The sequence below is a fragment of the Orcinus orca genome, chromosome 1 (assembly GCF_937001465.1).
Source record: "Orcinus orca chromosome 1, mOrcOrc1.1, whole genome shotgun sequence".
Classification (NCBI taxonomy): domain Eukaryota; kingdom Metazoa; phylum Chordata; class Mammalia; order Artiodactyla; family Delphinidae; genus Orcinus; species Orcinus orca.
In genome coordinates, this window is record NC_064559.1 from 115,024,439 (window position 1) to 115,312,796 (window position 288,358).

At 38.8% G+C, this 288,358-nt stretch overlaps 5 protein-coding genes and 2 long non-coding RNA genes across 24 annotated transcripts; 4 read left to right on the top strand and 3 right to left on the bottom strand.

Moving 5' to 3' along the window:
- Nucleotides 1-294: 294 nt before the first annotated feature.
- Nucleotides 295-15,267, bottom strand: CHI3L2 (chitinase 3 like 2). Its single transcript, XM_033437242.1, is given in 12 exon segments — nucleotides 295-973; nucleotides 1,768-1,884; nucleotides 4,334-4,407; nucleotides 4,410-4,515; nucleotides 5,787-5,913; nucleotides 6,367-6,491; nucleotides 7,037-7,092; nucleotides 7,095-7,186; nucleotides 12,201-12,257; nucleotides 12,551-12,797; nucleotides 14,095-14,117; nucleotides 15,239-15,267. Coding segments are annotated over 12 exon segments (1,197 nt in total). The 3' UTR covers nucleotides 295-829.
- Nucleotides 15,268-26,549: 11,282 nt separating this feature from the next.
- LOC125964613 (uncharacterized) lies at nucleotides 26,550-50,689 on the bottom strand. The gene is made up of 3 exons (XR_007477800.1): nucleotides 50,452-50,689; nucleotides 26,857-31,091; nucleotides 26,550-26,809 (listed from the first exon to the last, which is right to left on the bottom strand). It is a non-coding gene; the product is annotated as an uncharacterized LOC125964613 (long non-coding RNA).
- On the top strand, nucleotides 39,883-40,153 carry LOC125964621 (uncharacterized). The gene is made up of 2 exons (XR_007477812.1): nucleotides 39,883-39,999; nucleotides 40,040-40,153. It is a non-coding gene; the product is annotated as an uncharacterized LOC125964621 (long non-coding RNA).
- DENND2D (DENN domain containing 2D) lies at nucleotides 44,949-63,059 on the top strand. Of its 3 annotated transcripts, none has more exons than XM_004263178.4 (12): nucleotides 44,949-45,177; nucleotides 49,961-50,136; nucleotides 50,950-51,062; nucleotides 52,113-52,182; nucleotides 52,895-52,972; nucleotides 54,054-54,194; nucleotides 55,426-55,574; nucleotides 57,950-58,127; nucleotides 60,961-61,002; nucleotides 61,414-61,498; nucleotides 61,822-62,061; nucleotides 62,539-63,059. In XM_004263178.4, the coding sequence occupies exons 1-12, from the start codon at nucleotides 45,120-45,122 to the stop codon at nucleotides 62,613-62,615; spliced, it is 1,407 nt and encodes a 468-aa protein (XP_004263226.1). In that variant the 5' UTR covers nucleotides 44,949-45,119; the 3' UTR covers nucleotides 62,616-63,059. The 3 variants fall into 3 exon arrangements, with proteins under 3 accessions (XP_004263226.1, XP_004263225.1, XP_033291040.1); XM_004263177.3 differs by lacking the exon at nucleotides 44,949-45,177 and adding an exon at nucleotides 45,186-49,399; XM_033435149.2 differs by lacking the exons at nucleotides 44,949-45,177; nucleotides 52,895-52,972 and adding an exon at nucleotides 45,186-49,399.
- Nucleotides 63,060-65,482: 2,423 nt separating this feature from the next.
- Nucleotides 65,483-102,137, bottom strand: CEPT1 (choline/ethanolamine phosphotransferase 1). Of its 4 annotated transcripts, none has more exons than XM_033435071.2 (9): nucleotides 102,029-102,137; nucleotides 94,824-95,233; nucleotides 90,490-90,637; nucleotides 88,419-88,560; nucleotides 74,904-74,988; nucleotides 68,237-68,368; nucleotides 67,596-67,754; nucleotides 66,976-67,101; nucleotides 65,483-66,381 (listed from the first exon to the last, which is right to left on the bottom strand). In XM_033435071.2, the coding sequence occupies exons 2-9, from the start codon at nucleotides 95,160-95,162 to the stop codon at nucleotides 66,262-66,264; spliced, it is 1,251 nt and encodes a 416-aa protein (XP_033290962.1). In that variant the 5' UTR covers nucleotides 95,163-95,233; nucleotides 102,029-102,137; the 3' UTR covers nucleotides 65,483-66,261. The 4 variants fall into 4 exon arrangements, with proteins under 4 accessions (XP_033290962.1, XP_033290955.1, XP_004263224.1 ...); XM_033435064.2 differs by lacking the exon at nucleotides 102,029-102,137 and adding an exon at nucleotides 101,516-101,623; XM_004263176.4 differs by lacking the exon at nucleotides 102,029-102,137 and adding an exon at nucleotides 101,482-101,568.
- DRAM2 (DNA damage regulated autophagy modulator 2) lies at nucleotides 102,062-124,239 on the top strand. 11 transcript variants are annotated; one of them, XM_033435097.2, is made up of 11 exons: nucleotides 102,066-102,193; nucleotides 102,392-102,437; nucleotides 102,815-102,940; nucleotides 103,896-103,959; nucleotides 108,851-108,995; nucleotides 112,588-112,655; nucleotides 114,517-114,656; nucleotides 120,947-121,124; nucleotides 121,637-121,719; nucleotides 122,703-122,795; nucleotides 123,304-124,239. In XM_033435097.2, the coding sequence occupies exons 5-11, from the start codon at nucleotides 108,865-108,867 to the stop codon at nucleotides 123,409-123,411; spliced, it is 801 nt and encodes a 266-aa protein (XP_033290988.1). In that variant the 5' UTR covers nucleotides 102,066-102,193; nucleotides 102,392-102,437; nucleotides 102,815-102,940; nucleotides 103,896-103,959; nucleotides 108,851-108,864; the 3' UTR covers nucleotides 123,412-124,239. The 11 variants fall into 11 exon arrangements, with proteins under 11 accessions (XP_033290980.1, XP_033290973.1, XP_049566576.1 ...); XM_033435101.2 differs by having other exon boundaries at nucleotides 102,818-102,940; XM_033435089.2 differs by lacking the exon at nucleotides 102,392-102,437 and having other exon boundaries at nucleotides 102,062-102,193.
- Nucleotides 124,240-256,920: 132,681 nt separating this feature from the next.
- On the top strand, nucleotides 256,921-274,818 carry LRIF1 (ligand dependent nuclear receptor interacting factor 1). 3 transcript variants are annotated; one of them, XM_004263173.4, is made up of 4 exons: nucleotides 256,921-257,569; nucleotides 268,359-269,868; nucleotides 271,128-271,400; nucleotides 272,219-274,818. In XM_004263173.4, exons 1-4 carry the CDS (start codon nucleotides 257,502-257,504, stop codon nucleotides 272,654-272,656), a joined length of 2,289 nt encoding a protein of 762 aa, XP_004263221.2. In that variant the 5' UTR covers nucleotides 256,921-257,501; the 3' UTR covers nucleotides 272,657-274,818. The 3 variants fall into 3 exon arrangements, with proteins under 3 accessions (XP_004263221.2, XP_049566174.1, XP_049566177.1); XM_049710217.1 differs by having other exon boundaries at nucleotides 268,367-269,868; XM_049710220.1 differs by lacking the exon at nucleotides 268,359-269,868 and having other exon boundaries at nucleotides 256,928-257,569.
- The last annotated feature ends 13,540 nt before the right edge of the window (nucleotides 274,819-288,358 follow it).

The following is a 288,358-nucleotide window of genomic DNA, read 5'->3' on the forward strand; positions in this document are numbered from 1 at the left end:
CTCCTTGCCTGCTCAGCTACGAGTTAAACCTGGGTACAAAAGAAAGACTATTTCAAAGCCCAAGTCAGTAACCTGAGGCCTGAGTCAAGTTACTAAGCCATAGATGTTCAGAGTTGGAAAGCTGCTGCCCAGTCATATAGTCTAGGAGATTTCAAACTGTTCTGGGCCTTTCTGCAGGACAACATGGCCAGTCCTCTCCAGTTGTCTGTCTGCAGTGATTCCCAGTCTCCTGCTCCTCCATTGCAATGGATGTCAGCACAGCTGGTTGGTCAGCAACGGCTCTCACCTGCACAAGAGGATATGCGTACCATTCACCTGGGGAACCAGGCACCCCGGGATGGGGCAGAGCCAAACCACCTGCCGTTAAGGCAATAGTGGGCTTGGTCATCCATGATGACCATGAGACCTCCTGAATGTCTAAAGTAAGATCAACTGTGGATGTGGAGAGGGAGGGAGCTTTACTAACGACTGAGATTGGGTTTCTTAGCAGTGAGTGGGGGACATAAAATCAGATTTATTCTGATTTAGAAAATTAAAACAGGCTGATGATTTTGTGGTGGAGTCAACATTTATGCCCACTCTACATGAAAAGAAAGCCCTTAGCTCAGACTGTTCTCAATAAATAGTAACCAAATTATTACTGTTATATTTTTTAAACTATGGGAAGCCCACCAAAAGGACAGAACCAGCCTAATCAATAAGGAAACAAGGCAGAAGGTCCAAAGGACATAAGAATGGATCAATCCAAATATGTGAAGATGATCTCCCCCAGTCCCCTGTGTTCCACTCTGCCCACTCTCCGCCCACTCCCAGCCTGTCCTGGACTCTGTTATCTTCCTAGGGAGCCAAGGCTTCTCTTGACAGCTTGAAAGAGAGGGTAGGAGCCCTGGCTGCAGGATTTGCTGGTAAAGTCATCCATGTCAATGGACCAGATCATGGCCCCTCCCAGGTTTAGATTCTTTAGGAACTGAACCTGAGGGTGACACAGAAGGGCATACAGAGGTTAGAAGAGACTGTTAAGGGCCCAAGACCCAAGTCAGGTTCAGATGAGGGTTTGAGCTTAGAGTGCAGAAGTAGACTTATAGCCTATGGAGTCATGGATTCCCTGAAGGGAAAGGTCACTTAGGGAGGCTTATAAAATGAAGAGAAGGCCACCCACTATTAACCACTTCTCATGGAATAACCACACCCTAGGTTCAGTGTTCTTGAAGGCTCTGAAACACTAGAGGCTCCGGTGTGAGGAGTGGGAACTTGGAAGCCACTAGCAAGATTTGAATTACAATTGGGTTGTCAATTACATTGATGCCTTTGTCCTGCTCTAAGCCTGGAAGGCAAACAAAGGTCTTAGCAAGATCTAAGAACTGGTAGGCTCAGAAATTTGGAGTCTCCTAGAGAGGTAATCCATAAGAAGGACGGAAGGGTTTGTCCTGAGATGATCAACTGGGTGGGTAACTACTCTATATAGACACCAATGTCTCCTTTGTTCCCTCTCCCTTCTCCTCCTACCTCCTCTCCACTCCTCGCTTCTCCCCTTATTCTTAATTCTTCCTTGCGTCCTTTCCACCTCTCCCACATGTACCATAGGTGCTCACAGGTGTGGCTTAGAGTCACTACTAGGTTTGAGCCACAGAGGCCACTGGATCCCATCCAAGAATGGAGCCCCAGAGGCTTCTTTCCTTCCACACAGACTACTAAGGCATTTGACCTCACACCCCATTCCCCACCCGCATGAGTGTTCTGCTGTCCCAGAGCCTCTTGCCTACCTACCTTGGTCTCCACGCTCTCCACATCATCATAGCTCACCCACTGGTTTCCCTTGACTGCATAGGGAACCTGATGATCCTGGAGCTTCGTGATCTTGACTCCTTTCAGGAAGTGGCAGATCTGGCAGGGGAAGGAGGAACAAGAGGGTCAGTAATGGGTTCTTCTTGAAATTTAGAAATAGAAGGGGCAGGTAAGACACTAGGGTCTTGGGGACAACAGAGTCTTCACTCCAGGGATCAATGAGAGAAATGACCAGATACAGCATACAGAATGGATGGTCCAAGGTGAACCTTTGGGAATTGTTTGTGCTAAGTCCTCATCAGGAGGAGCCACAAACAGCTAGAGGTCAGACAGTACTTGAGTTCCACATCAGACCTCAACACTGACCAGTAAATCTTCCCACGTCTTCATTTGAAAAATGGAAACTATTATAATTATGTCTCCTATACACCTATCTTACAATATTGTTGTTAGGATCAAATGAACTAACACTCGTTAGGAAAAAAACAACTTTGAAAACAGTAAAGTGCTTTATAAATATGTAGCATTACAATGACAATCACCATCATTGCCCCCACCTTGTAGATTATCCCTGCTTCAATCCCGCTGCTCTCCCTTTCCCCTTTCCCCTTCCCAATGTGCCTGTGTTGGGATCCCCACTTTTATCATCAGCTATTTTCTCTTTCTGTTAGCATAAGTAAGAGCTACTAAAAGAGATAAATCTTCAGTGGAAAAAAATGTATTTTAAGGTCATGTAGAAAACTCATTTTGGATCTTGCTTACATTTTTTAGATTATTTACACTCGCGTTTGCCTCAAAGAGGGTAGAAAATGGAAAGTTGAATATTTAAGCAAATACCAGTTTGTCAAAATTATAATGATCTAGCGTGGTAAACTGAACAATCAAATTAAATTTTCCATGAAATAGGGAACTGTGTATCCAGTGGTCCGTACTAAAATCCTACCAGCAGATTCTGAGCACTGACTTCTCTTATCCCTTATATTAAATGATTCAGTGAGGATTACCATGGTGACTCATGCCCCTTTCCCCCTGCCAACTGAACAAGGTGCCTCAATCATTCCCCTGTGTGAGAAGAGAGGAAAAATTGAACATTACACTCACTGAGTACCTCAGTGGATGCCAAGTCCCTCAGTAGGGGTTTATAGCTTGCTCACACCAGTGACAAGAGGCTAGACTAGGACTCCAAGGGGAAACCAAGATGTAGGATATTATTCTTTCCTTACCTGATCCAACTCCTTCCCATCCTTCAAGGGCCAGCATGTATCTCTCTTCACCTGTTACCCATCTTTGAACTGATGACCCTCCACATTGGCCACTTAATCACATCTCATTTTGCAATACCTACATAATTTTATTAACTATTATAGTTATCTTTGGGGTTTTTTAAAGTTTTTTCTTTTTTTTTGGCCACACTACACAGCTTGCAGGATCTTAGTTCCCCAACCAGGGATTGAACCTGGGCCCTTAGCAGTGACAGCATGGAGTCCTAACCACTGACCGCCAGGGAATTCCCCATAGTTATCCTGTTTTAAAACTCTTATTTAACTAGTTATATTATGAATGCACTCTACATTCTTTCCACCTTGACAGTAAGCCCTTTGAGACAAGGATGAAGAATTACTTATTTCTAGCTCTCACAGTACCCAGTCTTTGTGATATGGCAGGGTCCCAAGAGTTTCTGTTGGTTGAATTATTGTTTGATTCTTAGTGTTTCCTATACATTAAAAAAAAAAACTTTTTTTTTTTCCAGATTGAGGGGCAGAAAGAAATGATGGTCTAATCAGCCAAACACCTTTGACTGTTATCTCTGTGATGTTAAGTCTGTCTGACTTCTGGACAGAATCTGACACATTTGACCACTCCTCTCTTCTTGAAACACCCTCTTCTCTAAGGTCTTTGGCACAGAACAGTATGGGTTCTGCCTAGCTTCTGTTGATCTTGTCAGTTTCCTTAGTGGGCTCCTCTTCTGCCTATCTCTTAGGTGCAGGAGGTCCTTGAGTTTTGTCACTACAAATACCGTCTTTATGCTGATGATTTTAGAATCTATATCTCTAGCACAGAATGACCTCCTGTGATCCAAACCCGTACACCTAACCACTCACTTTTTATCTATATGTCCCACAGGCATTTGGATGTCCCACTTGCTCCTCAAACTCAGAATGACCAAAACTGATCTCATGATTGAGACCAATGCCCACTCTGCTCCTTCCTACCCCAACTCAGTAAAAATGGCATTACCATCCACATAGTTGCCCAAGTCAGAAACCTAGGACCGTCTCCCTTTTCAGTCTCCCATACCTGCTCCACCCATCCCCACTCCTCACTAGTTCCACCTCCTCTCCAGATGTCAGCTAACATCACTTCCTCCAGGAAGCATTCACCGACCCCCTCCCAAGTCAGAGGGAGGTGCTTCTCTTACATGCTCCAATAGTACTCCATACTTCCCTTCCCAGCATTCAGGATGTGATACTTTATTATTGTCAGATTGAAGCTGGAACTCCTACCCAGAGACAGGGGGCAGCTGAAGGCACAGGGTGGTTCCAGGTACCTCATAATAAGCCAGGAAGCCTGAAAACTTGGTGATGGGGCCAGCAGCTCCAGGACCAGGGGCAGGAGCCCCCAAGTGTTTTCTGCAGAGGCCAGTGTAGAGGAACGTCCATACATTGGGATGCCTATGACCACCTTCTCCACAGGCATCCCTTTGTTTATCCAGTATCCCACAGCATATTCCTAGAAAGAGAAGTAGACTGAGGCACAGTGTGTATGGGAAAGAAAGGTGTCAGACCTTTCTGAGCCACCAGCCCAAATTCACAGAAGTGACTCCTTGATTCCCTTTCTACATCAGTGGCTATGGAGGGTCCCACCAGAACCAGAGTGCTTATTCTAATGCACTTAATGCTTTTCAGCACTGAGACCAATTCAGCTTTTTCTAATCGTGAAAGAAAACTGAACAATGGGTCACGAAAGAAATCAGGCAAGTGACCTAGAAAACATGAACTCAAAGTTGTCGCCATCTTTCTTTCCCCTTTGAGTCAATTGCCTATGGAGTTTGTCTACACTATGGCTAGTTGTGTTACTGATGAAAGCGGACGTGGGGGGAGGTGGCCGTCAGACCCTAGTCTGTGGAGCCTCACAATGACATCAGACCCAAGAGGCTAGTTAAGAGGTCAGAGGCTAGTTGGGGCCTTACTGCCCTCCAGAACAGAATAAGGGGTTAGAGAAGATGAGGATATGTCTCCTTACCCTTAAAGATAATCAATGGAGAGGAAAGAATGAAGGGAACTTGATATGACACAATCATATGGAGTTCTAGAAAACCCCAGACTAGAAATCAGAATACCCAGCTTTGGACTGACCCATTTTTTAATTTTAAACATGAAGACCTGGAAATATGCAACCTAGACAACATTTTCTCTCACCCAATTTTAAGAATACACATCTCTATATATGTACCACAACAATAAAATTGTTTGGTTAATGACATTTTTCCCTTGCATTTTTCATTTGCCACCACTTTTCAGGACCTTCACATCAGCATGACCTTGAACAGCCAATTAATTTGCCAGGCTTCCATTTCATCATCTGTGGAGTGAGAGTAATGCTTCCTGACCAGCCAACCTCAGAGGATTATGTTGAAGATCAAATTAATGGGGAATGTGGACAGACACAGCAGAGTACCAAGTCCTGTACATCCATGTGGGCACTAGGAAATATATCAAAGATGGAGAATTAAGAGAAGATTGGGGTGGCTGACACCTTGGGCCAGAGACAAAGCTTAGGGTGCTTCAAATATGAGGTCCTCTGACATTTTCCTGGTGACATTTTACTGTGCCTGGTCAAAGCATTTTCCCTGTTTTCACCAGCTTCCAGGGTTACCTGAGTCCCTCTGGCAACACATCCCCTCCTCAGTTCAAGACAGAAATAACTCTGGACAAGCTGCACTGTCCTCCGCTTGCCCCACAGCCAGTGTCCCACCACCCTTCCTCCTTATAACTCTCCACATTGTAGTAAGAGCTTGTCCCTCTGTCCAGCTGCTACTTTCTCAGAGGGCTATTATGGCCAGTGATGAGGGGCTTTTCCCAAGACCCATGGAAGTCAAAGGAAAGGAGGTTGATGAAATCCAGTTCTCTAGATTGCCAAAAGCAAAGGAAAAGATTCTGTGATGAGCAGAGGTGGGAGCAACTACTGTTGACCCTTGAAACATTGTGGGTTTGAATTGCACAGTCCACTTATACAAGGGTATTTTTCAACAGTAAATACTTCAGTACTACATGATCTGTGGTTGGCTGAATCCACAGATGCGGAGGAAACATGGATACAAGGGGCTAACTATAAATTACATGTGGGTTAACCCTCGCTTTGTTCAAGGGTCAACTGTATACATATTTGTTTAGGGCTTTGGATGCTGTTAGAAGGATTGAAATTAGCCATAGAGGAAAAGTTCCTGCCCAGATGATGTGGTTAGGATAGTGACCTTCATGCTCTCCCTCTTCCCTTCATCCCTCAGACATACTGGCATGCATCACTTGCATGGGCCAGGCTGGAGGCAGAGAGATGGAGGGGGTGCTCCAATGCACTTACTTTACCAATTCCTTGATCTGATAGCTGTTGTCAATCATATGCCTCCCTGCGGAAACTCCTGCAGTCAAGAGAAGCCTTTCTTTGGTGGACTTTACAAAGTCCTACTGAAAGGCTTCTGCTAACTCCTATGAGAACAAACAAACAAAAAAAACCATAAGAGGTCAATTTTCCCTCCCAGAGGAAAGTGCTAAAGTTCTTGCTTGATAGGACATTTCTACCTGGAAACAGCATTAGATGGAAAGATCAAATCTTTTCTCCCCATTCCCACATGGGGATGCCTCCTGCCTTGTGGTCAGGAAATCTACACATTAGGTAGGAGGACAACCAGTCACATTGTACCCAGGAAAAACTGAGTTTCCTCTGAATGGATTCTCTAATCTACCTGATAGAACATCTGTGAGACTCTTTCAGTGCTCAGGAGATTCTATGGCCCCACAATCTTTTATGTGGGTGTTGCTTTGTTTCAGTGTTGTTTATTGTATAAGGAGGCTCTGTTCTCTGATGTTGTCCTTGCCCTAAACTAGGACCAAGGGCTTTTCCTTCATCAGTGGGGGCTTCTGGAAGAAAGGGACTGGCTTCAAGCCAGAGCCAATCTCTTCCTTTTTTTCTCCTGGTGTGGCCATGGGTTCCACTTGTTAAGGTACTAAGGGTACCACAGAGTTTACCTTATATGAATCAGCACAGTGAAACAAGTGCTGTCTTTCAGATCTGGGTAAATCCAGCTATGTCCAGCCCATCAAAGTTATGGTTCCTCAGAAACAGGATTACAGAGTTGATAAATTCCAAGCGTAATGTAGAAGAATCAACCATGCGGTGGAACCTGGGTAGAAGCAATACAGGTGTTTTTGGAAAGAGGAAGTAATTACCATTGCACAACATATTTTTCACAGAAATCCTGAAATAGTCTTCTGTTCCCCAATATTTTCTCACCACTTATCTATCCCAACCCCTGCCTCTTTTGGAACAAACGAGGAGAGGAAGGATTGTTGGGCCAGAAAATTGATTGGATTGGGCAGAGGACAATTGGGTTCTCTGCAGACCTTTCTGCAGGGTAATGGAGCTGCCTTTAACAAAGACGCTCCTTGACCAAATTTTAGCCAGACTCCTCTGAACCCTCTTCTCAACTAGACTTTGACCTTGGACTTCTGTGCCTATCTTTGCAGAGTGCAGTTTTAGCAAGAATCCTAAGTCATGGACTTGAGGACACGGGGAGGGGGAAGGGTAAGATGGGACAAAGTGAGAGAGTGGCATGGACATATATACACTACCAAATGTAAAATAGCTAGCTACTGGGAAGCAGCCGCATAGCACAGGGAGATCAGCTCCGTGCTTTGTGACCACCTGGTGGTGGGGGATAGGGATGGTGGGAGGGAGACACAAGAGGGAGGGTATATGGGGATATGTGTATACGTACAACTGGTTCACTTTGTTATACAGCAGAAACTAACACAACAATATAAAGCAATTATACTCCAATAAAGATGTTTAAAAAGAGAATCCTAAGTCAGTTTAATGAGACTGCCCCACCCTTGATATCAGATCTTCTTCAATATCTGATCAAATTCCTCCTCCCCTACCATCCCCCAGGTGATATCTGTTCACCCTGGGCTGCCTTCAGCAAGAGTTCTGTTGAGTCAGTTTAGCAAGAATCTCCCTACCTCTAATGTTCCCTCTTTTTCCATCTACCAACCCGCACCTGCAACCTGTTCCTTGGCTATACCTCCCCACTTGCCCCTGCTGTATCCAGAATTGAGCCCAGTACTATACTGAGGTCTCCTTTCCCCTCTTATAATATTTCCTGAATAAAAGCTATTTTTACCTCTTTAATTACTGTCCAGCTCTGGTTTTCTTTAACATCTTACACCCTTGAGAAAGCAGTTTGCAGTGTGGTGGGCTTAGGACTGGGAAATCTGGGTTCAAGTCCCAGGTCACAGTAATTTCTAGTGACCTTTTGTTCACTAACCAGCTCTCTGGCTTCAGTCTGGCCATCTCTAAATTGGGATTGAAGATACTGATCCTGCCTCATCTATCTCAAAGTGATCACATTTTGGCAAGCTTAATGAAAGCAGAGCTGGACTTCACATTCCCCAAACAATAAACCCAGGCACGAATTAGCAACCCAGATCTCCCCAGTCCCAGGGCTTCTGGTGAAAAGCCAGGAGGACCCTGAAAGCAGCAGCCCCTCAAGAGCTTTTATCTGAACTAGAATTCTTAAGCCAGGAAGTTGATTCTTAGCTGCCCACACAGAGGGCACCAACAGTATTTAAAATGCAAAGCTATAGACAAGATACTGGTATTTTCCAGAGGACATATCCTTTGACTTTATCACTTCCCACCTCTCACAACACTTCCCATCCCCAGACAGATTTAGAGTCTTGAATTCATTTGTTTCAATCAATATTAAATTAAGTTGTTTGTAAATTTTGGAGATTAATCCTTTGTCAGTTGCTTCATTTACAAATATTTTCTCCCATTCTGAGGGTTGTCTTTTGGTCTTGTTTATGGTTTCCTTTGCTGTGCAAAAGCTTTTAAGTTTCATTAGGTCCCATTTGTTTATTTTTGTTTTTATTTCCATTTCTCAAGGAGCTCAATAACAAAAAAACAAACAAACAACCCAATCCAAAAATGGGCAGAAGACCTAAATAGACATTTCTCCAAAGAAGATATACAGATTGCCAACAAACACATGAAAGAATGCTCAACATCATTAATAATTAGAGAAATGCAAATCAAAACTACAATGAGATATCATCTCACACAGGTCGGAATGGCCATCATCAAAAAATCTAGAAACAATAAATGCTGGAGAGGGTGTGGAGAAAAGGGAACACTCTTGCACTGCTGGTGGGAATGTAAATTGATACAGCCAGTATGGAGAACAGTATGGAGGTTCCTTAAAAAACTACAAATAGAACTACCATATGACCCAGCAATCCCACTATTGGGCATATACCCTGAGAAAACCATCATTCAAAAAGAGTCATGGGGCTTCTCTGGTGACGCAGTGGTTGAGAGTCCGCCTGCTGATGCAGGGGACACGGGTTCGTGCCTGGGTCCGGGAAGATCCTACATGCCGCGGAGCAGCTAGGCCCGTGAGCCGTGGCCGCTGAGCCTGTGCGTCCGGAACCTGTGGTCTGCAACGGAAGAGGCCACAACAGTGAGAGGCCCGCGTACCGCAAAAAAAATAAAATAAAATAATTCATGTACCAAAATGTTCATTGCAGCTCTATTTACAATAGCCAGGAGATGGAAGCAACCTAAGTGTCCATCATCGGATGAATGGATAAAGAAGATGTGGCACATATATACAATGGAATATTACTCAGCCATAAAAAGAAATGAAATTGAGTTATTTGTAGTGAGGTGGATGGACCTAGAGTCTGTCATACAGAGTGAAGTAAGTCAGAAAGAGAAAAACAAATACCGTATGCTAACACATATATATGGAATTTAAGAAAAAAATAATGTCATGAAGAACCTAGGGGTAAGACAGGAATAAAGACACAGACCTACTAGAGTATGGACTTGAGGTTATGGGGAGGGGGAAGGGTCAGTTGTGACAAAGTGAGAGAGAGGCATGGACATATATACACTACCAAACGTAAAATAGATAGCTAGTGGGAAGCAGCCGCATAGCACAGGGAGATCAGCTCGTGCTTTGTGACCGCCTGGAGGGGTGGGATAGGGAGGGTGGGAGGGAGGGAGACGCAAGAGGGAAGAGATGGGAACATATGTATATGTATAACTGATTCACTTTGTTATAAAGCAGAAACTAGCTCACCATTGTAAAGCAATTATACTACAATAAAGATGTTAAAAAAAAAAAAGAAAAAAAAATTAAATTGAGGATTTGGTTCCTGCATGTATCTCAGCAGCACAGTGGAGGAGATAGCAAAACTTGGACTATTATCTGAAAAACATGGTAGAAGTAGGTTTGTAACTTTATTCTTATATTTCAGAAGTGCTCACAGTGATTAGAAGAAAAGCAAGGATACCTCTTTTAGGGAGCAGTTGCATCTGATGTTCTGGGCAGAAACCTCCAATTTTAGGAAAGACAAATATTCTTTAGAAATTTAGAAGCAAGTCTGTGCATTACATATTTTTAAGTATTGCTGCATAGCACCTGGCACAAAGCCTGGCATTTACCTAATAATAATGACAACGTTAATATACAACAATAATTATTGCAACCATTAGGTCCTTTTTGCACATCAGCACTACCTAAACAGTTTGCTTGCATTGCCTGCCTTCACAACTTCATCCTTAGGTTGAATCTGTTATTTGCCTCATTGTGTAGTTTTTTTTTTTTAATTGAAGCATAGAGACATTAAAAAAATTGCCTAAAGGAAAGAAAAAAGAAAAAAAGAAATTGCCTGAAGTTAAACAACTTGCATGCCGCTTGCATATAGCTAAAGAGAAAGCCAAACCAAATTTGTTTATCTCCAAAGTCCTACTTTTAACCGCTAAACTAATATACAATAAGTACTCAATAAATTATTGAATAAATGAATGCATGCATGTAAGAATGAATGAATGAAGATATTTTTAATTGAATCAAAGATAAGCAGGTATTAGGAATGAGAGAGAATTTGGGAATCAGATGGATAATTGCCATGAAAACCCATTAATAATTAAAAGGAGTTCATGGTGAGGTTAATGCAGAACCAGATAAGTTAGGTAGGTTGATCTTTTTTCTTTATGTGTGTAGAAATTGCTTTACTAATTATTCTACAAGTTTTGAGCTGGTAGAGACTTTAGAAATTAATTAGGTCAGCCCTCTTATTTCATAGATGAAAATATTCAGAATAAAAAAAGGAGAAGAAAAAGTTGACACTTACTGGTCGATAACTAAGTCAGGCACGTGACATACGTTACCTCATTCGAAGTCTTTGCACGCACCTTATGAAGTAGATGTTGTGATGTACATCTTACAGATGGGTAAACTGAGCTCAGAGAGGTGAGTTAACTTTCCCTAGGTCACTCATCTACATAGGTCTTCTAATGCTACTTCTTTCCTCTGCTTACTCCAGCTGTAAAGAGTACTGACCTGCTACACGAGAAAGATGTCTTACCGGACTTCTCGTGAAAGCGGAAAGCCTCTGCTGACTGAGATTAAGATCTCTGGACTTTTTAAAATGTTGGCACTTTAAAAAAAAATTAAAGCAGAAGAAATTCAAAATTAGATTAACTGCATTTAAAAATTGCAAAAAAAGGTGCCTTTCTTCCTTACATATTTGTATTTATTTAGCTTGATGCAAATGGAGTATCATTTTCCTGTGAATAGGAATTATAATTTATAATATATGTCTCATATTAATAACTATTTTGTTTTTAAGCAAAACAGACCTGATTGCCCCTATGCTGTTTTGCACTTCCAGGCCATCCAGCTGTACAACCATGACCCAGGAAATTGAGGTCCCCTGATGGCTGCTAAGGACTTGGTTTTATGTGGAAGTCACCTACATGACCCGCCCCCATGGTACAAAGTCAAACCTTCAAAACCCTTAAAAAAATTGCATCTCCCCATAGTCCATTAGGTGAAAAACCTTCATGTAAATAATTGAAAGTTTACCAAATACTGCTTCCAGTTCAATTTCTCCCACGACTTAAGTATCTGAGCTTGTGTTAAGCTCCTGCAGAGTTCCTTCCAAGACACAAGCAAACATAGTGCTATGCCTCAACTTGTGACAAAATTCAGATCAGTTTTGCCATCTAAGCCAAGGGAGGACCTTTCTAAAGCCTAATTCAATGTCTCTTTTCAAGAGGAGGAAAAGCAGTGATGATTAGAGATTACACGGCAGAATAAACAAAAAATAGAGATATTGTGGTCTTACCCTTTGGAACCAAACAGATACCTTCCAACGGACAAGAGAATTTTCAGTTTGGGATTCCTGGAGTAGAAGAATAAGCTGATTATTTCTTTACTGGCTGCCAGGGAAAACTTTGCCTAAAGGGTTAGGACTAGATTATGGGTAAGTGGGCTCCAGCTGTTTACCAGCTAAGTTCAGTGAAGGGATGAGGCATGGGGGAGAGAACCAGGAAGCATCAGGATTATACCCAAGGAAAAACACTTGAATAAACACACAAATGAATGAATGGAGCTAGAAGGCCTTAGGCCCAGTTTAGAACTATCTTCTCTCCCCCAAAACCCACCCTGGATGCTCCCCACTCCTATCCTACTGACTTGGTTTTGAGACTGCTGATGGTCTGGGAAAGCATCGCATCATTCTTGTCCTTGATGATGACCTTGTTGTTACTGATGCTGGTGAATGAGTAGATGAGGTGAGAACATAGGAAGGGGTCAGTGCTCTCAAGGGTGAACTTTCCTGGTTCCTGCCTGTCCCGTGACCAGTTGGTAAAGTAGCAAACCAGTTTGTAGGCAGATCCTGGAGTAGAGGGAAGAGAGCCAATGGGGAACCTAGTGCGATGGCCTCAGAGCCCAGAATGCCACAAGTTTCTCCCCCCAAAACCATGGCCTCCTTTGCTTATTCAGCCAGAGCCTCTGAGGGTCATTCAACCTGGGCCCTCAGTGCTGGCTCTTGAGCATCCAGACCCCAGTTAAGAGATACAATGAGAGACAGAGATATTATCCATATGGAACTCATCCCCAGAGCACTGAGATTCGATGTGGATGGATGGATGAATGACACAGAAATATCAGTGGATAAAAAAAAAGATGATACACACAACACTGAAGTGGGTGAGAGAGAGAGAGACAGAGAGACAGAGAGAGAGGCTCAAAAGATAGAAGCAGAGCCATGCATGCACAAAGAGACACACAGGACAAAACCTCAGAGTCATCAATATGTTAGTGTCAGAACCTGGCAGAGTCATCAAGAGAAACAAAATGAAGCAGAGATATAAACCAAACATCAGAAGGGACACAGCCCAGGGGACCCAGGCAGTGGTAACTCATTGACTACTTGACTTCCTGAAGCAACAAGACCACTAAAACTGTAAGAGGTGGGTGAGAAGGAAATCTGCTAAGCCGCAGCTGGTTCTCTGTCTCAGACTGTGGCAGTGAGTGTGCGGGTGTGCCTACATGCAAAATATAGCTACACTTCCTCTGGACACTGCAGGCATAGCTACTGAGGTCTTTTTATAGGGCCTTGAGGTCCCCAGCTCCTGGGTGCCTTGTGGAGTCTACAGCCCTACAGAGAAACATTTTCCAGACTGGGAATTCATTTGCTCATTCATTTATCCAATAGAAATTAATTGAACCACCTGCTCTGTGCCAAGTGTTGTCCTGGATATTGGGAAAGCTAAAATGAGGTTGATGCTGTCCCTGTACTCAGGGAGCTCACAGCCTTGTCTGGAATTGAATATGGTTAAGGTGACCAAATAGTTTATCATCCAATGGGACAGTTTGGAGGGTGAAAAGGAGCATTATTAATAATTTCCCTGGGGCACCAGCTTGAACCAGAACTCTCCTGGGTGAATTGAAATGAATAGTCACCGTGTGTACACACAACTAACTCTTAAAACAAGGCAAGGTGAATTGAGGAGTGTGAGCTGCCTCTGGAAGTGCGCTAAGCCTTCATGACTGAGGTCATGTCCAGCCTCTTCTCCATAGGACACCTCCCCTGGGACGACTGATGAGACCATTCTATCCTTAATTCACCCTCCTAAAGGGAAGGAAAGGGCAGGACCCTGATGCTGGAAACCTCACCCAAAAGGCAAGACTCCTTGAACTATGATCCCCACCCTGGGGACATTGTCTAGACTTACCCACACTAGGACATTTGGGGGGTCTGAAAATGGAGAAAAGGGCAGTTAAAAATGAGATAAAACTTTGGATGACAGCTGTTGGGGCTTGTGCCTTCTCCACAGACTCTGGGGCTGGGAAACTGGATTCAAGGGTTCTGTTCTCCTGATTCACATGACTCTTAGGGAACTGGCCCTCCACACACCTGCTAAGTGGGTAGGAGAATTCTGGTTGCCACATCTGCTGTTAAGTCAGGCTCCAGGCCCTTCTTCAAAGTGCCAGCTTCCTGTGGGCTGCTCCCCCAAGGGCTCAGAGCGGAGACCTTCAACAGGGAACTTAAAATGCTCTTGCGGGCTTCCCTGGTGGCGCAGTGGTTGGGAGTCTGCCTGTCGATGCGGGGGACACGGGTTCGTGCCCCGGTCTGGGGGGATCCCACATGCCGCGGAGCGGCTGCGCCCGTGAGCCATGGCCTCTGAGCCTGCGCAAAAAAAAAAAAAAGTCAACGGATCCAAAAAAAAAAAAAAATTGCTCTTGCCATTTCCAAGTGGGCAGGCGTGGCTTGAGACCATAGGCAGGAAGAAAGAGGGAAAGACACGATGAAATGGCTCCTTTTCCTCCATAAGACATAATCCATCTCGGCCCAGCAAACTTCCCTTCTTCACCCATAGCCCTATTTATTTAGTGTCACCCTCACCTTCATCCAAATTCCCAGCCACCATGAAAGCCAGAGTTTTGGATCAGAACTTTAGAGTTGAAAGGGGGATTTTAGAAAACATTTACCCCAACAGATCATTCTGAAGACAAGAAGTGGTGAGGCTCCCTAAAGTTTTAACACGTGCAGAAAGCAGAGCCCATGAAACATGGGACTCCCAAGACAGTGCTCGTATATCACAATCTGGATAAGAGGCGGCTCTGTGAAAATGCAGACTGAAAACACTCCTGATGGTCTGAAGGGCTCTGGCCATGGCTGCTCCCTTGCCCATCTAGGAAAGATCAGATGGTCCCCTAGGGCAGTTGCCTTGACTCGATAGGTTTTGATAAGGAGGTGAACAGAGAGACTGGTGTCCCAGGAGGAGAAGACGACCGCTTCTTCCATAGGTCTATGTTACCTATGTTACCCCTTCTCTCCTCATTATCTTCCTGCTGAATTATCAGCCCAGAGCTCACCTGCCCAGCGAGACAGACTTCTGGTCCATGGTGATTTCTCCCATATCCCTGGTCAGCTTCCCTGGGATGCCTCTGGGCCTTTTATGCCCTAGAGGTTTCAACAGCCTCTCTTATGGGAAGGAAGCAGGAAGAAGTCCAGGAGATTCCGGGGACTTCCCTTGGCAAATCTGCCTTGTGAAACTTCCTGGCAATGAGACCCAGATTTGTGCAATGCCAAGTGTCAAAAAAAAAGCTGCAGTGGAGACAACCACTGAGAGATCCTTTTCCTCCAGTCTCACCCTGAAGGGATCTGGTCCCTGAGAAGGGAAGGAGATGGTACTTTGGGTTGCCTCTTCATACTGCTTTCTGGCTCCCAAATCCCCTTTCTCCACCATCCAGGATCTGTCTCCTTCTTCTTTCCCTCACCTCCCTCCATATTCACATCACTTGTGGCCTGCATATTCTTGATCATCTAATCAGACAGTGCTACCATCCCAGGTGGTCCTACCCTACAGCTCTTCTTTACCTGATAACATCCAATGACGCCTTCTCTATGGAACCTTTTTTGCTTCTCCCTGAGCCCAGGGTAGCTGGCTCCTCTGCTCACAGAGCATTGTATTTCTTCTCATGTCTCCACACTGTACTGTAGTGCACTGGTGTACATGTCTATCTCCCCAACTTGACTGTGTAGTTCTTAAGTACAAGAACTGAGTGAAACAAGAAAAACAAAAACCTCAACAAATATTTATTGAAGATCCTCCATTAATTAGAATTGAATTGTACCCCAGATTCTAAGGTGCAGACAGATTCTCAAGGCCCTACACGATCTGCTCCCTGACTGCCTCTCCAGTCTCCTGGCTTTCTCTGTGGGTGTGTCTCTGTCTCTCACTTTTCCTGACTCTGTTCTCTTGCTCTGTGTTATTCCCAGGATACTTCTCTCCGGCCTTGAGCCTGCTGTTTCTCATATATCAGATGTGGGCCACACGCAGAAAAGAAAACTGGCCTGGATCCATCTTAAATTCTGCCCAAGGAAGAGCAATACGACCCCAACAGAGAAAGTCTGCTGTTTGGAGGGACATACTTGAAAAGCAGGGACAGATGGGAACTAGTGGCTGGAGGAAAATGCACAAATTCTCTCAGGAGGGAAAAACATCAGCTTGAAACATCTGCCAAGCCCTGGAGGCATGACGCCCTCTTAAGCCCACACCAGTTAAGTGACAACTATCCTATTCCTCTTGCCACTCTTCTCCCTCCCCTGGCTTTGACTAAAGCTGGTTCAGAAATCAAAATAGCAAGATGGAAAATCAGGGGGCGGAAGAGTAAAGCAAGAAAAGAGAAAAGGAAGGTGGTTTCAAGCAGCATCCCATAGCAGGCTGAGCTGGGGAAGAGGATCCGATTTAACATTCAGTCAAGTTTGGAGTCTTGGTTATCGTCTGGGACTGGTTAGTAAACTGAATTGTGTTTGTAACTTATATTGACTGTAGAACTTTTATTACCTGCAAGTCAGAAGAAAAATCCAGGAAGAGGGTAGAACCATCTCCACTGAGCAGCAAACTTAAAGGGACCAGAGCCAAAAGTAAAGTTGCTTTGATGATTCTAACCGGTACGTCCTGCTACTTCACTGTACCAGCCATACTTGTTCACCTTTTAAGAAATCTAGTTTTATGTCTAAATAGGAGCATAAAATATTCATTTTCTTTACATTTTTCCCACTTAATATACCTAGATATCCTTCCAAATCAGTCTCTGTCTAACTCAGTCTTTTTACTGGCTTCATTGCATTCCATTGTATGGCTATACCTTCATTTACTTAATCACTTCCTATTGATAAATATTTAGCTTATCTCTAGATACTTTTGTTATTTAAAACAAAGCTAAAATGAACATCCATGAAAATATCTATTCTTTATATGTGTAGGAGTCTATCTCTAGGAGAAATCCCTAGCAGTAGAATTGATAGGTCAAAGGGTATTTGAATTTTTAAATTTTGAGAGTTATTGTAAAACTGCCTTCCGAAGACTTTGCACATCTTTCAACTTTGTTATCTCTGCCAATTTCATAGGTGACAGATGTTACCTCATTGTTTTAATTTGCACTCTTTTAAATGAGTGTTATTGTTTACATTTATGAATCATTTGCATTTCATTGTCAGAGCACTGCCTACATTTTTTTTTGTCTACTTTTCTATTGGATTTTCCTTTTCATTTGAAAGAACTCTATACCATAAATAAATTAGCCCTGACTTTATATATAAAGTGTGTTAGAGCTTTGTCAAATATGTTGCAAATATATTTTCTTAGATTTTTTTGGTTTTAATTTTGTTTGTGGTGCTTTTGCCCACAATGTTTTTAATTTATATGTAGTTAAAATCAATCTTTTTTTTTTTTTATGAGTGCTGGCTTTGGTATCTTGCTTAAGCAAATGGGCCTTTTAAACCCAAGATTATATTTTTTTAAAATTACTTATGTTTTCTTCTAACACTTTGTCATTTATTTTTTACATTTTGATCTTTGACCTATACGGAGTTAATTTTTTCTTTAATGCCTGTGGATGGAGTTTTTTCCCAAATAGTTAGCTACATGTTTTAATATTATTTATTAAAAATTCATCTTTTCTTAACTGCTTTGAAATGCCACTTTCAGGTAGCAAATTTACTAGGTAAGTTTCTTTATTCTCTGCCCCTATATTCTGTTCATTGATGAATCTGTGCAGTTTAACATTGTAGCACATCTCATATACACTTTGGTTTCTGCTTTGTCAAATATATAACATTATATTATGCCACATGCATTTCTTGAGAACATTTTCTTTTGCATGGGTCCACATCTAAAGGGACCCTCTCAGATGAGTTAGATGTGAAATATAGCCCCAAGATAGTAAAATAAAACAAAATGTGAATTAGAGTCATTTTTTATGGTTACCAAATCATAGAATATTAAAGCTAACATTCATCATGCCATGTTATAGAGGGGAAAGGTGTACACCAAAAGCAATAGTTTTAATTTTGGAGGAGTTAATATTGAGTTGACCTTTAAGATACTAATTGACCAATAGGTTGAATGAGTTCTTGAAGCCATCCCTGGATGAAGAGAGGGGGTCAGGATGGAGAAGGATATGACTTGGATCCTGATAACGGGACAGGATGGAGAAGGATGCTTGGCTTTCCCTTTGGTGCAATCAAAGAATCCAGAGGCCTTGTAATTTCCATGTTTTCCTTAATGATCACGCAGCACTTTTGTGATCAGGAAGAAAACGCAATAATTGTCACTTTTTAAAGTGCTTGGATGTGCCCTGGAACAAGATAACACTTTTAAAAATGTATCTGTGAATTAGAGAAGAACTTGGGCTTGGTCATGTTTTTCTGTTGTATTTTATTTCATTTTTACATATAAAAAGCTGTGCATAATTAATATATACAACTTGATGAGTTTGGAGATAAGTATACACCCATGAAATCATCACCACAATCAATGCCTTAAACCTATCCATCATCTCCAAAAGTTTCCTCCAGCCCTATTATTATTATTATATTGTGATAAGAACACTTAACATAAGATTTATTCTCATAACAAATTAAGTCTACGATATTGTTAACTATATATACTGTACAATAAGTATCTAGGACATACTCATCTGTGTAATGAAAACTTTGTACACTTGACTAATACCTTCTTTTTTCCCCCCCTCCCCTCAGTCTCTGGCAACTACCATTCCAGTCTCTGTTTCTATGAGTTTGACTATTTTAGATTCATTTTATAAGTGGTATCATGCAGAATTTGTTCTTCTATGTCTGACTTACTTAACTTAGCATAATGTCCTCCAGGTTCATCCATGTTGTCACAAATGGTGAGGTTTCCCTTTTTTTAAGGCTGAATAATATTTCATTGTATGTATAGACCACATTTCTTTACCTATTTATCTGTTGATGAATGTCACTTCCTTGTCTCGGCTATTGTGAATAATATTCCAATGAATATGTAAGTTCAGGATCTTCAGATCTTGACTTCATTTCCTTTGGATATGTATCTAGAAGTGGAATTGTTGGATCATGTGGTAGTTCTATTTTTAATTTTTTGAGGAAACTCCACACTGTTTTCCATAGTGGCTGCATCAATTTGTATTCCCACCAACACTGTACAAGCACATCTTCATCAACATTTGTTATCTTCTGGGTTTTGTAATAAAAGCCATCTTAAGTGTGAGGTGAGGCATCGCCCTTGGTGCTGTGTAGGCTTGGGAGAGAGGTGGCACAGGTGAAATAAAACTGTCCCCCCTACCCTCTTCAATGTGTCTTTTTTTCATTTCTGTGTTCTACCCGGGTTCTGTAATCTCTCACCTGGATTCTGGAGCCCTTATGCAGGTATTTTCATCCACGAATGATTGTCACATCCATGTTTCTGTGGGGGGATGAGGGCTGAAACCTTCTATTCCACCATTTTGCTGACTCAGTCATATTTATTAACATTTACCATGGAACTTGATCTGTCAGGAGTTCATTCCTACCTACTCTGATTCTCCATGGCTCCAGAAGCCTACAGAACCTGAGTCGATATGAAAATCACTCAGCTCAGCCCACTGAGAGGGGGTCAAGAAAATGGTGTGGAAAGCTTTAGCTTTCTTCTGGTTTCTTCAGTGAGATTTACAAAAAACAGCAGAGAAAAATATTATTATTGTGTATAATATTAACATTATGCATACAAAGGAGTTCATTCTCCTTGCAAATTAAAATGAGGCTTTGGAAAGCATTTTTGTTTATTTGTTCATCTATTTGTTTAGGAGAAAGCAGTATGGAGATCTGAGGATTTATATAGAAAACCAGTGTGCTTGTTTTTTGGGTGAATACAGAGCTTCATAATTTTGAAACTAAGGTAGATCAATGGTTCCCAAGTAGTTGTCATTGGACGAGTGCTGAACTAGCTACAGTCAGAGATAGGTAGCCTGGGAAAAGAAAAATTTGAGTTTATTCTAAGATAATCACATTTGCTTAGTTAGAACTTGGTAAAGTAGGGGACTTGCTATAAAAATCAGAATTAGGTCTCAATAGTTTCAGTAGAAAAAGATCTATTAGGACCTTTTCAGTTGCTTATAATTAGTCCAATAAACTAGATTTGACTTATAGAAAATTTCTTATAGAAATTGTCTAGTACTTATAGAAGATTTTCTGACACAGGGCAACCGAGGTGTGAAAAATAACTAACCATGTCATCACTGGTTGTTGGTGCCTCCACGTTTCCCAGGCTAAAATCTATGCTCAACATAATGTCTGAATTTTAGCAATTAATTTTATTAGGGTCCTTGAGTTGTAGCCAGTCAGAAATGAAAGTGATTCCAAGGATTATCCTGTCCAGCAACTTTTACACTGAGCTTCGTGGAGTCTGGAGTTCCCTGGGTTCCAACCAAAGGCAGCCTTGTGGGAACAAATGGTTCCAGGCACCCATACCAGCTTCAATTAGAGTAGTTTCATTTTTATGTTTGTATACATGGAGCTTCTCTAAACTTACATTTGAAGAAAGTGTTCTGGAATTTTCAAAACAACAACAAAAATTTTGAAAACTACTTATCAATTTTAATTTCCTCATTTTAGAGAAGAGAAAATCATGGCCCAGAATTGTTTAATTACAGGTCCAAGATCCTACACCTAGTTAAAGACAGAACCTGAAATCAAACCCCCAACCTCTTAATTTCAATTTGGTATCTTTTTTTTGCTGTACGCGGGCCTCTCACTGTTGTGGCCTCTCCCATTGCGGAGCACAGGCTCCGGACGCGCAGGCTCAGCAGCCATGGCTCATGGACCTAGCTGCTCCGCAGCATGTGGGATCTTCCCAGACCGGGGCACGAACCCGTGTCCCCTGCATCGGCAGGTGGACTCTCAACCACTGCGCCACCAGGGAAGCCCCTAATTTGGTATCTTTGATATTTCCACAAGATCACATCACCTAATCTAGTTTATTTGACTAATAATTTATTCAGTTTGAACTGAGGTCTTCCCATCCTATGGTGAGTATTTCCTGCCTTGCTAGAAAAGGTAACCCTAGCATTCTGTGAGTATACCTGTGAATTGCACACTGGCTTGCATTTCTTTGCACATGTTCATCTCAGTATTTTAATCAGATGGCCAGGCTCATGGACAGTATCCTAAAGAAAGTAATTCAGGATTCATCTCTTCTTTCCTGCTATTATGCTTTATTATGTTGGTAGAAGAGATGTATCTTTTTTCTCCCTTTATTTTAATTCTGGAAAATAATAAATTTGCCCCCAAGACTAAAAGAGCAAACATATTTTGGTTTTCATTATCAAGGTCATGACATTTGTGTGCAAACCTTCTGCTTAAACAAGTCTCCTTCCAGGTCCAAGTTGTGGATTCTGTCCCAAGCAGGATCTTCTGCTCCATTGTCTATTTTGACTCAAAGCCTAAATTAGAGACATTCCTTACTAGATTCATGCTCTCACAAGAGACATCAGTATGTTCTAAACTCAAAGCTCCACTGTGGAAGAGAAGGAGAATATGAGTGGAAGGGTTGAGGCCTGAGCAGCGAGTAAGTTTTGCAGTCACTCACCATCCAACAAGTTCAGCAAACTTTATGCAAAGTCGACACTTTGCAATGAACTTCTAGAGGCCTATAGGGGATGCATGTGATCTGCCTCAAGGAACTTGTACTTATGAAGACAGATTTGTAAATACAGTTGACCCTTGAACAACACAGGTTTGAACTGTATGGGTCCACTTATATGCGAATTTTTTTCAATAAATACATACTACAGTGCTACGCAATCTGTGGTTGAATCTTCGGATGTAAAACCATGGATACAGAGGGCCAATTGTAAGGTTTTATGTAGATTTTTTACTGTGCAGAGGGCTGGCATCCCTGACCCCCAAGTTATTTAAGGGTCAACTGTACAGCTAAGTATAATACTATGGGAAATGAAGTACAGTAGTCCCTTCTCATCCATGGTTTTGTTTTCCCTGGTTTCATTTTCCATGGTTTCAGTTACCTGTGGTCAACCAGTGTCTGAAAATATTAAATGGAAAATTCCAGAAATAAACAACTCATAAGTTTAAAATTGAGAGCTGTTCTGAGTATCATGATAAAATCTTAGGCCATCCCTCTCCAGCCCACCTGGTGTGTGAATCATTACTTTGTTCAGCATATCTGTGTTGGATCCACTTCCACCCATTTAGTCACTTAGTACCCTTCTTGGATATCAGATCAACTGTCCTGGTATTTCAGGGCTTGTGTTCAAGTAACCCTTATTTTACTTAATAAGAGTCCCAAAGTGCAAGAGTAATGATGCTGGTGATTAGGATTTTATCTTACTGTGCCTAACTTATAAACTAAACTTTACAATAGGTATATCTGTATAGGAAAAAAACAAACAAACATAGTATATATAGGGTTCAGTGCTATCCACTGTTTCTGTCATTCTGGTGGTCTTGGAACTTATACCCCGTGGGTAAGGGGGGAATGCTGTACATCCTAAACAGAACATCAGCTTTTAAACTGTATAAAAGAAAACCAATTCAAAATAGATTAATGGAACGTTTATGTCATCTACTTTATAAATATTAATATGATATGGTTCCAGCTTTCCAATAACTTATGTCCTTAGTGGTGGAGACAAATGCATAAATGAATTGTTCCTTTGTACCCAAAACTGAAAATTTGAAAAAAATATATATAATTGTAGCAAATGTACCCTGCACCAAAACCCTAAAGAATATGAAAGTATATAAGAAAGTATATAAAGCAGAAAATGAAAGTACTTAGTCATTCTCTAAAGAAACCACTGTAACAATTTAGTATATATCATTCTTTTTTAAATTAATTTTTATTAGAGAATAGTTCATTTACAATGTTGTGTTACTGTTGTGCAGCAAAGTGAATCAGTTATACATATACATGTATCTACTCTTTTTTAGATTCTTTTCCCATATAGGTTATTACAGAGTATTGAGTAGAGTTCCCTGTGCTATACAATAGGTTCTTATTAGTTATCTGTTTTATATATAGTAGTGTGTATATGTCAATCCCAATCTCCCAATTTATCCCTCCCTCTCCTTTCCCCCTTGGTAACCATAAGTTTGTTTCCTACATCTATGACTCTATTTCTGTTTCATAAATAAGTTCATTTGTTCCATTTTTTTTAGACTCCACATATAAGAAATATCGTATGATATTTATCTTTGTCTAACTTACTTCACTCAGTTTGACAATGCCTAGGTCCATACATGTAGCTGCAAATGCATTATTTCATTCTTTTTACGGCTGAGTAATATTCCATTGTATATATGTACCACATCTTCTTTATCCATTCATCCCTCAATGGGCATTTAGGTTGCTTCCATGTCCTGGTTATTGTAAATAGTGCTGCAATGAACATTGAGGTACATGTATCTCTTCAAATTATTGTTTTCACCATGTATATGCCTAGGAGTGGGATTGCTGGGTCATATGGTAGTTTTATTTTTAGTTTTGTAAGAAATCTCCATACTGTTCTCCATAGTGGCTATAGGATATATCATTCTTAACTCTCTTCTTTCTCTCTCCCCACACACACACACACACACACACACACACACACACACACACACGCACATATGTGCACTCAACAATTTGTGATAAAACATCCTTATGTGTCACCAATGAAGATATATCAATTTATATGCCTTTTTCAACAGCTACAATTACCCACTGATGGATGTTTTAGTTTCCATATTTCACAATTACAATAAATACTGCAATGACATGAGTTTGTACCCAAAAAAATGCATTTACTACTTCTATATTAGTCTTCAAAATGTTCCTCAGTTTATACTCCCTCCAACAATATGTGGAGTGGGCCCATCACCCCCATTCTAACAAATAATAGTTATTATCAGTCTTTTATATCCTTTATATTAAACAATGATGCCTTATTTTTAATTTATATTAAAATTAAACATTGAGCAATTATGTTATTTGTTTATTGGCCGATACTATTGCCTGCCCATTCCTACTGGATTATCCTTCTTTTTGGTATTGCTTTTTAGGAGTTTCCTCTCTATTATGTATACATTAATCTTTTCTCTCTCATATTTATTTTATATTTCTCCCATTTTCTTCACTTTATATTTTGTTTATATTTTCTTTGTGTAGTTAAAAATATTTTTTTGAAGTCTGATCTGTCGAGCTTTACTTATAGCTTCTGAATCTAACCCGGGAAAGGGGACATAGGTGAGACCTGTGTCAGACGCAGGATGAAGGAATAGGGAATAAAATACACATAGAACAGCAGTGCAAATGGAATGGAGGACTGTGGCTAGAGAATGGCTGCAGTGCGCTGGGAGGAACCGGGCTGGCTTCCTTCAGAAAGCAAGCTTTCAGACAGGATTAGAAAGAGGACATTGACTTTGCTAGGGTGCAGAGAAGAGTCAGAAACATGCACTGCAGCCAAATCTCAAGCAAGTCTCCAGGTAGGAACAAGAGTGACTGAGAGACTTTATGAGCATCATAGAAACTGAGAATCACCAGATGGGGGGAGTGTGAGGATGTCCATTTTGGTTATAAGGCCAGATTTCAATGCCAACTCTGGGTCAGCTTGATTAACAGGGACCTAGGAAGGGATGATCTAGCTCTGTTTCAAACCCCAGGGAAGACCTGAATCCCTAAAGGTGGAAAAAACTATACTTATTAACCTAAGGTTAGTCAGAAATATGCTTTTCAGGGATTTGCTTGAGGAGGAAATTCAGAACTCAGTTCTGCCACAGGAGGAAATAAAAATGAAGGATGTATCAAACTACCAATGGCATTTTTCACAGAAATAGAACAAAAAATTCCACAATTTTCATGGAAACACAAAATACCCTGAATAGCCAAAGCAATCTTGAGAAAGAAAAATGGAGCTGGAGGAATCAGGCTCCTAGACTTCAGACTATACTACAAAGCTACAGTAATCAAGACAGTATGGTACTGGCACAAAAACAGAAATATAGATTAATGGAACAGGATAGAAATCCCAGAGATAAACCCATGCACATATGGTCACCTTATTTTTGATAAAGAAGGCAAGAATATACAATGGAGAAAAGACAGCCTCTTCAATAAGTGGTGCTGGGAAAACTGGACAGCTACATGTAAAAGAATGAAATTAGAACACTCGCTAACACCATACACAAAAATAAACTCAAAATGGATTAAAGACCTAAATGTAAGGCTAGACACTATAAAACTCTTAGAGGAAATCATAGGCAGAACACTCTATGACATAAATCACAGCAACATCCTTTCTGACCACCTCCTAGAGAAATGGAAATAAAACCAAAAATAAACAAATGGGACCTAATGAAATCTAAAAGCTTTTGCACAGCAAAGGAAACCATAAACAAGATGAAAAAACAACCCTCAGAATGGGAGAAAATATTTGCAAATGAAGTAACTGACAAAAGATTAATCTCCAAAATTTACAAGTAGCTCATGCAGCTCAATACCCAAAAAACAAACAACCCAATCCAAAAATGGGCAGAAGACCTAAATAGACATTTCTCCAAAGAAGATATACAGATTTCCCACAAACACATGAAAGGATGCTCAACATCACTAATCATTAGAGAAATGCAAATCAAAACTACAATGAGGTATCACCTCACACTGGTCAGAATGGCCATCATCAAAAAACCTGCAATCAATAAATGCTAGAGAGGGTGTAGAGAAAAGGAAACCCTCTTGCACTGTTGGTGGGAATGTAAATGGATGCAGCCACTATGGAGAACAGTATGGAGGTTCCTTAAAAAACTACAAATAAAACTACCATACGACCCAGCAATCTCACTACTGGGCATATACCCTGAGAAAACCATAATTCAAGAATAGTCATGTACCACAATGTTCACTGCAGCACTATTTATGATAGCCAGGACATGGAATCAACCTAAGTGTCCATCGACAGATGAATGGATAAAGAAGATGTGGCACATATATAAAACAGAATTTTACTCACCCGTAAAAAGAAACAAAATTGAGTTATTTGTAGTGAGGTGGATGGACCTAGAGTCTGTCCTACAGAGTGAAGTAAGTCAGAAAGAGAAAAACAAATACTGTATGCTAACACATATATATGGAATCTAAAAATAAAAAAAAAGGTTATGAAGAACCTAGGGCCAGGACAGGAATAAAGATGCAGACATAGAGAATGGACTTGAGGACACGGGGAGTGGGGAAGGGTAAGCTGGGACGAAGTGTGAGAGTGGCATGGACGTATACACACTGCCACATGTAAAATAGATAGCTAGTGGGAGCAGCCGCATAGCACAGGGTGATCAGCTCGACGCTTTGTGACCACCTAGAGGGGTGGGATAGGGAGGGTGGGAGGGAGACGCAAGAGGGAGGAGATGTGGGGATATGTGTATATGTATAGCTGATTCACTTTGTTATACAGCAGAAACTAACACAACATTGTAAAGCAATTATACTCCAATAAAGATGTTAAAAAAAAAAAGTGGAAAATAAGTGGAATGGGCAATACATATGTTTTTATTGAAAAAAAAAAAAACAACAAATGTGGCTTTTTATTAGCCAGTGAAGAAAGTGAGGCACTGTCACTGGTCCAGGTAGAGTTCTGGTTCCAGGCCCTTGCACTTGGGCTGAACCACCACCAGCCTGGACTTGGAGAGTGCCTTGGTAGCAGGAGGCAAGGGGAAGTAGCGCCCTCTGGTGGTGGTTGGTGAGTGGCTCAATACCTGGGCTTGTGGCCTGAGAAGGTGCTGTGTCCCCCAACCCCTCAGTCTCTTGCTGGGATAGAGGATGTCTCCCAAAAGCTGGGAGGGTGAATGGGGATAGGAATAGGGATATAGGAATGAGTCTGTGACCCAGCTCCCTGTGGAAATAGGTATGGACTGAAAAAATGGACGAAGCAGAGGCAGAATGCCAGGGAAGTTAGAAGGGAAAAATGCAGAAAAAGGATAAAGAAATGCTGTGTTCTAAATATGGCAAAATGGGTTTTTCTTGTTTGTCCCAACTTGCACACATTCCTGAGGCTTGGCACCTCCCACCTTGCTTTCTGGGACCTAGTTCAGGCCTACACTTGGTGTAACAGAAGGGGCTTTTGTTAATGTGCCTCAAGTCAGAGGAAGAGACAGGCTCTTTCATCACTTCAGCCTGGAGACGCATGGGATGTGTGCTGAGAGAGGCCCAGCTACGGGGCAGGACGCTGGGAGGGAGGCTAAATGAGGCCAAGTGTCCATGAGGGGGAGGGGAGAGAGCAGGTTCAGACAGAGGTATTTGCTCCTTGGTGAGAGGAACTGGCCTGTGACACACCCAGAGGATCTAAATAGAAAGACTCAGCTCCCCAAAAGAACTACCCACCTCTCTGAGAACGCCTTTTGCTGTTAAACTTGAACTAAAAATGTCTTGCCCATTCTTCTGGACTTTGTGTGTGAGACGGGACTATGGTAAAGTAGTTTAATCATGGACTCTAGCCCTTCTCCCTTCCACTAAGTGGAGTGTAAGGTCAAGACTATTTGTTACAGAAAGAGACTCCCAGACATAGAGAACAGACCTGTGGTTGCCAAGGGTGAGGGGGAGTTAGGGATGGAGTGGGAGTTTGGGGTTAGCAGATACAAACGAGTATATATAGAATGGATAAACAACAAGGTCCTACTGTATAGCACAGGGAACTATATTCAATAGCCTGTGATAAACCATAATGGAAAAGGATGTAAAAATAAATGTATATGTATGTATAACTGAATCACTTTGCTGTACAGCAGAAAGTAATACAACATTGTAGATCAACTCTGCTTCGATAATAAATAAATAAAGACTGTTTCTTGCTTCCCCGCTCTCACCCCACATATTTCTAGGACTTGTGCTTCAAACAGAATAGGACCTCAGGGCTTCCCTGGTGGCGCAGTGGTTGACAGTCTGCCTGTCAATGCAGGGGACACAGGTTCAAGCCCTGGTCTGGGAGGATCCCACATGCCGCGGAGCAACTGGGCGCGTGAGCCACAACTACTGAGCCTGCGTGTCTGGAGACTGTGCTCCGCAACAAGAGAGGCCGCGACAGTGAGAGGCCCGCGCACTGCGATGAAGAGTGGCCCCCGCTCGCCGCAACTAGAGAAAGCCCTCGCACAGAAACGAAGACCCAACACAGCCAAAAATAAATAAATAAATAAAGCAAGTCATTATTAAATAAACAAGTGTAAGAATAGACGAACAGGTCATTCATCTGTGTCCTTCCAGCCGGCCCCTGTCCACAGTAGGTTCACCACTGGTAGTGCATCATTGATAAACGGATGAGTGAATGAGTGACCTCTTGGGACCCCAAGTGGGTGTTTGCTAAGCTGGAGGGAAGCTGAAAGCTGTTACATAAAGACTTGCCTAGGTTGAACCACTTGTGGGAATTGGGCTCAAATACAGGATGTGGGCTGCGTGCTTCTCGCCTTCCTAGTCTTGAGGGTGGGGGTGGAGCTCTGAAAGTGCCTCTGATTTGTCAGTGGGCCCCGTGCGGGGAGCTGCCAGATCTGAAGAATTGAAAGTTGGGGGAGGAACGAGGAAAAGAAGGACGTAAGCACCAGCCAGACATGAAAGGAAGCTGCTGTGAGGGTCTCATGCCCTAGAAGTTGGGGCCAGATTCCTGGAGGGGGCCTGAGATAATCATACATCACCTGCCCATGGACTTGCCCCAACGTTTTGCAGACACAGGCCAGGGAAGAGGAAAGTCCTTTAGCGAATAGGGACAATAAGGTGACCTCCCGTGTGGGATTGCCTGTGGGGATTAAATGTGATCACACATGGGAAGCATTGAGTATACTGCCTGGGTCCGAATGTACACTCAGTAAATATCTAATGTTATTTCCCGATATATTCTGGGTGTTCATGTCAATTTTCTGTCCCACTGGTAAAGAAGGGAGGTGGAGAGTTGTGAGGGGCCAGAACCTGTGCATCAGGGTGACCTTCCTGGGGGGTCATCACCCACTGCCTGACCTTGAGGCTGCAGGGAACCTGGACCCTGTGTAGCTGCCAAAGCCCAGTGGTGGCTTCCTACGTCACAGTGTAGGTAGTCTGGGTACAGATGTGGAGTCAGAGCTTGGGCAGAAGTCGTTTATCAGGAATCATCGCCTGTGAAAGGAAGGGAGACGGGGCAGGACTGGGCAGAGGGAGAAGCTGAGTCATGACGCAGCCTTGACAAAGCTTCGGCCAACCTGGCCAGGAGCTCTAGAACAAGTGGTGTCCATCTGAGTCGTCCTGCTTCAGACTAAAATACCTGGACCTTTATCCTCCCACCCAATTTTGTCCCCAGATGTGGGCCACCCTGGTAAGAGCATGACCTTGGGAAAGGCGGACATCTATATCTGAGGCAGACCCTGAAAATCCAGCAGCAGGAGGTGTCTGCCAACGCCAGTCCCTTGAATGAATGCTCCTGGAGAAAAGAGGCCTTTTATTTGTGACCCTCAGCCCCTTGGGGCCTGATGCACAGAGGCAGATGTTTATTACTCTGCTTAGTTTTTGATGGATCCCATTTGCTTAGATGTTGCTATTTGGGGCACAATTTCCTCGACATGGGCTCATCTTGTTGCATGTTGGCGTGAAGGGACTTTGGGGAAAATCTGAAGCAGATGTCCAAGTGGAGAGAATCACAAAGCTCAACCCACTGGCTCGTGATGGCATGGGTCTCAATCCTTCTAAATGGTCTGTTACATGTGGGCCTGAGAAAACTTTCCCAGCTAGTCTGAAAGAGGGGTTGGGGAGGTGTTGGAGAGGAGCTGGTTGAAGGAGTCAGTATTCCAAATGTTAGAAGACAGGGACTGAGGGGGAGAAAGTGCTCAGAGGCGCTAAGCTGAGGGAAAAATGATATGGCTTGTGCATAAAGAACAGCCTGAGAATGTAAAACGCCTGGACACTCCTCCTGGTACCAACCGACAGCTTTGTCTTAGGCAAATTATCTCCCCGCTCTGAGTTTCATTTCCTCTACCACGTGCCAATGTACTTACACTCAACTTCGTATCCTAGTAACTAGCACAGAGGCTGAAATGCACTACACATTTAGTAAGGGTTTGTGACCACTTCCAGTTATGACTGAGTAACCCTCGTGCCATAAACTAGAGAACTAGTTTAAATATGTGAAACCATTATTTGCAGGCAGTAGGCAACGTGCAGTGCAGGACTGTGAACCCAGACAGAAGGAAAGCAAATGAGGTGAACTCTACTGCTCTCCCAGATTTCTGCCTTGGGACCATTTCCAGATTGTAGCACAAGGAAGGGGGGCCTATGAAGAGCATGGTGGTCTCACTGAGCTGAGAGGACAAAGACTGGAGTTGGAAGAGGCTGGGATGTATGGAAATTGTGCAATAGCATCCCAGAGACAAGGGAGCAATACAGAAAAAGAGCTTCAGAAATCTGTGTGTTCCCCCTGAATCTTTGCTGAATGCCAAGCTGTACGTACAAAGGGTGAAACTCCAGAAGAATGGGTGAAGACCCATCACCAAGGAAAAAAATGCCACTAGAGAGCTGACAGCTAAACAACCACTCGAGACCATCCCTAGCAAAGCCTGAACACAAGCTGCAAAACACTCAAGCCAATCTGCCAGTAAATTGACTGCCTGCCAACAAAATCTACAGATTCAGTGACATAACAGTTACAGTGCTCAGCATCCAATAAAAAATGACTACATATGCCAAAATACAGGAAGGATGACTAATAACCAGGATGAAAATGTGTAAATAAAAACAAACCTAGAAAATGGAGATTGACACGCAAAGGCCTTAAAGCAGCTATAATAAGTATATTCAAGGACTTAAAGGGAAACATAAATATAATGACAACTAAAGAATTTTACTCACCATCCGGCTCCACGATGATTGAGTCATTAGCCACTGTAGTCACTGACCTTCAACACACCCTGAAAGGAGTTTAGGGCAGAGATCAGGAACAAGGCACACTGTGCTCTGGGAAAATGGGCAGAACAGGCCTTCAGAGAGTCAGACACTTTCAGGAGGAAATTTTATGAACCTGGATTCTTGCATCTTTCCATGCTTAGAAAAGCACTAATCATAGCTGTTCCTCTTGACTAGTAGCAACCTTCTAGCAAGATGTGTGCTTGATAGCATGTACCCCTCCTGCAAAATCACATACATGCTGGCCTCCCCCCTACCTCTTTCAAGCAGCTCCTCAGAGCCATCTGAGACACTGTCTCCAGGGTTATAGTCTTCAGTAAGTCCCCAAATAAGACTGAAACTCACATCTCTCATATTGTGTGTTTTTATTTCAGTCGATGTAATGAAGAGAGAGATAGAAACTGTAAAAAAAAAAATGGAACCTCAAGAGCTGAAAAATACAATATTTTTTGTATACAATTTATCAATACAAAATGATAAATTCACTGGATGGACATAAAAGTAGATTAGATCCTGAAGAAGAAAATAACAGTGAACTTGAAGGTGGCGTAACAGAAACTGTCTAAAACCAGGAGTGAAATCATGCAGGTGCCCTGTAGGTCATTCTAAGGAGTTTAGCTTCTAAGCTGAGTAACATGGACACCATTGGAGGGTTTTGATGAGAGGAGTGATACCGTCTGACTTACATTTTATGGAATCACTTTGGCTGCTGTGTTGAGAATAGACTGAAGAGGCAAAAGAGCAGACACAGGTGTTCTGTCAAGAAAATACTACATTATTCTGAGAGAGGATGGTGGCTTAAACCAGGTAGCAGCAGGGGCAATGGGAAGTGGTTGAAATCTGGGATATATTTTGATAGTAGGGCAGATGGGATTTTGTTCCATGCACTGAATTTGGAATCAAGATTGATGTCAAGATGCATATACATTAATGGCTCTCAAGAGCCATTAAATGTTTCTTGAGAGCAAGAAGTATATATCAGTTAGGACTGCATTTAGATACATATGACAGAAAACCTAAGGACATAAACAAATGGAGGCTTGTTTCACATAAGTGATTAGACCAGGGATGGTCACCTACTCAAGGTTACCATTAGTATCCCAGGGTCTTGCTATCTTTCTCTTAAACCATACATAAAAGATTGCATCTTTGTCCTTTTTCCTGTGCCTCATGGTCCCAAGATGGCTGCTGTACTTCCAGGCACGATGTCAGTATTCCAGGAAAGAAGCAATGACAAAGGGACAAAAGGGACCCTGCCAGTTGAGTTTGTCCCTTTTTACCCAAGAAAGCAAAAACCTTCTTGGAAACCCCATCCAGCAAACTTCCCCTCATATCTCATTGGTTCATGTAGCCAACCTTAGGAGAATGAGATAACTATGTGTGGTCCAGGCAAATTGCAATTCATTCCTTATGGCCAGAGTAAGGGATCCTCTCTCCCTAAAGTCAAAAGATTTCTACTGGTAGCTAAACACATTGAGGTTCTATTGACAGAGTAGAAGGGGCATGATGCAGGAAGAATGTTAAGTTGGTGATGGACAATTTCTATCATAGATTGCTTTTTGCAATTTTGTTACAAAACCACCCCTTCACCCCAGCCCCCGCTAGTGTTTGGCAGATGTATATAATAAATATGTATTGCTATGATGTTGGCAAGATGGCAGACTGATTTTGGGAGACTTCATTAACAAGCTGATTGAAAGAAAGACACAGGAGGAAGATGGAGGGGAGAAGGGTGGGCATGTTTGGTTTCAGATTGTTTGAAAAATGGCCTGTGAGGAGTATTCCACCCCTGGGGACTTGGATTAATATGTCTTTCCTGCCAGAAGTTTGAAGCACTGGAGAAATCAGTCATTTTATTTTATTTATTTATTTATTTATTTATTTTTGGCTGCATTGGGTCTTTGTTGTGGTGCGTGGGCTTCTCATTGCAGTGGCTTCTCTTGTTGTGGAGCACGGGCTCTAGGCACGCGGGCTTCAGTAATTGTGGCACATAGGCTCAGTAGTTGTGGCTCACGGGCTCTAGAGCGCAGACTCAGAAGTTGTGGCGCCCAAGCTTAGCTGCTCCGCGGCATGTGTATTTTCCTGGACCAGGGCTCGAACCCGTGTCCCTGCATTGGCAGGTGGATTCTTAACCACTGCGCCACCAGGGAAGCCTGAAATCAGTCATTTTAGATTTCTAAATGTAGAAATATCTAAGGATCTTCAAGGAATTACAAAGTCATACATTATCTGCAGGGAAAAGTCTGTAGAGATGGCATGCCAGTTTGGCTCTCTCATTTATTTTAGGTTATCTTGAGGAGCAAGGGATGTAGGGAAGTATAGAGTGAAGAACCACCAGAGTAGCCATGAGGGAAAAAAAAAAAAAAATCAATGTTATATTAAAGCTGGAGACAGAATTCCTTTTGGAGAAGAACTTTATTGTTGTTGTTAGCATAACACTTACATAGTCACTCAATTCTGAAAAATTAGGTCTCAGGATCTGGTTTAGAGAGCACAAAATGAAACAAAGTAAACAAAATTGCTTTGCACAATAAAGTAAGAAGAATTTTGAGTTCTGACTGGCTGCACAAGAGGAGAGATAAAGGGATCCTGAGAACTGGGAAGGAAAGGGGAAAAATTAAAATGGATGGGAGGGGCTTCCCTGGTGGGAAGGCGCAGTGGTTGAGAGTCGGCCTGCCAATGCAGGGGACACGGGTTCATGCCCCGGTGCGGGAGGACCCCACATGCCGCGGAGCGGCTGGGCCTGTGAGCCATGGCCGCTGAGCCTGCACGTAGCCAATGGACTTTATACCCTCTCCCCACACAGCTTTCAAATGGCAGAGCCAGGATTGAAACGCAGAATTCAAAAGCCTGGTGCTCCTTCTACCTGCAGTTTCCCCCAGTCAGCACGAAGGAGTTCAAGTTTGAGCTGGGAGGCGGTTGGTTGGTCATTCACAAACCCATACTTCCATCTCCATCTATGGAAAGACTTTGAGGTGAAGGCCCACCTCATTCGTGACTTGAAATTTCAGGTGCTCTGGCAGGAAGCCCATAATGACCTTGGGGAACAGACAGTTTCCTCTGGTTAGTGCAGTGGGTGAGGGTTCCACCTCCTTCCCCAGAGCAAGCTGGTAAACAACCATAGCCCCTCCTCCTGACCCCAGGTCTCTTGCCACCAGGACTCTGTTGCTAGGGCAACCGATACTTTCCATTTCCTGATAAGCAGGGGACTGGTATCTGGGCCCCTATAAAATAAGCAACAATTTGCATTTAGTTTCCTTTGTATATTACAAAAAGGAAAAAAAAGAAAGAAAAAGCACAGCCCCATTCACTATGGGACCCGGATGCTCCTGGGTTCTCACGTACTCACAACCTGACTGCTGCTCAGACCTCACACCCTTCGTGTGGTCCATGAAGGTGCTGAGTACTGTTCCCTTCTGCTTCCTCTCAGCTTCAAGAACACTAGTGAGCTCTGTTATACATACCACTGAAGTATATGGCAAAAATATTAGCTCGGGTATTCCAATTACTCGAAGCATTTTCATAACTACAATCTCCCTTGGTCCTCACAAGAAGCCAGCAATTTGCATTGGTTGTGGAAACTCCTCTGAGTGCTGAGGGGGTACCTCCTTGGAACCAGGTTCAAGTTTGTGTGGTTCAATCCACAGCACCCAGAAGTGTGCCTGGGACACAGGAGACACTCAGGAAATGACAGCTGCATGAAGAAATGTTGGAGTGAGATGTAAAGTGAGGAGAGAAGTGGAGAAATGATGAAGTAGGCTGTGGTTTATTTCAGCTCTTAGAGAAGTCTGATATAGGCATCCACCCAAGGGGAGGTGGGCCCTTATCCTTGAGTTGATGTGTCATCCCAAGAGTGCAAGCTCCCTGAGGGCACTGAGTTTGAGTGGTTGTATTCAGCAGAGTCCAGTTTGGGAACAGGTGTCAATTTGGTATGTATAGCTAAATAGACATGTGGGCAACTATGTGAGTATATGTATGTGTACATACATACACCTATATGCATCCATCTAGTTAAATATGACCGAGACATAAGACAAAATAATATTTTCTGCAGGAGCCAAAGGGAAGGAAAGGAGAGCAGTCTCTGAGACCCAAGTGGGCAGCCTTGGTTTTTAGGGGGATGACAGTCCTGCCCCCGGCCTCTCTACCCAGCCACCTTTCTCTCTTCCCTCCAGGTCCCTGCCCACTGTGACCTTCCCCCTTTCTTCACATACTTGTCTTTCAAAGCCTTTCATCATTTCCTTAGCTTCCACTACAGGATGGCCATGGTCAAGGCTGTTCAGCACAGCTCCTTTCTGAACTGGGCAGGCGTAAGGGGAGAGGAAGAGACCCATGGGGGTGTGGGGCTCATATATTCTTAGGCTCTGTTGTTAGGGTGAATGTGGACAGCTGGGGGTCAGTGTCATTAATCAGTCAATGAACAAGTATTTACTGATCTCTGTGTTCTAGGGCTGTGCGGAGTGCTCACTGCTTTCTGTGGTATTTGCTCATTAAGGGAAAAAGGGGGGAAAAATGAAGACAGTTATCCATCAGATCCCTTCACTGGGCTGAAGATAAGGGCTTGGACAGAGCCTGTCCTTAGACAGCCACTAAATAGCTGTATGATGACAAGGCTACACACACACACACACACACACACACACACACACACACGCACGCATGCGCGCACACACATGGCCCGGGAGGCCATGGACTGGCAGACTCTAAGTTCTCAAGGCAGGGATTTTCCTATTGCTGAGACTGTGCCCGCAGAGGTAGCAGCCCTTGACAGGGCCAGCCTGGGGCATAGGAATGCCCCTGATCCGGTTCCTTCTAACTGGACATTTTACAAGTCTAGTTTCTTTCTGTCAATAAATGCCCAGAATATGGTTAATGAGACAAATGAGATGTAGAGAAACAAAGAAGGTATGGAACAAAGAGATTTCACTGCAGGCAATAAAGGCATTTCATTGAAAACTAGACAAGGAGAAAAGAAGTTCAAATTAGTCAATCAAAATTCACATGGAAGATATCTCAGTAAAAGTGTTATAAAAGGTTACTGTTCAAAATATCAAAAAGGTGTTAGAAGATGCACTATATTGTAAGAAAATGTATAGGATTGAAAAGACTTAAGAAGAGTTCAGCCTATTTATGGCTCATCTAGAATGATCTTAGAATTACTGTGTAAGCCTTGTTTAGTTATCCAGAGTCTCAGACCAAACTCTGATTCTGAAATGTCAGTTACTGTAGTCATGGGACTGAGGGTTTTTAAGTTTCCCTTGGTTGGCTGAGAAAAAAATGTAGTTCTGGGAAAATGTACAGATAAGCAAGGAGGCAATAAATAGATGACAGTGGGATCAGTACTTTTGGTAAATTGTGTTCATTCAGGTAAAGTGACTTATCTTCACGGTGAGGCTTTGGTTATCTTCTGTCTGCTTGCCACATTTAGCAGGTCGATATGTTCGATTTGCAAGACTCATTTACATGTTTAGAAGATTTGCTTGTTGGATTAATATGTCTTCCCTGCCAGAAGTTTCAAGCGTTGGAGAACTCAGTCATTTAAAATTTCTAAATGCAGAATTTCTAAACTGCATTTAGAATTTCTAAATTGCATTTCTAAAATTTCTAAATGCAGAGAACTCAGTCATTTAAAATTTCTAAATGCATTTAAAATTTCTAAATGCAGAATTTCTAAATGCAGAAATTCCTCAATGAATTACAAAGCCATACATGATCTTCAGGGCCCCTTCTTTCCCCATACAATGGTGAATGGTGGGCTTATTTTCCTAGCATTTCACTAGAACTGTCTGCCTTATCTCTAGGGGATCATTCGCATCTCTGAGGACTTTTAGTAGCTGTGACACCGATAATGATGAGCCTCTGTCCCAAAAAAGAAAAAGCAACAACAACAACAATGAAACCCACATAGACTTTGGGGAAGGTAGGGCAGTTTAGGAGCACTGAGCAGACTGACCTGACTGTAATCACACAGGATATCTGTCTGAGGACATCAGGGAAGGCTTTGAGGGCCAGACCACTTGTCAGCTCCATAGAAGACTCCACAGCAACTGCTAGTGGACTCATTGGCAGTGGCTTAAGAACCTGGAGATAACGTTCTCATCTGAGTGTGAATGAAAGGTTCATTTTACCTTGCTGTGTGACCTTGCATCTCTGAACCTGTTTCTTCATCTATAAAGCAGAGATAGTAACACCTAGCTCAAAGGATTATTAGTAATGCTGATTTGAAATAATATTTGTAAAATGCTTAGCATCGTTCCTGGAACATATAAAGAGCTCAAACCATGCGAACTGTCTGTTCCTATTAAGTGAATGGCCAAGGAGAACCGGGAAGCTCCTAAGTTTAAATCAAAGGTGTTAGGACTGTAGTTCCCCTCAACAGATATGTACTAACCATGTACTACTGTTGCAGTCATAGCACTGGGAACTTATTCATAGTTATTCAACAAATATTTATTAAGCAGATGCTTGTCGAGGACATTGGTTATGCCTATTGGTTGCTCAGAACCCTGAATAGTGATGAAAGATACTTTCAAATTCTTACTCTTCGTTCTTTTTCTTCTGAATGTATTCTGTATTCAGAGAGGTTTTTAAAATGTAAGTAGATATTGTTAAGTGAAAGAAGCCAATCTGAAAATGCTACTTGCTGTACGATTCCAATTCTATGACATTTTGGAAAAAGGCAAAACTATGGAGACAGTAAAAGGACCAGTGGTTGCCAGGGATTCCAGGGAGGGAAGGAGGCATGAATAGGTGGGAACACAGGGGATTTTAGGGCAGTGAAACTACTCCATATGATACTGTAATGGTGGAGACTTGTCATTATACATTTGTCAAAATCTACAGAATTTACAAGACCTAGAGTGAACCCTAATATAAACTATGGAATTTAGTTAATAATAGTGTATCGATATTGGCTCATCGACTGTAACAAATGTACTACATATTGATAATAGGGAAAACTGTGTGTGAGGGTGGAAGTGAAGGATATATGTAGGAATTGTCCATACTTTCCATTCAATTTTTCTATAAACCTAAAATTGCTCTAAAAATTAGTCTTTTTTTTTTTTTTTTTTTTGAGGTACGTGGGCCTCTCACTGTTGTGGCCTCTCCCGTTGCGGAGCACAGGCTCCGGACGCGCAGGCTCAGTGGCCATGGCTCACGGGCCCAGCCACTCCATGGCACGTGGGATCTTCCTGGACCGGGGCACGAACCCATGTCCCCTGCATCGGCAGGCGGACTCTCAACCACTGCGCCACCAGGGAAGCCCTATTTTTTTTTAAGTAAGTAGAATTTTCACAACTCATTTTATCTCCCAGTCCTACCTCCTGGAGATTAGATTTGATTCCACAGCTAGAATGCATGCTTCTCCTTCATGTTTCTGGACTGTTCTGTATTTCTCTTAATCTCAGCACCTCTACGTTATATCTTTCCCACAAGAATGTAAACTCCGTGAGGACAGGGACTGTAGCTTATTCATCTTTGTGAGATCATGTCAGTCTTCTCTTCAGACCTCCCAATGCCTTCCCTTACCATGTGCTTTGGGGGCATTAACTCATTTATGCATCCTTAAAGCAACCCTATGAGGTAGGTCAGTCTTATCCCCATCAAATATGAGAAAATCGAATCACAGAGAGGTTAAGAAACTTGTCCAATGTAACAAAGCTAGTAATTGGCAGAGCTGGGATACCAACCCAGGTAGTCTGGCCCCAGAGTCTGCAGTTAAAAGCACCAGAAAACTCCAAAGTGTTTTGAACTGCAGGTTACACACATTTGGGGTGATGAAATCATTTTAGGGTGCCTTCAAAAAGCATATTTTTTAATGCAATAATGGAACGGAAAAAAAAAAGCAGAAATACATTGCATATAGTAGGAGTGGTATTGTTTTGTGAAGCTTGTGTTTTTTGTATATTACCTGTGTGTGTATTGGGTCGGACGCCATGTAAAATGTACTTAGAAAGCTCACCACCTTAATCTGTAGGAAGAGTTGATACCTTGGGTAACAAGAAGCGCAGAGCTGAGGCAGCTCCAGGCTCCTGCCAGCCCAGCTGTAGCTGGCTCTGGTCCCCTTACTCTGAGAGCTGGTCTGCCCTGTTCTGCTGCATGTGCTGGCTCCGTCTCGGCAGTTCCTGTCATCATATCCAAACTCAGTGATGTCGAGAGTCAGAAAAATACCATCCTTTCTAGAGAAACCTATACCAGAAGTCCCCAGCAGATTTCCCCTTGACTAGGACAGACACCTCCTTACCTTTTACTGGGCCAGAGCTGAGTCACCTGCCCACTACAAATCATTCTCAAGAAAGGAGACTGGGACCGCCATGATCAGATCCCACTGATCTGATACACCTCTGATCAAAGACTCATCCAGCAAAGAAAGAGTCAGAATGAGCGTTAAGCAATCTAAGTGTTAGTCCTGATAGAACTTGGAAGACCAAAAATGTTTCAAGTAATTTTCTGTCTCCTTAGAGGTGGACGCTAAGGGTAGACTACCCCCCTAGTCATTCACTTATTTATTCAATGGAGAAGTGTTTACTGATTATCTAATGTGTGCCCAGCACTGTGCTAGGCACTGGGGACACAGGGATGAGCAAAAGAGACACGATTCATGCCCCCTGGGGTGACTCTAGAAAGGCAGAGAATAGCTGAACAACTAATTTCAGAAATCCATGTTTAACTATAAATCGTTAAGTGTTTTTAAGAAAACAAAGGGAAGAGTGTGATCTGAGGTTGTAACAGGAGGATCTAATTTAAATAGGGAGGAGGGGCGTCAAGGTTTGGTCAAAATTATCCAAATATAGAGCAGAGACCCTTGTCCAGGAGAGAGGTTTGAGAACTTTGGCTCCAGGATCTCTTTGTGGGAATGTAAAAGGTAGTCTTTGGGGACTTCCCTGGTGGTCCAGTGGTTAAGACTGTGCGGTCCCAAAAAAAAAAAAAAAAAAAAAAAAAAGACTGTGAGGTCCCAATGCAGGGGGCCTGGTTCAATCCCTGGTCAGCGAACTAGATCCCGCATGCAGGCCGCAACTAAAGGAGGCACATGCCACAACTAAGACCCAGCACAGCTAAATAAATAAATAAATATTTAAAAAAAAAAAAGGTAGTCTTTGTTCCTAGTACTCAGAGGTCCTTTGCTAATCCTGGCTATTGTTGATTATTCCTAGCAGAGGCGTGGGTCCCTGTTCAAGTTGTTGCTCACAGGAGATTAGAAACCAAGACTCCAAGGTGGCTTGAAGGACAGATAGTTGAGCTTCTGTGCACCTCAAGCTGTGAAGAAGAACTGTACAGGACTATGGACAGTGTTATTCTGTACTGAAGGACCCATTCTTTGGAGGCGTTTTGTGGAGTTTGTTGCTGTTGTTCTGATGTTTTGTGCCAAAGGACAGGATCGCGTTCAGGGGCAGGGCTCCCCCCAAATGTAATAAACCTTGACACCGTAGATCATTCTGGAATATGTGAACTCAGAGACAAGCCTAGACTCAAGGGCATTTCCGCTGAGGTCAAGTCTGCTGGTCCCTGCAACATGGGGGCAGCCCTAGGGGCAGGCAGAGAAGTGCCAGGACAGGACCCCTCTGTGGACCCCAAGAGCAGCGATACTTCGTTTTTAAGTTCTCTGTTTTGTAATATCCTTTCTTATCAAAGCCGTCAGCAAAATCCTAACAAATCGTATTTCCTGACCTCAGCTATCACCGTCCTGAGTTGGAGATAGGGCCAATGTCCAAACTGGGCAAAATGGCACAGGGGAGACAAACGCATAACTGAGGAAGGAGGAAGTAATAGCTTGGATCCCTACTACGGACTCTGATGACAAGCAACTACCAGAATTGGTTTGTGGAATGTGTAAACACTTTTTAAAGGTTGCCCGGAAATCCCCGGAAAGAGAAGCCTGGTAATAGACAGTACTTCTGCAATTAAAAGAGATGATTTGAGACTACAGTGTTTTGGGCATTAAAGAGATATGTGAAGTTTGGACATTTGCATTACAAATCTATTCTTTCTAGTTTTCACAAGCACCCTGAAAGTGATTTATTTATTTTAGGAGAGTAAGGTATAGGAAATGCCTAACCCAAGGCTGCTGGGCAAGTAAGCATCATCCTGGGGCTAAGTCCATGCACCCAAGGTCATTCTGTTGTGCCATGCTGCCTCCCTGAATAAAACTTACCTGTGGGCTTCCTTTCAAGACCTTCAAGAAAAGAAGGCTGGCTCATTTTCTCCCACTCCACAGTCAGACTCTGGGAGAACAGGCAGAGGGATAGAGAGGGAGGAAGCGCCAAATCCGACTACATGTTGGATCTGTTTCTTTTACTTTAACCTTTGCTTCCCGTTGCTTTTGTTCACTAAAAGGATACTGTCTATACATAATGGCCTGCCTTGGGGAACCCTGCCCCTCTGCCTGAATGTTAAACCAGAGTGCCTTTGTTCAGGGAAACATCCTGACCCCGTCCACCTGTGGATGGCTGCAAGAAAGAAGAAATGAACACATCCCCTTCCCGAGGTTGGCCATTCCAGGGGACATTTGCAAATCTTATGGCCTTTTTACTTACTTCCTTATCTCCTCCCCATCTCTGTGCTATAAAAGAAACTGGGATCCAAAGCCAGATAAGACAGTTACTTTGAGACATTAGTCTGCCACCTTCTTGGTCTGCCGGCTTTCCGAATAAAGTCGTATTCCCTGCCTCAACACCTCGTCTCTGATTTATTGGCCTGTCGTGTGGCGAGCAGAGCGAGCTTGGACTCAGTAACACAGCTACAAGAAGAAAAGGAGGAAAAAACTTTTCTTCTAGTAGAAACTGAGGCCTCTTATTTTATCCTTTTAACTTCCCACTTCTTCATCTACAAATTAATCAACATCTATACCCATTTCCCACAAATAAAGCTCTTTTTCCCATTTAAAGCCAGTCTTCTGCCAAAGCCTCCAACTTCTACCTTCTCCCCGCTCTCAGATCTTGTTCAACCTGCCACTCTCTTGTACTCTTCATCTCCTCCCCGCTGGTTCCTGCCCCTACGCCCATAAATATGCTCTCATCTTTCCCATCTTAACCCACCACTTTAAAACCAAATCTCCCTCTAACTATGGACCAATTTTTCCTATTGTTATCCACACTTCTCAAAAATGTAGATTTATACTTGCTTACTTACATCCCAATAATTTCTCAATTCATTCTCAACTAGCTTATGCCTCCATTTATGTCATCCTAATGTCCTAATGGATACTTTTAAAAAAAAAAAACTATTTAGTTTCACATACATAGAAAGAAGTACATGTAAGCATACAGTGCAAAGAATGACCACACCTATGTATCTGCCACCAGGTTAAGAAATAGGACATTGATGGCCCAATATTGTCCTTATATAAAAGGGTCATGGTGAGAGAGGAGAGACAATACTGATTATAAAAGTCCTATGAATTCCTAAGAGTCCTTACTACATCATGGAGAACTCCTTTTTGACTTCCTCTTCTCTGGGAAATGTCTGTTGGCTACCATTTTGTTCTGAGGGCTCTAGTTACCAAAAAAGATAAACTAGAGAAATCAGTAACTTGACTGAACAGGACTCTACTCCCTGCCCCCAGATTCAGAAGTTAAGCTTTATTCATGAGAGAATTTCTCATAACACTACCTTGGTTGCCACAGACAGAAAAAGCTGGGTGGAGAAAAATTATTAAGCCCTTCGGCAGTGAAACAAATCGTGACGGGAGCAAGGTTTATATTTCCAACTGGCAAATAACTTCACTATCACAGTATCACCAACTGAAATGATCGTGGTGAGGCAGAAAACATCAAATAAATGAAGAGAAGACAGGGATAAAAAGAAGCAAGGTAAGGCATGCGAAAGCCACAGCTTGTACCAACGTTGCCCAATTTTTCATTTTCATTGTAATAGTTCATAATCAAAGGTGGACAATAAGCCATCTAAAAGATGTATTGTATATATTTTTAAACACAAAGGCTTATTTTGATTCACACCTAAACTTTAGGAAACATACATCATCATGAAATCCTTTAAAAAAAAGTGACAGATAAATGAAAGTAAATGGCTTGATGTTAATTAAAGAAAAAAAAAAAAAAGAAATAGGACACTACTAGCACTCCAGAAGCCCTATGGTGTTCTCCCAATCACTACTTCCTCCCTCCTCCCTAACGTAGCATCATCCTGACTTCTCATTCCATATATTAGTTTTGCTTGTTTTTAACTTTACATAAATGGAAACTTACATTATGTCGTCTTTTGTGTCTGACTGTCTTGCTCAACATTATATTTGTATGGTGTAGCCATGCTATTGCATGCGGTCATGGTGTATTCATTCCTACTGCTGTATAGTACTCCATTGTAAGAATATGCTGCAACTCATCCATGTCATTGTTTATGGACATTTGAGGTTATTACAGTTTGAGGCTATTTCAGATAAGATTCAACATGAACAGTCTTGTACATATCTTTTTGCTGTACCTATACACATATTTCTTCATCTGTTTTTACAGGAAGGAAGTAGATTGGTTAAGGCCGCCATAAAATAGGTTGGGAAAATTAAGGCACAATTATGTTCAACCAGTGGGACAAGTTTATCATGAACAACTACTATACTTACACGGAGATGCAGAAGACATGAATGCAGAGCCAAGAGAAGGTACTTGAGAAAGAGATGTGTCCTCGTGTGTGGAAATTCACAGAGAATAGGGAACAGAAACAGACTGTGTAATTAAGTACAAAATTGCATAGGCCCAGAGTAGAGGCAACTTTTAGAACCTCTGGGCTAAGACTAGACAGTTTAATACCAGGGCTAGATTCCTCACTGTTGCTCACCCATAGTCTGTGACACAAGAGTCACCTGGAGGCCATGCAGGGGAGAGGAAGGGGGTGTAGGTCCGGGGGTCATTTCTATAGATCCTAGACATATTTCTGCCACAGTGTCTTCTTCCCTCTGCCACCCACATCTGAAACAGAGGCTAAAACCTCTGTGAATGGAGAAATTTCAGACAGGACTCTGCACTTCCTCTATCCTTTCCACCCTACAGGTCCTGGGAGGCAGAGGAGAGCCAGGGCGGATCCCCCAGGAGCAAGAGGGGCTTATCAAATGCAAATTTTCATTTCTGACAAAGGAAGCTTGAAATGTGGGAGTGTAAGGAAGCCATTGAAGGTGAGAAGGGCAGAAGAAAAGCTGAATGGCTCTATGGGGATTTGGGATTAGAAGAAGGGGAGTGTGGCTAGCTGCAACTGTCATCATCACTATTGTCATCATTATTATCATCATCCCTTACATTTGTATCACATAAGAGTTTACAAAGAGCTTTCTAATCCTTGACTTCCATGTCTTTGCAGGGTGGCAGGGCAGGGATTACTCTCATTTTGCTGGACTGCCCAAGAGCCGGCTGGATGGAAGGCAGGATCAAGGCCCTCAACTGCATCTCCAGTCCCTCCTCAAGAGCTCACAGGGCCAGGTCCTTTCGTCGGGGGAGTGGAATAGGGAAAAGAGCAACGCAGGGGCACGGGCCCCACGGAGGAGAAGGACAAATACAGCAAGAGATCTGGAAATGGCCAGAGGCTAACGCAGTTGCAGGGGGCGAAGTGGAGAGGTTGGAAAGCTGTGCCGACTCTGAAAACTCTGTCTCCTTCTGGCATAAGTCCCCGAGCCACCTGGAAGGTGTAGGGATGCCCACCGGGAGGGCACAACCCGCGCTTGCCGCGGAGGCGGAGGGTGACTTCGTGGCGACCCCGAACATTTGCGGACCGCGGGGCTCGGAAAGTCAAGCTTCCCGGGACGCCCCACAGAGGGTGGGAGCCAGGTGGCACCGCCCCTCCCGGACGCGCGTTGAGCGCCCTCTGTCACCCCACGCAGCCCTGCCCGGCGCCCAGGGAAGAGCGGGCCCGCCCAGGTGCGCCGGGGGTTGGGCCGGAGTCCGGAAGGTGTGCCGTCGCGTCCCGGCTCGTTCCCCTCTGCCTCTCCCCCGCGGAAAAGTGAAAGTGTCTGCCAGCCGAGGTCGCGCATTGGGGGGGCGGGGCCGGCGCGGACCTGGGAGCGGGCGCCGGGTGTTCCAGGGGCCATGGATGGGCTCGGCCGCCGCCTCCGAGCCAGCCTGAGACTGAAGCGCGGCCGTGGGGGTTAGTGCCGGGCCGGGGCGCGCCGGGACGAGGGCGCGGGCACAGCGGGGGGACCGCGGGCCAGGACAGGAGGTGACGGGGACAAGGGGCCAAGGCAGGGCGGTGCGGAGGGTCGCGATCGATCGAGGAGCAGTCTGAGGGGGCATTCCGGGGGTGCTGGGCAGGGGTCAGGTGAGCTGGAGAGAAAGGGCGCAGGTAGAGGTGGAAACGGGCTGGTGGGGAAGGGGTCGGAGGTCAGAGGAGAAGCCACGCCAGCAGGGGCAAAGGGGAGGTCGCCAGCCAAAGGAAACCGTTGTGGGGCCCCGGGGCCACGTGTCCTACCAGCCAGGAAGTTTGTGGGGCAACCGCAGGGTGCCTGCAGCTCCCGGGCCGCGGCGCCCGCCCGGGAGACACAGCCTCAGCCCCCGGCCGCCCGCCTCCCCGCGCTGCCCCGCCTCCCCGCCCCCGGACTCCACTCGTGGGAGCCCGCGACTTTGCCCCGCACACAGCCGCCGGCCACAGCACTGCCCTTCCCCTGCGACGTCACCCCCCTCCCTCCCCTAGGGGCGGCGAGGAGCCCTGGAGAGTGTGGCCTCCAGCAGAGCTGGGATAGAGCCTGCTCAGCTGCTTCCTTAGAGTGTGCGAACCCGGCAAGGCAAGCCTCCCTTATCCCTTGGTCCCCCATTACAGAAGGAAGAATGATTCCTGCCATACAGGGTTGTACGGATTAAATTAGCAGTCAATATTCGCTTCCTTTCTTCTCAGCAGGGGCGCTGGGCTTTGGAAGGGAGTTAGGAATTCATTCATTCTTTTTTTCATTCATTCAACACATATTTATTGCTGCTTACCACTGACCAGCCCGATGGCTAAGCAGCCACAACCCTTAGATACTTTGTCCAGAGGTCCCACCTTCTGAGAAGAAGGGAACCGATTGGAAAGTAAGCAGGGGTCATACCAAGACAGTCTACCCCTTCTAACATTGGTGGTCAAAAGATTGAATGAGACCCCCTCTTACTCCAAGCCCCAGAGCTGGGGAGACCTGGGAGGGGGGAATCAGTGCTCCTTCTGCCATTACCCCTGTCCCCCACCCCTAGCCCTTGCTGTTCTCCCTGAACACAGGTTTCCAGTATCTATCTGGTCATTCCACCTGTACTGAGGCGGAGAGGTCAGAGACCATGGGTTGGGACAGATGCCTGGGAGCGTGCTGTGGCAGGAGCAGATGCAGGGTGGGGCTGGTGGCCTCTTTTCTCTGGAGAGCACTGGCTTGGTCTTTCCTGGTCTCCCTCAACCCTCAGAAGCCTGTGTGAATGGAAGGGATCTGCTCCCTGCAGCCCAGAGGAAACATTCCAGTTGTTCCCAAAACAGGGCTGATGACTGTACCTGATGACAATGAGGGACTGTAAGATGTGCAGCCAGTATTACCTGTCCTGAGGTCTGGCACCTAGCGGGCAGGAGAGTGTGCCTTCTTCATCTTCCATACTATCCTCCACCTTTCCCGGAATTTCCCCCTCCCTCTTTTGCCCTTTTGGCCCCAAGGCAACTGTGTGGTAGGAGGGTGTGTGTGTGTGTGTGTGTGTGTGTGTGTGTGTGTGTGTGTGTATACACACACGCATGGGTGTAAATCATCCTGATGGGAGGGTTGGCAGTGGTGGTGGTCCTGGGTCGAGAGCAGCTGAGCTAGAAGAGGAAGGGCCAGCTTTCCAGATCAAGGTTCCAGAAAGTCCCTTCACCTATATTCCAGCTGGTTCTGGGACTTTTGTCAGAGGGCTGTGGGAGGCACTTCCTGGTGGAGGAACACGTGTAACCAGACTCCTGACTTCCCTAGAAAGGGCGTCTCCCTCCTAAACTGAAAATTCAGGATAATAATTCCTTTCTAGGGCACTGGGGATTAAATGAGAAGACCCATATTAAACGTGTGTGTGATGGAGGTTTTCCTTCTGTTGATAACCCCCTTTGAAAGGGGGAAGACTTTTTTCTGGATTTCTTGGTCCTCAGCCCCAAAGTCCAGTAACTTCTTTTGTTTGCGATTGTAAGTTTTGCTGTTCTCTTGGCTCTTCTGATAAAGCAGGAAGAAATGGGCTGAAAATGCAACCCGAAGGATTTAGGGAAAGAAATCATTTCCTGAGGTTCTGGAATGCCCAGGGAAAAGATTTTGCTTCTCAAGGTCTTTTGCAAACAGGAGGCATCCACATTTGTGGGATGTTTGGTGTGTACTGCACCCAGGAGGCAGGAGCGTGAACATGAAACGCTCATCATTCCCACCCCCGACAGATTCTGTTGTATTCCCCAAATAGTCCCTGAATTACTCTGTGCCTCGGTTTCCCCATCTGTGTCTGGAGATGACGCTTGTTTCTCAGATTGGTGGCGAGGATTGTGCAGCCAGTCTGTGCAGGTTGCAGATAAGGTGTGGTGACAGATCCGAGTGTTCCAGGTCACTGTTCTCACCACTGCAGTGAATGTAACGTTCCCTTTTTTTTTTTGGCTGCACTGGGTCTTTGTTGCTGCATGCAGGCTTTCTCTAGCTCCAGGCAAGCGAGTGGGGGCTACTCTTCATTGCGGAGCACAGGCTTCTCATTGCGGTGGCTTCTCTTGTTGTGGAGCATGGGCTGTAGGCACACGGGCTTCAGTAGTTGTGGTGCACAGGCTTAGTTGCTCCGTGGCATGTGGGATCTTCCCAGACCAGGGCTTGAACCCATGTCCCCTGCATTGGCAAACGGATTCTTAACCACTGCACCACCAGGGAAGTCCCTACAGTGATTGAAACATTCTTATTTACTGTGATCCTTGATCTCCCCAGCAGTCATGGCTGGGCCGCTGAGTACTGGCTTTTACTAGTCCACAGAAGCCAGGTCTGGAACTATTAAGAGCAAGCAGCTGTGTCCCCTATTTCAGCACCACACATTCTTCCAGAGGTCTATTAATTCTTTGCAGAAGTGGCAGACACTGGCACCAAACCCTTTTGCCTTCTAGCTCCTCTTAGGGGCAGCCTCCTGGCAAAAGTCTTTCTCTCTTACCATGTGCATTTACACACTCAAGGGTTTATGTGAGATTCCCAGGTGATTTACTGCTATTCTGTCTCTCTTCCCCAGCCTCCAGACACAGCACCACTGGAGCCCCAGGGCCCAGCTGCTCTGCTCTTAGCTTGTGCAGAACTGTTGACCTGGACAAACCAGGAAAAAAGACTGAGCAGGAGTGGGGGTGGGGTGGAGATCACCCAGATGCTTTCCACTCCACTGAGTGCCCCTCAGGCTACTGATGCAACCAGTCCCCTACTGTAGGCCAGGGAGACTGTCCTAAGTCAGTGCTTCCTATCTGGGAGGAGGGATTCTTTGCTGGAGCCCTGGAACAGGTCCCAGTGAGACAAGTTTGCCTTAGGACATATTGCAGGGGATGAAAGATGCACCATTGTAGACTGTGCTGAGATATCAGGAACTCTCCAACCCAGAGATGGACTTTGCTCTTTATTTCACCACCAGGAGAGGATTAGGTTCATTTTGATATCCAGGAATTCCTCTTGCTAGAACAATTTCTCCACTTAAATAATGAATGAGGTCAAGTCTATTGATTTTAATCAGGGGAGGCAGGGGCAACCTTGCTGTGAGGAGTTTTTGGTCCTGTGCTCTTGCTTGCAGCCTTGAAGTCCTGGAAGTCCCAGAGTGCAGCAGGGGGCCATGCAGAGGTTATCTGCTGCCATTGACTGAGTTAGGAAGTGAAAGGTCGGGAATCAGTTATGGAGATATAAGATCCCTGTCCTGGGACTGGCAAGGCATTCTCCACTGTCAAGGGGTTGTAAATAAACCCATTGCACAACCTTCAGCCCAGAATTAAAAGCCCTTAGCCCAGAAGCAGCTGGGCTCTGGAGGTGTTTGCCTATGACCTTTTCTCTCACCACACCCTGGGGCTCTTGGGAGGAGCTGAAGTCTGAGCTGCAGTGCCAGGATGCTGCCTCTGTCAGTGCAGGCGTTCTGCTGCCTTTCTGGGTCCTGTCACACGGGCTCCTTGCTCCACTATTGGGTGCATAGGATGGAAACTGCTCTCCCCTATTTGGAAGACAGCACGTGGCTTGGCTTCATAGAGTTGTGGCTGGAGACTGAAACGGCAGCCGCCTTCTCAGGTTTTCTGTAGCCAGTCTGTTAGAGGAAAGGCAAGCACTCCATGCCTTACAGGCCCAAGAAGATGGAAAGACAAGTGGTAGGCGGGATACTCAGGCGCTTCCGCAACTGGCTGCCTCGACACGGAGCAGGTCTGGACTGGATTAGCTACTTCTTTTTTCCAGGGTGACCCTCTTCGATGGGGCTGTTTCTTCCTTGAAATACTTCTTTTTCTTCTTCTTTTATATCTTATCCTCCCCCTGGTTCCCCATGTGACCTGGCCAGGAGGTTTCCCCTGTTGGTTTTTAGAGCCGGTCATGCCCTGTGGTCACAGTCACGTGGCCCTTGGCCTGTTCCGATTTCTTGAGTCCAAGTCAACTCGGGGTGTACTGTTTCACTTAGGCAGAGTTTCTGCTACCCTGGGGCCTCGGGCCTCCCAGGTGACCTACCCAGTATATTTCCTTGGCTTCCGAATCAGTGACTTCTTTCCTCCTCTTGCCCCCCCACCCCCGGTGGTTCCAAATCTCCCAGGCAGGCACGGAAACTGCCCAGTTGGCTCTGATCCCGTGCCTGGACCTGAGGTGCTGGGCAGGCTCCAGGGACCTCGGTGTCGGTATGACGGCCTAGAAGTGCCAAAGATACTGGAGCCTCACATCCTCCACTCGGGGCCTGGATCAATGAGATACCAGTGGGCCCTGGTGTCTTGGTTTCAGGACCTCCCCAGGATAATCTGGGGGAAGTTGTAAAGGAACCAGAAAGGGCCCAGGAGCACTGTCTACCCAACTTTGCCGGAGGGCAGCACTTCTTTGAATACCTCCTCGTGGTTTCTCTCAAAAAAAAGCCTTCGGGGGATGATTATGAGCCCACAATCACCTACCAGTTCCCCAAGGTAAGGATTGAAGGAAGGGGCAATGGGGGACAGAGGGTTCGGGTGTTTGAGAGGTGATGGGCGGGGGGGGGTGCCGTCTCCCCACCCCCAGCCCCCCACCCTGCAGGGGGCTCGTCTAGAGCTGCCCTGAGCTCACTGCTCCTGTTTCCTTCAGGTCCAGCCCTGTTTTCTCTTATCACCCACAGAATCTAGGTCTGTAACGAACTGACCTAGGCTCCCTAGCTGGGAAACTAGGCTAGTTCTTCTGCTGTTTGGGGGACCTCCTAATTCTTCCAAATTCTATGCTCAGCCACCCTTCTCTGTAGAGAAGCTTACCTTCTGCCAGAGGTCCTTGCAGGAATCCCCTCCCTGGGGTGGGTGGGAGGGAAAGGGTGGGGCAGGCACGTAGCTGGTGGCCACAGCCCAAGCATCAGACTCCTTCTTGTCTGGTCCCGCAGCGGGTGAAGGGGTGGGGTTAGGGCATCTTTCTCATTAACCCTGACAGTGAGGCTACTGAGCTGGCCGCTTCTCTTCTCAGATGCGGTATCTCTCTGATGTGGTCCTCCCAGGAAGCCAGGAGGTCTCTGGGCCTTTCTGCACGCAGCATGGTCCTGGCCCCCTTCCTGACTATGTAGATCCTTAGGATACTGAAGTCCAACTCAGGTTCATGTAGACTTGGCCCGGGAGGGACTGTTTCAGCGTTGGGGTTCTTCCAGCCAGACCCAGAACGCAGTCTCTATGCAGTGATGGGCACAGAGTAGCCCGCCAGCCCCCAAGCCCTCTCCACCTGCTCCTACCTCCACATCCACCTGTCTCTTTTCCCATTCCTTGTAGCGAGAGAACTTGCTTCGGGGACAACAGGAGGAGGAGGAACGGCTGCTCGGAGCCATCCCCTTGTTTTGCTTCCCAGATGGGAATGAGTGGGCCCCACTCACTGAGTATCCCAGGTAATCGCTCGGCCCTGAGACGGGGGAATCTGGGATTGGAGGAGAAGGGCGAACCACGGGGTTCCTGCACCCCCCGTCAACTGGATTTCTCACCAGCTTCCTTCCTGATGGGGAGGGGCTGGAGTTGATTCATTTCTAAACATCTTGCCTGGGACACCTCGAGGCAAGAGAGCTCGGGTAACCAGGTTAAGCAGTCCCTTCTAACAGAAGGGCGAGGCTCTTTCACTTGTCCTAGGAGCTAGTCACTGTGTTTTGACGGCCTCTGGCAGAAGATGGACTTAGAAGAAGTCCTTTGGCCTCTAAGGAGTCCCTTATATGCCAGAGCCTTTTGCCATGAGTCCTGGAATTTGACTGCCTGAGCTCAAGTTTTGGCTTTAGCACTTATGAGTTGAATGACCTTGGATGAGAGACACTCCCCCAGAGTCTCAGTTCCTTTATTTGTAAAGTGGGCATAGTGATTGAACCTACTTCAAAGGGTTGTTCTGAGAACTAAATGTGATGATACATTTAGAGCTTGACACCAACAAGCACTTTAAATAAATTACTGATGTTACGGTTACTCTCAGGATTAATCAGCAGCTCCCCTTTACCCTTCTCACCCCCCTCAGCCCTGCTCTGATGCTGACTGCCTCCCTGCTTTAGAATGTAGTGAGCAGGGACTTCCCTGGTGGTCCAGTGGGAAAGAATCCGCCTCACAATGAAGGGGACACGGGTTCGATCCCAGGGAACTAAGATCCCACATGTCGCAGGGCAGCTAAGCCCAAGACACAACTACTGAGCTCGCATGCCTCAACTAGAGCCCACGTGCTCTGGAACCTTCGCACCACAACTACGGAGAGCACTCACCCTGGAGCTTGCGTGCCACAGCTAGAGAGAGAAAACCCACACGCCACAACTAGAGAGAAGCCCTCTCGCCACAACGAAGAGGCTGCACGCAGCAACAAAGACCCGATGCAGCCAAAAATAAATAAATAAATCATAAATAAATCTTAAGGAATAAAAAGAACCCAGTGAGCAAATGTAAACCAGGTCTTGTCTGCTCTTCCTCAGGGAGACCTTCTCGTTCGTCCTGACCAACGTGGATGGCAGCAGGAAGATTGGTTACTGCAGGCGCCTCTTGGTTTGTAGAGCTCAGAACTGGCCCCTCCTCTCTGCATCCTGTTCTGCTCCACAGCTGGGTTTGCTCAAGCCTCAGCTGCAAAAGCCAAGGCTCCCTGGCAGAGGTGGTTGTAGAGAGAGCACAGCCCAGTACCTGCTGCCATGTTAGTGCCCTGTGCCACCTCACAAGGATGGGGACACACACCCCTCCTCACCCACCCAGGGCACCTTTGCTGCCATGCTTTGGTCTCTACTCTCCCCAGCTCGGGGGGAAGCTTCATTCTAACCCGCTCCCCGCCCTCTCTATCCAGGCCTCATTGACTTGGCCCCTGCCTCCCACAGCCTGGCCTGGGATTTGGACAACGAAGCTCAGTCCTTGGGCTCTCAAGTCACTTTCATAGCGCTCTCCTGCCTAGCTGTTTCCTCGTCTCTACAACACACTTGCTCCCTCTTTGCTCACCCCTGATAGTGTTGGTGCCGATGTAGGCAGTGTTCGCCCTTGAGCCAACCAGCCCCCTCAAGGCCACTTTCTTTGGATTTCGGTGACCATTCTGGCCTCCCTGCTGCCTCTCCCATGAGTGGGACTTCTGCACAGCCAGGTCTTTCTCCCTCCAGCCCACCATTCACCATGGATCCCCCAGCCCCAGCCACCAGCCCTGTGCCCCATCAGCCCCAGTTGCATAGAGGCCCTGGGGAGGCTGCAGCACTGAAGGAGCCTGTCCGTCCCTCCCTAGCCCGCCGGCCGTGGTCCTCGCCTCCCCAGGGTGTACTGCATCATCAGCTGCATTGGCTGCTTCGGCTTGTTCTCCAAGGTAGGGGTGGAACGGGATTCCTCGGGGCCTGCTGGGCCTGTTGAGCTTCCAGGTCCACCTGGCTGCCTGCCCTGCCTGAGCCCCCTGTGCTCCTCCCCCACAGCCGGGGTCAGGCGAGGCACCCTGGGGAGATTCAGGCAGACAGGTGATTGGGCTGGACTTGGCTTTAGGGAAAAGTAGGAACTGAAGCTAGAGGACTGTCTCCCCTGCAGAAAGCCCACTGCTCCCCGTCTAGTCAGGTAAGAATGCAGCTGGAGAGGGACATGGGTAGAGCTCCAGGTTAGGAGTGGGGAGTTCCAGTTCCTCATCTGTCAAATGCATGTAATGATCCCTCACCTTCCTATCTCATGGGTTGCTGTGAGGCTCAGATGACATGATACATGAAGAAGACAGAATACTAAACAGATATAAAGACAATTATACAGCGGGGCTTGGGGGACTCCCTCTGACTCCTTCCAGGGTAGAGGGGGAAGTTGAGGTCTCCAGGACTTCTGCTGGAGCAATTTGAGTGCTAGTACACCTGAGTTGGGATCAGAGAGGAGTCCTTCCGAATGGATGTGGCATGTCTTAGTGGCCAGAAAAGGGCATCAGTGTGCTCTGCCCCAGGCAGGCCCCTTGAAGGATGAAGGTAATATACTCCATCAGCCTTGGCTTGGGTGGATGGTTCATCTGTGCAGGGTTCTGTGGATGAAGGCCATCCCTCGGCCTGGGGAGCCTCTGGTGGAAGTTGGAGGGCAGAGTGGCACCCAAGAGGCCCAACTTCTAGTCTCCCACTCCATCTAGCACAAATGAACATGGTCCCATCAGGGATGACGAGTTTACTCTAGAATGACTTCCTGGGGAAGGTAGCTCGTGCTGATGTTAGGAGAAGGAAGGAATACGGATCGGTAGAGAGAAGATGAAAAGAAGAAGGCTAGGAGCAAAAGCAGGTCTTGCGCAGGAGGTAAACAGCAGACTGGTTTCTGCCAGGGAGGAAAGAATCAGTTAAGGATTGGCGGGACCAGCCTCACACATGAGATCTCAGCTACCAGCCTGGGAGCGTCCCTTTGAGTCATGTTTCCCGTGGTCCTCTTCCGTACAGATCCTGGATGAAGTGGAAAAGAGGCATCAGATCTCCATGGCAGTCATCTACCCATTCATGCAGGGCCTCCGAGAGGCAGCCTTCCCCGCTCCTGGGAAGACCGTCACCCTCAAGAGCTTCATCCCCGACTCAGGCACTGAGGTGGGTGAGCAAAATGGACAAGACCCTCCCTGACTGCAGGGGGCGTGTTCCTGGGGCACCTCTCGTCACAGTGCTCCCATTCACCAGAAACTGAGCCAGGCAGGCACTGGGGCTTGGCTCGAATTATTGGCGGCAGAGCTGAAAGTCAAACCCCAATGTTCTGATCCTCCCAACCTGATGCTCACAAGGACCTACTTACTGTTAAGCCACCAAGACTTTTATTTATAATAAATAAATCGTGTAAGCTGAGGCTCCTGGTCCTAGAATGGCCTTTGCCCCCAGCCGCCAAACTGCCACTTTTCCCCATTACCTCACTTATCTTCTGGTGTCTGTCCTATATCTCTACCTTATGGCCTCCACCTGTCTTTTGCTTATCACACATCCCCACCCCTGAGTCCCCACCCATGCCACAGTGGGGATGCTATTGTTTTAAGACACTAAGCAGACAAAGCAGCAAGTAGAACGTTGTTTTAATAATTCCAGTCCTGACCCCTGGTACTCTGGATAATCTGGTGTGTCCTCTGCTTCCCCAGATCAGAATAAGGGGAGGGGCTAGGCTTGTTCACTTATTCAAAAAGTAAGTGTGGCAGGCTAGCTATGCACCAAGTTAGACTATTTTCTGTCTACGAAGCAGTAAATAAAATGAATGTGGTCCCTGACTTCATGGAGCTAAAAGTCTAAAGACTTAAATAAGTAAACACACAAATAAATAATTAAAAATTGTATGATTGTGATGAAAAGAAAACAGGATGCTACATGGGAAAATGATGAGAAACACAGGTTGACACCTTGCATTAGGTGGCCAAGGAAGGCCTCTGAGACATAAAGGAGGATAAGAATGAAGAGAGAAAATATTGTGAACCAACTATACTTCAGTGAAAAACTAATAAGTTAGTTTTTTTGAAAAAGAGTGAAAGGCAACCCAGGGGAGGGAGGGAAGAACCTCCGGCAAGAAAGAGTGTGACATGCTCAAGGAACGGAAAGGAGTTGATGCGGGGAAGCGAGGTGAGGCAGGTGGTGAGAGAGGCGGGCCTTGTGGGCCACGTAGGGGATTACATCAGTGTCATCCTCAGAGCGTAGGGGAACCATGGGTGGGTTTTTAGCAGTGGGGAGGCACGGTCAGATGTACTCCTTTGGGGAAGATAGGGTGGAGGCTGGTAGAGACCCAGCTTTCGGGGTTTGTGTGATTTTTTCGGTGTGGTGACTCCCCCTCTCTCTGGTTTCCCCACAGTTCATTTCGCTGACGCGGCCCCTTGACTCTCACCTAGAGCACGTGGATTTTAGTTCTCTGTTGCGCTGTCTCAGTTTTGAGCAGATTCTTCAGATCTTTGCCTCTGCAGTGCTGGAGAGAAGAATCATCTTCCTGGCAGAAGGCCTCAGGTTGGTCCAGCCACCGAGCGGGGTCACCTGAACTGACTGGCATCCCTGGGTTCCAAGGAATAGACCGGAGGGTTCTCGAAGGAAATCAGGCTGTAGGACCTGTGTGCTCCCCACCCTCCTGCCACCCTGCCTTGATCTGCACTAAGCCTAGAAAATAGCTGTTATAATTCCCTGTTTCTGCCTCCAAACTTGATCACTGCCTAAGCCTGAAGGAGGTTTGTGATTTAGCACTGAGAAGTACAAGAAGTATTCCCGTGACAGCCCTGGAGGAGACCAGTTAGGGTGGATGCAGACATGATTCTGCTCTCGAGAAGCTGAGGGAGGACAGGGCAGGAAGTCATAGAGTGGTAGGGAGGTCAAGCGTACTATCCTTAGTGGCAAACACATGTCATTTGTCCATTTATTCACTCATTCAACAAACACTTATTGTGTGTCAACTGTTTACCAGATGCCAAGCATCAGGAAAATACAGACAAATAAGACATGGTCCTAGACCTTAAGGGGATGTCGAATTATCCCCATTTGAAAAGAAAGCACAGGTATTGAAATCAGCAGAACAAAGTTCAAGTTCTTTTCCTCTGCCTTTAGCTACATGGTGTTCCTTAGGTTAGGTTCTTAACTTCTTGAAGTCATGATCTCCTTATCTATAAAATGGAGATCTGTAGCTACTTCATAAGAGTGTGGTAAGGATTAAATGAAGTAATGTACATTAGGTAACTAGCACTCTGCCAGGCACACACTGGTAAGTGCTAGTTGTTTTTCTTAATAATAAGTTCATAGTTGACTATATCCCTGTGTATAGTTGAAGCAGAATAATATCATGTCTTGGTCTCTACCTCTTAGGGGCTTCAAGTCTGAGAAAGACATGGGGAGATGTGTGACAGAATAGAGAAGGGAGAAAAATCGTAAGACAGTAGAAGGTTGACCGATTTATGTCTTGGGATGGAGAAAGCTGCTTATATTGGGCTGACAACCCTGGTTTTATCTTTTAGGGAAGAAGAAGAGAAGGATATTAGGGACCCAAATATTAGGCCAGAGGGCCAGGTGAATGTCATGGGTTTTAGAGGAAAGGAAGCTTGGGCAGGCAATGGGGGTCTGTGGGTTGAAAATTCTGTAAAAATCAGTGATAACCAAAAAGGCACCATTTGTAGGCCAATCCTTGTGGAAAGTGGTATAATCTTTTGCTTTGGAAGTAGCTCTTCCACTCTCTGCCCTGTAGGGGACTGAGAAGTTTCTGTCACAGCTGGAGCTGGGATTCTGGCCTTTTCCTCCTAAGATCAGTGTTTAGGGGAAGTGAAGGGGACTCTGGCCTGGACATGGGCAAAGGCCGGCAAGACTCATCTCTCAGGCGTTAACTTTCTTCAGGGAGACTCCACCACTCCCCACTTCCTTCCTACACTGAGTGTTTCAGATCTCTGCAACTCAGGCAGAAGGGGACTTCCAGTCAGCCTAAGCCTTGGTGAGACTCTCAGAGACTCCATCTTTCTAACTCAGGAAGTGCTAGCTCCATACCAAGAGCTGAAACAAGGTTTCTGCATCTGTGTTTTGATTGGCTTTGGCTTTGGGGTAATTTGGAGACATGAAGAGCCGTGAAAGCCAGTGGAGAATAGAGAAGACAGAAAGGGGGGTTGTGTGTGTGTTTTGGAGGGGCAAAGGGGGGGAGGGATTGGGGGGAGCTGGGCCCGAGTTGTGACTTAGGCAATAATTACACAGGGAATGCTTCGTTGGGAAGGGTGGAGGAGCCACTTCTGTGGGACTTTCCAGGTAGGAATTGCTGGTCAGAGGTTCCTGGAATCCAGGAATTTCCCAAGCAAACTCAGGCACCAACCCGGTAACTTGAAATAACCACGAGTGGCCAGAGGGAGCTGTGAGAGTTAAAGACTCAGGATGAGACATAAGGAGGAAACAGGCTTGACCTCTCTGCTGCACCCCAATGTTTACACGTTTGTCTCCTTAACTACACTGAGTTCCTTAAAAGCAGAGCCAGTCTTATGCTTCCTGGTATCCACATCCTTAGCACAGTGGTAAGCACAGAGAAGGGACTTGAACAATGAAGCCATTTCTTCTTCCCTCCCCTCTTTAGAGTCACTCCCCCGGCCCCCCCAACCCCCGGAAGTGAGTTGAGAAGACTTAACTGGGAAAAGAAGATCAAATAGAGGCCCCATCCTTGATGAGAGGAGCCTCAGCCTCCCAGTTTCTGTACCTTTCCTCCCAGCTACAAGTAGTCACAAGCTCTGTGACTGGCATGGCTCCCAGACTTGCTTTTACAGGCAGCATGAGCAGCTGCTGTCAGTGGTGGGCTGTAGGGGTGGGTCCCTGGGGGTGGAGGCGCAGGGAGGCCCCTCTGACTCTCACTCTCTGTGCCCTGTCCCCAGCACACTGTCTCAGTGCATCCATGCTGCTGCGGCGCTGCTCTACCCCTTCAGCTGGGCCCACACCTACATCCCTGTTGTCCCCGAGAGCCTTCTGGCCACTGTCTGCTGCCCCACTCCCTTCATGGTTGGAGTCCAAATGCGCTTTCGGCAGGAGGTTATGGAGAGCCCCATGGAAGAGGTATGATGCCGCAAGAAGAGGGCATGACTTGGAGCCAGGCAGACCTGGATCCCGATCCCAGCTCTGCTACTAACAGCTGGGTGATTTTGCCGCAGGTTGTTTAACCTCTTTAAGCCTGAGCTCCCTCATCTGTAATATCGGAATGACAATGTTCAGTTCCTAGGGATCCTAGGGGGAAAAATTCTGCATAAAGCACCTAGCCTGGTGCCTGACATATAGCTGATACTCAATAAGGGTCTGCTCCCTCCTCCTGAATGATTTCCCTGGGCTTAAGGGGCAGCACGTGGCTTATTCAGGGCTCACCCGACTGTCCTAGGCCAGCTAGTCCTAATGAGCAGGCCCCAGGTGTCCCGTTTTTCTTCTGAACGGACGAGCACAGCTGGTCTGTACAACAGCTGGTCTATACAACACACACCCCACTGGGGGCTGTTCACGGTGCGGTGCTTAGAAGTGAACTGACAGCCTTCCTGCAAACAACAAGCCTTGAAAATGCAGATTTTTTTTTTTGTAGCAAGGGTCATCTTTCTGATTAGCTCAGAGCTCAGTTGGCTAATGAGGATAGAGGTCCAAATTCCCTTTGATCTCTGTCAGCTTCTTATTTCTTGGCAGTGCCTCCAGATACACCAGAAAGATCAGTGGTGAAAATAGGCATTAATAACATAAATCTATCTCCAGTGTTGGAAGAACAACTCAAAACATGTGCTTTGCTTGAGTTGTCAATAGGAACTTTCAAGAGATAGCACATGATGATAATTTCAAGCCAGAAGAGCTACTTAGGTTTGTCTGCACGGGCTAACCACTGACTCCCTCTGTGTAGACAAAGGGCCTACCAAGGGGAGAGGCAGGGCCTAGAAGTAAGCTGTTGAAGGCTTGCAACCCACCCTAGTGGGAGGACTTCCTCCATTTACATAAGAAGTATCTGCGGTCCAGATAACTCATTTGAGTTATCTGAAGCCACATAGGCAAGGATGGAATCTAGCAGATAGAACCAAAGCCTTTCTTCCACAGAGTGCTGCTGGGAGGTAAAGAAGCAGGCTCTGTTTCCCTTCCTTGCTTTGCTGGCCCGTTCAACCCTCCTCAGGACTGCTGAGTACACATGCCCTTTGAGCCAGTATTTGCCTTGTGACTAACTGGGACAGAGTATCAGCCCCATGTTTAGCAATGACTTAAAATGCCCCATACCCAGAAGTTATGAAACTTCCTGATGCTACAGCTCTATCTCCTCAGCTGTGGCTCTTCCTCCACTGGCCTGGCGGGAAGACACCGGAAGGCTACACAGACTCCAGCTCCTGCTCGCTAAGAGCCTTGGCCTATTTTATTCCTCCCAGATGCTCCGTGAAATGGGCAGGGGGTGAGGAAGGGAGAGGGCTAGGGGCCAGGGAAGGGGAGGGGGATTCCCTGACTCCCCACGTCCACTCTCTGGAAGGGAACGCTTGACAGACAGTCTTTCCAAGTACTGGAAAGACTTCTGGGAACAACTTCACAAAAAATTTCTTCACACACTCTTACCTCCCAGCCCCCGAAGTAAACAGCCTGCCCTGAGTGAAGGCATCTGAGCCTATGTATACAAGTGGTTTCAGGCCTGAACTAGTTCAACTTTTCTCCCTTGACGATGGATAATTACAGTGCTTGCTCTGTCTCTTGGCACACTTCCTAGTTCCTCTCTTTCTTTTTATTTGGGAGAAGGGTGCATGCAGGGATCACTCACCCACCTGTCGAGACCAAGGGTCACAAACTGAAAAGAGGGAGCCAGCAGGCATTTAAATGGCCAACACAGGCTTCGGGGGATTATGACAAACTGCTGAGTACAGGCCTTGACTAAAGGGGGCAGCTGTAACTCAGTTCCATCTGTATGTGGATCAGTGTTAGAGCTCCTGACTTTTCAGGAGAAGCCCCAAATCCAAATTTTATGTGAAATTTTCCAATTTAAATATTGGAAACTAAATTCAATTATTTAAAAATTCTCTGAGGCAAAAAGAAACAGATCTGTAGGTTGGAATCCAACCAGCAGGATGCCTATTTGTCATCTCTAGTCTGGACTGAAGGCCTCTCAGGCAATGATGGAGCTGATACTAGAGCTCAGGTCTCCCAAGTTCCAGCCCTGTGCTTGTCCTACCTGCAGCCTATAGACACAGGTTACTGCCTTTCCTTCCCTCTTCCTGCTGACCCTGGGCTCATTTCCTCCTCTCGCTGTTTCCTGCTGGAAGGCCCAGAGCTCTGTGGGAGTTTTATAAATGGAACTCCAGGCAATTGTACATAAAGTTGTTGTGAGCATTAAAAAAATCAAAAGATGTCCATCCCTGTCCTAAAGCTGACCAGAAGGAAGGGAGTTGAAGGAGAGTTGTCGGGAGAAAGACGTAGTCCCAGGGACAGCACAACCTCGACTTGGAAACTGTCCTATTTGTTAGCAGTATCACCTCAGGCAGCTTAGCTTCTTTGGGTCTGTTTCCTCATCTGCAAAACAGGCACAGTACCTGCCTCTACAGGAGCATTGGGAAGATTAAATGAGATAAAATGTGCAAAGCACCATGTGTGCCATGTACTAAATACTGCATATGTAGAAGCCATTACCATGATCAATGTTTTATTAAGGGAGTGACTGGCTATGGTTTACCCATATTGTCTGTCCCATCTTCCTTAGCTCTCTCCTGTTTCCTGCTTCCTACACCCTCACACCGTTTTCCCAGGAAAGAGGGGGTGGTGAGAAAAGAGACTATCAGACAGGAAATGAGAACTTAAGGTGCTGATTTTATTGCTACTTGGGCTGAAAGTTACAACCACAGGCAGAAATGGAGAAAGGGGAAGAGATCAAGCTGTTTTGTGTTTTTTTCAGGTCCTGTTGGTGAATCTTTGTGAAGGAACCTTCTTAATGTCAGTAAGTGTCTGGGTTCAGATCCCCAGCAGACCCACCACCACTTCAATTGCTCTAGTCTCACTGATGTTCCACTTACTTTAACAAACTTTAAGAACTTTTGTTGAGTGAGAATCCATGCTAACAAGATCTCTCCTCTCTCAAGGAGCCCATGACAAAGACAGATGACTTCACAAGGCAGTTGGTGTTAGTGCCTTTAGGGCAAGGATATAAACCAAGTACCAGAGGGATAGAGAAACTTACTAGTGTTTAGAGTCAAAGCTTCTGTTGCTTCTCTTCTATGTGGCCAATTTCTGGGGGTGGGGGGAAGAGTGGGGTGTAGAATTCATCCCCACCTCACACTCTCTGCCAACACTTCACTTCACACCTCCCCCCTGACTGCTTAACCTCTGAGCTACCTCTGTCATCTCCTAGGTTGGTGATGAAAAAGACATCCTACCACCCAAGCTTCAGGAGGACATCTTAGAATCTCTTGGTCAGGGGATCAAGGGGTCACAGAGTAAGTCCTAGGCTCCTCTCATTTTGGCTTTCTCCTAAGAGCTTGAGGGCATGATTCCCAGTAACTCCCTTCCAGAACTAAAACAAATTCACTCAGCAGTCCTGGGCTAGTCCCAGAGGCCTTGATTCTAGGGCAAGTATGAGATTTTATTCTTCCTAAGCAATGGTGAACCCATATCTAGTCTCCCATTTTAATCAATCAGTAGTTATGAAGCCTACCTCACCCCTTCTCCAAGAGCTTTCAGCTTGCAAAGAAAGCCACTGGAGGTAAGAGTGGGTAGTTTCATCCTTCCACTATCCTGAGATGGTCTCTGTTCCCTGCAGCTTCTGAACAAATCAATGAGCATGTTTCAGGCCCTTTTGTGCAGTTCTTTGTCAAGACTGTGGGCCACTACGCTTCCTACATCAAGCGGGAAGCAAATGGGCAAGGCCACTTCCAAGAACGGGGCTTCTATAAGGCTCTGACCTCCAAGGCCAACCGCCGATTTGTGAAGAAGTTTGTGAAGACACAGCTCTTTTCCCTTTTCATCCAGGAAGCTGAGAAGAGCAAGAACCCTCCTGCAGGTATACAGTGACAGGCCCCTATCAATCCAAGCCCAGAGGGTCACTGCCTCCAAGTCAGGTGTGGCCCTACGATGAAGAGGAGGGGAGGAAAGAGCCTCTCTCTAGAGGCCCACAAAAATAGCTGTAATCTTACCAAGTGGGGCTGGAAGGAAAGAACCTGAAGCCTAAGAAAATGCCTCCTGGGCTGATACTTTGCAGAAGTTGCTCTGTTCATCAGCCAGCAGGAGGCCGTATGCTCTTTGTTTTAGTCTGGAGCTAATTCCTACTAATTATTATTTGTTTTAGGCCCCCTCTGGGGCCAAATCAAATACCTGTATCTCCAAAGACCTGTGAGGGCTTGGGCATCCTGGCAGGAATGTGGGTGTAGTCAGGGAGCGTGGGCAGCAGAGAGGATATTCCTGACCCTCACTCCTGAGCTTATCTTAAGTCTGCCTGGCCAGATTACATGTCTCTTAACACATGTATCTGAACCCACAGGCTATTTCCAACAGAAAATACTTGAATACGAGGAACGGAAGAAACAGAAGAAACCAAAGGAAAAGACTTTGAAATAAGAGCTGTGGTGAACAGCAGTGACTAGACCTATAGGCCAGTTGTGGACTTTGGCCCCTGCCAGCATGGTAGGATGTGAAGCTCTCAGCCCCCAGAATCCACAGCCTTCTTCCGAGTCCTGGTAACCAGGTCTTGCTTCAAGTTGGTGTCCTGAGTTTGGGATCCCTGGAATCAGCTTTCTCAAGACTTTGGAAGGCTCTGACCTCTGTGCTCACAGAGCTGGGCACAAAGCTGCCTTTCCTGCAGAGGTGACACCGGGCAGGAGACAGTAGTAGAGGTGTTGTAGTCTTACAAGTTGCTGTAACTGCCCTCTTCCAGGAACCTCTTACAAAATCCTCAACAGAGAAAGCAGTTGTGGCCCAAAGGCTCAGTTTCTCCACATAAAAGAAGAGGTCTGTGGACATGTGAGGATAAGAATAAAGATGAAAATCTTCTTGTTCTTTAAATGTGTATCTCTGGCTTCCACTATGGAGAGAAAACCAGGAAAACAAGGCAATAGATGTGAGAATAAACTGCGCTAGAAGTAGAGGACCTGGCAATAGTGCCCAGAACTCTGGGACTGTGTTTGGAGTGGTGGGATTACAGGGGTCGGCAGAGTCTTCTAATAGGAAGGGTGAGGGATACTGGTAAAAGCAGCAACCGCACTGGGGACACGGCAGCAGTTCTCGGTTCTAGTTCGGTGTGTTTTCCAGAATCTTGGGAGGAAAGGCTGCTAGCCAGAGTGAAGCACTTGCAGTCGAGTAACTTGAGGGTAGGAATTTCAGTTGACAGAAGCCAGTGAAGAACACTACATTGTTTCCATCAATAGGTCTGTCTGCCCATCACTTCCAGTTTGGAACTTTCCATTTTAGACATCCTACTTCCAACTTCAATATGTTGAGAAGCCCAGTTCAACTCTTTAGCTAAAGGTAGAGGGATCCCCCGCATTGACGTTTTTTCTCTTTGAGAAAAGAGAATCAAAATCTTAGAAGTTCCAACGAGTTTAGTAGTCACCTGGTCCATCTTCCCTCTGTATCTCTATGGATGGTTTCTGTTTAAACACTGTAAGGGATGGGAAACTTTTAGAAGCATCTTGTTTTTCAAAAATTCCATCTTTTTAATGTGTGTATGTGAGTGTGGCCCTCAGAGGCCCCTGCATTCTGTACAAAAAACACAAATGTTGGAGGGTGGGATGGGGACTAGGGTTACCAAATTGAAGTTAAAGCCAATATAATTTTATTTTAGGGTCACAGAGACCTACTGCAGGTGGCACATGTTCTTCCGTCCACATGCCACCCCTAACTATGCTGCTACTCTTCACAGCTTCCAAGAGTCATTGCACCTTTTTAGGTAGTTTACGACAGTGGTTTCTAAGCCTAGTTGTAACTCAAAAGGTTTAACAAGGACTGGAATCCTGGGGAGCTTATGAAAATATGAGGCCCCATCTCAAACCTACCAAATATCTCTAGCAATAGGACCTGGGAACCTGTATTTTTTAAAATTCTTCAGATGATTTTGATACCTAACCAGGTATCAAAATCATATATAATATGATCACAAGAAGAATTAGGACCAGCTGAGGTTTACTATAAACATACCATTGATATGATGCGGATGGTTATCTAGAGCTGAAGGAAGAGCACACCAAATACCTGAACGTCTTCCAGATTTCCTTTACACTGAAAAAGATTCTAGAATCTCAGTTTGTAGCTTCAGCCCACTAAAACCTAGTGCGGTGTAGGAGAGAACAATGGATTAGGATTCAGAAGATCTGGATTCTAGTCCCCATTTGGAAAAGGAGTAACTGTTGTGACACTGGTATGCCATTGAGCTTCTCCAGACCTCAATTTCCACTGTAGGTAATTAACATTTGCTCTGTCTATCTAATATAATAAGACAATGAGGTAACTTTAGTTAATTATCCCTCCTTCTTTTTCCTTTGTCCTAGCTTGCAACATTTGATCCGCCCTAGCATTTTTCTGTATGTACTTCTCTACCCCAGATGCTGGAGAAGTTGCTAGCAAGCAAAGGCAGTGAGAAACTTCCCCTTCCTGCTACATTCTAGCAAAGAAATGAAAGGTTTCACAGTCATTGCTAATCAAGATTACATGGAATTGATGAAATCATTAAAAGTGCAAGGAAGAGTTTTGGTTGCCAGGCAAGGCAGCACAGCTATTGTGTATCCATGATTATGGAAACAGGGTATAAATAAAAATCAATAGTAAGATACCTCATTTTAGTCAACAGCTTAAACCTTTTCCGCTTGTCTCCGTCTTCATTCAAGCAACTGAACTATATACAATGGAAACAGATCTGGTTTATAGTTACTGAGGACACCTGGTTTTCAATTCAAACTGTTGTACAGATACTGAGTAGCCAGAAAAGGAGAGTGCAAATTTTCAATAATTGCCTAGAGAGGCCCAAGCCTCTCTCATTAAAAATCTGGGGGAAGGGTTTGAGATTCCTAGACCAGGTGACTATTAAACCCCTCTGGACTTTTAAGATTATGATTCTGTTTTCTCAAAGGGAAAAAAAGATTTATAATCTCAAGGGTGACACAACCACAACCAAAAAAATCTACCAAGAGGGAAAATGAACATAGCACTCCTGTGTTTTGTTTTGTTTTGTTTTCCTTTGCGGTACGCGGGCCTCTCACTGTTGTGGCCTCTCCCGTTGCAGAGCACAGGCTCCGGATGCGCAGGCTCAGTAGCCATGGCTCACGGGCCTAGCCGTTCCACGGCATGTGGGATCCTCCCGGACCGGGGCACGAACCCGTGTCCCCTGCATCGGCAGGCGGACTCTCAACCACTGCACCACCAGGGAGGCCCAGCACTCCTGTGTTTTAAGTTAAACAGTTTTATACAAAATAGAAAGGTCACAGGACACATAATGATGATGTAGCTGACTGAATTTCCTCATTTATTAAAGAACAGAAATAAATTTTGCTTAAAAATTTTAAAAATGACATTAAAACTTAGTTTATCTTTCCACTGAATAAAACTGAGAAGAAGATTGGCTTTCAGATCATATATTTATTTAAAAAAATAAAATGGATCGACAAAGTTACCACATTATTATGCATGCTAACAGGATTTCCCAAGCCCATGAGATACCATTTCTTGAGCAATAAAAAAAATGACTTCCTCAATAATGTAAAGATAGGAAACCTTTCAATCCAAATTCAAGATCTTTATCACTAGGTTCCACCTCACAAGATATATCTGTGCCACAAGCTGAGCTCCTCAGTAAAGAAAGCTTGAGAAGATACTAAACAAGGACGTCACTAAAAGATGATGATTTGTTAAAATTATAAAGCAACCATCTTTTGGCCTGCAAATATTCTACATTAGAAATCTCCACCACTGGGGATCTGCTCCCCATGACAATTTTACTATGAATCCAGGATAATTACAAACACATGGCATTTTTTTCTTGCATGCTTTCTTGGGCCAACCCTGTTTGACAACATGTACAATTTACGGGATGGAACTTGAAACTCCCATTCTCACACAGGGATAGTTAAGGAGTGTTACCAATAACAAAGAATAAAAGTTATATATAACGTTGGTTACTATAAATTATATTTGTTCTTAACCACCCCATTCTCCTTAATATGTTCAGATCCTTTCGGGCAGAAAACATGAGTTTCCTATAACATCAATTACATCATTAATGATGATTAGAATGAGCTGTAGAGACCTTGATTCTGAAGACATGTATGTGCAGGTGAGACGCAATCTGATTGCAAACACTGACACAGTAGCGAATCAAATCAAAGAAAGAGAAGACCTAAAAAAAAAAAAAAGATACTATTAGATTCTCAGGAATCTGCTTAGGCCATCCCTAAGATTCCTGAAAGCCAAGAGGAGAGGCTTCTTTCTTCTCTTATTTTGAAATTTACCTTCAATTCCATAAAATTTAATAACTCAATTTCCTCAAAGATTCTTCCTTTACACCAAGGAGCAACAAACTTAGTGAATATTTTAGGCTTTGTGGACCATACTCTCTTTGTCACAACTGCTCAACTCTGCCACTGTAGCATGAAAGCAGCCACAGACAATACATAAATGAATGGCCATGACCGTGTTCCAATAAAACTATTTACAAAAACTGGCCATTGGCCCACAAGCTGTAGTCTGCCAACTCCTGCTTTACAGTTAGAAATATGGAATTTATGAGCCAGGATGTAGGCAGGACTAATAAGAATAATACAAAAAATGACTCAAAGATGAAGCCATGAGGAACTCCCACGAAGTCCCATAAATGTGGTTTTCTAGTATTCTAAATCATTACAATTATACGATCTGTCTCTCAGGACTGGCCCACTGAAACAGAAAACAAGTACCCTTCAAATCATGAAATAGAACACAGTACAAAACTTACCAGGGCTATCCAAAGTACAATATATTCATCAATAAAGCTGTTAAAATACTGGTCCAGAAACAAAAGTGCTGGACCTATGAATGCTGTGTCATGCAAATGCATTTCACTTTTAGTCATGTGTGCCACCTATGAATAAAGAGAATCGGTGATGTAGGCAGGCATTTCCATATTAAAGCAATTGTGAGCTACACAGTAAATCAGTATTGTGATCAAGTATCAAGTTTCAAGAATTCTTTAGCAATATCTGTTGAACTTTCAAAACTAAAACAACAACAAAAAGTGGGTGTGAGAGCTATACACCGAAGGTATATACCATGCCAACTAAGTCCCCCTAAATATGCTTTTCACAAGGAGCCTTGAGTGTACAGAATGAGAATGAAGAATGAGAATGAAGAATGTGGATAGAAAGAAGAGTTGTAGAGGTTTAAGGAGCTTCTGGTAATCTCAAATTGTAGCTTCATGTAAGAGTAAAAATGGCTCCCATATTGACATCAAGAGATTTTGATTAGAGGACAGCAAACTCTAGAACTGCTTAGGAAATTATGAAATGAAAACTATGGCCATAAAACCAAAATAAGATGAAAGTTAAAAAGAAAACAGACAAAAACTCTGGTGCTTACCACAAGCTTATTGGTGATTTTGGCAGATACAAAACCAAATGTCAATATATAAAGACAGGGATGCTTTTCAAAAAGCTGAACTGCTGATTTCTTGTAGATCATTGCAGCTAATGTAATTACTGATCCAATATGGAGAAAAGGAGAAAGGACACTTGTTCCCTGTACAGAGTAAAGAGAAGTGAGGAGTTAGTGGTATTCTATACCGATTTGCTTGATGGAAGACAGATCAACTTGAACTTCTAAGAACCTCACGGTGTCTGAGAGCCAGCAGCTTTTATAACTGAATACCAGAACAGCTAAGGAAAAGCAGCAGCATGGATTAGTTAGGCACAAACTGAGGATTTTACCTAAGAGGGCAGACATTTTACAAAGCAGATCGCACTTAAAAAAAAAAAATATATATATATATATGTGTGTGTATAAAAGTGTGTGTCTGCATGCACAAAAAATATGCAAATAAAAGCATATAAATGTATACATGTGTAAATAAAACTGAGAAGTTTCGGGTTTTTTTTAAGACTAAGTGGAAACTCTCAATTAACAATGATTTTAATTAATTCAAATAACAATTCAAATGAAAAACAAAGTGACTACAAAACTAAGTCCTAGCACAATCACTGGAAATCTTAAGAAATACTTACTGCTATCGTTGATCCATTTTTTCCAACACCACCTGTGAAGATTACACGGAAGTAATTTGTACAGGAAAATATGGTCCCTGCTACAGTACAAAGCGCAGGAAAAATTTTCATTTGAATATTCAGCACTGGAATCTTTAATGGGTAGAGAGAGAAAACAATTAATATATATATATAAATCAAAATAAGAAAACAAAGCAAACATTTGATTCATATTCTGATATATTCTCCATTCCTTCTAGTTTAGTAAATACTTAAATTGATGGAAGTTTCCCTAACCTTTCCATTATAAACAATATAAAGTCTCAAGAAATGAGAGACTACATAAAAATTAATCTGACTTCTGATACCAACTTAAAAAAAAATAACTGATCCAACTTTATTAGCTCGTGTCATAGCTAAATAAGGTTCACCTAATGCATCCCAGAAATCTGGCAATAATGAACCAGGTTATCTTCTGGCCTTTTAATAAAAGAAGTGTACTTTTCCTTTATCTTTGTGCATTTTTTGAACTCTACTGCTAAATCTGTAATTCGTTACTAATTGTTATGAGAGAAAGCATGGAGCATAAAGGACTAGAAATATTTGCAACTAGATTTAAAAAATCTGCAAACTAGAGAATTCCCAATTCCAAACTGTTAGAATACAGCCAGCTAGTAAAAGTAGAAAGCAACTAAGAAGGCATTCATATTCAAGGAGCTTCTGTAATCTCAAATTGTAGCTTCACATAAGAGTAAAAACAGCTCCCATGTTGATGTCAAGAGATTCTGATTGGAGCAGAGCAAACTCAGGGACAGGACGAAAAATATGTGAAGCACACCCAAGCAGGTACAGCTCTATAATTGTGAATCCGAAACTTTAACATATGTTTACTTTTCAGAAGAAGTAAATAATAAATTTTTACAGTATATGAAAATATGAATTGATTTACCTAAAGTAAGGGGGGCTGAATGCTTTGAGATCATGTATCTAACCTTGTGAATACAATATACCTCATTTAAAATTAAATACACTTGTATAATACTAAATCCTAAAAATCATTTAAGATTTTCTTTCTTTCTGCACATCTCTTTTTAGCTTTTCTGAAGTCTCCAATTTTGTCCAATATGGACTGAAAAGAAAGGAATAGTAAAATGATAGATTCTATTAAGTGAAACAAATGACCCTAGGAATAAGATTCCAAAAGCCCACAGTAGTTTAATAGGCAATGAGTTCTTACAATGAAGACATTTTAATCAGGGCTGTCTACACTTTTTAGGGATGCCATCTGCTTACACTTTTAAAATCAAATAAGAATGTGACACTTCTTATTTTTTGTATGTATAAAACCCTGGTAAAATTGATAGATATAAAATTTAATGTTTAGCTACTCTATTTCTTTAAAACTCTCAAGAACTCAGTTTATTTACACAACTCTACGACCTCTTGCAAAACTGCAGTCTAAAAAAACAGGGAAATCAACAATTGAAATTTCAAGTTGTACTGTGGCAGTGTTTAATTTTCTAAAATGAAATAGGTCAACTTAAAAATTAAGCCCAGAACTTCACGGAGCATCTTAAATTGTCTCCTTCCTTCTCTAACTGATCTCCAAACCCTACAGTCCAAACTCAGAGCTTGTTTTCAATAAAGGAGAAAATCAACACCATGGTTGCTTTGAACTCCAAGAGACTTTTTTGCTCCAGTTCAGAAAACTAAGGATATTACAATCTAAGTCTGATGCACCTGGCTGAAATTCAATATTCTGTCTAGTTTCCTTTTCCCTCCAAAGACAAAGGACCTGTCTGGCAAAGGAGGAAATACTACACTCACTTAGATTTCAAAAGAAGTGAAGCATTAATCCATTACAGGGGCATGCCTGTATTAAGGCCAGGGCACTAAACAAGTGCCAACTCTAGTGTAGCAGTAATCTGTGCCACAATTGAACTGCATTGCATCACAAATGTGTTTAAAATTTGGTGAAAATGCTTTAGGATCATGGAAATTTTTGCTCTCTGAAAGAACAAAGGATAAACAGCAACATTACGAAAGCCAGGCAAATTAGTAAATGGCTTGGACCACAAACCAAGTAAGCAAGCTATAGACGTAGGGGCAAAGAATCATAAACATTCTTAGGGCCCTCTTCACTTCTGTCATATATGATAGCTACATACACCAAAACATAAGCTCCTGAATGTAGGTTTATGTTTGAATTGATTTTTTAGAACCCTGGATATTGTAGGTGCTCAGTATAAACTTATCAAATAGATTAAGATGTTCTCCCTTTCTCTCTCTACGTAGAATGTCTTTTTTTGAAATACTACCGTATTTCAAAATACGTGACACACCTTGCCGTCACGTTAAGAAGAAAAAAGGAAGTTAGCTACAACAAAATGAGGCAACATGAAGGGAAAGCGGAAGTCAGAGGAACCCCAAGTCTCACCAGGTGATCACTTAAAAATCAGCACTGATCAATCACTTTTAAAAAGTATTAAAATTATTGCCATTTTCACCTCACACTCAAGATCAAGGAGGGTGGACACATTGTCCTTCCCAATCTTTCTTTCTGTCCTCAGCCTCCTGGAACATATCCAGGGTGATCAAAGTGCATCCACTCTATAGAAACAGCCAGAAAGCTGTACTAAAAACACTTTTATCTCAGGCCTACCCAGAATGTCAATGGTCTTTGAGACTGGGAAGAATAAGAACTCCCTTGGGTCATGGTGTCTGCTCTACAGCTAGGGTAAAATCCTCTGGATTCATGCCATAAAATTATGTAGCCAAATAATATCAGTTTAATGTAGTTCATTTTTCAGAGATTAAAAAAAATCTTAAATTCTCAGGTGTACCAGATTAAATGGACACAGATTTTGGTTTAATCGTTTGGATTAATGCAGAGTATCAGTTACTAAGCTGTTAGACAAGTTTTCTTATGAGCATAATAAAATATTCTTACAGGCTTTGTAAATTTCAGCAGAAACAGAAAGTATCATTTTGAGATTAGATACTTCCTTCAAAAGAATGTGGGAATGCCTGTTTATAATGTCTGATTTAGTTAAGTATAAAGCCACTACTTAAGTCTTTTAGTTTAAGAATGAGATACAAATAAATTACACTATATAGCACGTCTTCAGTTCTACCTAATGAATTCTGAAACTTCACCTGTAGTAACACCCACCATTTGCCTTAACTGGATTCCAGAAGGTGTCTCCTGGTTTATTACACGTTTAATCTACTACTACTTTTTTTTTTTTTTAATTTTTATCTTTGGCTGCATTGGGTCTTTGTTGCTGCACATGGTCTTTCTCTAGTTGTGGCGAGCGGGGGCTACTTTGTTGTGGTGCGTGGGCTTCTCATTGCGGTGGCTTCTCTTGTTGTGGAGCATAAGCTCTAGGCATGCTGGCTTCAGTAGTTGCAGCACATGGGCCCTAGAACACGTGGGCTTCAGTAGTTGCAGCACACGGGCTCAGTAGTTGTGGCTTGCGGGCTCTAGAGCACAAGCTCAGTAGTTACGGCGCACGGGCTTAGTTGCTCCGTGGCATGTGGGATCTTCCCGGACCAGGGATCAAACCTGTGTCCCCTGCATTGGCAGGTGGATTCTTAACCACTGCGCCATCAGGGAAGTCCTCAGCTACTACTTTTAAAAGAATCAAACGTCAGTGAAAGTAACTGTGAGGGGATTTTATGGGTCCCTTCCAAAGTGATGACATTCTTTTTTTAAAGAGTTATATATATGATAGAAGATAGTTCCAAGACATCCCAAAAGGATATATTCTTTTAGGGAAGTAATACACAAAAAAAGTCTTGTTTTTTGCAATGTGTAAACCATATACTAACTTTTGTGCATGAAAATAATTTCTTTTCGTAAAAAAGGGCGGGGGAACCAAAACACAAACCATGCACACACAAAAAACCCAACCAACCAAAACCAACAAAAACTAACTACAACCTTTGGTAAAAAAAACATCTCTTTGGGCTTCCCTGGTGGCGCAGTGGTTGAGGGTCCGCCTGCCGATGCAGGGGACACGGGTTCGTGCCCCGGTCCGGGAAGATCCCGCATGCCGCGGAGCGGCTGGGCCCGTGAGCCATGGCTGCTGAGCCTGCGCATCTGGAGCCTGTGCTCCGCAACGGGAGAGGCCACAACAGTGAGAGGCCCGCGTACCGCAAAAAAAAAACGAAACAAAAAAACCCCCACAAAACTCTTTGAATTAAAAAAAAAGGCAAGAAATGGGTAATCAGTAAGCAGTAGATAGAAATCACTTACCTTTGCAAAACAGCTGATTTTCTAAAATCAGCTTTAAGAAGACATTTGCACTGTTTTTGTTTGTTTTTACTATAAAGTTGCTTTCTTAAATATGAGTAAAAGTCTTTTAATGAGGATTTGGAAGGCAATTTCCATTTCATGGCCTCAACCTCAAAAGAGATAAAAATTTCACAGCTAGGCCCTAAATATCTTCTCTCCATTTTGGCACACAAATAAATCAGAGCACTGCATGTAGTAGTCTTTCCTGAACTAACACAATGCAATTCAAAACAGCATATTCAGCAATGAGCCCATAGGGCCAAGGATAAAGAAAAAAAGAAATACAGTGGTTTGGAGTCAATTATGGGAATCTGTACTGAAATCTGCTCAAAGAACCCAGAGTATTTCTCTAAGCCTCCGAATATCACCAGAGAAGTCCAGTCCTTTCCTTTTATTTTAATGATGGTAACAGTAGAACCAACGATGCTAATAATGAGACAGTGGCCCGTGAATCTCTTTCCCTACTGCAACCTCCATTTCAGTCTTGGATCTGAGAGTTCCTCAGATTACTTTTTTAAAACATATAATAAAAAAGAATGATTATATTATCTTAATTGCCAATAAAGATAGGAGAAAATATTTGATCCTTTTAAAAGAAAAAAAAATTACATGTTATGTACATGTATAGATTGTGTATATAAATTCTAATAAAGAAAGGTGACAAGTTTACCTGAAGCAAATTTACTACCAGGCACCACCTAAAAATTATGGATATGTGTATAGCCTGCATGAATACATAACTGCACTGAAAACAATGCTTTCTGTACCTCCATGCTGATACAGATAATTAGGGATATATACCTGATGCTGACTTGATTTTGGATGATTAAGCCAGAAATCCCATTTTTTTTGTTACTGATATGCTGAAACATTAAAGGTAATTTATATGTGTGTAAGATATGCAAAATAATTTTGGAGGGGGAGAGATCTTGGTATAAAACACAAAGCCTATGAAAATAATAATATAGTGAAGAAATTTAAAAAAAATTAAGTGGGAGGTAGGCTTTAGGCTTTATTACCTAGTTTCAGGAAAAGAAAATCTTTTCTTTCCTTCTTCTACAGCCAGATTGTTTAAAACTATTAACTATTTAATAGTTTTATAGCTATTTATAACTGCTAACTATTTAACCTACACAAGAGCAAAAGTAATAACATTCTAGTGAAATCCAAGATCTATAGATATAGATCTATATGTATACAGTGTGTATGTATCTATAGACCTCAGATGTCACTAGAGACAGTATTGACTTTTGAGACTAATGTGTAAAAAAAGATGTGATTTTGAATGATATTATGTACATGAATGAACAGTTTCAGAATTTTCCTGGTTGACTATGGATTTTCTTTATTCCTTCATCTTCGCCCTCCTCACAACACTATCCTCCCAACAAAAGGCATTAAACAATTTCTGGTAATAGATACTTAGGGAAGCATGTTAATTACACTTCCTTAAGTATCTAATTTACCATCATAAAGTGAGTTAGGTAAGGGAAAAATCTTGCTCAGTAAATTTCCCTTATACTTTAAAATTAATCTGATTTTTATGAACTGTGTTTGTTTAGGAGTAGCAAACATGCCAACTGTAAGAGCAGCAACAACTTCTATTGAGGGCTCATTATTTGATAGGCACTGGTCTGAGTGCTTTACACATACTCATTTAATACACAAAATAACCTTATAAGACAGGTACTATTATTGTCTTCATTTTACAGAGAAGAAAACTAAGCCACAAGAGTTGAATAACAGATCAAGTTCATACAGTAGGCAGTGGAGCCAGGATCAAACTCAGGCAGTCTGGTTCCTGAGACTGTGTTCTTGGCCCCCGTATTATATATATTATATTCGCTCTTTCAGAAGTTTGTGGAAAAGAACTTGTGTTTGTAGGGGTGACTGTATTTCAAGTCAAGTGGAAAATCAAGGTCCTGGCTTGTGAAAACAATCCTAAGGCACTGATTTCAATAAGCACTTACTCTGTTCTTGGGCCAGAGTTAATTTACTACCAAGATTTGTTACTCAGCTTTAAGCATATAACGGAGAAATTAGTAGACTCATGTAGCTCAGAAAGAGAATAAAATATTTGGTTTAATCTTGTCATTGGTTAACTTGATACACTACCTGCTGTTTCCTCAGCTGTAAAATAGGACGACAAATAATAATTCTGATAGCCTTCAAAAATAACCCTGAAATGGACCTACTGTACAACATAACCCCAGGTAGTAAAATTCACTATGCCCTAAAGAGAAGTTCGTGTCCTATCATTGCTGTGACTTTTTGTTTTCAGAAAGAATAAAATAATTTTACATATCATCCTTTAACTGGATTATACTATATTAGAAAAACACAAGCAAAAGACAACATGCATTATATGGGATACACAATGTGCAGAGTTACCATAGATTGCCAAAAAGGTGGTCCTCCAATCACTGCCAGCAAATGCATGATTATTATGAAGATTTGCACTTCAGTCACATCAATTCTGATTAGGTACAAAAAATCCAAAAAAGCAGAATTACTCAAAACAATTTCAGGTTAATTACTTGCAAGCTTAGCAGCATTCCTCTATCATGCACAATAGAAAAAAATCTCAAATATTGAGGAAAGGGGAGAAGGAGGTGTCAAAAATTTGTTATGAGCAAAATCAAATAAAATCCAGAGCGTTTTAATTTCATTTGATGAATTTCACAGAGCAATAAAAACCCCTCCTTTCTAAAGAAAATTTCTGACTCATTGAAGTTGGGCTGAAACTACAGCTTAACCTTTCTCACCAAAAAAAAAAAAAAAAAAAAAAGAAAAGAAAAGAAAAAAGTGTGTGTGTATTAAATTTTGAATGTCAAGCAGAGGATTGCATTGTACTGCTATATAATATGAGATCTTCAAATAAGTGCTTTGTAGTATCAAATGGAAGAAATGGCGAGCTTTTACTAAAGTAACATAAATCTCTGATACCTTGGCAAAACTTACTGCCCTTTAGATATGTTCATTTAATGCCTTCCATGATGTGGGTGTGAAAAAAAAAATTCACCCAATTCTCAATCAAATTCTTATGCTTATTAGGTCAACTACTCTAAGACGTCTAGAAAGAACATACTAAAAGCAGCCAAGAATTAGCTTTGAGGTTGCTGAAAATGATCTTATAGTCAAGAAGAGACAAACCTGGTACAAAAACAGGGCAGTAGAAATTAGAAGCCTGAAAGTCTGAAAAAAGAATATGGGCATATTCTGAAGACTGAGGAGCAAAGCAAAAACTGGTGTTCCTTTCCCTCTGTAAACTAGCACTTTTTATAATCTTGAGATTGTCATTCTCAGATTACTGGATCCAAATGCCTTTTAATTTTTTTACTGATTTACCCTACAGATATGCTTGCACAAAACGTCTGTACAAGGTTATTTATTACAGCATTATTAATAGTTGCAAAACTTTAAAAATATCTCTCAATGAGGGAGTAGTTATAGAAATTATGGTACTTCCATACAGTGAACTATTGGGTAGCTTTTAAAAAAAGAGTGGGGTAGCTCTCTAGTGGTGACATGGAAAAATATCAAAGTTATATTGGGTGAAGAAAAATGCTGCAGAATGTGTATATGAACTTTTTGCATAAAAAAAGAAGAAAAATAATATTACATTTTAATTTTTGCCGATAATTACATAACAAATTTCTGGAAAGATACATTACAAACTAAGAACAGTGGGTACCTATTGGAGAGGACAGTGTGGGAACTGGACAGCTGGAGATGAGGATGAGAAGGAGACTATTCACTGCACACCTTTTTTATAATGTTAGTTTTTAAACAAAGTGAATAATTTATCTATTAAGAAGGTAAACTTAAAAAAAAAGTCAGTCTAAGAAAACTGATAGCAACAACAGCAAGGGGGTTCAAATCCCAGAGCAGAATAGAGCCCCCATTTCTAAAATTGATACTTCAAGCAGACAATCTATCATGTGAGCTTAAGACATGTAAGTTTTATGCTCATAATAAATAACCAGATTGAGACCAATCTCTCACAACTAAAAAAAATTATCTTTGATTGTTCAAGAATGTTTTTTAAATAGAAGCATATTAAGCTGCAAACATATAGTGATGTAGTTATCTTGATATACACATTTATTGAAAAAAAAATGGACTGAATTAGGCTCAAAAGAATCTGTAGAGCTGACCTGGTGAGTGATGTTGCCAATAAGGGGAATTACACTCAGTAGCAGACTCAGGAGACTAAGCAGGTGTCAAAGATGATCGACTCTGTCTTGGGTGGAGGAGGGTAGACATCTTACAACATTTTGCTGGATATGTGAAGTAGCCTTTTGGGAGGGGAAGGGCCAGAAGTATAGAATTACAAAATAAAAATGGAGGGAACCTCATGCAATTAATCTTTGTACCTTGGATGAATGTAAGTAAAAGAGATTAGGAAACATGAAAGATCTTTACAAAGCCCAAACTGGGATTCCTGGGAAATTTTTATGGATTAGCCTGTTTGGAAATTTTGGAAGACAGAATTCTGTAAACCGTTCAGATATTATCATTGAATTTAGATCAACAATGCCTTAATGTTAGGAGGGAGAGTCAGGGAAAACTTACTTACCAGTTGGTAGTTAGTTTAGAACATTTTTTCCTGTGTGATTATCTGATTTAGCGGAATACTCTGTACTCCAGGATAAAGCCCTCCTGCTCTGAATCATGAGAATTGCCTATCACCACTTCTAGATGTGTGGCTCTAATCTTGACTGTCAATGAAAAAACGCGCAGTGCGAGGCCATCCCGAAAGAGAGAAACTAAGCAAGCTAAGTGGGACAGGTGGCAGAAATGATTAACAGTGAACAAGAGTTAATGATTCTGTTTAGAAGAGAAGTGGTTACCTGACAGTCCATTTTTCCACCCTTCCACTAAGAAGTCTCTCAATATGGGTTGAATTTACTGTAACACATATTAGGAGGGGGCTCATTTTACGCTTTTTGGCTATGCAGGAAAGACATAATTATCTAGAGAATATTATATAAGGCAGGAAGTTGGCATTTCTGTAGTCACTTGTTATTTCCAAAATAATAACATGGGTGATAATATTTCCAAGTGTTGGAACTATTTCTCTAAAACAAAAACAAACAAAAAAAACAACCTCCACAACTACACCAAAAATAAGCCCTTCAAGGGACAAGGGCTATGTGGTAGAAAACCACCTAAAACACCAGAGTGGCTTTTTAAAAAAGACATGGGAAAACAAATCTTTTAACTATAGCATTAGATTTTCACAGCCTAAAAGTTTCAGAGGGGGGAAATTAGATGATAATAAACATAATTTTCTATAACCATGAAAGTATTTAAATATCTTGACTTGTATTGCTTAAATAATTTCTTATTTCTACTTTATTTTAGTATAGGTTTTGTCAAAGGACAAAAAGAACTTCCCCAACTGCTGTGGATAATCCATGAGTACTCTGGTCAGAACACACTTAAATTACTACAACAAGCCAGCAACAAACAACCCATTCTAATGGTTGTCACAGAAGAAAGGTGGAGAAGAGCAAACCAGTTGTGGAGATTGAGCTCTCCCATCTTTCTGACAGGGGAGCTGTAAGTGTGGCAGTCCACAGCGAAAATAACCTTCAACACTCATAACAAATCCCTTGGGCCCATCACTCCTTACAACATCCTAATGGTCAACTAAATAAGAGGTAAAGATATCAAGGCGTCCTAAATAAATATGAGTAATTTTAACTTCAACTTGTTTAACTAAAAAGAAATAGAAGCTTTCTAGTTGGAGTGCGGATCCTAGGGAGGCTTCATCACCAGAGAAAGACAGCTTAAAAAGTTCCCTGATCAAGACAGCTATTTCAGGAGAAGTACAGATTTTAAAAGTGATTAAGGGGTGCAACAACTCCAAACCATCTAAGTTAGCTAACTATAAAGAAAATTTCTATTTTGAATGTCTCATTTTTATTTCTTAGTGTTCAGAGAGATTCCTAACAAATGCACTTGGTTTGAATTCCAACAAGACTCAGCATTAACTGAGGAATGTGAAGGGATTTAACTGACATTCTGTGAGCGTTGATAAGCATGTTAATCGTCATTTCCTAGCATTTTTAATATCAGAAATAAGACAATTTAATCTAGTTTTCATCTACATATGGCATATGCATTTCAAAGATATACTTGCAGTTAATTTGGAAACATAATTTTTTAAATTAAACTATACATAATAAATATAATTTCGTTGTAACTGGGTTGGCTACCAGCTTGGTTTTAATAGAGAATACGCACTAGGGCTAGATTCGCAATGTCATAGAAATTCTGATTTGTACAATTTGACTTGTTAGCTACTATTTTAAAAGAAGCATTTTGCTTAGGAAGTCATTGAAGGGGGCTGGAGTCCTAGTCAAGGATTAGGTTGCTGTTAACTACAGATTTGCAATTATTTGTAAATGGATCTGATGTTCTAGGGAACTTATACATAAGCAGAATATGGTACTCATTATATATTTTACCAGGGTGGGTGAAGTATTAGTAGACCGGAATGAAGATTGACCTAGAAATTCAACATACTGCCTTCCAATATTTTACTTTCTACCCTTCATAAGGGGCAAACTGCGCATGACAAGCTTAATGTTACTAACATTAACTATACAGCTGAGTGACAACTACGAGTATTTTAAAGTCAAGTGTTATATATAGAGAAAGTCTAAGCATCTATTTTTGAGATAAGCTGAATTATTTAAAACAGTATTATCTACCACATGAGTGACTATACAGATCTTTAGACTATCTGAGAAGACTAAAATAAAACAACAACCCACCCAATGACTTTGAATAAGAGAAAAACAGGCAAAAGCTAGAATAGAACAAGTCCTCTAAGAGGAACTAAAGTTTAGGTCTCAAATTTAAGGGGGCAGCCTATCCTTATCACCTTTGGCAACAGAAAAATTAGAAGACAGTCCTCTCACCTCATTTAGTAGTAATCTCAGTGTTAAATAAAGGGATCATGGACATATTCTTCCTCTCAAAATAGCACAATCAATTTTGAAAGAAATCTGGAAATTATTGGGAATTACTAACACAGGTCTTAAAATATAACAATAATGGTAATAAACACTATGACAAGCACTGTAGTCAGCACATAACATGTTTTACTCTTTTAATCTTTACAACTATCCTAGGAGGTAGGAAATATTACCACCATTTTATAGATGAGGAAATCTGGTCAGATAGGGTAAGTGACTTTTCAAAGGTTACAGAAATGATAAGTGGCAGAGCCTTGAAAGGAATTAGTGTTGTTCCTACACAGTGCTAAAACTCTTCTAATTTTTAGTCTGCTGATCAACTGGGACAAACATTTGTCATACGTTTTTAACTTGTTATCACTAAGATGTCTGTATGTTTCAGGATGAAGGTTCTTGCATTCTAACACAGTTTTCCCTAAAATGGCAGAATACCACAGGCAATAGCTAACACAGGAAGTTTAGATGCTAATAAATTAAAATAATTTGGAGACAAATTACAAAGAACAACTCTTTCTGAAGCTTATATTTTCCTCTGACTTTGTAAAGAAAAAAGAAAGTACATCTGACAATTTCATTTCAATGACCAAATGAGTTAAAGCAACACACATTAAAAGCAAAGGAAAATCTCTGCAAGTTAGCAACTGATAAAAGTGAAGACAATATATCTGAAGAAAAAATGTATTTCCAAAACATTTTTCAAGATGTTAAAATGCTTTAGTTCTAGAAACATTTTAATAGGAAGGGTTCTATAAACAGAGGGTACTTTGTTATCATAGACAGACAAGGTGAAGGTAAATAATAGTATCCTGACTATTAATTTCATTAAGAACATTGGTGGGAAAAAACCTTTTGTAAGTTTAATTAATATTAATAAATGAGCTATCAAAAATTATAAATCTAGACAACTGCAGTGAGCATAAAGCTTCAGGTCTTTGGAGAAAGTACCAGAAACAGGTTAAGTGTAAAGGAGTGCTAAAGAATGACACATCCTGAGCTATGCATATTATTCTACTCTAGGTGGGAATCCCACAAATAATTATGCCAATACATTGTAAATTCAATTGAAAATGGCTTTAGTTTTGCTCCTAAAACATGCCTATAGTACTTTTTAGTATACTCCATATTCCAAGTTTATTTGAAAACATGATGTAGGATATCCCTCACTATTGATTTGTCCCCAAAGCCATCATTACTACCATTGAATAACTGGATTTATAATGCTACAAGATATCTTTCAGAAAGAACTGCTATCAGAGACTCACTATTTCTATCATATTATTGAAGCATGTTTGGGTATGGGGACTCAATGCACAAAACCTAATGCTGCCTTGTATTGATAGAATGATCTGTAATATGAACAGTTCCCCAATACTCCCTAAACTGCAAAATTTTTTTAAAAATCTATTTTTCTTGTAAATAAACCTTATCATACTAAAGTGTGAAGGATTCTGGAAAATTCCACTGGGAAATCATTTCTTAATAAATCTTTTTAAACTTTCAAAAGTCATAAGGCCAAAATTACAATTCTAATATGAAAGAAAAAAGATATTATTACTTCCTCTCTTAGCATTAATTAAGGAAATAGGTATTTACCAAAACAAAACAGAAAAAGGAGGGTATTCAAAGAATAACTACAGTAACATGAAAAGCTAAGAATACTTAGTTTTTAAAGCACAACTAAGAGAGGAAAACAGTAAACAAAACAAATAGAAGTGAGAATAGCTTCTAACATTAAATTTTTTATTTTTTTAAAACCAAGATCATTTAATAGAAGCAGAAAAACTAGTACCAGGTTTCTTAAAGAATATTAAGAGAATAAACAGAATTTTTCCTACATTACTATAAAGAGTCCTCTCAACTTACCTATCTAAGGAAAACTCTGCTTGCTTTATTTTGTTAAAAATGTAAATACCAAAAAGTTCTGTTTAATGGTGGAAAGGTATTTGTTTCAAAAATATTTCAGAGCAAAAATGTTACAAGGTACAGTAGGTAAATGGGAGAGAGAATTGTTTTTAGCATCAAATCACCAGAAATATTATATTTCAAAAAATTTTGTTTAATAGGGTGGATTTTTATTGCCCTATATCTTAAAATTATTTGTTTTCTAATAACCTGTTTGTCTGTGAAATACCACAAGAAAACTTTTGAATTTTTGTTTTTAAATTACTCTGTGCATGACAAAGGTGCTGTCTTTATTGAGTTCACGCCATTGTTCACTGGACAGCATGAATATTCTAGCAGTTACCGTGAAGTTCCAGAACCAAGGACCCAGGGTTCCTGTGAGAAGCTGGCATATTATAATTATGATCTGGGACTCTGTAACATCGAATCTATGCATAAGGAAACAAACATTTCAAAATAACTTTACTCAGAGCTTTTGCTAAAGAGCCCTACTAAAACAAGGCAGCAAAAATAGATTTAAAATGTAGCATTCTCCTTATAAAGACATCTAAAGAGTCAATGAAACAATTTATACAGTACAATTACTATCCTTATGCATACAGGTATACTTCTTACCCAAATCAAAACAGTATAAAAGTTTAAAATTTAAAACTGTAATACACTGAATAAATGACTTATAAATAGGCAGCTGGAAACACTGGAACTAAAAATGCAGTCAATTCTTAATTACCTAGGAATGGTGAATACTACTTGCCAAATAATCACACTGTCTGTGACATAGGTCCCCTCAGTGCCAGAACCTATCCAGACTTCCCTGTGGATAGAAATGCTTCCCAGAAGCCCCAGTGGACAGTCATCTATCCATGTGCTTGAAAAACCGCTAATCATCTTATACCCTTCACTTCTCCACACCTCATCCTGCTCCTACCTCTGCTATTTCAGTAAAATTACCACATGGATGTGGAAGGGGCAAGAGGGAAAGTGAAAGTATGACCTCTTTTGATATGGCCACAGCAAAAATCAAATTGGCCATTTCCTTATCCTGTTTCCTGTTTCTAGTGTAAGAATCTTATCATTTTTCCTTTCTCTTCCCTTAATTCCCCATCAGCATTATAACTCTCTAATATATTGGATTAGTTTATTAGTCGTAAAAATAGTTAAAACATCCAATTCAATGGTGACAGAAATAGAGTAACAGTATAGAACAGGCTTCAAATAAAAACTACATAATCAAAATTAAGAACTGAGGAATGCTAATGAGATAGAAAGAGGTCCATGATTTTACCTGATGATCTGAGAGTTCAAACTACAATCTAGGTTTTACATTAATACAAATGCTGTAGTTGTTTTAGGATATTATCTATAATAATTTGATAAAATTTAAATGGGCAGAGTCCAAATGAATGAATCATTGCTGAGGAAAAAAACAAAACAAAACAGGTAAACTAGAAAAAGGAAAATCTCTGGTATTTAATAATTCATGCGATAAATCTTAAACATTTAAAGATAGGCAGATCCTATATAGGAATTTAGTAGGAAGCTTCCTAATTCTTTTATTTTTTATTGAAGTATAGTTGATTTACAACGTTGTGTTAGTTTCTGGTGTGTAGCAAAGTGATTCAGTTAATAAAATATAATATGTATATATAAAATAACATAATATGTATATATAGTATGTATATGTTATATAACATACTTTATAAATAGATAAGTTATATAACATATATTTTTTCATATTATTTTCCATTATGGTTTATTATAGGATATTGAATATAGTTTCCTGTGCTATACAGTAGGACCTTATTGTTTATCTATTTTATATATAGGAAATTTCCTAATTCTTAATCCACAGAAAGTGGATTACGTATTGGGTTGGTCAAAATGTTCATTCGGGGTCTTCTATAACATCTTACGAAAAAACTCGAACAAACTTTTTGGCCAACTCAATATAACAGACAACAGTTTTTAATTACTTGGAAGTAGGAGGTCTTTGAATACTTATTCTTTAGAGGTTATTTGGATATGAAGATGAACTGGATTTGTCACACTACTAGTAAATACACAGCCTATTAACTTTTTTCAATTAACTACAGAAAAGAAAAAGCCAGAAGTTATTTACTTACATAGGAATAAATGTTGGTGGCAGGCTTTTTAGCTAATGTAAATGTGAAACCCTAGATGCATGAATTGAAAAATGTCATAAAGTGAAGATACTCTGCCTGCTATAACTATAAATAATAAGTACAGTAGAAATAATATCTATAAAAGTAATAGACTCTCAGAAGGAACCTTAGATATCATGTAATCCAAAACTCTTACGTTACAAATTGGGAAATGAGGCCCACAAAAGTCATGGGCCTTGCCCAAACTGATATACAGATAATTTGGAGATAACACTTGAGGCAAGACACACTGGCCTGAGTTCAATCTATTATAATTCCTTTCTTTTATTCTCTCCCAAAAAGATAACAAGAGTATTTTTTTTCTGAAACGATAACTTAAGAGTTTTACCTTTCACAGTAAGATTTTTTAAGACCTATGTTTTACAGAAATATAGTCTTATTGTAGATTGTTTAGGGTTTCTAAGCATTTAATTTATAAAAATGATTCTATACATATATCTACAAGTTATATATTTAAAAGTATCTGGATATAGAGGGTTTAGGTCTTAAGAAATGTGAACTCTTCCATTTAATATAATCCATAAACATTAAAAGAATATTTTACAAACATTTACAAATGAGCTTCAACTCATAATTCTTCTCTTCTTCCACTAACCCAATCCTTCTATGCAGTTCTAGCCTCTAAGCCCATATCCCTCCCTCAGTTTTTCACATCCAGGCTAGTAAAAATCCTAAAGGTCTAAGCTGGGTCTGGAAGGTCCCCATGAGCAGTACCCATCTCCATCAGCTCTCTACTTACTCAGTCCAGAAGCACTGTCAGGACAGAGGTCTGTCTAGCTGTGACAGGTACTGATATTCTCTGTGCAAGGCAGCTTTTAGCAAATCAGATTTTAGTAATCAGAACAAAGATACAGCTCATACTTTCAGGGAAGAAGTATCCAAATCACATTGGTTTTTTCACAATACCTGACTGTGAATGAAAATTATTTAGTTATGGATAAATTATTATGCCAATTTTTGTGCAAGCACACTTAAAAACTAAAAATAGGGACACTAGGAGACTAAGAAAAACAAACAAAATTTCTTCTTTGGTAAATATACTATTTTATAAGGTTATTAAACATATAACAACCTGGATTTATTATATATATATTAAGAAACCTCATGATTTTTTTGTCACTCGTGTATAAATATCAAAATAAAACAATTAAAATAAAAATGTTTTAAAATAAAATTCCCAAGATGCCTAAGGCTGCTTTCCCCTAAGGAGGAAGAAAACGCAAGTGATTTTTAAAATTTTCTTTTCTCAAATTATATTTGAGAATTGACCTTTCCTAATTAAATAAATAAAATTTGGACTTTCTCTTCCACACATACAAACTTTACTTCAATATTTAAGCTACTATACATCTGCCTATTATATCTGCTCTTAAAAAAAAATATGTGAAATCTGGGGCTTCCTGGTGGCATAGTGGTTGAGAGTCCGCCTGCCGATGCAGGGGACACGGGTTCATGCCCCGGTCCGGGAAGATCCCACATGCCGCAGAGCGGCTGGGCCTGAGCCATGGCCGCTGAGCCTGCGCGTCCGGAGCCTGTGCTCCGCAACGGGAGAGGCCACAACAGTGAGAGGCCCGCGTACCGCAAAAAAAAAAAAAAAAAAAAGTGGAATCTAAAATGGCATTTTTAAAACTACTTTAGAAATATCTATATTATTCCATATGCTTCCGTTACATTGGTATTCTGATAAATATTTTCTTAAATGTAAAGCACTTGCAGTATATTTCTATGAAGGTTGTAGCTTGCTTTTAATTTTAAAAATAACTAAATTTGGTGTTGCTTTAATGTGGATGCAAGATTTCAGAAAACTGTATACAGTTTTCCCAAATCAAAACCAATCCCTTAGGGAATTCCTTGGAGGTCCACTGGTTAAGACTCCATGCTTTCACTGCCAAGGGCGCATGTTCGATCCCTTGTCGGGGGAACTAAGATTCCACAAGCTGCGGCCAATTTAAATAAATAAATAAATAAATAAATAAATAAAGTCGATTTTAAAAAAATCCTTTACAACACAAATATTTAATTTAAACTGAGAAATTAAGTCCAGCTGGTCTCGATATTTCTAGATATTTTTCCACACCATTATAAGGAAGCACTACAGTTTCAGAGGGAGAGTGTGCTCCTAATCTAGTCCCAACTGCCTGATACTCTACTCCTTTGGGTCCTGCATTTTTAGCAGTCTAAGCTCGATAAATCACCCCTCCCTTTCTTCAGGTGTCTTCAATCTCTTTTCTAAGTCAGTTTCTTCTGTATGTTCAAAATTTTCCCATTAAAAATACAAACCCCTTCTTCCTTTGAGCCCATGTTTGCTCCTCTGATACCTTGCTCCTTCCCATCCCAGCTACACATTTTATAAGTAACCTGTATTAACTGTGTGCTTATTTATTTTGTTCACTTCTGTTCCCTACAGTCTGGCCTCATTTTGAGTCTTGGCAGCACTTAGCATTGTTCTCTTTTGAAATTCATCCCTCTACTGGCTTTTCATTCTGGTATGCCTCCTCCTACTCTGGCTGTTCAATAATTTTCATGGGCTTCTTTCTAGGCTTGCTCTCTATGTTTTCTGCTATTCTCATTCTATTTGGATGTCTAAAATCCCTCACATACGTGTTCTAGATAAAACTATTCCTTTGACTAGGTTCCTCTCCCTGCAGGGCCTTTCTCCACCTTCCATCCAACCACCCAAGGAGGGGAACTGGGAGTCATTCCAGTCTCTGCTCTCTCATTCATTCTCCATAACCAAATACAGACTATGTCCTACAGTTTCTACCTCTTAAGTCTCTCTCCAACCTATCCCTTTCTCTTCGATAGCACTGTCATTGTGCTAGTTCAGATTTCATTGTTCCTCACATTTAATTATGCTGATGCCTCCTAAGGGATCTTCTTACTTCTGTCACAGCTCACTCCAATTCACCCTCCAAATTGTTGCTAGACTGATATTTCCAAAAGGTACTTTTGTCATTTCCCTGCTTTAGGTCCTGCAAAGGTTCTCAATAGATTCAGGATAAAAAGCCCTCAGCAGGACATAGAAGGCCCTCAATTTTCTGGATCTTCTCCAGCCTTATCTCCTGCCACACCCCTATAAGCATCTTATGATTTAACAATATAGAACTGCTTTCAGTTCTTCAAGTATATATTTCATCAAAGGAATACACTGCAAGGGAAATTTTAAGACCGGCAAAAAGAAAGTTGTGATAGAAAATCACTGCTAAAAACACTGTCTATTTAACTCTTCCCTTGCTTCCACGGTTCATTTTCTTTCCTTCCTTCAGTTCCTACACCATGTAGCTGGTGCTGCTTTACTTGAAAGGGAAAGAAAATAAGTTAGGGCTAGATAAGCTTTCAAAATAAGGGTCTGAAAGTTAACTGTGAGATAATAACCAATGAAACATAAACTATGTGAAAAACAGATACTACAAATTCTGCTATTTTTGAAAACAGTAACATCACAAACAATTAAAACTGAATTAGGACAAACCAAGTGATCCTAGAAGTCTATCATAATTTGTGGTTTTTACCTAAAGCAGAAAAAAACTATGAAAACATTACTGAGATAATGTAAAGGCTATGAAAATATTGAGGAAAAACATCTGCATATAATATTTTCGATTACTGCTCTTCTGTAATATCAGATATCTTCAATATTTTCTGAGCATAGATCATTTTATAAACTGCTGATGAATGCACAGGCATACAGTTTTCAACTGGACACTCATGTCCACTATTGTCACTTGAGATGTGCCTTAAACATGTTCTCTAAATCCTTCTATCTTTAAATTCTTCCAAGACATGTCTTTTAGTTAACATCCAAAGTATTAATAATTATTCATTTACTGTCATAAGAACATCTTAAATTCTATTTAAATAAGGTTAGCAAAAATCACCTGAAGTGAACTTGTAGGGAACAGCTAAAAATTTCTATGCATTCTGGCTTTTTCAAGGCCTAGAAAACTAAGTTTATCAGTGATCTAAAATTTTAAAATTCATTAATTATTTGCCTTAATGAGAAATTAGGTTAAGATATTCTCCTATCATTTGACATCAAGATTTTTATTTTGATATTCCATGAAGTTTTCAGAGTCTTTTCTCAAGTTATCTTTTAATCCTACACCGTGAAAAAAATAAAAGACTAACTTAAGCAGTGTAAATAGGATCTGTGATACTTAATTAAACACCAGTTGGTGAATTCCATCCTTAACATTGTTCCAAGACTGGTTTACTCATTAATATTTACGGAAAAGTACTAATCACCACGTAGGAACTATTCACTTCGGAGTTTGAAGAAAGTTTCTATTTCATTTTTTAAATTGTTAGGCATTTTGTTGGCAGTAGTAATCTATATGGTGTGCTCATATCCACTAAATTATTAAGAGCTTAGATATTTATAGATTCATAAATAAAACAATGTGAAAAGAATAAAATCTAATTAAGCTATGATATTTGGAGATAAGAGTTGCTCTTTGCTTTCATAAACTATCTTTTCTTTCCTGAAAATACATTTTCATGTGTCAAAGTAAAACATAGTGTTAAGGTGAATAACAGTGGGGAAAAAGAAAAATGAATTTGTCTGAGGGAAATACAGTGGATATGAGTGAAGGGCCTACTGTTTTTCATGTTACTTTAAAAATATTGGTTGGGAGGTTCTAATATTTCCTTTTAAAAAGTGTGACAGAAGGACACATGATTGAGACCGTTACATAGTAGCTAAATAACGAGAGTTTTAAACATCTTTTATTTACTGAACTAGTGATTTAATCAAGTCCTAATACTCAAATACCTATAAGCAACATTCTACATATTTGAAAGAGAAAACAAAATCACCATTAAGTGTTACTTACATTCCAAATCGCAATGTTCCAGAAACATATGTTTGCCAATGTGCACAATAGAACATGAATGTCCCAGCAAAACAACAAAAAAACATCCAGTCAGGGTTTGTCCCCAGTTGCACTGCAATACAAGTTCCAAGAACCACGAAAACTGAAAAAGAAAGATCACAATGAAAACTGAAAAATCTGAATAACAAACATTAACTGAGCTGGAAATGATTTTGCATGAGGTAAAAAGAAAACATGCTGTGAACGTACAATCTTCTCTCAGTTATCTACGCAAACAGGAAAGTAGGATATCATCTTTTACATTACCATTTACCCTGTAATTTCGATCTCTTCTTTCACTACACCACTTAGTGGAACCAAACTTCTTGAAAGCAACTAAAATACTTTAGCATTTTTTGGAGTACAGGCATATCTCATTTTATTACACTTTGCAGATACTATGCTTCCAGATACTGTCTTTTTTTTTTTTTTTTTTTAACCAGTTAAAGGTTTATGGCAACCCTGCATTGAGCAAGTCTATCAGCGCCTTTTTTTTTCCAACAGCATTTGTTCACTTAGTTATCTCTGTGTCACATTTCGGTAATTCTTAAAATATTTCAAACTTTTTTCATTATTATTATATTTGTCATGATGATTTCTGATCAGTGATCTTTGATGTTACTACTGCAAAAAGATTACAACTTGCTGAAGGCTCAGATGATAGCATTCTTTTAGCAATAAAGTATTTTTTAATTAAGGTATGTACATTGTTTTTTCAGACATAATGCTACTGGCACAGTTAATAGACTAAAGTGTAGTGTAAAAATATCATTTATATACATTGGAAACCAAAAAAATTTGTGTGTCTCGCTTTATTGCAATATTTATTGCAGTGGTCTGGAACCGAACCCACAATATCTCTGAGGTATGTCTGTATTCCCCCAACTCTATAATACCAGTTAGCAGTGAAAAATTACAAGGCAGAAGGTCAAAAAGAAAGAAAAACAAAAGGCCTAGATAATTCACAAAGGGACCTACTAGCTTTAGATAGATAGTTGTCTTTTCTTATTTAGCAGATTTCATTATGGGTAATATACATTAAAAAAAAGGACTTCCTATAAAAGTCTGGAACTCAAACTACTAATGCAAAAATGACTATCACTTAAAAAACAGGACACCTATCATTCTGCTGCCAACTAATTAAATTATAATAGCCTTTCAAGATGCCCAACTAGCCTTTATAAGAGCTTAGCTGTTCCTTCCCCTCTACTAAGCAAGCTGCTGTCAGGATACACTGAAACAATGATTTTAACATACACCTACGTATGTGAATCTGAGTTCACAAGGTAAAACCATCAAGGGTTTTTGTTTGCTTCTTTTAAAATATTTTAAATGCTATGCCAAATGACAAGAAACCAATTGAGCTGCTAAATAAAAAATAAGTGTGTGTGTGTCGGGGGTGGGTGGGAAGTCAGGGTGAGGGGATTTCTTCAAAGGAAGACTAGTTAGAAACTGTCACTTAATTTCTAAATTTCTTTTTTCCCTCTAAAAAACTACCGAAATATTATTTTTTAAATGGTACAAATAAAGACATAACACATATAATCTAATTATAGTAACTTATCTATTGCTAGCACCTTAGTGTATTTTTTTTCTAGTCTTTTCATCCAAGCCCATTATCACGTTATACTCCAAGTCTACAACATAATTTTACATGTCTACATAACATCCATTTAAATATAAAGACTACAAATTCCTAGTCTCGCATTATTGAACTCTCATCTATAATTTATGAGATTTTTCCATGATAACAATTATGCCCTTAGAATTTCAAAACAACAGGTGTCAAAACAATAATATATAGGGTTAAAAATAACAAGTAGAAATTAATTTCTAAATTTCCCAATACCACCAAATAATGAACAAATATTAACCAGATTTATATTTTTGAAAATACTAAAACTTGTAATACAAAAAACCACTTACTCTGATAACTATTATAACACCAGGAACCTCTTATTTATCTTATTATCACTGTTTATCATATTCCTTTTAACTCTGCTAATCATTAATATTAAAAAATCAACAATACCTGTTGATAGTGAATCACACCCATGATCAAAAAGTTCTCCCAAAGGAGAACTGCTATTGGTTCTTCTTGCCTGTTTCCCATCTATAGCATCCAAAGACTGGTAAATGAAAAGGCCACATGCACAAGCAATATACGCCCACAGAGGTGCCTGTGAAATAAAATAAGAAAAGCAAGAGTAATAAGACATATTAATTACTATATCTGGCTAATATATTTTTACTTGCAGATATTTTATCTTCATTTTTCAGAGAAGTCGGAGGCTATGGGAGAGAAGATCCAGGTGCTACATAATGAAAAACTTCTGTAAACAATCAGAATTATAAGAGAATTAAAATTCCTTGCTTTGTAGGAATACTCAAACAGATGCTGGATTAACTACTTCACAGGGATAATACAGAAATCCCATGAGAGATTAGGCTAGGTAACTTCTATAAGATCTCTCCTAACATTTAGATTCTACGAATCAATTAATGAATAACCCAGTACAGTTTTTCCCAAATTGTATCTTTCAAGACGCTTATAGGTATTACACGAAAATAAAATTTCCATGCTAAACTCACTTGGGAAACATTGGATTAAACAATGTTAAACAGATTTCTTAATTGCTGGACTTCTTCCAGCCCTTCAGATTGCTAATGCATATTGTGATTATTCACTAATGCCTATTGTGCATATTCAAGGGGGATACAACATGCTGCCATTTCCCAAACTTATTTGAGCATGTAACTTATTTATTATTTTTTATAAATTTATTTATTTTATTTATTTTTATTTTTTTAATTTTTGGCTGTGTTGGGTCTTCGTTGCTGTGGGCGGGCTTTCCCTAGTTGCGGCGAGCGGGGACTACTCTTTGTTGTGGTGTGCAGGCTTCTCATTGCGGTGGTTTTCCTTGTTGCGGAGCATGGGCTCTAGGCATCTCTTCAATGTTCCATGAAACAACACTAGGAAAATAATGATCTACTTACTAGACAGAGTGCTTATATTATTTTTCAAATATTTATGGTCACATTTTCAAGGAATGGTTTCTCTTTTCCCAGACAGAAACTGAACCACTAATATTGAATTTAAATGTAGTGAACTAAAAAAGGAGAGCTTTGGGACTTCCCTGGTGGTGCAGTGGTAAAGAATCTGCCTGCCAATGCAGGGGACACGGATTCGAGCCCTGGTCTGGGAAGATCCCACATGCCGCGGAGCAACAACTAAGCCCATGCACCACAACTACTGAGTCTGCGCTCTAGAGCCCACAAGCCACAACTACTGAGCCCGCCTGCCACAACTACTGAAGCCCGTGCGCCTAGAGCCTGTACTGAACTACAAGAGAAGCCACCACAACGAGAAGCCTGTGCACCACAATGAAGAGTAGCCCCCGCTCGCTGCAACTAGAGAAAGCCTGTGTGCAGCAAGAGACCCAATGCAGCAAAAAACAAATAAAATAAATAAATAAATAAAAAAGGAGAGCTTCTATTTGGTCTGTTCTCCGTAAGAATGTGTCAGAGTGTTTTGCATCACTTTTTACTATTTTCCCATGCCCAGGCCATGAAAAAAATTTTAAAACCACAAGATATTTCTCAGATATTGGTTATCAAGTTAACCGTATTAAATGCTCAGGACTGCAAATTAAAACTACTCAGAGCTGCAAAAAATATTCAGTATATTCTGCACTGCAAAAAGGTATCTCTCTGACAGAGGTCTATTTAGATCTCAGTTATTAAAGGTAAAGATCTTCTCTTAAATGTTTTCTTGGAATCTCATATTTTAAAACACTGAGGTTGCTAAAAGGATCATCGTACATACCTCCCCCAGGCTCGAGTTACCAACCTGGAAAACAATAACTGTGGTTATGTAACCATAGTTTACATGCCAGCACACTGGACTAAGTGATTTATCTTATGTGACTAAGAACTCTACCTTTCTAGACTTTGGGTCTACTGCTTCTTACTCTTAGAGGAATCCAGTAACTCTCTAGAGCTGTCCTATAATGTCCTATAATGGCCATTAGCCAGCCATCTGTGATTATTTTAGTTTAAATTCATTAAAATTAAATAAAACCAAAAATTCAGTTCCTCAGTTGCTAGGTACATTTCAAGTGTTCAATAGCCAGAAGTATCTATGGCCTCCGTATCAGACAACACAGACATAGAACACTACCATCATCACAGAAATTTCTATTGAACAGTACTGCTTTAGGGGACTAGAAAACAAGGAACTTCTTGGCGGTTTTAGGATTTTAATGGGGAAAAGTGTTACTCTGGAACAGAGACAACTTCAAGTATTAGTATATACATAATCCTAGAAAACGGCAAGATGGTTATTACATATATAAGAGAGAGCAAAGCCTTCTTATCTTTGGACTTTTCTTTCTTCCGGTGAATCTGTAGAACACTAAACTTATATTTATGTATTTCTTCCTTGTTTCCATTATTTCACAACTCTCATAGGTGTTTTAAGAAGAAAGCCTTCTCATTCAGGAGCCAGTCTGGTCTCAGCTGGGTTAAGAGCCTGATACACTGAATATATCAATCAGGGAATTATTACTGTACAGTCATATCCCACCTTGAGTCCTCCCAGCAGCATTCTGAAAAGTTCTCTGTGATTAGTGTAGCTCCTATTCTGGAAGTTTCCCCAAAGATTTAACTAATTCTAAGGTTACTCTAATAATTCCAAATCACTTAAGAAGAGAGGATGAGGAAAAGTATTATAGGGAACATGGTGCCTGGTATACTCTGGGTGTTGAATAAATGACTATTCGTGGCCAAGCTACCCTCCACCCTGCTCTCACTCCCTGATCCCCATCCTGGAACTAGTTTAGGATTTAGAAGGCTTCAACTGGAACCAACCCAGTTCCCTGTTCTTCTATACCTCTAAAGATGTGCGAGATCTGGACCAGATTCCTCTGGAAGTATATGTCAGGTCCTCAAGTAAGCCAAGAGTAAAACAGCTCGAAGAATGTGATAAAGAATCCCAGCACATATTTAAACAATTGTACTGGTGTTTATTTTTAAGTTTATTGATTAATGTAAAGCAAGACAGTTAAGAAAATGAGGGGAAACCAGAAATTTATCCATACAATCTGTATAAACTGTACCTGTATAGTAAAAGAGGAATTAAGATAAAGGTATTCAATTGTGAGGGGAAAATAAACATCTGGCAAAAGACAAAAAATAAAGTATGTTTTATAGGTAACTGTGACCCTCAACAGCTACTTTAAGAGCTATATGTGGTAACAAATGAATTAATGAAAACAGAAAGGTATAAAGGATTGAATGGTGATAATTTTATCTCAAAAAATCATCTGAAAAGACTACATTAAAAAAATTACTTCAAGCTTAAAACAAGACAAGGAATGTTGTGGCCATTACGATTTACATGGTTCAGTCACTTTTAACAGCTTTAGTTAAGAATCACCTTCTATCTTCTTGGTTTACCTGTGGCTGATGATTCTGATTAATACAGGAACAATAAATGTTTTTGATTCTCCTTCATCTACCTAACTACCTTAGTTCGCTTTTTGACAAGAATATTTTAAAATCAATTAAACATCAATTTACCCAGTTCACTTTTTGACAAGAACATTTTAAAATCAATTAAACATCAATTTACCCATTCAGATGAAGGGCTCTAGTTTCAGTTTTGGTTTTAGGAAGTGAGTAGAGAAAGTAAAAGAGGGAATAGCAGTGGAGAGACTGATATTTGAGAAGGCCCAGGGAGAGTCTGTGTAAGCAGTACCATGCTTCCCTTTTTTTAATGGCAGCCATAGCAGGATACCACAGCAGGAAATACATTATACTGTTTCTTTCTTATACTTCTTTTGCCTTCTTAGAATAAGAGAGATACTCCTGAGGTTATCAGCCACATATGTTTACAGGAAGGTAAAAGGGATATTCAATAACTCTTACTGGAATCAAGAGAATACTTTTGATAAGACTGATTTATAGCTGTGCCATCTTACTACCACAGACTTTCCTCTCTGATCATTTTAAACTTTGCTAAGACTTTACTAGCCATTTTTTAAAAAATGGGATAAAACTCTTTTTTAAAGAATTGAGACTTAATGATTTTAAAGGAATATTTTACATGTTAGTCTCAACTAACATTAATTTATCTACTGGGATCAGAGTCCACACTTTGCTTCTGGTTTCTCATAAGCATAGTGTATATAAAGTAGGTTGTAGCTATGAGCTTTATTAATGATATATATGATAGGATACTTTAAAACAGTTGACAAATAGCTGTCAGATTATCTTACCTTTAGTTAAATGACCTAAAAATCCCAATTATAGGGTTTCTGGCATGCAATAAATGTTTATATCTGTTATTAAAGAAATTCCTCTTACCTGCTCTGTAGCTGTAGGACAGTAGAAGACTAATAAAACAGTTGTACAGATGTTTATTGACAATCCAATGATCGTGATGAGATTTGGGGCAATCCAGGAGGGAACTCTTCCAACTAGCCATTCCCAATACCCTTGCATTAAGGGCTCAAGCAGGGACCGTCCAGCACTCTGATACCTGTGTTCTTCTAGCCGCTTAAGTTGGTGTCTTGACAATGGTGGTGTAGGTAACTGAAACAATTTATTTAATACACACCCTGGAGTACTCATATGCCCGAAGCCCAAAGGGGACTCCGGGTGAGAATCTCCACATCGTCTCCTTGTTGACCGATGCCCACTCATGGATCTTGTCTTTTTTTAATCTAGGGAGTATAATTTATCTTGTTTTATAGCTTTTTGTGGATAGTCTTTACCTGGGGGGAAAAAAAGATATATTCATCAGCCACTATTTATATCAATGTCAGTAAATTAAACAAAAAATCAAACTGGTAACAGAATATTACATATTAAACAGGGATCAGAACACCAGGGATCCGTTTTTAGCTCTAATTCTTATTGATGATGTAAGCCAAAAGAAGTCATATAACCTCACCTTTAAGTGAAAAATATTAAGAATTTTAATAGTAATATGCTTCCTGTTACCTTATAGTTTACCTGACTTCGAAGCTCATGATCTTCTTGTTTCTATCTCACACTTTCAGTAGTATAAATCGAAAAAAAAATCCTAGAAATGACCTAATCATTTCACATATATGGAAACTGAGGTCCAAGGCATACCCAAAGACAGCTAGTAAATTAGTCTTAATAGTGGAGGAATGACTTGAATCAAATGGGTCTTAAACTAGATATTTATTTAGAATAGCTAATATTTATTGAGCACTTACTATGTACTAAACACTTTAAGCAAGTTTTATATATTAACTCGTCTAATCCTCTCAACAACCAAAGAAGGTAAAGCCTATTAATTATCCCTATTTTTACAGAAAGTGACACTAAGGCACGGAGAGGCTAGTTAACTTGTCCAAACTCACACAGCTGGTAAGTAAGGTTCAAACAAACACAAGGTTTCTGTTTAAATTAAAAGATAAAACTTATTAGTGGAAAGGGATATAAATGATATTCCAGGAGGGGATAAACAACAATGAAAAAAATTAACTTTAAGAGGACACCATTTATGTGTTAGCAGTGACCTGATAAATTGAAGTAGTAAGAAAAAACTGTAACTGCATTAAGTGATGACTGTTCATAAAAAACCTTAAATCCCTGAAGTACTTGCACTTGACTTCGAAAAGATCAGAAATAACATAATTATCCTAAGTTATTAACCAATGTAAGGAAACAATGACAAGTTTAACACTTAAAAATCAGTATGGTGATATCAAAGGTATGAAGTGGTGAGGGCCTAGAGTAGGGTGGTAAAAATGGAAATATGAAAGACAGTCAAATCTATAAGTAATTTCTACTTAGAAGGAAGAATCAAGGGGAGGTACTTAGGAATTAGATATGAGGGGTAAATAAGTAGAAGAAAAAAGAAATCAACAGTCAAAGACTAGTGGTACTACTGTCAAAAAGGAGAGTTTGGAAGGAAAATCAGTTTGTTATTTTGGCTTTTGGCGGCTGTGGGTGAGAGGGGATCTCGGGATGAGAGTAGGAAAGACATACATGCAACTTTTAAGTAGAGATGTTTTAGACAAAATCAAATGACTGGAGTTTGGGTAAGAGATAGAAATTTCAAGTTTTCAACTTGGAAGCTGAAGTCTAGTTAAAGACTAGAAAGTAGGAAATTTCTTGAAGGCATTAAGTATGAAGAGAAAAGGAAAAGAATAAAGAACCTTGTGGGAAACTCATGGTTAGTGAGCAGGAAGAGAAGCCATAAAAGGATTAAAAAAGGGAAAAAAAAAAAGAAAATCTTAATGGAACTAAAAGGGTAGTGGCATTGAACCAACACAGGTGTACTCTGATCTCCTGGCAGAAAGCTATCCAGAATGCAATATGAAATTCCCGGAAATGCTGCACTGTGGGAACACAGAATGTGATACAGGGTCTAGGACACCTCAACAATGGACCTGGTAGCAAAACATGCCCACGACTTCTCTCTATTCCCAAAAACAAGAAATTCCAAAATTTCAATGTCACGAATGATCTAAAGTGGCATCCCAAACCTCAGTCAATCATGTATCTCAATAATTGGTTTAGAGAATAGTTATTGTAGTCATTAACTGACTTAAATAAATTTTCAAAAATCTATAAAGAATCATCAGTACCCCAATTTAACTGAAGTGCTCTGAAATAAAAATATTGTAATAATTTTCAAGCCAAGTCAAATGAAAGCTAATTTCCTACTATTTCAAAGAATTCTTCCACACACCCAACTGTACCAAAAGCAACTGATTAAAACTGTTTTAAAGTAATATTTATACAATGTCAAACAACTGGTTACAAAATCATCTTAGATGAAATGACAGACTGATAACCACCAAAATACTGTACTATAAAGCAGCCAAATTTTCAAAAGTCAAATTGAATGATGTATTTTCATATTTGGTGAGCTATAATCAATCAGCTCTTATGGATTTCCACTTAAAATGGTAATAAAAAGTTTAGCCAACTCAATTTATATTTTATGATTGCAGTGTTCCATTCTCCTATAGTTAAAAAGTGACATATTGAGGATGCTGGCCTGCTTTTGGCACTAAACAGCTACAAGCAACTGATCCTAATGGTTTTAAGTTTGAGCATTTGGCAGGACTATTTGATAAACTGATACCTTCCTTCTAAGTGTTTTCCCCTTCTGACCTAGATTTTTTTTTTCCTTCTATTTCTCTTTTAGAAAAATCTACATTTTGACAAACCTTTCTAGATCTAGTCATTATATAATTCATACATTAAAAAAAAGAATATTTCAATTTGGAACACTGTCTCCATGAAGCTTATTAGTAACAAGATTTCAAATAAAAATTCAGATACATGTTGCCACTGACATATATAGTTAGCTACTTTGCTTTCAACAGGTAGCCACAGAGGTTGCTGTCACTACCACAGATCCATCTCCACTGTTCCTTCCTCCCATCACCTGAGACCAGGAGGCTATTGCCACGAAAACCGTATCAGGAGAAAAGAGGCATTTCCGAATTTCAGCAAGTGAAAAGCAAGCATATCAAGGGAGCAGGACAGTGTAGGCTGCTACAATAGAAGAGCAGACTCTATGGAGAGAAAGAGGAAAAGGATGTGAGATGGGAATATGGAAAGGAGGTACAAACATTACAAAAATTACTTTAGCCACTTGAGATTTTTATCTAACGTCAAGCTTATGCCCAAAAGGTTGAGGAGAAAATGTCATTTTACTACCCACACTATAAGGAACGAAAAAATTAATGCAAGAAATTAAAATTATTGCTGGTTAGCCTAGAAACCTAGCCACCAGTCCTAAGTTTTTATGAGAAAATGGATTCCAAGTTTCAAACGCATTCAACCAATATCTGAGTGCAGTAAACAAGACAGACATGGTCCCAGCTCCCATGTCCAATGGGAAAATAACTAAAAGAAGGTAAACAAGCAAATAACATTACACACTGTGATGGGCGCTATGGAGAAAACAAGGTATGGAGCCAGGAAATAGTTGAGGTGCACATTTTATTAGATAAGGTGGTTGAAGACGATGAAGACGAAGCATTTATACCGAATTCAGAGGAAGAGAAGGAGCTAGCCATTCCAAGAGCAAGGGGAAGAACAGTCCAAGAAAGGGAGAACAGGCCCTGACCCAAGAGTGAGCTTATCTTTCTTATTCATACCTCTGGGATCACTATGGCGGGGCAGTAGTAAACCATATGAAAGAGTGGGATAAAATAAAGTTTGAAAAGCCAGACAATGCAGAGGTTTATAGACTTTGGCAAGGAATTAAGATTTTATTCTGATGTTATAGAAAGCCATCAATTAGCTTGAAAAGATTCCTATAATTTTGTAGCACAGCCTATTTGTTAACTGAGGAAATGTTCTGATAAATTGTAACAGTAAAAGTGAGTATTTTAAACGTTTAAAAATTCTCATCACCTGGAATTCAGTTTAAGTTAATACTGATCCTATACCTATTGTACTGTCCTATACCTATTGTAACCTTTCCACTTGTAGTCAGCAAATTCCCCTCCTCTGCTATAACCTGGCTCAAATGTGATACTCCTTTCATAGCACTTACCACATTTTGAACTTTTTTGCTAGATGTTGTTGTTTTTTGGTCTTTTCCCCAGACTGGTATGTAAGACAAAGGAGTGCAGGGGCCTTGCATGTCTTAATATTCTTTCCCCAGAATCCCAGACCATACCTAACATCAGGTAGGTAATCAGTACTTATTTGTGGAACAATGAACAAATATGGTTCATCTAGTATTTAATGAACACCTAGTTGCTCTAGACCCTTGAGGAAACAGAAGGATTGAAATATGCCATCCATGCTCTCAAGCTCAAAGTAGTGGTGGGGAGTCTTGTAAACAGCTAAGTTATACTGTGAACAAACTGTTGTGGGAGTCCAGAGGAGGGGGCACATATGGTCTACCCAAATTCTTCTTTGTGCAGGCACGAATATTTATATGAAAAGTCCAACAAAGGTACAAAAAATAAAATCAGAGATATTTAATGAATACCTTTACTAAAATTATACAAAATTCGTGGACCTTAAATCTATGATGTAGAACATCTGTGCTTATAGCAGCTGAGGATAATAGCATGCTGCCTACATTATTCCTGTGTTCAGCACTGGGGAACACCTGACAAGTATCACACTAAAAAAGGAATCTCCAACTGCTCAGCAGAGCATAAGGTAAGCTTACACAATATCCAACCTGTAGTGTGAAATTCCAAATTCCCATCCTCCCATGTCTAAGGGTTCCAAGTTTTGAGCTGTGCTGATTCAGCAGTATGTTTATAGTCCTCTCACAGGAACTGGTGACTACACAGCTCTTTCCACTTTTATGGCACGACTAGAGGAAAATACTAATGGTGAACAATATTTGGGAGGCAGAGCAAATTATAAAAAGCAAGTTAAAAAAAAAACTAATAGGATCACAGGATTACATTCAGCATTATCTAACAAGTGATACACAGAACAAGTTAGCAAAAACAAAAGCCTTTTCAGCAGACTTGGAAGCTAAAACAGTACTGTGTAACACAATTTAGATCTACTGTTTTGCTGAAGTGAAATCTTGCATTCCTTAAAAAAAAAGGAAGCAACTTCCTCCAGAAACAAACAAACAAAGCCAAAGCCTAACATTTTGTGGATTATTTTCCTATTCCCTTGAAAGAGACAGCACAGCGTGACCCTCAAAAAGAACATCACCGGCACTTTAGCCAGCTTAAAGAAGTCTACTGCTGACTAGAAAACACATTGACTATGCAATAAGATATAACTGCGGTTATAAAACAAGTTTACAGTTAAATATCAAATATATAATAGTGTTTATAACGTAAATTTTAAGAGACTGGGTGTGGGAGAGGAAGAAGAATGAAGTTATGAAACCACAATTGTAAATATTCAATAATAATCTATTAACTGGACAACAAATAAAGACACCTCTGTCAGAACAGGTTAATACAAGAGGCATATTTATCTAGCTTATTTCTTAAATGGCAGGGTTGTAAAGACAAGTTGTACAAGGGCCTTCTGACTAGCTTTTGCTCAGCACAAAACAAATATGTAGCAAACTGCTTTTAGAACTTCGTTTTCTGGAATTTTACGTGAACGCCAATGGTTCTAAAGTCCTTACGCCCTAAATGCCTTCACCAGTCTTACTTGGGTTGTTACTCAATTCAACACCTCCACTGAACACATGCCTACTAGTATGAGAGTAGAAACCGAATCTTTATTCTTTGTTCACATACAAGACACTAACATTTGTTTAAAGATAATTATGAATTTGCCTACTACCGTAACAAGGATTCATCAATGAACTGAGACTTCAAGCAAAATTATATATTAATACCAATGATGCAAAACTTCAAAAATGACACAAAAACGCCAAGCACCGAATTGGAGAAAAAACAAGTTAAACGTAAAGATCCCATTCATCCAGTATTCTTGGAATACCAGCAAAGACTAGCAAACCCTCCTGTCCTTTCTCCTTCCAAGAATACTGCTGAAATAAGCCCTAGCTGGCAACCTCAGAGCTTGTCAATATATCCTGAAATTTCTAGAAAAGTTGCTGACCAAGAAGTGCGGCCCTAGCCACGAATCACCAGCACCGTATTCCAAAGGGAAGGCAAATCCGGCACTGGATGTAATACGTTTGTGGACCTGGCAGCACCTGAGCAGGAGGGTGTGGACCTGAGAGCCAAGGTCGGTTCCGCGCGGGCAGCGCCCTCGGCCCGCCCAGTCCGGGCCGCCGAGGTTTTCCCCACCCCGACTCCCAGCACAGCAGCCCCCGGACTCTACCGCTGGCAATGCCCCATATCAATCTCTCCATCCGGGGCCATAGGAGCAGTCGCCCCTCGCCCTCCCCACAAGCGAGCGCGAGGCAGGACTGCGTTTGCCTCGCGCGAGTCCATACACAGCTATATTCCAATGCCCCACCCCAGAGCTTGCAGCCATCTCTCCAGCCCTCTTGAGAGTCGTGTCCCCGGACATACCCTTCACACCCTGGCCGTTTTCCAAAGACCGAGCCCCGCAGCCTTACCCCAGCCCCCAAAAGCACACCCCTGGAAACAGACCTCCGCCTCCAGCCGACTGAGTGACTCTGATCCGCGGCAGCACATTCACGACACTTTCGCGATTGCCGTAAAGGGATATAGGGTCGGAGCAGGAGGCGGCGCGAGCGCGCACCCCTAGTGGTGAGCGCGCCCCAGGGCCGGTTTAGCTGCTCGGGTGCGCGCTTCTGGGCCTCTGTCCTGCCGGCAGCCTCCGGAGCCGGCAGTCCGTACAGGCAGGGACATCCAAGCAAGGTAGGCCAAAAAGGGGATGAGGACCGGCCCTAGTTCCCACTAAGGGGTGTGTATCAGAGAATGGAATCGGGCGAGTAGGGAAGCGGACGCTGCCGGGAGCTCTCCACCCCCGCGGTGGACGCGCGAGTCGCGTGCCAGCTCGCCCTGCCTCCAAAGACTACGCTGTGCGACGCGCGGGAGAGGGACCAGGTGCTGGCCAGAGCCGCAGGCGGGCTGCGAGGGGGCCTTGGGGAGGGGGGGGCGGGAGTGGGTGCAGGCTGGGCTCAGGTCTCCGCTACTCACCTTTACGTCCGGGTTCTTGCTCTCTCCCCCCAGCTCCCCTCCTCTCCGCGCCCCGTTTGCCCCAAGCCCGACCGAGCTCTGCCTCTCGCATCTTTTCCCGGCACCAAACAACGCGTTAATCCAGCTCTTCGTCCGAGTGCTTCGCGCTTCCGGAAGAAGGCAGCGGTGAGTGTAAATAATTCTTTGGTTTTATTTGTTTTAAGCGGTTACCGAGAACCTTAGCCCCAGTCCCACGAAACACAGTGGTTGAGTATGCATTCCCTTTGTCACTCCTGGGCTCAGATTCCTTTTTGCGGGGTTGGGGGAAGAAGGGGGAGGAAGGTTTGAAATTGAGGTACGTGGTGACCTTGTGTTTACTCGAAGCTCAAGTCTACGCGGAGTTTTGTCGCGGGAAGCCCAATACAGAAAGGTAAATGGCTGGTCCTTTGTATCCTCACAACCGTGCTTACATTAGGATACATTTACAAAACGCCACATTTTCCTAGTTCTCCCAATTTAAATTTGTAAATCAGTACCCAAATGCAGCTCTAATTTGCCGTGCCTCATCAGATTCTCCCCGACTTCTCTCCCTGTAACATTTGATCCAACTTGTAAAACAGTTACTTAATTTTCTAGACTATTTAATTTTTAACCGTTACGAGAATATTACATTTGTTAGAAGGCCAAATTAGAGTTTAGAAAAATAACCATTTACTATTATGCTTTGCATTGGGCATGATTCTGTGTACCTAGGGCTTTATTTCTTCACTTGGAATATCCAGAATTTACTTTTTTATTGTTCCTAAGCAGTCACCACTTAGAGGAGACAGCGTAAGGAATTCATCTTTTCACTGGTGGCATTTAAATATTGGTGAAATTCAAAAATTGTGACTGCAGTTCTGATTCACGGATCTTCAAGGAAAGCAGAGATAGGTGAGCGATGCAAGAACATTTTGTTAAACACTTTCACTACTATATGAAGGTTATTCCTGCATATTTTCAAGTATCTTGAAAAGTTTCTTAAATTGTTAACCATTAAAATTCTAATTTTGCTTGGCTGGCAGTTAGCCAGCCAGGCTTCCAGCTTTCCAGTGTGATGATACATGGGCAATAGTAGTCTTCCTCACCTAGTCGGTGCACTTAAATTTCTCAGTAGTCCTTAGCAAACTGGTAAACTATTTCAAGCCCTGCTTTTCCTCTAAATTGTCAGTTTAGATAACTAGAACCCTCAAAGCCTAAGGAGATAGGAATCCAAGATGATTCACATATACAAAGAATGAAGTGTTGTCATTCCCCATCCCTGTGGCTAATTGTGGTTGTACAAATCACCTTTCATTATTATATTGTATGCTTACTCTGTACTACTCTAAGGAACAGAGCTACCTTACAAATCAGAATACTGAAACTCAGAGAAGCTAAGTAACTTGCCAGAAATCATACAGCTGGGATGTGATAAAGCTAGGATTTGCACTTAGATAAATCTGATCTTACAGCTGTGTTCTTTCCATTGCATCACAGGGACTAGTCAGTGCTTTATTTGGCTTAATAATAAGCTATCATTCTTTCCTCATTATTGTCTTTCCTTCTGTGGGAAGGAACTCAGTGTTTTTCATTTTATTTTATCCTTTTTGAGATCAGCGAAAGATGTCTAATGTGAGAAAGGATGAGAAAATTGATATCCCAGATTTAAAATATTATTTAATTCCAGATGGTACATCATTATAAAATACACAAGTGTCAACTCTTTAAAGAAAAAGAGAAAACGTTAATAATACTATAGCATAGTGTTCTATCCATGAACAATATTGGTGCATTGACTTGAAATTTTACATGTTTTAAAAGCCTGTGGGTCGAAACAACCTCTATTTTCTTTGTGTGTGGATTTCAGGATTTACAAAAGGTGCAGTTTTGGGCAGATTTGAAGACTGGGATTTTGAGAACTTGTAAAACAGGTAATTTGTCTTTTACATTCTAAAAGAGGAACAAACATTTATTGACCATCTATGAGAGCATCTTTACATATATTATCTTATTTAGTTCTTGAATAAACCTCTCTGAAGCGGGTATTATTTTAGACCATTTACTGAAAGTTACCGGTATCAGCAATGTGTTTAGGTTCTTTACTTGTGCTATGTCAGTGTAATTCCTGCAATAATTATCCAGCTTAGTCCAATAGAACTTTTCCACGATGATGGAAATGTACCATATTTTCACCATCCTATATGGTAGCCACTAGACACCTGTGGCTTTTGAGCACTTGAAATGTGTCTAGTACAACTGAGGAACTGAAATTTTAAATTTTATTTTATTTTAATCAATTGAAATTTTAATTTAAATAGCCACATGTGGCTAGTGGTGACTATATTAGACAGTGCAGCTTTTACCAATAATATTATTGCCATTTTTCAAAGGAGAAACTGGTTCAGAGAAATTAATGAAGTTTGCCCAAGTTTGCACAATTTTATTTAAAAAAACGTTTTTGAGCAGAAAAATGTTTTAGGACTGTTAATTTGGCAGTGCACATAGAATGGATGGATGGTAAGAAAACAATAGGCCAAGAGAATTGAGAATCTGATTTGAGTGTTTACACTGGCAACTAGGAAGAAGAATGGTTGCCAATGACTGAAGGTAGAAATGCCGTCATTTAGCGACAACATGTGAGGGCTTTGGATGAGAAAACCTAAGGTTACTCTGAGGCCTTAGAATCTGGATAGCCTGGAAAAACGGTAGTACGAACAGATCTTCCTCCATTTACAATGGGATTATGTCTCAATAAACCCATTGTACGCTGAAAACATCATAAGTTGAAAATGCATTTAATACATATAACCTACAGGAACATGGTAGCTTAGCCTAGCCCACCTTAAACTTACTCAAAACACATTAGTCTACAATTGGGCAAAATCATCTAATACAAAGCCCATTTTATGATAAGGTGCTGAATATCTCATGTAATTTATTGAATTCTGTACTGAAAGTGAAAAACAGAATGGTTGTCTGGGTACAGAATGGTGGTAAGTGTATCGGTTGTTTACCCTTGTGATTTTTGTGTCTGCCTGGGAGCTGCATCTCGCTGTCACAAGAATATTGTACCGCATATCATTAGCCTGGGAAAAGGTCAAAATTCAAAGTAAGGTTTCGATTGAATGTTTATTGCTTTTGCATCATCATAAAGTGGAAAAATTCTAAGTTGAACTGTTGTTAAGTCGGGGATCTCCTGTACTGTTAACTGAAATGGAAAAATAATGAACCTTTTTGGGGTTTACGAGAATTTGGTTTGGGTTATTGAGTAATTTTTATGAGCAAGGCCCTCTTCTCTGCTTGGGCAGAGAAGTGAAATCCCTCACCAAGGATTTTATCCACTTCAGACACCCTCCCAAACTTTTATACTCTAGAAGATAATGAGCTGTAAGAGATGTGCAAATCAAATGTTCTCAGAGGAAGGGGTGTTTATTTCCAGATGCAAAGGGATTAGGGAAGGTTGTGTGTGGAAGATGGTATTTCAGCTTGATTTTGAAGAATAGGAAGGATTTGGACATGAAAAACCAATTAAAGGAAGAGGTCATGTGGGAATTCCCTGGTTGCCTCATGGTTAGAATACCCGGCTTTCACTGCAGTGGCCAGGTTCAATCCCTGGTCGGGGAACTGAGATCCCCGTGAGCTGTGTGGGGTGGCCAAAAAAAGTAAAATAAAATAAAATAGGCTCTCCCATTCTCCCTAGAGGAAGACAGTGCTTTCCCCCAACTTTGAAATGAACCATCGCCTACTTGTCCCTCCAGTGAAATCCTCCGACATCTATCTCTACCACTCCTACTGTCTTCTCTGACATTATCTACTACTCTGGAACCTGGCTGGGACCATTCCTTCCAACATACCTGAGACTAATGCGACCCACAGAATTCTGGGAGTTGTAGTGTTTGTTTGTTTGTTTTTAAAAAAAGAGGTCATACTTCTAGCAATGGGGTGGACAAAATGTTTTGAAAATCCCTTTTGCCAAAACACTGAAATGCTGCATATATTAGCCTTGTAAATGCATAGCAGTTCACGTAGGAAAGAAACATTCTCAGGACTAAAAAGTCAAAGAGAGCTGACACCAGAGTAGTAAACCAGCAGTGTGTCTCTTTTGGGGCCTTTGAAATAAAGTACAATCAAAGGTAAATGATAAGCTCCCCCTGCTCACCACCCAGGGTAGAGAGATAGAATTCATACCCCTTTGACCTCCCAGGTGTACAACTTCCAGAGACACTATTCACATGATACAGTTTGTGTAGATGATGCCTGTGTGTCAGGGGATGACTTTTTCATAAAAAGTAAAATGTAAATATTTCTACTTGAAATTGTACAACTCATGGCCTTGGAGAACCACCTCCCCCCAAATCAGCCAGGATGCTCAAAAATCTATACACTCAACGAAAGGTGGGCTAGGAAAAATACCTCCTTCCTGGCAAAGGGGGATCACAAAGAAATTTGTTCATTTTCACCACAGCTCCAGGTCGGGGAATAAAGATACCACATAAGAACTTGAAACTACAGGGCCTGTCATCACTCAGATTCATGGTTCAAATTTACTTATCTACATGGTCTAAAAAACCTGGAAGCCAAGAAATTAAAAGTCGGCCCAGGTTCGTAATGTGCCAGAGTGCTTGGCAAAAGTAAATACAGACCCTCCCTGGAATGATTCACCCTTAATCTAAGCCTCTTAGAATACTCCCAGTTAAGATCATCCAAACAGGAGCTCATAGTCAAAAACAGAAAAACACATGTACAAGGGCTGGCAGAACCAACAAATACGGAACTAGACTCCTAAAGATTTTAGAATCGAATTTATCAGAAACAGGGCTTCCCTGGTGGCGCAGTGGTTGAGAGTCCACCTGCCGATGCAGGGGACACGGGTTCGTGCCCCGGTCCGGGAAGATCCACATGCTGCGGAACGGCTGGGCCCGCGAGCCATGGCCGCTGAGCCTGCGCATCTGGAGCCTGTGCTCCGCAACGGGAGAGGCCACAACAGTGAGAGGCCCGCATACCGCAAAAACAAAAACAAAAACAACAACAACAAAAAACAAAATAACATTTAAAGAGATGAAGGGAGAAACATGAAAGATTTTAGAAGTTAATCAAAATTTATTGACATTGAGAATTATTGTCCCATAAACTTATGTTGGGGAAAGTCCTATAGGAACTTGGCAAGGAACTGTCATGATTAGCTAAACAGAAGAGTAAAATTGATGGAATGTTAAGGGCTGACAGGAAAAAAAAAAACAGAAAAGAGATTATGACAATTCAGACAGGAAATTACTCAAATCAAGTTTATAATGGTGACTTTAGGGATAAAGGAAAAGAAACTTATTTGGCAAGATTTAAATGTACATATTTTAGCAGCAAGTCAGATGATCAGAGTAAATGACAAGTACAAGTCAAAAATGGCTGAGGTTTTATTATCTGGAAGGTCAGTCTGAGATGAGGAAGCTGAGCATATTGGAGGATTGTGGAGATTAGAATTGTAAGTTTTTACAGAGTCCTTGGGAAATACTAAATTTCAGTCCATCACACTATGAAAAAATACTCCTCCAAATACGAAATTATTTTCACATGCGTAGGAGTAATTTCTTATAATTTGAAAATATTTCTGTATTTATTCTTTTTAATTAAGTGCATGCAAATACATTAATATTTTCTAATTCATATTATTGACCTCTTATTACTTACTAACATCGTCAGTCTGGAATTTAAGGGAGAAAATGGTGATAAGTGGTATGTGTATATGTAGGCCCTTTCAAGTTTATTGAGGAAGAGAGAACCAAACAAGCGAGTAACAGTTAAGTGTGATGAATGACCTGGTTGGGAAAGTGAGCCTGCTGTTGGGAACAAAGCAGGTACACTCAGCTGAAGCTAGAAGAGCTGAGGCTTGAAAATGTATAGCAGTTAACTGGTGGTAGTGGGGCAGGAGGGGTGACACCATAGTAGTCTAGTCATCCAGGCAAAACAACGTGCACCAAGTTTCAAAGGTGCGCAAGAGGGCATGACACTTGACGATCTGAAAGAAGTTTGCTGCGGCAGTATAGCATGGTGATTGGTGTTAGACTGGAACTGCCTGAGTTTGAGTCCTGTCTCTACTGCAGCCCTATGACCTTGGGCAGTTCTCTTAACCTCTGTAATTCTGTTGTGAGGAGTAAACGAGATCATGTATTTAAGGTGTTTAGTAGCCTTGCTGACACAGTAAACACTGTGTTTGCTTTTGTAATGATGATGAAGATGATGATAGCTAGGGCAAGGAACTAGGAGCAGACAGAACTGGTGGGAGAGGAATACAGAAAGGTTAAGTAGAGATTGGACAACAAAAAGACCTTATAGACATGTTAAGGAGGAAGGACAATTTATAAGGGCATAGGGGAGGCACTAAAAGGTTCTTTGGAGGAGAATAAAGTGGTCAGGTTGGTATTTTAGAATTAGAAGGCTCATTCTGATTTTTAAAGTCAAGTCTAGGTGGTTATAATAATTATCTGGTCAAGAAATGATGGTGGTTTAAGTAGGGTAGTGGCAGTGAAGATGGGGAGAACGAGTAGATTTGAGGAAATTTAGGAGGTGGAATAAACAGTCCTTGGTACTTGGTTGTGTGTGGAAAGATGGGGGAGAAAGATAGTGTCTAGATATGGCAAGTGGGTGAATCTTGGTTCCATTAACTGAGAAGCTGAAGGAGAGCAGGTGTCAGTAGATGGTGTGGGGGCCGATGAGAAGTGAAACAGCTGAGGATGATAAGTACAAGGTTGTGGGATGGGATGGCTAAAGCAGAATAGATGAAATACGTGTGAATAATCTTTTCTAATTTGTTTTTCTCTGCTTCAGGAGACGTGTTTGAGATGTGGTGGTTTCAGCAAGGCCTCAGTTTCCTTCCTTCAGCCCTTGTAATTTGGACGGCTGCTGCTTTCATATTTTCATATATCACTGCTATAACACTTCACCATGTTGACCCTGTTTTGCCTTATATCAGGTCAGTGAAATGTATTCTTTTATGGAGAATGGTATGTCTCATTCATATTTGAACATTGAACCCAACATTCAATTTTAACATTTTAAAATTCAACTATTATGTTTGATATTACAACAGTGAAAGGGACATAAAAAGGAAGTTGTATTTGGCTCTTTCTATGTGATAGAGAAATGTGGAGACAGAGGGCTAAGGTTCATTTAGTGAATTATGACACCTCAGTGCCTTGTCTTCCAAATAACTATTTGAGGTCTCAGAAGACAGAATTGGAATTATTCTCCCCTTACCATTAAAAAATGCTAGAGCAATGATAATAATATTAAAAAATAATGATAATGACAAACATTAATTGATCCACTTACTGTGTACAAGGTAATGTTCTAAGCATTCTTCAGGTCTTAAATAATTGAATCCTTACAGCCACCCTTTGAGGCAGGGACTATTACCCCCAGTTGGTAGAGGAGGAAATAAGGTCCAGGGAGATTAGGTTGTTTGTCCAAGGGCACATGACTCAGTAATTAATGGAACCAAGATTCAGTTTGACTGGGCCATTTGATTCTAGAGACTGTGCTCTTACTCTTTTTTTTTTTTTTAACATCTTTATTGGAGTATAATTGCTTTACAATGGTGTGTTAGTTTCTGCTTTATAACAAAGTGAATCAGTTATACATATACATATGTTCCCATATCTCTTCCCTTTTTGCATCTCCCTCCCTCCCACCCTCCCTATCCCACCCCTCCAGGCGGTCACAAAGCACCAAGCTGATCTATGACATGTTGCCTAGATCTTTCTGACACATTAAGTATCTAAATTTATTGATAATAGTTTTGAAATTTCAAAACTACTCATGATGTAAGTATGGGTACTCAATTGCATGTGCTATGTCCATAACCCTCTTCCCCCCCCGAATTATAAAGGCAATATGTGCTTATTATAACAAATTTTAAACACTATTAGAGTGATTATAAAAATAAAAAGTGAAAGACTCTTCCAGCCTCCCTCTAGTTCCTGCCCTTCCAGAGGTGATTAATGGTTTGGTTGATTTCCTTCCAGAGTTTGTTTTGTTTTGTTGTAGTTGTTTCATTTATTTATTTGTTTACCTTCTGAAAAATAACCTTTCCAACCCAGAAAATAGTGAACTTTTAAAGGATGATAAACCAAAAGGCTAACTTTATCTTCTTTAAATGTCAAGAAGAGGTCAGGGCATTGCCATTACATTTGTTGTTACCACTATGGTATGGCGTAGCACAAAGGACACCAACAAATTGAGTCCACTTTGGGAAGATTTACAAAATCCAAAGGTATTTTAGAATTTAAATTTCCAGTTCTAGGAATAATTTTGATAAGTAGTCACCTCTGTTTACCACTCTGCTAGAGGGACATGCAGCTTAAGGAGCCAGTTCATTCTTTAGTAATTCCAGGAGAGCATACATATTCCTGAGCGTCCTTCAGCATTTTTATTTCCCCTTAGAGAACTTGTCTGTTTGAGTTATTTTTCACTTTCAGTTCTCTAATGGTACTGCATGTGATTCTCTGATCGATATGACCCCAGGCACTTCCTTTTCTGTCTCTGTCCTTATACCTTTTAACTTTTTTGCAAATGAACTTAGTATTGTTGCACGGGGAACTTTCTCCAACATTCTAATATATTTAAATTCAGTGGTTGAGTTAGACTAGGTACTCTGCAGAATTCCTTTCAGTTCATAGACCCTACCTAAAAGACTTAATTATTAAAGTCCCCAAAAGACATAACCAAATATAAATTTCACTTCAAAGACAATTCACAATTCAAAGACAATTCCACTGCAAGTGTACTTCAGGTGTTCTCTTAGTTCAGGTAGTGAATGCTCAAGTAGGGTGCATGAGACTAGCCACTGGGGTATAAGAAGAATTTTTTAGAACTTCTATGTATTTTTTATTTCAAAATATTTAAACTTACATTTGGGAATTCCCTGACAGTCTAGTGGTTAGGACTCCACACTCTCACTGCTGAGGGCCTGAGTTCAATTCCTGGTCAGGGAACTAAAATCCCACAAGTCACTCGGTGCGGCCAAAAAAAAAAAAAAAAAAACTATTTAAACTTATATTTAGTATATGTATAATAATATGATAAATAACATATAATGATGATCAGACAATTTTTTTTTGGACGGTGTGTGATCAAAATAGTTTGATGACTACTGGGTTGAAGTGCGATGCTGATGGATGTTTTCACTTCTAGGCCAGTTTGTCATTCCGATCCAGAGCACACTTAGCCAGCCATCTTGGAAGTGCGTGCTGTTATTTACTTATGGGGTAATCCAGAACAGGAGCATCATTTGGAATATGACTGTTAAAATTATGGATTTTTTTTCTGATTATAAGAATAATACATATGCATTATTCTTGAAAACTTGAAAGGTAGAAGGAACGACAACAACGAAACATAATCCCCACTCCCTGAAGATGATCAAAGAGTAACAAAATCTTTTGTGTCTGAAGAAACATTTTAGAGTGGGAAGGAGCAATCCTTAGAATTCATATTTGATGCTTTACTTTTCCTAAACCTAATCCAAATGTTCGCCAAATCTTATTGATTCCTTAGCGGATATGACTTTCCATTTCTTTTTTATTCCCATTACATTGTCTGAGTTGAGATCCTTCTTACCTCTTTCCTATAGTACTTCAATTTGAGGCTAAAGACTTTGTCTTTTTAATCTTTTCAGTAGTTTGAGAGAAGGGGAAGGAACTAACATTTACTGGGTGTCCCTTGTGTGTCTGCTGCTGTGCTAGACACTTCACATGCACGACCACAGTTTTGTTTCCTCATGTTGATCTGATGAGGCTGGGAGGGAATTGATAGCCCCATTTCACAGATAGGGAACCATCTTAGGTATATAAAAGAATGTTCTCAAGGTTCCCCAGTTGTAGTAAATGGTGGACTATTAATCAGGATCTATGCATTTCACCCTGCGCTGAAAGACAGGCATGTAACAGACATATTGCAGCACAGCGTGATCTGTGATTTTAATAGAAGTCTGGACTGAGAGCTGTGTGAGTCAGCAAGGCTGTCTTGAGTGGAATCTCTAGAAGGGTAAGGGCTTGGTCTCTTGTACTTACCACTGTGTTCCTGTCCCTAAAATGCTGTCTGACAATGCTGGCAGGTGCTTGATATATATTTTTTAAAATTAATCAGGAAACGATTAGGTGTTAATTGAATTATAGGCGAGAATAACAGATGCCAAAAGAATCATGAAAGGTCCTTTGGTGTTTAGAGAATATTCAGGTGACAGGTAAACGTGCCGCCTGACTGATGTAAGTTAATAATGCAGCCTTAACATAATAAGGATAGCTTTGTTATCAATTCATGGTGATTTCTATTATGTGAAAAAGAAATAACCTTAAGTGATATAAGAAAAAAGTGAACAAGGCAATTATTGCGAGCTCAAATTATCATGTTCTTATTATAAAATTATGTAAGAGTTGAGCTCATAGATTTATAAAAAGATAAAGGATTTGAAATAACCCCTTTTGTTTCTTACCCCTTAGAAGAAATACATGTGTATACTAAATCTAATATGAGAAATCCTCATACCTTTTTTTTTTTTCTTTCAGTGACACTGGTACAGTAGCTCCAGAAAAATGCTTGTTTGGGGCAATGTTAAATATTGCTGCAGTTTTATGTAAGTAGTGAGAGTGGTTTTAACAATCAAAATTAATAGCTGAATTGCCCTTTTCTTCTTTCAACACTGTTGGGTTATTTATTTTACTTTCTAGTTACAATTGAAGGAATGTTATCACTAAATCATTGATCACAGATATGTTTCTTTTAAAGTAAAAATTTCTAGAAATGCTAAATTATGGAAATCTTTTAAAAATACCTATAAGGCTATTTGACTACTATAGAAATAGAACTTGTAAAGTATAACCAAATATACTTGCTTATAGAAGTTGTAAAGTATAACCAAATGTTCCTTGAGGCCCTAAGTGGATTTCTTAAGCAACCAATAAAGGACAAAGAGCTGTAAACACACTGACCACAGCTGACCCCAACAAAATTCCTTTAAGATAAACACTTCAGAAGTTTGAGAATAGCTATGGAACCGTGTTTTGATTTTTGAGTGATATTCTAATGCCAAAGAAATTGAGTTCTACTACAGTATTTTACATTCCTGTTCATTATTTTTTTTAATTAATTAATTAATTTATTTTTGGCTGTGTTAGATCTTCGTTGCTGCACGTGGGCTTTCTCTAGTTGCGGCTAGTGGGGGCTACTCTTTGTTGCGGTGCACGGGCTTCTCACTGCTGTGGCTGCTCTTGTTGCGGAGCCTGGGCTTGAGGCACATGGGCTTCAGTAGCTGTGGCACTCAGGCTCCATAGTTGTGGCACACAGGCTTAGTTGCTCCACGGAATGTGAGATCTTCCCAGACCAGGGATGGAACCCGTGTCCCCTGCATTGGCAGGTGCATTCTTAACCACTGCGCCACCAGGGAAGTCCCTGAACCAATTTTTTTATTAATGGTTTACTAAAATAATACTTCTTCCATCAATCGTGATTGTTTAAAATATTTGCATTTTTCCATATGATGTTTATTATTTGGTCAGGTCAAACATTGAAGTTAAAAAAATGATTCTTAACCAATAAGGACAGTCAAGTGGGTTTTATTTTTCTGTGTAACTGACTGCTATATCTGATTGAGCCAAGTTGTAGTAATTTGAAATAAAAGGAAATGGGAGCAAGGCAAATAATCCTTCGGTGTTTTTTGCCTTTCATTTTATATGTGTTCTAGAACTAATTACTTTAGATTTTAATGCTAATCATATAGAATATTTTGTGTTTTATGTAAAATTTATTTCTAGAGATTTTCAAAAAACATCAAACTTAATCTCTTAAATTTTTGCTAAATTTTTTTAAAATAAATAAATTTATTTATTTATTTTTGGCTGCATTGGGTCTTCGTTGCTGCGCGTGGGCTTTCTCTAGTTGCGGCGAGCGGAGGCTACTCTTCGTTGTGGTACGCGGGCTTCTCATTGAGGTGGCTTCTCTTGCTGAGGAGCATGGGCTCTAGGTGCACGGGCTTCAGTAGTTGTGGCATGCGGGCTCAGTAGTTGTGGCTCGTGGGTTCTAGAGCACAGGCTTGGTAGTTGTGGCACACAGGCTTAGTTGCTCCGTGGCATGTGGGATCTTCCCAGACCAGGGCTCCAACCTGTGTCCCCTGCATTGGCAGGCAGATTCTTAACCACTGTGCCGCAAGGGAAGCCCTTTCCTAAATATTTTTAATATGAGGGCTACGGGAGGCAAACGACTTGCTCAGTCACACAGAGGTAGCAGTAGTTTCACAATGCAACCTTAAAAGTTCTTTAAAATCTACAGCCGTTTTTTTTTCTGTTTGTTTGTTTTTTTATTGTTTTTTCTTCTATCAGATTAGCTTTAAAAGGAAACTCTATGTTTCTGGATAGCAGTGACCTTTGTGAGCTCTTTATTGGCAACTTTATTCCTTAGTTATTTATTACTTTGTTGTTTTTCCGATTATCTCTTCCCAGGCATTGCGACCATTTATGTTCGTTATAAGCAAGTTCATGCTCTGAATCCTGAAGAGAGTCGTATCATCAAATTAAACAAGGCTGGCCTTGTACTTGGATTACTGAGTTGTTTAGGACTTTCTGTTGTGGCAAACTTCCAGGTTTGTGTTTTAGCTCAGCACAGGTATTTTCCTGAAGTACATAAAAATACATGCTAAGAAAGAAAATGTGAAAGATTCAGTTACATGTAGTTATTGTTTTTTGCCTTAACAAAATGGAATCCACTGCCTTTAAATTACTTGACCCTCTTAGAAATTAGAAAAATTCATTCTCAGTAATCTTCTGAACAAATACAAATTATTATAACTTTTTAAAGATCCTCGGGACTCTTTACTTACTAGATTCTTTATTACTACTTAGTTGGAAATTACTCCAAGACCAGAGAGAATTGACATAAATTATAAGTGACACAATTACAGACTTAAACTCTTTTTTTATTATGCCTAACAAGTCACACTCATTTACCTCTTTTATATTCTTGTTTAGATGTTCCTGTTTATTGCCTGTATCCCTAGGTGCCCAGCCACTTAAATGAGGAAGTCAAGGGAGGAGCTATAGCTTTTCCAGTTTTTTTCTCAGGGAATTCTTTATGTTAAGGTAGCAGTCAGCCTTCAGCAAATATTTGTAAAGTCTCCACGTTCCTTTCTACTGACATTCTTTCAGAGGAGTCTTTGGTAATACCAGCTGCATCCTAAGCATATGGTGCTTTTTTTATTAATCCCTGCAGTCTTTAGAGTTTCAGTCTATACATTTGGTAACCTGTTTCGACATCTAGTAGCTATTCAGACATACAAACACACCCTCATCATACAAATACATGTATAAAGGCATATTCCATCTCTCTTTTTTATTCAAAGTTCTCCATTCCTATAATGCTTCTGATTGAATGCTCCTATTTTTCAGTTTTTTAGTAATGGTTAATACTAGTAAACTCTTTAAGTATAATCCAAGTGGATATTAGGGTAATGCTTGCTGCTATAACGAAGTCCAAAATTTCAGTGGCTTAACACAATTGAAGTTTGTTTAATTTTTATTGGAGTATGGTTGCTTTATAATGTTGTGTTAGCCGCCACTGCACAACAAAATGAATCAGCCCTACACATACAGCACAATTGAAGTTTATTTCTTACATACATGCATCCAGTGCAGGTATTTTTGGTTGATAGATGGCCTTCCTCCCACAGTGATTTAAGGCCCAGACACTGTCCATCTTTGGGCCCTGCAATTCCCTAAAACTCTGTGGTCTTCTGCATCTAGCTGCCTGAAACAGTCAAAGAGAACATGCACAGTTCACCCCTACTTCTTAGAAACTTGGACCTGGCAGTGACTCGCATCATTCCACTGGCATTCCTTTTTGCTAGATGTAAGAGGGGCTGGGAAATGTAATCTTGCTGGGCATCAGTTCCCAGGGCAACTCTATACTATGGAAGGGACACAAAAACTTTTGTGGACAACTAGCTAGCTGTCTACCACAAATAGGGTCCTGCTTTCCCTAATCAGTTTGTATAGCTCAGTGTTTAAAAAAGTCATTTGGAGGTTTTTAGTATATGGATAGTGATTCTTTGCTCCAGTTATCCCTTGATCAGTTTAACAATATCTCATGACTGTATGGTAAAAATGGATTCCAAAGTGACCTCCACATATAGCATACTACTCCTGTTAGTAACTAATAGTTTTTTACACAGTCCAGTAAATTCCAATGGCAGTTCCTAATAGCACCCATTGCAAATTATTGCTGGACCCTATTTATAAGCAGACCCTGTAGCATTACCTACATATCAAACAGTTCTCCTTCCTTCCTTTCTAATGTAAACTTTCACTGCTTATTTAAAGTGGTGAATGCATTGTCTCTTTCTCCTGTCCCCACTTCTCTCTTGCAGAGACAAACTCTAGTTGATTCATATATGGAAAAATTGTACACAAACCAGGTCTATAAATGGTTTACAGTTAGAGAGCTTAACTTGGAAGAGAGGCAAGAACTTTGTTTTAAAGTAGGGACTTGTTGGTTTTATCTCTTAAATATTTCTTGAAAACATCTGCTTCTCTCCATTTTCATTTCTATTGTCTCTGCCATCTCCTTCTCAACCAGTTTAGATTTCATCACCTCTCCTCTGGATTACTGCCCTAGCCTCCCTAATAGTTCCTCTGCATTCACTGTTACATCCCTTTAATTTGATGCCTCAGCCAAAGTAATCTTTTGGAAATATATGTACACCTCATTCTGTTTCCTTGTACCACTGTTTAAAGCTCACAGGTCCAAGGTCACATGAAAAGAGATAGAATCAAGAGAGCAAAAAATAATTTGTTAAACTGCCAAACTGCTTAATTAACTCAAAGGTCTTTTGTGATCTGGCTACTTTCTACCTGTCTGGCCTCATTCTACATCATTCCCCTCCTAATATTGTACATAACACGGGGTCTTTCTGTGTTCCTTAAATAAGACCGGTTTACTCTGTTTCATACATTGTTTCTTCTGTTGCACATTCCACAGCCCCAAGCCTAAATAGATGTAGGCAGACTATATTTCCTCAGGGAAGTCTTTTTTTGTCAATAGATTTCCTCCTATATATTTCAGGTTTTCTTTCTTTATGTTCTCCAGGCCTCTGGAAACTAATTCTGTGCAGCACTTTTTATAGTCTAATTTTTTATCTATGTTTTTTAGATTTATTTAAAAAAATTTTAGTTGATATATTTCCACTAATTATAGCTCAGTGGTTTTGTTCACCATTGTATATCTAGCACCTAACAGAGTACTTAGCACAAAAACTCTGACTTAAAAAAATACATATTTAATTTCTTTGAAAACAAGTGTGTATAAAAACATGCAGCAAGGGACTTCCCTGGTGACCCAGTGGTTAGGACTCTGCACTTTCACTGCTGAGGGCCCGGGTTCAGTCCCTGGTCGGGGAAGTAAGATCCTGCAAGCCTCACAGCCACAAGAAAAAAAAACATGCAGCAAAACAAATATGTGTCCTCAGTGCCTAGGAATATTTCCCTTCCTAATGTCTACTGAAATAAAAACGTACAACGTGAGGGATGTGAGTTGCAGTTTTATTGGGGACTTACTGAGGACGATAGCCCGGAGGCAGCCTCTGAGATAGCTCTGAGAGACTGCTCCAAAGAGGTTAAGGGGGGAGGTCAGCATATATGTGTTATTGGAGAAAGGGTACGTGCTGTCAAACACACATCTCAGTAGAAGGTCTCTGCTAGTCACAAGGCACAGATATCTTAGTTAATGATCTTAGTGCTTTTCTAAGTATGGGAAGAAGCAAGAAATTGGGTTCATAAAATTGTCTCCTGAAAACATCTAACTGTCTGAAGGCCTGTTCTGCCAGTTTCCACAGAGCAGAGTGCCTCATTCCTGATCTCTGCCCTGAGCTCCTTTCAGAGTATGTTGAAGGTCAGTGACTACCGTGGCTAATGACTCAATCCTTGTAGGGCCAGATGGCGAGCGACATTCTTTAGTTGGCACTAGGATATTCATCCTCAAGGAAACTTGAAAGGGATAACTAGGCAGAAATCGATGTTAATTTTCTAGGGCTGTCATAACAAAATACTACAATTTGGGTGGCTTAAAAATAACAGAAATCTATTCTCTCAGAGTTCAGGAGGCCAGAATTCTGATATCAAGGTGTTGGTAGGGTTGGTTCCCTTTTGGGGGCTCAGAGGGAGAATCTATTCCATGTCTCTCACCCAGCTTCTAATAATTCTTGGCATTTCTTGGCTTGTGGCAACATAACTCTATAATTTATGCCTCTGTTGTCACATGACATTCTCCCTTCCTAGAAAATTTATCCTCATGGAGACTTTGGAAGGAATAAAGATTAGTTCTTAAATTTTGTTAACTGCTTTTAGGTGAAGATTACAGGCCACTCAATACATAGTTTTTAAGTTCTATAGCAAACATTTGCCCCTGACCACACATATCTCTGTAATTTCTCTGTCTTTGTCAAAGAATACCTTTTTGTCTTTGTTAAATGATATATTTTTAAAGAAGGTAAAATCGTGACTTTTGTACATGTCAAAGATTGTATTTAATTTACTAATGAGAGGAATAGTAGGTAATACAAACCACTTCAAAAGAGAAATCAAAGTACCACACATTTATAGTCAGATAAGGAATGCTCAAATGAATTTACAGATAGATGCAAAGCTAGCAAAACTGGTCATTATTCACAGAGTGATAGTCAATTTCATTCAATAGGACACAATATGCATTTCTATTCATATGGATTATTTGTGTTATTATGCATTTTCAATAAGTTAACTTTTGTCTATACACATAATATCCATCATTGCACAAGTTCTCTCTGCAAAATAGCCTAATCAAAGACAAGTAAAATTCACACTTCTGTAGAACCATTCCCAGAGGCTCTAGTATTCCATTGAAAGAATAATCTCTTGCCCGTTTCAAGATCTTTTGTTGTTTTCCTAGTCTCTAAAATGACAAAATTGAGTGGATTAAGCAGAAGTGCTGGCCAGTTAAAACCAGTTTTATATACCTCTCTTTTGATTATAAAAATACAGTAGTAAATGCTCTCCATTCTTTATTTTTCTTTTTAACTACAGGATTTTGTTGATGGAACTGTGTACTGATCACATGTGGGCATTGGTCAGGCTGTATCTGTATTTAGCTTCATCAATATATGAATGAAAAACATTGCCTGCCATTTCCGTAAACAAAGGGTATTGCAGCCATCAAGCCACTACAGCCACCCGGGCAGTGAGCCCTGAGGAAACTCAGGATGGAGACAGATGGGTGGCGTGCAGCTACCCACCAACGGTACACCCTGAGGGGACTCAGGATGGGGCTGGATACTGGCCCTAGACAGCTAAGGTGCTTATCAATGGAATGATTTCAGTGAGCCCCGACTCTTGCATCTTCCCAAACAGAAAAGCACAAAATTAATTTGAGATACCTGGTTTTCTTTAATTAACAGTAATTTTCTTTGTTGTAAAACTCCTATATGTCCTGGCTCCTCCCTTTTGTCTTGAAGCAGTCCCTTAGAGCCATGTGAGAGGCTGCCTCTTGGGCTTGAAGTCTTCAGAAAGTCTGCCAAATAAAATATAATTCTCAACTTTTAGGTTGTGTTTTTTTTTCTCTTCAGTCGACAAATATATGCGAGAATATTTTTATGGAGAAAAATTCACCCATATTCTTGCTCTTAGCCCTAAAATAGTCAGTTTCATTTTTGCAGCCTTTATCCATATATCTACATATATAGGTAAATTCACATGAACCAAGAAGATATTACCATTTTGTATTATGTTTTATGGGTGCTGAATGTTTTTTTTTTCTTTGTTACCCAGAGTGGTAGTAACAATGACTTTTTTTCCCTTCCCAATTTTCATAACTTATTGCCAGTTAAAACACCCCAAACCTTATCGAAGTAGCACTTTCTCTCTCCAAAAGGAAACCAATGCCATTGGCAAATAAATTGTTACCTTTTCTTTCTTTTTTTTTTTTTTAACATCTTTATTGGGGAATAATTGCTTTACAATGGTGTGTTAGTTTCTGCTTTATAACCTTTTATTTCTTTATACTAGAAACTTCTTGTACCTTCAACTAAAAAAGTGGACTCTGTGAATTAGCACAGTTGATTGTAGAAGGAGGGAACCAACCCCTAACCTAACCTCTCTTCTCCTGTTACCTTTGTCATACCCTCTTTACCAAGTGCTGCATAGTACCTTCTCAAGCAAATGACATACAGACAGCATCAGTTTAGAAAAATACAGTTCAACCAAAGGCCTTTGATAGTAGAATTTTTGGTGAACTACTGTCATCACTTTTAAACAGGGACATATAGAGTAAAATGTAAATGGATACTGATAAGAGTAAGGCAAAGGAAAAAAATTAATTAAAAAGTGAAAACAAAGTAAGGTAAAGGAGAAGATAACTACAATTTATGGTAATCCCTCATTGTATAATTTATCAAAACCAATCAAACTAGAGACAAGGGGGGATGTTTTAATTTGTTGAGCCTTTAAATTGCATTTAGATTTTAATTAGGTTTAAGTTGAGACTCCCTGCCCCCTGCATTCCCAAGCATCCTAGTCTTCTTTAACTTGTTCTACTCTTTCTATAACCCATATCACCATTTAGTATACTATGGAATTTACTTATTTCTAAAGTTTATTATTTAATGTGTAAATGAATAATTACTATCATGTTTTCAGTAGTAGCATATGAAGTAATATGGATTACTGTAATTCTCAGGTTTATGCTGAGTACTGAGGGAAAATTACTTCAGGAAATAATTTGTAGAATCTGCAGAGCTTTTCCACTCAGTGAATGTCCTATTGAAATCGCTGGGCTTGTGCTTTTAAATATTGTGTTGTCGATGCGTTTGTGGTTTCTTTTATTTACTTATTTCTTCCTTTTACTTCTCAGAAAACCACCTTTTTTGCTGTACATGTATGTGGAGCTGTGCTCACCTTTGGCATGGGCTCATTATACATGTTTGTTCAGACTATCCTTTCCTACCAAATGCAGCCCAAAATTCACGGCAAACAAGTCTTCTGGATCAGACTACTGTTGGTTATCTGGTGTGGAGTAAGTGCATTTAGCAGTATCCTTTGCTGTAGAATGTGGCTACACTTGGAATTGAATAACAAAACTTAAGTGAACATTGTTGGCATATTGTAAGTAGGCCTTTTGTGGGTGATATTCTTGGGTTTAGTAAACCCTAAATCAAAGAATTTGAAACGTGAAATTCAAATATTTACATGGGACCTAGTGACTGAGCTAGAAACTAAGATAATGTGTAGCCTAATCATACTTACTTCAAAGACAGGAAGGATTAGTTAGTGCCCTCCTTGAGAACAATTATGTAGCAAAAGCTTATGATAGAACTAATGAATTATTGAGCAAAGAGGGATTGACTATGCATCATAGTAATCTTCTGGGCACATTTTAAATTTTACTACTGCCATGTAACATGATGTCTTCAAGAAATGGGTTTGGACCTTGGAAACAAATGTATGTGTAATCCTTTTATATCTTTAAAGAGATTTTTGTTTTGTTTTAAATTAAACTTACAGGTCTTCCCTGAGATTCTTCCTTGACTTACTTTTTTTACAGTGCTGACTTGTTCATCACTTTTGTACAGTGGCAGTTTTGGTGCTGATATAGTACAGAAACTCCATTGGAATCCTGAGGACAAAGTAAGAACTGAGAGTCTATAAAACTTAGTTTTATAGTAAAGATGACTGTTTTGGTTGATTTTGATGTATTTTTCATTTCACTACTAACAATAAAAGTTTTTCAGTAGAAGAATCAGTGATGTTTTAGGATTATTTTCTATAAATGATAGAGTTTATGTAGAACCATCCACATTCTCCTGTCACTTTGTGGTCTGTGAACATTTTCAAAATCTGAAGAGAATTGTGATGGCAAAGAGTTTTCTCAGAAATTGACTCCTCTAAAGGTGGATATAGTATGCAGTATACCTGACTGAAATCTTTTATTAGTAGAATACTTGTTTTCTGAATTGAAAAAAATTTCTTTTCCTACGTTTTGTTATCTGGAAGTTTATTATTATGGACTCTGCATTTGGGTTCCAATATAGTGGATATCTGAATGGACATAGCATCTCTGATACTGAGAAAAAGCGAGGTGGGACATATACTTGAATAGGTAATAAAATGAGTCCATCTGTTTTCACAAACCACTCAGGTGGCATTTTATTTTAAATTATTTTTAAAGAATCAGCCCTAGATAGGACATGTTTGTGAGAATGACTAAATGAAATAATTTACTAGGTTCTCCTAATTAAAATCCATATATTATTTAATGCTCAAAAAATAGCACTAAGTTTATCATGAGCATCGTTTACTTAAACTTTTTTTAGTGGCATTTAATGACTCGTGGCTTTGGGAAAGGTAGTAACTTCTTGGTTGTAGAGTAGAAGTTCTCCTGTCTTAGTTATTCAAATGAAAATTTTACTTGCTGTGGATGAAACTATGATAGATCATTTAGGACTATTTCTAATGTCTGCCTTTAATTCTAGAGATATGTTAAATAAATCAGGGGTTGATATTCAGAACGCAGATTGGTTTATAAATATTACAGGTTTCTTATTTGAGAAAAATTATAGATCATTTGAATGAAATTTCATAGAATTATTCTTTTTTTGTTGTCACTTAAGGGTTATGTGCTTCACATGATCACTACTGCAGCAGAATGGTCTATGTCACTTTCCTTCTTCGGTTTTTTCCTGACTTATATTCGTGATTTTCAGGTAAGGAAATGTAGAATTAGATTTATGCAGTCAAACCTCCTTCAGGTGGAATAAGAAAGCTTTCTATAGCAACTCTTGCCTTTTCGAAAATTAACTTCTTAAGCGGTGATGCTGGAAGAGGAACTTCTCAGGTGAATTGTTTCTATGTTTCGAGAAATAGTGTTTTGTTAGCAAGGTCCAGTCTTGAAAATAGGGTTGTAAAACAACTGAATTTGCAGAAATTCAGAGAACTTTTATCAACTCCGCCTACATTTACATAGGCCATCCTCAACATTTAGTTTTACCGATTCCTCATAGAAACCAAAGAACACCAAGGAACTTCTGAGGAAAGAAGCTTATTTTTCCCATTTCTGTTGGTACTACAGCAGTACAACAGCTGTCTCTCTCTTGTTACTCATTAGAATTGATTTACATTCCTAATCCCAAAAGGTATTCCTCAGAAAATATTGAACGTGTGATCTGTCTTTAAGGAGCAAACTTCTGTATGTAATGTTCTTTTCTGTTCCAGAAAATTTCTTTACGGGTAGAAGCCACTTTACATGGATTAACCCTCTATGACACTGCTCCTTGCCCTATTAACAATGAACGAACACGGCTACTTTCCAGAGATGTATGATGAAAGGACAAAATATACCTATGGTGATTATGATTCTCAGGGATTGGGGAAATATTCATGAAAGTTACTTATTCTGCTCTGAAATTTTCAACCAGTTAATCAAGGCTGACAGTGATATCAAAGAATCCTGATAATCAAGAGACATGAATTAAGCCATTTGGTGTTGTTTTAAAGGATATCTTCAAGAGGACCGTGAAAAAACATTTATGCCTATACTTTTTTATCCCAGAAAATAAAACCAAAGGACTACAAAATTGTAGATTTTTTTCTACTTTTTTAAGAGAAACAACCAGAAGTGCACCAAGCAGTCTGCAAAATCCAGCTTCTCACATTTTAAAAAACATTACAAATCATATTTTGTTTGGAGCACTTATGTGAGATATGTTTCAGGACCCCAAATAATCAGCAGTGCTCAACAGCTCCTTTAAAATTGGGTTTTGAAGTAATAGTTTTACCATGTTAATACATTTCTTATAGTCTTTATAAAATTTATTTCGTCTGGAATCCAACTTTAAAGGGAAGCAGACCTGAATTCATGTGAGCACTTTTATTGCTTAAGCTTTGCACAAGAGATTCTGTAGATATTGATTTGATTCCCGCCACAAGGCCAGATAGTGTGCTAACTGGTGTATACACATGCTTGTGATAGTTTCATGAAGCTTAGTCTCTGATATGAGATTTTAATTACTAATGAATGAGAAAAGTAGCTATAGGTAAATTTATTCCAGTTGTGTTTTGAATAAGACAATGGTTAGTGTTCCTACACAAGTCTGAGAAGTTTGTGAATAACAGTAAGTATAATTAAAATAAAAGTCACCTCAAACTGCACTCAAGAGTGAAGATTTTCATTTATAGCAAATTATAATTACTTGAAAAAGCAGCCTTGAACAGGCAAATGGTGAGCCTTTTTTAATGGGATGTGATCTTTATATTATACAACCCAAATTCTAAAGGACAATATCAGCAACCCAGAAAAACTAGGTACAGAATAATTGTGATACATGCATCTACCAAAATAATTTTCTTTCTCTCTGGTCATGCAAGTGATTGGATAGCTTCTACTTGGATCCTTATCTGTGCAGATAGAGAATGGTTTACAGATGCCAGATAAAATTCAAAAGAAGAAAATGCTCATCTGGAAGTGCCCAGTGACAAACTGGTTTGCAAAAGAATCTCTGACGAAGATTAACAAGTTTTATCTTTTTAGAAGAATTGGGTCCATAGCCAGAATAAAAGATAGTAAGAAAAAGTTTAAAGTGTAAGAGGGAGCAATTTTAGGAAAAATGGTTATATGGTGGAAATGTAGATCTCAATTATGAAAAGGTTGCTAGTTATAGGACTCTAAATAGTATTTCTGAAGACTTCTGGACTCATAAGAGAGAAAATGGAATAAAATACTGTTTAGCTATTTCAAGCAACAGTGAACATGGGAGACATTTCAATAAACATTGATTGAAATCTGGCATCACTAGAAAAAAATTGTCAATACAAACCATAAAACATTTTTATCATGCCTCTGAAAATCATGGTGCAACCACATCTGGGAAACAGCATCTAGTCCTGATTGCTGTCCCTCAAGGAAATGTAATTCCAGGTTGTGAAGGACCATGGTATGGTAAGAGGGAAATTGATAGAATCAAAGTTTATAAGATTATAAATTATGTGTGGGGGAGATGGCACAGGGAAGCACATGGACTTGTACATCCATACTAGAATATTAGACTTAGAGGTATACTAACAACATTAAATTATTTTAAAACAAAAAATATTACTTGGATAGTATTTTAATTCCATTATTTAACTTTTACCTTTAGAAATAACATGGGCTGAAAATATGAATAAGTTCAAAAAGGGATTATAAATAAAGAGATTTTTGAATGTGCCTTCATCCCTCATCTTAAGGCTGAATTAGTGGAAGACAACCATATCCTACCTCAAAATATGCCTTGCCACCACTGACAGATATAGTAGCTTGGATGAACGGTTAAGGTAGTTCAATTCAATCAATTTTGTTTTGAATGTTTGGCCTTTAGAATAGGAGGTTTTAAGCTGACAAAATTAGCAGATATTTCCTATGTCCTTGGAGACACAGCAAGACTGCATTTCCCTTTTAATTAAGTATAGGCATAAAACCAAATTTTAGCCAGTGAAATGTAAATGAAATGGATGCGTTTGCTATTTTCGTATTAAGGTTTTGAAAAACAGGAATGCTCTTTCCCAGTTTTTTCTCTTTACACCATTTGTATATTGATGACAACAAGATTTTTAGGAAATGGCAGAATCACACGTAGGAGCTTGAAGTAGTCCACTTTTTTTTTTTTTTTTTTTTTTTTTTTTTTGCGGTACGCGGACCTCTCACTGTTATGGCCTCTCCCGTTGCGGAGCACAGGCTCCAGACGCGCAGGCGCAGCAACCATGGCTCACAGGCCTAGCTGCTCCGCAGCATGTGGGATCTTCCCGGACTGGGGCATGAACCCGTGTCCCCTGCATCGGCAGGCGGATTCTCAACCACTGCGCCACCAGGGAAGCCCGAACTAGTCCACTTTTTATCAGATTTTAGAATACCAAACTAAAGATCTAACATAATTTAAGAACTCTGTTTTTGTTTATCCTAATTCCTAAGATTATATTGTATATTTCTAGAATAGTGTCATATTGTAAATGCGCGATGGATTTATGAATGAGAAAGACAACTTCTCTTGTCTCTTGTGCAGTGTTCTGTACAGATTCACTGTGAAATGAAGTTGAGTAAATGTTGGATTACTGTCCTTAATCTTGCCTTTTTTCAACCAGCCAGACTGCTGGTTTTAGAAACAGCGTGCTCATTTATTAAGAAGACAAGAATGTAGAATAGACCTAAAACAAAGGAAAACTCTTTCTGAGGCATTATGGGTCTTAATGTAAACAGTTGTATCCTCCAAAAGGCATGGTAATCTGAAATAGAGTTCACCTCAGAGTTCACCTACTCAGAAGGCCTGATCGGAGTATAAAGAGAATGCCTCAGAAATTCTAAAATATGCAGTTGGAATGTAAGTGCAGAGGGAAATTCCCCATGTTTGGATAGCTGGCAGCTCAACTGAAAAGCACAAAGGTTCCAGTAGAATCTCACAATGACCAGATCCCAATCCCTGCTGAAAGGAAATCCTGTTCACTTCAAATCTTTGAAGCAAGTAATAAAGTGAATCAAACTAGAACAACAACAAAGCTCATCACCACCTCAACTGCAAATCATGTTAACTCAGCCTCCCATTCTATAAACGTGACAAAAAAACAGGCATGACCCTTTTGAGAGGCAACTATTATTTTTAACCTACTGTTCTTTTATAGAAAATATGCAACATACAGTAAGAAATTATAAAGACATGCAAAGGAGCAGAAAAGTTTGATCCAGACAGGAAATAGTCAATAGAAGCAAACTCAGATTGCCCAGGTGTTGCAGTTATCAGAGGTGGATAACTATGATAAAAATGCTGAAGGAGCTAATAAAAAGAGTGGAAAACATGCATGAAAAGGAGAATTTCAACAGACATGTAGATTTTGAAAAACAAAAAAGAAAATTCTAGAATTGAATATAATATGACTACACAGAGGAAAGGATTGATAAACTTGAAGACAGGGCAATTGAAAGTATAAAAACTGGAAATCAGAAAAAAATTAAAAATTGACTATCTGAGTTTTGAAGACAAAATTAAATGGTCTTAATCTTATAATTGTGTTTCAGAAGAAGAGGATAGAATGGTATTGAAGAAATGTTTGAAAGATATTGACTGAAATCTTGTGCAGAATTGATGGAAATTAACAGAAAATCAACAAAATCAAAAGTGAGGTATTGGAAATTATAAAATTGATAAACACCTAGCAAGACTAATACGTTGTGTTGAATAGTATTCCCCCAAAAGTCATGTCCATCGAGAAATTCAGAATGTGACCTTATTTGGAAATAGGACATTTGCAGATGTAATTAGTTGTGATGAGATCATACTAGATTAGAATGAGCCCCTAAATCCAGTGACTTGTGTTTTTATAAGAAGACTGCCTAGAAACAAAGAAACAGAAAAGAAGGCCAAATGAAGACAGAGGCAGAGATTAGAGTTATGCAGCCTCAAACCAAAGAATGCCGAAGATTGCCAGTAACCAGAAACTAGGAAGAGGCAAGGAAGGATCCTTCTCTACAGCCTCTAGAGGGAGCGTTGATTTTGGATCTCTATCTTCCAGAAATATGAGAGAATAAATTTCTTTTGTTTCAAGCCACCCTCTTTATGGTGACTTTTCATGACATCCTAGGAGGCTTTAAAAAAAATAAAAAACAGAAAACACATGACTAATATTGGGAATGAAAAGGACATCACTACATAGCCTATTGACATTAAAGAGAGGAAGAGCATGTTATGGACAAGTTTATGCCAATAAATTCAACAACTTATGAAATGGACAAAAGCCTCTTGAACCGTAACTTGTCAAAAGTGATGCAAGTAGAAAAAGAAAATCTAAAAAAAGCTCCATATTTATTAAAATTTTGAATTTATAATTACATATCTTTCCCAAAAGAAACTCCAGGCCTTGATTATTTCACTGTTGAATTCTGTCAAATATTTAAGTTAAAAATAATATTAAGTTCACAAATTCTTTCAAGAAATAGAGAGTTTTTCAACTTGTTTTATGAAGCCAGCATAACCCTGGTAAAAAAACTTGACAAATATGAGAAAAGAAAAAGATTACTATCTCTCATGAATATAGATGTTAAGAATACTTAATGAAATAGTAGGAAATAGAACTTAGCAATGAAAAAAAAGATAGCATGACTAAGTGGGGTTTATTCCAGCAATATAATTTGCCACATTAACATAAAGGAGAAAAACAGACACAAAAAATTGACAAAATTGAACATTCTTATTAAAAATTTCCAGCAAACTAGAAATAGAATTCCACCACTTGATAAAGTACATCTATGAAAATCTAACAGCTGATAACATAATTAATGGTTTAATATTAAATCCTTTTCACTTAGGATTGGAAAGAAGGCAATCTTCTTTTTTTTTTTTTTTCTTTTGCGGTACGCGGGCCTCTCACTGTTGTGGCCTCTCCTGTTGCGGAGCACAGGCTCCGGACTCGCAGGCTCAGCAGCCATGGCTCACAGACCCAGCTTCTCCACGGCATGTGGGATCTTCCCGGACCAGGGCGCAAACCCGTGTCCCCTGCATCGGCAGGTGGACTCTCAACCACTGCACCACTTCTTGGGAAGCCCAAGAAGGCAATCTTACTTGGCATTGCAATAGAAGCCCTAGTTAATACAAAAAGGCAAGAAAATGATTGAGACAAGGAAAAATGGTTGTATATTTACAAAATCCTATGTAATTTTCAAAACTAATTTTGGACTAATAGGTGAATTTAGAAAGGTCACAGGTTAGAAGTTCAATAATAATGATAAACTGCAGTTCTATATTAACAATGAACACTTGAAAATTAAAAGAATGCTATCTACAATAGCATAAAAGTCACATACCTCAGAATAAATCTAATGATCAATGTATAAGATCTTTACACTGAATACTACAAAAGTTGCTGTGAAGAATTTTAAAATCCCGAAACATTTTTGCCATGTTCATATATCAGAAGACTCAATATAGTTAAGATGCCCACTCTCTATTTGTTGATCTGTGGGTTTAATGTAACCCCTAACAAACTTCCAGCAGGATATTTTGAAGAAATTGACAAGCTGATTGTAAAATTTAGAAATTCACAGCATCTAGAATAGTCAAAGCAGTCTTGAAAAGATTGCACACTATCTGATTTGAAGATGTATCATAATATTAAACAAGACAATGTAGTTATTGACATAAAGATAGATAAATACACCAGTGGAATGGAATTGAGTCCTAAAATAGGCCGCACATACATAGTCAATTTATTTTCAGCCAGGGTCCAAGAAAATTCAGTGAGAAAAAGTCTTCAACAGCTGATGCTCTTACACCAGAATATCCAAACGATGAGCTGCAACATTTATCTCAGTCCTGTACAGATATGCTGAGGTTCATCACAACCCTACAAGAAAGATCCCAAACCATATAGCTTCTAGATGAAAACCTGGGAGGATATCTTTGTGACATCAGGGGAGACAAAACTTTCTTAGAAACACCAAAGAAAATGATATTAAGGACTTTTTCAAAATTTCAGATTTCTGTTTATCAAAAGATATCCCTAAGAATCTGAATAGGCAAACCACAGACTGGGTGAACATATTCACAGTATGTATATTTTATAAAGAAGTATGTAGAATATATAAAGAACATCAACAAATCAAAAATAAAAAGTCCATGTTCAATTAAGTGTGCAAAGGACAGATACTTCACAAAATAAAATACATGAATAGACTTGAAAAGGATGTACAGCATCAGAGTAATGAAAATAAATGCCACAACCACTACATATCCACTAGTATGGTTATAATAAAAGACTGACAACACCAAATGTTGATAAGACTATGAGAAACTGGACCTTTTGTCTTGCTGATAAACCAGTTTGGAGGATGGTTTGGTAGTTTCTTCTAAAGTTAAACTTACATTTACCCAGTGACCCTGAAAAATCCATCCATAGGAATTTACTTAAGAGAAATAAAAACATGTTCACAAAAAGACTAATAAGAAGGCTTCCCTGGTGGCGCAGTGCTTGAAAGTCCGCCTGCCGATGCAGGGGACGCGGGTTCGTGCCCTGGTCCAGGAAGATCCCACGTGCCGTGGAGCGGCTGGGCCCATGAGCCATGGCCACTGAGGCTGCGCATCCGGAACCTGTGCTCTACGGCGGGAGAGGCCACAAGAGTGAGAGGCCCGCATACCGCAAAAAAAAAAAAAAAAAAAAAAAGACAAGAATCTTTCCAGCAATCTTAATAATAGTTTGAGTGTGGCAATAACCTTAGTGACTATCAATATGAAAATGGATAAACAAGTTGAGGTGGATTTATGCAATGGCTTACTGCTTGGCAGTAAAAAGAAATAAGCTACAGATATGCACAACAACATGGATGAATCAGAAAAGCATTGTATTGAGAAAAAGAAGTCACACACACACACACAAATATATAAATATAATTCTATTTATTTGAAGCACGAGAGCAGGCAAAAACTATGGTGATAGAAGTCAGAAAGTGATCCTTATGGGAAAGATTTACTGGAAAGGGGCATAAGAGATTGTCATGGGCAGAGTTACATCCCTCCAAAATTTATATGTTGGAAGTTCTAAGTCCTAGCACCCCAGAATATGAATATGTGGAGGATGTCTTTAAGTAGGTGATTAAGTTAAAATAAGGTCATTAGGGTGTGCCTAATCCAATATGACTGGTGTTCTATAAGAAGAAATTAGAACATAGACATATACAGAGGGAAGGCCATAGGATGGCAAAGGAGGAAGACGGCCATCCACAAGCCAAGGAGAGGTCTTAGGAGAAACCAACCCTACCAACACCTTGATCTCATACTTCTCACGTCCAAGACTGAAAAAATAAATTTGTTTAAGCCACCTAGTCTGTGGTACTTTGTTATGGCAGCCCTAGCAAACTAATATGATAATTTTACTGGGGATGATGCAGACATTCTCCATCTTGAAGTAGATGTGTGTGATAGGTGTATACAGTTTTCAGTTCATTATACTGAACACTTAAGATCTACATGCCTTTATTTTATTTTAATTAAGAAAAGATAAAAGAAGAAAATAGAAAAACAAATAAGACAATTAGCTGATGCTTTGGGGAGAAGTCAGTAAAATAGATAAAATTTTAGCTAACCTTTAACATAAAGCACAAATGTACAAAATGAGAACTATTAAGGAGAAATAGTTGAAAAAGCAAAATTTTAAGTAAGAGAATACATAATATAGAAATAAATTTTATATTTTCAACAGTTCTCAAAAATATATAATTTATCAAAATTGATCTATTTTGAAATAGAAAATTTAAACCAACCAATTTCCGTAGAATAGAGAACCTCAACATTATGTGTAATTTTTTTGGTAGAAAAATAAAATAACCAAAATTTTGTGTGAGGTATAACATAGAGACATACACTCTTGTATTAGTTTGCTAGAGCTTCCATAACAAAATACCACAGATTAGGTGGCTTGAACAGCAAATTATTTTCCTAACGATTCTGGAGGCTAGAAGTCCATGATCAAAGTGTCAGCAGGTTTGGTTTCTTCTGAGTTCTGTCCTTGGCTTCCAGTTAGTTGCCTTCTTGCTGTGTCTTCACACGCGTTCTCTTATGCATTCACATCAGTGGTGTCTCTTAGTGTGTCCAAATTTCCTTATAAGGAAACCAGTCAGATAGATTAAGGCCCAAACTAACAGCCTCATTTTAATTAAATCACCTCTTGGAAGGACCTATATCCCCAAACAGTCATGTTCTGAGGAGCTGGGGATTAGGATTTCATATGAATTTTGAGGATACAGAATTCAGCTCATAACACACGATTCTTTAGAGCCCTGAAAATCATGTTCTCATAGGCAAAATACATTCATCCCCATCACAACTGCCGAAAGTCTTAACCATTCTATCATCAACTCTAAGTCCCAAGTCTTATCTAAATATCATCTAAATCAGGTGGGCAAGAGTCAAAGTATGATTCATCCTGAGGCAAAATTCTTATCCAGCTGTGAACCTGTGAAATCAGATAAGATCTGCTTCCAAAATGCAGTGCTGAAACAGACATAGGATAGACATTTCTATTCCAAAAGGGAGAAATCAGAAGACAGGAGTCATTGGTTCCAAGGGAGTTGAAAACCTAGCAGGGAACATTCCATTAGATTTTTAAGACTAGAGAATAATTTTTTTGTCTCAATGCTCTGTCTTCCAGGCCCACTGGGAAGGTAGTCCAGCCTGAGGCCTTAGGTGTCAGCCCTGCCCTTACAACCCTGGGCAGCAGTCTGACCTACTGAAACCCTGGAGGTGGCTCTGCCATTTGTAATCAAAGAGGAAGCAGCCTTGGCACCTGGACCTGTACCCTATGATCCTGTGGTGGCAGTGGCAGCCCTGTACTGATCTCTGAGTTACCTTCAGAGCCATTCTTCCCTTTACTTGAAGGATAAAACATGTTCCAATTCTGTAGTATCCCAGAAGTCTGATAGCCTGCCTTCATTTTGTCCCATCTCTGTCCCCCTTAGTCCAAGCTAGCAGTGTTTCTGGGTGTAACCCCATCTCTATTCCTGACTTCTGCTGAGACAGCTAATTGGATCCATGAATAACACTGGTGCTGTTAGTCCATTTAGGCTGCTACAGAAATACCATAGGGTGGTTTATAAATAACACACATTATTTCTCACAGTTCTGGAGGCTGGGACATACAAAATCAAAGTGCCAGCAGTTTGGGTGTCTGGTGAGGACCATTTTCCTGATTAATAATTGACTGTCTTTTTGCTGTGTCCTCACGTGGCAGAAGGGGGAAGGGAGCTCTCTGGGTTGTCTTTTTTACGACACCAATCCCATTATGAAGGCTCCACCCTCAACACCTAATCACCTCCCAAAGGCCCTAACTCCAAATACCATCATGTTGGGGATTCAGCATATAAATTTTGGGTGACACAAACACTCTATAGCACACCTGTAATCTCTTTCTCAAATGACTGTTCAGCCATACCCTTAATGTTCTCTCAAAACATGCTTGGTTTTTTGTTTTGTTTTTTGTTTTTGCAATATGGATGAGCTGAGGATATTCAAAATGATCAAGTTCTGGTTACTTTTTGCTTATCATCTTCAATTTATCTCTCTCCTCTCACATTTTACCATAAGCCGTAAGGAGGAACCAGCCCATTTCAATACTCTGAGTGGAAATCTCCTCAGTTAAATATCCAAGTTCATCCCTTACGAATTCTACTGTCCACAAACACTAGAAAACAGTTTAGCCAAGATATTTGTCACTTTATAACATGAAACATCTTTCCTCTTCAGTATAATAACATTCCTTATTTCCATTAGAGGTCTCCTCAGAAATACCTTTATATATATATATATATATATATATATATATATATATACACACACATACATACATACATTTAATTTTGGCTGCATTGGGTCTTCGTTGCTGCGTGCGGGCTTTTTCTAGCTGCAGCGAGCGGGGGCTACTCTTCATTGCAGTGTACTGTCTTCTCATTGCAGTGGCTTCTCTTGTTATGGAGCACAGGCTCTAGGCTCACGGGCTTCAGTAGTTGTGGCATGCGGGCTCAGTAGTTGTGGTGCATGGGCTTACTTGCTCCATGGCATGTGGGATCTTCCCAGCCAGGGCTTGAACCCATGTCCCCCACATTGGCAGGCGGATTCTTAACCACTGCACCACCAGGGAAGTCCTTAGAAATACCTTTAATGTCCATATTTCTATCAGTAGTCCTTTCAAAGCAATCTAGGCATTTTCTAACAAGAATCTCAAACCTCGTCAAGCTTCCACTCATTAATTAGTTCTGAAGCCACTTTTTGTTTAGATATTTGTTGTAGAAATACTCCACTTCTTGGTACTAAAATCTGTATTAGTTTGTTAGAGCTGACATAACAAATACCACAGACTGAGATCATCCAAAGTATCTTTGACCACAATGGGGTGATATTAGAAATTAATAGCAGATGGAAAATGAAAATTTGCAAACTGGTGGAAATTAAGCAGCATAATTCTAAAAAAATGGGTCTACAAAGAAGTCAACAGGGGAAATTAGAAAACACATAGAGATACATTTTTTAAAAATTATGGGGCCCAGAAAAAGAAGTGCTAACAGAAATTTATACCTGTGTTTATATTATAAAATGTAATAAAGTACTCTATTAAAACAAGTCAACAATCTAACTTTACAATGTAAAGACTAGAAAAAAACTAAATCCAAAAGTAGCAAAATAAAGGAAATAAGATTTAAGCAGAGCTTAACAAAATAGAGACTAGAAAACCAATAGAGAAAATCAATAAAACAGTTCTTTGGAAAGATCAAAACAAAATTGACAGATCTTTATCCTGATGGACTGAGGAAAAAACGGAAAAGATTAAAATTACTAAAAGCAGAAATGGGGATATTACTATTGATTCAGAAACAAAAAGGATTATAAGAGAGTACTATGGGCAATTGTATGCCAACAAATTGGATAACCTAAATGAAATGGACAAATGAACTTATCCATAAAACAGAAATAGAGTCACAGATGTAGAAAACAAACTTATGGTTACGAGAAAGTAAGGAGGTGTAGGGATAAATTGGAAGATTGGGATTGACATATACACACCACTATATATAAAATAGATAACTAATAAGGACCTATTTTATAGCACAGGGAACTCTACTCAATAATCTGTAATGGCCTACATGGGAAAAGAATCTAAAAAAGAGTGGATATATGTATATGTATAACTGATTCAGTTTTCTGTACACCTGAAGTTAACACAGAATTGTAAATCAACTATGTTCCAATAATTTTTTTTTTAAAAAAAGAAATGGACAAATTCATAGAAACAAAAAACCTACCGAGACTAAATTATGAAGAAACAGAAAATCTGGATAGACCTAAAAGTAATAAGTAGATTGAATCAGTAATCAAAAATCTCCCAACAAGGGGCTTCCCTGGTGGCACAGTGGTTGAGAGTCTGCCTGCCGATGCAGGGGACGCGGGTTAGTGCCCCGGTCCGGGAGGATCCCACATGCCGCGGAACAGCTAGGCCTGTGAGCCATGGCAGCTGAGCCTGCGAGTCCGGAGCCTGTGCTCCGCAACGGGAGAGGCCACAGCGGTGAGAGGCCCGCGTACCGCAAAAAAAAGAAAAAAAAAAAAATCTCCCAACAAAGGAAAAGCCCTGGACCTGATGGCTTCACTGGTGAATTCATCAAACACTTACAGAACTAACAGCAATTCTTCTCAGTCTTATTAAAAAAATTAAATAGAAGACTATACTTCCTAACTTATTCTATGAGGCCAGCATTCCCCTTATATCAAAGAAAGACAGACACTACAAGAAAACTATGGGCCAATATCCCTTATGAACATTGATACAGAAATCCTCAACAAAATACCAGGAAACAGAATTTGGCAGCATATTTAAAGGATTAGACACCATGACCAAATGGAATTTATTACTGGAAAGCAAGGATGTTCAACATATGAAAACTGATCAGTGTAATATACAATATCAACAGGCTGAAAGGGAAAAAGCCCACATGAATATCTCATTTGATTCAGGAAAATCATTTGACAAAATTCAACCCCCCCCCTTTTTTTTTAAAGATTCTTTTGATGTGGACCATTTTTAAAGTCTTTATTGAATTTGTTACAATATTGCTTCTGTTTTATATTTTGGGGTTTTTGTTTTGTTTCTTTGGCCTCAAGGCATGTGGGATCTTAGATCCCCAACCAGGGATCAAACCCACACCCACTGCATTGGAAAGAGAAATATTAACCACTGGACTGCCAGGGAAGTCCCTCAACACCCTTTCATGATAAAACCACTCAGCAAACTAGGAGTAGACGGAATCTACCTTAACATAATAAAAGCCGTTTATGAAAAACTCACAGTGAACATTATACTCATTGGTGAAAGACTACAAGCATTTCCTCTAAGGTCAGGAACAAGGCAAGGATGCCCTCTTAACACATCTATTCAAAATAGTACTGGAAGTTCTAGCAGAGTAATTAGGCAAGATAAAAAATAAAAGGTATGCAAATTGGAAAGGAGAAAGTAAAATTATTGCTTTGAATATTACGTGATCTAATGTATAGAAAACCCTAAACATTCCACAAAAACTCAGAACTAATAATTTAGCAAAGGAACAGAGCGCAAACCAACACCTAAGAACCAGTTGCATTTCTAAACACTAACAATGAACAATCTGTAAAGGATACTACAAAAGCAATTCCATTTGAAATTACATTAAAGAAATACTTAGTAAATAACGTAGTCAAAAAGATGAAAGAGTTGTACACTGAAAACTACAAAACATTGCTGAAAGAAATAAAGGAGACATCAATAAATGGAAACACATCCTATATCCATGGATTGGAAGACTTACTATGCTAAATTGTTGATACCACCCAAAGTGTTCTACAGATTCAGTGTAATCCCTATCAAAACACCAATGACTTTTTTCTTTTTTTTTCTTTTTTTTTTTTTTTAGAAATAGAAAACCCGATCCTAAAACTTATGTGAAATCTCAAGGGACCCTGAAGAGCCAAAACAATCCTTAAAAATAAGAACAAAGTCGAAGTCAGAGATTTCAAAGCTTACAAAGTGACAATAATCCAAAACAGTGCTGTGTTGGCATAAGGACAGACTTACAGACCAATAGAACAGAAGAGAGAGCCCAGAAATAAATCCTTATATATATGGTCAAATGATTTTTGACAGGGTGCTAAGACCATTCAATGGGGAAATGTCAGTCTTTTCAATGAATGGTGCTGGGAATACTGGATATCCCTATATTAAAGAAAAACGTTGGACCCTTAACTAACACCATATCAAAAAATTACAATGTATCAAGAACCTAAATGTAAGACCTAAAACATAAAATTCTTAGAAGAAAACAGGACAAAACCTTCACAGCATTGGATTTGGCAATGATTTCTGGAATGTGACAGCAAAGGCACAGGTATCAAAAGAAAAAACAGACCAGTTGGGTTTCTTAAATTTTTTTTCAAAAAAATGATGCATTATAAGACACTACCAACAGAGTAAAAAGACAGCACACATAATATTAGAAAATACTTGCAGGTCATATATCTGATAAGGGGTTAATATCCAGAATATATAGAGAACTCCTAAAACTCAACAACAAAAACCAATAACTCAATTCAAAAATGGGTAAAGGATGTGAATAAACATTTCTCAAAAGAAGAAATATGATATTTTCAATAAACAATGAAAAAATGCTCAACACCACTAATCATTAGGGAAATTTAAGTGAGATACCACCTCAGACCTATTACAATGGCTACTAACAAAAAGCAGAAAACGTGCTGGGACTTCCCTGGCAGTCCAGTGGTTAAGACTCCACACTGCACGACCAAAAAAAAAGAAAAAAAAGAAAGAAAGAAAACAAAAAGTGCTGATAAGGCTGTGGAGAATTTGGGACCCGTGTCATAGCATGACCCATTACTTCATCTCTTTCCTTTATTTTTTGGCCAAATAATATTGCATTGTATAGATATAACACATTTGTTTATCCATTTATCACTTGATGGAAATCTATGTTTCCATGTTGGAACTATTATAAATAATGCTGCTATGAACATTGGAATACAACTTTTTTGTGGATGTATGTTTTCTTTGTTCGGGTGTACAACTAAGGTATGCTGGTTTATGTGGTAAGCATGTTTAATATATTTAAGGCCTTCCAAAAATTTTTTTCAAAGTAGCTACATTATTTTACAATCCTACTAACAATAAACTAGGATCTTAATTTTTCCACATCCTCCTCAACACTTGTATTATCTACCTTTTTAAAAAAGTCATTCTAGTGAATGTGAAGTGGTATCCTATTTGCATTTCCCTAATAAGTAGTGATGTATTATATCTTATCATTAGGTTATTGTCCATCTGTATATCCTTTTGGAGAAATGTCTATTTCAATTCTTTGGCCATTTATAGACTGAGTTGTCCTTATTATTGTTGAGCAGTAGAAATCCTTCATATAGTCTAGATACAAGTCCTTTATTAGTTATGTGATTTTTAAATATCTTCACCATTCAGTGTATTATTTTCATTTTCTTAATGGTATTCTTCAATGCACAAAGTCTTTAATTTTTATGAAGTCCATTTTATCTATTTTTTATCTTTTGTCACTTATGCTTTTGGTATCATTTGTAAGGAATCAAAGCCTTACCCAGTTACAGAGATTGATTTCTAAATTTTCTTCCAAGAATTTTGTAATTTTAGCTCTTAAATTTTATCATGCAAAATTAATAATTGTTTTGTATATGATGTGAAGTACAGGTTCAAATTCATTCCTTTGCATGTGAATATCCAGTTGTCTAAGCACCATTTGTTGAAAAGACTACTCTTTCCTAATCGGGTGGTCATGGCTTCCCCATTGAAAATAAGTTTATGATACATGTATGGGTTTATTTCTCTACTTTTAATTCTATTCCCAGTGAGATAGATAGATGACAGATAGATAGATAGATAGATAGTTGATAGATAGATAGATAGATAGATAATCCCCATATGGTACAAGAAAGTACCATACTTTCTTGAATACTGTAGCTTTGTAGTAAGCTTTAAAATTCAGAAGTGTGAGTCTTCCAACTATGTTCTTTATTTTAAAGATTGTTTTGACTATTCTGAGTCCCTTGCATTTACTTATGAATTTTAGAATCAGATTGTGAATTTATGCTAACAAACAGTTGGGATTTTGATAAGGACTCTGTTGAATCTGTGTATCAATTTCAGGAGCACTGCCACATTAACAATCCATGAGCATAAGATACATTTCCATTTATTTAGGTTTTGTTTCATTCCCTTGAGCAATGTTTTGTAGTTTTCTGTGCACAAGTCTTGCACTTGTTTTGTTAAATTTATTCTTAAGTATTTTTGATGCAATTATAAATGGAACTGGTTTTTTAAATTTCATGTTATGCTATTTATTGCTACAGTATAAAAATACAATTGTTTTTATAAATTTATCCTGTAAAGTTGCTGAACTTATTTATTACTTCTGACAGTTTGTGTGCATTCCTTAAGATTTTTTAAAATTGAAGTATAGTTGATTTACAGTACTGTGTGAGTTTCAGTTGTACAGCAAGGTGATTCAATTATATATATAGTTTACAGATTATTTTTCATTATAGGTTATTACAAGATACTGAATATAATTCCCTGTGTTATACAGTAAATCCTTGTTGTTTATCTATTTTATATATAGTTGTTGGTATCTGTTAATCCCATACTCCAAATTAATCCCTCCCTCGCTTTTCTTTCCCCTTTTGTAACATTTCTATGTTTATTTTCTATGTCTGTGAGCCTGCTTCTGTTTTGTATATAGATTCATTTGTATTATATTTTAGATTCCACATGTAAGTGATATAATATTTGTCTTTGTCTGGCTTACTTCACTTGTTATGACACTTTCTAAGTCCATCAGTGTTGCTGCAAATGGCAATGTTTCATTCTTTATTATGCCTGAGTAATAGTCCATTGTAAATAGATAGATACCACATTTTCTTTCTTTCTTTTTTTTTTTTTTTACCGGTATGCGGGACTGTCACTATTGTGGCCTCTCCTGCTGCGGAGCACAGGCTCCGGACGCACAGGCTCAGCAGCCATGGCTCACGGGCCCAGCCGCTCTGCGGCACGTGGGATCTTCCCGGACTGGGGCACGAACCCGTGTCCCCTGCATGCGCAGGCGGACTCTCAACCACTGCGCCACCAGGGAAGCCCACCACATTTTCTTAAGGCACTTATCTGTTGATGGGCACATGGGTTGTTTCCATGTCTTGGCTACTGTAAATAGTGCTGCTATGAACATTGGGGTGCATGTATCTTTTTGAGTTAGAGCTTTTGACTTTTCTGAATACATACCCAAGAGTGGGATTGTTGGGTCATATGGTAGCTCTATTTTTAGTTTTTAATGGAACCTCCATATTGTTTTCCATGGTGGCTGCACCAATTTACTTCCCCACCAACAGTGTAGGAGGGTTACCTTTTCTCCACACCCTCTCCAGCATTTATTATTTGTAAGCATTTTGATTATAGCCATTCTGACAGTTGTGAGGTGATACCTCATTGTGGTTTTTATTTGCATTTCTCTAATAATTAGTGATGTTGAGCATCTTTTCATGTGCCTGTTGGCCATCTGTATATCTTCTTTGGGAAATGTCTATCTGGGTCTTCTGCCTATTTTTAGATTGGGTTGTTTGTTTTTTCAGTATTGAGTTACCTGACCTGTTTGTATATTTTCGATATTAATCCCTTATTGGTCACATCATTTGCAGATATTTTCTCCCATTCTGTAGGTTGTCTTTTCATTTTGTTGATGATTTTCTTTTCTGTGCAAAAGTTTTTAAGTTTAATTAGGTCCCATTTGTTTATTTTTGTTCTTATTTCTTTTGCCTTGGGAAACTGATCTAGGAAAATATTACCACAATTTATGTCAGAGAATGTTTTGCCTATGTTCTCTTCTAGGAGTTTTATGCAGTCACGTCCTGTATTTAGGCTTTTAAACAATTTTGTTTATTTTTGTATATGGTGTGAGGGAGTGTTCTAATTATGACTGATTTAAATGTAGCTGTCCAGCTTTCCCAACACCACTTGTTAAAGAGTCTGTTTTTTCTCTACTGTAGATAATTGCATCCTTTGTCATAGATTAATTGACTGTAAGTGTGTGGGTTTATATCTGGGATTTCTAATCTGTTCCATTGATCACTTGTCTGCTTTTGTGCCAATACAAAGCTGTTTTGATTACTGTAGCTTTGTCATATAGACTGAAGTCCAGAAGGGTTATGCCTCTAGCTTTGTTCTTTTCCCTCAGGATTGCTTTGGCAATGCTGGGTCTTTTGTGGTTCCGTATAAATTATGATTATTTGTTCTATGGTCCAGCCAGTGTGGAAAATAGTAGGGAGGTTTCTCCAGAAACTAAAAATAGAACTACCATATGACCAAGCAATTCTACTCCTGGGTATGTAACCAAAAAATCCAAAAACAGTAATTCAAAAAAAATACATGTACCCCAGTGTTCATAGAAGCATTATTTACAATTGCTAAGTCATGGAAACAACCTAAGTGTTCATCAACAGATGTATGGATGAAGAAGATGTAGCATATATATTCAATGGAATACTACTCAGCCATAGAAAAGAACAAAATTTTGCCCTTTGCAGCAACATGGATGAACTTGGAGAGCCTCATGCTAAATGAAATGTCAGACACAGAAACATAAATACTCTATGATATTGCTTATATGTGGAATCTAAAAAATACAACAAACTAGTAAATATAACATAAAAGAAGCAGACTCAGAGATACAGAGAACGAATAGTGGATACCAGTCATGGGGTAGGGGCAATATAGGGTTAGGGGAATGGGAGATACAAATTATTGGGTGTAAGATAGGCTCAAGGATGTATTGTACAACACAGGGACTATAGCCAGTATTTTGTAGTAACTGTAAATGAAAGTAACCTTTAAAAGTTGTGTTTAAAAGATTATTTATTCTAGTTCTGTGAAAAATGTCATGGGTATTTTGATAGTGGCTGCATTAAATCTGTAGATTGCTTTGAGTAGTATGGTCATTTTTACCTATAGGATGTTGACAGCCACAGAGCAAAGAGAAGGTTCTATCCCTCATCCAGCACATGCTCAGAATACCACAACACAAATTCCGCCCTCTATCAAGGGGATAATGGGCAGAACACTCTGAGGAAAGATGCAGCTGGCACCCATACCAAAACAAGCCTTCACACAAAAAGTATTGGACTCACACACTCCACACAGGCACACTCCCACATAAAAACACTCTGTCAAGACCACACTAGATAACCATTTTTCCTAATTCATAGAGAAAGAGAAACTTCTGTAAAATGAAAATGCAGAGGAACTACTCTCAATTAAAAGGACAAGACAAATTCCCTGAAAGAAGAAATGATTAAAGAAACCTCACCAGTGTACTAGACCCCAAGTTCAAAAAGGAGGTAATAAAGATGCTAAAGAAATTAAGAAAAATCGTTGATAGAAATACAGATCACTGTAACAAGGAACTAGAAACTATAAAGATGAACCAATCAAAATTACTCAATTCAATTGCTGAGAAAAAAACAATCTAGAAGCAATGAATAGCAGACTAAATGGTGAAAAGAATGAAAAAGTTATCTTGAAGATAAAATAATGGAAATCACCCAATCAGAATAGCAGCCAGAAAGACAAATTATAAAATAAAGAGAGCAACATACAATATCTATGGGATAATGTAATGTGTGCCAACCTATGAATAATAGCGGTTCCAGAAAGTGAAGAGAGAGAAAACGAGATCAAAAATGTATTTAAAGAAATTATGGCTGAAAACTTCCCAACCTAAAGGATAAAACAGATATCCACAGATACTCATGTACAGGAAACACAGAGGGTCCCAACAAGATGAACCCAAGACATATCGTAATCAAAATGGCAAAATTTAAAGGTGAAGAAGGACAGATTGTTCAGGATGGCAGAGTAGAAGGATATGCTCTTACTCCCTCTTGCGAGAGCACCGGAGTCATAGCTAACTGCTGAACACTCATTGACAGGAGGACACTGGAACTCACCAAAAAGATACTCCACATCCAAAGACAAAGGAGAAGCCACAATGAGATGGTAGGAGGGGCGCAATCACAATAAAATCAAATCCCATAACTGCTGGGCGGGTGAGTCACAAACTTGAGAATACTTATACAACAGAAGTCCACCCACTGGAATGAAGGTTCTGAGCCCCACGTCAGGCTTCCCAACCTGGGGGTGCGGCAATGGGAGAAGGAACTCTTAGGGAATCAGACTTTGAAGGCTAGCAGAATTTGATTACAGGACTTTGACAGGACTGGGGGAAACAGAGACACCACTATTGGAGGGAACACACAAAGTAGTGTGTGCATCAGGACCCAGGGGAAGGAGCAGTGACCCCATAGGAGACTGAACCAGACAGAACCTGCTAGTGTTGCAGGATCTCCTGTGGAGGGGTGGTGGTGGCTGTGTCTCACCATGAGGATGACACAGGTAGGAGAAGTTCTGGGAAGTACTCCTTGGTGTGATCCCTCCAAGAGTCCACCTTAGCCACACCAAAGAGCCCTGGTAGGCTCCAGTGTTGGGTCACCTTGGGCCAAATACCAACAGGGAGGGAACTCAGCCACACCCAGCAACAGACAAGCAGATTAAAGTTTTACTGAGCTCCGCCTGCCAGAGCAACAGCGAGCTCTACCCACCTCCAGTCCCTCCCATAAGGAAACTTGTACAAGCCTCTTAGATAGCCTCATTCACCAGAGGGCAGAGAACAGAAGCAAGAAGAACTACAATCCTGCAGCCTATGGAAAAAAAACACATTCACAAAAAGACAAGATGAAAAGGCAGAGGACTATGTATCAGATGAAGGAATAAGATAAACCCCCAGAGAAACAACTAAATGAAGTGGAGATAGGCAACCTTCCAGAAAAAGAATTCAGAATAATGATAGTGAAGATGATCCAGGACCTTGGAAAAAGAATGGAGGCAAAGATCGAGAAGATGCAAGAAATGTTTAACAAAGAACTAGAAGAATTGAAGAACAAACAGAGATGAACAATACAATAACTGAAATAAAAAATACACTAGAAGGAATCAATAGCAGAATAACTGAGGCAGAAGAACCGATAAGTGACCTGGAAGATGGAATGGTGGAATTCACTGCTGTAGAACAGAAAAAAGAATGAAAAGAAATGAAGACAGCCTAAGAGAAATTTAGGACATTAAGTGCAACAATATTCGCAACATAGGGATCCCAGAAGGAGAAGAGAGAGAGAAAGGACCCAAGAAAATATTTGAAGAGATTATAGTCAAAAATTTCCCTAATATGGAAAAGGAAATAGCCACCAAAGTCCAGGAAATGCAGAGAGTCCCATACAGGATAAACACAAGGAGAAACACACCAAGACACATAGTAATCAAATTGGCAAAAATTAAAGACAAAGAAAAATTATTGAAAGCAGCAAGGGAAAAATGACAAATAACATACAAGGGAACTCCCATAAGGTGAACAGTTGATTTCTCAGCAGAAACACTACAAGCCACAAGGGAATGGCATGATATATTTGAACTGATGAAAGAGAAGAACCTGCAACCAAGATTACTTTACCTCACAAGGATCTCATTCAGATTCGACGGAGAAATCAAAAGCTTTACAGACAAGCAAAAGCTAAGAGAATTCAGCACCACCAAACCAGCTCTACAAAAAATGCTAAAGGGAATTCTGTAAGTGGGAAACACAAGAGAAGAAAAGGACCTACAAAAACAAATCCATAACAATTAAGAGAATGGTAATAGAAACATACATATCGATAATTACCTTAAATGTGAATGGATTAAACCAACCAAAAGACACAGGCTTACTGAATGGATATAAAAACAAGACCCATATATATCCTGTCTATAAGAGACCCACTTCAGACCTAGGGACACATACAGTCTGAAAGTGAGGGGATGGAAAAAGATATTCTATGCAAATGTGAATCAAAAGAAAGCTGGAGTAGCAATAATCATATCAGATAAAATAGACTTTAAAATAAAGACTATTACAAGAGACAAAGAAGGACACTACATAATGATGAGGGGATCAATCCAAGAAGAAGAAAAAACAATTGTAAATGTTTATGCACCCAACATAGGAGCACCTCAATACATATGGCAACTGCTAACAGCTATAAAAGAGGAAATCGACAGTAACACAATAATACTGGGGGACTTTAACAACTCAGTTACACCATTGGGCAGATCATCCAAACAGAAAATTAATAAGGAAACACAAGCTTTAAATGACACAGTAAGATAGATTTAATTGATATTTATGGGACATTCCATCCAAAAACAGCAGATTACACTTTCTTCTCAAGTACGCATGGAACATTCTCCAGGATATATCACATCTTGGGTCACAAATGAAGCCTCAGTAAATTTAAGAAAATTTAAATTATATCAGGTATCTTATTTGACCACAACTCTACCAGATTAGAAATAATTACAGGGGAAAACACGTAAAAAACACAAACACATGGAGGCTAAACAATACATTACTAAATAACCAAGAGATCACTGAAGAAATCAAAGAGGTAATCAAAAAATACCTGGAGGCAAATGACAATGAAAACACGACAATCCAAAACCTAGGGGATGCAGCCAAAGCAGTTGTAAGAAGGAAGTTTGTAGCAATAGAAGCCTACCTCAAGAAACAAGAAAAATCTCACATAAACGACCTAAAGTTACACCTAAAGGAACTAGAGAAAGAAGAACAAACCAAACCCAAATTTCGCAGAAGGAAAGAAGTCATAAAGATCAAAGCAGAAATAAATGAATTAGAAACAAAAGAATAGCAAAGATCAATAAAACTAAAAGCTGGTTCTCTGAGAAGATAAAGTTCATAAACCATCAGCCAGACTCATCAAGAAAAAGAGGGAGAGGACTCAAATCAATACAATTAGAAATGAAAAAGAAGAAGTTACAAGAGACACCACAGAAATACAGAGCATCCTAAGAGACTACTACAAGGAACACTATACCAATAAAATGGACAACCTGGAAAAATGGACAAATTCTTAGAAAGGTATAACCTTCCAAGACTGAGCCAGGAGGAAATAGAAAATATGAACAGACCAATCACAAGTAATGAAATTGAAACTGTGATTAAAAATCTTTCAACAAACAAAAGTCCAGGACCAGATGGCTTCACAGGTGAATTCTGTCAAACATTTAGAGAAGAGGTAACACCCATCCTTCTCAAACTCTTCCAAAAAATTGCAGAAGAAAGAACACTCCCAAACTCATTCTACAAGGCCACCATCACCCTGATACCAAAACCAGACAAAGATACTGCAAAACAAGAAAATTACAGACCAATATCACTCGTGAATATAGATGCGAAAATCCTCAACAAAATACTAGCAAACAGAATCCAACAACACATTAAAAGGATCATACACCATAATCAAGTGGAATTTATCCCAGGAATGCAAGGATTCTTCAAAATATGCAAATCAACCAATGTGATATACCATATTAACAAACTGAAGAATACAAATCATATGATCATCTCAATAGATGCAGAAAAATCTTTTGACAGAATTCAACACCATTTATGATAAAAAAAAAAACTGTCCAGAAACTGGGCATAGAGGTAACCTACCTCAACATAGTAAAGGCCATATATGACAAACCCACAGCAAACATCATTCTCAATGGTGAAAACCTGAAAGCATTTCCTCTAAGATCAGGAACAAGACAAGGTTGCCCACTCTCACCACTATTATTCAACATAGTTTTGGAAGCCCTAGCCACGGCAATCAGAGAAGAAAAAGAAATAAAATACAGATTAGAAAAGAAGAGGTAAAACTATCGCTATTTGCAGAGGTCATGATACTATACATAGAGAATCGTAAATATGCCACCAGAAAGCTAATCAATGAATCTGGTAAAGTTGCAGGATACAAAATTAATGCCCAGAAATCTCTTGCATTCCTATACACTAATGATGAAAAGTCTGAAAGAGAAATTAAGGAAACACTCCCATTTACCATTGCAACGTAAGAATAAAATATCTCGGAATAAACCTACCTAGGGTGACAACAGACATGTATGCAGAAAAATATAAGACACTGATGAAAGAAATTAAAGTTGTTACAAACAGAGGGAGAGCTATACCATGTTCTTGGATTGGAAGAATCAATATTGTGAAAATGACTATACTACCCAAAGCAATCTACAAATTCAGTGCAATTCCTATCAAATTACCAATGGCATTTTTTACAGAATTAGAACAAAAAATCTTGAAATTTGTATGGAGACAAAATAGACCCTGAATATCAAAAGCAGTCTTCAGGGAAAAAATCGGAGGTGGAGGAATCAGACTCCCTGACTTCAGACTATACTACAAAGCAATAGTAATCAAAACAATATGGTACTGGCACAAAAACAGAAATATAGATCAATGGAACAGGATAGAAAGCCCAGAGATAAACCCATGCATCTATGGTCAACTAATCTATGACAAAGGAGGCAAGGATATACAATGGAGAAAAGACAGTCTCTTCAATATGTGGTGCTGGGAAAACTAGACAGCTACATATAAAAGAATGAAATTAGAACACTCCCTAATACCATACACAAAAATAAACTCAAAATGGATTAGAGATCTAAATGTAAGACCAGACACTATAAAACTCTTAGAGGAAAACAGGAAGAACACTGTTTGACATAAATCACAGAAAGATCTTTTTTGATCCACCTCCTACAGTAATGGAAATAAAAACAAAAATAAACAAGTGGGACCTAGTGAAACTTAAAAGCTCTTGCAAAGCAAATGAAACTACAACCAAAACAAAAGGACAACCCTTAGAATGGGAGAAAATATTTGCAAACGAATCAATAGACAATGGATTAATCTCCAAAATATATAAATGGCTTATGCAGCTCAATATTAAACAAACAACCCAATCCAAAGATGGACAGAAGACCTAAATTAGACATTTCTCCAAAGAAGTCATACAAATGGCCAAGAAGCACGTGAAAACCTGCTCAACACCACTAATTATTAGAGAAATGCAAATCAAAACTACAATGAGGTATCACCTCACACCAGTTAGAATGGGGATCATCAGAAAATCTACAAACAACAGATGCTGGAGAGGTTGTGGAGAAACGGGAACCCTCCTGCACCATTGGTGGGAATGTAAATTGATACAGCCACTGTGGAGAACAATATGGAAATTCCTTAAAAACTAAAAATAGAATTACAGTATGACCCAGCAATCCCACTACTGGGTATATACCCAGAGAAAACCATAATTCAAAAAGACACATGCACCCCAGTGTTCATTGCAGCACTATTTACAATAGCCAGGTCATGGAGGCAACCTAAATGCCCATCAACAGATGAATAGATAAAGAAGATGTGGTACCTATATACAATGGAATATTACTCAGCCATAAAAAGGAACGAAATTGGTCCATTTGTAGAGACGTGGATGAATCTAGAGACTGTCATACAGAGTGAAGTAAGTCAGAAAGAGAAAAATATTGTATATTAACATGTCCCCTGCATTGGCAGGAAGACTCTCAACCACTGCACCACCAGGGAAGCCCCTGAATTCTTGTTTTTAATGTCACTGATTTCTGCACTGATTTTTATTTTTTCTTGTCTTCTGTTTACAATCAATTTAAATTCTTATTCTTTTTCTAGTTTCCTACAGAAGAACCTCACTTTATTGCTTTTAGATATTTCTTAATATATGCACTCAAAGCTCTCAATTTCCTTCTAAGAGTACTACTATAAACTTAACGCTTGCTCTCTCCCTCATCTCCAACAACTCATAGATTAAAAGTTATTCCCAATGTGAGGGTAACTAAGTGTGGAGCATTTGGGAGTTGATTAAGTTACAAGGGCAGGGCCCTCATAAATGAGCTTAGTGCCTTTGTTAAAGAGACCCCACAGAGCTCCCTTTCCCCTTCTGCCATGTGAGCCCACAGCAAAAAGACAGCCATCTGTGAGTTTAGGATTGGGCCCTCACAAGACAGTTAATCTGATGGTAACTTTATCTTGGACTTCCTAGTCTCCAGAACTGTGAGAAATAAATGTTTTTTGTTTATAAGACACTTAATCTGTGGTATTTTGTTATAGCAGCCCAAATGGACTAAGACAACAACTGATTTTTTTGTTTTTTTTAAACATCTTTATTGCACTATAATTGCCTTACAATGTTGTGTTAGTTCCTGCTGTTTAACAAAGTGAATCAGCTGTATGTATACATGTATCCCCATATCCCTTCCCTCTTGTGTCTCCCTCCCACCCTCCCTATCCCACCCCTCTAGGTGGTCACAAAGCACCGAGTTGATCTCCCTGTGCTATGCAGGTGCTTCCCACTAGCTTTCTATTTTACAGTTGGTAGTGTATATATGTCAATGCCACTCTCTCACTTCATCCCAGCTTACCTTCCGCCTCCCCGTGTCCTCAAGTCCATTCTCAATGTCTGCTTCTTCATTGCTGTCCTGCCCCTAGGTTCTTCAGAACCACTTTTTTTTTTAGATTCCATATATATGTGTTAGCATATGATATTTATTTTTCTCCTTCTGACTTACTTCACTCTGTATGACAGACTCTAGGTCCATCCACCTCACTACAAATAACACTCTTTGACATAAATCACAGCAAGATCCCTTTTGACCCACCTCCTAGAAAACTGGAAATAAAAACAAAAATAAATGGGACCTAATGAAACTTAAAAGCTTTTGCACAGCAAAGGAAACCATAAACAAGATGAAAAGACAACCCTCAGAATGGAAGAAAATATTTGCAAATGAAGCAACTGACAAAGGATTAATCTCCAAAATATACAAGCAGCGCATGCAGCACAATATCAGAAAAACAAACAACCCAATGCAAAAATGGGCAGAAGACCTAAATAGACATTTCTCTAAAGAAGATATACAGATTGCCAACAAACACATGAAAAGATGCTCAACATCACTAATCATTAGAGAAATGCAAATCAAAATTACAATGAGATATCACCTCACACCAGTCAGAATGGCTATCATCAAAAAATCTACAAACAGTAAATGCTGGAGAGGGTGTGGAGAAAAGAGAACCCTCTTGCACTGTTGGTGGGAATGTAAATTGTTACAGCCACTATGGAGAACAGTATGGAGGTTCCTTAAAAAACTACGAATAGAACTACCATATGACCCAGCAATCCCACTACTGGGCATATACCCTGAGAAAACCAAAATTCAAAAAGAGTCATGTACCAAAATGTTCACTGCAGCGCTATTTACAATAGCCAGGACATGGAAGCAATCTAAGTGTCCATTGACAGATGAATGGATAAAGATGTGTCACATATATACAATGGAATATTACTCAACCATATAAAGAAATGAAATTAAGACAACTGCTGTTGCTGAATTCCACAAATTTTGATAAATTGTATTTTCACTTAGTTTAAAAAATTTTTAGACTTTTTTTTTGAAATTTCTTCTTTGATCCATGTGTTATTTAGAAGTATGTTATCTAATCTCCATATATTTGGGGATTTTATAGCTATCTTCCTGCCAATTGATTTATAGTTTAATTTTATTGTGGTCTGAGAGCATACATTGTATAATTTCTATTCTTGTAAATTTCTCAAGGTTTATTTTATATCTAAGAATGTGGACTATCTTGGTGAATGTTCCATGTGAGCTTGAAAAGAATGAGTACTCTGCTTCTGTTGGTTTACTAGTCTATTGATGTCAATTATATCCAGTTGGTTGATGGTGCTGTTGAGTTCAATTATGTCCATAGTGATTTTCTGCCTGTTGGATCTGTCCATTTCTGATATTCAAGTGTTGATTGAATATATTAGTGGATTCATCCATTTCTCCTTGCTGTTCTGTTACTTTTTGCCTCACGTATTTTGTTGCCTTGTTGCTAGGTGTGTATATGTTTAGATTGTTGTATCTTCTTGGAAAATTGACTCCTCTATCATTATGTAATGCTGCAGTTTATAGCTGATGATTTTCCTTGTTTAGAAACCTGCTCTGTCTGAGGTTGATATAACTGTTACAGCTTTTTTTGATTAGTGTTATCATGATTTATCTTTCTCCTTCTCTTACTTTTCATCTACGTGTGTCCTTAGGTTTAAACTGGGTTTCTCATAGATAACATGTAGGTCTTGATTTTTGTATTTACTCTGATGCCAAAAATCCAGAAGCAGCAAAAGCAAAACTACTAAATCACTAAATTAGAAATTAGTAAGAGTTTATTGTGCATATAGAAACATTTAATGAACTGAGAACTATCAAATTGACAGTGGAGTGAGGCTTAGAGGAATATTGTTAGAAGAAAGCTTATATTGTGAAAATGCAGAAGATGTTTATTCTTAACAATAATTGGTTATAGCATTAAAGTTTTCCTCCTGATAAGGGATTGGTTATAAAGAGTTACTTCTTGCCAATTTTGGAGAACAGCTTAAACCTCATTTATTATTTTCTGAACTATTTACAAGAAGAGGCTCAAGTTAAGTTTCACTTGTTTCACAGAGTAAAATAAATTAAGTGTTGCTTATATAGCTTAATTGGGTTTGTCTACTCAGGAAACTTTCAAGCCTGGTCTTTATTTTATATTTGATTTTAACACCAACAATCTCTATCTTGTAACTGGTATACATAGACCATGGACATTTAAAGCGAATATTGATACAGTTGATTAATATCTACCATATTTGTTACTGTTTTCTATTCATTGCCCTTGACCTTTGTCCATATTTTTATCTTCCACTCTTTTTCTACCCTTTGCAATTTTAATTGAACATTTTATATTATTCCATTTGTCTCCTCTCTTATAATATCAATTATAGTCCTCTTTTTAATTTAATTTTATTTTATTATACATCAGGTTCTTATAAGTCATCCAGTTTATACAGATCAGTGTATACATGTCAATCACAATCACCCAATTCATCACAACACCACTCCCACCCCCTGCCGCTTTCCCCCCTTAGTGTCCATAAGATTGTTCTCTACATCTGTGTCTCAATTTCTGTCCTGCAAACTGGTTCATCGGTACCATGTTTCTAGGTTCCACATACATGCATTAATATATGATATTTGTTTTTCTTTTTCTGACTTACTTCACTCTGTATGACAGACTCCAGATCCATCCACATCTCTACAAATGACCCAATTTTGTTCCTTTTTTATGGCTGAGTAATATTCCATTGTATATATGTACCACATCTTCTTTATCCATTTGTCTGTCGATGGGCATTTAGGTTGCTTCCATGACCTGGCTATTGTAAATAGTGCAGCAATGAACATTGGGGTGCATGTGTCTTTTTGAATTATGGTTTTCTCTGGGTATATGCCCAGTAGTGGGATTGCTAGGTCATACAGTAATTCTATTTTTAGTTTTTTTTAAGAAACCTCCATACTGTTCTCCACAGTGGCTGTATCAATTTACATTCCCACCAACCATGCAAGAGGGTTCCCTTTTCTCCACACCCTCTCCAGCATTTGTTGTTTGTAGATTTTCTGATGATCCCCATTCTAACTGGTGTGAGGTGATACCTCATTGTAGTTTTGATTTGCATTTCTCTAATAATTAGTGATGTTGAGCAGATTTTCATGTGCTTCTTGGCCATCTGTATATCTTCTTTGGAGAAATGTCTATTTAGGTCTTCTGCCCGTTTTTGGATTGGGTTGTTCGTTTCTTTAATATTGAGCTGCATGAGCTGTTTATATATTTTGGAGATTGATCCTTTATCCGTTGATTCATTTGCAAATATTTTCTCCCATTTTGAGGGTTGTCTTTTTGTCTTGTTTATGGATTCCTTTGCTGTGCAAAAGGTTTTAAGTTTCATTTCATCCCATTTGTTTACTTTTGTTTTTATATCCATTACTCTAGGAGGTGGATCAAAAAATATCTTTCTGTGATTTATGTCAAAGAGTGTTCCTACTATGTTTTCCTCTAAGAGTTTTATAGTATCCTGTCTTACATTTAGATTTATAATCCATTTTGAATTTATTTTTGTTTATGGTATTAGGGAGTGTTCTAATTTCATTCTTTTACATGTAGCTGTCCAGTTTTCCCAGCAGCACTTATTCAAGAGACTGTCTTTTCTACATTGTATATTCTTGCCTGCTTTGTCATAGATTAGTTGACCATAGGTCCTTGGGTTTATCTCTGGGCTTTCTATCTTGTTCCATTGATCTATGTTTCTGTTTTTGTGCCAGTACCATATTGTCTTGATTACTGTAGCTTTTTAGTATAGTCTGAAGTCAGGGAGTCTGATTCCTTCAGCTCCATTTTTGTCCCTCAAGACTGCTTTGGCTATTCGGGGTCTTTTGTATCTCCATACAAATTTTAAGATTTTTGTTTCTAGGTCCGTAAAAAAATGCCATTGGTAATTTGATAGGGATTGCATTGAATCTGTAGATTGCTTTGGGTAGTATAGTCATTTTCACAATATTGATTCTTCCAATCCAAGAACATGGTATATCTCCCCATCTGTTGGTATCATCATTAATTTCTTTCATCATTGTGTTATAGTTTTCTGCATACAGGTCTTTTGTCTCCCTAGGTAGGTTTATTCCTAGGTATTTTATTCTTTTTGTTGCAATGGTTAATGGGAGTGTTTCCTTAATTTCTCTTTCAGATTTTTCATCATTAGTGTATAGGAATGCAAGAGATTTCTGGGCATTAGTTTTGTCTCCTGTCAATTTACCAAATTCATTGATTAGCTCTAGTAGTTCCCTGGTGGCATCTTTAGGATTCTCTATGTATAATATCATGTCATCTTCAAGCAGTGACATTTTTATTTCTTCTTTTCCAATTTGTTTTCCTTTTATTTCTTTTTCTTCTCTGATTGCTATGGCTGGGACTTCAAAACTATGTTGAATAATAATGGTGAGAGTGGACATCCTTGCCTTGTTCCTGATCTTAGACGAAATGCTTTCAGTTTTTCACCATTAAGAATGTTGTTTGCTGCGTGTTTGTCATATATGTCCTTTATTATGTTGAGATCGGTTACCTCTATTCCCACTTTCTGGAGAGTTTTTATCATAAATGTGTGTTGAATTTTGTCAAAAGCTTTTTCTGCATCTACTGAGATGATCATATGGTTTTTATACTTCAATTTGTTAATACAGGATGTCACATTGATTGATTTGTGTATACTGAAGATCCTTGCATTCTTGGGATAAATCCCACTTGATCGTGGTGTATGATCCTTTTCATGTGTTGTTGGATTCTGTTTGCTAGTATTTTGTTAAGGATTTTTGCATCTATATTCATCAATGATATTGGTCTGTAATTTTCTGTTTTTGTGGTATCTTTGTCTGGTTTTGCTGGTGGTTTTGATGGTGGCCTCATAGAATGAGTTTGGGAGTGTACCTTCCTCTGCAATTTTTTTGAAGAGTTTGAGAAGGATGGTTGTTAACTCTTCTCTAAATGTTTGATAGAATTCACCTGTGAAACCATCTGGTTCTGGACTTTTGTTTGTTGGAAGATTTTTAATCACAGTTTAACTTACATTACTTGTGATTGGTCTGTTCATATTTTCTATTTCTTCCTGGTTCAGTCTTGGGAAGGTATACCTTTCTAAGATTTTGTCCATTTCTTCCAGGTTGTCCATTTTATTGGCATAGAGTTGCTTGTAGTAGTCTCTTAGGATGATTTGTTATTTCTGCGGTGTCTCTTGGTCTTCTTTTTCATTTCTAATTTTATTGATTTGAGTCCTCTCCCTCTTTTTCTTGATGAGTCTGGCTAATGATTTATCAATTTTGTTCATCTTCTCAAAGAACCAGCTTTTAGTTTTATTGATCTTTGCTCTTGTTTTCTTTGTTTCTTTCCATTTATTTCTGCTCTGATCTTTATGATTTCTTTCCTTCTGCTAAATTTGGGTTTTGTTTGTTCTTCTTTCTCTAGTTCCTTTAGGTGTAAGGTTATATTGTTTATCTGAGGTTTTTCTTCTTTCTTGAGGTAGGCTTGTATTGCTATAAACTTCCCTCTTAGACCTGCTTTTGCTGCATTCCCTAGGTTTTGGATTGTCGTGTTTTCATTGTCATTTTTCTCTAGGTATTTTTTGATTTCCTCTTTGATTTCTTCATTGATTGCTTGGTTATTTAGTAACGTACTGTTTAACTTCCATGAGTTTGTGTTTTTTACGTTTTTTTCCCTGTAGTGTTTTCTACTCTCATAGCGTTGTGGTCAGAAAAGACGCTTGATATGATTTTAATTTTCTTAAATTTACTGAGGCTTGATTTGTGACCTAAGATGTGACCTACCCTGGAGAATATTCCGTGCGCATTTGAGAATGAAATTTAATCTGCTGTTTTTGGAGGAATGGCGTATAAATATCAATTAAATCTATCTGTCTATTGTGTCATTTAAAGCTTATGTTTCCTTATTAATATTCTTTTTGGATGATCTCTCCATTGTTGTATGTGAGGTGTTAAAGTCCCCCACTATTATTGTGTCACTGTTGATTTCCTCTTTTATAGTTGTTAGCATTTGCCTTATGTATTGAGGTGTTCCTATGTTGGGTGCATATATATTTATAATTGTTATATCTTCTTCTTGAATTGCTCCATTTATCATTATGTAGTGTCCTTCCTTGTCTCTTGTAACATTCTTTATTTTAAAGCCTATTTTAGGGTTTCTCTGGTGGCACAGTGGTTGAGAGTCTGCCTGCTGATGCAGGGGACATGGGTTCGAGCCCTGGTCCGGGAGGGCCCCGCATGCCGCAGAGCGGCTGAGCCCGTGAGCTGTGGCTGCTGGGCCTATGCGTCCAGAGCCTATGCTCCACAATGGGAGGGGCCACAGTGTTGAGAGGCCTGCATGCTGCAAAAAAATAAAAAATAAAGTTAATTTTATCTGATATGAGTAATGCTACTGCACCTTTCTTTTGATTTCCATTTGCATGGAATATCTTTTTCCATCCCCTCACTTTCAGTCTGTATGTGTCCCTACGTCTGAAGTGGGTCTCTTGTAGACAGGAGATATATATATATATTTTTTAATAAATTTATTTTTCGGTGTGTTGGGTCTTCGTTTCTTTGCGAGGGCATTCTCTAGTTGTGGCGAGTAGGGGCCACTCTTCATCGCAGTGCACGGGCCTCTCATTGTTGTGGCCTCTCTTGTTACAGAGCACAGTCTCCAGCCGCGCAGGCTCAGTATTTGTGGCTCATGGGCCTAGTTGCTCCACGGCATGTGGTATTTTCCCAGACCAGGGCTCGAACCCGTGTCCCCTGCATTTGCAGGCAAATTCTCAACCACTGTGCCACCAGGGATGCCCCTATGGCTTCATTTTTGTATCCATTCAGCAAGCCTGTGTCTTTGGTTGGAGCATTTAATCCATTAACATTTAAGGTAATTATCAATATGTACATTCCTATTACCATTTTCTGAACCGTTTTGGGTTTGTTTTTGTAGGTCCTTTTCTTCTCTTGTGTTTCCCACTTAGAGAAGTTCCTTTAGCATTTGTTGCACAGCTGTTTTGGTGGTGCTGAATTCTCTTAGCTTTTGCTTGTCTGTAAAGCTTTTGATTTCTCCATCGAATCTTAATGAGATCCTTGCTGGATAGAGTAATCTTGGTTGTAGGTTTTTCCCTTTCATCACTTTAAGTATATCATGCCACTCCCTTCTGACTTGTAGAGTTTCTGCCAAGAAATCAGCTGTTAACCTTATGGGAGTTCACTTGTATGTTATTTGTCATTTTTCCCTTGCTGCTTTCAATAAATTTTCTTTGTCTTTAATTTTTGCCAATTTGATTACTATGTGTCTTGGCGTGTTACTCCTTGGGTTTATCCTGTATGGGACTCTCTGTGCTTCCTGGACTTTGGTGGCTATTTCCTTTCCCATGTTAGGGAAGTTTTCAACTATAATCTCTTCAAATATATTCTTGGGTCCTTCCTCTCTCTCTTCTCCTCTGGGACCCCTATAATGTGAATGTTGTTCCGTTTAATGTCCCCGAGGTCTCTTAGGCTGTCTTCATTTCTTTTCATTCTTTTTTCTTTATTCTGTTCTGCAGCAGTGAATTCCACCATTCAGTCTTCCAGGTCACTTATCCGTTTTTCTGACTCAGTTATTCTGCTATTGATTCATTCTTGTGTATTTTTCATTTTACTTATTGTATTGTTCATCTCTGTTTGTTTGTTCATTAATTCTTCTAGGTGTTTGTTAAATATTTCTTGCATTCTCTCGATCTTTGCCTCCATTCTTTTTCCGAGGTCCTGGATCATCTTCACTATCATTATTCTGAATTCTTTTTCTGGGAGGTTGCCTATCTCCACATCATTTAGTTGTTTTTCTGGGGTTTTATCTTGTTCCTTCATCTGGTACATACCCTTCTGCCTTTCTTCTTGTCTATCTTTCTATGAATGTGGGTTTCGTTCCACAGGCTGCAGGATTGTAGTTCTTCTTGCTTCTGCTGTCTGCCCTCTGTATAGTTCTCTTTTTAACTTTTTCTTAGTGATTGCACTAAAGTTGGCAATGTACATTTACAACCAACGCAAATTCGTTTTTTTTTTTTACCATCCTTATTGGAATATAATTGTTTTACAATGGTTTGTTAGTTTCTGCTTTATAACAAAATGAATCAGGTATACATATACATATATCCCCACAACTCCTCCCTCTTGCATCTCCCTCCCACCCTCCCAATGCCATCCCTTTTGGTGATCTCAAAGCACTGAGCTGATCTCCCTGTGTTATGCAGCTGCTTCCCACTACCTCTCCATTTTACATTTAGTAGTATTTATAAGTCCATTCCACTCTCTCACTTCGTCCCAGTTTACCCTTCCCCCTCCTGTGGTCTTCAAGTCCATTCTCTAGGTCAGCGTTTTTATTCCTGTCATTCCCCTAGGTTCTTCACAACCTTTTTTTTTTTTTTTACATTCCATATATATGTGTTAGCATACGGTATTTGTTTTTCTCTTTCTTACTTACTTCACTCTGTATGACAGACTAGGTCCATCCACCTCACTACAAATATTTAAATTTCATTTCTTTTTATGGTTGAGTAATATTCCATTGTATATAAGTGCCACAACTTCTTTATCCATTCAACTGTGGATGGACACTTAGGTTGCTTCCATGTCCTGGCTATTGTAAATAGAGCTGTAATGAACTTTGTGGTACATGAGTCTTTTAGAATTATGGTTTTCTCAGGGTACATGCCCAATAGTGGGATTGCTGGGTCATATGGTAGTTCTATTTTTAGTTTTTAAGGAACCTCTGTACTGTTCTCCATAGTGGCTGTAACAATTTACATTCCCACCAAGATTTTTTGATGATGGCCATTCTGTTGTGAGATGATATCTCATTGTAGTTTTGATTTGCATTTCTCTAATGATTAATGATGTTGAGCATTCTTTCATGTGTTTGTTGGCAATCTGTATATCCTCTTTGGAGAAATGTCTGTTTAGGTCTTCTGCCCATTTTTGGAATGGATTGTTTGTTTTTTTGATATTGAGTTGCATGAACTGCTTGTAAATTTTGGAGGTGAATGCTTTGTCAGTTGTTTCATTTGCAAATATTTTCTCCCATTTTGAGGGTTGTCTTTTCATCTTTTTATGGTTTCTTTTGCTGTGCAAAAGCTTTTAAGTTTCATTAGGTCCCATTTGTTTATATTTGGTTTTATTTCCATTTTTCTAAGAGGTGGGTCAAAAAGTATCTTGCTCTGATTCATGTAATAGAGTGTTCTGCCTATGTTTTCCTTTAAGAGTTTTATAGTGTCTAGCCTTACATTTAGGTCTTTAATCCATTTTGAGTTTATTTTTGTGTATGTTGTTAGGGAGTGTTCTAATTTCATTCTTTTACATGTAGCTGTCCAGTTTTCCCAGCACCACTTATTGAAGAGGCTGTCTTCATTGTATTCTTGCCTCCTTTATCAAACATTCATTGACCATATATGCGTGGGTTTATCTCTGGGTTTTCTCTCCTGTTCCATTCATTTATGTTTCTCTTTTTGTGCCAGTACCACACTGTCTTGATTACTGTAGCTTTGTAGTATAGTCTGAAGTCTGGGAGCCAGATTCCTCCAACTCCTTTTTTCTTTCTACAGATTGCTTTGGCTATTCTGGGTCTTTTGTGTTTCCATACAAATTGTGATATATTTTGTTCTAGTTATGTGGAAAATGCCATTGGTAATTTGACAGGGATTGCATTGAATCTGTAGACTGCTTTAGGTAGTATAGTTATTTTCACAATGTTGATTCTTCCAATCCAAGGACATGGTATATGTCTCCATCTCTTTGTATCATCTTTAATTTCTTTCATCAGTATCTTATAGTTTTCTGCATACAGGTCTTTTGTCTGCTAAGATAGGTTTATTCCTAGGTTTTTTATTCTTTTTTGTACAGTGGTAAATGGAAGTGTTTCCTTAATTTCACTTGCAGATTTTTCATCATTAATGTATAGGAATGCAAGTGATTTCTGTGCATTAATTTTGTATCCTGCTACTTTACCAAATTCATTGATTAGCTCTAGTAGTTTTCTGGTAGCATCTTTAGGATTGTCTATGTATAGTATCATGTCATCCGCCAACAGTTACAGCTTTACTTCTTTTTTCCAGTTTGGATTCTTTTTATTTATTTTTCTTTTCTGATTGCTGTGGCTAAAACTTCCAAAACTATGTTGAATATTAGTGGTGAGAGTGTGCAACCTTGTCTTGTGCCTGATCTTATTGGAAATGGTTTCTGTTTTTCACCATTGAGAATGAGGTTGGCTGTGGGTTTGTCATTTATGGCCTTTATGATTTTGAGGTAAGTTCCTTCTATGCCTACTTTTTGGAGTTTTTTTTATTATAACTATGTGTTGAATTTTGTTGATAGCTTTTTCTGCATCTATTGAGATGGTCATATGGTTTTTCTCCTCAATTTGTTAGTATGTTGTATCACATTGATATGCATATACTGAAGAATGCTTGCATTCCTGTGATAAACCCCACTTGATCATAGTGTATGATTCTTTTAATGTGCTGTTGGATTCTCTTTGCTAATATTTTGTTAAGGATTTTTACATCTATGTTCATCAGTAGTATTGGCCTGTAGTTTTCTTTCTTTGTGACATCTTTGTCTGGTTTTGGTATCAGGGTGATTTTGGCCTTGTAGAATGAGTTTGGGAGTGTCCCTCCCTCTGCTATATTTTGGAAGAGTTTGAGAAGGAAAGCTTTCAGCCCTTTTCTAAATCTTTGATAGAATCTGCCTGTGAATCCATCTGGTTCTGGGCTTTTGTTTGTTGGAAGATTTTTAGTCACAGTCTCAATTTCAGTGCTTGTGATTGGTCTGTTTATATTTTCTATTTCTTCCTCGTTCAGTCTCGGATGTTTATGCTTTTTAAGAATTTGTCCATTTCTTCCAGGTTGTCCATTTTATTGGCATATAGTTGCTTATAGTAATCTCTCATGATCCTTTGTATTTCTGCAGTGTCAGTTGTTACTTCTCCATTTTCCTTTCTAATTCTACTGATCTGAGTCTTCTCCCTGTTTTTCTTGTTGAGTCTGGCTAATGGTTTATTTATTTTTTTCTTAACCATCTTTTAGTTTCATTGATCTTTGTTGTTGTTTTCTTCATTTATTTTTCATTTAGTTCTGATCTGATCTTTATGATTTCTTTCTTTCTGCTAACTTTGGGGATTTTTTGTTCTTTCTCTAATTGCTTTAGTTGTAAGTTTATAGGACTGTATTGCTATAAACTTCCCTCTTAGAACTGCTTTTGCTGCATCCCATAGGTTTTGGGCTGTCGTGTTTTCAAACCAGCTGAAAATTAATTAATTAAAAAAATCCTGCTTTTAAATCTTTGAGTACGTATCCAGAAGTGGAAGTACTCGTTTATATGGTAATTCTAATTTATATTTTTGAGAAATTTCAATTGCAGCTGTAATCCATTTTTTTAAAGGTGTCTTTAATAATTATTTGTTTATTTATTGCCTGTGTTGGGTCTTCATTGCTGTGTGCAGGCTTTCTCTAGTTGTGGTAAGTGCAGATACTCTTCGTTGCAGTATGTGCACTTCTCATTTCTGTGGCTTGTCTTGTTGTGGAGCACGGGCTGTAGACACGTAGGCCTCAGTAGTTGTGGCTCGCGGGCTCAGTAGTTGTGTGTCATGGGCTCTAGAGCACAGGCTCTATAGTTGTGGTTCACAGGGTTAGTTGCTCCGCAACATGTGGGATCTTCCTGTACCAGGGCTCAAACCCGCGTTCCCTGCATTGGGAGGTGGATTCTTAACCACTGTGCTACCAGGGAAGTCCCTGTATTCTATTTTGCATTTAATTTTGTATATGGTGTAAGAAAATGTTCTAATTTTATTCTTCTACATGTTAGCTGTCCACTTTTCTCAGAACCACTTATTTTAGAGGCTGTCTCTTCTCCATTGTATATTCTTGCCACCTTTGTCCTATATTAATTGCCAATAAGTGTGTGGCTTTATTTCTGAGGTCTCTAGTCTGTTCCGTTAATCTTTGCATCATTGTTTATGTGTCAGTACTGTACTGTTTTACTGTAGCTTTGTAGTATAGTCTGAAGTCTGGGAGAATGATACCTCCAACTTTGTTCTTTTTCTCAAGATTGCTTTGGCAAATCGGGGTCTTTTGTGGTTCCATATACATTTTAGCATTATTTTTTCTAGTTCTGTGAAAAACTTCTTGGGTATTTTGATAGAGATTCCATTAAGTCTGTAGATTGCTTTAAGTAGTATGGCCATTTTAACAATATTAATTCTTCCAATCCAGAAGCATGGGATATTATTCCACTTCTTGTATCATTTTTAATTCCCTTCATAAATGTTTTATAGTTTTCAGAGTATAGGTCTTTCACCTCTTTTGTTAAGTTTGTTCCTAAGTATTTTATTCTTTATGATGAGATTTTAAATCATATTGTTTTCTTGCTTTCTCCTTCTTATAGTTCATTATTAGTGTATAGAAAAGCAACAGATTTCTGTATATTAATGTTGTATCCTGAAACTTTACTGAATTGATTTATTTGTTTTAATAGTTTTTTGGTGGAGACTTTAGCGTTTTCTATATGTAATATCATGTCATCTGCACGTAGTGACAGTTTTACTTCTTCCCTTCCAATTTGGATACTTTTAATTTATTTTTTCTTTTCTGAATGCTGTGGCTAGGACTTCCAAACCTTTGTTGAATAGAAGTTGGGAGAGTGGGCATCCTTGTCTTATCTCTGATTTTTTTTTTTCTTTTCGGCCCTGCTGTGCAGTATGTGGGATCTTAGTTCCCCGATCATGAATAGAACCTGCGTCCCCTGCACTGGAAATGTGAAGTCTCAACCACTGGGCTGCCAGTGAAGTCCTTTGTCCCTGATTTTAGAGGAAAGGCTTCCAGCTTTTCACCTTTGAATATGATGTAAATTGTGGGTTTCTCATAAATAGCCTTTATTATGTTGAGATATATTCTCTCTATACCCACTTTGATGAGAGTTTTTATTATGAAGGGATGTTGAATTTTTCTGTTTCTTTTGATACCTGTGGCTTTGGTGTCATATCCCAGAAATCACTGCTAAAGCCAATGCCGTGAAGTTGTACAGTGTTTTCTTCTAAGAATTTTATGTTTTAGGTCTTTCATTTAGGTCAGTCTTGGATGCATTTTGAGTTAATTTTTATATATGGTGATAGGTAAGAGTCCAACCTCATTTGTTTGCATTGTGTATACTCAGTAGTATTTGATGAAAATATTGACTTTTCTTGATTGTATGGTCTTGGTACTGTTGTCAAAAATCACTTGACCATTCACATGAGGGTTCATTCCTGGACTCTCTTTTCTATTCTATTGGTCTATATCTTCTTATGACAATACAACACTGTTTTTATTATTGTAGCTTTGCAGTAAGTTTTAAAATAAGGTAGTGTGAGTACTCCAAGTTTGTTCTTATTTTTCAGGATTCTTGTAACTATTCAGGATCCCTTGAGATTTCATATGAATTTTAGGATAGGTTTCTCTATTTCTGCAAAAACAAAAAACAAAAAGTCATTGGAGTTTTGATAAGGATTACACTGAGTCTGTGGATCACTTTGGATAGTATTGACATTTTAACAATAGTAGGTCTTCCAATATATGAACTTAAGATGTTTTTCCATTTATTGATGTTTCCCTTAATTTCTTTCAGCAATATTTTGTAGTTTTTATTGTACAAGTCTTTCACCTCCTTGGCTAATTATTGCTAAGTATTTCGTTACTTTTGATGCCATTTCAAATGAAATTGGTTTTGTAATTTCCTTTTCGGATTGTTCATTGTTACTGTATAGAAATGCAACTGATTTTTGTGTTTTGATCTTTATTGTGCTCCTTTGTTGAATTAATTTATTCTAAGGTTTTTTGTCATATCTTTATGATTGTCTATATTTTAGATTATATCATTTGCAGAGATAATTTTACTTTCTCCTTTCCAATGTGGATTATTTTATTTATTTTTCTTGCTTAATTGCTCTGGCTAGAACTTCCAGTACTGTGTTGAATGCAAGTGGCAGAAGTGGGTATCCTTGCCTTGTTTTGATCTTAAGTGAAAAGATTTTAGTCTTTCACCATTTAGTATGATATTTGTTGTGAATTTATTATTTATGGATTTATTACATTAAGGTAATTTTCTTCTATTCTTAGTTTGTTGAGCATTTTCAGCATGAATGTGTGTGTTCAATTCTGTCAAATTATTTTTATGCATCAGTGAGATGATCATGTGTTTTTTTCCCCTTCATTCTGTTAATGTGGTGTTTTACATTGATTGATATTCATATGTTGAACCATCGTTGCATTCCAGGAATAAATTTAATTTGCTTGTGGCATATAATCCTTTTAATATGTATCTGAATTTGGTTTGCTAGTATTATATTTTGTTGAGAATTTTTGTATAAGTGTTTACAATGGGCATTGGTGTGTAGTTTTCTTATAGTGCTTTTGTCTGGCCCTGGTATCAGGGTAATGCTGGTCTCATAGAGTTAGGTAGTGTTCTGTCTTCAAGTTTTTGGAAAAACTTTACTATGACTGTTGTTAAGTCTTTAAATTATTAGTAGGTCTCACCAGTGAAGCCATGAAGTCCAGGGTTTTTTCTTGGTCAGTAGGTTTTTGATTACTGACTTAATCTCCTTAAAAGTTATCAATGTGTTTAGATTTTCTGTTTATTCATGGCTCAGTTTGGGTAGGTTTTATGTTTCTAGAAATTTGTCCATTTCATCTAGGTTATTCTATTTGTTGTCGTGCAATTGCCCATAGTATTCTATTATGATATGTCATATTTCTGTAGAATCAGTAGTAATATTCCCACCTTCTTTTCTGAGTTTAGTAATTTGAATCGTTTTCTTCAGTCCATCTACCTAAACATTTGTCCTCTTTGGTTGATGTTATTTTCAGAGAACCAATTTTGGGTTTTGTTTATTATCTCGATTATTTTTCTATTCTCTCTTATGTTTATCTCTGATCTAGTTATTATTTTTTTCTTCTAGCTTTGAGTTTCATTTGTTCTTCTTTTTCTAGTTCCTTAAGTTGTAAACTTAGATTGTTATTTTGAGACATTAGTTATTAATATAATTATTTATAGGTATAAAATTTCCCCTTAGGGCTGCTTTTACTATGTCACATAAATTTGAGTAAGTTGTGTTTTTGTTTTCATTCATCTCTAATTATTTCTAATTACTCTTCTAATTATGTCTTTGATCCATTTTTAAAAAGAGTGTGTTGTTAAATTTCCACAAATTTGTGAATCAATCAAAACAATTTATGGCCTAATATTTGGTCTATACTTGCTTGGAATGTCCCATATACACTTGAGAATAATGTTTATTCCATTGTTGTTGCATAGTGGATGTTGTATATGTCTGTTAGATCTAGTTGGTTTGCTGTGTTGCTCAAGTCCTCTATTTTTTAAACTTATCTTCTGTTTGGATTTTCTATCTAATACCAACAGTGAGGTATTGAAATCTCCAAGTAATATTATACAGCTGTCTATTTTCCCTTCAGTTCTGTTTTTGCTTCATACATTTTGATAGTAGGTTATTAGGTATGTAAATGTTTATAATTGACCTATCTTATTGCTGTATTGACCTTTTATTAATATGTAATATCCTTCTTTATCTCATGTTACCTCTTTTGATTTGAAGTCTATTTGTCTGATATTAGTATACCCACCCCAACAGCTTTGGTTACTCTTTGTATGGAATATTCTTCCTCCTTCAGGATTCTCTTTAGTATTTCTCATAGGGCAAGTCTAATTGTATTGAGCTCCGTAAGATTTTTTTTGAGAGTTTATTAATTTATTCCTTACTTTTGAAAGAGTTTTGCCAGAACTATAATTCTTGCCTGTCAGGGATTTTTTTTTTCTTTTAGTGATTTGGATATATCAGGCTATAGTCTCCAAAGGTTTTGATGAGATATCTGCTGTTATTTTATTGAAGATCTCTTATATGTAAAGAGTTGCTTTTCTCTTACTGCTTCCTAAGTTCTCTATGTCATTGGCTTTTGACAAAGAAGCAGGAACAGTTGATTATATTTTGTCTCACTGTCAATCTCATTGAGTTAATTCTATTTGGAACTTCTTGAGTTTATTTGATGTTTATAACCATATGTTTCATCAAATTTGGGAAAATTGCAGCCATTAGTTCTTCAAACATTTCCCTTTCTCTTTCCTCTTCAGGGACTCCCACAATGCATATATTTGTCTTCTTCATAGTGTTGCACAGGTACCTTTGGTTTTCTTTGCTTTTCTTCATTCTTCTTTTGCTGCCTCCTCATACTCAATACTTTCCATTGTTTTATCTTCACGTTCACTTATTCTTTCTTGTGACTGATTCAACTGGCCTTCAGATTCCACTGTGAGTTTTTTATGTTTATTGTACTTTTCAGCTCTTGAATTACTTTTGGGTTTCTGCTTAGGTTTTTTTTCTCATTATTGACATTTTCATGCTCTTATATGATTCATTGACTTTCTTCACATCTTTTAGTTATTTTAGCATTTTTATGATACTTGTTTTTAAATCTTTGTCTAGTAGATCCACCATGAGGTTTTTTTATTTTTGCATTTTTACAATATGTATTTATTTATTTTTAAAAAATCTTTCTTTGAGTATAATTGCTTTACATGGTGTGTTAGTTTCTGCTTTAGAACAAAGTGAATCAGCTATACATACACATATATCCCCATATTTCTTCCCTCTTGTGTCTCCCTCTCTCCCACCCTCCCTATCCCACCCCTCTAGGTAGTCACAAAGCAACGAGCTGATCTCTCTGTGCTATGCAGCTGCTTCCAACTAGCAATCTATTTTACATTTGGTAGTATATATAAGTCCATGCCACTCTCTCACTTTGTCCCAGCTTACCCTTCCCCCTCCCCATGTCCTCAAGTCCATTCTCTAGTAGGTCTGCGTCTTTATTCCCATCCTGCCCCTAGGTTCTTCAGAACCAATATTTTTTTTAAGATTCCATATATGTGTGTTAGCATACGGTATTTGTTTTTCTCTTTCTGACTTACTTCACTCTATATGACAGACTCTACATCCATCCATCTAGCTACAAATAACTCAATTTTGTTATTTTTATGGCTGAGTAATATTCCATTGTATATATGTGACACATCTTCTTTATCCATTCATTTGTTGATGGGCACTTAGGTTGCTTCCATGTCCTGGCTATTGTAAATAGAGCTGCAATGAACATTGAGGTACATGACTATTTTTGAATTATAGTTTTCTCAGGGTATGTGCCCAGTAGTGGGATTCCTGGGTTGTATGGTAGTTCTATTTTCAGTTTTCAAAGGAACCTCCATACTGTTATCCATAGTGGCTATATTTATTTACTTTCCCGCCAACAGTGCAAGAGGGTTCCCTTTTCTCCACACCCTCTCCAGCATTTGTTTGCAGATTTTTTGATGATGGCCATTCTGTCCAGTGTGAGGTGATACCTCATTGTAGTTTTGATTTGCATTTCTCTAATGATTAATGAAGTTGAGCATTCTTTCATGTGTTTGTTGGCAATATGTATATCTTCTTTGGAGAATGTCTATTTAGGTCTTCTGCCCATTTTTGGAATGGGTTGTTTGTTTGTTTTTTTGATATTGAGCTGCATGAGCTGCATGTAAATTTTGGAGGTTAATCCATTGTCAGTTGCTTCATTTGGAAATACTTTCTCCCATTCTGAGGGCTGTCTTTTCATCTTGTTTATGGTTTCATTTGCTGTGCAAAAGCTTTTAGGTTTCATTAGGTTCTATTTGTTTATTTTTGTTTTTATTTCCAATTCTCTAGGAGCTGGGTCAAAAAGGATCTTGCTGAGATTTATTTCATACAGTGTTCTGCCTATGTTTTCCTCAAAGAATTTGATAGTGTCTGGCCTTACATTTAGGACTTCAATCCATTTTGAGTTTATTTTGGTGTATGGTGTTAGGGATTGTTCTAATTTCATTCTTTTACATGTAGCTGTACAGTTTTTCCAGCACAACTTATTGAAGAGGATGTCTTCTCTCCATTGTATACTTTTGCCTCATTTATGAAAAATAAGGTGACCATATGTGAGTGGAGTTATCTCTGGGCCTTTTTTTTTTAACATCTTTATTGGAGTATAATTGCTTTACAGTGGTGTGTTAGTTTCTGCTTTAAAACAAAGTGAATCTGTTATACATATACATATGTCCCCATATCTCTTCCCTCTTGCGTCTCCCTCCCTCCCACCCTCCTTATCCCACCCAACTAAGTGGTCACAAAGCACCGAGCCAATCTCCCTGTGCTATGCAGCTGCTTCCCACTAGCTATCTATTTTACATTTGGTATTGTACATATGTCCATGCCACTCTCTCTGTTTGTCCCAGTTTACTATTCCCCCTCCCTGTATCCTCAAGTCCATTCTCTAGTAGATCTGTGTTGTTATTCCCATCTTGCCCCTAGGTTCTTCATTAACTTTTTTTTTTCTGGATTCCATATATATGGGTTAGCATACAGTATTTGTTTCTCTCTTTCTAACTTACTTTACTCTGTATGACAGACTCTATGTACATCCACCTCACTACAAATAATTCAATTTCGTTTCTTTTTATTGCTGAGTAATAATCCATTGTATATCTGTGCCACATCTTCTTTATCCATTCAACTGTTGATGGACACTTAGGTTGCTTCCATGTCCTGGATGTTGTAAAAAGAGCTGCAATGAATATTTTGGTACATGAGTTTTTTTGAATTATGTTTTTTTCAGGGTTTATGCCCAGTAGTGGGATTGCTGGGTCGTATGGTAGTTCTACTTTTAGTTTTTTAAGGAACCTCCATACTCTTCCCCATAGTGGCTGTATCGATTTACATTCCCACCAACAGTGCAAAAGGGTTCCCTTTTCACCACACCCTCTCCAGCATTTACTGTTTGTAGATTTTCTGATGATGGCCATTCTGACCGGTGTGAGATGATATCTCATTGTAGTTTTGATTTGCATTTCTCTAATGATTAATGATGGTGAGCATCCTTTTATGTGTTTGTTGACAATCTGTATATCTCCTTTGGAAAAATGTATATTTAGGTTTTCTGCCCATTTTTGGATTGGGTTGTTTGTGTTTATTGTATTGAGCTGCATGAGTTGCTTGTAACTTTTGGAGATTAATCCTTTGTCAGTTGCTTCATTTGCAAATATTTTCTCCCATTCTGAGAGTTGTCTTTTAATCTTGCTTATGGTTTCCTTTGCTGTGCAAAAGCTTTTAGGTTTCATTAGGTCCCATTTGTTTGTTTGTTTTTTCCATTTCTCTAGGAGGTGGATCAAAAAGCATCTTGCTGTGACTTATGTCATAGAGTATTCTCCTTATATTTTCCTCTAAGAGTTTGAAAGTGTCTGGCCTTACATTTAGGTCTTTAATCCATTTTGAGTTTATTTTTGTGTGTGGTTTTAGGGAGTGTTCTAATTTCATTCTTTTACATGTAGCTGTCCAGTTTTCCCAGCACCACTTATTGAAGAGGCTGTCTTTTCTCCACTGTACATTCCTGCCACCTTTATCAAAGATAAGGTGTCCATATGTGCATGGGTTTATCTCTGGGCTCTCTATCCTGTTCCATTGATCTATATTTCTGTTTACATGCCAGTACCATACTGTCTTGATTACTGTAGCTTTGTAGTAAAGTCTGAAGTCTGGGAACCTGATTCCTCCAGCTCCGTTTTTCTTTCTCAAGATTGTGTGGGCTATTCAGTGTCTTTTGTGTTTCCATCCAGATTGTGAAATTTTTTGTTCTAGTTCTGTGAAAAATGCCAGTGGTAGTTTGATAGGCATTGCATTGATTCTGTACATTGCCTTGGGTAATATAGTCATTTTCACAATGTTGATTCTTCCAATCCAAGAATATGGTGTATCTCTCCATCTATTTGTATCATCTTTAATTTCTTTTGTCACTGTCTTATAATTTTCTGCATACAGGTCTTTTGTCTCCTTAGGTAGGTTTATTCCTAGGTATTTAATTCTTTTTGTTGCAATGATAAATGGGAATGTTTTCTTAATTTCACTTTCAGATTTTTCATCATTAGTGTACAGGAATGCAAGTTATTTCTGTGCATTAATTTTGTATCCTGCTACTTTACCCAATCCCTTGGTTAGCTCTAGTAGTTTCCTGGTAGCATCTTTAGGATTCTCTATGTATAGTATCATGTCATCTGCAAACAGTGACCGCTTTACTTCTTCTCTTCCGATTTGGATTCCTTTTATTTCTTTTTCCTCTCTGATTGCTGTGGCTAGAACTTCCAAAACTATGTTGAATAAGAGTGCTGAGAGTGGGCAACCTTGTCTTCTTGATCTTAGTTGAAGTGGTTTCAGTTTTCCACCATTGAGGACAATGTTGGCTGTGGGTTTGTCATATATAACCTTTATTATGTTGAGGAAAGTTCCCTCTATGCCTACTTTCTGCAGGGTTTTTATCATAAATGGGTCTTGAATTTTGTTGAAACCGTTCACTGTATGTATTGAGATGATCATATGGTTTTTCTCCTTCAATTTGTTAATATGGTGTATCATATTGATTGATTTGCATATATTGAAGAATGCTTGAATTCCTGAGATAGACACCACCTGATCATGGTCTATGATCCTTTTTATATGGTGATGGATTCTGTTTGCTAGTATTTTGTTGAGGATTTTTGCATCTATATTCATCAGTGATATTGGCCTGTAGTTTTCTTTCTTTGTGACGTCTTTGTCTGGTTTTGGTATCAGGGTGATGGTGGCCTTGTAGAATAAGTTTGGGAGTGTTCCTCCCTCTGCTATATTTTGCAAGAGTTTGAGAAGGATAGGTGTTAGCTCTTCTCTAAATGTTTGATAGAATTCACCTGTGAAGCCACCTCATCTTGGGATTTTGTTTGTTAGAAGATTTTTAATCACAGTTTCACTTTTAGTGCTTGTGATTGGTTTGTTCATATTTTCTATTTCTTCCTGGTTCAGTCTTGAAAAGTTCTGCATTTCTAAGAATTTGTCCATTTCTTCCATGTTGTCCATTTTATTGGCATATACTTGCTTGTAGTAATCTCTCATAATCCTTTGTATATTTGCAGTGTCAGTTGTTACTTCTCCTTTTACATTTTTAATTCTATTGATTTGAGTCTTCTCTCTTTTTTTCTTGATGAGTCTGACTAATGCTTTATCAATTTTGTTTATCTTTTCAAAGAACCAACTTTTAGTTTTTTTAATCTTTGCTGTCATTTCCTTCATTTCTTTTTCATTTATTTCTGATCTCATTGTTATGATTTTTTTCCTTCTGCTAACTTTGGGTTTTTTTTGTTCTTCTTTCTCTAATTGCTTTAGGTGTAAGGTTAGGTTGTTTATTTGAGATGTTTCTTGTTTCTTGAGGTAGGATTTTATTGCTATAATCTTCCCTCTTAGAACTGCTTTTGCTGCATCCCATAGGTTTTGGGTCATCTTGTGTTCATTGTCATTTGTTTCTAGGTATTTTTTTGATTTCCTCTTTGATTTCTTCAGTGATCTCTTGGTTATTAAGTAGTGTATTGTTTAGCCTCCATATGTTTGTATTTTTTACAGATTTTTTCCTGTAATTTATATCTAGTCTCATAGCATTGTGTTCAGAAAAGATACTTGATACGATTTCAGTTTTCTTAAATTTACCAAGGCTTGATTTTTGACCCAGGATATGATCTATCCTGGATAATGTTCCATGAGCACTTGAGAAGAAGGTGTATTATTTTGTTTTTGGATAGAATGTCCTATAAATATCAATTAAATCCATCTTTTTTAATGTATCATTTAAAGCTTGTGTTTCCTTATTTATTTTCATTTTCGATAATCTGTCCATTGGTGAAAGTTGGGTGTTAAAGTCCCCTATGATGATTGTGTTACTGTTGATTTCTCCTTTTATGGCTGTTATTATGTCCCTTATGTATGGAGGTGCTCCTATGTTAGGTGTATAAATATTTACAATTGTTATATCTTCCTCTTGGATTGATCCCTTGATCATTATGTAGAGTCCTCCTTTGTCTTTTGTAATAGTCTTTGTTTTAAAGTCTATTTTGTCTAATATGTGAATTGCTGGGCTTCCCTGGTGGCACAGTGGTTGAGAGTCTTCCTGCTAGTGCAGGGGACATGGGTTCGAGCCCTGGTCTGAGAGGATCCCACATGCTGCAGAGCAACTGGGCCCGTGAGCCACAACTAGTGATCCTGTGCATCTGCAGCTTGTGCTCCACAGCAGGAGAAGCTGCGATAGTGAGGCGCCAGTTCACTGTGATGAGGAGTGGCCCCTGCTTGCCACGACTGGAGAGAGCCCTCATGCAGAAATGAAGACCCAACACAGCAAAAATAAATTAATTAATTAATAAACTCCTACCCCCAACATCTTCTTAAAAAAATAAAAAAGAGAGAGAATTGCTACTCCAGCTTTCTTTTGATTTCCATTTGCATGGAATATCTTTTTCCATTCCCTCACTTTCAGTCTGTATGTGTCCCTAGGTCTCAAGTGGGTCTCTTGTAGACAGCATATATATGGGTCTTGTTTTTGTGTCCATTCAAGCCGTCTATGTCTTCTGTTTGGAGCATTTAATCCATTTACATTTAAGGTAATTATCGATATGTATTTTCCTATTACCATTTTCTTAATTGTTTTGGGTTTGTTATTGTAGGTCTTTTCCTTCTCTTGTGTTTCCTGCTTAGAGAAGTTCCTTTAGCATTTGTTGTAGAGCTGGTTTGGTGGTGCTGAATTCTCTTAGCTTTTGCTTGTCTGTAAAGGTTTTAATTTCTCCATAATATCTGAATGAGATCCTTGCTGGATAGAGTAATCTTGTTTGTAGGTTTTTTTCTTTATCACTTTAAATATATCCTTCCACTCCCTTCTGGCTTGCAGAGTTTCTGCTGAAAGATAAGCTGCTAACCTTATGGGGATTCCCTTTTGTGTCATTCGTTGTTTTTCCCTTGATGGTTTTAATATTTTTGCTTTGTATTTAATTTTTGATCATTTGGTTAATATGTGCCTTGTCGTGTTTCTCCTTGGATTTATACTGTATGGGACTCTCTGTGCTTCCTGAACTCGATTAACTATTTCCTTTCTCATATTAGGGAAGTTTTCAACTATAATCTCTTCAAATATTTTCTCAGTCCCTTTCTTTTTCTCTTCTTCTTCTGGGAACCTTATAATTCGAATCTTGGTGCATTTAATGTTGTCCCAGAGGTCTCTGAGACTGTCGTCAATTCTTTTCATTCTTTTTTCTTTATTCTGCTCTGCTGTAGTTATTTCCACTATTTTATCTTCCAGGTCACTTATCCGTTCTTCTGCCTCAGTTCTTCTATTGATTCCTTTTAGAGAAGTTTTAATTTCACTTATTGTGTTGTTCATCACTGTTTTTTTGCTCTTTAGTTCTTCTAGGTCCTTGTTAACTGTTTCTTATATATTCTCCATTCTATTTCCAAGATTTTGGATCATGTTTATCATTATTCTGAATTATTTTTCAGGTAGACTGCCTATTTCCTCTTCATGTGTTTGGTCTGGTGGGTTTTTGCCTTGCTCCTTCATCTGCTCTGTGTTTCTCTGTCTTCTCATTTTGCTTAACTTACTCTGTTTGGGGTCTCATTTTCGCAGGCTGCAGGTTTGTAGTTCCCATTGTTTTCGTTGTCTGTCCCCAGTGGCTAAGGTTGCTTTAGTGGGTTGTGTAGGCTTCCTGGTGGAAGAGATTAGTGCCTGTGTTCTGGTGGATGAGGCTGGATCTTGTCTTTCTGGTGGGCAGGTCCATGTCTGATGGTATGTTTTGGGGTTTCTGTGGCCTTATTATGATTTTAGGCAGCCTCTCTGCTAATGGATGGGGTTGTGTTCCTGTCTTGCTGGTTGTTTGGCATAGGGTATCCAGCACTGTAGCTTGCTGGTCCTTGAGTGGAGCTGGGTCTTGGTGTTGAGATGCAGATCTCTGTGAGATATTTGCCATTTGATGTTATGTGGTGCTGGGAGGTCTCTTGTGGACCAGTGTCCTGAACTTGGCTTTCCCACCTTAGAGGCACAGCCCTGATGCCTGGCTGGAGCTCCAAGAGCATGTCATCCCCACAGCTCAGAATAAAAGGGTGAAAAAAAAGAAAGAAAGAAAGAAAGAAAGAAGAAGATAAAATAATATAAAATAAAGTAAAATAAAATAATTTTTTAAAATTAAAAACAATTATTAAAAAATTTTTTTAAGTAAAAAAAATAAATAAAGAGAGAAAGAGGAGAGCTTCCCTGTTGGCGCAGTTGTTGAGAATCCACCTGCTGATGCAGGGAACACGGGTTTGTGCCCCGGTCCGGGAAAATCCCACATGTCGTGGAGCGGCGAGGCCCGTGAGCCATGGCCGCTGAGCCTGCGCGTCTGGAGCCTGTGCTCTACAACAGGAGAGGCCACAACAGTGAGAGGCCACGTACTGAAAAAAAAAAAAAAAGTGGGGGGCAACCAAACCAAAAAACAAATCCACCAATGGTAACAATTGCTAAGAACTATACTAAAAACAAAAAAGAAAAAAGAAAAAGAAATCCAGATAGACAGATCCCTAGAACAAATGGTAAATCAAAGCTATATAGACAAAATCACCAAGAGAAGCATACACATACACACTCACAAAAAGAGAAAAAGTGAAAAACTATATATATCATTGCTCCCCAAGTCCACCCCTTCAATTTGGGATGATTTGTTGTATATTCAAATATTCCACAGATACTGGGTACATCAAGCTGATTGTGCAGATTTAATTCACTGCTCCTGAGGCTGCTGGGAGAAATTTCCCTTTCTCTTCTTTGTTCGCACGGCTCCTGGTGTTCATCTTTGGATTTGGACCTGCCTCTGCCTGTAGGTCGCCTGAGGGCATCAGTTCTTCACTCAGACAGGACCGGGTTAAAGGAGCAGCTGATTCAGGGGCTCTGGCTCACTCAGGCTGGGCGGAAGGAGTACGGAGTGCAGGGCGAGCCTGCGGCGGCAGAGGCCAGGATGACATTGCACCAGCCCGAGGCGTGCCGTGTGTTCTCCCGGGGAATTTGTCCCTGGATCACAGGACCCTGGCAGTGATGGGCTGCACAGGCTCCCGGGAGGGGAGGTGTGGATAGTGACCTTTGCTTGCACATGGGATTCTTGATGGCTGCAGCAGCAGCCTTAGCATCTCATGCCCGTCTCTGGGGTCTGCACTCATAGCCGCGGCTCATGCCTGTGGCCGTCTTTGAAGTTCCTTTAAGTGGCAGTCTTAATCCCCTCTCCTCACGCACCAGGAAACAAAGAGGCAAGAAAAAGTCTCTTGCCTCTTCAGTCGCTCTAGACTTTTTCCCGAAATCCCTCCTGGCTAGCTGTGGCACACTAGCCCCTTCAGGCTGTGTTCATGCAGCCAACCCCAGTCCTCTCCCTGGGATCCGACATCCAAAGCTGGAGTCTCAGCTCCCAGCCCCCACCCGTCCCAGCGGGTGAGCAGACAAGCTTCTCGGGTTGGTGAGTGCTGGTCGGCACTGGTCCTCTGTGCAGGAATCTCTCCACTTTGCCCTCCGCACCCCTGTTGCTGTGCTCTCCTCCGTGGCTTCGAAGCTTCCCCCCTCCGCCACCTACAGTCTCCGCCCGCGAAGGGGCTTCCTAGTGTGTGGAAACCTTTCTTCCTTCACAGCTCCCTCCCACTGGTGCAGGTCCTGTCCCGTCCATATTCTTTTGTCTCTGTTTATCCTTTTTTCTTTTGCCCTACCCAGGTACGTGGGGAGTTTCTTGCCCTTTGAGAGGTCTGAGGTCTTCTGCCAGTGTTCAGTAGGTGTTTTGTAGGAGTTGTTCCACATGTAGATGTATTTCTGATGTATTTGTGGGGAGGAAGGTGATCTCCGCGTCTTACTCTTCTGTCATCTTGAGGTTCTCCCCACCATGAGGTCTTTTCCAGGGACAGTTTCTGTTTGTTTATTTTTTTCCTTTGAATGGGCCATATTTTCCTGCTTCTTTGTATGACTTGTGATTTTTTTGTTGAAAAGCACACATTTGAATCTAATAATATGGTAACTCTAGAAATCAAATTTTCCCCTTTCCCCGTGGTGTTTTGGCTTTTGTTTTGCTTTGTTTTTGTTTTTTTTTGTTGTTGTAGTCTGTCTCTGTGCTGAGGATCAGACTGAGTTGCAAAGTTAAGGACTTTTCTGAGCCTTTGCCTTCCCTTGGTCATGTATGGTGAATTTCTAATTTTGTCCATATATCTGCTTGATTTTGAATGTCATAGTTTTCAATGTCTTGCTCCAAAATGGGGGGGGGGGGGCGGAAATGAAAGGGATAGGAATGTGCCAACCTTTAATTCCCCTTTAGTTCAATTCAGCCAGAGGAGGGATTTGCAACAATGGGGGAAGTTGCAACAACAATGACTATCAACTTTTTCTTCACACTTCTGTAATCAGAAGCAGCAATCTGTGATCAGAGCACAGATCCCCAGTGTTTAGAGGACAGGGTTCTTTTTGCTCACCTTGGCTCCTGCAAGCTTTGTGCAAGTTCCTCCAGGAACACTTTCACAGCTGTCTGTCACAGGCTGCTAGTTGAATGATGGGTAACTTCGACTGTGTTAAAGATGAAATTAAGCATCCATGCAATTTACCATCCAAGACTTCTCTTGGAAATTGAGTCTTCAATAGACTTCAGAGTACCAAAATAGTTAAATCAGACAGATTCTGCCAAGCAGTTGTTGTCTAGGTGGAGACACAGATATATGGTTCTTTCTACTCTGCCATCTTCTTGGAAGCCCCTGAATTTCCTTCATGTTGAAGGATAATTTTTTGGGATACAGTATTCCAGGTCGATGGGGTTTTCCTCTCATGCTTTAAATATTTTACTCCAATCTCTTCTTGCTTGTAAGGTTTCTGAGGAAAAGTAGATTGTAGTTTTTTTTTTCTGTGGTTTCTTTAGAGATTTTTTTCATTATCCTTTTTTCTGCAATTTGAACATGATATGCCTAGGTGTAGGGTTTTTTGGCATCAATTCTGTTTTGTGTTTTCTAATCTTACTGGACCTATGGTATGCTGTCTAACATTAATTTGGGGAAATTCTCGGTCATTACTGCTTCAAATATTTCTTCTGTTCCCTTCTCTCTTTCTTTTCCTTTTGGTAATCTTATTATGTGTACCTTTCAGTTTTTGTGTTTTCCCCAAAGTTCTTGGACATTCTGTTATTTTTCCCAGTCTTTTCTTTTGCTTTTTTAGTTTTTGGAAGTTTCTGTTGATATATTCTAAATATCAGATAGTCTTACTTCAGCCATATCTCATCTACTAATGAACTTATCAAAGGCATTTTAAATTTCTGTTACAGTGGTCTTGATTTCAAGCATTTCTTGTTGGTTATTTCTTTGTATGTTGATCTCTATGCTTACATTACCCATTTGTTCTTGCATATTGTATATTTTTCCACTAGAGTCCCTAGCATCATTGTCTCTTTAAATTCTTGGTCTGATTATTCCAATATCTCTGCCATAGCTAAGTCTGCTTTGATGCTCTGTTGCTCCACCTGGTTTTTTTTTCTTTTAATATGCTTTTTAGTTTTTGTCAAAAAACAGACATAATGTACTAGGTAAAAGAAACCCAAAATAGGCCTTTAGTAATGTGGTGATAAGATGTGGTGAGAGGGGAAGCATTCTGTAGTACTATGATTTGGTCTCAGTCCTTTAGTGAGCCTATGCAAACTTTACAAGTGCCTTTGTAAAGCTGTTAACTTTACAAGTGCCTCTTAGTTCTTCCCCCTCTTAAGTGGGACAGGACGGTTATAAAAGGCTGGAGTTGGTTATTTCTCTTCCACCATACTGGTTTGTGTATTAACCAGGGTTCTTCAGATAAACAGAACTAATAGGAGATACACACACATTTATATGTAGTGAATTATTTTCAGGAATTGGCTCATATGATGTGATTATGGAGGCTGAGAAGTCCCACAATCTTCCATCTGCATGCTGTATATTCGGGAAATCCAGTAATGTGTTTCTGGTCCTAGGTTGAAGACCTGAGAACTAAGAACACTAATGGTGTAAGTGCTAGTCCTAAGACAGGAAGAAGCTGATATCCCAGCTCTTTCACTCAGGCTGAGATAGAGCAACTTCTTCCTTCCTCCATATTTTTTTTCTTTTCACCCCTCAAAGAAATGGATGAAGCCCACTTACATTAGGGATGGCAATCTGCTTTACTCTGTCTACTGATTCAAATGTTAATCTCAACCAGAAACACCCTCACAGAAAATTCCAGAAAAAAAATATTTACGGAAATTTCTGGGCATCCTGGGATGTAGTCAAGTTGACACATAAAAGTAACCATTACAATTAGGCTCTGAAAATACCTGGTAGGTTAGGTTCTGGTAGGATTGTTTCTCTTGAGGACAGACCTTGTTAAGAAGAACAGAATTCTCTAGCATATTTCAAAATGTTACTTTTCCCCACCTCGTCCTGGAAACACAAGGGGATTCTTTCTCTACTACTTGCTATGTGAACCTCATAGAGCTCCTGGAGGTGACTGTCAAAAGTGTGGGAGACAACCTTATAATGACCCCCACACAGCCCAGGAGTTTTAACTCTCACACTTGTCCACACTAAGTATCTAGCAATTTGTCAAAGTTTAGGTTTTTCTATTCCTGTGCTGGTTCCCACAGAGATTCCTAATCATGGGTTTCTGCTCTGGTAAGTTGTGATTCTCTGTATCTGTGTATCTATCTCTCCAGTTTTAGAGGTGGTGGTTTGCCCTGTGAATCCACTTCTCTGATCGATCTAAGAAGAGTTGTTTAATTTTTAGTTTCAGCTTTCTACTTATCAAAATGTAGTAAAGCCTTCCAATCACCTTATATACCAGACTGAAATTTAACTAACTTTTAAATTCTAGCTATCCTTCTGAATGTGAAGTGGTATCTCATTACTTTTTTCATTGTAGTTTAGATTTGCATTTCCCTTGTGACTAACAGTGTCGGGTATCGCCTCATGTGTTTATTGGCCATAAGTATATCTCTCTTTCTTTTTTATAAATTTATTTTTGGCTGCGTTGGGTCTTCATTGCTGTGTGCGGGCTTTCTCTAGTTACAGCCCACGGGGGCTGCTCTTCGTTGTGGTGCATGGGCTTCTCATTGTGGTGGCTTCACTTGTTGCAGAGCACCGGCTCTAGGTGCTCAGGCTTTAGTAGTTGTGACACGTGGGCTCAATAGTTGTGGCTCACGGGCTTAGTTGCGCCACAGCATGTGGGATCTTCCCAGACCAGGGATCAAACCCGTGTGCCCTGCATTGGCAGGCAGATTCTTAATCACTGAGCCACCAGGGAAGTCCCAAGTATATCTTTCTTATGAGAGTTGTCTATTCAAATTATTTTTCCATTAAAAAAGTTAGGTTGTCATTTTATTACTGAGTTGGAAGAGTACTTTATATGCTCTAAATATAAATTTATCCTGAGATAAATTATTTGTAAATATTTTCTCCATTTTATAAGTTGTCTGTTTTACATCCTTGATGGTATTCTTTTATGTACAAAGTTTTTATTTTTATTTATTTATTTTTTTTTTTGCGGTACGTGGGCCTCTCACTGTTGTGGCCTCTCCTATTGTGGAGCACAGGCTCCGGACGCGCAGGCTCAGCGGCCATGGCTCACGGGCCCAGCCGCTCAGTGGCATGTGGGATCTTCCCGCACCGGGGCACAAACCCACGTCCCTTGCATCAGCAGGCGGACTCTCAACCACTGCGCCACCAGGGAAGCCCAAAGTTTTTAATTTTAATGAAGCCCAATTTATCTACTTTTTTATTGTTGCTTGTGCTTTTGGTGTCGTATATAAGAATCCTTTGCCAAATCCAAGGTAACAAAGGTTTACTCCTATGTTTTCCTCTAAGAATTTTATAGCTTTTACTCATACATTTAGGTCTTTACCCATTTTGAGTTAATTTTTGTGTATGATACAAGGAAATAATCCAACTTTGTTCTTTTGCATGTGGCTGTCCTGTTGCCCAGTACAACTTATTTAAAAAGCATTATTTCCCCCATGAATGGTCTTGGTACCCTCATTAAAAATCTGTTGACTATAGATGTATGGGGTTATTTCAGGACTCTCACTTCTATTCCATTTTAATCTAGGTATATCCTTGTGCTACTGCTACACTTTTGATTACTATTGCTTTGTAATAAGTTCTGAAATTAGCAAGAGTAAATTCTCCTACTTTATTCTTCTTTTTCATGATTGTTTCCACTATTCTTGGTCTCCTGAAATTCCTTATGAATTTTAGAATTGGCTTAGCAGTTAGCAAAAAATGTCAGCTGGAATTCTATAGGAATTATGTTGAATCTGCCCATCTGTTCGAGGGCTATTTCCATCTTCACAATATCAAGTTTTTCAATCCATGAATTTGGGAATGTTTTTTCATTGATTTAGATTGTCTTTAATTTCTTTCTACAATGTTTTGAAGTTTTCAGAGTCTAAGTTTTATACTTCTTTTGTTAAATGTATTCCTACGTATTTATTCATCTTGATGCTATTACGAATTGAAATGTTTTCTTAATTTCACTTTCAGATTGATAATTACTAGTGTATAAAAATCCAATTGAAGGGCTTACCTGGTGGTGCAGTGGTTGAGAGTCCGCCTGCCGAGGCAGGGGACACGGGTTCATGCCCCAGTCTAGGAAAATCCCACATGCTGAGGAGCGGCTAGGCCCATGAGCCATGGCTGCTGAACCTGCGCATCTGGAACCTGTGCTCTGCAATGGGAGAGGCCACAACAGTGAGAGGCCCATGTACTGCAAAAAAAAAAAATCCAATTGAAGAGAAGTCAAAACTAAGATGACAGAGTAGAAGGACCTTGGACTCACCTCCTCTCATGAGCACACCACAAACACAACTAAATGCTGAACAGCCATTGATAAAAAAGACTAGACCCTGCCTGAAAAGATATTCTACATCCAAGAACATAAAGAAGAAACCGCAACAAGAGGGTAAGAGGGGCACATTCATGATATAATCAAATCCCATAACCCGTGGTTGGGAAATCCACAAACTGGAGAATAATTATATTGCAGAAGTTCTCCCACAGGAGTGAAAGTTTTAAGCCCCACATCAGGCTCCTCAGCTCAGGGATCTGGCATCAGAGGAAGAAGCCCCCAAGCGTTTGGCTTTGAAGGCCAACAAGGTTCCTATGCAGCAGCTCCATAGGACTGGGGGGAAATGAAAACTTCACACTTGGAAGGAACACACAAGGTCTCATGCATACTGGGACACAGAGCAAAGTGAGTGACTTCATAGGAACCTGGGCCAAACCTACCTGCTGGTCTCAGAGAGTCTCCTGGGGAAGCATGGTGTGACTGTCATTCTCCCTGGGGACGTGGACACTGATGATGGAGATTTCAGGGAGTGTTCAGCTAGTTGAACTCTCGGGGAGGCAAACATCTTGCTTGCATCATCAACATCAAGACCTTGTCCTACCCAACAGCCTGTAGGCTCCAGTATTGGGATACCTCATGCCAAAAAACCAACAGCAGGAACACAAGCCCACCCATCAGGAGGCAGGCTTCTTGAAGACTTCCTGAGCTCACAGCCACCTCTAGACACACCTCTTGACAAGGCCTTGCACACCAGAGGTCCAAGACCGAGCTCCACCAACCAGCGAGCAGGCACCAGCTCTTCCCAACAGGAGACCTGCACAAGCCTCTAGACCAGCGTTATTCAGCAGGTGGCAGGCACCTGAAGCAGGAAAACTACAATCTGGCAGCCTGCAGAACCAAGTCAACAAACAGAAATTAGACAAACTGAGATGGCAATAAAAACCCCAGAAGAACAACTAAGTGAGGTAGAGATAGGCAATCTACCAGAGAAAGAGTTCAGAGTAATGATGGTAAAGATGATCCAAGATCTCAGAAAAAGGATGGATGTTCAGTGTAAGAAGTTACAAGAAATTTTAACAAAGAATTGGAAAATATAAAGAATAACCAGAGTTGAAGAATACAATAACTGAAATGAAAAAAATACACTAGAAGGAATCGATAGCAGACTAAATGTGGCTGAAAAATGGATAAGTGACCTGGAAGCCAGAATGGGGGAAATCACTGCTGTGGAACAGAAGAAGTACAAAAGAATGAAAAGAAATGAGGACAGTTTAGGAGACCTCTGGAACATGAAACATACCAGAATTCACATTATAGAGGTCCCAGAAGGAGAAGAGAGAGAGAAAGGGCCTGAGAAAATTTTGAAGAGATAAGAGCTGAAAACTTCCCTAACATGGGAAATGAAGCAGTCACCCAAGTACAGGAAGAACAGAGAGTCTCAGGCAGGATTAACCCAAGGAGGAACATGCAGAGACACATATTAATCAAATTGACAAAAATTAATGACAGAGAAAATATTAAAAGCAACAAGAGAAAAGCAACAAATAACATAAAAGGGAATCCCTGTAAGATTATCAGCTGATTTTTTCGGCAGAAACTATGCAGGCCAGAAGGGAATAGCATGATATATTTAAAGTGATGAAACGAAAACACCTAAAACCAAGAATACTCTATCCAGCAAGGCTCTCATTCATATTTGACAGAGAAATCAAAAGTTTTACAGACAAGCAAAACCTAAAAGAATTCAGCACCACCAAACCAGTTTTACAACAGATGGTAAAGGAATTCTCTAGGTGGAAAAGAAAAGGCCACAACTAGAAACAAGAAAATTATGAACTGGCAAAGCTCCCTGGTAAAGGGAAACATACAGTAAAGGGAGGAAATCATCCACACACAAATATGATATCAAAACAAGTAAGTGTGAGAGGTGGAGAGTAGAAATGCAGGGTATTTGAAATACATTTGAACTTAAGAGATCATCAGGACTTCCCTGGTGGTCCAGTGGTTAAGAATCTGCCTTCCAATGCAGGGAATGCAGGTTTGATCTCTGGTCGGGGAACTAAGATCCCACATGCTGCAGGGCAACTAAGCCCGTGCACCCTATAGCCTGTATGCCACAACTAGAGAGCCTGCGTGATGTAACTACTACTGAGCCTGGGTGCCACAACTAAAGAGAAGCCCATATGCCACAATGAAAGATCCCACTGATGAAGGAAAATTGGTCAGTTTTGCTAATAATTTGTTATTGTCTCTGGTTCAGCTATCTTTTTTCAAACTTTTTGGCGCAATACTGTATATTTTGAAGAAAATGGTAATCTCTCTTTTTTTTTTTTTGGAAACATTCTTTGAAGAATAGAGACTAAAATATGTTTAGAAATATATTATTTGCAAATTTTTCTTTGATAAATAAAAGATAGACTCAGAAAAAAAAGAAAGATCCCACAATGAAGACCTGATGCAGCCAAATAATAAATAATTTTTTAAAAAAAGAAACTAAGAGATTGTCACCTTAAAACAACCTTGTATTTGTATAGACTGCTATGTCAAAACCTTATGATAACTGCAAACCCAAAATCCATAATAGATATACACAGAAAAAGAAAAAGGAATCCAAACACAACACTGAAAATAGTTATCAAATCACAAGAGAAGAAAAGAGGAAGAAAAAAAGACCTACAAAAACAAATGCAAAATAATTAACAAAATGGCGATAAGGACATACATATTGATAATTTCTTAAATGTAAATGGATTAAATGTTTCAACCAACAGACATAGACTACGGAATAGATCTAAAAGCAAGACCTGTATATTAGCTGTTTGCAAGAGACCCACTTCAGATCTAGAGGCACATATAGACAGACTGAAAGTGAGGAAAAAGGTATTCTACACAACTGAAAATCAAAATAAAGCTGAAGTAGAAATACTCATATCAGATAAAATATACTTTAAAAAAGAAACTGTTACAAGAGAGGGACTTCTCTGGTGGTGCAGTGGTTCAGACTCCATGCTCCCAATCCTGGGGGCCTGGGTTCAGTCCCTGGTCAAGGAACTAGATCCCACATGCATGCTGCAACTAAGAGTTTGCATGCCACAAATAAGGAGCTGGTAAGCCACAACTAAGGAGCCTGCCTGCCACAACTAAGACCTGGCACAACCTAATTAATTAATTAATTACTTTTTTAAAAAGACTGTTACAAGAGAGAAAGAACACTAAATAATGATCCAGTGATCAATCCAAGAAGAAGATATAACAATTGTAAATATATATGAACCCAACAGAGGAGCACCTCAATATATAAGGCAAATGCTAACAAATATAAAAGGAGAAAATGGGCTTCCCAAGTGGCGCAGTGGTTGAGAGTCCGCCTGTCGATGCAGGGGACACGGGTTCGTGCCCCAGTTCGGGAAGATCCCACGTGCCGCGGAGCGGCTGGGCCCGTGAGCCATGGCCGCTGAGCCTGTGTGTCCGGAGCCTGTGCTCCGCAACGGGAGAGGCCACAACAGTGAGAGGCCCGCGTACGGCAAAAAAAAAAAAAAAAGGAGAAATTGACAGTAACACAATATTATTGGGGTCTTTAACATCCCATTTACATCAATGGACAGATAATCCAGAGTTAAAATCAATAAGGAAATACAAGTCTTAAATATCACATTAGACCAGATGAACTTAATTGATCTCTATAGAGAGTTTCATCTGAAAGCCACAGAATACACATTCTTCTCAAGTGCAAATGCAATGTTCTTCAGGAAAAATCACATGCTGGGCCACAATGTGAGCCCTGGTAAATTTAAGAAAATTGAAATCATATCAAGCATCTTTTCTGATGACAATGCTATGAGATTAGAAGTCAACTACAAGAAAAAAACAACCTGCAAAAAACACAAATATGTGGAGGCTAAAAAATATGCTACTAAACAACCAATGGATCACTGAAGAAATCAAAGAGGAAATCAAAAAATACCTAGAGACAAATGAAAAAAAAATGACAATTCAAAACCCATGGGATGCAACAAAAGCAATTTTTAGGAGGGAAGTTTATAGTGATACAAGCTTACCTCCAGAAACAAGAAAATTCTCAAATAAACAACCTAACCTTACACCTAATGCAACTAGAGAAAGAAGAACAAGCAAAACCTAAAATTAGTAAAAGGAAAGAAATCATAAAGATCAGAGCAGAAATAAATGAAATAGAGATGAAGAAAACAATAGAAAAGATCAATTAAACTAAGTTGGAGAAAAGGAAACCCTCCTACACTGTTGGTGGGAATGTAAATTGGTATGGCCACTGTGGAGAACGGTATGGAGGTTCCTTTAAAAACTAAAAATAGAGCTTCCATATGATCCAGGAATCCCACACCTGACATATATCTGGAGAAACCCGTAATTTAAAAATATACATGCACCCCAAAGTTTGTAGCAGCATTATTTATAATAGCCAAGACATGGAAGGAACCTAAATGTCCGCAGACAGATAAATAGATAAAGAAGATGTGGTATATATATACACAATGGAATATTACTCAACCATAAAAAAGAATAAAATAATGTTTTTTAAGGAACCTCCACACTATTCTCCATAGTGGCTGTACCAATTTACATTTCCACCAACAGTGTAGGAGGGCTTACTTTTCTTCACACCCTCTCCAGCATTTATTGTTTGTAGATTTTCTTATGATGGCCACTCTGACTGGTGTGAGGTGATATATCACTGTAGTTTTGATTTGCATTTCTCTAATAATTAGTAATGTTGAGCATCTTTTCATGTTCTTCTTTGAAGAAATGTAAATTTATGTCTCCAGCACATTTTTTGATTGGGTTGTTTGTTTGTTTTTGATATTGAGCCACATAAGCTGTTCATAAACTTTGGAAACTAGTCCTTTGTCAGTTTCATTGTTTGCAAATATTTTCTCTCATTCTGTGGGTTGTCTTTTTGTTCTGTTTATGCTTTCCTTTCCTGTGAAAAAGCTTTTGAGTTAAATTAGGTCCCATTTTTAAATTTTTGTTTTTATCTCCATTACTCTAGAAGATAGATTGAAAAAGATGTTGCTGTGATTTATGTCAAAGAGTATTCTGCCTGTGTTTTCCTCTAAGAGTTTTATAGTATCCAGTCCTACATTTAGGTCTTTAATCCACTTTGACTTTATTTTTTTGTATCATGCTAGGGAGTGTCCTAATTTTATTCTTTTACATGTAGCTGTCCAGTTTTCTCAGGACCACATATTGAAGAGACTGTCTTTTCTCCATTGTATATTTTTGCCTCCTTTGTCATACATCAGGTGACCATAGGTGTGTGGGTTTATCTCTCGGCTTTCGATCCTCTTCTGTTGATGCATATTTCTGTTTTTGTTCCAGTACCATACTGTCTTGATTACTGTAGCTTTGTGGTATAGTCTACAGTCAGGGAATCTGATTCCTCCAGCTCCATTTTTCTTTCTCAAGATTGCTTTAGTTATTCAGGATCTTTTGTGTCTCCATACAAATTTTAAGATTTTTTTTTGTAGTTCTGTGAAAAATACCATTGGGTATTGGATAGGGATTGCATTGAATCTGTAGATTGCCTTGAATATTATAGTCATTTTGAAAAAATTGACTCAATCTAAGAACATAGTTATTTCCTTCAATTTGTATCATCTTTGATTTCTTTCATCAGTATCTTATACTTTTTGCCATGCAGGTCTTTTGTCTCCATAGGTAGGTTTATTCCTAGGTATTTTATTCTTTTTGATGTGATAGTTAATGGATTGTTTCTTTAATTTCTCTTTCTGATCTTTCACTGTTAGTGTATAGAAATGCAACAGACTTTTTGAAAAAAAATTTTTATTGGAGTATAATTGCTTTACAATGGTGTGTTAGTTTCTGCTTTATAACAAAGTGAATCAGTTATACATATACATATATCCCCATATCTCTTCCCTCTTGCATCTGCCTCCCTCCCATCCTCCCTATCTCACCCTTCTAGTTGGTCACAAAGCACCGAGCTGATCTCCCTGTGCTATGCGACTGCTTCCCACTAGCTATCTATTTTACATTTTGGTAGTGTATATATGTCCATACATACACTACCACTCTCTCACTTTGCCCCAGCTTACCCTTCCCCCTCCCCGTGTCCTCAAGTCCGTTCTCTTCTAGGTCTGCATCTTTATTCCCAGCTTGCCCCTAGGTTCTTCATGACCATTTTTTTTTAGATTCTGTATATATTTGTTAGCATACAATATTTGTTTTTCTCTTTCTGACTTAATTCACTCTGTATGACAGAATCTAGGTCCATCCACCTCACTACAAATAACTCAATTTTGTTTCTTTTTATGGCTGAGTAATATTCCATTGTATGTATGTGCCACATCTTCTTTATCCATTCATCTGTCGATGGACACTTAGGTTGCTTCCATGTCATGCCTGTTGTAAATAGAGCTTCAGTGAGCATTGTGGTACATGACTCTTTTTGAATTATGGTTTTCTCATGGTATATTCCCAGTAGTGAGATTGCTTCATCCTATACTACCCAAAGCAATCTACAGGTTCAATGCAATCCCTATCAAACTACCACTGGCATTTTTCACAGAACTAGAACAAAAAATTTCACAATTTGTATGGAAACACAAAAGACCCCGAATAGCAAAATCAATCTTGAGAAACAAAACCGGACCTGCAGGAATCAGGCTCCCAGACTTCAGACTATACTACAAAGCTACAGTAATCAAAAAAGTATGGTACTGGCACAAAAACAGAAATATAGATCAGTGGAACAGGATAGAAAGCCCAGAGATAAACCCATGCTCATATGGTCACTTTATCTTTGATAAATGAGGCAAGAATATACAGTGGAGAAAAGACAGCCTCTTCAATAAGTGGTGCTGGGAAAACTGGACAGGTACATGTAAAACAATGAAATTAGAACACTCCCTAAACATACAGAAAAATAAACTCAAAATGGATTAAAGACCTAAATGTAAGGCCAGACACTATCAAACTCTTAGAGGCAAAAATAGGAAGAACACTCTATGACGTAAATCACAGCAAGATCCTTTTTGACCCACCTCCTAGAGAAATGGAAATAAAAACAAAAATAAACAAATGGGACCTAATGAAACTTCAAAGCTTTTGCACAGCAAAGGAAACCATAAGCAAGACCAAAAGACAACCCTCAGAATGGGAGAAAATATTTGCAAATGAAGCAACTGACAAAGGATTAATCTCCAAAATTTACAAGCAGTTCATGCAGCTCAATATCAAAAAAACAAAGAACCCAATCCAAAAATGAGCAGACCTAAATATACATTTCTCCAAAGAAGATATGCAGATTGCCAACAAACACATGAAAGAATGCTCAACATCATTAATCATTGGAGAAATGCAAATCAAAACGTCAGTGTGATATTATCTCACACCGGTCAGAATGGCCATCATCAAAAAATCTACAAACAATAAATGCTGGAGAGGGTGTGCAGAAAAGGGAACCCTCTTACACTGTTGATGGGAATGTAAATTGATACAGCCACTATGGAGGACAGTATGGAGGTTCCTTAAAAAACTAAAAATAGGACTACCATGCAACAGATTTCTGTGTATTAATTTTGTATCCTGTAACTTTACCAAATTCATTGTTGAGCTTTAGTAGTTTTCTGGTTGCATTGTTAGGATCTTCTATGTATATTTTCATGTCATCTGCAAGCAATAAGTGAATTAAGTCAGTCAGAGAAAGACAAATATCATATGATATCACTTATATGTGGAATCAAAAAATGGTACAAGTGAACTTATTTACAAATGAGAAATAGACTCACAGACTTAGAGAATGAACTTATGGTTACCAGGGGTAAAGGGTGGGGAGAAGTGATAGATTGGGAGTTTTGGATTGACATGTACACACTGCTATCTTCAAAATAGGTAACGAACAAAGACCTACTGTATAGCATGGGGAACTCTGCTCAATATTCTATGATAACCTAAATGGGAAAATAATTTGAAAAAGAATAGATACATATATATATATACCTGAATCAATTTTCTGTACACCTGAAACTAACACAACATTGTTAATCAACCATACCCCAATATAAAATAATTTTTTAAAAAAGAATGAAATAATGCCATTTGCATCAACGTGGATAGACCAAGAGATGATCATACTAAGTAGATTAAATCAGACAAGGCAAATGTCATATGATATCATTTATATGTGGAATCTAAAAAATGATACAAATGAACTTGTTTACAAAACAGAAACAGACTCACAGATATGGCAAACAATCTTATGGATACCAAAGGGGAAAGGTGGGGTGAATTATGAATTTGGGAGTAACATACACACACTATTATATATAAAATAGGTAAACAACAAGGACCTACTGTATAGCACAGGAATCTACACTCAATATTTTGTAATAACCTATATGGGAAAAGAGTCTGAAAAGGAATCTATCTATCTATCTATCTGAAGCTCTTTGCTGTACACCTGAAACTAACACAACATTTTAAATCAACTATACTTCAATAAAAGATAAATGTAATAAAACATATCTTTCTAACAACAACAGCTAAAATAAATCCAATTCATTTTTGTAATTGATCTTGTATAATGTAACCTTGCTGAATTAATTGACTAAATCTAATAGCTACTTTAAGCAAATTCCTTTCATTTTTCCATCTGGATTCCTTATATTTCTTTATCCTGTCTAATTTCCTAGCTATTACCTCAATTATAATATAGAAAAAAAGGAGCAAGAGCCATTTATATAAGTTATCTAATTTGTTGGCATACAATTGTTCATTGTGTTTTTCATAATTCTATTTATTTATGTAAGATCAATAGTAACATCCCCTCTTTCACTTGTGATTCTAATAATTTGAGTCTTCTCTTTTACAGTTTGCCAAACTACGTTTGTCAAAGAACTACCTTTTGATTTTATTAATTTATCTCTAATGCACTTCTATTCTATCACTAATTGCCACTCTAATCTTATTATTATCTTCTTTTTCCTTGCTTTAGGCTTAGTTTTGCTATTCTTTTTCTAGTGTCTCAAGGTAGAAAGTTAGTTGTTGATTTGGGATATTGCTTCTTTCATAATGTAGGTATTTATATCTCTAAATTTCTCTCAAAGCACTGCTTTATCTGCATGCCATAACATTTGCTAAGGTTTGTCTTGATTTTCATTAAGCTCAGTATTTTCTGCTGTACCCTTTGATTTTTATTTTGAATGATTGATTATCTAGGCGTGTAGTTTAATTTCCAGATACATGTGAGTTTTCTGAATTTTCCCATTATTTATTTCTAATTTTATTCTACTGTGGTTGGAGAATATATTTTATGTTATTTCTGTTCTCTTAAATTTATTGATGTTTACTTCATGGCCTAGCATATGTTCTATATTGGGGAATGTATATTCTATTGTTTCTGGGTGGAATATTCTGTAGAGGTCTGTTACGTCTAGCCTGTTCGTAGTTTTTTTTCAGTTTTTTATTACTTTGTTGATATGCTTTCTAGTTCTATTCATAGCTTTAAAAAGAAGTGTAGCTGATGTACAATATTATATAAGTAACAGGTTTACAATGTAGTGATTCACAGTTTTAAAGGTGATACTCTACTTATAGTTATAAAATATTGTCTATATTTGTCATGTTGTACAGTGTATCCCTGTAGGTTATTTTATACATAGTAGTTTGTAGCTTTTAATTCCCTACCCATATTGCCCCTCCCCCTTCCCTCTCCCCCCTGATAACCACTAGTTTTTTCTCTATATCTGTGAGTCTGCTTCTTTTTTGTTATATTTACTAGTCCCTTGTATATTTCAGATCCCACATATAAATGATACCATACTGTGTTTGTCTTACTCTTTTTGACTTATTCCACTTAGTATAATGCCCTCCAGGTCCACCCATGTTGCTGCAAATGTCAAAATTTCATTCTTTTTTATGGCTGACCAGTATTCCATTGTAAATATATACCACATCTTCTTTATCCATTCATCTGTTGCTGGACACTAAGGTTGCTTTCATATCTTGACAATTGTAAATAATGTTGCTATGAACATTGGGGTGCATGTGTGTTTTTGGATTAGTGGTTTTGGTTTTTTTGGATATATACCCAGGAGTGAAATTGCCAAGTCCTATGGTACTTCTGAATTTAGTTTTTTGAGAAACCTCCATACTGTTTTCCAAAGTGGCTGCACCAATTTGCTTTCCCACCAACAGTGTACAAAGGCTTCCTTTTCTCCACATTTTAGGCAACATTTGTTATTTGTGTTCTTTTTGATGATAGCTATTCTGACATGTGTGAGGTGATATCTCATTGTGGATTTGATTTGCATTTCTCTGATGATTATCAATGTTGAGCATCTTTTCATGTACCTGTTGGCCATCTGCATGTCTTTTTGGAAAAATCTCTATTCATGTCTTCTGCCTAATTTTGAAATTAGTTTTTTTTTTTAATATTGAGTTATATGAGCTGTCTATATATTTTGGATATCCACCCCTTAATGGTCATATCATTTGCAAATATTTTCCATTCAGTAGGTTGTCTTTTTGTTTTGTTGATGGTTTACTTTGCTTTGAAAAACTTTTAAGTTTAATTAGGTCCCATTTGTTTATTTTTGCTTTTGTTTACTTTGCTTTAGGAGACAGATTCCAAAAAATGGTGCCGTAATTAATGTCAAAGGGTCTTCTGCCTATGTTTTATTCTAGGAGCTTTGTGGTTTCTGGTCTTACATCATGTCTTTACTCCATTTTGAATTTTCTTTTGTATGTGGTGTTAGAGAATGTTCTAATTTCATTCTTTTACATGTAGCAGTCCAGTTTTCTCAGAGAGTGTCTTTTCTCCATTGTGTATTCTTGCTTCCTCTGTTGTAGATTAATTGCCCTTAGGTGCATGGGTTTATTTCTGGTCTTTCTATTCTGCTCCATTGATGTATATTTCTGTTTTTGTGCCAGTAACATAGTGTTTTGATTACTGTAGCTTTGTAATATAGTCTCAAGTCAGGGAGCATGATACATCCAGCATGTTTGTGTTTTTTTTTCTCTCGATATTATTTTGGCTATTCAGGATCTTTTATCTTTCCATATAAATTTTTAAATTATTCGTTCTTGTACTTGAAAAATGCCATTGGTATTTTGATAGGGATTGCATTGAATCTGTTGATTGCCTTGGGTGGTAAGGTTATTTATTTTTTACTTTTTATTTTTTGGCCACACCACACTGCTTGCAGATCCCAGTTTCCAGACCAGGGATTGAACATGGGCCACGGTAGTGAAAGCACCAAATTCTAACCACTAGACCACCAGGAAACTCCCTTGTATGGTTATTTTAACAATATTAATTCTTCCAATCCATGAACATGATATATCTTTCCATCAGTTTGTGTCATCTTCAATTTCTTTTATCAGTGTCATATTTTTCCAAGTAAAGATCTTTTACCTCCTTATGTAGGTTTATTTGTAGATATTTAATTCTTCTTGATGTTATTGTAAATAAAATTGTTTCCTTAATTTCTCTTTCTGATGGTTTGCTGTTAGTGTATAGAAATGAAACAAATTTCTGTATATTAATTGGGTATCCTTCAACTTACACAAATTCATTGATGAAGTCTAGTCATTTTTTTGGTGGCATCTTTAGGCTTTTCTATGTATAATATCATGTTATCTATAAACGAAACAGTTTTACTTCTTCCTTTTAAGTTTGGATTTTTTTTTATTACTTCTTCTTGTTTGATTGCTATGGCTATGACTTCGAACACTGTGTTGAATAAACGTGGCAATAGTGGGCATCCTTGTCTTGTTTCTGATCTTAGAGGTAATGCTTTCAGCTTTGCACCATTGAGGATGATTCTAGCTGTGAGTTTGTCATAAATGACCTTCATACGTTGAGTTATATTCCCTCTATGTCAACTTTGATGAGAGTTTTTTAATCATGAATGAATGTTGAATTGTGTCAAGTGCTTTTTCTGCATCTATTTAGATGATCATGTGATCTTTTTTATCCTTTCTTCTGTTTATATGGTGTATCATATTGATTGATTTGCAAATGGTGAACCATCTCGTGTCCCTGGGTTAAATCCAACTTGATCATAGCATATAGTCCTTTTTATATATTATGGATTCAGTTTGCTAGTATTTTGTTGAGGATTTTTGCATCTATTTCTTCAAAAATATTGACCTGGGGCTTCCCTAGTGATGCAGTGGTTGAGAATCTGCCTGCTAATGCAGGGGACACGGGTTCAAGCCCTGGTCTGGGAAGATCCCACATGCCGTGGAGCAACTAGGCCCATGAGCCACAACTACTGAGCCTGCGCATCTGGAGCCTGTGCTCCACAACAAGAGAGGCCGCGATAGTGAGAGGCCTGTGCACCATGATGAAGAGTGGCCCCTGCTTGCCACAACTAGAGAAAGCCCTCGCACAGAAACGAAGACCCAACACAGCAAAAATAAATTAATTAATTAATAAACTCCTACCCGCAACATCTTCTTTAAAAAAAAAAATATTGACCTATAATTTTATTTTTTGGTAGTGTCTTTGTCTGGTTCTGGTATTAGGGTAATGGTGGCCTTGTAGAATAATTTGGGAGTGTTCCATACTCTTCAATTTTTGAAAATAGTTTGAGAAGGATAAATATTAGTTCTTTATATTTTTGTGTTGTTGATTCTGGCTAAATTTTTATCCATTTTGTTCATCTTTTCAGAGAAGCACCTCTTAGTTTTATCTGTCCTTTCTATACTTTTTTTAGTCTCTATTTAATTTATTTATGCTGTTTTTTATTATTATTTTTTAGTTCTACTAACTTTGCATTTTATTTGTTTTTCTTTGTCTAGTTGTTTTAGGTGAAAGGTTAGGTTGTTTATTTAAGATTTTTCTTGTTCCCTGAAGTATGCTTGTATTGCTGTAAATGTCCCTGTTAGAACTCCTTTTGCTGTGTCCCATAGATTTTCAGTTATTGTGTTTTCATTTTCCCTTGTCTCCAGGTATTTTAAAATTTCTTCTTTGATTTCATCAGTGATTCATTGTTTGTATAGTAGCATATATTTAGCCTCCATGTGTTTGTGTTTTTTTCCACATTTTTTTTTTTTTTTTTGTAGCTGATACCTGGTCTTGTAGCACTGTGGTTGGAAAAGATGTTTGATATGATTTCGATTTTCTTAAATTTACTGAAGTTTGTTTTGTGGCCTATCATGTGATCTATCCTGGAGAATGTTGCATGTGCACTTGAAAAGAAAGTGTATTCTGCTGCCTTGGGGTGGAATGTTCTATATATACATAAGTCTATCTGTTCTAATGTGTCATTTAAGGCCTGTGTTTCCTAATTGATTTTCTGTCTGGATGATATGTCCATTGGTGTAAGTGGGGTGTTAAAGTCCCCCACTATTCCTGTGTTGCTGTCTATTTCTCCCTTATGTATTTTAGAATTTGCTTTGTACATTTAGGTGTTCCTGTATTGGGTGCATGTATGTTAATGAGTGTAATATCCTTTTCTTGAAGTGTTCCCTTTATCATTATATAGTGCCCTTCTCTGTCTTTTGTTATAGCCTTTGCTTTAAAGTCTATTTTTTCTGATATGAATATTGCTACCCCACTTTCTTGTCATTTCCTTTTGCATGAAATATCTTGTCCCATCCCTTTATTGTCAGTCTGTGTGTGTTTTTAGCCCTGAAGTGAGTTTCTTGTAGGCACCATATTAAGTGTTTTTTTTTTAAAAAATCCAATCAGACATGTATGTCTTTTGATTGGAGCATTTAGTACATTGACATTTAAAGTAATTATTTTTTAATTAATTAATTTTAATTTTTGGCTGCATTGGGTCTTCATTGCTATGCGTGGGCTTTCTCTAGTTGCAGCAAGTGGGGGATACTCTTCATTGCGGTACATGAACTTCTCATTATGGTGGCTTCTCTTGTTGAGGAGCATGGGCTCTAGGTGCATGGGTCCCAGTAGTTGTGGCACAAGGGCTCATTAGTTGTGGCTCATGGGCTCTAGAGTGCAGGCTCAGTGGTCATGGCTTATGGGCTTAGTTGCTCCACAGCATGTGGGATCTTCTCACACCAGGGCTCAAACCTGTGTCCCCTGCATTGGCAGATGGATTCTTAACCACTGCACCAAAAAGGAAGTCCAGTAAAGTAATTATTGATGGTTATGTACTTATTGCCATATTATTACTTGGTTTCCAGTTATTTTTGTAGTTCTGTCTTCATTTCTTCTTTTTATTTCTTTCCTTGTGGTTTGATGATTTTCTTTAGTAGTATTTTGTGTTCATTTCTTTTTGGTTTTTGCATATCTATTTTAGGCTCTAGATTTGTGGTTACCATGGGGATTATATATGTTGATGAATAATTATCTCTACTTGTTTTAATCTTGTAGTCATTTAAGTTCAAACACATTCAAAAGAGCTATATTTTTTACTCTCCTCCCCACATTTTGTATTTTTCATGTTCTATTTTATATCTTCATGCTTATCTCTTAACTGTTCATTGTAGTTATATTCACTTTTACAATTTTTTTGCTTTAATCTACATACTGACTTATTTAAGCCATCTTCAATCCTTACTGTATATTTTCCTTTTCTAATGGGGTTTTCCCTTGCCTATAGATTCTTATTTCTTTACATTTCTAACATCTCTTTTATGGTAGATTTAGTATTGATGAACTCTTTGTTTCTGCTTGTCTGAGAAGTTCTTTATCACTCTTTGTATTCTAAATTATAATCTTGCTGAGTAGAGTATCCTATGTTGCAGGTTTTTCCCTTTCAGCACTTTGAATATATCATGCTATTTCCTTCTGGTTTGCAAAGTTTCTGCAGAGGAATCAGCTGATATTCTTATGGAGATTCCCTCTTATGTGACTCTTGCTTCATTTAGAATTCAATCTTTATCTTTCATTTTTGCCATTTTAATTGTGATATGTCTTGGCATAGGTCTTCAGATTTGGGAACTTTTTTAGCCCTAATTTCTCCAAATAACTTTTAAAATCCCTTCTCTCTCTCTTCTCCTTCTGGAACTCTATAATGCAAATGTTGGAATGCTTAATGTTATCCCCAAGATCTCTTATATTGCTTTCATTTTAAAAAATTGTTTTTCTTTCTGCTGTTCTAATTGGGGGATTTCACTATTCTATCTCCACATCACTTTTGTGTTCTGTATTATTTAATCCACTCTTCATTCCTTCTAACATGTGTTTCATTTCAGCTATTAAATCATTCACTTCTGATTGGATCTCTTTTTGTATTTCCTAGTTTCTTGTTAAAATGTTCAAGTTTTAGGGCTTCCCTGGTGGCGCAGTGGTTGAGAATCTGCCTGCCAATGCAGGGGACACGGGTTCGAGCCCTGGTCTGGGAAGATCCCACATGCTGCGGAGCAACTAGCCCTGTGAGCCACAATTACTGATCCTGCACGTCTGGAGCCTGTGCTCCGCAACAAGAGAGGCTGCGATAGTGAGAGGCCCACGCACCGTGATGAGGAGTGGCCCCCACTTGCCGCAATTAGAGAAAGTCCACGCACATAAAAGAAGACCCAACACAGCAAAAATAAATAAAATAAATAAATTTAAAAAAATGTTCAAGTTTTAGATCAATTCTTTCCCCTAATTCAGTTAATATTTTTATTACCAGTGTTTTGAATTATTTTCTGACAAATTGTTTATTTCTGTTTCATTAGTTATTTATTCAGGGGTTTCCTCTTACTTTTTCAAGTGAGAGTAGTTTCTCTGCCTTTGAATTTTACTTAACTTTCTCTGCCTCTATGAATTTAGATGAAACAGTTACCTATTGTGGTCTTGAAGTGGTGTTCTTATGTAGGAGCCTCCTGTGCAGACTGAGTGTGCCCATTGCCTTTGTTGGGGGGGCTGGATTTGATGTGGACACAAGTCAAGTCTTTCATCACAGTGCACTGGTAGCTATCACCTTGGTAGTGGGTGGGGCTGGAGATGGAGTAGCTAGAGCCAGTGCTGAGTTGGGACTTCCTCTCTGCTCAGTGGCCATTAGTAACCTGTCAGGAGCAAGGTCTGTTCCCATTGCTGGAGCAGAAGCCTTAAGGATCAGGCTGAAAGTGTATCATTTAAGTGTTTGTTTTTCCCTCTCCCTGCACTGGGAGGGTAGTGCTAATGCAAGTGGGACCTGTGTGCATACAGAGGTCTGATGCTCTGCCTCTGTAGGTATGCAGATATGCTCAGATTCAGCCCATGTTTCTGTATTTTCTCTGGACATGGCCATCCCAGATCTAGTGCCACACTGTGGTGTGCGCTGAGTCAGGCCAAATTATTCAGTTGGCTTGGGCTGGGGCACACAATGAGGTTGTTGCAGGAAACTCGGCATCCTCTAAGGCAGACCTCTCTCCATCCTTCTTTGGGTTCAATACCCCTTTGTCTCGAACCACTGATCCCTGTCCCCAGCCTCTTCCATTCCTGACCTGGTGTGGAACTGCTCTGCAGGGCAGGTGGGCCCATGTGGTTTCTCTGCATGTATCAGGGTGTGTGCTGTGTTGGAGTGGCTGCCATCAGATTTCTAGTCTTCTTCTGGGCACTGCTTGAGTAAGCACCAACAATGGCCACCACTGCCCCAGCCAGGCTACACCCCAGGAATGTGTCACCTCTTCATCCCAAGGTCGATTCTTCTCCCTGGTTCTGGCCATCCCAGATCCAGTTACACACTGTGAGTTGGAATGAGTGGTGCCAGAGCATTCACTTGGTTTGGGCTGGGGAGCATGTTGAGGCAGTGTCTAGAAACCTGGAAACTGCTAGAGTGGACCACTCTAAGCCCTCCCTTGGGGGCTATCGAGCATGTGCATTCTCCTCATGCAAAGAGTCAAGGCTTCTCTTGTCTATCTGTACCAGCATCATCCAGCCAGCCAAAGTGGTTGTATCCTCTTTGTAGGAACACAGGACTAGGACGTCCACTATGTGTCTCAACCTGCTTACTCCCCAGGGTGGGTGTCTGCCCCTGAAATCTCCCTTTTCCTCTGAGTCCCCTCCCAGGGTCATAGGTCCTGACCCAATTGCTTTGCCCCCCTTTCTACCCAATTATGTGTGTATCTTTCTTACAGCCTTGGTTGTACAGGAGACCTGCCAGTTTCCAGTTACTTTTTAGTGACAATTTTTCCACAAGTAGATGTATTTTTGATGTGTTTATGGGAAGAGGAGAGCTCCACGTTGTCTTACTCCATCATTTCAATCCTTCCCAAGATGAGCTTATTCTGTAGCTTTCTTCTCAGATCAAAAAGATAAGACCGGGCTTCCCTGGTGGCGCAGTGGTTGAGAGTCCGCCTGCTGATGCAGGGGACGCGGGTTCGTGCCCCAGTCCGGGAAGATCCCACATGCCGTGGAGTGGCTGGGCCCGTGAGCCATGGCCGCTGAGCCTGCACGTCTGGAGCCTGTGCTCTGCAATGGGAAAGGCCACAACAGTGAGAGGCCTGCGTACAGAAAAAAAAAAAAAAAAAAGATAAGGCCTAATTATATTATGTTTAAAAGAAACACACATTAAGTGAAAGAACCAGGTTTAAAAAAGGATAGAAAAAGATACAACATGAAAATACTAATTATAGAAGAATCCAATGGGACAATATTATTATAGGGGAAAGTAGATTTCAAGACAAGGAATATTACCAAAGATAAAGACTACCTTTTGAAGTGCTAAAAGACATTTATGAAAACATAAAAACACTAAATTTAGGGGCTTCCCTGGTGGTGCAGTGGTTGAGAGTCCGCCTGCTAATGCAGGGGACACGGGTTCATGCCCCGGTCCGGGAGGATGCCACATGCCACGGAGCGGCTGGGCCGTGAGCCATGGCCGCTGAGCCTGTTCATCCGGAGCCTGCGCTCCGCAACGGGAGAGACCACAACAGTGAGAGGCCCACATACCACAAAAACAACAACAACAAAAATAAACAAAAAACACTAAATTTATATGAATTTAATAACATGGTTTCAAAATATATGAAGCAAAAATTGACAGAGCTAAAAAGACAAATCCACAATCATAATATAAGATTTAACACACCTTTGGTAATTAATAGAACAATCATATTAAAAATTAGTAAGAATTTAGAAAATTTCCAGTACACTATTATCCAACTCAACTATAATCAATATTTATGGAAGACTATGCCCAACCACTTCAGAATATACATTCTCATCAAGTGTGCAAGGGAACTGTCCATATATTAGGCCTTTAAGCAAGTCTTAATACGTTTGAAAGGGCTGAAATCACACAGAGTATGCACTTTGCCAAAAGTGAAATAAACCTAGAAATCAATGAAAAGAAAGGGCAATTTTTAAAAAGTCTAAATATTTGAAAATTAAATAACATACTTCAAATAACCAATAGTTCAAAGCAGAACTCACAGTGGAAAATAGAAAATATTTTAAGTTGAAGAATAATAAAAACTATTTCAAAACTTATGGGACACATCTAAAGCAGGGCTTAGAGGGAAATGTAAAGCTTTAGACACACAGTTATAGGAGAAGAAAAGTTTAAAAATCTTCCACCTTAAGAGTAGAAAGAAAGAAAATTAGACCTAAGGAAAAATAGAAGGAAACAACAAAGACAGGAGCAGAAATCAGTGAACAGAAAACAGACACACAATGGAGAAAATAAGAAAAATTAAAAGTTTTTTTTGAAAATTTAATAAAATTACTAACCAGCTAGCAAGACTAATTAAGAGGAAAAAGTGAGAGAAACCAAAAGTTTTCAATATCTGGAATTTTATTTATATTTTTTAAAGATTTTTTTTTTATGTAGACCATTTTTAAAGTCTTTATTGAATTTGAATTTGTTACAATATTGCTTCTGTTTTCTGTTTTGGTTTTTTGGCTGTGAGGCATGTGGGATCTTAGCTCCCCAACCAGGGATCGAACCCTCACCCCATGCATTGAAAGGCAGAGTCTTAACCACTGGACTTCCAGGGAAGTCCCAATATCTGGAATTTTAAAAGATGACATCTCTAATAGGAGATATTTGCTCTTGAGAGATACGAATTTTTTTAATCAGTCTTATTTTTTCATATCTGATCTGATAGTTGGGGAGCCAGGGAAACTAGCTCCTACCTGGCTGTGTAGACTGCTGTAAGGACAAATGCAAGCTTTACTCCCACAAAAGAAGTATGCTTACAGCTGTCCCACTAGCAGCTGTGGTTCCTATCCTATATCATATTGAATAGACCTCTGTCAAGGGATGGTAGCATCTGCTGTGTCTTGGAAAGACACACTGATAACAACTTAATAAGGCCAAGGGACATTGGAAAAAAGATTTTACCAAAATTCCCCCTATGTGTGGGAGCAGGTAAATCACAGCCAGGCAGCAAAAATCATTCCAACCAAGTCAGCCAGTGCATTTTTATATAGTATGAACCTGTACTGGAGTTTAAATAATGTCCTTTGTTGTCACCTAGTGAAAACTGATGGGAATGCAAAAATTTCTTAAATGATTTGAGGTGACAAACTTTTTAGAAAAATTAAGCCAAGAGACTATGGACAAAAACTTAGTTTTGAGTTACTGAGATAAGACTGTTTCAGATTGGATAAACCCCTAATTTACTGATGGTATATGAAAGAAACATTTTACTGAAAAGAGAAAAATGACACTGTACTACGTTTGGTTTATTAAACGTTCTGATGTGTTGATATTTGATGTAAACTTACATTTGATCCCTAGGATACAAAGACCTGTGGCATTCTAGAAACTAATTGGCTAAAGAAAAGTCCAATTTGTTAAGGGACAGAAGGAATGCTGAATAAGTCTCACTGAATAATAAAAATTTTGGTGATTATATAATGTATTAGCTTGTCTTTTCCTATGTTAAAGGTGCTAATGTCATGGGAGAGAGAGTACGAATAAAGGATTTTTTTTTTCTTTTCTGCATGAAAATTTTATCTTGAGTTTGTTTTCTAGCTCTGGAAATAAATATGGATTTTATGTATCAATTATGTTACTAAGCAACATTTGCTTCAGTTAAAATGAACCTGATTGGTAAATTGAATCTGGACTTGGAGAGCTATAAATACCTCATGAGAATCCATATTTGGGGCATTTCCTTATTGTGAGACTCATAACTGGACAATACCCTTGAGGGAACCCTGAAAGTTACGTCTATGGAGTTGGGGTAAGCTTCTGAGGAGCATGGGGCTTTTAAGACAGAGAAACTTCCACATTTCACTCAATGTTAATCTCATTTCTTTGAAACTGAGCTCTTATTTGTGGGGTCAGGGAAAGTAGATCTGAAGTGGTTATGTGAACTATTACAAAGACTGCTGCAAGGTTTACTTCCAAGAAGAGGAATGCATAGCATGCTGTGGTGCCTGTCTCATAGCCTCTGAGTAGACTAAGCGTGGCCTATAATAGTTTTGTAAGACAGAGTGCTTAGTTAAACCTGAAGAAAAAAATCTCAGTTTGAGAGGAGACATCAGCAAGATGATGGACGTGGGGATTTCAATGCTTGTCTCCCCCACAAAAACAACAAATAAACAATTACAAACCAACAAAACATCTCTGTAAAAGCTGTGGACTGCAATCGAGGATCAGCAGAAATCCCATGGAGTACAAAAACTTAGGATGGCTGCATAGAAAAGCATAGGTAGTATTTTACCACTATCATCCCATCTTCCAGTCCAAAGCATCTCAGCACCAAGAGGAATTCCTTGGAGGGATTTTAGGCATGACAAAAAGGAGAACAGGAGGAGTCCAGCAATCTTTGTCACTGCTGGAACATCTGTAACCTTTGCTACTAAGAACACCCACAGTCTTTACCAACTCTGAATGCAGTTGATATAGCTGCCCAGAGCCCCTGTCACTACATCTCCCCCACTCCCCCAGGGTTGTTGCTGTTTCTGTGCTGAGACCTGCTCCCTAGGAAATGAGTCACTGCTGCATACCAATTTCCAGGATTTGAATGCCACAGTCTCTTACCATATATGGGACCAGAGCTGCTGCTGTGCTGTGCCCCATCCCCTGGGTACTGAGTCAGGCCTTTGACCCACCATCAACAGTGCTGCACTGCTGCTGCTCTGGGCTCCAACCCTAGGGCCCAAGCTGTGGCTGTGACCGTAGTTTTGCTGCTCTGCACTCAGATACCTGAGGCCTGAGTTATAGTTATGACCTGACATCACCAGAGCTGCACTCCTGGTGCACCCTGTCCCCTAGGTCCAGGCTACCACTGCACCCTGTTATCCCAGGGCCCATGTCACTACTTCATCACCCCCACTCCACTCCCCTGGGGCCCAAGTTACCACAAAAAGCTCTAACTTCACTTCTTTGGATAGCCTCACGTACCTCAGACGCTCATGCCACCACAGCAGCAAATGTGTCTGTGCCCCCAGCTCCAGGCACTATGGTAGTTCTGCATGCTCCTGAGCACAAGACACCAGCTTTGCTGCTAATCTGAGTGTCATTGTTCTAGACATGGTGCCAGAAAGGATCTTATTGGCTAGAATTTCCTCTCACAGACAAAAAGAACAGAAGGACCCCAGCAGACTTTGTCACCAAGAACCCCAACATCCCTAGTTACCACTGCCACCAAAGATACCTGCAGCCTTGATCACTAAAGATTCCCACAGTCTTTGCTGACATTGACTACAGGTGATAGAACTTCATGGAGACTATATCACTGTGCCCTTCCCAGAACTAGAGACTGCACCTCATCAATCACTGCCCTTGCAACCACCTGCAGGTTAAAGTCTTTCCTCACTGAAGCCAATCCAAAAGGGCTTGAAGAGGTGATTGCACTCTCAAATGTGCAGACTTCAGCACAAAGCCACTAGAAACAGAAAAACATAAAGAAACCTGATACCACCAAAGGAAAAAATAATTATCCAGTAACTGACGAAAAAGAAATGGAGATCTACCAGTTACCTGAAAAAACAAAAAAACTCAAAAGAATTAACTTAAGGAAGCTCAGGGATTTTCAAGTGAACACAAATAAACAGCTCAATGAACTCAGAAAAACAATACATGAACAAAATGACAAGTTTAACAAAAAGATAGATATCATGAAAACAGAACCAATCAAAAATGCTGGAGCTGAAAAATACAATGAATGCAATGAAAAGTGTAAAAAAGAGTTTCAACCACAGACTTGATTAAGCAGACGAAAGAATCTGTGAACTCAAAGATATATCTCTAAATTATCCAGTCAGAGAAGAAAATAGAAATAGAAGTGAAAAAGAATGAAGAAAGCCTACAGGATTATGGGACACCATTATGAGAGCAAATATATTCATTAAGGGAACCCCAGAAGAAGAAGAAAGGAGCAGAAAGCTTATTTAAAGGAGTAATGGCTGAAAACTTTCCAAATCTGGGGAAAGACATGGACATTCAGGTACGTGAATCTCAAAGGTCCCCAAACAGACTCACCTCAGAGGTCTTCATCAAGACACACTATGATAAACTCTCAAAAATCAAAGATAAAGTGAGAATTTTCAAAAGCAGTGAGAGAAAAATGTCTTCATTTACAAGGGATACTCAGTAAAGCTATCAGAAGATTTCCCAGTAGAAACCTTGCAGGCCAGGAGACAGTGGGATGATATATTCAAAGTGTTGAAAGTAAAATAAATGCCAACCAAGAATACCTTGCCTGACCAAGTTGTCCTTCAGAAATAAAAGAAAGAAAAGGCCTTCTTTAGACAAATAAAAGCTGTGGGAGTTCATCACCACCAGAAAAACTAACCCCGAAGATAGCAGAAGTAAGGCTACAACAAAGATTAGAGCAGAAATAAATTAAATAGAATACAAGGAAAATAGAAAGGATCAATAAAACAAAGGGTTGGCTTAAGAGGTACAAACTACTATGTATAAAATAAATAAAATACATGGATATATTGTACAGCACAGGGAATACAGCCAATATTTTATAATAACTTAAAAAATATTTTAATTTTATTTATTTTTTATAATAACTTTAAATGGAGTATAACCTATAAAAATATTGAATCACTGTTGTACACCAGAAGCAAATATATTATTGTAAATCAACTATACTCTAAGGGGAAGAAAAAAGGTTTTCTTTTTTTTAAAGATAAAATTGACAAGCATTTACCTAAGCTAAATTTAAAAAAAAAGACTCAATTAAAATTATAAACAAAAGAAGAGACATTACAACTGATACCACAGAAATACAAAGGATCATAAGAGATTACTATGAGCAATTGTACATTAACAAATTAGGTAAAATAGAAGAAATGATAAATTCCTAGAAACATACAACTTTCCAAGACTGAATTAGGGAAAAAAACAAAAAAAGTGAAAAACACTAATAATGAGTAAGGAGATCAAATCAGTGACCAAAAACCACCCAATAAGGAAAAGTTCAGGATGAGATAACTTCATTGGTGAATTTTACCAAGTATTTAAAAAATAATTAATACCAGTACTTCTCAAACAACTCTTTCAAAAAGTTGAAGAGGAAGAAACACTCCTAATCTCATTTTACAAGGTTAGCATTACCTGATACCAAAGCCAGAAAAGGACACAAGAAAAGAAAGTTACAGTCCAATATTCCTAATAAATATTGGTGCAAAAATCCTCAACACAATACTAGCAAACCAAACTTAAGAGTATGTTAAAAAGATCCTACATCATGCTAAAGTGAGATTTATCCTTGGATTGCAAAATGGTATGATATATGCAAATCAGTCAATGTGATATGCCACATTAACAGAATGAAGGATACAAATATAGGATCACTTCAGTCCGTGAAGAAAAGCATTTGACAAAATTCAACAGCCTTCTGGATGAAAGCTCTCAACATATTAGGGATAGAAGGAACATACCTCAACATAATAAAAGCTGTATATGACAAGCCCACAGCTAACATCAAACTCAACTTGAAAAGATAAAAACTTTTCCTCTAAGCTCAGGAACAAGAGAAAAATGCTTACTCTTGCTAATTTTATTCATCATAGTATTAGAAGCCCTAGCCACAGCAATTAGGCAAGAAAAAGAAATAAAAGACATCGAAATCACAAGGGGAAAAGTGAAACTATCTCTATTTGCAAATTATATAATCTTATACATGGAAAACCCTAAAGACTCCAAAAAAAACTTTTATAACTAATCAAATTCAGGAAAGTTACAGGATACAAAATCAACATATAAAAATCAGTTGCATTTTTATACACAAACAATGAACTATCTCAAATAGAAATTAAGAAAGCAATACCATTTAAAGTAGCATCGAAAACAACAAGACAATTAGGAATAAATTCAACCAAGGATGTGAAATACCTATACACTGAAAACTATAAGACATTGATGAAATAAATTGAAGAAGACATAAATAAAAGGAAAGATATCCTGTGTTCTTGGATTGGAAGTATTTATATTGTTAAAATGTCCATATTACTCAAAGCAATCTACAGATTCAATAGGATTCTTATCAAAATTTCAATGGCACAGCTCCCCTGGTGGTGCAGTGGTTAAGAATCCACCTGCCAATGCAGGGGACACTGGTTCAAGCCCTGGTCTGGGAAGATCCCACATGCCGCAGAGCAACTAAGCCCGTGCACCACAACTACTGAGCCTGTGCTCTAGAGCCCATGAGCCACAACTACTGAGCCCAAGTGCCACAACTACTGAAACGCACACACCTAGAGCCCATACTTTGCAACAAGAGAAGCCACCCAATGAGAAGCCCACGCACCACAACAAAGAGTAGACCCTGCTTGCTGCAACTAGAGAAAAGCCCACGCACAGCAACAAAGACCAATGCAGCAAAAATAAAAAAATAAATTTATTTTAAATATTCCAATGTCATTTTTCACAGAAGTAAATAATTAAATCCTAAAATTGGTATGGAACCACTAAGGACGCTGAATAGCCAAAGCAATCTTGAGCAATGAATCTAAAGGAACCCACACTGAGACACATTATTATCAAAATGTTCAAAGACAAAGGCAAAGAGAGAATATTACAAGCAGCAAGAAAGAAACAACTCATATATACAAGAGATTCTCAATAAGACTATCAGTCTATTTCCCAGTAGAACCCTTGGAGATCAGAGGGTAATGGAGTGCTATATTCAAAGTGTTGAAAGAAAATATACTGTCAACTGAGAAGTCTATATCTGGCAAAACTGTCCTTCAAAAATAAGGGGGAAATTGACATTCCCAGATAAACAAAAGCTGAGTCAGTTTGTTACCACTAGACCTACCCTGCAAGAAATGCTAAAAGTAATCCTCAACTTTAAAGTGAAAGGAAACTGGACAATAACTCAAAGCTGAAGAAAAAAAAAAATGTTTGGTAAATACAAATACACAGGAACTTGTAAAATTCACTATTATTGTAATATAACTCCACTTTTTCACTTTTATAACCTCACTTTTTATTTTCCATAGGATTTAAAAGATGTATACATAAAAAGTAATTATTAAACTATGTTATTTGGCACTTAATGTATAAAGATGTAATTTGTGACATCAATAACAGAAAGCGGTGGACAGAAGTATGTAGGAGCAGAGTTTTTGTATGCTTTTGAAGCTAAATTGGCATAATTTCAAATTGGATTGTTTTAAGTGTAAGATGGTATAAACCATCTTTATAGTAACCCAAAAGAAGATATGTATAGAAAATACATTAAAAGATTGGGAAAGGAATCAAAATATTTCACTACAAAGAACAGCTAAACACAAAAGGCAGTAATAGAGAAAATGAGGGATAGAAAAGCTATGTTACATAGAAAACAAATAGCAAATAGGAAGAAGTTAAGTCCTTCCTTATAAGTAACTACTTTAAATGTAAATGGATTAAACTCTATAATCAAAAGACAGATATTGGCACAATGGATTTTTTAAAAATGATGCAAATATTTGCTGTTTATAAGAGATTCACTTTAGATCCAATGACACAAATATGTTGAAAGTAAAAGTATGTAAAATTTATTCCATGCAAATAGTAACCAAAAGTGTGTTGGATGGCTATAATATCAGACAAAATATATTTTAAACTCAAGAAAAGATTACAAGAGATAAAGAAGGACATGGTATATTGAAAAAGGCTCAATACAGCAAGAACATATAACAATTATAAACATTTATGCACCTAATAACAGACCTTTAAAATATTTGAAGCAAAAATTGACATAATTGAAAGGGAAAATAGTTAGTTCTACAATAATAGTTGAAAACTTCAATACCCCACTTTCAATAATGAATAGATCAACCATATAGAAATAAGTAGGAAAACAACCGATTTGAAAATTTCAAAAATGGACTAAACTTAACATATATAAGAGCACTGTACCCAAGAACAGCAGAATATATATCCTTCTCAAGTTCACATAAGACATGCTCCAAGATATACTGTATGCCAGGCCATGAAACAATTCTCAATAGATTGAAAAAAATACATGCCATACAAATTATTTTCTCCAACAAAACTGGAGCAAAGTTAGAAATCAGTAACAGGAGGAGTACTGGAAAACCCCAAAATACACAGAAATTAAACAACAAAATCTTAAACAATGAATTGGCCAAAAAAGAAATCATGAGGGAAATTAGAAAATATTTAGAGGGAGATGAAATGGAAACACAACATACAAAAAGTTATGGGATGCAGCAAAAGCAGTGCTCAGAGGGAAATTTATAGTGGTAAATGTATATAATTACTAGGAAGAAGGATCTTAAATTGATAACCTAACTTTACATCATTAGAAACAAAAAGATCAAAGTAAACCCAAAGCTACCTGAAGAAAGGAATTAATAAACATTAGAGTGGGAATGAACAAAACAAAGAATAGAAAACCAACAGAGAAAATCAATTGAAGGATAAGTTGTTTCTTTGAAAATATCAACAAAATTTACAAACTCTAGCAGGAATGACAAAAAATAAAATACAGAAGACACAGTTATTAAAATTAGAAACATAAGCAGGGACTTTACCAGTGACCTTACAGAGACAAGAAGTTATAAGAGAATACAAGATTAGATACCTAGAAAAAATGAAAAATATTCCTTGAAATATACAAATGATCTAAACTGATTCATGAAGAAATACAAAATCTGAAAAGACATATAACTAGTAAGGAGATTGAATCCATAATTAAAAGCTTCTAAAGAAAGAAAAATTGTAGACTTGAGGGTTTTATCAGTCAATTCTACTATATATTTAAAGAATTAACACCAATAATTCTCTAACTCTTGCAAAAAGTGGAAGAGGAAAAACTTCTAATTCATTCTATGGACCAGAATTACTCTGATAGGAGAATGAGATGATATCACAAAAAAAGAAAATTTAGTGTACCTTATGAATAGATTTCAAAATCCTTAAAATTACTAGCAAACTGAAGTATCACCTCACACCAGTCAGAATGGCCATCATAAAAAAGTCTACAAATAATAAATGTTGGAGAGGGTGTAGAGAAAAGGGAATCCTTGTATACTGTTGGTGGGAATGTGAATTGATGCAGCCACTATGGAAAACATTATGGAGGTTTTTTAAAAAACTAAAAATAGAGTTATCATATTATCTAGCAATTCCACTCCTGGGCATATATCCAGAACAGATGAAAACTCTAATTTGAAAAAAATACATGCACCCCAATGTTCATAGCAGTACTATTTACAATAGCCAAGAAATGAAAGCAACCTAAGTGTTCATCAACAGATGAATGGATAAAGAAGATGTGTGTTGTGTGTGTGTGTGTGTGTGTGTGTGTGTGTATTCATTCCATTGTATATATACAATGCAATATTACTCAGCCATAAAAAAGAATGAAATATTGCTATTTGCAGCAACATGAATGGATCTAGAGATTATCATACTGAGTGAAGTCAGACAAAGACAAATATTATATGATATCACTTATATGTGGAATCTAAAAAATAACACAAATAAACTCATTTACAAAACAGAAGCAGACTCACAGACATAGAAAACAAACTTATGGTTACAAAAGGGGAAAAGGGAGGAATGATAAATTGGGAGTATAGGATTAACAGCTACACACAACTATATATAAAATAGCTAAACAATAAGGATTTACTGTATAGCACAGGGAACTATATTCAGTATCTTGTAATAACCTATAATGGAAAAGAATCTGAAAATGAATATATATTCATATATATATATATATTCTGAAACTGAATATATATATATGGGTATACATACACACACAGAATCACTTTGCTGTACACATGAAACTAATACAATATCATAAATCAACTATACTTTTAAAAAGTTAGCAAATAGAATCCAACAGCATATTAAGAGGATTATTCACCATTAGCAAGTGGAGTTTAGTTCAAAAATGCAAGTAGGTTTCAACATAAGAAAATCAGTCAATGTAATATATCACATTAATAGAATAAAAGGGAAAAATACATTTGAGCATCTCAATTGATCCAGAAAAGACATTTGACAATATCCAACATCCTTTCATGACAAAATCTCTCAGTAAACTGGGAATAGAGGAAAACTTCCTCAACATGATAGAGGATATTTATGAGAAACTCAATGTCATATCATACTCAGTGATGAAAGACTGAAAGCTTTCCCTCTAAGATCATGGACTTCTCTGGTGGTCCAGTGGTTAAGACTCCATGCTTCCACTTCAGGGGCATGGTTTTGATCCCTGGTCGGGGAAGTTCCACATGCCACGTGGTGTGGCCAAATATATATATATATATATATATATATATATATATATATATATATATATATATATATCAGGAAGACAACTATGCCCACATTCAGCATCATTATGGAAGTTCTAGCCAGAGCTATATGACAAGAAAAATAAAGGGAATCCAAATTGGAAAGGAAGAGGTAAAACTATATTTATTGGCAGATGACACAATACTGAAAATCTTGGAGAATCTCCAAGAAAGCTACTTAAGCTAAAAATTCACAGAGTACAAGATCAATACACATAAATCAGTTGTATTTCCATACACTAGCAATGAACAATCCAAAAAAGAATTTAAGAAAGCAATCCCATTTAAAATACAGTAAGCCCCTACATACGAATGAGTTCTGTTCTGAGAGTGTTTTCATAAGTCCAATTTGTTCATAAGTCCAACAAAATTAGCCTAGGTACCCAACAAACACAATCAGCTATATAGTACTGTACTATATTATGTTTACAATACTTTTCACACAAATAATACATAAAAAATAAACACAAAAAATGAAGAAAACATTTTTAATCTTATAGTACAGTACCTTGAAAAGTACAGTAGTACAGTACAACAGCTGGCATACAGGGGCTGGCATCAAGTGAACAGGCAAGAAGAGTTACTGACTGGAGGAGGGAAAGGAGGTGGGAGATGTTAGAACTGAAGGATTGTCAGCAATAGGAGATGGAGGGCAAGCTGCACTTTCACTCATGCCTGATGTTGATGGCACAGGTTCTGGTTCCTTGCTGGATTCAACTCTATCTACTCTCTTGAAAAAACTATCTAGTGATGTCTGGGTAGCAGCTTTTTTTTTTCTCATCATAGATGACACGGTAGCCCTGGACTGCATTCTGAAAGGCTGCTGAAAACTTTCCGTACTGTTCTACGTTTGGGTTCTGTGCCTCCAAAACTAACAGTGCCTCTTCAAATAAAGAAAATCCCCTTGCCATTTCCTGCATCATGAATCTGTTTGGTTCTTAAGTTACTTCTACTTCCTGTTGTCTCTCTCTCTTCATCCTTTCTCTGGGCCTCCAATTCCGTCTTTTCACCTTGCTCCACTTTCTCAATTATTTTCACTTTTGTTTCCATCATTATCACCGGGCACTTCTTAGCAGTACCAGCTACATCACTGCTGCTTTTATGCTTGCTTCCAGACATCCTGAGCTTGAAATAAAAATACTGTACTACTGTACTCTATACAGTACTGTACAGTAAAGTACACAAAAGCACAACCACTTATAGAGGACACACACACATGACAATGTATGCCAGACACGTGAACTACATGATTGGACATGTGAACTCATATTCTCATCTTTGAAAATTTGCAACTTGAAGGTTTATATGTGGGGACTTGCTGTAGCATCTAAAATAATTAAAGGTTTAAGAATAAATCTAACCAAAGGAGTGAAGATTTGCATGCAAAAAACTACAAAACATTGCTGAAAGAAATTAAAGATCTGAATAAATGGAAAGGTTTCCCATGTTCATGAATAGGAAGACTCAACATTGTTAAGATAGCAATACTACCCAAAGTAATCTACAGATACAACACAATCCTTATCAAATTCTGAATAGCTATTTTTGCAGAAACAGAAAATCCAATACTCAAATTCATATGGAATTATAAGTGTTGCCAAATAATCAAAACAATCTTAAAAAATGATTAAAGTTGGAGGTCTCATAATTCCTGTCTGAAACTTACTGAAAAGATACAGTAATTAAAATAATACAGCACTGGCATAAGGACAGACATTACACCAATGGAATAGAATCGAGATCCCGGAAATAAACATTCACATACTGAGCAGCTGACTTTCAACAACAGTGTCAAGATTATTCAATAGAGAATGGAGAGTTTCTTCAACAAATGGTGCTTGGAAAACTGGATAGCTACATGTAGAAGAATGGAGCTGAACTCATACCTTACACCATATACAAAAATTAACTGAAAATGGATCAAGATCTAAACTTAAGAACTAAAACTATAAAACTGTTATAATAAAATATTGGGAAATGTGACATTTGACCAAAAGCATAAGCAATGAAAGAATAAATAAATAAATTGTACTTCATCAAAATTCTGTACATTGGAGGATCCTACCAAGAAAATGTGTTGTAAATTTTAAAACCATATTTTCCTGCTGCTCTACATCCCAACAAATAGCCTATGAACACCCTACCCAGATGACCAGTGCACCAGTGTGATAGGGTTGGCCCCTGTCACAAGTTCCCCTTCTTGTCCTCCTCTGACTGTGACCTAGTGACATCCAAACACACCAATAAAATCCCTGGCACCTTTTGCTTGTGTACTCACCTTGAACTTGATCTCCAATAAAGGCAGGTGCTCACAGGTTCTCTCTCTCTCTCACAGGTTCATCTCTCTCTCTCTCTCTCTCTGTCTCTCTCAGCTCCCCACTTGCTTGCTGAGTCTGCTCCCTAGGTGCTCCTCCCATGTGGCTTTTCAGCATGTGGTGATTTTGTCTCTCTAGGACCTGTGAGTATAATAAACCCTGTTTTCCTGAGCCTCTCTTGTGCCCCCACTTGTGGCCACACCTGACTGACCATCACCTAAAAGAACACAGAATAAGTGGCATCATAAAGAGGATGGCTGGGCTTCCCTGGTGGCACAGTGGTTAGGAATCCATCTGCCAATGCAGGGGCCACGGGTTCGAGCCCTGGTCCAGGAAGATCCCGCATGCCGTGGAGCAACTAATCCCATGCATCACAACTACTAAGCCTGTGCTCTAGAGTCCCTAAGCCACAACTACTGAAACCTGTGAGCCTAGAGCCCGTGCTCTGCAACAAGAGAAGCCACCGCAATGAGAAGCCCGCAAACTGCAACGAAGAGTAGCCCCCACTCACCGCAACTAGAGAAAGCCCGCACACAACAACGAAGACCCAACACCAAAAATAAAAAATAAAATAAATAAATTTATTTAAAAAATAATAAAATAAACAAATAAGTAAACAAATAAATAAATAAACAGGATGACCTAGTCACCGGCAGTGAGAAGAGATTTAAGATGCCCCTTGACTCCTCTTAGCTTACTAATTAGCTGGCCCAGTTGGGCTTTACCATCTGGGAAGGCTTGATGTAGTGTTGATGTCTTTGCACTACAAATTTGCATTGCCTTTTTTTGGGTACTGTTTGCACTACAAATTTGCATTGCCTTTTTTTGGGTACTGTTGAGTCTCCCCACCCTATATTGTGGATCTCCTTCGCCTAGAACACCCTGAGATTCCACTTCTAGCCAGCTCTGACTTTTCAACAGAGGGAGAAAGTTTCTCTTAGTGCTTTAATAGACAAACTAACACAATCGGCTAAAAATATTAGGAAGGTTCCATCAGGACAGAGGGTGAGAATGGAAGGGTGACTTCCCTACTCCCAGTAAAGGCTCACTGAATATCAGATGCAGACTATTAGCTGATTCATGGGCAGACAAAGACGGCATCAGGTTAGGGGAGCTTCCTCATGTTTAAGTTCCTTCCTCATGTTCATATTTCTCAAGTTCCTCCCCAATCCTAAGCAGTGAAGGAACACCCCCTTCAAGTCAATTCTATCATGGGCTTACTAAGGGTTGATGCTGGGGGCCATGCCTTCTCTGCTGCGTACCTTGCTGCTGTTGCTTTTAATCTCTCTACCCCATGAGGTATGGAAGGCCCTATCCCTAGAGATCAGTAGCTCAGGATCAGATGGCTAGGATGGGAACAGAAGCATTTGATTCTGGCACCTCCCAACATGCTAGAGGAGGTTACCAAGTACTCAAGAAACGTAAAACCTCTTTGCATCTCTATTAGTGCTGTTGCATATCAGTATGCCAAGATGCTTCTGCTCCACTCCAAGGTCTAATAGCTCTCCTCAGGGAAGCCTTGGCTATCATATCTCTCCTAGATGCAGACCCAACCCAGCTGGGACACTCTAGAGAGGGACGATGCTGCCTGTGAGGGGGATCATGGGAAGGGAGCATTTAAATTCTTTCTTGTCACAACCCAGCTGGTCAAGAGCATAGGAAATTGTGAGAAATTAGAAACTGAAATTTGTAATTTGATGAGACTGGAAATTCAAATTATTCTCAAAGATTTTTTTTTCCAGAGAGATGAGGAGAAGGGAGAAAACTGGTCACTGAGTGTTTAATATGGGCTTGGAGCACCTGCCTTGGGCTACAAAGATTAACCACCAACATTACTAAAGATTCTAAAATGCATAATTTGTTTAGAGATTCTTTGTCTCTTGGAGCTCAATTCTTACAAGACATTTAGGTCTGAAGGTACCCAGGGAATATAGAGGGCATTCTCAAATCCAGGGAAAGTATGATAAACAGGCCAACGCTTTTGAGGAGGTTATAGAAGCCTCAGAACCCTCAGTATTCCAAAGCCTTTCCACTGCTGACTTGGATTTTCATGTCTTGGCGGTAAGCTCACCCCTCCTTTGCAATCATTGATGCTAAGGCAAATGCCCAGTGGAAAACTATGGTGGAGGTCTGCATGCTCTTTGCAGAACTGGTATTGTTCCATGGGTCTATCATTTCTTTGAACATTCAGACAAGGAATATCCTCAACACATTTCTAAATCAGAGGCAGCCCCCTTTGACACAGAGTCCATGGAATAGTTTCTTGCAGGGCACCCCTCCCAGCTACCAGGTGGAATTATTTAATCTCATTGGCATTTCCCACACCATATGGGAAACCATGAATGGAATTGATCTTCTGGTTCTCCAGGAGGGCTCAGCCCACCCTGACTCACAAATTCTGATCTGTTAAACTCCACCTCCTGGAGCAAAAGGAACCCTGCCCCTCGCCACTTCCCACCCCCCACCTAAACCAATTTGCCTGCTAGTTGTTTTCTGACTACCCCTACAGCCTCTGAGCAATCAAACTCTCTCTCTTTATTGGCAATTGAATAGAGTGAGCCTCATGAAGTAATTACTAGCAAGGTCACCTCCAAATCACAGCTAATGGAGATTGTGTTAAAAGGATCTCATCATTTGCCCATATATCTGGTGGCCAAGGGAACCTAAGATGTGTCCAGCCAATACCCAGACCTCTGAAACTGACAATTACTTCAAACTCTTCAATAGGGATTTGGCCATTCCCAAGCCACGTCCCACAACCTTGGGGTAATTGCCCATATATGACTCTGGTGGTTAATCAGAACTCTAAAAATAAAGAATATTTTCTAGCTTTACCAGATATAGAAACTCAAGTTACCATCATTCCAGGCAACTCACCCACATTTAAAGGAGGTACCTCGGGCTTCCCTGGTGGCGCAGTGGTTGAGAGTCCGCCTGCCGATGCAGGGGACACGGGTTCGTGCCCCGGTCCGGGAAGATCCCACATGCCGCGGAGCGGCTGGGCCCGTGAGCCATGGCCGCTGAGCCTGTGCGTCTGGAGCCTGTGCTCCACAACGGGAGAGGCCACAACAGTGAGAGGCCCGCGTAACGCAAAAAAAAAAAGGAGGTACCTCTTTTAATCTGCAGGGTAATGTGGGTAAAACCATTCACGGCAAGAACAGATTCCTCTAGATGTCACTATTGGAACAATTCTTTCTTAAACAGCTTTCTTAAACATCTTGGTGGCTCTCTTGGCTTTGAGTTTTCCTATTGTAGGCATAAATGTTACTGCATGCCAGGTGCAACACTGGAACAAACCGAAGTCCCTGGCCCTACTAGTCAGATTTGCAGTGAGACCCTGTGGGGCTGCCCCTGCCAGTAAAGGTAGTGAACATGACACAAAATCCCATGACAAGACACTGTTCGCCTTCTACCTGTTTGTCAAGATTTACTAAAAGAAGGGAGCAATTATTTCCACTATTTCTCCTTTCAATCGTTCTCTTTGGCCAGTCTTAAAGGTTTCCACCAACTGGTTGTGCTTAACTATTAATTATCGAAATTTCAGTGTTCAGGTTCCACTCATTAAGACTCCAATACCTAACATAATCAAATTAATTAAAGATATGCAAATGTCATCTGGCTACTATTTCACCATGGAGTACCTGACCAATATGTTTTATTCAGTGCCTATTGCCAATCAGTCAGTCTCAGTTTGACTTTGCCATTTATTTATTTATTTGTAAATTTATTTACTTATTTATTTATTTTTGGCTGCATTGGGTCTTCGTTGCTGTGCACGGGCTTTCTCTAATTGTGTTGAGTGGGGGCTACTTTTCACTGCAGTGCGTGGGCTTCTCATTGTGGTGGCTTCTCTTTTTGTGGAGCATGGGCTCTAGGCGCACAGTCTTCAGTAGTTGTGGCACGCGGGTTCAGTATTTGTGGCTTGCAGGCTCTAGAGCACAGGCTCAGTAGTTGTGGTGCACAGGCTTAGTTGCTCCATGGCATGTGGAATCTTCCCAGATCAGGGATAAAACCTGTGTCCCCTGCACTGGCAGGTGGATTCTTAACCACTGCACCACAGGGAAGTCCCTGCCTTTGCCTTTGAAGGAACCCATTATACATTTACCCTGCTGTTCATGGGCTATTTAAACCTAGCCATTACCCATGATTTGTGCCTTCAGGACCTGGACATGATCCCCTTCAAGACTTCTCTTTGCTGGCTCTACATAGATAATATCCTGATACAGGGTCCCCTTTAAGGAGAATTTACATGCACTTACACATCATTTCCAAAAACAGGGTTGGGCAATAGCTCCACACAAAATCCATGGCCTGGTGACTTCAGTTTAATTCTTGAACATAATCTGGTCTTCTGATGGTCACCAAATCCCTACTATAGTAAACAACAGCTTTTAAAGCTCAGCCTGCCCCAGATGCCTTGCTAGGCCTGTTAGACCTCTTCATGTCTGGAAACATCACATTCTATGCCTTTCCATTTTAATTCTGCCTATTTACCAGTTCCCTCAAAAGTTGACCATCTTCCATTGTGGGGAGCACCAACAAGGGACATGAGAATTAACTCAGCAGACTATACCACAAGCCAGGCCACTGGTTCCCCCAAACTGATTTTGTACTTGAGCCATTGATCACCCCCGACTATGCTTCCTGGAGACTCTGTGAACTAAGCATGGTCAAAAATGCTCTTAATGGGCTTTTGAAGCTGAAGGCCACCATCATCCACTGCCTGATACAAACCTTTAGAGAGCCAAATATTAGCTGTCTACTGGGCCCTGATAGAGACTGAGGCTCTCACTGTCCCAACCCAGATTTCTATCCTGTCATGGGTGACAGATTCTTCCCAGGAGTGGCTTAGCATGACCATGGAAAATACTTTGCTTAAGTGGAAAAGGAACCTTCAGTAATTGGTTAAACCTTACAAACAGGGTCTTTCTAAGTTACAGGGGTATGTGGCTTCCCCCATGTTCAGCACATTGCCCATGGACCTAGAGACAACAATGGTGCCCCCATTGCCTCATCCTCTGGCAAAATGGAGAGCCCCTTGTGACCAAATGTCTGACATGGAAAGGAAGTTGGTGTTCACTTATGACAGCACCACCAATGTATGCAATGCTGTACTGGAGTACTGCAACCTATCATCTGGCCTCAAGTGACTAGGGATGATGTCCTTGGGCCTGCCCAACTTACACTACAGGATGCCCTTTGCTAGGTAGATTCCCTATGTCTAGATTCTTATTGCTTCATGGGTGGTTGCAAATGGCCTTGTGGTCTGATCAGGCCAATAGCAGAAAGATGATCTCCCAGCACTCCTGAGGCTGGCACCCCAAAGCCTACATACATACATACCACATGTGCATACCTACATACATACATACCACATGTGCATACCACATGTGCATACCTACATACCACTCCCATGAACACCTCCGCTCCCTGTCTCTACTCACTTATATCAACTACCACACCACCCTGGCTGCAAACCAAGACCTCTAACTCATATGTACAGGCTACTGAAGTTTCAGTCATGACACAAGTCCTTTAAAACTGTTGGGCCTGCCACTAAGTCCCTCTAGAGATGGGACCCCACCTTAATGTCCTCCTCATCACCATGCTAAACTAAGTTCTATCATGACTTCCAAGGAAAACCCATATTCACTTATACACACCTGCCTTCATTCCTAACTCTACTCACCTGGGACAGCTGCACATGATAGTCAAGTCATCCCCAAAGTCTTGCCAATTTTACTGAGGAGTCAACTGCACCTGGCCACTTCCCCATGCTGAGGCTTTTACCTTTCTTATGATAACATCCTCAAGGATACATTGTGCTCTAAATAATGGCACTTTCCAGTTATATTGTGGTCCAAACTCACAGGCATAGCACCTTATGTATTTTTTCTTTGCCAACTTCCCCACAGGTTTTCCCTAATGAAACCATACCCCAGTGTGCAATGATTACATAGGGGATTCCCCTATTTCCTTGCCCACTGGGTACCTCCTTGTTTCTATCAACCCAAGGACACCAGGTAAAATGGGCTATATTTATCCCTATCTTTTTTTTGTTTTTTGTGGTACGCGGGCCTCTCACTGTTGTGGCCTCTCCCATTGTGGAACACAGGCTCCGGACCTGCAGGCTCACCGGCCATGGCTCATGAAGCCAGCCGCTCCGCGGTATGTGGGATCCTCCTGGACCGGGGCACGAACCTGTGTCCCCTGCATCGGCAGGCAGACCCTCAACCACTGCGCCACCAGGGAAGCCCTTATCCCTATCTTAATAGCACTTGCCATAGCTATAGGATCTGCCAGAATTGGCATCAGAACAGCAGTTTTTGTCAAAAAAATCAAATTATAACTACAAACTAGCACCTTTCAGTTGACTTTTCAGTAATATTAAAAGGCTGGTCAAAACACTGTCCCTTTTACAACTAGTCCATTAGTCTCTAGCCCAGGTGGTAATGGATAACAGACTGGCTCTTGTCTTTTTACTAGCCAGGGAAGGAGAGGTTTGTGCCATTCAGGATACCTCCTGTTGTATGTGTATGAATAAGTCTGGACAGGTACAGACCAAGCTATGAGGAATGGCCAAGAGGTAAATATCTTTTGTAATATAACCAACATCTTCCAACAGATTTCCTTAATCCAGAGATGCCTGGATTTCTCCCACAAAGTATGGTGCCTGGTTGTGAACTGGGTACCAAACCTTCATAATATGCCTAATAGAACTCTTCCTAGTTGTCACCTTTATCAAAATTTGCCTTCAGTGGCTAAGTCAAGATGTTCCATTCACCTTTAACATCTCCAGAAGCCAGGGGGCAAGCATTATCCATTCTGATTCTCAATTAGAATTGTCAGTGATGTTGAGCCCCACAGGGTCAACTGTATTGTAAATTTTATTTTTTTAATTAATTAATTTTATTTATTTATTTTTGGCTGCATTGGGTCTTCATTGCTGTACTCAGGCTTTCTCTAGTTGCAGGGGCTATTTTTGGCTGCAGTGTACGGACTTCTCATTGTGGTGGCTTCTCTTGTTGCGGAGCATGAGTTCTAGGCATGCGGGCTTCAGTATTTGTGGCTCGCGGGGTCTAGAGCACAGGCTCAGTAGTTGTGGCACACGGGCTTAGTTGCTCTGTGGCATGTGGGATCTTCCTGGACCAGGGCTTGAACCAGTGTCCCCTGCATTGGCAGGCGGATTCTTAACCACTGTACCACAAGGGAAGCCCCAACTGTATTGTAAATTTTAAAACTTCATTTTTTACTGCTGCCTCAGCATCCCCACAAATAGGCTCTGAGCACCCTGCCCAGATGAGCAAATATGATAGGGTTGGCCCTTGCCACAAGTTCCCCTTCTTCTGTCTGTCACCTACTGACATTGAAACACACCAATGAAATCCCCTGGCACTTTTTGCTTGTGTACTCCACCCTAACCCCCAATAAAAGCACTTACTCACAGGTTCTCTCTCTCTATCTCTATCTCTCTCTCTCTTTCCTCCCTATCTTCTTGTTGAGTCCTCTCCCTCAGAACTTCTGCCTGTGACCTCTTAGCATTTTGTGCCTCTGCCTCTTTAGGACTTATGAGTATAGCAAACTTTGTTTCCCTGAGTCTCTCCTGTGTTCCCTCTTGTTGCTGCACCTGACTCACCATCACCTAAAAGAATACGAAACAGGAAACTGGTTTAAGATTTTGGTAGAGGAAGCCTTGAATTCACCTATTCCCACAGACATAACAAATTTAGAGTTACATGTGGAATAATTATCCTCTGACAAGGACCTGAAAACTAGATGAACAGCATATCCACAACAAAAGATAAAAGAGATGCATCAAAATGGGTAGGAGAGGGAGAGACTTGGTCTTGCCCAGGACCCAACCCCTGGCATAGTATTACAATTTGGGAAGAATTCCCAAAATACAAAATATTCTGGAGAGAAGTGAAGGGCCTGTGCCCTACCATAGACATGAACCCCAACTCTTGGATCTGGCATCAGAAGGACAAACCCCCAAAATATCTGTATTTGAAAATTAACAGGATTTAATTAAGTCTAGGAACTACAGGGAATGAAGAACTTGCTTTGAAATCGTTCATGTGCAGACCCACTCACCCTGAGATCTAGTGCAAAAACAACAGTCTAAAAAGCACCTATATCATAAGTGAGGGAGACCTACTCGCTAATCCTAAAGCAGCTGCCAGAGAGACAGGAACTTGCGGTGACACACAAGCACAACTGCAAACCATTTCTGTGCCTTCTCTGTAGCCTACTACCACCTGTGGACATGCTCTGCACCCCACCCACCCCACACAACAGCTACCCCTCAAGCAGGACAGGCAAGCACATGGTGCCCTACCATATCTGAGCAGCAGCTGCATGCAACCAGGCTGGGCAAGTGTTCTGAGCCCCACCACCCTACACAGAAGCTACACCACAGCCAGGCGAAGGCCCCAAGCCCTGCCCTTCCCATGCACCAGCCATGCCACAGCTGGGCCAAGGGAATGCCTTGATCCCTGTTCACACTATGCTGTATCTATGCCACAGCTGTACCAGGTGAACACATCACACCCCATCCTCCCTGTGCAGTAGCTGCAGCCCTGCCATAGCTGGCAGGGGAACACAGCCTGCACAAGAAATGCCTCTTGAGCACCTGGCTCTGGAGGCCAGAGGAGATTGTGCTTCTGGGCTCCATGGATCATCTGCTACACAAAACCACTCCTTCAAGGCTGGGAGAGGTAGCTGTTTTGCCTAATATATATAGACAAACACAGAGAGTCAGGAAAAATAAGACAAAAGAGTATGTTCCAAACCAAAGAACAAGACAGATCCCCAGCAAAGGACCTTAATAAAAGAAGGTAGGTGTGGGGGGGTGACCTTAATAAAAGAAGGTAGGTGGGGGGGGATAAATTGGGAGATTGAGATTGCTATATACACACTGCTATATATAAAATAGGTAACTAATAAGGACCTACTGTATAGCACAGTGAACCCTACTCAGTACTCTGTAATGACCTATATGGGAAAATAATCTAAAAAAAGAGTGGATATATGTATATCTACAACTGATTCACTTTGCTGTACAGCAGAAAGTAACACATTATAAATCAACTATACTCCAATATTTTTTTAAAAAAATAATAAAAATAAAAACTAATATTTTAAAAAAGAGATAAGCAGCCTATCTGATAAAGAGTTCAAAGTAATGGTCATAAAGATGCTCACTGATCTCAGGAGAAAAAGATATGAAAAAAGTGAGAACATAAACAAAGAATTTAAAACAATAAGAAAGTACCAAACAAAGCTTATAACAATTGAAAAACACACTGGGGGTTTCGACAGCAAAATGCATGAAGTAGGAGCACAAATCAGTTAACTGGTTGACAAAGCAATAGATCTCACCCAGACAGAGCAGCAATATTAAATAATTTTTTAAAGTGAGGACAACTTAGGGGATCCCTGGGACAACATCAAACAGAATAACATTTGTATCATAGGGGTTCTAGGAGGATAAGAAAGAGAGAGAGAGAAAGGGGCAGAAAAATTATTTGAAGAAATTATGGATGAAAAGTTCCCTAATCTGGGAAAAGAGAGAGACATCCATATTCAAGAAGCCCAGAGAGTTCCAAATAAGATGAACCAAATAGAACCACACCAAGGCACATTATAATTAAGATGGTATAAGTTAAGGATAAAGAAAGAATTTTAAAAGCAGCTAGAGAAAAAAACAATGTATTACATACAAGGGAAACCCCATGAGGCTATCAGCAGATTTTTCTGTAGAAATTCTGCAGGCCAGAGAGGAGTGCTGCATTCCTCTCTGGATATATTCAAAGTGCTGAAAGAAAAAAAAAAATCCAGCCCAGAATTCTCTACCCAGTAAAGTTAACATTCAGAATTGAAGGAGAGATTAAGAGTTTTCCAGACAGACAAAAGCTAAAAGAGTTTATCACCACTCAACGAGCCTTACAAGAAATGTTAAAAAGACTTCTCTAAGTTGAAACGAAGATACACTAATTAACAATAAGAAAACATACAAAAATAATACTCTCACTGGAAAAAGTCAATAAAAAGTAAAGGTAGTGGATCAATCACTTATAAAGCAAGTAAGAAGGTCAAAAGATAAAAGTAGTAAAATTAAAATTGTAATAATTAGTTTAAGGGATGCATAAAATATGTAAAATATGTCATCAAAATATAAAATCTGGGTGGAAGAGTAAAAATGTAAAGCTTTTGGAATGTGTTCAAATATAAAATGCTATCAAATTTTTTAAAATTATTGTATGCATAGGATGTTTATTTATGAAACACTTGGTAACCACAAAGAAAAAACTTACAGTAAATACACAAAAGAAAATGAGAAAGGAATATAAATATAACACCAAAGAAAGTGATCACACAACAAGGGAAGAGAAAAAGAGAAGAAAGGAACAGAGAGGAATTACAAAAACAGCTGGAAAATAATGAACAGAATGGCAATAAGTACATGCTATCAATAATAACTTTATTATTATTATTATTTTAACATCTTTATTGGGGTATAATTGCTTTCCAATGGTGTGTTAGTTTCTGCTTTATAACAAAGTGAATCAGTTATACATATACATATGTTCCCATATCTCTTCCCTCTTGCATCTCCCTCCCTCCCACACTCTCTATCCCACCCCTCCAGGCAGTCACAAAGCACCGAGCTGATCTCCCTGTGCTATGCGGCTGCTTCCCACTAGCTATCTACCTTACGTTTGGTAGTGTATATATGTCCATGACTCTCTCTCGCTTTGTCACACCTTACCCTTCCCCCTCTCCATATCCTCAAGTCTGTTCTCTAGTAGGTCTGTGTCTTTATTCCTCTCTTACCCCTAGGTTCTTCATGACATTTTTTTTCTTAAATTCCATATATATGTGTTAGCATATGGTATTTGTCTTTCTCTTTCTGACTTACTTCACTCTGTATGACAGACTCTAGGTCTATACACCTCATTACAAATAGCTAAATTTCATTTCTTTTTATGGCTGAGTAATATTCCATTGTAGATATGTGCCACATCTTCTTTATCCATTCATCCGATGATGGGCACTTAGGTTGTTTCCATCTCTGGACTATTGTAAATAGAGCTGCAATGAATATTTTGGTACATGACTCTTTTTGAATTATGATATTCTCAGGGTATATGCCCAGTAGTGGGATTGCTGGGTCATATGGGAGTTCTATTTGTAGTTTTTTAAGGAACCTCCATACTGTTCTCCATAGTGGCTGTACCAATTCACATTCCCACCAGCAGGGCAAGAGTGTTCCCTTTTCTCCCCACCCTCTCCAGCATTTATTGTTTCTAGATTTTTTGATGATGGCCATTCTGAGTGGTGTGAGATGATATCTCATTGTACTTTTGATTTGCATTTCTCTAATGATTAATGATGTTGAGCATTCTTTCATGTGTTTGTTGGCAGGCTGTATATCTTCCTTGGAGAAATGTCTATTTAGGTTTCTGCCCATTTTTGGATTGGGTTGTTTGTTTGTTTTTTTAACATCTTTATTGGAGTATAATTGCTTTACAATGGTGTGTTATTTTCTGCTTTATAACAAAGTGAATCAGCTATACATATACATATGTTTCCATATCTCTTCCCTCTTGCATCTCCCTCCCTCCCACACTCCCTATCCCACCCCTCTAGGTAGTCACAACCACCGAGCTGATCTCCCTGTGCTATGCGGCTGCTTCCCATTAGCTATCTACCTTACGTTTGGTAGTGTATATATGTCCATGCCACTCTCTCACTTTGTCACAGCTTACCCTTCCCCCTCCCCATATCTTCAAGTCCATTCTCTAGTAGGTCTGTGTCTTTACTCCTGTCTTACCCCTAGGTTCTTCATGACATTTTTTTTCTTAAATTCCATATACATGTGTTAGCATATGGTATTTGTTTTTCTCTTTCTGACTTACTTCACTCTGTATGACAGACTCTACGTCTATCAACCTCATTACAAATAGCTCAATTTCGTTTCTTTTTATGGCTGAGTAATATTTCATTGTATATATGTGCCAAATATTCTTTATCCATTCATCTGATGATGGACACTTAGGTTGTTTCCATCTCCGGGCTATTGTAAATAGAGTTGCAATGAACATTTTGGTACATGACTCTCTTTGAATTATGGTTTTCTCAGGGTATATGCCCAGTAGTAGGATTGCTGGGTCATGTGGCAGTTCTATTTCTGGTTTTCTAAGGAAACTCCATACTGTTCTCCACAGTGGCTGTATCAATTTACATTCCCACCAACAGTGCAAGAGGGTTCCCTTTTCTCCACACCCTCTCCAGCATTTATTGTTTCTAGAATTTTTGATGATGGCCATTCTGACTGGTGTGAGATGATATCTCATTGTAGTTTTGATTTGCAATTCTCTAATGATTAATGATGTTGAGCATTCTTTCATGTGTTTGTTGGCAGTCTGTATATCTTCTTTGGAGAAATGTCTATTTAGCTCTTCTGCCCATTTAGGGATTGTGTTGTTTGTTTCTTTGTTATTGAGCTGCATGAGCTGCTTGTAAATTTTGGAAATTAATCCTTTGTCAGTTGCTTCATTTGCAAATATTTTCTCCCATTCTGAGGGTTGTCTTTTGGTCTTGTTTATGGTTTCCTTTGCTGTGCAAAAGCTTTGAAGTTTCATTAGGTCCCATTTCTTTATTTTTGTTTTTATTTCCATTTCTCTAGCAGGTGGGTCAGAAAGGATCTTGCTGTGATTTATGTCATAGAGTGTTCTGCCTATGTTTTCCTCTAAGAGTTTGATAGTTTCTGGCCTTACATTTAGGCCTTTAATCCATTTTGAGCTAACTTTTTTGTATGATGTTAGGGAGTGATCTAATCTCATACTTTTACGTGTACCTGTCCATTTTCCCAGCACCACTTATTGAAGAGGCTGTCCTTTCTCCGCTGTACATTCCTGCCTCCTTTATCAAAGATAAGGTGACCATATGTGCGTGGGTTTTTCTCTGGGCTTTCAATCCTGTTCCATTGATCTATCTTTCTGTTTTTGTGCCAGTACCATATTGTCTTGATGACTGCAGCTTTGTAGTATAGTCTGAAGTCAGGGAGCCTGATTCCTCCAGCTCTGTTTTTCGTTCTCAAGATTGTTTTTGCTATTTGGGGTCTTTCGTGTTTCCATACAAATTGTGAAATTTTTTGTTCTGGTTCTGTGAAAAATGCCAGTGGTAGTTTGATAGGGATTTCATTGAATCTCTAGATTGCTTTGGGTAGTAGAGTCATTTTCACAATGTTGATTCTTCCAATCCAAGAACATGGTGTATCTCTCCATCTATTTGTATCATCTTTAATTTCTTTCATCAGTGTCTTATAATTTTCTGCATACAGGTCTTTTGTCTCTTTAGGTAGGTTTATTCCTAGGTATTTTATTCTTTTTGTTGCAATGGTAAATGGGAATGTTTTCTTGATTTCACTTTCAGATTTTTCATCATTAGTGTATAGGAATGCCAGAGAATTCTGGATATTAATATTGTATCCTGCAACTTTACCAAATTCATTGATTAACTCTAGTAGTTTTCTGGTAGCATCTGTAGTATTCTCTATGTATACTATCATGTCATCTGCAAACAGTGACAGCTTTACTTCTTCTTTTCCCATTTGGATTCCTTTTATTTCCTTTGCTTCTCTGATTGCTGTGGCTAAAACTTCCAGAACTATGTTGAATAAGAGCAGTGAGAGTGGGCAACCATGTCTTGTTCCTTATCTTAGTGGAAATGCTTTCAGTTTTTCACTATTGAGGATGATGTTGGCTGTGGGTTTGTCATATATGGCCTTTATTATGTTGAGGCAAGTTCCCTCTATGCCTACTTTCTGCAGGTTTTATCATAAATGGGTGTTGAATTTTTTCAAAATCTTTCCCTGCATCTATTGAAATGATCATATGGTTTTTCTCCTTCAATTTGTTAATATGGTTTATCACATTGATTGATTTGCATATATTGAAGAATCCTTGCATTCTTGGAATAAACCCCACTGGATCATGGTGTATGATCCTTTTAACGTGCTGTTGGATTCTGTTTGCTAGTATTTTGTTGAGAATTTTTGCAACTATGTTCATCAGTGATATTGGCCTGTAGTTTTCTTTCTTTGTGACATCCTTGTCTGGTTTTGGTATCAAGGTGATGGTGGCTTTGTAGAATGAATTTGGGAGGGTTCCTCCCTCTGCTGTATTTTGGAAGAGTTTGAGAAGGATAGGTGTTAGCTCTTCTCTAAATGTTTGTTAGAATTCGCCTGTGAAGCCATCTGGTCCTGGGCTCTTGTTTGTTGGAAGATTTTTAATCACAGTTTAAATTTCATTGCTTGTGATTGGTCTGTTCATATTTTCTATTTCTTCCTGATTGAGTCTTGGCAGGTTGTGCATTTCTATGAATTTGTCCATTTCTTCCAGGTTGTCCATTTTATTGGTATAGAGTTGCTTGTAGTAATCTCTCATTATCTTTTGTGTTTCTGCAGTGTCAGTTGTTACTTCTCCTTTTTCATTTCTAATTCTATTGATTTGAGTCTTCTCCCTTCTTTTCTTGATGAGTCTGGCTAATGGTTTATCTATTTTGCTTAACTTCTCAAAGAACCAGCTTTTAATTTTATTGATCTTTGGTATCATTTCCTTCATTTCTTTTTCATTTATTACTGATCTGTTTTATATGATTTCTGGTAACTTTGGGGATTTTTTGTTCTTCTTTCTCTAATTGCTTTAGGTGCAAGGTTAGGTTGTTTATTCGAGATGTTTCCTGTTTCTTAAGGTAGGATTGTATTGCTATAAACTTCCCTCTTAGAACTGCTTTTGTTGTATTCCATAGGTTTTGGGTCTTCCTGTCTCCATGGTCATTTGTTTCTAGGTATTTTTTTTATGTCCTCTTTGATTTCTTCAGTGATCACTTCGTTATAAAGTAGTGTATTGTTTAGCCTCCATGTGTTTGTATTTTTTATAGATCTTTTCCTGTAATTGATATCTAGTCTCATAGCGCTGTTGTAAGAAAAGATACTTGATACAATTTCAATTTTCTTAAATTTATCAAGACTTGATTTGTGACCCATATATGATCTATCCTGGAGAATGTTCCATGAGCACTTGAGAAGAATGTGTATTCTGTTGTTTTTGGATGGAGTGTCCTATACATATCAATTAAGTCCATCTTGTTTAATGTATCATTTAAAGCTTGTGTTTCCTTATTTTTTTTCATTTTGGATGATCTGTCCATTGGTGAAAGTGGGGTGGTAAAGTCCCCTACTATGAATGTGTTTCTGTTGATTTCCCCTTTTATGGCTGTTAGTATTTGCCTTATGTATTGAGGTGCTCCTATGTTGGGTGCATAAATATTTACAACTGTTATATCTTCTTCTTGGATCAATCCCTTGATAATTATGTAGTGTCCTTCTTTGTCTCTTGTAATAGTCTTTATTTTAAAGTCTATTTTGTCTGATATGAGAATTGCTACTCCAGCGTTCTTTTGGTTTCCATTTGCATGGAATATCTTTTTCCATCCCCTTACTTTCAGTCTGTATGTGTCTCTAGGTCTGAAGTAGGTCTCTTGTAGACAGCATATATATGGGTCTTGTTTTCATATCCGTTCAGCAATCTGTGTCTTTTGGTGGGAGCATTTAGTCCATTTACATTTAAGGTAATTATCGATATGTATGTTCCTATTCCCATTTTCTAAATTGTTCTGGGTTCGTTATTGTAGGTTTTTTCCTTCTCTTGTGTTTCTTGCCTAGTGAAGTTCCTTTAGCATTTGTTGTAAAGCTGGTTTGGTGGTGCTGAACACTCTCAAATTTTGCTTGTCTGTAAAGGTTTTAATTTCTCCATCAAATCTGAATGAGATCCTTGCTGGGTAGAGTAATCTTGGTTGCAGGGTTTTCTCCTTTATCACTTTTAATATGTCCTGCCACTCCCTTCTGGCTTGCAGAGTTTCTGCTGAAAGTTCAGCTGTTAACCTTATGGGGATTCCCTTATGTGTTATTTTTCCCTTGCTGCTTTTAGTGTGCTTTCTTTGTATTTAATTTTTGACAGTTTGATTAGTATGTGTCTTGGTGTATTTCTCCTTAGATTTATCCTATATGGGACCCTCTGTGCTTCCTGGACTTGATTAACTATTTCCTTTCCCATATCAGGGAAGTTTTCAACTATAATGTCTTCAAATAATTTCTCAGTCCCTTTCTTTTTCTCTTCTTCTTCTGGAACCCCTATAATTCGAATGTTGGTGCATTTAATGTTGTCCCAGAGGTCTGTGAGACTCTCCTCATTTCTTTTCATTCTTTTTTCTTTATTCTGCTCTGCAGTAGTTATTTCCACTATTTTATCTTCCACGTCACTTATCCGTTCTTCTATCTCAGTTATTCTGCTATTGATCCCATGTAGAGTATTTTTTATTTCATTTATTGTGTTGTACATCGTTGTTTCTTTCATCTTTATTTCTTCTAGGTCCTTGTTAAATGTTTCTTGCATTTTGTCCATTCTATTTCCAAGATTTTGGATCATCTTTACTATCATTATTCTGAATTCTTTTTCAGGTAGACTGCCTACTTCCTCTTCATTTGTTAGGTCTGGTGGGTTTTTATCTTGCTCCTTCATCTGCTGTGTGTTTTTCTGTCTTCTCATTTTGCTTATCTTACTGTGTTTGGGGTCTCCTTTTTGTAGGCTGCAGGTTCATAGTTCCCGTTGTTTTTGGTGTCTGTCCCCAGTGGCTAAGGTTGGTTCAGTGGGTTGTATAGGCTTCCTGGTGGAGGGGAGTAGTGCCTGTGCTCTGTTGGATGAGGCTGGATCTTTTCTCTCTGGTGGGCAGGTCCACATCTGGTGGTGTGTTTTGGGGTGTCTGTGGAATAATTATGATTTTAGACAGCCTCTCTGCTAATGGGTGGGGTTGTGCTCCTGTTTTGCTCGTTGTTTGGCATAGGGTGTCCAGCACTATAGCTTGCTGGTCATTGAGAGAAGTTGGGTGCTGGTGTTGAGATGGAGATCTCTGGGAGATTTTAGCCATGTGATATTATGGGGAGCTGGGAGGTCTCTTGTTGACCATTGTCCTGACGTTGGCTCTCCCACCTCAGAGGCACAGCACTGACTCCTGGCTGCAGCATCAAGAGCCTTTCATCCACACGTCTCAGAGTAAAAGAAAAAGTACAGAGAAAGAATTAGTAGAAGTAGCAAGAAAGAAAGAAAGAAAGAAAGAAAGGAAGGAGAGAGGAAGGGAAGGAGGGAGGGACGGTGGGAGGAAGGAAGGAAGGAGGGAAAGAAGGAAAAAAGAAAGAAAGAAATAAGATAAAGTAACATAAAATAGAGTAAAATATAACAAAGTTATTAAATTAAAAATAAGTATTAAGAAAAAAATTAAAAAAAATAAAACGGATGGATAGGACCTTAGGTCAAATGGTGGAAGCAAGCTCTACAGACAAAATCTCACACAGAAGCATACACATACACACTCATAAAAAGAGGAAAAGGGGAAAAGATTATAAATCTTGTTCTCAAAGTCCACCTCCTCAATTTGGGATGATTCGTTGTCTAAAGGAGGGAAGGAAAGAAAGAAGAAAGAAAGAAAGAAAGAAAGAAAGAAAGAAAGAAAGAAAGAAAGAGAAAGAAAGAAGATAAAGTAAAATAAAATATAGTTATTAAAATTAATTATTAAGAAAGAAAAAAATTTTTAAAAAAAACGGACGGATAGAACCCTAGGACAAATGGTGGAAGCAAAGCTATACAGACAAAATCTCACACAGAAGCATACACATACACACTCACAAAAAGAGGAAAAGGGGAAAAAATCATAAATCTTGCTCTCAAAGTCCACCTCCTCAATTTGGGATGATTCGTTGTCTATTCATGTATTCCACAGATGCAGAGTACATCAAATTGATTGTGGAGCTTTAATCCACTGCTTCTGATGCTGCTGGGAGAGATTTCCCTTTCTCTGCTTTGTTCTCACAGCTCGCAGGGGCTCAGCTTTGGATTTGGCCCCGCCTCTGCGTTTAGGACGCTGGAGGGCGTCTGTTTATTGCTCAGACTGGACGGGGTTAAAGGAGCCACTAATTCGGGGGTTCTGGCTCACTCAGGCCAGGGGGAGGGAGGGGCACGGAGTGCGGGGCGAGCCTGCGGTGGCAGAGGCCAGCGTGACGTTGCACTAGCCTGAGGCTCACCGTGCGTTCTCTCAGGGAAGTTGCCCCTGGATCCCGGGAACCCAGCAGTGGCAGGCTGCACAGGCTCCCCAGAAAGGAGGTGTGGATAGTGACCTGTGCTCGCACTCAGGCTTCTTGGCAGTGGCAGCAGCCGCCTTAGCATCTCCTGCCCGTCTCTGGGGTCTGCGCTTTTAGCTGCGGCTTGCACCCGTGTCTGGAGATCCTTTAAGCAGCGCTCTTAATCCCCTCTCCTCGTGCACCAGGAAACAAAGAGGGAAGAAAAAGTCTCTTACCTCTTCGGCAGCTCCAGACCTTTTCCCGGACTCTAATAATTACTTCAAATGTAAATGAACTAAATTTGCTAATCAAAAGACATAAAGTAGCTGAATGGATTTAAAAAAATAAGACCCATCTATATTCTGCCTACAAGAGACTCACCACAGAAGTAAGAGCACAAACAGACTGTGTAAGGCAGGAAAAAGATATTCCATGCAAATGGAAATGAAAAGAAACCTGGAAAAGTTATATCAGACAAAATAGGATTTAAAACAAAGACCATAATAAAAGACAAAAAGGGCACTAATTAATGGTAAAGAGTCCAATAAAGCAAAAAAATATATAATATTTATAAATATATATGTACCCAATATAGGATCACCAAAAGATATAAAGTAAATATTAATGGACCAAAAAGCAATAAAATAGTAGTAGGGGAAATTAAAAACCCCACTAACAGTAATGGATAAATCATCCAGACAAAAAAATCCATAAGGAAATATCAGCCTTAAGTGACACATTAGACCAAATGAAGTTAATAGACATATACATAATTCCATCCAAAACCATCAGAATCCATATTCTTCTCAAGAACACACAGAACATTCTTCAGAATAGATTGTATGTTGGGACACAAAACAAGTCTCCATAAATTCAAGAAAACTGAAATCATACTAAGTATCTTCTCTGACCACAATGGTATAAAAATAGAAGTCAGTTACAATGAGAAATATGGGAAAACCACAAAAAACATGGAGATTAAATGACATACTACTGAACAATCCATATCAAAAAAATCAAAGAAGAAAATTTAAAATACCTTAAGACAAATGAAAACAGAAATACTACATACCACAATGAAAGAGGTTGTAGAAGAAAGGAAATAATAAAGATGAGAGCAGAAATAGATGAAATAGAGACTAAAAAGACAATGGAAAACATTAAAGAAACTAAGAGCTGGTTCTTTGAAAATATAAACAAAATAACATACCTTTGGCTAGACAAAGCAAGAAAAAAAGAGAAGGCTCAAATAAATAAAATCAGAAATGAAAGGAGAAATTACAACTGATACCACAGGAATTAAAAGTATCATAAGAGATTACAACAAACAATTATACACCAAGAAATTGGACAACCTGAATAAATGGACAAGTTCCTAGAAACAAAATCTTCCAAGACTGAATCATAAAGAAATAGAGAACTTGATAGACTGATTACTAGTAAGGAGATCAAATCAGTAACTAAAAATACCCCCCAAAACAAAAGTCCAGGACCATATGGCTTCACTGGTGAATTCTTCCAAATATTCAAAACATCCTTCTGAAGCTCTTCCAAACTATTGATGAGAAGGGATAAATTCCAAACATATATTATGAGGCCAGTATTAACCTGATACAAAAACCAAACAAGGATGCTATAAAAAAAGAAACTTACAGGCCAGTATCCTTGATGAACATACATGCAGAAATCCTCCACAAAATATTAGGAAACTGAATTAAACAATACATTAAAAGGACCATAAATCATGATCAAGTGGGATTTATTCCAAGGACACAAAGATGCTTTAACATCCACAAATAAATCAACATGGTACACCATATTAACAAAATGGAGAATAAAAATCAAATGATCATCTCAATAGATGCAGAAAATCATTCTATAAAATTCAACATCATTTATGATAAAAAATCTCAACTAAGTGCATATACATCAACATAATAAAGCTATATATGACAAACCCACAGCTAACATCATACTCAATGGTAAAAAGCTGAAAGCATTTCCTCTAAGATCAGCAACAAAATAAGGATGCTTGCACTGGCCATTTTTATTCAACATAGTATTAGAAGTCCTAATCATGGCAATTAGTCAAGGAAAAGAAATAAAAGACATCTAAATCAGAAAAAAACAAGTAAAACTGTCTCTATTTGTAGACATGATACTATATATAGAAAACCCTAAAGATTCCACAAAAACATGGTTAAAGCTAATAAATTCAGTAAATTTGCAGGTTACAAAATCTATATACATAAATGTGTGATGTTTCTATACATTATCAACAAACTATCAGAAAGAGAAATTAATAAAACAATCCCATTTACAATTGCACCAAAAAGGAATGAAATACCTAAAAATAAATTTAACCAAGGAAGTGAAGACCCATAGACTGAAAACGATAAGATACCAATGAAAGAAACTGACGAAGACATGAAAAATGGAAAGATATTCTGTGCCCATGGATTGGAAGAATTAATACTGTGAAAATATCTATACTACCCAAAGAAATCTACAGATACAATGAAATCCCTATCTAAATTCCAATGGCATATTTCATAGAACTAGAACAAATTATTCTAAAATTCATATGAAAACAAAAAGACCCTGAATAGCCAAAACAATCTTGAGGCAAAACCCCCCAATAAACCCACAGCTGATGGTACCACACTGCCTGATTTCAAAGTATAATACAAATCTATAGTAATCAAAAGAGTATGGTACTGACACAAAAACAGACACATAGATCAACAGAACAGAAATAAACCCACACATATATAGACAATTAATCTATGACAAAGATGCAAAGAACATACAATAGGAAAAGGACAATTTCTTCAATAAATGGTGTTGGGAAAACTCCACATCTGTATACAAGAGAATGGAACTAGACCACTAGCTTACACCATACACAACAATTAACTTGAAGTGGATTAATGACTTGAATGTAAGAGCAGAAACCATATAATTCTGAGAAGAAAATATAGGTGGTAATCTCACTGGCATCAGTCTTAGCAATGTTTTTGTGGACCTGACCCCAAAGGCAAGAGAAACAAAAACAGAAATAAACAAATGGGATTACATCAAATTGAAAAATTTTACAAAGCGAAGGAAACCATCAACAATACAAAAAGGTCACCTACTGAATGGGAGAAGATATTTGCAAACAATATATCTGATAAGAGGTTAATATTCAAAATATAAAAAGAACTCATACAGCTCAACATCAAAACAAACAAACAACCCAATTATAAAATGGCCAGAGGACCTGAATAGGCATTTTTCCAAAGAAGGCATACGGATGGCCAACAGGCACCTGAAAAGATGCTCAACATCACTAATCATCAGGGAAACACAAATCAAAACCACAATGAGATTTCACCTCACACTCATTAGAATGGCTATTATCAAAAAGACTACAGGGCTTCCCTGGTGGCGCAGTGGTTGAGAGTCCGCCTGCCGATGCAGGGGACACGGGTTCGTGCCCCGGTCTGGGAGGATCCCACATGCAGTGGAGCGGCTGGGCCCGTGAGCCATGGCCGCTGAGCCTGCACATCCGGAGCCTGTGCTCCGCAACGGGAGAAGCCACAACAGTGAGAGGCCCACGTACTGCAAAAAAAAAAAAAAAAAAAAAGACTACAAATAACAAGTGTTGGAGAGGTTGTGGAGAAAAGGTAACTCTCATATGCTGTTGGTGGGAATATAAAATGGTACAGCCACTTTGGAAAATGGTGTGGAGAGTCCTCAAAAAATGAAAAATAGAACTACCATATGATCCAGCAGTTCCACTTCTGGGTATTTATCCAAAGAATATGAAAACATTAATTTAGAAAGATATATGCACCCTTATGTTTATCATAGTATTATTTACAATAGCCAAGACATGGAAACCACCTAAGTGTTCATCAATGAATGAATGGATAAAGAAGATGGGGTGTATATATACAATGGAATACTACTCAGCCATCCAAAAGAGTGAAATCCCACCATTTGTGACAACATGAATGGACCTTAAGGGTGTTATGCTAAGTAAAATAAGTCAGAGGGAGAAAGGCAGATACCATATGATCACTCACACTTGGAATCTATAAAACAAAACATAAAAATGAAATAAACTAAAATAATAAACTAAAATTCACAGATACAGAGCACAAATTTGTGTTTATCAGAGAGGAAGAGCATTTGGGCAAAATGGGTGAAGGGAGTCAACAGTATGGTGATGGATGGTAACTAGACTTGTGGTGATGATCACTATTATGTACACAGATGTTAAACTATCATGCTATACACCTGAAAGTTATATAATAAAAATTGTTAAAATGGTAAGTTTTATGACGTGTATATAGCCACAATAATAACACTTAAAAATAAAATGATACAGAACAAAAATTAAAAAGGCAACTTACTCAATGGAAGAAAATATTGGTAAGTCATCTATCAGGGACTGATATCCAGAATATACAAAAAACTCCTAGAACTCAATTTTTAAAAACCCAATTCAAAAATGGGCAAAGGACTTGAATAGACATTTGTCCAAAGAAGTTATACAAATGATTGATAAACACATGAAAAGATGTTCAGCATCATTAATCATTAGGGGAATAAAAATAATAACCACAATGAGATACCATTTAACACATGTGAAGGTGACTATAATTTTAAAAAATTGGAATGTAACAAGTGTTGGCCAGGATGTGCAGTAATTGTAACCCACATACATTTCTGGTGATAGTGTAAAATCGTGTATCTGCTGTTAAAAACAAGTTAGATATTCCTCAAAAAGTTAAATTTAAAATTATCAGAGAATTGAAAAAAGGTGTTCAAATAAAAGGTTGTACATAAATGTATATAGCAGCATTACTCACAATAGCCAAAAAGTGAAAACAACCCAGGTGTCCATCAACAGAAGAGTGCATAAACAAAATGTGGTATATCCATTCAATAGAACATTATTCAGCCATAAAAAGAAATGAAGTACTGATACATGCTACAATGGATATGAACTTAGAAAACATTATACTATGTAAAAGAAGCCAGACACAAAAGGTAATATATTATGATTGCATTCATATGAAATATCCAAAATAGGTAAATCCATAGAGGCATGGATTAGTGATTGTCAGGAGCTCAAGTGAGGGGGAATGAAAGGTGACTGCTAATGAGCATGGGTTTCTTTTCGGATCATAAAAATGTTTTGGAACTAGATAGAGGTAATGTTGCACAACATTGTGAATGTACTAAATGACACTAATGTACACTTTAAATGGTTAATTTATGTACTAATGTACACTTTAAATAGTTAATTTATGTTACATAAATTTCACCTCAATTAAAAAATAGCCAAAAAAGTAATATTCCTAGAAATACACCTAACAAAGATGTGCAAGATCTTTAAGAAGAGAATTGTAAAATTTTATAACAACATATCAAAGACAATATGAGTAAATAAAGATATATAACAGTTTTCATGAGTAGAAATACATGACACCATAACAATGAAAATACTACACAAACTATAGATTCAGTGAAATTCTGACTTAAAACTAAGGTTTTAAAATGAAATTTGTAAAACAAATCTAAAATTCAATTCACACAAGGCATATCCTGTGACTAAAATAGAATTAAGAAATCAATAATAGAAAGATACCTGGAAAAATCTCCAAATAATTGAAAACTAAATAGTACAACTCTAAATTACCCATTGGTGAAAGAAGAAATCAAAAGGAAATTGGAAGGTATTCAAAAAAAATTTTAATTGAAGTATAGTTGATTTACAATGTTGCGTTAGTTTCAGGTGTACAGTAAAGTGACTCAGTTCTGTGTTATATATATTATTTTCCAAATATTTTCCATTATAGGTTAATACAAGATATTGAATATAGTTTCCCGTGCTATACAGTAGGTCCTTGGAGTCTATCTATTTTATATATAGAAGTGTGTATCTGTTGATCCCAAACTCCTAATTTATCCCTCACCCCACTTTCCTCCTTGGTAACCATAAGTTTGTTTTCTGTGTCTGTGAGTCTATTTCTGTTCTGTAAATAAGTTCACGTGTATCATTTTCTTCTTTTTTCTTCTTCTTTTTTTTTTTTTTTTTGCGATATGCAGGCCTTTCACTGCTGTGACCTCTCCCGTTGCGGAGCACAGGCTCCGGACGTGCAGGCTCAGAGGCCACAGCTCACGGGCCCAGCCACCCCGCGGCATGTGGGATCCTTCCGGACCGGGGCATGAACCCGCACCCCAACATCGGCAGGTGGACTCTCAACCACTGTACAACCAGGGAAGCCCTGTATCATTTTTTTCAATTCCACATATGAGTAATATCATATGGTATTCGTTTCTCTTTCTGACTGACTTCATTTAGTATGATCATCTCTAGGCCCATCCATGTTGCTGTAAATGGCATTATTTCATTCTTTTTTATGGCTGAGTAATGTTCTCTCAGATAGATAGATAGATAGATATAGATATATGTATTCTTTTTCATACTCTTTTCCATTATGGTTTATTACAAGGTATTGAGTATAGTTCACTGTACTATACAGTAGGACCTTGTTTATCTGTTTTATATCTAGTAGTTTGTATCTGCTAATCCCAAACTCTTAATTTATCCCACCCCCCTTCCCCTTTGGTAATCATAGGTTTGTTTTCTATGTCTGTGTGTCTGTCTCTGTTTTGTAAACAAGTATATTTGCATCATATTTTAGATTCCACATATAAGTGACATCATATGATATTTTTCTTTCTCTTTCTTAATTCATTTAGTATGATAATCTCTAGGTCCATCCATGTTACTGCAAATGGCATTATTTCATACTTTTTTATGGCAGAGTAGTATTCCATTGTATACATACCACATCTTCTTTATCCATTCATCTGTTGATGGACATTTAGGTGGTTTTCATGTCTTGGCTATTATAAATAATGCTGCAATGAACATTGGGGTGCATGTATCTTTTCAAATTAGAGTTTTCTCTGTTTATGTGCCCAGGAGTGGGATTGCTGGATCATATGGCAAATCTATTTTTAGTTTTTTAAGGAGCTTCCGTACTGATTTACATAGTGGTTGTATCAATTCACATTCCCATCAACAATATAAGAGGGTTCCCTTTTCTCCACACCCTCTCTGGCATTTATTGTTTGTAGACATTTTTATGATGGCCATTCTGACAGGTGTGAGGTAATATGTCATTGTAATTCTGATTAGCGTTTTTCTAATAATTAGTCATATTGAGCATCTTTTCACATGCTTGTTGGCCATCTGTCTATCTTTTAGGAGAAATGTCTATTTAGGTCTTCTGCCCATTTTTTGATTGGATTGTTTGGTATTTTGGATATTAAGTTGTATAAGCTGTTTGTACACTTTGTAAATTAATCCCTTGTTGGTAGCATCATTTGCAAATATCTTCTATAAGTTCATAAGTTTTGTTTTGCTTATGTTTTTTATTCTGTGCAAAGCTTTTAAGTTTAATTAGGTCCCACTTGTTTATTTTTGTCTTTATTTCTATTACTCAAGGAAATAGACCCAAAAAAACCATTGCTGTGATTTATGTCAAAGAGTGTTCTGCCTATATTTTCCTCTAGGAGTTTTAAGAGTATCCAGTCTTTCATTTAGGTCTTTATTTTGAGTTTATTTTTGTATGTGGTGTTAGAGAATATTCTAATTTCATTCTTTTACATGTAGCTGTCCAGTTTTCCCAGTGCCACTTATTGGAGAGACAGTCTTTTCTCATTGCATATTCTTGTCTCCTTTGTCATAGATTAATTAATCATAAGTGTGTGGGTTTATTTCTGGGCTTTCTATCCTGTTGCATTGATCTACATGTCTGTTTTGTGCCAGTACCTTACTGTGTTCATTTTTTAATTTTTTAAAACTAATTTTTATTGGAGTATAGTTGATTTACAATGTTGTGTTAGTTTCTGCTGTACAGCAAAGTGAATCAGTTGTACATATACATATATCCACTCTTTTTTCAACACTGTTTTTTTTTAACTGTAGGTTTGTAGTATATTCTGAAGTCAGGGAGCCTGATTCCTCTAGCTCTGTTCTTCTTTCTCAAGATTCTTTTAGCTATTCAGAATCTTTTGTGTTTCCATACAAATTTTAAAATGTTTTGTTCTAGTTCTGTGCAATGTGCCATTAGAACTTTGATAGGGATTGCATTGAAACTGTAGATTGTTTGGGTAGTATGGTAATTTTAAGAATATTGATTCTTCCAATCCAAGAACACGGTATACCTCTCTATCTGTTTGCATCATCTTCAATTTCTTTCATCAGTGCCTTACAATTTTCTGAGTACAGTTCTTTTGCCTCCTTAGGTAGGTTTATTCCTAGGTATTTTATTCTTTTTGATGCAATGGTAAATTGAATTGTTTCTTTAATTTCTCTTTCTGATAGTTCATTTTTAGTGTATAGAAATGCAACAGATTTCTGTACACTAATTTTGTATCCAACAAATTTACTGAATTCATTGATGAGTTCTAGTAGCTTTCTGGTAGCATCTTTAGGATTTTCTAAGTATAACATCATGTCATCTGCAAACGGTGACAGTTTTACTTCTTCTTTTCCAATTTGGATTCCTTTTATTTATTTTTCTTCTCTGTTTGCTGTGGCTAGGACTTCCAAGACTATGTTGAATAAAAGTGGTGGGAGTGGGCATCCTTGTCTTGTTCCTTATCTTAGAGGGAATTCTTTCAGCTTTTCACTGTTAAGTATGATGTTAGCTGTGGGTTTGTCATATATGGTCTTTATTATATTGAAGTATATCCCCTCTATGCTAACTTTCTGGAAAGTTTTTATCATACATGGATATGGAATTTTATCAAAAGCTTTTCCTGCATCTGTTGAGGTGATCATATGGTTTTTATTCTTTAGTTTGTTAATGTGGTGTATCATATTGTTTGATTTGTGACTATTGAAAAATCCTTGCATCCAAGGGATAAATCCCACTTGATCATAGTGTATCATCCTTTTACTGTATTTTTGAAGTTGGTTTGCTAGTTATTTTGTTGAGGATTTTTGTATTTATGTTCATCAGTGATATTGGCCAGTTATTATTTTTTTGTGGTATCTTTGTCTTGTGTTGGTGTCAGGGTGATGGTGGTCTTATAGAATGATTTCAGAAGTGTTCCTTACTCTTCAATTTTTTGGAATAGTTTCAGAAGGATAGGTGTTAACTCTTCTCTAAATGTTTGGTAGAACTCACCTGTGAAGCCATCTTGTCCTAGATTTTTGTTTGTTGGGAGTTTTTAAATTACTGATTCAATTTCAGTATTTGTAATTGGTTTGTTCATATTCTCTATTTCTTCCTGGTTCAGTCTTGGGAGACTGTACATTTCTAAGAATGTGTCCATATTTTCTAGGTTGTCCATTTTATTGGCATATTGTTGCTCATAGTAGTCTCTTATGATCCTTTGTATTTCTGTGGTGTTGGTTGTAACCTCTCCTTTTTCATTTCTAATTTTATTGATTTGTGACCTCTCCCTTTTTTTCTTGATGTGTCTGACTAGAGGTTATAAATTAAAAAAAAAACTTTTCAAAGAACCAGCTATGAGTTTCATTTATCTTTTAAATTAAAAACAAATTTTTTTAGTCTCTATTTCATTTCTTTTTTCTCTGATATTTATGATTTCTTTCCTTCTACTAAGTTTGGGTTTTGTTTGTTCTTCTTTCTCTAGTTGTTTTAGGTGTAAAGTTAGGTAGTTTATTTGAGATTTTTCTTGTTTCCTGATGTAAGTTTGTATCACTATAAACCTTCCTCTTAGAACAGCTTTTGCTATGTCCCATAGGTTGTGAATTATGTGTTTTTGTTTTCATTTGTCTCTAGGAATTTTTTTTACTTCCTCTTTGACTTGTTCAGTGACCCATTGGTTGTTTAGTAGCATATTGTTTAGCCTCCATGTGTTTGCAGTTTTTTTTCTTATATTTGAATTCTAATCTCATAGCCTTGTGGTTGGAAAAGATGCTTGATATGAGTTCAGTTGTCTTATGTTTACCAAGCCTTGCTTTGTGGCCTCACGTGTGATCTATCCTGGAGAATGTCCATTTGCACTTGAAAAGAATGTTTATTCTGCTGCTTTTGGACAGAATTCTCTATAAATATCAATTAAGTCCATCTGGTCTAATGTGTCATTTAAGGCTTGTTTTTCCTTACTGATTTTCTGTCTGGATCATCTGTCCATTGATGTAAGTGGGGTGTTAAAGTCCCCCACTATTATTGTGTTAATGTCAATCTCTTCTTTTGTGCCTGTTAGCATTTGCCTTATGCATTGAGGTGCTCCTACGTTGGGTGCATATGTATTTACAATTGTTATATCTTCTTCTTTGACTGATGCCTTGATCATCATGTAGTGTCCTTCTTTGTGTCTTATAATAGTTTTTATTTTAAACTCTATTTTTATCTGATATAAGTATTGTTACTCTGGCTTTCTTTTAGAAAGTATTTTTAACCAAGTGGGTAAAAAAGCACAGCATGTCAAAATTAATATGATACTCTTAGAATATATTGTAGGAGAAAATCTAAGTGACCTTGGGTTTGTTGATGACTTCTTAGATACAACACTAAAAGCATGATTCAGAAAAAAAAAGATATGTTGGACTTCATTAAAATTAAAAACATCTGCTGTACAGAAGACATTGTTAATAGAATGAAAAGACACGCCACAGACTGGGAGATAATCTTTGCAAAATACACATCAGATGAAGGACAAGGATCCAAAGTATACAAAGGGCCCTTAAAATTCAACAACAAAAAAATGAACAACCCAATTTAAAAATAGGAAAAAGATCTAAAAAGACGTCTCCCCTAAGAAGATATACAGATGGCAAATAAGCATATGAAAAATGCTCAGGATCATATGTCATTAGGGAGTTGCAATTAAAACAACAGTGAGATAGCATTACACACCTGTTACAATACCTAAAATCTAAACAACTGAAAATACCAAATGCTGGTGAGGATTTGGAGCAGTGGGAGCTCTCATTCATTGCTGGTTGGAATACAAAATGGTACAGCCACTTTGAAAGACAGTTTGGAGGTTTCTTACAAAGTTAAACATGCTCTTACCACATGTTTCAGCAATCACACTTCTGGGTGTTTTACCAAATGAGTTGAAATTTTATATGCAAAAAAATTTATGTGCAAAAATTTATGTGCAAAAATACCCTGCACATAAATGTTTATAGCAAGTTTATTCATAATTGCTAAAACTTGTAAACAAGAAGCATGTCCTTTGATAGGTGAATGGAAAAAAATTGTGGTATATCCGTGTAATGGAATAATGTTCATTGATAAAAAAGAAATGAGATATTAAGCCATGAAAAGACATGGAGGAACCTTAAGTACATATTACCAAGTAGAAGATGCCAATCTGAAAGGGTTACATATTGTATGATTCCAACTGTATGATATTCTGGGGAAGGCAAAACTATGGAGATAGTAAAAAGTTCAGTGGTTGCCAGGGGTTTTGATGGAGGAAGGCGGGTAGGTAAAGAAGGAGGAATGAATGAGTAGAACACAGGAGATTTTGAGCATAGTAAAATAATTATTCTGTGTGATGCTGTGATGATGGATACATGTCAATATACATTTGTCAAAATCCATGGAATATACAACACAAAGAGTAAAGCCTAATGTAAACTATGGAATTCCCTGGTGGTCCAGCGGTTAGGAATATGCGATCCCACTGCAGGGGGCACAGGTTCGATTCCTGGTAGGGGAACTTATATCCTGCAAGCCATGTGGCACTGCCAAAAAAATATAAAATAAAACAAAATCTTGTGTAACTTAAACTACGGACTTTAGTTAACAATAATGCATCATTGGTACATATATTATAACAAATGTACCACAGTAATGTAAGATGTTACTAAAAGGGGAAATTGTGGGGAGAGTAAAGGGTTATATGGCAACCCGCTGTTCTTTTCAATCAGTTTTTCCTATAAACCTAAAATTGTTCAAAAAATAAAGTCTATTAACTTAAAACAATTTAATGGGACACCTCTAAAGTTTTACTTAAAAGGAAATTTATAGCAGTAAATGTCTATATTAGAAAAAAAAGTCTGAAATCAATGACTTCAGTTTGCTCCTTGTATTGGTCAGGATTCTCCAGAGAACTAAGAGAACTTGTATGTATATATACACAAAAAAGTGAATTATTTTAAGTAATTGACTCACGTGATATGGAGACTGGCAAGTCCAAAATCTGCAGGGCGGACCAACAAACAAGATATCCAGGAGAGAGCCAATGTTGTAATTCAAGTCCAAAGGCCAACAGGCTGGAGCATTCCTTCTTGCCATGAGGAGTCTTCAGTTGATTGGATGAGGCCACATTGTGAAGGACAATCTGTTTTATTCAAAGTTCACCAATTTTTCATCTTCCAGTTTTATCGAGGTATAATTGACATACAACACTGTATAAATTCAAGGTGTACAGCATAATGATTTGACTTGCATACATCATGAAATGATTATCACAATTCATTTAGTGAACATCCAGCATCTCATACAGATACAAAATTAAAGAAATAGAAAAAAAAATTTTTTCCTTGTGTGAGAACTCTTAGGATTTACTCTCTTAACAACTTTTGTATGTAACATACAGCACTGTTCATTATATTTATCATGTATAACTTACATCCCTAATACTTATTTATCTTGTAACTGAAAGTTTGTACCTTTCGAATACCTTCATCCAATTCCCCCTCCCCCGAACCCCCACCTCTGGTAACCACAATTCTGATCTCTTTATCTATGAGTTTATTTACGTTTGAGGTATAAATGACCTACAACACTATGTTAGATACTGTTACACAACATAGTGATTTGCTATTTCTATGCATTTCAAATTTATCACCACAATAAACCTGGTAACAATATGTCACCATACAAATATACTACACTTACTGACTATATTCCCCATACTGTTCATTTCACACCCTGTGACTTATTTTGTAATGAAAGTTTGTACCTCTTAATCTCTTTCACCTATTTCTTTCTGCCCCCACTCTCCTCCCTCTGGGAACCACCTGTTTGTTTTCTGAATCTATATCTCTGTTTCTGTTTTGTTATGTTTGTTCATTTGCTTTGTTTTTTAGATTCCACATATAAGTGAAATCATACAGTATTTGTATTTCTTTGTTTGACTTATTTCTCTTAACATAATACCATGTAGGGCCATTGATGTTGTTGCAAATGGCAAGATTTCATTACTTTTTATGGTTAAGTAATATTCCTGTGTGTGTGTGTGTGTGTGTGTGTGTATCATAATTTTATCCATTCATATGGTTTGGTTTTTTATTACATCTTTATTAGAGTATAATTGCTTTACAATGGTGTGTTAGTTTCTGCTTTATAACAAAGTGAATCAGTTATACATATACATATGTTCCCATATCTCTTCCCTCTTGCACCTCCCTCCCTCCCACACTCCCTATCCCACCCCTCCAGGCAGTCACAAAGCACCGAGCTGATCCCCCTGTGCTATGCGGCTGCTTCCCACTAGCTATCTACCTTACGTTTGGTAGTGTATATATGTCCATGACTCTCTCTCGCTTTGTCACAGCTCACCCTTCCCCCTCCCCATATCCTCAAGTCCATTCTCCAAGAGGTCTGTGTCTTTATTCCTGTCTTACCCCTAGGTTCTTCATGATATTTTTTCCTTAAATTCCATATACACGTGTTAGCATACGGTATTTGTCTTTTTCTTTCTGACTTACTTCACTCTGTATGACAGACTCTAGGTCTATCCACCTCATTACAAATAGCTCAATTTCGTTTCTTTTTATGGCTGAGTAATATTCCATTGTAGATATGTGCCACATCTTCTTTATCCATTTATCCGATGATGGACACTTAGGTTGTTTCCATCTCTGGGCTATAGTAAATAGAGCTGCAATGAACATTTTGGTACATGACACTTTTTGAATTATGGTTTTCTCAGGGTATATGCCAGTAGTGGGATTGCTGGGTCGTATGGTAGTTCTATTTGTAGTTTGTTAAGGAACCTCCATACTGTTCTCCATAGTGGCTGTAACAATTTACATTCCCACCAGCAGTGCAAGAGTGTTCCCTTTTCTCCCCACCCTCTCCAGCATTTATTGTTTCTAGGTTTTTTTAAGATGGCCATTCTGAGTGGTGTCAGATGATATCTCATTGTAGTTTTGATTTGCATTTCACTAATGATTAATGATGTTGAGCATTCTTTCATATGTTTGTTGGCAGTCTGTATATCTTCTTTGGAGAAATGTCTATTGAGGTCATCTGCCTATTTTGGGATTGGGTTGTTTGTTTCTTTGTTATTGAGCTGCATGTGCTGCTTATAAATTTTGGAGATTAATCCTTTGTCAGTTGCTTCATTTGCAAATATTTTCTCCCACTCTGAGGGTTGTCTTTCGTTCGTGCTTATGGTTTCCTTTGCTGTGCAAAAGTTTGAAGTTTCATTAGGTCGCATTTGTTTATTTTTGTTTTTATTTCCATTTCTCTAGCAGGTGGGTCAAAAAGGATCTTGCTGTGATTTATGTCATAGAGTGTTCTGCCTATGTTTTCCTTTAAGAGTTTGATAGTTTCTGGCCTTACATTTAGGTCTTTAATCCATTTTGAGCTTATTTTTGTGTATGGTGTTAGGGAGTGATCTAATCTCATACTTTTACATGTACCTGTCCAGTTTTCCCAGCACCACTTATTGAAGAGGCTGTCCTTTCTCCACTGTACATTCCTGCCTCCTTTATCAAAGATAAAGTGACCATATGTGCGTGGGTTTTTCTCTGGGCTTTCTATCCTGTTCCATTGATCTATCTTTCTGTTTTTGTGCCAGTACCATATTGTCTTGATTACTGTAGCTTTGTGGTACAATCTGAAGTTTGGAAGCCTGATTCCTAAGGCTCCATTTTTCATTCTCAAGATTGCTTTTGCTATTCGGGGTCTTTTGTGTTTCCATACAAATTGTGAAATGTTTTGTTCTAGTTCTGTGAAAAATGCCAGGGGTAATTGAATAGGGATTGCATTGAATCTGTAGATTGCTTTGGGTAGTAGAGTCATTTTCACAATGTTGATTCTTCCAATCCAAGAACATGGTGTATCTCTCCATCTATTTGTATCACCTTTAATTTCTTTCATCAGTGTCTTATAATTTTCTGCATACAGGTCTTTTGTCTCCTTAGGTAGGTTTATTCCTAGATATTTTATTCTTTTTGTTGCAATGGTAAATGGGAGTGTTTTCTTGATTTCACTTTCAGATTTTTCATCATTAGTGTATAGGAATGCCAGAGAATTCTGTGCATTAATTTCGTGTCCTGCTACTTTACCAAATTCATTGATTAGCTCTAGTAGATTGCTGGTAGCATCTTTAGGATTCTCTATGTACAGTATCGTGTCATCTGCAAACAGTGACATCTTTACTTCTTCTTTTCCGATTTGGATTCCTTTTATTTCCTTTGCTTCTCTGATTGCTGTGGCTAAAACTTCCAAAACAATGTTGAATAAGAGTGGTGAGAGTGGGCAACCTTGTCTTGTTTCTGATCTTAGTGGAAATGCTTTCAGTTTTTCATCATTGAAGACAATGTTGGCTGTGGGTTTGTCATATATGGCCTTTATTATGCTGAGGAAAGTTCCCTCTATGCCTATTTTATGCAGGGTTTTTATCATAAATGGGTGTTGAATTTTGTCAAAAGCTTTCTCTGCATCTATTGAGATGATCATATGGTTTTTCTCCTTCAATTTTTTAATATGGTTTATCACATTGATTGATTTGTGTATATTGAAGAGTCCTTGCATTCCTGGAATAAACCCCACTTGATCATGGTGTATGATCCTTTTAACGTGCTGTTGGATTCTGTTTGCTAGTATTTTGTTGAGGATTTTTGCCTCTATGTTCATCAGTGATATTGGCCTGTAGTTTTCTTTCCTTGTGACATCCTTGTCTGGTTGGAATCGAGGTGATGGTGGCCTCTTAGAATGAGTTTGAGAGTGTTCCCCCCTCTGCTATATTTTGGAAGAGTTTGAGAAGGATAGGTGTTAATTCTTCTCTAAATGTTTGATAGAATTCGCCTGTGAAGCCGTCTGGTTATGGGCTTTTGTTTGTTGGAAGATTTTTTTTTTTTTTTTGCGGTACGCGGGCCTCTCACAGTTGTGGCCTCTCCCGTTGCAGAGCACAGGCTCCGGACGCGCAGGCTCAGCGGCCATGGCTTACGGGCCCAGCCGCTCCGCGGCATGTGGGATCTTCGTGGACCGGGGCACGAACCTGCGTCCCCTGCATCGGCAGGTGGACTCTCAACCACTGCGCCACCAGGGAAGACTTGTTGGAAGATTTTTAATCACAGTTTCAATTTCAGTGCTTGTGATTGGTCTGTTCATATTTTCTGTTTCTTCCTGATTCAGTCTTAGCAGGTTGTGCATTTCTAAGAATTTGTCCATATCTTCCAGTTTGTCCCTTTTTTTGGTATAGAGTTACTTGTAGTAATCTCTCATGATCCTTTGTATTTCTTCAGTGTCAGTTGTTACTTCTCCTTTTTCATTTCTAACTCTATTGATTTGAGTCTTCTCCCTTTTTCTCTTGATGAGTATGGCTAATGGTTTATCTATTTTGTTTATCTTCTCAAAGAACCACCTTTTAGTTTTATTGATGTTTGCTATCGTTTCCTTCATTTCATTTTCATGTATTTCTGATCTGATCTTTATGATTTCTTTCCTTCTGCTAAATTTGGGGGTTTTTTCCTTTGTTTTTCTTGCTCTAATTGCTTTAGGTGCAAGGTTAGGTTGTTTATTCGAGATGTTTCCTGTTTCTTAAGGTAGGATTGTATTGCTATAAACTTCCCTCTTAGAACTGCTTTTGCTGCTTCCCATAGGTTTTGGGTCGTCGTGTCTCCATTGTCATTTGTTTCTAGGTATTTTTTGATTTCCCCTTTGATTTCTTCAGTGATCACTTCGTTATTAAGTAGTGTATTGTTTATCCTCCATGTGTTTGTATTTTTTACAGATCTTTTCCTGTAATTGATATCTAGTCTCATAGCATTGTGGTCAGAAAAGATACTTGATACAATTTCAATTTTCTTACATTTACCAAGGCTTGATTTGTGACCCAAGATATGATCTATCCTGAAGAATGTTCCATGAGCACTTGAGAAAAATGTGTATTCTGTTGTTCTTGGATGGAGTGTCCTATAAATATCAATTAAGTGCATCTTGTTTAATGTATCATTTAAAGCTTGTGTGTCCTTATTTATTTTCATTTTGGATGATCTGTCCATTGGTGAAAGTGGGGTGGTAAAGTCCCCTACTATGAATGTGTTACTGTCGATTTCCCCTTTTATGGCTGTTAGTATTTGCCTTATGTATTGAGATGCTCCTATGTTGGGTGCATAAATATTTACAATTGTTATGTCTTCTTCTTGGATCGATCCCTTGATAATTATGTAGTGTCCTTCTTTGTCTCTTGTAATAGTCTTTATTTTAAAGTCTATTTTGTCTGATATGAGAATTGCTACTCCAGCTTTCTTTTGGTTTCCATTTGCATGGAATATCTTTTTCCATCCCCTTACTTTCAGTCTGTATGTGTCTCTAGGTCTGAAGTGGGTATCTTGTAGACAGTATATATGTGGGTCTTGTTTTTGTATCCATTCAGCCAATCTGTGTCTTTTGGTGGGAACATGTAGTCCATTTACATTTAAGGTAATTATCGATATGTATGTTCCTATTCCCATTTTCTTAGTTGTTTTGTTTTTGTTATTTTAGGTCTTTTCCTTCTCTTGTGTTTCTTGCCTAGTGAAGTTCCTTTAGCATTTGTTGTAAAGCTGTTTTTGTGGTGCTGAACTCTCTCAGCTTTTCTTCTCTGTAAAGGTTTTAATTTCTCCATCAAATCTGAATGAGATCCTTGCTGGTTGGAGTAATCTTGGTTGCAGGTTTTTCTCCTTCATCACTTTAAATATGTCCTGCCAGTCCCTTCTGGCTTGAAGACCTTCTGCTGAAAAATCAGTTGTTAACCTTATGGGGATTCCCTTGTGTGTTATTTGTTGTTTTTCCCTTGCTGCTTTTAATATGTTTTCTTTGTATTTAATTCTTGACAGTTTGATTAATATGTGTCTTGGCGTATTTCTCCTTAGATTTATCCTATATGGGACCCTCTGTGCTTCCTGGACTTGATTAACTATTGTCTTTCCCATATTAGGGAAGTTTTCAACTATAATGTCTTCAAATATTTTCTCAGTCCCTTTCTTTTTCTCTTCTTCTGGAACCCCTATAATTCGAATGTTGGTGCATTTAATGTTTTCCCAGAGGTCTCTGAGACTGTCCTCATTTCTTCTCATTCTTTTTTCTTTATTCTGCTCTGCAGTAGTTATTTCCACTATTTTATCTTCCAGGTCACTTGTCCATTCTTCTGCCTCAGTTATTCTGCTATTGATCCCATCTAGAGTATTTTTTATTTCATTTATTGTGTTGTTCATCATTGCTTGTTTCATCTTTATTTCTTCTAGGTCCTTGTTAAATGTTTCTTGCATTTTGTCTATTCTATTTCCAAGATTTTGGATCATCTTTACTATCATTATTCTGAATTCTTTTTCAGGTAGACTGCCTATTTCCTCTTCATTTGTTAGGTCTGGTGGGTTTTTATCTTGCTCCTTCATCTGCTGTGTGCTTTTCTGTCTTCTCATTTTACTTAACTTACTGTGTTTGGGGTCTCCTTTTTGCAGGCTGCAGGTTCATAGCTCCTGTTTTTTTTGGTGTCTGTCCCCAGTGGCTAAAGTTGGTTCAGTAGGTTGTGTAGGCTCCCTGGTGGAGGGGACTAGTGCCTGTGTTCTGGTGGATGAGGTTGGATCTTGTCTTTCTGGTGGGCAGGTCCATATCTGGTGGTGTGTTTTGGGGTGTCTGTGGACTTATTATGATTTTAGACAGCCTCTATGCTAATGGGTGGGGCTGTGTTCCTGTCTTGTTAGTTGTTTGGCATAGGGTGTCCAGCACTGTAGCTTGCTGGTCATTGAGTGAAGTTGGGTGCTGGCATTGAAATGGAGATCTCTGGGAGATTTTAGCCATTTGATATTATGTGGAGTTGGGAGGTCTCTTGTGGACCAGTGTCCTGAAGTTGGCTCTCCCACCTCAGAGGCACAGCACTGACTCCTGGCTGCAGCACCATGAGTCTTTCATCCACGTGGCTCAGAATAAAGGGAGAAAAAGTAGAAAGAATTAGTAGAAGTAGAAAGAAAGAAAGATGGAATGAAAGAAAGAAAGGAAGGAGGGAGAGATGGAGGGAGGGAGGAAGGATGGAAGGAAGGAGGGAAGGAAGGAGAAAAGAAAGAAAGAAAGAAGATAAAGTAAAATAAAATAAAGTGAGATAAAAGATAATAAAGTTATTAAAATAAAAATTAATTTTTAAGAAAAAAAAAAAGGACGGATAGAACCCTACGAGAAATGGTGGAAGCAAAGCTATGCAGACAAAATCTCACACAGAAGCATACACATACACACTCACAAAAAGAAGAAAAGGGGAAAAAATCATAAATCTTGCTCTCAAAGTCCACCTCCTCAATTTGGGATGATTCGTTGTCTATTCATGTATTCCACAGATGCAGGGTACATCGAGTTGATTGTGGAGCTTTAATCCGCTGCTTCTGAGGCTGCTGGGAGAGATTTCCCTTTCTCTTCTTTGTTCTCACAGCTCGCAGGGGCTCAGCTTTGGATTTGGCCCCGTCTCTGTGTGTAGGTCACCAGAGGGCGTCTGTTTATCGCTCAGACAGGACTGGGTTAAAGGAGCCACTGATTCGGGGGCTCTGGCTCACTCAGGCCGTGGGGGAGGGCGGGGCACGGAGTGTGGGGCGGGCCTGCAGCGGCAGAGGCCGGCGTGACGTTGCACCAGCCTGAGGTGCGCCATGTGTTCTCCCGGGGAAACTGTCCCTGTATCCCCGCACCCTGGCAGTGGCTGACTGCACAGGCTTCCCAGAAGTGGGGTGTGGATAGTGACCTGCGGTTGCACACAGGCTTCTTGGTGGCGGTAGCAGCAGCCTTAGCATCTCCTGCCCGTCTCTGGGGTCCGCGCTGTTAGCTGCGGCTCGCGCCTGTCTCTGGAGCTCCTTTAAGCGGCGCTCTTAATCCCCTCTCCTCTTGCACCAGGAAACAAAGAGGAAAGAAAAAGTCTGTTGCCTCTTCGGCAGGTCCAGACTTTTCCCTGGACTCCCTCCCGGCTAGCCGTGGTGCACTAACCCCCTGCAGACCGTGTTCATGCCGCCAACCCCAGTCCTCTCCCTGCGCTCGGACCGTAGCCCAATCCTCAGCTCCCAGTCCCGCCCGCCCCGGCTGGTGAGCAGACAAGCCTCTCGGGCTGGTGAGTGCCAGTCGGCACCGATCGTCTGTGCGGGAATCTCCCCGGTTTGCCCTCTGCACCCCTGTGGCTGCGCTCTCCTCCGCGGCTCTGAAGCTTTCCCCCTCCGCCACCCGAAGCCTCCACCTGTGAAGCGGCTTCCTAGTGTGTGGAAACATTTCCTCCTTCACAGATCCCTCCCACTTGTGCAGGTCCCATCCCTATCCTTTTGTCTCTGTTTATTCTTTTTTTTCTTTTGCCCTACCCGGGTACATGGGGAGTTTCTTGCCTTTTGGGAGGTCTAGGTCTTCTGCCAGCCTTCAGTCGGTGTTCTGTAGGAGTTGTTCCACGTGTAGATGTATTTCTGGTGTATCTGTGGGGAGGAAGGTGATCTCGTTGTCTTACTCTTCCACCATCTTCCCCTCGTCTCTCTATCCATTCATATGTTGATGGACACTTAGGTTGCTTCCATATCTTGGCTGTTGTAAATAATATTGCAATGAACATATGGGTGCATGTATCTTTTCAAATTAGTGGGCTTTTTTCTTGTTTTTTTTTTTTTTTTTTTTTTTTACGGCACCACTCAGCTTGCAGGATCTTAGTTCCTCAACCTGGGACTGAACCTGGGCCATGGGAGTGAAAGTGCCGAGTGCTAACCACTGGAACATCAGGGAATTACCCAAGTTAGTGTTTTCACATTCTTTGGATAAATACCCAGGAGTGGAATTGCTGTGTCATATGGTAGTTCTATTTTTAGTTTTCCAAGGAATCTCCATACTGTTTTTCAAAGTGGCTGTACCATTTTATATTCCATCCAACAGTATATGAGGGTTACTGTTTCTCCACAACCTCTCCAACCCTTGTTATTTGTAGTTTTTTTTGATACTAGCCATTCTAATGACTGTGAGGTGAAATCTCATTGTGGTTTTGTGTTTCCCTGGTGATTAGTGATGTTTAGCATCTGTTCAGGTGCCTGTGGGCCCTCTGTATGTCTTCTTTGGAAAAATGTCTATTCAGGTCTTCTGCCCATTTTATAATTGGTTTGTTTGTTTTTTGATATTAAGCTGCATGAGTTCTTCCTATATATTTTTTTAATATTAAGCCCTTATCAGATATATGGTTTGCAAATATCTTCTCTTGTTCAGTAGGTAGACTTTTCATTTTGTTGACTGTTTCCTTCACTGTGCATAAGCTTTTTAGTTTGATGTAGTCCCATTTGTTTATTTTTGCTTTTGTTTTCCCTGTTTTCCTGAGGAGACATAGCAAAAAAAGTTACTAAGACTGATGTCAAAGAGATTACTACTTATGTTTTCTTCTATTAGTTTAATGGTTTCCAGTCTTCCGTTTAGGTCTTTAATCCATTTTGAGCTTATCTTTGTATATTCTGTGAGAAAATTTCTTTTTTAAAAAAATTGATTGATTTATCTGGCTGCACGAGGTTTTAGTTGTAGTATGTGGGATCTTTTTAGTTGCAGCATGTGAGATCATTTTAGTTGTGGCATGTGGGATATAGTTCCCCAACCATGGATCAAACCCAGGGCCCCTGCATTGGGAGTGTGGAGTCTTAACCACTGGATGACCAGGCAAGTTCCAGAAAATTTTTCTTTCTTTTTTCTTTTTTGGTGTACGTGGGCCTCTCACTGTCATGGCCTCTCCTGTTGTGGAGCACAGGCTCCGGATGTGCAGGCTCAGCAGCCATGGCTCACAGGTCCAGCTGCTCCACAGCATGTGGGATCTTCCCGGACCAGGGCATGAACCCGTGTCCCCTGCATCGGCAGGCAGACTCTCAACCACTGTGCCACCAGGGAAGCCCAGAAAATTTTTATTTTTAATTTCATTTTTTTTACATGTAGCAGTCCAGTTTTCCTGGCACCACTTATTGCAAAGATTGCCTTTTCCCCACTGTATATTCTTGCCTCCTTTTTCTATTAATTGACCATGTGTGTTTTATTTCTGGCTCTGTATTCTGTTCCATTGATATATGTGTCTGTTTTTGTACCAATATATACTGTTTTGATTCCTGTAGCTTTGTAGTATAGTCTGAAATCAGGAAGTGTGATACCTCCAGCTCTGTTCTTCTTTCTTAATATTGTTTTAGCTATTCAGGGTCTTTTGTGTTTCCATACAAATTTTAGAATTTTTGGTCTAGATCTGTAAAAAATGTCATTGGCATTTTAATTGGTATCACATTAAATTTATATATTGCCTTGGGTAGTATGGTCATTTTAACATTATGTATTCTTCTAAATCAGGAATATGGCATATCTTTCCATCTGTTTGTGTCATCTTTCGTTTCTTTTACCAGTGTCTTATAGTTTTCTGAGTACAGGTCTTCTACTGCCTTAGGTAGGTTTATTCCTAGCCAGCACTAGCCTCAGGACCTGGCTTCACCCACCTGTTGTTGGGCAGCACCCCAGAGTCTCCTGGACCCTGACTCCACTAACTATTGAGTGAGGACTAGACCAGGGGCCCACCGGGATTCCACAGCCAGCCACCTCTTGACCTGGCCCCACCAACCAGTGGCCAGCAGCCTCTCCACAAGACAACCAACCAAGCCTACCAGACCACTCATAGAAATCATCCTGCAACAACAGAAGGAAACATGCAACCCACATGAGGGGTATCCCTAGAGTATAGAGCACTGGTGACAAGAGGGGAGTGTGCTGCTAGGACACATAGGACTCTCCTACAAAAGGCCACTTCTCTTAAGTTGGGAAACTTCACCAACCTTCCAGATAAATAGAAATAAAAACAGCAAGTTAGGCAAAATGAGGCTACAAAGGAACATGTTCAAAATGAAGGAACAAGATAAAACCCAAAAAAAGAACTAAATGAAGCTGAGGTAGGCAATATACTTGAGAAAGAGTTCAGGGTAATATCCAGAATCAAGCACACAGAAAAAAAGATAGGAAACATTGAATAGAACATAAGAGACATATGAGATATTGATAAATGGTCTAACATATGTGTAATTGGACACAGTAAGGTGTGTGGGAGAGAGAGGGGAGGGGGGATTGATAAGCAATATTTGAAGAAATACTGGTGAGCAATTTTTGAAAATTAAATTATCAAAATACAGATTAAAGAAGGCGTATAAATCCTAAATAAGATAAATACAAAGAAAACCATACCTAGGAGCTAACATCTTACATCTAGTTTTGCTTGATTGATGATTTTCATTATGGATCATATTTTAGTACCTCTTTGTATGCCTGATAATCTTGAATTGGATTCTAACATTGTCACTATTACCTTATTGAGTGTTGGATATTTTTATATTGCTAAACATTTTCTTGAGTTTTGCTCTGGGATACAGTTATTTTACTTGGAAACAGTTTGATACTTTCAGGTCTTGTTTGTGTGGTGCATTAGGTGGATCTGGAGTGTAGAGATACTATATACAGCACCCATGAAGTATGAATTTTTCCAGTCCAGATGTGAGAACGAGTACTGATTCCAGCCCTGTGTGTGTGTTAGATACTGTTTCCCTCTATTCCTTTTGGATGGTTCTTTCCCCAGTTTTGGATTGTTTCCTTACAGTTATGTGCTTATTATTTCTCTGCTGAATACTCAAGAGGGACTGTACAGATCTCTGGGATTCTTCTTCAATGCAATTATTTCCTCTAATAGTCTATCTTATCAACTGTAGCTGCCTTGTATCCTGGACCATCAACTCCATCTTCACAACTCAGCTAGGCTGACATGTTCTTCCTCAGTTTTCCCTCCCTGAGCTGTAGTATGGAAACTTTCTCAAAGCAGTAATCTGAGGCATTTGTAAGATTTACCTCATTTGTTTCCCATCTTTCAGGGATCACTGTCTGATGGAAATTTTTGCATCCTCCTAAATTTGTATGTTGAAACCCTACCCACCCCCATGTGATGATATTTGGAGATGGGCTTTTGGGAAGTAATTAGGAGAAGGCATGAGAGTGGAGTCCTCATGAACGATTAGTGCCCTTATAAGAGTCAAGAGAGAGCTTGTTTCCTTTCTGTTTTCTTTTATGTGAGGATACAATGAGAAGTTGATAGTCTGCAACTCAGAAGAGGGCCCTCAGCAGAATCTGACCACACTGGCACCCTGATCTTAGACTTCCAGCCTCCAGAACTGTGAGAAATAAATTTCTGTTTTTTATAAGCCACTCATTTTATGGTACTTTGTTATGGCAGCCCAAGCTAAGACATTGTTCATTATTTGATTGTCTTGAAAAGTGTTGTTTCATGCATTCTTGTCTGGTTGTTGTTATTGTCATTGCTTCAGGTAGGAGGGTAAATCCAGTCCCTGTTACTCTGTCTTGTCCAGAAGTGACTTTAAAAAGTTTTTGACTATTCTTGTAGTCAGTTCTGATATAACATGACATATACATTCCTAAAAATCACCACACTATGCAAAATTATGCAATAAAACCCCATTTTACTCAAGGGAAAATGAGGTTATGAGCACAACACCAAAAAATTCTGACATACTAAACAAAAGACAAGGACTAAATAAAAATGTAAGTACAGTTTTTAACATGTTAAATGACTAATAAATACATAAATACTATAGTAAACATGGCACTTTGCCTTGTGAAAAACCTGAAATTTACTTGTGGAAGGGCATGCTCTTCCTGCCAGCCTGCCCACCTCCCACTCCCAGCATGCTGTATGTGTGAGGAAGAGAACAAAAGAGATTTTTAAAAAGTGAAAATAATTGGAGATTAAAAAGAAAAATAACAAATCTGTACTATTCCTTAACTTTCTTCTGAGTGGACAGACATTGATAATCCCAGGGCAATGTGGGAGAGAGACAACAGAAATAACTTAAACCTGTCTTTTCCCGACCTATTCTTTCCCTGTTTTCTGTGCTTGGACTGCAGCTACTTTCTTCCCTACACATTCATTTTAAGACAGGCTTCAGCTCCCTTAGGAGTTTTTAAAATTTCTCTTAGTTCTTAGAATATATGTTTCCCTTTTATAATTTAGAGAAAGGAACCAGTAGCCCATAGTAGTTCATCATCGTAGCAGGATTCAGCAAATGTTGTATTATAATTGTTATGTATAATACTTGCAAAGAAAAATCTCTGCTGTATTTATAGTTATTTAACCATTTCATCCTGTATTTTGCTTACTTGCATCTTTCCTCTTTTTTTGCTTGATTAATCTCACTAAAGGTCTATCTCTATTATTGATTTTATCAAAGAATCAGCTTATGGCTTTGTTAATTTACTGCATTATTTTTGTTGTTATATACTTCACTTACTTATTCTTTTTTCCTTTGGTATTCTCTCTTGCTTTTTAAAATACTTCCAAATTGGATGCTTAACTCATGTGTGTTTAAACATTCTTATTTTATGACAAATGTGTTTAAATCACTTAATTTCCATTATGATTTCATCTTTAACCCAAGGGTAATTTAGTAATAGGTTATTCAGTTTCTAAATATGTCTTAAAGCTATTCTTAATTATCTGGATAACTAATTTTAATCAATTTTTGGTTGGAAAACATAGTATATATAGAATTAATCCTTCAGCACTAGTAGAGCTTCCTTTGTAGCCTATCACATTATTTTTATACATATTTTATATGTGCTCAAAAATAATGTGAACTATCCAATAAGTGGATTATTTACCATCTGATGTCTCAACCTGGTTTACTGTATTGTTTAAAATTTTGATATCTATGCCTATCTTTTCTCTGCTTCAACTATTAATTTCTCAGAGATGTACGTGTGTAAAATAATCCTCTACATTTGTTGACTCATTAATCTATTCATTTCTGTCAGTTTTTGCTTAAATTTGTCACTCTTTTAGCTAACAAGAGCTATATTTTAATATGCTCTAATTTCTTTTTGGTCTCTCATCCCTTTATCTCTGCTGTTATGCTATTCTCTGTGCATCAGTTTCTTCATCTGAATGTAATATTTTTTACTACTTGTTAAGAGTAAACAAGTTAATATTTGTGAAGCACTTAGAATAGTACTTGGCATGTAGTATTATGTGTTTGGCTAGTATAAAAATGGCTAGAGGTAGTCATTGAAACCACAGGCATGGTTGAAATCGCTTGAGGAGACAGGATAGTTTGAGAAAATAAGAGGATCAATCATCAAGATTTAAGGAACTCTTCTGTTTAATGGCCAAGTGAGGGAAAAACCTTCAAAAGAAACTGAAAAAGAGTACATAAAAATGTAGGAGGAAACCCAAGAAAGTATATTACCAATGGCATCAAGAAGAATTAATTAACAGCGCTGCAGAATAAAGATTTGAACAAATCTTTATACTATTTGTGATCAATAGTATCAATTGAAACAGCTAAATGAGTGGTTTAATGAGTACAGTGGACACTCTGATGCATCTCCCAGACCTCCCTTGCAAAATGAAGGTCTTATTCTGCCAGTTACTGGAGTGCTGCCAGCCGACACGCCTCAGCTATCAGCCACCTTGAGGAATTACTTTGGCTAAGGAGATCATCCTTTCCTAAGGTCATGCATCCTTCCTTGGCAAAGCCTGCATCCTACTGGGGAAAACTTCAGAAGTTCATCTTAAAAAAAAAAAAAAAAGATCATCTTAATTTTAGAGCTCTGTGTGGGATAGTCTAAGGCCTTTGTTGAGACTGGGCATCACAACCCAACGTCTCCCTCTGCCGAGTTTTGCTCCCTTTTCTTCCCTTCTACAGATACTGATCCCTAATAAACTTCAGGCACACCAAAGTCCATCTCAAGAGTCTGCTTCCCAGGGAACCCAATCTGTGACAATGAGTTTCATTTATTAGAAGTGCTGTTGGATATGAGGAGAAGCCAAACTGCAAAGTTAAGAAATGAATGGTGAGAAAATGTAACAAGCCAAGAATAGGCAACTCGTTCAAGTAGTTTTGCTTTCACAGATAGGATGATGATCAGAACCAAGACAGTATTAAGGGCTCACCACTCTGCCCCCTCTTTAGTATGGGAAATATTTGACTGAAGGATAAATGCCAGTTACACACACAGGATTCGACATCGCTAAAATTAACCTTTAACAAAGAATGAACAGTAGTTAAAAAGTATTACGTTCTGTATCAGAACATCAAGATCTTTCATCAGTACTAGCTGATTAAGGAGTTAGGAGAATGAGTACCCAGCATTTTTAAAAAACCAAAATAAACCTTTTAACTTGGCTACCATACATCAATCTCCTAAATTTGAGCCAGTTTACAGTTTTACTGCCTCTAGCTGATAAAACTGGATCTCCTAAACCACTCCTCCCACAACTTCCTTCTAGTCCCAGCTGAAGCCAGAGACTTAACCTGTTCCTCAGATAAGAGATTTTAACAGCGGGAATCAAGAGACTTCTGCAAAGTTTTTCTCTGGAGATCCAAATAAAGATGCCAAAAAGTAAGTCTATATGGGGAATTAAACTTTTAGAGAATCAAGTAGTTAACTATATGACAATAAGTAATTTCGAGCGAGAATTAATGGTGGGGTGGAGAGAGAGATTAGGTTAAATCTCGAGGCAAAGCTTCAAGAAAGGAAAAAAACCAAGAAACCCTCAGGAAGTAGCAATAATACAGGCGCTTGCCACAGGCAGGCGTCTAAAATTTTCTCACGCCAGGAGTGCATATGGCTTCAAAAGAGCGCTCCGATGTCTTTTAAAGCACTGGCGGGAGAGGAAACTTACACTAGCGGCGAATACAAAGGCAGAAACTTTGCGATTGACCCCGGAAACATTTTATTTTGCGTAGGTATCTGGAGAATTTTCTTTGGCGATTTGTTACTTGATCCGGAAGAAGAGACAGCAAACATCACCTGCGATTGGATCGCAGAATAAGGGCGGGGCGTTAGCGAGCCATTCACCTTGGCGACCGGATGTGGCGATACCGGAAGCTGCTAGGCTGAGCTTTGCTCTCGCTGGCGGCCTCGGTGGGCGGGGTCGGCCGAGCCCGTCTGGCTTGGTCTTCACCACTGACCCGGCACCGATAGGGGCGGCACCATTAAGGCCACGCCTCCCGCGCTGATTCCCGGTGACTCTGGAGCGATGTCCTAGGCGCTGAGGCGGAGACTGAGGGCTGTTTTCTCAGAGGTTAGGGACGGACCCGCCCCGTCAGCCTCTTCGATTCTTCCGGTTTCTGGTGGCTGCGCCGCCTCCATCCGAAGCCTGAGGATACGCCCTCTCGAGAGCCCGCCGTCGCTCTCCTTTCAGCTTGTAACCTCTCTGAGCTGCTACGGGGCAACTCCATCCCTACATTCTCTCGCTCTGGTTCTCGCCACTTGGAGGACCTCGGCCCCGACACTGCCCCCTTTCCTGGATGTACTGGTCCCTTCCACTCCTCTAAAATGTCCAATAACCTACAGAGGGTCTTCCTGAAACCTACAGAGGAAAAGTCAGGCAACGCCTCGCACTGGTAAGTACCGGTTTCGAATCTCCCTCGACATGGCCGCACCTCGCCCGTCTCTTAGCAGGATGTCGAGTCGGCCGTCGTTTCCTGACGTTCTGCAATTCAGATGCCTTTGATCCCGCTGGGTGAGCACTCCAGGGGAAGTTCGCGGCAGTTTGGCACTTAGAGCCCCTTAGAGCACATCCCTGTCGGAAACGTAAAACCTCTTCAGAGCCTGACGCAGTCAGCCTCTGCCCTGGCTCCGCAGGACTCCAGCGTCTGAAGTTTCATAGGCTGACAGAGTAGATCTCCACGGGAGAGGAAAATCAACATGGCCGGCGCGCCTGTGTGAGCAAAATCTTCTGGAAGATTCTCGCGCACTCGCAGAAAAACACGCAGCAATCCGCGCGGATTAGCAAGTGCAGCTCAGGTGGCGCTGGACCTTCAGGGAAAATAGCTGTAATTTAAGCGAGTTAGTGAGAAGGAAAGGACATATTTTTGTGTAATTGATAAGAGTATATGAATATAGAAACCGAAAAATTGTTCTGGAATAAGGGAATCGATTTTTTTTAAATTTCGAATAATAGCTTTATTTGAAGATAAAAGTGAAGATAGAGAAATTATCATGTAAAGTTAATCCCTTCGAACAGCATATTCGAAGCAGGTGTAATGAGAATGTCGTCTCGAATTGGATGTTTATGTAGAGGAACTACATTTGTCAGGGGGAGATTCTAGTATTTCTTAGACACTTATTTGTAAATTTAGACAATAGTTTATCACTAACTCAGTGGTTTTTTAAAGCTCATATTAATCAAGAAGAAATAAAACTGGAACAAAATTGTTTGCTAAGGTAGAATATTTTAAGTTGTACTCTCCATGGTTTGTGGGTATATAATAAGCGGCGAGAAGAAAGTTAACGAGTCCCTGCAGAAGGAAAATGTGAAGAAGAAGGCATGGAAATGGAGATATAAAAATCATGGAAGAGCATTTATGATTGAAGAAAATCGGGCTCACTAGGTTTAATGCTAGCTTTGCTAGTTACTATTTGTGAGGCCAAGTGACCTGGTTTCCAGTCTGTAAATAAGAGCACCTAGAGGTATTTTAAGGATTAAAAGAATGAATATACTAAAATACTTAGTATAGGAAAAATAGAAAAGCATTATTTAAATGTTAGCTATTATTATTATCGTAAGGATACAACTTTACTTCTGTACAAATTTTAGCCCAGGAAGTAGGTAGTTACAAGTAGCTATAAAACCTAATTGTAATAAACACTTTTAAAAAGTATGCATAATATTCTAAAGAGAAATGGTCACCAAAAGTGTTGAGCTAAAACCATATGGAAGAACTGCCAAGAAAGAACCATTGTATTTCAGATCTTAACAAGAGCCAGCTTTTGTGCATGTATGTTTTTTGTTGGCTTATTTTTGGTGGAAGTTGAAGGGGAAGGCAGAGGTAGTGCCCTGTATAGATATGCAAAAATAGAATTAGTCTTTAATGATTGTTCATTTCTTCTATCTTGTTTTAGTACCTGGATATTTTATAACATCTGATTTACCCTAATTTAACACAATTTGTTTCAGGATTGCATTCTTTTTCAATATCAGAAATTAGACAGAGTAAGAACCTTACTTTTTGTGTATTGTGTAATTTAACTCTGTTATCCAGTTTCTACTTCTTTTGGCTATCTATATTTTTAAAACATTACAAGTTGAATTCTGTTTTAGTTACATTCATCAGTTATCTGGAGTTCATTAACTCATTGGTTTATGCATTATTTTTTATCATTTTTGAATGCATTTATTTCTTCAAATCCTCGATTTTAAATCACATACTTAAGACATTTACAAGATGCTTTTCTGAAACAATTTGACATTTACTTTGGTTATTGATTGCATATTTGATTCTATTCTTTTTTATAAGTAACAATCTGCATGATGTCCAAATATACTTTTGCAAATAGTTGGATTAATGTCATCTCTTTAGTTTATTGGAAGCTTCATTTTCTTATATTTCTTATATTTTCTTATATTTTGATGGTATAAAATCATTTTTTTCATAAGTTTAAAATGACTATATGATTTTATTATTTTCTGTAGGTACTTGAATTTTTCTTGAGTTACTTCTTTCCTGCTGTAAAGTTTTTCAGTAATGTGATACAGAATGTTTATTGTTTAAAAAGTATCTCTTCATCAGTGCATAAAATGTAAAACCCAAATTTAATCTTATAATACAAAGGAAAAATCTGGAAGATATTTGTGACAGTAAACATTAAGTTTATTTAGATTTGGACTTCATATTCAAAGAGCAAAGCAGGAGTCAGAATGGTACAGTAGAGTTACAAAGACCTTGGTAGAGTTACAGAAACAAGGTAGAGTTACAGAGACCTAGGTTCATATGCTGCGTCACCACTTATTATCTGTATCGTTCAAACATTTGGTTAAAAAATGTTCACTGAGTGCCTGCTATGTGACAGACTGTGCTAAATTGAGAGGCTGACTAAAGAGTAGGATATGGGCCATGCCCATGAAAAACCTTAAGTCTGGAGGTGGATATGATGTAATACACTTTTTAATAGTGTTATGTACAGGATGATGCTGTGAGGGCATACAGAAAGGGAATTGTAGGAAAGGTTTCTGGAGTGGCTGAGTTGGGGAATGGAAGTATCAGCTATCCAATTAAAGATGAATGCAGGCTATGCCAGGAAGAGGGAATTGATTAAAAAAAAAAACAGCAGTATGACTTATTACTAGTAATAAGTGGGATAAATAGAGAGCTCTTAAGGGTTTGCTGAAAAGATTAGACTTCATCTGTTGGAGAGCCTTCAGAGGATTTTAAGAAAAGAACTGTCATGGTCAGGTGTCGTTTTAGGTAACTGATGGCAGTGTGGATTTGGGGGTGAGGGGTCAGGCATATAAGGATTCTATTTCAGTTGTCCTTTCAGATATTCAGAGAGCCTGCACTAGCTAATGTAGAGCAAGGGTTGGATTCAGAGAAATATAGAAAGGAAAATAGGCAGACCTTGTCAGTGAACTGGCATGAAGAAAAGTGGATCAATTATGATGCCAATTTTCTGGGTAGATATTGGTAAATTAATTGAGGTGAGGAACACACCAAGAAAGCAATCAGTGAGATATTTGAATCTGAAACTCAGGCAGGGTCAGAGCTGAAAATAGAGAGTGATAGACTGTTGGCTTCTATCTGCCTTTGTTCTTAAATAGGGAGCTAAAATGGGTGTCCTCAGCAGGGGGCTTGGTTTGGTTAGACAGATAATGTTTCATTGTCAGTTCAGTGTGCATTTAGTTTTGTACAGTGTAAGTGTTATTATCTTAGCTTTTGTGATTTGTGTGTGTGTGTGTGTGTGTGTACGTGTACGTGTACGAGAGGCAGAGAGAGAGAAAGACACACATACCATAAGGCTAACTGAAATCTATTTCTCATTAATCTCTCAGTTTATTCATGAATTTTTGGGACCCTGTTATATTAGGGTTATGCTAAAGTAAATACAAGAAAATGCATGGGATTGCCCAAGAAAGCATGTCTCTGAATAAGTTATTTAATATTACTAAATCTTCATTTTCTCAACTATAAAATAGGAATGGCAATACCTACCTTGTTGGACTGTTTATTAGGGTTAGAGTTAATGACAACTGTTTACAATAACATATCTATTATGTATATAATATTATATGGTAAATATTATCATATATATTATTACATTATGTACTTGTGTATGTTATGTATGTACATAATGTTGAATCAGAGAGAGTAAGATGGAAGAAAGTCTCTTAGCAGTTGAAAATTTTGCAAAATTATCTACGAAATGTTCAGTAACCTGCAAAATTTTTATCATTCCATATCTAATCTGTAAATGCTTCACTCAAAATTAGAATAGTCAAAAATGTCAGAAGTTATATAATATTATAAGTATGTTTAATGTATCTTTTATTAAATTTCTCACATTTTCAAAAGATTATCTGATTCATTTACTTGTTCTTGAACACCAATTATATATTTTTGTGGAAGATGATATCTAGCTTATATTGGGAGCTTATTAGAATCCCAACCAGTTATAGCAAACCTTTACAAATGAAGAAAGATTCAAAGAGGTTAAGTAAATTTACCAAAGTCAATCAACTAATAATTGGAAGAGCCAGGATTAGAAGCCCATAATCTTTCTAATGTATTCCTATGTTCTCTTTTAAAGCCTTAAACTGTATTAGTTTTCCAGTGTAGTTTCTCAGTTCACATCCTAGTTGGTTTAAAGTAATTAGCATGTTGATTACTCTTCTTTTTAAGTGACCTAACCAGAGCATGGGATGCAAAGTCCGGTTTTAGTTTTAGTTCTAACCTTAACTAACAGAATATGATCTTTAAGAAAACAGAATCTTTATAGGGTTTTAGTATGTTAAGTGGAAGATCTCTTCTGTAGCTGAAAAATATATATATTGATTGAAGAAGTATGAATTTCACCCTGATTTATCACTTCTTTCCTTAGCATTCTGCATTTCAGTTTAATTTTTAGAACTCATTCCATTTGTTACTAGGAAATCACAGACTTTTTTAAAATCAGAGTTTGTAGGATTCAATTCAGCCAATATTGTCTACAGTGTGCCAGTTGCTCTATTAGGTGTAGAGAATATAGATATGAATAGAATAACCTACCCTTAAGGAATTTATGGTCTCTGGTAGATTGTATGAATCTCTACTGATATACTGACATAGAAGAAACTGTATTTTCCTTCCCTTTTTTGGAGGGGAAATGAAGAAGAGAGGAAAAATCCATGATTAGATTTGAAGAGTTTGTGCAATATAAATGTTTTTATAAAGCGGAAATATAGGGGCCATATAATAAAGTATGTGAATGAAGTATCAGAATTCTGTGTGATTTGTTTAACTAATATGCCAATTAAAATGTGTTTGCCCCATGCAAATAATTAATTATAAAAGCGTGTGTTCTGCTCTGTTGAAGCTTCTAATGTGTTAGCCAGGTGTTACTGACAAATGAAGTACATAAACTAAATGAGACTAAACATTAAAGGTATTGAGACATTTCAATATATTTGAAATATTTGAAAGAGCTGCCTTATTTTTTATATAATTTTTTGAGGGCCTACTGTGCTTGGTATTGGAAGAACAGTTACAAAATAAATGATATAGTCTCTGACCATAATGGGTTTCAAGCTCACTGAGGAAAAAAATACTTTACTAATTTTTTAAAATTAACTAATAGATCAAAGGCTTTATAGAAGGCATTATGTAACTCCTAGCATTAGTGGCACCAATGAGAGTGCTTTAGGGATTCCAACTTGGAAGAAATTAATATGAGTTTGAGTGACTAGCAAATATTTCATGGAGAAGATGGATTGATCCTCAGTTTATAACTATGTTTTAAATTGTTAGAGAAGAAAAAAAAACCTTAAAGAATGCTTAGAGTAAATATTGTACATGAGACAATCCAGAATAGTAGAGACCTTTCTGGTAGGACCAGAGATTTTATGCTGAGATGTTCTAGGTGGTACTATTGTAGAGATTGGTTGGGGCTAGATTGTAGATGATTTTCATGTCAGGCTGAATTGGCAATGATGAATTACTGAAACTTTGAGCAAGGAGGTAACAGGATGAAAACAATGATTTAGTCTGCCAGAGATACATAATGATAATGGCCACAGTCAGAAAAATGAGTTTAAAAGTCAGAGCCAAACACAGGAATGAGATAATGAGGACTAGATACAAGGTGATGCAGGTCTGATCTAGCAAGTAGAAGTGGCAAAGGTGAAGAAAGAGAATATGAGTAAGAGCTGTAAAAAAGAAAAAAAAAGTTTATAGACTTGGTGATTCATTCAGTATACATTTATTGAATGTTTATCCTTTGTAAGCATCTATACAAAGTACTATGGGTGAATTAAAGGTGAATAAAGAGGGTGGTAAAGATAGAGATTACGAGGTGATTTAAGACCTAAGTGACCTGGAAAACAGTAGTGCTGACACATGACTGGATGGTAAGATAGAGTAGTAGTTTTCAGTACAGAGTAATTTTAACTTTAAAGTAATGGTATTAAAAGTGAAAATGTTTGGTCAGACATCACAAATACGGAATTGAGGTCAATATTAGGGGATAGAATAAAAGGATATAACGTGAGAGTCATCATTGCAGAAGAGATAGTTGAAGGTAATAGTTGAAGCTTTGAACTATTACCTTGGTGCACTCTTTAAGGAAGAATGCCTTTTTTAAATTTTATTTTTTTATTGAAGTATGGTTGATTTACAAAGGAAGAATGTGTTAAAGAAGAAACAGGGTCAAGAACTGTACTTTGGGGAGAAGTCATAGTTGGATACTTAAAATGCAGAAAATGAATAAGAAAGGGAACATTAAGAAAGACAAGAAATATTGTACACAATGGAAATCGTAGTAGAAAGAGGTTCAAGATGGAGGGATAATTAGCTACCAGTGCTAATTTCAGCAGAGAGCACCTAGGGAATGAGTATAGAGTAAAGCCAGATTTAACTGTGTGGACATATTTCATAATCTTTGAGAATAAGGTGTCGTAGAATAATGGGAAAGAAAATAGATTGCAGAAGACAGTGGGCTTCAAGACAACTTTTTGGCATATCAGTGACAGAAAGTTGGTAGATGGTCCTAATTATGGTTCATTAACACCATCTACCAACTTTCTGTCACTGAACTTGGCACCCACATCCCAATCTTCTCTCTAATCCTACATAACTTTAGCATCTGTATGGATAACCTCTTTGTCACCTGGTCTTTCAGTACAAAGATCTTTTTCCTCAGTGTTTTCTCCATTCTATCACCAGCTATCCACTTCTGTAGTTCTTGTTATCAGATGAAATTGCTGCATCTACAAAATTCTTGATTTAGGCATCCTGCTTTCCAAACACCAGTTCCTATATTTTAGCTTAGTTGTTTAAGTATTCCCACTCTGACTGTTCTTTATCTGGCCCTCAGTCCATTCCCTTTATTTTCTCCCTATACATTAGCCTTTTATATTCTCATTTCCTTCCCATCTAGTATAGTTTCTGTATTTCATCATTTGGTAATTTTTTTCAGTACCCTAAAATCTTTTGCTCCTCTTTGATTTTTGTTATACCCTTCTGAAGCCACCCCAATCTTGGATGAACTCAGTGATTTACTTTCTCTGCCTATACCTGGTGAAACAGGGAGACTCTCATGAGCACAGGTTGGTATTACTATGAATTCATGATCATTACCTATCTCCCTGGGCCATCAACCCTGCCTGATGACTGATATTTTCTGAGGTCAGCTTATTTTTTCACAAAGACTGTTTCAAATCTTTTTGATTATCCTCAAATCTCTCCCTGTTTTTGCTCTTCTTAGCAATTGATGTTATATCCTTATTTCATAGTGCAAGTAAAAGCCACTAGATCAGAATTACCTCAACCTTCTAACACCAAAGCTTTAAATTTACCTGCAAATGCACCTAACCTCTCTTCCAGTTCCGATGAAAGGATGTACTTCTCCAGCTCTCTTTAAGGTTCAGTCCCTTCAACTGTCTTATGGTCTCAATTTCCTACCTCCTTTTCAAACTTTACATTATTAATTACCCCTCTTTCTCCTTTATTACCAGTCTCTTCCTTTCATTGACTCACATGAGCATTTATGCTCTAGTTCACCTAACATTAAAAAAAAAGAAAAAAAGAAAAGATCTTTTCTTTGACCCCATTTAATTTCCAGCTGCTTTCCAGTTTTTCTCTTCCTCTTACAGTCAAAGTTCATAAAAGAGTTGTCTATCCTTGTTGTCTTCATATTCACTCCTACCAACTTCTTTCCTCACCAAACTGCTCTTTTAAAGCCATCAGTGATCCTCATGCCCTTAATTCCAGTATACATTTTTAACCTGCATCCTACTTGGCCTCTCAGAAACTTTCAATAGAATTGCCCAATTTTTTTGAAACTCTCTCTTCCTTTGGCTTCCATTGCATCAGAATCTCTTGATTTTCTTTCTACCACTCAAAGAAAGTGGGAAGCTGATGAAATGTTTTAAGCTGGGAAGGGCTGGCGTTAGAGTGCTGAGTAATTTTAAAAGGAGATGGTAGACTGAAGAAAAGACCAGTTATGAAGCTACCATAATAGACCAAGCCAGAGATGGACTAGAGTGGGAACAATTGATTTGTAAACGATTGAATAGGTCAAGAGAAATTTAGGAGTTAATATCAACAGGATTTTGTGATAGGTTGAATACAGATGGTAAGAAAGTTGGAATTACTTTTTCAGATTTAGGCATCTAAGATAGTTCGGATGCCACTTACTGAAGGAAGAACACTGGAAAAGACCATGTTGAGTTTTAGGTGCATTTGAGATTCTGAATGGAAATGTCAAGAGGGAATTTGGACATATAAGCCTCAATCTCATAGGAGCTAATATATAACTATTTGAATTGTTGATATATAAATGGTAGTTTAGTTGAAATCATGCATATAAAATAAATCATCTGGGGGAAAGCTTACAGAGTAAGAAGAGAAGAATTTACTCTAAGCTTTGGTGAATTCCAACATTTTAAGGTTGATTCAAGCAGAATGAGTTGGCAAAGAAGACTGAGGAGTCACTACAGGGATAGAAGTATGTCATATCTAGGAAACCTTGGGAAGAAAATGTTTAAAGAAAAGGAGTGAGCATTTTTGTACTCTTCCAAGTACATCATTTATCTCAATAAAAATTGCCTATTTACATGTCCGTGTACCCAGCATTTTAAGTTCTTTTAGGGATTGTGGGTTGAACTAGTTTAGAGGCTAGCAAACATTTTCTGTAAAGGACCAGATAGTAAATGTTTAGGCTTTATAGGCCATGTGATCTTTGCTGCAACTACTTAACTCTGTTGTTGCAGCAGAAAGCAGCCATGTATAATACATAAAAAATGTGTGTGACTGTGTACTAATAAAACTTTATTTATGGATACAGAGTTTTGAAACTCATAATTTTCATATATCACAAAATGTTATTTTTGTGATTTTTTTAAATTAAAATATAAAGACCATTCTTAGCTTGTGTACTATACAAAAACAGGGAGAGGGCCAGACTTGGCCCCAGGCTGTAGCTTACTGAGCTACATAACTGAGTCTGGTGCCTAAACCATAACAGACACTCAGTAAATTTTGGTTTAACAAATTAAGTTCTGATCCAGTTTATATTTGCTTTTTGGGGGATAGGGAGGAGGTGAAGGTGGGTTTTCTTCTTCAACCTGTCAAAGCAAGAATTCATACTTTTCTTTATGTTTATACTTCTTTAGAGATTAACTTTTAATTTATTGAAAGTAAATACAACATTTTGAAGTGCTATCAAAGGGCCAGAAAACTTTTAAATATTTAGAAGTATATAATTATGTTATTTGGGGTTGCAAAAAGGTAAAACTAAATCCAGTGCTTCCTAAGATGCATAGAATTTTTGGCTTTGATTTGTATTAATACCTGAAGCTTTAAAAACACCTATAGGCAGAAAAACACACCTTTACACTACTGAGAATTCTAATTATTATTATTTTTCATTCTTAAATTTTTTTCATTTAATCTTAGCCATGTAAGGCCATATTGGGTCTATAGGACATGGACTCTGTACCCATATTGCTGGAATTTAGTATGAGAGACAATATGTAGACCAGTGGAAAAAATCCATTAATATATGATGACAACTTATGATATGTACCATGAAGGAAACTAACAGATGTAATATTATTACCTGTGAAGGAAGAGCAAGGGTAGTTAAGGTGGCCAGAGAATGTATCTTCTGGGAAGTATCATTTATGTTGAGAGTTGAGTATATGGGTGGGTGAAGAATAAGTAGCATGTGTGACTACCCTGAGTCCCATGAGGGTTTAGTATTTTCCAAGAACTGAAGGATGGTTTCAGGATAACTTGAGGTGTCTGCATTTAAGTAATCTACAAATAATTGATTGTACAAACAGATACAGATTAGTATTGGATTTTTAAAAAAAAATCAGATAATCTGTGCTAAGTAATAGCTGATAACTTTTAATAGAATCAAAATAGGCTAAGTTAAAAAAATTATTGACTTCCAGTGTATTCCACATTCACTGAAAACCATTCAGCTGAAATGATGTTGCTATTATAAATATGGGTTGACTGACAATTGGAACTAATATGAGTAATTGCCATACCAAGAGCTATTTAACACCAAACATCAAACATGCTGGAACAATAAATCAAAGAAGAAACTGGTTCCTACATGAGTAACTCAGTTTAGTCTCCAGAAATGTGGCAAACTAAGGTATCATCTTAAGAGATGCCTTAAGCAAAAGAATGGCTGACAGTAGAACTTGTCATTATCAGTGGGAAGAATATAGAACAGATTGGGTAGGGGGAGAAAAAAGTGAGGGAAATAGAATAAGCATAAATGGAGGTAAAATAAGAATCCTGGTCAATAATAGTAAAGGAGAAGGACTAGAGGAAAGAATTTAAGGAAAAGAAGGAAGGATGCTACTAGTTTAAGAGGAGCATATTCTAGTAGCTGAAATTTTATACAGGGTAAAACTTAGAAAAGTCTACTTTTAGGAATAAATGCTAATATCTTATACCCATTGCCTAATCATGTGAGGAGATCTATATCAAAGCTGACCATACCTTTGATTATCTCTTCTACTTCTTCAAACTCTTTCTTTTGCAGTATTTCACTTTGAAAACTCAAAGTGACAAATTACATACTTACGTTATTATATTTTATAAATTTTTATTTTTAAAACATAGTGTTTGCAAATACTTGTTTTTAAATAAAATGTATATACCATGTAGTATGTTGTATTTATTTACTCGATGTTCTTTTAAGTGTTTCAGGCTGCATGTACCAAGTAGTTCAGACGATTGGCTCGGATGGAAAAAATCTTCTGCAATTACTTCCAATTCCTAATTCCTCTGGAAATCTTATACCACTAGTTCAATCTACAGTCATGTCTGATGCTTTGAAAGGGAATACAGGAAATCCAGTTCAAGTTACTTTTCAGACTCAGATTTCCAGCTCCTCCACAAGTGCATCAGTTCAATTGCCCATTTTTCAGCCAGCCAGTTCTTCAAACTATTTTCTTACAAGAACAGTAGACACAGCAGAAAAAGTTAGAGTTACTTCTGTGGGAACTGAAAATTTTACCTCATCAGTTTCTAAAGTTCAGAGGCATGGTGTGAAAATTGATGGACTCACCATGCAAACGTTTGCTGTTTCTCCCTCCTCAACACAAAATGATTCATCTTATATTTTAGTAAATACCCAGAGTCTTCCAATGACTGTGAAGTCTCCGGTTTTGCCTTCTGGGCATCATTTACAGATTCCAGCCCATGCTGAAGTGAAATCTGTACCAGCGTCTTCATTGCCTCCTTCAGTTCAGCAAAAGATACTTGCAACTGCAACCACAAGTACCTCAGGAACAGTTGAGGCCTCCCAAATACCAACTGTTATTTATGTATCTCCTGTAAATACAGTGAAAAATGTAGTTACCAAGAACTTTCAAAACATTTACCCAAAACCTGTTACAGAAATAGCAAAGCCAATGATACTAAACACCACACAGATTCCAATGAATGTTGCTAAAGAGACACAATTAAAAGGTGGTCAGCATTCTCAAGCTGCTCCAGTGAAATGGATTTTTCAAGAGAATCTACAGCCTTGCACTCCATCTCTTGTTCCTGTTAAATCTTCAAATAATGTGGCTTCAAAGATTTTAAAAACTTTTGTAGATAGGAAAAGTTTGGGAGATAATACTGTAAATTTGCCACCATTGAGTACCATCAGTCCTAGTGGGACACAATCCAAAAGTATGCCTATTAAAGATAATGCTTTGGTTATGTTTAATGGGAAAGTCTATCTATTGGCTAAAAAGGGGACAGATGTTTTGCCATCACAAATTGACCAAGAGAATTCTGTTTCTCCTGATATTCCACCAAGAAAAGATACATCACAGATAGTAAGTTCAAGTCCAGTCACAGAAATATCCAGAGAGGTTGTAAGTATTGTTTTGGCTAAAAGTAAATCTTCCCAGATGGAGACAAAATCACTTTCAAATACCCAGCTTGCTTCCATGGCCAATCTAAGGGCAGAGAAGAATAAGAAAGTGGAGAAACCATCTCTTTCTACCCCAAACCCACATAGTATGAACCAATCCATTAACTACTTAAAGCACAGTAAGACTTTATTCTCAAAGCCAGACTTTCCAGATGGATTTAGTACAGGACAAAATTCCCCCAGAAAAGGAAATATCATCCACAGCATAGAGAAAATAAGTTCCTCTGTTGATGCAACAACTGTTACTTCACAACAGTGTGTTTTCAGAGACCAAGAACCAAAGGTAATTTTCCCATGTTAGGGTGTTCTTTTTATCTATGTATATAGAAAATTTTTCTTTCTTAATTCTCAAAGTTAGTTATCTATGATACTTCTCTTTCCCTCCTCTCCCATCCTCCTCTTCATCACACACATACCATACGCACATGAATGCTTAATTAAGTCAAAGCTTTCATCTGAAGGAAATGTTTGAGGAGTGTAATAGAGAGAGCTGAAGCAGTATTTTTCTCTAGAATCATTTGGCATGCCAAGTCTTCAAAGCAAAATTAAACAAACAAATCACAGAGCAACAAGATTTAGAAGAGTTGGAGAAGGATAATGTGAATTCAAAGCTTAGTAAAATTTTGTGTGTGTGTGTGTGTGTGTATATATATATATACATATATATATATATATACAAACACACATACTTATCTTTGTACACATAAATACATATACATGCATACATATATACTTAAGAGCTTACTTTTAGTATATGAAGAGATTAATATTATGCACAGAGCAGTGCTGGGATTTGTTTGTTTGTTTTGTGGTGGTAGGGAGATATCTGGCAACTTTTTTAGGTAGACGGTAGAAGGGGCAGGACATGGCTAATTAATACCTTTCAGTCATTTGTGGAAAAAGAATTTATCAACATCTTGATTGGGTTGTTTGGTTGTTTTTTGTGTTTTTAGTATACAAGTCTCCTGTTCCTCTTTTTAGTCCTTCTTTCTGAATCATTCAATTACTCAACATATCCACATAGTTATCCTTCTGTTCTACTTAAGATATGTGTATGTGTAATCACTAAATATTTGTACCCACATTTTCCTTCTTAGAGGTCTACTTAATAATGTTCAGTATTTCTCCCCTTCAGTACAGAATTCAATGAACTCCAGAGATGTAAGGAGGTAAATTCTGATTAAGTACAAATTGATTAAAGCTATAAGAGTTTTCCAAAAGATGACAATTTCCAACATGATGTTATATTGATTATTTTTAACTTGTCATTAGTCTGTATTCTCATTTCATTTGTTTGAGAATTAACTACCTGTTACTTTCCTAGTACAAGAAAGTAAAATTTTAGGAGAACATTTTGGTTTTGCTCAGTTAAGTTCAGCTTTTCAAGTGTGGGTGGTAAGGCAAGAGTAATACAATCCAATCATTTAGGACTTTAAAGCATAGCATTTTAAGTAAGATGAGGTAATCACTTAGTTGCTAGTCTGATAAAATAGCTTAAGTAATTGGCAGTATTGTTTGTGTGTTTTCTTTTCCTATTTCCAGATCCAGAATGAGATGGCATCAACATTAGAAAAAGTTACTCAAGAAAGAAATGACAAGAACAATTCCCAAGGAAGAAGCAATAAGGCATCATATCTGAACAATGATGCTGAACTTAGAAAGATATTTGGTCTCACTAAAGATTTGAGCGTGTGCCTTACTCGGATTCCTCACCATTTGGGCTCTGGAGGAGGTTTTGATTCCTTTAGCTGTTTGGTGAAAAGTGATACTTACAAAGAGACAGAGTTTATAGTGAAGGAGGAAGGGAGAAAACAGGTAATAGATTTTAAAGTGTCCTTTGTAGGTACTCCAAAGATATATGAATGTATTAATTTTCTTGATTTTTTTTAGTCTTGTGCATTAATATGAATGATAGTTGTTACCAAATTTGCATGTATATGTATTATACTAAAACAATGTTAAGAAGAACCATATATGCACAGGTAAAAATGCATCCCCAGTTAATTAAAAATGTTGCTTTAGGGAATTCCCTACCAATCTAGTGGTTAGGACTCCGAGCTCTCACTGCTGAGGGTCCCAGTTCAATTCCTGGTCAGGGAACTAAGATCCCGCAAGCCACAAGGCATGGCCAAAAAAAATAAAAAAGGAAAAGAAAAGAAAAGAAATGACAGAAATGCAGGGAAAATATAAGCATGCAGATACTCACTGAAGTATTACTTTAATTTAAACATCTTAAGAAATCTACACAATAATGATGAAAATAAAATCCCGATAACTTTGCTTACTGTCATTCTACTTATAAATATTTCATTATTGTATAATATCCTGAACTTCAGATCTGAAACCGGTCAACCTTTCCCAGTGATAATCTTCCCTATGTGCCTACTCTGCAGAGGAGAAAATAAATAAATAAATTCTATTTCTTATGCTCTTCACATATGGTTGTTAGGTTTTCATAGTAGATCAATATAGCTTCTAATATTTGACTTAAGCAGGAATATGTGAATTATATTTTGTTGAGTTGAATTTAATGGCTAAATATTTGTATCTGCAAACTTTGTTAAATTCGAGAGCACACTATTCAGCAATAATATTTTGTTTTTCTTTTGGAATCTTACTCAACATTGCAACAGGGTTTTGGTAAGAAAAGAAAAGCAAAAACCAATAAGAAGATGGATCACACAAAGAAGAGAAGAACTGAGAGTGTTTATAACACAACTGTAAATGGAGGAACTAATGTCACCAGTTCCCAACTCGTTAGCAGTATTTTACCAACTTCAAATGTATCACACCATAACATTCTCAGAGGCTGCAACAAAACCAGGGAAGAAAAGAGATCTGAGGTAGAACACTCTACCCATGGGAATGAAGAGAAATGCACACTGAGTTCAAATACAGCTTTTGAGCAAAGCCATTCCTTCAATAAAAACTATACTGAAGATATTTTCCCCATGACACCACCAGAGTTAGAAGAAACCATTAGAGATGAAAAAATAAGAAGACTTAAGCAGGTGCTGAGAGAAAAAGAAGCAGCTCTTGAAGAAATGCGTATGAAGATGAGCCAAAAATAATGAAATGTTGCTATACGTAAAGACCAGTGAAATAGCTGTGTTTTTTCATATACTTTTGCATTAAGTTAATTATAGATGCATTCTGATAGTGTCTTTGAATATTAAACTTGTCTTTTCATCAGTTGATTATCAAATTTTATTTAAGGAATACAGAAAAGGTTGATTATATGACTTTTGTGAATAATCTCATGGGGTATCTGAATCTTTGTCTAGATACCTCTTTTTGGAAGGAAAAGTTTTCTATTTTTCTATTACTTTAACTTGAATTCCCCAAGTTTGAATATTTGTTATTGTTTGTACATTTAGCTAAATTGCTCAGATGTTATTCCAACAATAGGTAATTATTGTGTACTTTTTAAATTATACAATCCAACAGAGGAAATCAGCTCTAAACTTAGCTTTTCCAATGGGCTTGTATATCTATATGTCTCTTTACCCGTAAATGATACATTCTCACCATTGTTGTAAGATTTTTTTTAATTTCATGAAAGAAAATGTATTATAGCAGCATTATTTAAAAATTCAAACATTTCTCAAGAGTGAGGGACGTTTGTTTTATAACCTTTACAAAGTAGTTTCATATAATACAAAATGGGTTTTAGAATTCAGGCTATATAGTGTATTGTTTGCTTAAAGTGATATGTTATTATTCCTAGGCAAATGCTTCCTTTTTTTGTGTGTGGGGGGGGAATTTGTACATATGTGACTTGGATTGTGTGAAAAGTAAATATGAACATGGCCACATTTAATACTTTTTAAAGTGGTAAAGTGTAGTTTTTCATAATAGAGGCAGACATTTTCCTATCTGGTTATCTTTGATTTAGCGAGTTGGAGAATGGTGTAGAGATGGGGATTAACGGGGAGGAAAGGGTTATTTTTTTAAAAAAATGATTAACAAATTCCTGGAAGTAGTGTCGGTCAAATAAAACCTGGACATTGGCAACAAAAGAGAAAACAATAAGTCAGAAAATACTGAGAAGGAGTAGAACAAATGCAAACTGAGCATCAGCTAGATTCTCTTGCCTTTTTGGGTTTTTGTAACAGCTTTATTAAGATAATTTGTATATCATAAAGTTCACCCTTTTGAAGTGTACAACTCAGTGGTGGTTATATTCACAGAGTTGTGCAACCATCAACATGATCTAATTAGAACATTTTCATTACCTCCAAAACTCATACCCATTAGCAGTCACTCCCCAGACCCTCCTTCCCCCAGCCGTTGGCAACCACCAACACTTTCTGTCTCTATAAATTTGCCTGTTTGGGATATTCATATGCATGGAATGAATCATTCAATATATGTCCCTTTGTGACTGGTTTCTTTCACTTAGCTTAATGTTTTCAAGTTTCATCTGTGTTGTGGCATGTATTAGTATGTAATTCTTTAATTGCTGAGTAATATTCCACTGTATGGATATAACACACTTTATCATTCATTTGTCTATGGACATTTTGGTTGTGTACACATTTGGCTACTAGGATGTTATGTTGCTGTGTTGCTCTGAACATTTGGGTACATGTTTTGGTGTGGACATAATGTTTTCAAGTCTCTTGGGTATATACCTAGGAGTGTAATTGCTGGTCATACCCTAACTCATTGAGGAACTGCCAAACTATTCCAGGCAGATTTTTCTCCCCCTACTCCACCAAAATGGATCTTGTTAAGGACACCAGTGACTTCCATGTTGCTAGATGCAGTGGTCAATTGTCAGTCTTAATTTATCTATCAGTGGGAATATAATTTCATGAATTATTACCTCCTTTGAAAAAATTTTAAACATTTTATAAAAGAACCAGTACATGTCCATTGTGGGAAAATTGAAAATACAAACTAAAATATTAAAAATTCACTTTCCCATCAAGCTAAAACATTAAATTTGGGGGCTAGGAGATACATAGTTAAAGGCTATCAGTAAATAGATATTATTTGAAGTCATAGGTCTGGAAAACTTCTCTTAGGGAAACAGTATAAACAGAGAAGTTAAAATGGTGGGCTCATGTCAGACTACATTTAAAGGTTGGAAAAAGGGCAATCTCAAATGAATTTTGAGGATTGGAAGATTATTGAATGAATTGTATTTACAAATCCTTGAATAGTGCTTGACACATAGCAATGTATCAATGTTTGTTAAATAAAATAAATTCAACTAAAATCATCCTAATAGACATGTTGCATCCATTTCATTTCATTTCATTTTCTTACCTTCTCCTTTTGATGTTTTCTGCTTCTTTTACTATTAAGGCTTTGCTGCTCATGGAATCATCAAGCACCACATTTCTTCTGATAATAAATTCCATGGTATGGAAATGTGGCTTGAATTCTTTATAGCAAAATTCTCAAAATTTGTTTATACTGATGGTCTCAAACTCCTACTTCTCACTCTGAAATTCTCTCAAATTAGGGTTTTGTCTTGACCACTCCACTAAACCTGTTTTTCTCAAGGTGTTCAACAATCAACATATTGCTAAATCTAATGGTCAGTTCTTAGTCTTTATCTTATTTGACCTGTCAGTAGCATTTGACACTTTTTATAAGTCATTGAAATTTGTTCTTCACTTTGCTACCAAGACACCATATTCTTGATTTCCTACTACCTTATTGGTTGCTCCTTAGTCCCTGGTTGATTCCTTCCCTTCTCCATGATCCATAATATTGGAGTTACATACAGCTCAGTCCTTGTATGTCTTTTATTTTATACCTATATTCAGTCATGATAGTCTCACCTAGTTCTCATGGATCAAATTACCATCCATATTCAGGAACTTTCTTCTGAACTTCAACATCGTGTATCCAACCACCTTCTTGACATTTCTATTTAGAAGTCCAGTGGGCATCTCAAAATTAACACAGGCCAAACCTACGTTCTAATTATCCACACCCACAATTTGCCTCAACCAAGATCTTCTTTATCTCAGTTAATGAAAAATTCAGGCTTCCACTTGTTCAAGTGTACACACTTGGAGTAAACCTTGATTTTTCTTTTTCTCATGCCCTAGTCTGTTAGGAAATTTTCTCCATTTACCTGGAATCTGATCATTATTTACCACCTCTACTGTGACAACCTTGCATTATCTCTCATTTGGATTATTGAAAGCACCAACTGTCTCCCTGCTTCCATCAGTGTCCTCCTACAACCTTTATTTATCACGATAGCCAAGTAATTTTGTTAAATGTATAAGTAATGAGGGGGAAAGGAAAAAAAAACAATAGAAAAATGGGAAAACTATATGAACAATTTATGATAAAATATATAATAGTGACCTTCAAACATGAAAAATATTCAAATTCACTGGAAATTGGGTAAATGCAAATTAACACCACTCAGCATTTTTCATTAGAATGGAAAATATTTATGAAGGTGGAAACATTATTTTGGCAAGACTGTGAAGAAATAGACTTGTTTATATGTTGCTGATGGCAATACAAATTGGTACGATTTTTCTGGAGGGAAATTTCATGGTGTCTAACAAAATTACATATGTATTTACCTTTCAACCAATGGGGCCAGCAATTCTGTTTCTAAGAATCTATCCTGAAGATATACCTCCAACAATATTAAAATATATATACAGAAATATATTAATTACAATATTGTTTTTAATTACAAAGTATTGGAAACAACCTAAATACCCATTCATAGGAAAGTGGTTGAAAAAACCATGATATGTATACACAGTGGAATGAGGAAGAGCTTTATGAACTGATATGAAGTGATTTCTAAGACATACTATAAAATGAGAAATAGCAAAGCACAAAAGAGTATAGCATGCTACCCTTCATATAAGAAAGAAGAGCTATAAGAAAATACACAAACATCTGTTTATTTGTACAAAAAAAAATACAGGAAGGATAAACCAAAAGCTAACAAGACTGATACCTAAAGGAAAGGGATAGAAAGAAGAGGGGAAAATGGCAATAGGTTAGCAAGGATGAAGTAGAGTAACATTTCTCTGATTATATCTTTTTGTAGAACTCTTAGAATGAGTAATGTCTTGCATACTCTTCACATACCCTAAATAAGCAAATGATTAAAACCAAGCAGGAAATGATGACAACACAAACTGGAATACAAATACTAACAAATGAAAGTAAATATATTGTGAAAGAATAACATGACCATACTTAAGGGGATGGAAAAGAAACAACTAACCTAAGTAACTTAGAAGCAGTATCTTCAGTGAGCACAAAGCTAAAGACTTAAGCACTGTAATCTAGTTAGTAAATGTTTTTCTCACAGGAATATGAGTTAGCAATCCTGAAACTACATTTGTGTGTATACTAGAATTGAAAAGTAAGTACATATATTGTAGATAGTGAAAGCCAGGCTTCTTACAATTGGAGAAAGACATAAGGAAAGGAAGAAGGCTAAAATAAACCCTGTGGTATTGGATTACAATAAGAGGCATCAGTATAAATTCATGGTTTTTGATATATATTCAGACAGATAAAGAAATATATATATATGTGGGGGTTAGTATACATTCATATATTTCCTAACTAACTCATTCAATGAGAAGGCCTAGAGGCAGTGACACTCCAGAACAATGAGCACACTTAGCACCAGATCTTGGTTTCTAAACACGATTCTCTAACATAAGGAACCAGGGTTTCTTAGATAATTTGATTTCAGGGCAGGCTGGAGCAAAGAAAACACAAGGTGAACCTAAAACATTTTGTGAGGTCAGAAGATAAGGAAATTCTCCCCCAAAAGTTGGAGGCTTATCAAAAACAGAGGAGCTAATCTGAAGGAGCATCTTATGGCCAAAACTGGAATAATGTGAATAATAAAAACAGTGTTTGAGTTTAACCCCTAGAATAATATATACCCAGTGAGTCTATGCAAATATAAAAATCAAATGCATAAATGAAGGAGAAGGGACAGCTTTTCCTCACAATTGAATATCAGTTAATAAATGTAGATGGAAAGGGGAAATAGAGAATCATCATTGTAAGTGCCCTAGTAATACCTGTTGCAGACAAGATTCACCAATGGATGCTAAAATGAGGGAGCAAAAGTTTGAGAAGAAACAGGATTTGCAGTCTCAAAGCATCTCCCCAAAGATACTTATTAACTATGAAGGGAAATAAAGTAACTTTATAGGGGAGAAGCCTAGCAGACACCAACCTATCCAAATGATCAAGATAAATATCACCAGTAATAAGACATATCAATATCATGAATCCCTTGATATGATGCATAAAGATATTTTTGTAGGTGGTAGTCTTTCCAAAAATACAAAACCTGTTATAGACTGAATGTTTGTGTCCCTTCTAAAATTCATACATTGAGGAGCTAACCCCCAGTGTGGAGATGGGGCCTCTAAGGAAGTAATTAAGGTTAAATGAAGTCATAAGGATGGGACTTTGATCCAATAGGATTAGTGTCCTTATGAGACTTCAGAATGGTCCCCTCCAACCACCCCTGCCAGCAAAATGCACTGAGCCAGCATGCTCACACTGAAGATCAAATGAGGACATAGTGAGAATGCTGCCATCTGCAAACCAGGAAGACAGCTCACACTAGAAACTGAATTGGCTGGAACCTTGCTCTTGGACTTTGAACCTCCAAAACAGAGAAATAGATATCTGTTATTGAAACCACCCAGTCTGTGGTATTTCGTTATGGCAGCCTGAGCTAATACTCTTTCCAATGATGAGAAAATATGATAAAAATCCAATTTGAGGGGCATTCTACAAAATTACTGATTAGTATTCTTCCAAAGTGTCAGGGTCATGAAAGACAAGGGAAAGAGTGAAAAACAGTTGCTGACTGGAAGAGACTAAGGAGGAAAAATCAAAACAAAACTGCATGTAATATGGGACCCAGAGCAGGATTCTGGAACAGAAAAAGGACACAGTGAAGGAAAAAATATGAAATTTGAATAAGACCTGTAGCTTAGTTAATAATATTGCACTAGTATTAATTTACCGTTTTTGATGTAAAATGTTAACATAGGGGAAGTGGGATAAGGGATATAAGGGAACTCTTTGTACTATTTTTACAAGTTTTCTGTAAGTCTAAAATTAGGTCAAAATAAAAAGTTTATAAACAAGACAAAATATTTAAAAATTGTAAATCAGAACATTCCCTCCACTGTTCAAAATCCTCTAGCAGCTTTCTATCTCACTCAAATTAGATGCCAAATTCTGCACAATGGTGGAAAAGCCCTACACTAATTCTTCCCCTGCTTCCTCTCTAATTTCATCTCCTACTAGTCTCCCCATCCCCACTGAATTTTAGCCAAACTAACTTTTTGGTGTTCCTTAGGTATAGCAGGTACATTCCTGGCTCAGGTCTTTGCATTTGTTTATTCCCAGATACCACTGGTTGTTCTTCCTTTAGCTAACTTCATGGCCTGCTCTTTCACATTTTTCATCTTTACACAAATGTCATCTTATCAGTGAAAGTTTCCTCACCACCCTATTTTATTTTGCACCCACCAGCCTCCTGGAGTTCCATATTCTGATATTATTTTTCCCATAGCCCTTATTATCATCATCAATATTCTGCATATTTTACCTATTTAATTATATTATTACACATTGATATACAGCAGAGTTTAAGCTGCACCTAAGTTAAAGTTAGGGAGAGGTCTGACTATTTTGTTCACTGATGTATTGCCAGTGAACATGAAGAGAGAATGAATAGTCATGTGGAGACTGCTTCATCTCCAATGTCTTATTCCAGTTTCAAGAGCAGGAAAAAAGTGGCAAAAAAGAAGAGATATATTAGGAAAGCAAAAACTCTCTTCATATGTTATTGGATCACTGGCCAAACTACGTTACATGACAACCTCTAACTGCAATGAAGGCTAGGAATTTTTTTATGGCTAGAAACATTACTGTGTATCTACCACATTTTGACAAAAGGTTTAGGTTAGAAAGACAGAATGAATACTATAAACTATTCAGACAAAAAATATTGCTTAAAAGGTAGCCAAAAACTTTCATAAATTTCTGCTTTTGTTTCAGGAATATTAAGGGAAAAATAAAAACAGCACAAATTTTACAGTTCTGAGGGGAAAAATCGTAAATGAAGAATTTTCTACGAACCTAAGTTCTGAATGAAATATGATATCAAGAAAAAGATATTCTCAAATATTCAGGAGCCCAGAAAATATACTTCTCATCTTTCCTTCTTGAATAAAACTACTTTAACATGTGCTATTACAGCTTATTTTTTCTTTTTTTTTTGTTTTTTTTTTTGGCCTCACATCTTGCAAGATCTTAGTTTCCTGACCAGGGGGTCGATCCCAGTCCCCCTGCATTGGAAGCACAGGCTCCTAACCACTGGACCGCCAGGGAATTCCCTGCTCATTGTGTCTTAAGAAAAATATTTCCACCTCTGGTGGCTTTGTACTATGTCAGCTTGGCTAGGCTAAACTACATTTCCCAGAATTCCCTTTTGTATATAGTATTTCTAGTTAGGGTCGACTACAAGAGAGACAGACTCCTGTAGGAGACTTGGAGGGCAAAAGCAAAGCAGCAGCCACTTTGTAGATCACACACATTGTCTCTGATCTACTGGTGCTTCTCATTGACATGAGGTGTGGCCCGATCTGGAACTACTTCATCTTCCCCTGGATTTCTCTTCAGCTTCTCTTATTTGTTGGCCAAGTAATTGTGTTTAGCTCTGTGACAAAGAGGACATGTGTAGCATCAAGGTCACAGACAACAAGAACTGACACAGGTTTCAATCTATCCTGTGTCCCTCAGCTTGGCCCTGGATGTTCTAGATTGTTCTTCCTCTCCCTCATGCCACATTCATCTATTCTTCCTGATTTCCTGCCCTGTGGACTTGAAGATTCAGGATCAGATAGGGAGAAAATAGATCCTCACAAGGAGGCAAGAAAGTTAGATTCCTGGAACAAATCCTTTTACACATACACAAACACACACACATATTCCACATTCTACTGGTTCTGCTTCTCTGACTGAACTCTGACTTATATACTACCCTGAATTTATTTTTTAAATTCTCTAATAATTTCTGCTAAGAGTTATAGAATTTTTCCTTTCAAAGACTGGTCTTTAATTCACTTCATATTGATTTTCGTGTATGTATAGTGTGAACAAGGAGTTCAATTCCATTTCTTTCCAAATGATTAATCAATTGTTTCAAGATTCTTAATTGAAAAGTTCGTCTTTTCTTGACTAACATGTAATACCAACTTCATCATATAGCAAGTGTCCATATATGTATGGGTTTATCTTCTGGTCTTTCTCTTAGTTTACTTATGTACATATCTTAGTATATCTATAAGCTGTAACTAAGTTTAAGTGAGGGGATATCTATGTCCTAGTGAGTACTTGTGTCTAAATTATAATAGCTTTAATATAAATCTTGGTAAGTACCCTATCTTACTCTTCTTCATCGAGAGTATCTTGGCATTTTTGATCTTTTGCATTTTTATATAAATTTTAGAAATATCTTGTCAAATTCCATAATGTAATCTGTTGGACATGTATTCAGGTTGAATTAAATCAATAAAATGGAGATAATTAACATGTATACAATGTTAATAGATACAATCTCTAAGCATGATGCCTTTCTCCATTTATTTAAGTCTTCTGTAATGGCTTTCAATTGAGTTTTTTTTTAACATCTTTATTAGGGTATAATTGCTTTACAATGGTGTGTTAGTTTCTGCTTTATAACAAATTGAATCAGTCATACATAAACATATGTTCCCATATGTCTTCCCTCTTGTGTCTCCCTCCCTCCCACCCTCCCTATCCCACCCCTCCAGGCTGTCACAAATCACCGAGCCAATATCCCTGTGCCATGCGGCTGCTTCCCACTAGCTATCTACCTTACTACGTTTGTTAGTGTGTATATGTCCATGACTCTCTCTCGCCCTGTCACAGCTCACCCTTCCCCCTCCCCATAACCTCAAGTCCATTCCCTAGGAGGTCTGCGTCTTTATTCCTGCCTTACCCCTAAGTTCTTCATGACATTTTTTTCCTTAAATTCCATATATATGTGTTAGCATACGGTATTTGTCTTTTTCTTTCTGACTTACTTCACTCTGTATGACAGACTCTAGGTCTATCCACCTCATTACAAATAGCTCAATTTCGTTTCTTTTTATGGCTGAGTAATATTCCATTGTATATATGTGCCACATCTTTTTTATCCATTCATTTGATGATGAACACTTAGGTTGCTTCCATGTCCTGGCTATTGTAAATAGAGCTGCAATGAACATTTTGGTACATGCCTCTTTTTGAATTTTGGTTTTCTCAGGGTATATGCCCAGTAGTGGGATTGCTGGGTCATATGGTAGTTCTATTTGTAGTTTTTTAAGGAACCTCCATACTGTTCTCCATAGTGGCTGTACCAATTCACATTCCCACCAGCAGTGCAAGAGTGTTCCCTTTTCTCCACACCCTCTCTAGCATTTATTGTTTCTAGATTTTTTGATGATGGCCATTCTGACTGGTGTGAGATGATATCTCATTGTAGTTTTGATTTGCATTTCTCTAATGATTAATGATGTTGAGCATTCTTTCATGTGTTTGTTGGCAGTCTGTATGTCTTCTTTGGAGAAATGTCTATTTAGGTCTTCTGCCCATTTTTGGATTGGGTTGTTTGTTTTTTTGTTATTGAGCTGCATGAGCTGCTTGTAAATTTTGGAGATTAATCCTTTGTCGGTTGCTTCATTTGCAAATATTTTCTCCCATTCTGAGGGTTGTCTTTTGGTCTTGTTTATGGTTTCCTTTACTGTGCAAAAGCTTTGAACTTTCATTAGGTCCCATTTGTTTATTTTTGTTTTTATTTCCATTACTCTAGGAGGTGGGTCAGAAAGGATCTTGCTGTGATTTATGTCATAGAGTGTTCTGCCTATGTTTTCCTCTAAGAGTTAGACAGTTTTTGGCCTTACATTTAGGTCTTTAATCCATTTTGAGCTTATTTTTGTGTATGGTGTTAGGGAGTGATCTAATCTCATACTTTTACATGTAGCTGTCCAGTTTTCCCAGCACCACTTATTGAAGAGGCTGTCCTTTCTCCACTGTACATTCCTGCCACCTTTATCAAAGATAAGGTGTCCATATGTGCATGGGTTTATCTCTGGGATTTCTATCCTGTTCCATTGATCTATCTTTCTGTTTTTGTGCCAGTACCATACCGTCTTGATAACTGTAGCTTTGCAGTATAGTCTGAAGTCAGGGAGCCTGATTCCTCCAGTTCCTTTTTTCGTTCTCAAGATTGCTTTGCCTATTCGGGGTCTTTTGTGTTTCCATACATTGCAAAATTTTTTGTTCTAGTTCTGTGAAAAATGCCAGTGGTAGTTTGATAGGGATTGCATTGAATCTGTAGATTGCTTTGGGTAGTAGAGTCATTTTCACAATGTTGATTCTTCCAATCCAAGAACATGGTATATCTCTCCATCTATTTGTGTCATCTTTAATTTCTTTCATCAGTGTCTTATAATTTTCTGCATACAGGTCTTTTGTCTCCTTAGGTAGGTTTATTCCTAGATATTTTATTCTTTTTGTTGCAATGGTAAATGGGAGTGTTTTCTTGATTTCACTTTCAGATTTTTCATCATTAGTATATAGGAATGCCAGAGATTTCTGTGCATTGATTTTGTATCCTGCCACTTTACCAAATTCATTGATTAGCTCTAGTAGTTTTCTGATAGCATCTTTAGGATTCTCTATGTATAGGATCATGTCATCTGCAAACAATGACAGCTTTACTTCTTCTTTTCCAATTTGGATTCCTTTTATTTCCTTTTCTTCTCTGATTGCTGTGGCTAAAACTTCCAAAACTATGTTGAATAAGAGTGGTGAGAGTGGGCAACCTTGTCTTGTTCCTGATCTTAGTGGAAATGCTTTCAGTTTTTCACCATTGAGGATGATGTTTGCTGTGGGCTTGTCATATATGGCCTTTATTATGTTGAGGAAAGTTCCCTCTATGCCTACTTTCTGCAGGGTTTTTATCATAAATGGGTGTTGAATTTTGTCAAAAGCTTTCTCTGCATCTATTGAGATGATCATATCATTTTTCTCCTTCAATTTGTTAATATGGTTTATCACATTGATAGATTTGCGTATATTGAAGAATCCTTGCATTCCTGGAATAAACCCCACTTGATCATGGTGTATGATCCTTTTAATGTGCTGTTGGATTCTGTTTGCTAGTATTTTGTTGAGGATTTTTGCCTCTATGTTCATCAGTGATATTGGCCTGTAGTTTTCTTTCTTTGTGACATCCTTGTCTGGTTTTGGTATCAAGGTGATGGTGGCCTCGTAGAAGGAGTTTGGGAGTGTTCCTCCCTCTGCTATATTTTGGAAGAGTTTGAGAAGGATAGATGTTAGCTCTTCTCTAAATGTTTGATAGAATTCGCCTGTGAAGCCATCTGGTCCTGGGCTTTTCTTTGTTGGAAGATTTTTAATCACAGTTTCAATTTCAGTGCTTGTGATTGGTCTGTTCATATTTTCTATTTCTTCCTGATTCAGTCTTGGCAGGTTGTGCATTTCTAAGAATTTGTCCCTTTCTTCCAGATTGTCCATTTTATTGGCATAGAGTTGCTTGTAGTAATCTCTCATGATCTCTTTTATTTCTGCAGTGTCAGTTGTTACCTCTCCTTTTTCATTTCTAATTCTATTGATTTGAGTCTTCTCCCTTTTTTTCTTGATGAGTCTGGCTAGTGGTTTATCTATTTTATTTATCTTCTCAAAGAACCAGCTTTTAGTTTTATTGATCTTTGCTATTGTTTCCTTCATTTCTTTTTCATTTATTTCTGATCTGATTTTTATGATTTCTTTCCTTCTGCTAGCTTTGGGGGTTTTTTGTTCTTCTTTCTCTAATTGCTTGAGGTGCAAGGTTAGGTTGTTTATTCGAGATGTTTCCTGCTTCTTAAGGTGGGCTTGTATTGCTATAAACTTCCCCCTTAGAACTGCTTTTGCTGCATCCCACAGGTTTTGGGTCGTTGTGTCTCCATTGTCATTTGTTTCTAGGTATTTTTTGATTTCCTCTTTGATTTCTTCAGTGATCACTTCATTATTAAGTAGTGTATTGTTTAGCCTCCATGTGTTTGTATTTTTTACAGATTTTTCCTGTAATTGATATCTAGTCTCATGGCGTTGTGGTCAGAAAAGATACTTGATACAATTTCAATTTTCTTAAATTTACCAAGGCTTGATTTGTGACCCAAGATATGATCTATCCTGGAGAATGTTCCATGAGCACTTGAGAAAAATGTGTATTCTGTTGTTTTTTGATGGAGTGTCCTATAAATATCAATTAAGTCCATCTTGTTTAATGTATCATTTAAAGCTTGTATTTCCTTGTTTATTTTCATTTTGGATGATCTGTCCATGGGTGAAAGTGGGGTGTTTAAGTCCCCTACTATGAATGTGTTACTGTCGATTTCCCCTTTTATGGCTGTTAGTATTTGCCTTATGTATTGAGGTGCTCCTATGTTGGGTGCATAAATATTTACAATTGTTATATCTTCTTCTTGGATCGATCCCTTGATCATTATGTAGTGTCCTTCTTTGTCTCTTTTAATAGTCTTTATTTTAAAGTCTATTTTGTCTGATATGAGAATTGCTACTCCAGCGTTCTTTTGGTTTCCATTTGCATGGAATATCTTTTTCCATCCCCTTACTTTCAGTCTGTATGTGTCTCTAGGTCTGAAGTGGGTCTCTTGTAGACAGCATATATAAGGGTCTTGTTTTTGTATCCATTCAGCTAATCTGTGTCTTTTGGTGGGAGCATTTAGTCCATTTACATTTAAGGTAATTATCGATATGTATGTTCCTATTCCCATTTTCTAAATTGTTTTGGGTTCGTTATTATACGTCTTTTCCTTCTCTTGTGTTTCTTGCCTAGAGAAGATCCTTTAGCATTTGTTGTAAAGCTGGTTTGGTGGTGCTGAACTCTCTCAGCTTTTGCTTGTCTGTAAAGGTTTTAATTTCTCCATCAAATCTGAATGAGATCCTTGCTGGGTAGAGTAGTCTTGGCTGCAGGTTTTTCTCCTTCATCACTTTCAGTATGTCCTGCCACTCCCTTCTGGCTTGTAGGGTTTCTGCTGAGAGATCAGCTGTTAACCTTATGGGGATTCCCTTATGTGTTATTTGTTGTTTTTCCCTTGCTGCTTTTAATATGCTTTCTTTATATTTAATTTTTGACAGTTTGATTAATATGTGTCTTGGCGTATTTCTCCTTGTATTTCTCCTGTATGGGACTCTCTGTGCTTCCTGGACTTGATTAACTATTTTCTTTCCCATATTAGGGAAGTTTTCAACTATAATCTCTTCAAATATTTTCTCAGTCCCTTTCTTTTTCTCTTCTTCTTCTGGAACCCCTATAATTCGAATGTTGGTGCGTTTAATGTTGTCCCAGAGGTCTCTGAGACTGTCCTCAGTTCTTTTCATTCTTTTTTCTTCATTCTGCTCTGCAGTAGTTATTTCTCCTATTTTATCTTCCAGGTCACTTATCCGTTCTTCTGCCTCAGTTATTCTGCTATTGATCCCATCTAGAGTACTTTTAATTTCATTTATTGTGTTGTTCATCATTGCTTGTTTCATCTTTATTTCTTCTAGGTCCTTGTTAACTGTTTCTTGCATTTTGTCCATTCTATTTCCAAGATTTCAGATCATCCTTACTATCATTATTCTGAATTCTTTTTCAGGTAGACTGCCTATTTCCTCTTCATGTGTTAGGTCTGGTGCATTTTTATCTTGCTCCTTTATCTGCTGTGTGTTTTTCTGTCTTCTCATTTTGCTTATCTTACTGTGTTTGGGGTCTCCTTTTTGCAGACTGCAGGTTCGTAGTTCCCGCTGTTTTTGATGTCTGTCTCCAGTGGCTAAGGGTGGTTCAGTGGGTTGTGTAGGCTTCCTGGTGGAGGGGACTAGTGCCTGTGTTGTGGTGGATGAGGCTGGATCTTGTCTCTCTAGTGGGCAGGTTCACGTCTGGTGGTGTGTTTTGGGGTGTCTGTGGCCTTATTATGATTTTAGGCAGCCTCTCTGCTAATGGGTGGGGTTGTGTTCCTGTTTTGCTAGTTGTTTGGCATAGGTTGTCCAGCACTGTGGCTTGCTGGTTGTTGAGTGAAGCTGGGTGCTGGTGTTAAGATGGAGGTCTCTGGGAGATTTTCGCCGTGTGATATTATGTGGAGCTGGGAGGTCTCTTGGGACCAGTGTCCTGAAGTTGGCTCTCCTACCTCAGAGGCAGAGCCCTGACTCCTGGCTGGAGCACCAAGAGCCTTTCATCTACACGGCTCAGAATAAAAGGGAGAAAAAGTAGACGGAATTAGTAGAAGTATGAGGAAAGAAAGAAGGAAAGGAGGGAAGGAAGGAAGGAAGGAAGAAAGAAAGAAAGAAGCAAAGAAGGAAAGAAGGCAAGAAGAAAAGAAAGGAGGGAGGGAGGGAGGGAGGAAGGAAGGAAGGAGGGAAAGAAGGAAAAAAGAAAGAAAGAAGATACAGTAAAAATAAAATAAAGTATAATAAAGTTATTGAATTAAAAAAGTCTTATTTAGAAAAAAAAAAGGGACGGATAGAACCTTAGGACAAATGTTGGAAGCAAAGCTATACAGACAAAATCTTACACAGAAGCATACACATACACCCTCACTAAAAGAGGTAAAGGGGGAAAAATCATAAATCTTGCTGTCAGAGACCACCTCCTCAATTTGGGATGATTCGTTGTCTAAAGGAGGGAAGGAAGGAAGGAAAGAAAGAAAGAAAGAAAGAAAGAACGAAGGTGAAGTATAATAACGTTATTAAAATTAAAATTGATTATTAAGAAAAAAATTTTAAAGAAAAACCATGGACGGATAGAACCCTAGGACAAATGGTGGAAGCAAGACTATACCGACAAGATCTCACACAGAAGCATACACATACACACTCACAAAAAGATGAATAGGGGAAAAAAATCATAGATCTTGCTCCTAAAGTCCACTTCCTTAATTTGGGATGATTGGTTGTCTATTCAGGTATTCCACAGATGCAGGGTATATCAAGTTGATTGTGGAGCTTTAATCCGCTGCTTCTGAGGCTGCTGGGAGAGATTTCCCTTTCTCTTCTTTGTTCTCACAGCTCACCGGGGCTCAGCTTTGGATTTGGCCCTGCCTCTGCGTGTAGGTCGCTGGAGGGCGTCTGTTTTTTGCTCAGACAGGACGGGGTTAAAGGAGCAGCTGATTCGGGGGCTCTGGCGCACTCAGGCCGGCGCGGAGGGAGGGACACGGAGTGCGGGGCGGGCCTGCGGCGGCAAAGTCCGGCGTGACTTTGCACCAGCCTGAGGCCCGCCGTGCGTTCTCCCGGGGAAGTTGTCCCTGGATCCCGGGAACCTGGCAGTGGCGGGCTGCACAGGCTCCGCGGAAGAGGGGTGTGGAGAGTGACCTGTGCTCGCACACAGGCCCCTTGGTGGCGGCAGCAGCAGCCTTAGTGTCTCCCGCCCGTCTCTGGGGTCCGCGCTTTTAGCCGCGGCTCGCGCCCGTCTCTGGGGTCCGCGCTTTTAGCCGCGGCTCGCGCCCGTCTCTGGAGTTCCTTTAAGCAGCGTTCTTAAACCCCTCTCCTCACGCACCAGGAAACAAAGAGGGAAGAAAAAGCCTCTTGCCTCTTCAGCAGGTGCAGACTTTTCCCCGGACTCCCTCCCGGCTAGCCGTGGTGCACTAACCCCTTCAGGCTTTGTTCAAGCCGCCAACCCCAGTCCTCTCCCTGCGCTCCGTCCGAAACCGAAACCCGAG

Excerpts from the sequence above, each read along its gene's own strand:
- DENND2D (XM_004263177.3), top strand. The coding sequence starts at position 49,312 with ATGCCTTACAGGCCCAAGAAGATGGAAAGACAAGTGGTAGGCGGGATA. Across the intron at positions 54,195-55,425 it reads TCCCCGACTCAGGCACTGAG|TTCATTTCGCTGACGCGGCC; the intron begins GTGGGTGAGCAA and ends GTTTCCCCACAG. Across the intron at positions 55,575-57,949 it reads TTCCTGGCAGAAGGCCTCAG|CACACTGTCTCAGTGCATCC; the intron begins GTTGGTCCAGCC and ends CCCTGTCCCCAG.
- CEPT1 (XM_033435071.2), bottom strand. The coding sequence starts at position 95,162 with ATGAGTGGGCATCGGTCAACAAGGAGACGATGTGGAGATTCTCACCCG. Across the intron at positions 67,755-68,236 it reads AAAATGGATCAACGATAGCA|GGAACAAGTGTCCTTTCTCC; the intron begins GTAAGTATTTCT and ends TACTCTGTACAG. Across the intron at positions 67,102-67,595 it reads AAATCACCAATAAGCTTGTG|GTGGCACACATGACTAAAAG; the intron begins GTAAGCACCAGA and ends CTTTATTCATAG.
- DRAM2 (XM_033435089.2), top strand. The coding sequence starts at position 108,865 with ATGTGGTGGTTTCAGCAAGGCCTCAGTTTCCTTCCTTCAGCCCTTGTA. Across the intron at positions 114,657-120,946 it reads CTGTTGTGGCAAACTTCCAG|AAAACCACCTTTTTTGCTGT; the intron begins GTTTGTGTTTTA and ends TTTACTTCTCAG. Across the intron at positions 122,796-123,303 it reads CTTATATTCGTGATTTTCAG|AAAATTTCTTTACGGGTAGA; the intron begins GTAAGGAAATGT and ends TTTCTGTTCCAG.
- LRIF1 (XM_004263173.4), top strand. The coding sequence starts at position 257,502 with ATGTCCAATAACCTACAGAGGGTCTTCCTGAAACCTACAGAGGAAAAG. Across the intron at positions 269,869-271,127 it reads TCAGAGACCAAGAACCAAAG|ATCCAGAATGAGATGGCATC; the intron begins GTAATTTTCCCA and ends TCCTATTTCCAG. Across the intron at positions 271,401-272,218 it reads AGGAGGAAGGGAGAAAACAG|GGTTTTGGTAAGAAAAGAAA; the intron begins GTAATAGATTTT and ends ACATTGCAACAG.